At 39.7% G+C, this 288358-nt stretch overlaps 1 protein-coding gene across 9 annotated transcripts; it reads right to left on the reverse strand.

The window, feature by feature from the left end:
• Nucleotides 1-67083: 67083 nt before the first annotated feature.
• Nucleotides 67084-215770, reverse strand: SEPTIN7 (septin 7). 9 transcript variants are annotated; one of them, XM_087894061.1, is made up of 14 exons: nucleotides 215425-215696; nucleotides 174983-175085; nucleotides 158414-158520; nucleotides 150643-150743; nucleotides 148530-148664; nucleotides 138271-138388; nucleotides 114074-114166; nucleotides 100042-100138; nucleotides 98430-98481; nucleotides 97444-97569; nucleotides 91699-91719; nucleotides 86828-86963; nucleotides 70835-70974; nucleotides 67084-68092 (listed from the first exon to the last, which is right to left on the reverse strand). In XM_087894061.1, the coding sequence occupies exons 2-14, from the start codon at nucleotides 174990-174992 to the stop codon at nucleotides 68053-68055; spliced, it is 1176 nt and encodes a 391-aa protein (XP_087750187.1). In that variant the 5' UTR covers nucleotides 174993-175085; nucleotides 215425-215696; the 3' UTR covers nucleotides 67084-68052. The 9 variants fall into 9 exon arrangements, with proteins under 9 accessions (XP_087750187.1, XP_087750188.1, XP_060542100.1 ...); XM_087894062.1 differs by lacking the exon at nucleotides 215425-215696 and adding an exon at nucleotides 175648-176538; XM_060686117.2 differs by lacking the exon at nucleotides 91699-91719 and having other exon boundaries at nucleotides 215425-215770.
• Nucleotides 215771-288358: the final 72588 nt, after the last annotated feature.

Consider the following 288358-nt stretch of genomic DNA (forward strand, 5'->3'; position numbering starts at 1 on the left):
GGCACGCTGGGCCCAACATTTCAAGCGATTCAATTTCACTTTACGTTACCTTCCTGGGGGGAAAAATTTCATGGCGGACGCACTTTCCAGATTACCACAGTACAACAGCATAAAGAAGGAAGTGGTTCAACCAATGATCCCCTTAACGCAATTGGCAACACCTGTCACTACCAGAGCGCAGAGTAAAACCGATCCAGAACTCTCAGGGGATTTACTCGAAAAGTTACGAGAAGCGCTAAAAGCTGACGAGTGGTTTAAAATCCACTCGAATGAATGCACACTTTGCGACGGACTAGCTTGGGTTGGATCAAAATTGTATGTTCCGACCATATTAAGGCCAACCATATTGAAATATGCGCATGATGCCAAAGCCGCAGGACACTTTGCGTTTGTCAAGACTTTACATCTTGTTAAGAGACAGTTTTGGTGGCCTGCACTAAAAAAGGACATACAGGCATATGTCGCTAGCTGTCCAGTATGTGCCTCGGCTAAAAGACCTCCAGGGAAATCCCCTGGATTACTGCAAAGTGTGGCTAGACCGAACGCCCCATGGAAGGAAATATCTATGGATTTTATTGTGGACTTACCAGACAGTGAGGGCTGCACTGTCATTTGGGTAGTAACTGATTTGTTTTCCAAACAAGTACATTTCATACCTTGCTCAAAGATCCCTTCAGCAAAAACCCTCGCAAAATTGTTTATTCGGCAGATTTACCGACTACATGGGTCTCCAAAAAGAATAATTTCTGACAGGGGTGTGCAATTTACTTCCAGTTTCTGGAGAGAATTTTTGAAATTGATAGGCTCCGCACAGGGGTTGAGTTCCAGTCACCACCCTCAGACAAATGGGGCTTGTGAAAGAACCAATGGGGTGCTCGAACAATACCTTAGGTGTTAACGTAAATTACCAACAGGACAATTGGGTAGACTTGTTGCCATTTGCAGAAGTGGCATATAACAATTCTGTACACAGTAGCACCGGATTCACCCCTTTTAAGGTCGCATCGGGCCAGGATTTTGTACCCATTCCCGAGTTACCTCAAGATGATCCCCAAAATCCCTCCTTGATGGATTGGATTGAACAACTAAGGAGCACCTGGGCAGTGACTCGGAAGGCATTAGATGAGGCACACCGAGCTCATAAGGCGCAAGCCGATAAGAAAAGGTCCCCAGCTCACATTTATAAAGTGGGGGATAAAGTCTATTTGTCTACCAAATACTTGCAAACCACCCAGAAGTCTAAAAAGCTGGGGCCTAAGTATGTAGGACCATTCCGTGTGATTAGATTGATTAATCCAGTGACAGTTGAATTGGAATTGTCAAAAACCTTGAGACGAATACATCCTGTATTTCATGTTAGTTTATTGAAACCTGAACACTCATCTCCTCTAAGGGCTGATCAAAGCACCCCTCCAATTCCCATTCTCATAGAGGGGGAGCAACATTTTGAGGTTAAGGAAATCTTGGACTCTAGAAAACACCATGGTAAAGTCCAATATCTCATTGCCTGGAAACATTTTCCTCTATCTCAGGCTGAATGGGTAAATAAACGGGATGTCCGAGCTCCCAAGAAAATACAACAATTCTATGCCAAATACCCAGATAAACCATAATTATTGTATATATTCTGTTTCTCTCTCTTTTCTTTCCTTTTATTTAGGACTAACGTCTCTTCTCCAAGGGGGGCCTAATGTCAGCCTCAGCTTGCCTGCTTCAGCTGCCATAAGAAACAGGGGAGGGATTAGTATGGAGCTAAGGGGGGGAAGGGAGCAGGAGTTGGTTTTGTCTTTGTAGGAGGGGCTTCGTAAGAAACGAAACTAAATTTTCAAAAGGGGATGGCTGACCAACTGTCTGACATTCCTGATGAATGACGCTGCCAGACGTGTTGCCACCTGACCTTTGGAAGACCTTTGGATTGGATGATGATTTATAAACACGAGGGGGGGAAGAAACTTAGTAGATGCATTTCGCGCGTTTTGCTCACTTCCAGCTTTTCCTGGGTTGTTAATCTTTTCATATTCAGTAAAAGTACCAAATTCTTCAAAATGCTTGAGTTTGGGTTTTTCTTTCCTGGATACTGAAGGATCCTGTGTGTCTCCTCTGTGTCTCCTGTGTCTCCCCAAGTGTGTGTGGGTAAAAGGGGTCATATTTATAGAGTGTCTAAGCCACTCCCCCTTCAGTCCCTTAGACAAAATGGAGGGAAAGTATAAACACAAAACCATCCTTCCAGCATAGACAGTGTGGTTCAGTGGCACAGATAATTATCTGACAATTCCCCTTCTGACCGTGAACTATACTGTCAACCAAAATCAAAATTACATATACATGCAATTAAAATGACAAACATAACTTCTTACACAAATATAGATGCTGATCCTTAGCCAAGGTCTTTGTAAGTATGTCAGCAGTTTGTTCTTCTGTTTTCCATATTGCACCTTTCAATTAATTCAATTTTTTTTTCTTTTTGAAAAAGGCTAAACCCCTTCTCGGTTTGAGTTATTTGGACGCCCAAGTATCTATCTACTTGACCTAAGGATTTTAAAGTAAATTTTCTCCCTACAATTTCTGCAAATTTATCACACGTGGCTTTGTTTGGCCCTATGTAAAGGAAATCATCCACGTAGATTAATATTTTTTCAAAAATATTGTGTGCCCTTTTTGTAAACAAGCATTGGTCAGCTGGAGAGGTGTTGAAACCTATTGACCTCAGTAATTTGGTGAAGTGTTCATACCACATAAGATCTGATTGTCAGAGACCATATAGGCTCTTTTGTAGTTTCTAAGTTGAGCGCTCTTTTCCTTCAAAACCAGGTGGCTCCTTGACGTAAATGTCCTCTTTCAGATCAGCATGCAGATATGCTGTCTGGATGTCAAATTGAAAAACTTTTTTACCTAAGGCCACTGTGGTTGTTAAGGCAGCCTTTACCGTGTCGACTCTGACGGTCAGTGAATAAGTGTCCAGGTAATCGTCCGGGTACCTTTGGGCGTACCCTTTGGCCACTAATTGGGCCTTGTATAACAGTTTGTTACCTGGCATGGGTTTGGCTCTTAAAACCCATCTTGTCCCGATAGCCCTTTTGCCTTTGAGTACCTTGGCAGGTGTGTATACTTGCATTTGTTCATTTCACAAAGCATGGCTTCTTTCCATCTTGCTTACTCTTCTTCATCGAGTTGAAGAACATCTTTGTAGTGCTTAGGCACCATGGTCACAGAGTTGATAGAAGCGATAGCACCTTCATACTTCTGTGGAGGGATCCCTTTGTTTACTCTTTTGGACCATCTTACTTGGTGCCTTTCACTTTCGTCTTCTTCTTGTGATGACGTGTCAGCATTGTAACCCCTCTCAGATTTTAGAGGTCTTTTGCCTCGGGCACTTGGGGAAGTTGAAGATCTTTCCTTTGTGTAGTGACGTCGAGTTGAAGATGGGACACTGGATGGAGATGATTGTGTTGCACTCGCGGTGACAGTTGCTGTTGCTGTTCACCATCATCGTTTGTAGGCGTGATAGGCAGAATGTTTTCTTCATCTTTGAAGTAGACACTGGTGTCATTACAATGAATTCTCCCCCAGCTTTCATCTTGTTGGAAGTTGGCTGACCTGGAGACAACTTTATTTCCATCATCTAAAAACTTATATGCTTTTGTGCCAGGGGCATAGCCTATGAATATCATTTTCTTTGAATTTGGTCCCCCTTTTCTTTTTAGTTGTTTAGGGATATTCACCCAGGCATGTGTACCGAAAATTCTTAGATGGGATAATTTGGGTTTTTGCCCATACAACATGTAATATGGGGTTTGATCGATTTTGACCATGTTCTATTAATTATATAATTAGCGCAGAGGACGGCTTCTCCCCAGAAGGCTTTGCTTAACTTAGCGTCTGCTATTAAACAGTTCATTATAGTTTGCAACAAGCCGTTACGTCGTTCAATGACGCCATTTTGAAAGATGGAAAGAGGTGCCGTTTTGTGGTGCCTTATGCCCTTGCTTTCAATCCAATTTTGGAATTTGGTGGACATAAATTCCACGCCACAGTCGGTCTGCAATTCAGCAACATTTACTCTGTGTTGATTTTGACTAAATTATAGAAGCTTTTGAATTTCTCGAAGGCTTTGTCTTTGTCTCTCATTGTATAAACGTAACCGTAGCGAGTATGGTCATCAACAATTGTTAGGAAGAAATGCTTCCTGCCCAAAAAAGCCAAAAAAGGGCCAACTATGTCTATATGGACCAGTTGAAACATGCTGTTGGTACGGCGTTTCGCAATTTTGGACCTATTTGCTTCCTTACTTTTAGCTTCTTTGCAGATAGCACAGTCTAGGTGTGCTTTACATTTTTTAAGGTCTAAACCTTCAGTAAATAGGGGCATCTTGTCAATTACCTGGAAACTGAAGTGCCCTAGCTTTCTGTGTAAGATATGAATGCAGTTACTATGAAGTGGTTTTCCCTTAGAGGGCGCTTTGTCACTGACCTTTTTGTTACCTTGAGATGTTTGAGATTCAATAACATTTTGGGTAGTCATTTCATCTATCTGTGCTCTGGCTTCCTTCTGCCCGTTGCTCCACTGCTCTAGAGCCTTGGGCTTAACAAGTGGGATTAGGTATGGCAAATCATTAAACAGTTTTAAACTAGCAACAATAACATTTTGTTTTGTCACATAACCACCAGTTTCCTTGAGTTTAATATTAATACCATTTTCCCTGCATAACTTTGTGCTACTCAGCAAGTTATTGGTTATCTGTGGTACAAACAGTACTCCCTCAATATTGCCAATCCCTTCAATATAAACTGTTCCCACTCCTTCAACAAGTACATTGGCACCTGTGGCAAATTTTACATTAGATATTTTATTCTGGAGGCTTTTGAAGAGGTTTCTATTGGAAGCTATGCACTTACTTGCCCCAGAATCAATTATCCAATAATTATGTAAGTTGTTTTTAATCTCTTCATTATTCAAATAAGGGATAATATTAACTTGGTGAGCTCTATCACTATCTTTATGGTTATTTCCCTTGTGATAGCTTTTCTTATGTTGTTTCTTGCTAGTTGGCTTATAACTATTGTTTTTGGGGCATTTATTCTTGAAGTGCCCTTGTGTGCCACAGCTATGAAATTTGGGAGCCGTATTGGCCCTGTCATAATTATTATTTGGTCTCCTAATGGGTCTTTGGTTTCTTTGTTGGTATGGAGCACGATCCTTATATCTTCTATCCTCATCTATGAGGCGCCCAGAAAGATATTCCACATTTAGGAGTTCTGGAGCCAAACCATCAATAGTTGTAATAAATATCCCAGCTATCATCCAGAGAGCTGAGCATTACGCTAACTAAAGATTCTTCTGATACATTGTGGCCACATTGAATTAAATCAGCCCTCATCCCTTTTAATTTTGCAATATGCTCACTCATATTGCTGTCTGGTTTGAGTTTTGTTCCATAAAAATTTATTGATAACCTTGTTGTGGTGCCCACATTTGAACTACGAAAGAGATTATTTAATTTAATTCATACTTGTTGGACTGTGAAACCATCAGATATACTAGGGTATAGGGCTGTGTCGATGGCTTCTAGTAGTATGCTATAAACCTTTTTGTGCACCTGTTCATCCTCAGCTGACCAGGGGATGGCAGGTGGGTTAGTTAACATATATAAACAATTTTGCTTCATGAGCACCACCTGGACCTGCTTGCACCAGTCCAGATGGTTCTCCCCATTTAATTGTAATTTTTTGAACCCCTGGGACAAAGCAGGAGTCAAAAAATGCATTAAATTATTATTTTCAGGCTTTTCTGGCAGCCATTGCTGACTAGAGTGCTGAATGTCAACACTCCCTATAGCAGGCATAGGAATAGCTGTGAGAAATGCTGTTTTTAGAGGTTTTTCACACTGTGCATGTGCGAGGTCCTCAGTGCAATGCGGCTGTGCAAGTCTCAGTCCTGGCTGGAGCTCAATTGGGGAAGACGTCTTCCTTTGGGCTCCCAAAGAAGGCCGTGGTGGGGATCCCGGTCTACTGGGTTGGGCCGGAAAGGCCTGAAGATCATTAGGAAAAGCCAGTTGGGCCCGGAGTCCTCGAAGATGCGACGAGGAGGCCTCGGAAGATTCCCAGGGCCTGTCGATTGGCGCGGGACAGCAGGCGAAGAGCTCCAAAGCTGGCAAGCCTGTTGGAGGGCGAAGACCTTGGATGGAAGATGCCAGCTGGCATGCTGTCGTCAGCAGAAGAGGATCGGCCATATGTGTGAGGATCTCAGCCAGAAGTCCTCCGAAGAACATCTGGGCCGGTGATTCTTGCTGCGGTGGTGGGCGGTATGCCTCAGGATCACGTGGGCCACCCACATCAGGTTGGATAGCCAGGGTTGCAGCCTCAGCTATATTTTTAAAAGTTTTTACTACGGCGCTGCAAGCGGTGACCAGGGAGTTTATGGCTTCATGTAAACTAGTTTGCCCCTGGGTTGTTTGGTTGGGTGGTCGTGTTGGTTGCCCCACTGCTGTTGGTGGCAGCTCATAATTAGTTGCTCCCATTAGCTGTTTTTTATTAATGGGGTTTGTATTAGTTGTTAGGCCTTTAGTCTGTTGATGGCTCATGGGCATCGCCATTTTGGATCCTGTGGCAACAGGAAATGGTGAAGCCACCATTTTGTTTTTCTGCTGAGCCAATGCAGGTTCTGTCAGAAAATTTAAAGGGGCAGGTTCTGACAGAAAAATTTTTGCCGCCTTTTCTCTGGCATAATGGCTCACAGGAGTCTCTGAGGTAATTGAGGCATTTGTTTTTATTGCCTTCAACATATCTCTTGATTTTTGGAGGTCAGATAGCCTCTTTGTTATGAAGAGATTAGCAAGGGATTCATTTAAGTCATTTTCTTCAGTTAAAGCCTTTAGGATACTGTATCTGGACTTTGCTGCTTCTTTGGGGTCAGGAGTTGCTTCAAGCAGAAGATCATAAGGGTCTTCTTCTGCTGTTACTTTGCCAGTATTTTCCTCATAGTGAGAGGAAAAGTCAATTAGGGCCTTTCAGGACTTGTGGCTACTGACCTGTATCCTGCAATTTGCCCACTGGCTCCTTTTTCAGCATATTCTTTAGCTTCTTCATCAGAGCTGTCAAAATCATCTGTTCTGCTGGTTGCGTTTGTTTCGCAGTTTTCTTGATGCTGGCTAGCCATCTGAATCCTCCGGGCTCTGGTTAATACCGGGGATTCATGGGTCCAAGTAATTTTCTTTTTAGTGACCCCTTTTATTTTAGATGACATATGTGAGCTTGCTAAAGATCATTAGACCACAACCATCCTCATACTATCAATTTGTTAGAAAAGTTTTTAGTTTAGGTTGTAGAGGTCAATAAGATCTTGGAATGTCCCAGCAGCTACAATTAAGCCAGATTTCTTTTATCAAGAAAAACTTTGTTTATTTAAAATCAATAAACTATTTACATTTTAAATCACAGAACATTGTATCTTGGTCTTTATTAATTTCTGAGGCAAATGTGCCTAGAGCATAATCCCTTCTTCTCTCTTTTCTCCTGTGTGTCTCTTCTGTGTCTCCTGTGTCTCCCCAAGTGTGTGTGGGTAAAGGGGGTCATATTTATAGAGTGTCTAAGCCACTCCCCCTTCAGTCTCTTAGACAAAATGGAGGGAAAGTATAAACACAAAACCATCCTTCCAGTATAGACAGTGTGGTTCAGTGGCACTGTTTTAGATAATTATCTGACAAAGAGGTTGTAGAAAAAAAAATGCCTTTAAAAGCCTCTGGTGATCCCAGCTGAGTTGCCTGATCGTCAGGCTTCTAAAAGCATTTTTTTCTGCAACCTCTTAAGGTTGTAGAAAAAATGTTTTTAAAAGTTAAAAAAAAGAAAAGAAAGAAAGACTTCCGGTTGGTGACCCGCGGCGATATGGCGTTGAGTGAGTGACTGCTGCTCCTCAATACCATCAGTCACCGTGTTTTGGGGACCCCCTGAGGGGCGTGGAGCCCGGAGAGCCCCACGGACGAGAGAGCGAGCTGGGTGAGCGTGAAAGCGGGCGCAAAACGCTGATCACAAGACCGGGCGGCTCTGTCTAACCCAGCACGCGTGAGTCGGCCAAACTAATGGCTGACGCGAAGCTGCAGTAACCAGCAACCAGATGGAAGCAAGGGAGATCGGATGCTGCAGTGTGGATCGATACACACCTTTCCTGCATTGAAGAGAGGACATCAGGAAAGGGGTCGGCGAAATCGGGCGGGAGAGCCTTACAGATGAGAGAAGCTGCGATTGAAAGTTTCCTGTGTATTCTGGCAGAGAGAGAGCCCGACAAGCCGGCATCGAAATAAGAAAGAAAATTGTACTGACAGTGTGCGTGCCAGAGAGGATCGGTGAGAAAATTTAAGACCAGCACTTATTTCCTTTTTTTACTGTGAACACAAGTAGACCCAGCGGAGGCTGAAATTGGGTGGATCGAGTTTGGCTTTCTTTTTTGCACTGAACAGGAAGCTCAGCCATTAGAGTGACTTGACGGAGGAATAGCCTGCCTAGCGGTGGACAGTTTGGCAGCAAGAATACGATAGAGTGCTGAACCTGGAGGATTGTCCTAAGCTTATAGAAGATCAGAGACTGAGCAAAAAAGAATAGACTATATCCCAAAAAGGAATAATAAGAATAATAAGTGTGTGTATATGTATATATATATATATATATATATATATATATATATATATATATGTATGTATGTATGTATGTATGTATGTATGTATGTATGTATATATATATATATATATATATACATACATATATATATATATGTATATGTATATATATATATATATATATATATGTATATGTATATATATGTATATATATATATATATAAAAAATTAAATTAACAACAACACTTGAACCTTTAGATAATTTGTTTTCAGTATCCTGATGATTAGATCTGTATATACCTTGATAAATTTACTTCCCTTTTTTTTTTGACTAGATAATATAATACACTCTTAAGTTTTGATATTTTAAATCTTTCTATATATATATTTAACTGTTTAGCATTTATAGTATTTACCAGTATTTTTATAGTATCTAAAATTATAATTATACAATTATAATCGTATTTAAAATTAAGTATTCAAAATTTCTATTTATAGTATTTATAGTATTTTAAGCATTTAAAAAGTATAATATTGAGCCAAATTAATTGCTTTATTGATTTATTGATTGTGAACTGCTGATTAATTGATATTTTGATTTGTATAGTATTGAACTGTCTAACTTATATTTACCAAGCCAATTTAACATCAAATATATTTAAATAACATTCTGAGTATAAGGTATTGTGAGGAAGAGATAAGAACCATCGTATAGATATTGATATTGATTGCCCACCGGAAAACTAGCTATACTTGTTTACAAATTTAGAAGGAAAAATTAGATATAGTAATATAGATATATAAATATATATTTATATATATATTAAAAAAAAAGATAATAGAGGCGCTAAGTGGCGAATGAGAATTTGGAGTAACATCGACAGGATAATTAAAGAGCAAAAGAAAATCTTAAAAGAAATGACAAGCATGGCATCCACTGTGGGGAAAACAGGAAAAAAGACTCCCTCTAACCCCACTATAGCGACAACCTCTCCGGCGACACAAAAATCAACAGAAAGCCTGGCAATGCAAACTCTGCAAGCATCATTAACCCTGATTCAAGAAACGATGATGGCAATGCAGGAAAAATTACTAAATAACCATGTCGAATTAAAATCAGATATACATGCATTGGACGAGAAAATGAATGATATCCAAACATCAATAGTTAATAATGAACTACGAATTCAAAAAGCCGAAACAAGAATAGACCAAACTGAAAAGAAATTAGACATTGTGGATCAAGCACTAACGAGTCAAAATAAAGAGATAGAAGATACAATAATCCAATTGGAGATGGACCGGGCTTCCTTTTATTTGCGATTTCAGAATGTTGTTGAGGACAAAGAGGAAGACCTAGGAGAAAAAATGGTGGAGCTGATAGCCGATGCACTTCACCAAGACAAACAGGCAATAATTAGGGAGCTGGATGACGTATATAGGGTCCAGACTAACGATGTAAGAAGGAACAAGCTTCCTAGAGAAGTTCATATCCGCTTCGCACGGAAAAAAGTTAAAGATATTCTTTATAATATGGCAAGAGACGAACAGATTACATATCGAGGAAAAGAAATAATAATCCTAAAACAGATACCAAGAAGAGTCCGGGAGATGAGGAAGGGATATAGATTTTTGGCTATACAGTTGAATAAAAGAAAGATACTATTCAGGTGGCTTCTCCCAGAAGGGGTGCTAATAACCTGGCAAGGAAGAAAAATTAAAATAGAAAATCTGAGTACAGCACAAGACTTCCTTGACCAGCTAAGAGGCGCGGAAGAAGAGCAGGGGAGTAAGGAAGATCTAGAAATAGCAGCAGTGGAGGAGGAAACCCTACATCAACAGAACACGAACGAGGCAACTGTAGAGGAGAAGACAGAAGAAGAAGGAGAAGCCAAAGAGAAGAAAGCGAGACCAGTAAGGGCCGTAAGAAATAAACAAGAACCAATAATCAGATAGGGGTTTAGAGATGAATGGTTTGAAGTTAATATCCGTAAATGTCAATGGACTAAATGATTACAAAAAGAGGAAAAGAATATTAACAAAACTAGGTAAACAAAATGTGATATAATGTGTTTACAAGAGGTGCACATAAAAAAAGAAGAAAGTAAATGTTTAGAATATAAAAAAATTGGTCAAACATTTGATTCGCTGGCAGAGAAAAAGAAGAGGGGGGTGGCTATCTACGTAAAAAAAGGAATTGAAGCAGAATTGAAATTTAAAGATACAAAGGGTAGGATCCTTATGATTGAAATTAAGAGAGGGAATTCCAAGGTATTATTAGTGGGCATTTATGTCCCGAATAAAAAACAGGGAGAATTCTTTAAGAAACTGCATGAACAATTAGTGAAAATGGCATATACTGAAATTTGTATGATAGGGGATTTTAACGGCATTGTAGATCCGGAGAAGGACCATAAGAGCAATAAAGTTAAAAAAAATAAAAGGACAAACTTACCGAGAGCATTTTTTGAGTTAGTCGATGAATTAGATCTAATTGATATTTGGCGTACCCTGCACCCAAATGACAGGCAATATACCTTCTTTTCAAATGCACAAAAGTCGTGGTCCAGAATTGACATGGCATGGGCCAGTAGAAATTTGGGGTTGGAAATTGAAACTGCAGTAATTAACCCAAACGATTGGGCAGATCATAATCCATTAGAAATCAGATGGAAGTCTCTCCAGAGAAAATACCAACGGAGGTGGAGGTTTAATGCCAAATTACTGGGCGACAAAGACTGTATACAAAAATTCAAAGAAGAAATACATTTCTTTTTCAAGGAAAATGAAAACAAAGGCACATCCCGCGCAATAGTTTGGGACACAATGAAGGCCTATCTGAGAGGAGTCGTGATTTCATATATTGCACATAAAAATAAAGAAGAAAGGAAGACCCTGGAAGAGTACTTAAATCATATAGGAGAATCAGAAAGAAAACTCCAAGATAATCCAGAAGATGAAGCAGCCAAAGAAAATTGGATGATGTGGAAGCATAAAGTAAATATCATGGAGCAAGAAGAGTTGGCACAAAGAATGAAAAGAACGAAACAATATCTTTTTGAGAATACCAACAAATCGGGGAGGTGGTTGGCCTATAAATTAAAAAAGGAAAATGAAAGGGGAATAATTCATACTTTAGTAGACTCTAAGGGTAAATTATTGATTAACGAGGAAGAAAAACGGGATAGGGTGAGAGAATATTACGAATCCCTATATAAAGAAGAGGAGATATCGGATGACAAAATAGAACAATACTTGATAAAAGCAGAGCTCCCACAAATAACTGATGATGAGAAAGAAATGCTTAACAGAAAGATCACAATTGAAGAATTAAAAATAGCCCTTTCCAAATTGAAAAATAATAAAGCGCCAGGACCTGACGGATTTCCAGGGGAAATATATAAAAAATTAGAAGAAATACTCCAACCGAAATTAGTAGAAATTTTTAATGATGCACTGTTAGACCACAAAATTCCAGAGTCATGGAAAGAGGCGCATGTCACACTTGTGCCGAAAGAAGGTGCCGACCCAAAACAAATTCAAAATTACAGACCAATCTCGCTCCTAAATACGGACTACAAATTATTCATGGGCATAATGGCAGAAAGAATGAAAAAGATTTTAAATAATTGGATATATAAAGACCAGAATGGATTCTTACCGGGGAGACAAATTAGGGATAATATGAGAATTGTACTAGACACGCTAGAGTATTATGAGGAACACCCTGGAAAACAGATGGCTCTGATTTTTGTCGATGCTCAAAAGGCATTTGACAATCTAAATTGGAAATTCATGATTAAACAAATTGAGATGATGAAATTTGGAACAAATTTTGAAATGATGATTAAATCCATTTATAATAACCAAAAGGCGAGTATCTTGGTGAATGGGGATAGGACTAAAACATTCCAAATTAATAAGGGAGTAAGGCAAGGTTGTCCCCTATCCCCTTTACTGTTCATTCTGGCCCTAGAAGTTCTTCTAAGGAAAATTAGATTTAACGATGAAATAAAAGGATTGCAGATCAGGAAGGAGATTTACAAGACGCAAGCATTTGCGGATGATGTAGCCCTAATCCTTGAAGACCCTATAGAGTCGGGACCTAAAGTATTGGAGGAATTAAGCAAATATGGAGAGGTGGCAGGCTTCATACTGAACAAAACCAAAACCAAAGTACTGATCAAGAACACAACTGAGAGCCAGAAAAACGAGCTAGAAGAAGTACTAGGATTACAGGTTGCCAAAAAAATTAAATACCTAGGAATTTGGATTACATCAAGATTTTCGACCTTGAAAGACGATAATTATATTCCCCTAATCAGGAAAATAAAACAAGACCTAGATTGCTGGAAAAAAATAAGACTATCACTTTTGGGCAAGATAGCCACTTAAGATGAACATCCTCCCCAGAATATTATTTCTATTTCAAAATATACCCATAAATTTAGATAAAAAATTCTTTTTAGAACTAGACAAAATTATTAGAGAATTCATATGGGAGGGGAAAAAACCGAGATTTTCCATTAAAATTTTAAGGGGCAAAAGAGACATAGGTGGATTTGGACTCCCGGACTGGGAAACATACTACAGGTCAGCCCAGCTAGTATGGATAAAAGATTGGATCACCCTGGAAAATAAGAGAATTCTTACCTTAGAAGGCCATGACCTGCAAAAAGGCTGGCACGCCCACATCTGGGAAACGGAGAAGAAAAGGAAGACACATTTTCATAGACATAAAATTAGAGATTCCCTGATACAAACATGGACCCAGATTAGGCAAAAATATTACAAAAAAATCCCAAATTGGCTCTCAACGATGGAGGCCCTGACCCACCCAAATAGGTGGGAGAGGGAGAAAATGGGCAGATATAAAGATATCCTAGACGAAAGAGGGTGGCTTAAACCAAATGATATCTTACGAGAGCAAGGAATAACTTTAGATTGGTGGACTTATGCACAAGTAAAATCCAGATATCAGAAAGACAAAGAACAATATGGTTTAGAACTGGGATCAAACGGACTGGATAAAGTTTTGATGGGAACAAACAAAAAGATTCTGGCAAAACTATACAATTATATATTAAACGATGACAAGTTCGAAGATGTCACGAAGAATCAAATAATTGCATGGGAGAAAAATATAGGGCGCAATATAAATTTTGGGGAATGGGAGGAGGCATGGAACAGAAATCTTAAATTGACTAGAGCGGTGACATATAAGGAAAACCATTACAAAATGTTTCATAGATGGTACTTAGCCTCGGCCAGACTAGCGAAGATATATCCCAATATACATCCCAATTGTTGGAAATGTGGCCACGGTCAAGGCACCTTCTTTCACATGTGGTGGACATGCCCGGAAGCAAAAGGATACTGGAATAAAATTAGGAGATGGTTATATGAAATAACTGATGAAGATATTGCATTAACACCAGAGATTTTCCTCCTGGGAATAATAAAGAAGCCATATAGAAAGGAAATGATGCATTTAATGATCCATATAATTACAGCCGCTAGATTGGCATACGCACAGTATTGAAAAGAGAAAATTCAACCACCAGAAGAGCTTACAATTAAGAAAATACTCGAGTGCCCAGAGATGTCTAAATTAACCTATGAATTAAATGATGAAAAGTCAGTTTACTATATGGTGTGGGAAAGGTGGTACAAGTGGTTGCATGATAGAATGAAAGAAAGATCTAAAGGTGTGTTAAATAATGGTTAAAAGTGAGTTAAAATGTCACCAAGTATTATCTATGGAAATAGTTAAAACACTGCACATCCGATACAAATTGAAAAGCTATATTATGTATATGTTGTTTTATGTTATTGTTTGAATGTTTGTTTGTTTTTTCTTCTTATTTCTCTTTTGTTTTTGTCTTTTGTTTTTTGTTTGTTTTTTTTAAAAAGAAAACCTTAATAAAGTTTAATAAAAAATAAAAATAAAAAAAAGAAAGTTGACCACGCCCACCTAGTCACATTTCCCCCCAAGCCACGCCCACAAAATAAGCCATGCCCACAGAACCGGTAGTAAAAAAATTTAGAACCCACCCCTGCCTTTCATGGTGTGCCAGCATGAAAATAGCCACCCTGTTACCTATGGAACATTCAGATTCCATACTGCACAACTGCCTGCACCTAGTCCACGATGCTGAGCTGCTGCGATGCAACTGACAAGACTTGTCATTGCAGAACCTGGACCTGGAGCTCTTCACCGATGGATCACCTTACCTGCATGATGGGAGGATGAATTTCTGGAGCAGCAGTCATTTCTCTCCATGAAATTGTCTGCGCTTCTTCACTATAGCGCCCAAGCTATTGAACTGGTAGCACTGATTCAAGCCTGCGAAATTGCAGCGAACTGGTCTACCAATATATACACAGACTCACAATATGCTTTTGGAGTTTGCCATGCAACCAGAGCCCTGTGCAAACAACGGGGGTTCCTGACCTCAGCAGGACACCCTATTGCCCATGCTGCCTTGGTTTCCAAATTGCTAAAAGCCATACAATTGCCCTCAGCAGTAGCCATCATACACTGTCATCATGCCTATCAAAAGGATGATGCCCAGGTTACTAAGGGCAACCAATATGCAGATCACACAGCCAAGTGGACCGCCCTACAATCACAGCCCACCTCAATAGCAACCCCTGCAATGGGGGTAGACACCAAAATCCCTTACAAAGGCTTCCTGGAAAAAGGGGAGGCAGAATTATGGGTAGTGAAATATGAGGCAACTTTCCAAGAAGGATCCTGGCTAATACCAGATGGGAGGCCCATTGCCTCAGGCTCATTTGCCAACAATTACACTCTAAGGGTCGCTGTGGGGTCCAGGCCATCGTGGATGCCACCAGACGAGTGTGGTATGTGCCTGGAGTGTGTAGAGAGGCTGCACGAATAGGCAAGTGTTGCCTGACCTGCCAGACTAACAATGCCTCATCCAAAAAGGTAATCCATGTGGGAGGGAGGCCATGGGCACAGTGCCCCTTTGAGAAGTTACAATTAGATTATATTCAACTACCCCGAGCCAATGGTTTTCAGTATGTCCTGGTATGCAGAGACCAACTCATCCACTGGGTCAGGGGTGGGTTCTAAATTTTTTTACTACTGGTTCTGTGGACATGGCTTATTTTGTGGGTGTGGTTTGATGGCCATGTGACAATTCTTTAGGATTTAGCAGAGGCACTGGTCTACCAGGTTTTTAACTGCTTGCAGAGCCATACCGGTCTACCCATTTGTTTTTGGAGCATTCCAGGCTACCCATTTGTTTTTGGAGGCACCGGTCTACTCATTTGTTTTTGGAGGCACCTATCTACCCATTTGTTTTTTGAGCGCACTGGTCTACCACCACACTGTCTTTTAACACTGATCAGCTGTAGGGCGGTCCTTTGAAGCCCTGCAACAAGAGTTTAAACAGTTTTTTTCCTTCTAGCCGATCAGCTGGGACTTGGGAGGCAGCGAATAGATTGGAGGTCGGGCCAAATAAAAGGTAAAAATAACGTGGGGGGGCGGGGAGGGAGCTCCCGAACAAAGAGAACCGGTTCGGTGATGTCATATCATCACCGCTACCGGCTCAGCCGAACCGGGCCAAATTGGGAGCCGGGAGGAACCCACCACTGCACTGGGTAGAGGCCTTCCCTGCTGCCATGCCACTGCCCTTGAGACAGCAAGGCACCTACTAAAGGACATAATCCCCAGGTTTGGAGTATCAAGTATCCTAAACATGGACAGAGGGATCCATTTTGTGTCCCAAGTTATTACCTATGTCCTCCAGGCCTTGGGGACCTCTCAGAACCTTCACACCTTTCACACCCTTGCTCATCTGGGGGTGGGGGTGGGGATGGAGAGAGAAAACAAAGGACTCAAGACCCTTCTAGGAAAGCTGTGTCAGGAAATTCACCTACCATGACCCCAAGTACTGCCTGTAGCCCCACTTCATCTTAGGACCTCAGAAAGACTTAGGCTATTCCCCTTTCGAGCTGCTGTTTGGTTGTCCACCAGACACCCTGTAAGGCTTGGACCCTCAATCCCTTAGCCCAGAGAAGAGGGAGGTGATTTTTATCATCATATATTTCAGCCTTGCATCAATGGCTCCACAGACTGGAGACAGAGCGCCCTGACCCAGATCCTGTCACTTGAAGAAAACCGCCACCCCTTCAAGCCTGGAGACTGGATCTGAATCAAATCCTTCACCAGGAAATCACCAGTGCTACCAAGTGGAATGGACCCTTCCAGATCCTCCTCACAACCCACACCACTGTAAAGGTAGCTAAGAAAAACACCTGGATAGATTGGTTTCACATTAAGCCAGCAATCTTTGATTACAGCACAGAACCAGCCTCAACACAGAAAGTCCCATCCCTGCAGTTACAAAAAGACCCAGAGGCTGACAAGTGGGCAGTAAAGACTCTATTTTGCAATGGAGATTATTGTCATTCCCAACCCCCCCATCCCACTTTTCTTCTCTGGTGATCTCCCAGCTGGAAAGTGAGCTGTGACCTTTTTCTTCTGACAGTGGTGAGCTGCCCATAGATCTTGTCATGTTGAATTCACCATAGACCATATTGTCTGAACAGGGATTCTATTATTAGTAAAAAGCAATTTGGCAAAGAGCCTTTAAGGCAGCTATCAGAAATGGAAGAATTGAAAAATTAATAAATAAGGCATAGAAACCTGAACAGAAGTAAGAATGCATAAGTGATTTTAAGGCACATGGCATAACTCCTGGCATTAGGAAAGTATCAATTATATTGGAATGAGATAGAAAAACAACCATTGCAAACAACAGCAAACTGAGCTCTACCTCGGTCATGGTGGCCCCCTGAGATCCATATGGCTCCCACACTAATGGTGCCCCAGAAGTCTTTAAAAATTTGCTTATTTCCTGACCTTGGAGTAGGGTAGCCTTTATGGCTTTTTTTTCCCCCCATACAAGAGTTTGTTCAAAAATGTAAGAAAGTGTAGTATCAAATATCAGGAAAAAAGGATCTAATGCTTCATATTACTCTTCTGCAGCATTTTTCCTTCATGAAACATAAACCATTGGAATAAATAATCCCACATGTAAACAATCCATGCCTTTCTTAACTCAGGGCAAATTCTTTTCTTTTACTGAGAACATCTGGGAAGAGGTTTTGGGAAAGTGTGCTTGAATGCTTTAAATTCCAGCAATTTCAAAGCTTTCATAGTATGTTTTTCCCCCCAGAATACTAAGTTAACTTAATAAGAGTGGATCTTGGTTGTTATGAAGGTTTGGTTTTGAACAAAATGTTATTATGCATTCAGAATCCTTTTCAATGATCTTCAGAATGGATAAGCAATGTTAATTCAGGGAATTAATAAACAAATCTACAGTTTCATCATTTCTAGACTCTCACAAAATGTAGTGTTTTAATTGAGTTTTCTAAACACTGATGTTCTGATTGCAAATCTGTAATTGTTTCTCACAGAGTCAGAAGGTACAACAAAAATGCAAAGAAGAAGGCTCAGGAAAGCTATTTGTTCTGCTTTTATCTATTTTGTTGAGAAATTGTCTATCTGCTCTTCCCAAGAATTTAATACTACTTCCTCCTCTTATTGAACTTATCAAAGTTTCCAGAAGAGACACTTTATGACAGAACATATTTGAAGGGTGGAGATCACAATTGGATGGTTTATAGCCACATGTACTCAGTGGTGGGATTCAATTTTTTTAACAACAGGTTCTGTGGGCATGGCTTAGTTGGGGGTGTGGCTTGGCAATCATGTGACTGTGCAGGCGTGGCTAGCTGGTCATGTGACTGTGCAGGCGTGGCTAGCTGGTCATGTGACCGGGTGGGCATGGCTATGTGCATAGGGACTACTCAGAGGGCTGAAAAAAGTCATTTCTGACTGGTCCTCGCACTTTTGACCTGTCCTCACACTTATGACCATCCTCACATTTATGCCCGTGCAGCATTCTTAACAACCGTGTCAGTCATTTCACCACTACTTCTCTTCACCACGGTGACAAGATAGGGCGCAAAATGTAAAATGTGAGGACAGTTGTAAGTTCAGGGACTGGTCAAAAGTGCGAGGACCGGTCAAAAATAACTTTTTCAGCCGTCTGAGTAGTCCATTTACTACCGGTTCTGTGGGCGTGGCTTGTTTGGTGGGCGTGGTTTTATGGTCATGTGACTGGGTAGGCGTGGCCAACTTGACATCACTCACGTCAAGGGTTAGGGTTAGGGTGTTTGTCTATTTCCCTGTCTATTTATTTACTACTACTGAACATCCAAAATATACTATTTAATCCTTTGTACATATGCCATATGTGTACATACATATTACATAGTAGAGAATGTATATAGGCACACAAAAGGATACATTACCTACTATATATACTGTATGTGTATGTACACACAGAGAGCTCTTTTAAAACTATACACATTCAACCTCACTTATTACATTTGGAAAAACACACCCAGAATCCACTTTCTGCCACACATTTAACTATAATTTCTAAACATTTAGAACATTACACACACCTTCAGATATTCTTCCCTATCTAGCCAGGAGAGGTCATGGATTGAGTAAAATGTGGTGAAACTCACTTAACAACGCTCTTGTTTAGCAATGAAAATTTTGTGCTCAATTGTGGTCATAAGTCAAGGACTATCTCTGCCTTCCTCCGCATGGCAGCCTTGTCCTAGTAAACTCCTTTTCTTTCTGGCAATTTTCCTCTCTATTGGAGGCACCAAAACAATCTAGACGATATAAGGTTTCCTGCTGGAGCAGGGGGTTGGACTAGATGGCCTCCAAGGTCCCTTCCAGCCCTAGATTGCTATCCTGTTTCAAAGCATCTTCTGAAACCACGTCTAGTGCCATGGTTTGTGGTCCTTCCTTCCTGCCTTTCTCTTCTTTCTTTCTTTCTTTCTTTCTTTCTCTCTCCCTTCCTTCCTTTCTTCCCTCCCTCCCTCCTTCCCTCCCTCCCTCCCTCCTTTCTTTTTTTCTTTCTTTTTCTCTCTTTTCTCTCTCTCTCTCTTCCTCCCTCCTTTCCTTTCCTCCTTAAATGCCAGCAAAACCCACTACTTTGCTCCTAAAATGGTCTAGGGCAGAGGTCCCCAATCTTGGCAACTTTTAGACTTGTGGACTTCAACTCCCAGAAATCCTCAGCCAGCAAAGCAAAGCAAAGCTGGCTGAGGAACTCTGGGAGTTGAAGTCCACAAATCTTAAAGTTGCCAAGGTTGGAGACCCCCGCCCTAGGAAAACAATCCACGTTGCTAAAACAAACAAACAACCCACATTGCATCTGTTTTACAGGAGGAGGTTCAATTCATTGCCCAGTTGGAAGACTGAAATGAAATGCTCCAAGCTGACAGCATTGCTTCTAATGACATTCGGCTCCAGATCAGATCGGGCTTTTTTTTTTTTTTTGCATGAAAGAGGAACACAGAGCAAATGAAAACAAATTTGCTTCACATCCAGCCTCCGATGTGAAGCAAATTAAAGCCTCTTTCTCTCCTTCTCTCCCCCCCTCCCCCTGCTTCCCTTTTACCTTTGTTTATTTTATTTTATTTTATTTTATTTTATTTTATTTTATTTTATTTTATTTTATTTTATTTTATTTTATTTTATTTTGTATTTGTATGCCGCCCTTCTCCCTGAGGACTCAGGGCGGTGAACAGCCAAGTAAAAACATCAAGTACAAATATTAAAATACAGTTAATATATATATATATATATAAATTTGGCCCCATTAATTAAAAACAATAAACAAAACACTTAAAAACACTTAAAAAATTAGGTTTAATGCTCTGGAAGATTTTCTCTCCCAGGCAAGAAGCAACAGGGGACAGAAGCAGCAGCCACTGACTTGCAGATCACATGGAGCCGTTCATGTGTTCTCCGGCAAGCTGCTTTCTCTACCCTGCTCTCTTGCATCCGGAGCCGGTAGGGAACCACGTGGCAGCCCACGTGGATCCCAGGCAGCGGGGCTCAGGTTAGGGAAGGGGTGGGCAATTGTGGCTCTTTTACAACCTGTGGCCTTCAACTCCCAGAATTCCTGAGACAGCCAAGCTGTCTCAGGAATTCTGGAAGTTGAAGTCCACAGGTTGTAAAAGAGCCACAATTGCCTACCCCTGGCTAGGGTAGGCTGGCCCCGCGTGGGTGGGAGGTGGGGTGGGGCGAGGGGCGGGCGAGCCAGCAATTTAACAAATGGTTCGGTGTGCTGCGGGGCCAATAAATTACAAAAAAATACCGAACCGTTTGTTAAATTGCTGGCTCACTCGCCCCATTTATTGGCAATAAATAGTAGTGTGGAGGGGCGGGGCAAGCCAGCAATTTAACAAAGGGTTCAGCCAAACCCCCTAGAACCGGCAGAATCCCACCATTGCATGTACTGTAGATGAGAAAGGGGTTTGCAGAAGAATTTGGAAATCTTTGATTCTTAATGTCCTTACATTTGTTGCTGTAGGTTTCATTCTTCAAAATGTCACATGGTTTGCTTTTAACTGGCAGTGATCAAAGGGTGGCTCTAAAGCCACAAGGAGGAAGTCCAAGGCTCACAAACCTGGTTGCCAATCCATGCTTTAAGTTGCTTATTCCTTAACTTTCCCATTGTTTTAAGACTTTTGGAGCAGAAAGAACTATACTCACAGAATTAGCAGGGTAATCTGCTACATAAGGCAAAGAGATATCCCTTGAGGGAAGGTTACTTTTCACTACTTCCTGTCATGGAACTGTGTGACACTAAATCTGAGAAAATAGTATTTCCTGTAAAAGGAAAAGGAATGTGAATAGAAAAGAATGCTTGAGGCTTATTCATCTTGATTGAATATTAGCCTATGAATCTAACAACAGTTTAGATCAGTTGACTTCTTATGAAAAGAAAATTAGTTTATGAAAGTAAAACAATATATTGTTACTTCAGCAAGGATGGCTAATTTCAAATATTGCTCCACATTAGGAAATAGGAGTCAATCATTCTAAACATTTTATCAAAGCTTTTCTATGCTTTTGATTTCTGAACTAGTTTGCACACGTGAGATGGAGCTGTTCCTTCTAAAACTAATGGTCTTAATTATAATGATAAATAAGCTGATATATAGGGAAGGAGATGTATTCCCCAAAGAGCAGATGCATACAGATTATTCTGACATGAATTCCTGAGCTATTAAAATGATCAGGTAAATCAAATGCAAGAGAATGCCTCTTCCTGAGATCCTGGAAACCGTTGTCTGTCAAAATAAGATCCTGAAATAGACAGACACATGTTTTCATCCTGAATGTCAGCTTTGCTGTGCTATATTGGAGCAAAGACTAAGAAACTCCTTTACATCTTGAAGACTTCTTAATTTTCCCAGAAAAACCAACCATTGCCTTCCAGCTATCTCAAAATACAACATGCAAGAAATGATGGACAGAAAGAAGAGACAAGACTATATGGCAAGGAAGCACATTCTAACGTCTCCTGGCCACACATGTAGCCTTCATAAACCATGGATGAAATATGAGGAAGTTCTCAAAATTGCCACTGAATTGTAATTTTCAATGTATTCAAAAAAGACATTTTATTAGAGCTATGGAAAAATTATTTGACTGAATAATTCTAGTGAAACAAATCTGCAAAGACTTGGCACTGATGAGTGGTGGGTTTATACCAGTTCGCACTGGTTCAGGCGAACTGGTAGTGGTAATTTGGCCTGGGTTGCCAAACTGGTAGCGACCGCTGGCTGGCCATGCCCCTGAACTGGTAGCCCAGTTGCCGTTCACTTGCCCTGCCCACCCGCATGACTGCCAGGAAGCAGCTGGCAAAGAGGCGACAGCTGGGAGGCTTCTCGCAGTCACATTGACAAAGAAAAAGCATCCCAGTTGCTGCCTCTTTGAGAGCCGCTTTGCAGCTGTGGCGCCTAGCCACTAACTGTGAAAACTAGCAGAGGTTGCCAAAAAAGCCACTGCCATCACATCCCATTACCTTCTGTGTTGTGCTCGGACTGAAGCATCCCATTGCCTGCTGCGTCAGCCCGAGCACAATGCAGCAGGCAATGGGATACACGTGTGCGGCCGGTGTGAAGAACAGGGTGACAATGGCAGCGGCTTTTTCAGTGACCTCTGGTAGTTTTCTTTTTCTTTTTTGATGCTACTGTGAGAAGCCTCCCAGCCGCCTATTTGCCAGCTGCTTCCTGGCAGCGGCAGCTGGCTGGAGGCTGCCGAAAACAACCGGAGGTCAGCTTGCCTTCTGGACTCCAGACCAGTTGCCATGGGAGGAAGTTAAGGAGCCCGAAGAAAGAGGTGGGGGTGGGGGAGGAAGTGTGGCTAGGGCTGGGGCCGCTGATGGAGGGGAAATGGGGCGACGCGTGCGACTGGTGAAGGGAGGGCGGGGCGGCATGTAGGAGGACGCCTTTGATAGATTAGGCCAGGCCTGGGCAGAAAATAAGTAGATAGGTTGAAATTCAAAAAAATGTCCCACCTTTTTCTGTGGGTGTAGCTAGATGGGGTGGTCATGTGACTGAGTGGCCGTGGCCATGAGTGACGTCATGTTGGCCATGCCCGCTCAGTCACATGACCACCAAGTCACATCCACCAAGCAAGCCATGCGCACAGAACCGGTAGTAAAAATTTTTGAAACCCACCACTGGCACTGATGGTTATCAATTTGCAGCTGTTATGCCATTTTATCTTGGTCCCCTTCAGTGTTTCCTATATATGTAGAGAACTATTTGAAGTGAGGCTACCAGTCAAGAGAGATTAATTCTGGTTTTTAGAGTTTGCAAAGTACATCGTGTCACATCCAGCATTTAACTTTGACTCTGTGATAGAAATCATTGTTTCTAGTGCTTTTAACAAAGTACCAAGGTGAAGTGTGTCCAAGTTAATGCAGGCCTAAATGTTAAATATAGGACAATAATAGTACCATTCATATAACTGAATTTTAATTTAGGATTCATTTTAATTTTTGTCCCAATTTGTTCCTTTTTGGAATGCAATAATTAGCATGTCGCTGAAAGTCAACTCCTATACTCAGGTTGAAGAAAATTGTAGAGTTTTAGTGCATGATATGCATTTTGTTAGGATATGGTATAAGCCTAACAAGTTGTCCAGGCAATATATGTGTTCTATCACTTTAAATGTATTCTATAACTTTAAGATGTAATGCTGAGTAATTGTACTGCTGAGTCATTATAATGACTAATGACTGCTGACTGCTGACTGACTGCTGACTCCAATTATCCTAATTGTACTGTTGAGTCATTGCACTGCTGACTTCACTTATCTTAAGTGGATAATTACTAGTGTAAGCTGTATATAAGGAGAGAGCCGAGCGATAGTCATTGTTGCTTGACTTATTGCTTGACTTGTTGGTCAGAATTGGTTGGACTTGTTGGAACTGTTGGAACTGTTGCTGTCGTGTGAAGAAGCTCTCATCGTGGATGGATCTGCTATCATCGTGATTTCTTACCAGCATTGAATTGCTGTTTGTATGGTAAGACGATATCTGTAACTTTGGACTGATTTGAATGGCTAAAGACTTGGATTGACTAAAAGACTATGCAATTGTTTTTCACTACAAAGTAAAAGCTTTGTTAAACCAGTTTGTATATATTGTATTCATTGCTCTCAGTACTGTTTCTCTGTGCACTTACTCTGCTGGTTGGTAACACAACAATATCCTTAACACACTTTTTATATTACACCTACAGCAGGGACAGGTTATGGTCCATGGTAAGAAAATTTGCTGATGACCTTACTATTGCCCAGGGGATGCCTACTTTGGGGTGGGGGCTTTTGTGTCCCCATTTGTCCCCAAACTCAAATTTTTAGGTTAAAAATAATAGAATGATGGTGCTATAAATAGTATGTGGCTATGCTGAACAAAATCATATTCTTGAGTACTTAGGAATCATCTGATTCTGGGCTATTTTCAAGTCATAGGTTTCTCTTCTAAACTATCAATCACTGATCTGGTTTCAGTTCAAGCAGCAAGGACACTTGATTTATTAGGGTGTAGGAGAATTAGTTAATGCTTAGCCCTTATTCAGGGAATGGAATGAGATATATGCAACATTTAAACTTGCTAAGTTCCTTGTCTAAGGAAGGTATAGGCTTTCATACAACTGCAAAACTTGAGAGAGGGGGAGAGGGGGGGATAGATAGAGAGAGAGAGATGCATTAGTCTGTTTTGCTGGGTGAAAGATCAAAATACAGGCTGCAAACAGACCTTAGCATTTCAGAGATATTTCAGTGATGTTTGTACATCCTTTTATTTTGTGTATGTGTCCAACATTCATATCCGGTCTAACAAGTTCTGCAAAATTTCAAAATGCTATATAACCTACAAAGCCTATACACAGAGATAATAGAAAAATGAATGTGCACAGACAATATCACTGAGATTTTGTTGGGAGTGACCTATCATATGTACTGCCATAGTGTTGTTAATGAGATCTGATCTGAGATAAATACAGGCTCTAGTTTTTCAGTCAGAGATAAATTTGAGGCAAGTTAAGCCTCAGAAGTCCTGCAACTGAGATTGGAATGAAAGGGGATGTATTTCTCTGTCTGGATGGAAGTACACACAAAATGAACAGCTGATACCTTCAGTCCAACACCCAGCAGGTTCTGTGACTTACTTTCATCATTGTCTTCTGATTGCTGTTGAATAATACAGGAAATTGGTGAACATTTCAAAGTTTTCATCTTTTAATGCGTATTTTGATTTTGATACCAATATTTATAGATATGAACAACATGAAAAAAGGGTATCTGTAGTTGGTGGGAACCCATAAGATATTATTATTTTACTGTTCATTGAGTTTGCCCTCAACTGCTATTATAGATTTTATTAATATATTTCATTGTATATTTTTGAATTGTATTTTTATCTAATGTTCACCATCCAAAGTTGCTACAATGAGGTGAGTAGCAATATCAATCATATTAATAAATAAAATAGGAATATAAACCAGATATGGGGATAACATTTTTTTAGAGCAGACTTTGGATGGGATGTGTTATTATTGTATATATAACAATGTGAAATCACAACTCTAACTGGTGTGGGGCTTCATATGCATTGAGTTCTTCAAAAGAACCAAGCATGTTGTAACGTATTGGTACATTACACAGTATTTATAGATCTAAGCAGTGTGTCTTTTTGTAACTGACAGTGCAATTTTTGTCAATGCGCAGATTTCCAAATGCTGTTTTTGTTATGGCTGATAATTGGAACCACAACGTCCAGTTTTTGCCACAATCTTTCAGTTTCAGTTTTTAGACCTTGATACTTTGTGATCTTCAATTCTTTGTCTTCTAGTCTACTATTACCTGATATTGCTCATCAATTATTCATATTTCCTTCTTATCAACCAAAGTTAAATCTGGTGTATTATGAGCCAATATTTTATCAACTTGTCTTCAGAAATTCCACAATATTGAAGTTTCTCATTAGTTTTTCATTACTGACACCTGATAAATTTTAAAGATATTCTAGTGACTCATTTGGTAATTGCATTATGTTTGTTATTTATAATCAGTTTATGCAGTCATCTTGTACAACCTGAATATATGATCTATTGTTTCTTCTGCCTCTTTGTACAATCTTCAGTTTGAGTCATTTGACAATTTTTCAATTCTGGTCTTCACTACATTAGTTTGAATAGCTTGCTCTCAGGCAGCCATAATTAAAACTTAAATTTTTGTAGCACTACCCCCGAAAGGGCCGCTGGAGTCCGGGTTCTTCTGGCCCTCTTGGTATGGCTGCCGGTCCACACTGGTCCCTCACTCAGGCACCTCTACTGGCCTGGATCATGTAGTGTCGTGGTAGTCAGTCTTTTCCCAGCAGGCAGGTCATGTGATAAGATGGTATTCATGTGGCTGGTTGACCCTTCTTTCTCTCTCCCTCTCCCTCTCTCCCTCCCTCCCTCCCTCCCCCCTCTCTCTGTCACAATGGTGGCTGTCACAATGTACTCCAGTAACCATAACCAGTCATGACCAGTCCATCCTGGCCCATGGAGAAAGACCAAAAGGAAATCCCGGATGAGCCCCCACTTGTAGTACTACCCCTGAAAGAGCTGCTGGAATCCGGGTTCTCCTGGCCCTCTTGGTATGGCTGCCAGTCTCTACTGGTCCCACAGAAGCCTCTCTTATCCTATCCCCCTTCTCTCCCTCAGGCTTGCCCCAAAGAAACCTCTCCTATCCTCCCTATTGCCTTCACTCTCTCTCCCTTTCCCCAAGCCTCTTTCTCTAATTCCCCCTTAAGCCTCTTTTCCTATCTTCTCAGAGGCCTCCTTTTCCCCAGGCATCCCTTCCTATTCTTACCTTCCAGCTTTTCATCCAGATCAAGAAGCCCTCCTCTCACACTCCATCCTCCTCTTATTCCCTTCTCCCCACCCCGCTACATTTTCTCCCTAATTTTCCAGGTTTTGTAAGCCATTGTCAGGTTTTTATTTATCCACTTTATCCCTCGATTTTTTTGTAATGCTTTATCTTGTCAACCTTCCATTCTTGTTTTTATTGCATTATTTCAATATTCATGTTTTGTTTCCTGAATGTTCAGTACATTCCAATTTCTAACGTGCATCAATGTTTGTTCTTGGCTGTCTTTTAGGTAATTAGCCAGTACATGTTTTTCTTCTTTAATAATTGTTTGTTTGATTTGAAATAAAATTCTGGTCCCATTTCTGTGGGGTAGGGCACAGGGTTGGGGGGCATCAGGATTTTAGAGATGCTTAGGTGGGACATGGCCAAAAAAAGGTTGGGAACTAATATAAAATATTTTTTGCTCTTTGACATTTAAGATTAGTTTTTTTCCAAATCACTAAAAGTGGGATCACAGCTAAGGATGATAATGAATCACCCTGGAAGATTGATTTATTTGTTTGTTTGTTTGTTTGTTTATTGGTTTATTTAGTTACTTAGTTATTTTTTATTACTTTATTACTTTATAAATTACTCAGGGTAGTGAACATACCCACTACTCTTTCCTCCTATTTTCTCCATAAATAATCCTGCGAAGTGGATTGAGCTGAGAGAGACTGACTAGCTCAAAGCCACCCAGACATCTTACATGCTTAAGGCAGGACTAAAATCAGTTTCTTGAGTGTTAGGCTGGTACCTTAACTACTCAACATTTCTCATAACGTTAACAAGTCCATATTTTTCATTTCCAGTCACAAATTTTATCTTCCACTACTTCAATTTTTTCTATAAATATTATTTTTTTCTGAGAACAGTTGTTTTCAAACATTTGATGATGCAACTACTGTATGTGATAACAAATCAAACAAATTTTTAGCAATCCAGACCATATGTAAATAGGTTTTTCATTTTTTTGCAGTTTTCCAAAAGTATTTTGTCAAACAGAAGCCCTAGTGGTACAGTAGTTAGAGTGAAGTATTGCAGGTTAACTCTGCCTATAGCCTCAATTTCGATCTTGACTTGGCTCAAGGTTGACTAAGCCTTCTATCATTTCAAGGTTGGCACAGAGAGGACCCAGATTTTTGGGGGCAATATACTGTCATTATAAATCGCCCCAAAAGTGCTGTAATGCAGTATGGAGCGGTACATAAGTCTACGTACTATTGCTATCGCTATCTTTTGTACCTTTGGCTTTCCATTTATTTCCTTTCTGTTCTATAGGAAGGATGTTATTTTCTGTTGAATAATCCTGGATGTTGCTATTATGCCTGAAATTTAAACATTGTAGGCAAGCATGTTATTGGTCTATAGTTTCTGGATATTGTCCCTTTCCCTATATCACTTTGAATCAAATGTATTGCCAGTTATTAACCAGTGGCTGAAGTTTTCTTTATGTAATATTTCATTGAGTTATTTAATTAAAGTTGAAGGTAAACTAGTCAGCTATTTGAGCCAAAAGCTATGCAATTGATCATTTCCAGGAGATGTTTAGTTTTTAATCCTTTTCATTCAGTTTTTAACCAATTCTGCTCTTATTGTTAGTTCTTCCATTTGATTTTTATTAAATTTATCCTCAAAGAGGATACTGATTTTTCTTACTGTCTTGCACTTTTATCTCTCTTTTTATTTCTTCTTTATTTTTGCTTCCTTATTCTATATTAAATTGTATTAGTTTTTATCTTTGTTTTAACACATACAGATACATATTATAAATATTATATAATATATAAACAGATATCCAACTCTTATTTTAATCCAGACACTTCTTTCTTAGACCAGTGTTATAGCCAATGCCTATGTACTTAGGTGTCAGTTCTATTGAATCTGACTTCTCAATAAAAAAGCAATTTTTCTTTCTAATTAGGACTGATACAAATATGAGGGTACTGCATAGCCTGGAATTGTGATCATAACTGACACCTCCAGTAAAATTATGAATCATCTTTACTCATTGAATAGAAGATTGGGCATTTTTGATGTTTCACAACCAGTTCTGCAAGATAACTGATTTTTTTCCCCAATGGATAGATCTACAAGACCAAAGGTAATGCATTACTAAATGTTAAGAGAGCTGCCAAGATGTAGAGAAAGAGTTCAACAATTGTGGGATTCTCTTGATTTGTACAACAAAACTGAGGCCATCTGACATCATAAGTCTCCATCCAATGCCTGAGTGAAACACTGACAAAAAGACCCAAGGGCCTGTTCTGCTTTGGGCAAGTGGCTACAAATTGCTAAATGAACACAAATGTTTTATTTATTTATTTATTTATTTATTTATTGCGATTTATATGCCACCTTTCTCCCTAGGGACTCAAGGCGGCTTAGAAAATGACAACTTCAATACAAATCACAATACAATACCAAATTAAAATCAGTAACCCAATTAAAAAACGATTTAAAATTATACCAGTGTACCCCCAAACGGATCAGTTTAATTGGCGGAAGAGCCATGTCTTCAGCTCGCGACGGAAGGAAAGAAGGTCGGGGGCTGTCCTGAGCTCAGTGGGCAATCCATTCCAGAGGGTCGGGGCTCCCACAGAGAATGCCCTCCCCCTGGGGGTCGTCAGCCGACATTGTTTGGCCGACGGCACCCTGAGGAGGCCGACTCTGTGAGAGCGCACAGGACGATGGGAGAACGGCTGGAGATGGTCCTGCAAGTACCCCGGGCCTAAGCCATGAAGGGCTTTATAGGTGAGCACCAGCACCTTGAAATGTATCCGGAGTGCCACCGGTAGCCAATGCAGCTCACGCAGGAGAGGTGTTACACGGGAGTATCTAGACGCCCCCGTAACTACCCGCGCGGCTGCATTTTGGACTAGCTGAAGCCTCCGGACACATCCCAAGGGCAGCCCCATGTAGAGGGTGTTACAGTAGTCCAACCTAGAGGTAACAAGGGCGTGAGTGACTGTGGCGAGGGCATCCCGGTCTAGGAACGGGCGCAACTGGTGCACAAGATGGACCTGTGCGAAGGCCCCCCTGGTTACGGCCGTCAGATGGTCATCTAAAGACAGCTGAGAATCCAGGAGGACACCCAAGTTGCGGACCCTATCGGAGGGAGCAAGGGTTTCACCTCCGATCATTAAAGATGGAACCTCCAGATCCTGGGATGCCGGCATCCACAGCCACTCAGTCTTGGAAGGGTTGAGTCTAAGCCTGTTCCTTCCCATCCAAACCCGCACCACTTCCAGGCAGTGGGACATCATGGAAAGGGCATCCCTAGGGTGGTCAGGGGTGGAAATGTAAAGCTGGGTATCATCAGCATATTGATGATACCTCACCCCAAAACCACGGATGATCTCACCCAGCGGTTTCATATAGATATTAAAGAGCAGAGGAGAGAGAACCGAGCCCTGAGGCACCCCACAAGTGAGAGGCCTCTGGGAGGATCCCTGACCCCCCGCCCAAACAGACTGCAGACGGCCCGAGAGATAGGAGGAGAACCACTGTAAAACAGTGCCTCCTAACCCTATCCCCCTGAGCCGCTGCAGCAGGATACCATGATCGATGGTATCGAACGCTGCTGAGAGGTCAAGAAGGACCAGGATGGAGGAGCAACCCCCATCCCTGGCCCACCAGAGATCATTTACTAGGGCGACCAATGCCATTTCCATGCTGTGGCCACGCCTGAAACCAGATTGGTAAGGATCCAGGTAGTCAGTTTCCTCCAGGAATTGAGGGAATTGCTGTGCCACCACGGACTCAACAACCTTCGTTAAAAAGCGAAGGTTGGAGACTGGACGATAGTTGTTAAGTACGTCAGGATCCAGGTTAGGCTTCTTAAGGAGGGGTCGAACCACCGCCTCTTTAAGCTCAGCGGGAAAGACCCTTTCCTTTAGTGAAGCGTTGACAATAGCCTGGATCCAGTCTCCAGTCACCTCCCTGGCTGCCAAAACAAGCCAGGAGGGACAAGGGTCCAGTAAACATGTGGAAGACCCCAGCCTACTCATAATCCTGTCCACGTCATCCAATGAAACAGGCTCAAACTCAACGCAGATGTCTCCACCGAGACTAGGCCCTGTCACCTCAACGGACTCTGTCCAGTCGGAGTCCAACCCGGTCCGAATCTGAGTGATTTTATCTTGCAGAAACTGTGCAAAGTCCTCAGCACGGCTCTGTAAGGGGTCCTCCCTCGCTCCCTGATTAAGGAGGGAGCGGGTCACTCTAAACAGGGCTGCTGGGTGATTTTCTGCAGATGCAATGAGAGTGGCGAAATAGTTACGTTTCGCTACTTCCATCGCCACAAGATAAGACCTAATATGGGTTCTTAGTTGTGTTCGGTCGGACTCGGATCGGGAGGATCTCCAACCACCCTCCAGGCATCTTTTCTGACACTTCATTTCCCTGAGCTCCGCGGTAAACCCAGGAGCCGCCCAGGATCTGCGTCAGAGCAGAGGCCGCAAAGGCGCGATTCGATCCAGGGCCCCCACCGCAGCCTGTTCCCAGGCCGCAACAAGGGTCTCAGATGAATCGTGGGCTAAGGAGGCGGGAAATGACCCAAGCTCCATCAGGAAACTTTCGGGTTCCATCAGGCGCCTGGGGCGGAACCATCTTACTGGTTCCGCACCCCTGCGATGGGGGATGGCGGAGGAAAAGTCGAGTCTAAGGAGGGAATGATTGGTCCATGACAGAGGGTCAATAGATAGAATCCCCTCCCCACGATCATTTATCCACTGTCCAGAGAGAAAAATAAGGTCGAGTGTGTGTCCTCCAATATGAGTTGGGCCCTGTACAATCTGAGTCAGGTCCATGGCCGTCATGGAGGTCATGAACTCCCGCACCAACTCAGATAACTCACCGGCCGATTGAAATCTCCCACAACCAAAAGGTTGGGGAATTCCACCGTCAATTCAGCTAAGACATCTAGTAGTGCGGGCAGGGCTGAGGCCACGCAGCTGAGAGGTACGTGATCAACAGCCCAGACTGAATTCCAGGGTCCCATTTCAAAAGGAGGGATTCACACCCGCCAACCTGAGGAACAGTGACCTCCCTAGGCCTAAGACTTTCCTTAATAACTACCGCCACTCCTCCGCCCCTCCCCTGGAGTCGTGGCTGGTGTAGTATCCAGAAACCTGGGGGACACAAATCCACGAGAGGGACACCACCCTCCGGCCCCAGCCAGGTCTCAGTGATACAAGCCAGGTCCGCGTCCTCCTCGTCTATAAGATCTCGGACGAGGAGTGTTTTGTTCACCATGGACCTGGCATTTAAGTACACCAGTCGGAGTCCAGGGCTCTGCACTCTGTCGCTGTCGGGGGAGCAGGATGAGCTGAGGGGGCAGGAGGGCGCCACCACTTGAAAGAAGTGGCGGCGCCCTCCTAGCCCCCCCCTCCCGACCTCTGTGTCTCCCAACTGTCACAAGCTATACAAAATAGGTATAGTCTTTTGTATAGGTTAAGCTATACAAAAGCTTCTTAGTTGCCAAAAGGGATTGCAAAACAATAGTGTTATTAGAACAGCAGGTGTGGCTGCTTTGCTTGTGAGATGCCAAAAAACCAAAACCTCACCAAAAACAAAGAACAACATGAAAGGTTATATGAAAAACATTTTATAAAATATTATTGTGATAAAACTATCTCTGCAATTTCTACAGGGAGACATAATTTAGCACAGTTTAATGGTAGTGTCAGCCGGATCTACAGCATGGGTTTCTTCAACGTGCTTGCTATTGGCTGCCATAGTAATGGGGCGGCCGGGGCGGGGGCGGCTCGGGTATTTGGGATGGGGAAGTGAGCTGGTGTAGTCTCATGAGAACTGAAAGGGAGTTTGCACTCATGAAATATGGTGCTGATGAAGGGAGGTGTTTACACTCTGTCAAGCCCAACTGTCCTGAGACTCATATGGGAGAAATACTTAAAGATGGGCTTTTCCACAATATCATACTGGACGTTGATTGGACTCTCAGTGCTGGACCCTGGGGGGAGGGATTTGGGGTGACTTTCAATCTGTAACTTTCCCGTGTTTTGAATCAGATCTTGCCTTGCTTTCGCTGCTATAATTTCAAACTTAGTAAAAGTAGCTCTTCTCTAAAACAATGGAGTTGGGGGTTTTCTTTCTTGAGTTTTGAACAGCGGCAGGCCTGACAGGTGGTGGTTCTGTAATATTAAAACTAATTATGCCTGTGAAGGCCAGTTGGAGCTAAATCAGAGCACTGTGCATCAGTAAAGACGTTTGATTCAGTAGTTCATTTTGAATAACAAATCAAAGGAAAGAATCTATCACATCCATGTGAAAATTAATTTGTGAGTGTAACAAAAATATCTTTTAAAGGAGCTATCAGCATAATGTGGACTAGGAGGCAGATTTTAAAAGTTAGGATGTTTCAAAGCCTTTGTCCTTAAAAATGACTATATTTTAACATCTGAGGAGTCAGCAAACTGACATGGACTGGGACTGGACTCTTTCAATTGAAAACATGCTGTTTAATATACAGAGTACTAAAAACAAAGCAATGCCATTGCTTTTATAGTTAGAAAAGATATATCAAGAACAGTAATTGATTACAATGTAATCAATGATTGAATAATATCATTTGAGAATAATCCTTTAATATGAATTCAAATTTATGTTCCCACTACCATGGTAATATAGCAAAAAGGTTGATGAGTTCCATTATCAAGTTCAAGTTGAAATTGACAGAACATACAAACAAAACATACTACTCATGATTGGAGACTGGAATGACAAAATTGAAATATTAAGAGGGAAACTATAGTTGAATACAAATTGAATAACTGAGAATACAAAAAAGAAGACAGTATGTGTCAAGTAAAGAAAGGCCTTTAATTGTGTCAATCATAGCAAACTGTGGAATATGCTTAGAAATATGGGAATATCTCATATTCTCATGTAAAACCTATATACCCGGTCAGGAAGCCACATAAAAACAGAACATGATGAAACAAATTGACTCCAAGTTGGCAAAGGAATGCAACAAGGTCATTTACTCTCCTGTCCAATGCTGATGATACTACTCCAATAGCTAAAAATGCAAACTTCTGCAAACTTTAACAATAAAAGTGAAAGAGACCAAACTCTTGACAAAACACCCAATCTTAGACCTGTCAATGAAGATATCAATATGACGGACAGCTTCTGCCTTTTAAGATTATCTATCAACAATAAAGGAATAAGCAAGTAAGAAATATGTTGCAGACTAGCATTTCATAAAACATCCTTGAAAGCCGTGGAAAAGTTATTCAGATTCCATGATGTGTCTATGCCTACAAACATGATAGTATGAGCAATGCTATTCTCTGTGACATTCTACAAAAGGAGAAATTGGACTGTGAAGATCCAGAATAGAAAGTGTATTAACACTTTTGAACTTTGGTGCTCTTGAGTAAACTTCTGAGAGTAACATGGTCAGCCAGGAAAATAAACAAATAGATCATAGAATTTATCAATTCGGAATTCATTCAAGGCACAAGTAACTAGCCTCTAGTTATCACACTTTGAAAATATTATGTGAAGATTTTGCTCTCTGAAGAAGGCATTGAAACTGAGAAATGTAGAAAGGAGAAGAAAAAATTAGTAGCAAGGTGAATGGATAGGTGCACAAACCTGAAGGATCAGTTTAATAACAAATAGTAATGGAGAAAATCTGTATGTGGTCACTAAAAGTTGATACGAATTTAATGGTACATAATCAATATCAATCAATCATAATTTACTCAACATACTTTCTAAAGATATGCTATTCTGTGAATCAACAGAATTCTGACTGGATTGTCCCCAAAATGCTACTACTACTAAGATCTAGGGATTCAACTGTTTTAAGTGTAGTTAAGAACTTTGGGCTGTTTCAATAAAGAATACATTTTCAGATGTCTCCAAGTTCATGGCATTTTCATATATTGTTTTAGTCTAGAACATCATGCACACAATTTTAGGGTTGTGTACTAGATTTTATTTGGATGCTTCTATCAAGCAGCAGGAGTGCTTTTTTATCAGTCAAGATGAAAGTGTTGATAATACACAGCCTTGGTACTTCAAGAGTAATGACACTGCTGATTCACAATGAGTTCACTCTGGGTTCCCTTTGGAATAAAAAGTGTAAAATATAGGGATGTTTCTGAATTTCCAGCTAGTATCTGTGTGTAGCCAATACCTCTATTTTACTCTTTGAGGTTAGAAAAAAGATTTTTTTTACCAAACGACTTTCTATATTGTCCATTTAATGCATAGATATACCACTAAAGACTGTCAGAAATACATAGCTAATGCAAACATGGAAAATTCAAAATAGGCACATGTGGAAAACACGTTATTCCACTTAAATAGAAATGCATCTAGCCAAGATGAGAAAGAAATCACTAGTATCCTTGAATCTCACCCGTGGGTTTTAATGATCAATTTCAAGACTTTGAAGCTAGCAAGTTCTTTATTTAGATTTAGATTAGTTACTTCTTCAAAGAGTGTAGTCTTTAAGCAAAAGGTTGTCTTGTGCAGTTTAGTCTGTTTTCCTTATCTATCTATAGAAGAAATATTGAAATTATAACAATTGGCAAAGACTGGACTAATAAGGCAAACAGCTGGACGTTGATTGTGTATACATTGCCTTGACATTCTTAATAGCTGTCAACAGGAAAAGTAGTGGACAGGTTTATCCATAAGACCATGGATGTTTCTAAAATTAAATTGTAAGGGAGCTATTTTCCAACATCTTCATCCTTCCTGTAATTCAACTAATTTACACACAGCAAGGAGTTTTCTCAAGTTATTTTTATCAGCAGCATTCCTTGAGAATCTGTGGACACATACTTGCATAATTTTTTTCATAGTCTCTAGTTACTTAATGTTGTTTTCCCACCTATGCTTAGAAATTCTTTAGTTAGTGTTAACATAATGAAAATGGAGGCTTATTTTAACACTGGCGTAATCAGCTGGAGAATGTTCATGGTGGGACCTGTACCTGCTTTGGCTTTCTCCTGAATCAGTGTGGGAACTGTTGAAAATTCCATGAACAGTTCCCAGTAAAGCATTTAAAGAAGGGAGAGAGTGATAAAATTGGTTTTGCTTTCATTTCTTAATATAAGTGGTAAACAGGAAGATTTATTTTTACATTTATTCCTTTTTTAAAGTAAACAGTTGACTATTCATAGGGAATGGTGCTCTGATCACCTTAGTTTCTGGAAGGATGCGGAATCTTAGGCTTTGCTGCATTATATTTACTGGTTCCTTCTTTGGCAGACTATGTTTTTTCATGATCTTTTTTTAAAAACACCTTCCCAGATCCTTATTCCAACTTCCAAGTCCTTTTCCAGAGATCCTTGATTCATTAATTCACTGACACTTTTTCTTAAAATTGTATTAGTTATTGCTATTGACAATATCAGGTAGCCTAACTGCTTATGCCACTTCCCTCTTCTCACCTGGCCCAAGTTTTATGTTATATTTTATTCCCTAAATGAATCAGATGCTGGATTCATTACTGAATGCTTCCTTTTCCCATTCATTATCATTACCATTTCTCTTGCATATGTGGATCTCCTACTTAATTAGTTGTATGTGTTGTCTGTGAATTTTTTTTAAAAAAAATAGTCTTTATTTACATTTTCCATTAAAAAGAGAACACAAAAAATAACAACACACCATATAAATAACATACAAGACGACATAACAAATAACAAATATATCTGCAAGTACATTATATTCCAAGGGAGACAGAACGACTTATCTCTCTTTATACATCAATTAGGTCTATCCAACCTCACTTTGTTAATATAATATAGGTTTCTCAAGAAATACTTTTCGTCTTTTCAATTAGGTTGTATCTTTCTCTTCGCTAACCAAGTATATAGTTTTTCCCAGGATAAACACGTTTGAGTTAGATCTTTCTCTTTTAATTTTTTAGTCAATTTATCTGCTTCCGCACAGTCCCAAATCTTTTTTATAGTCGCTTCCTCCGATGGGATATTTTTGTTTTTCCAAAATTGTCCATATATCAATCTCACCGCTGTGATAATGTGTAAAGCTAAATACTATAAATCTTTTTTTATATTATCCAGTTTGGAGCCAAGTAAGCATGTCTCTGGTGCCCAATCAATCTTTTGGTTTACAATCTCATTAAGCCATTTTTTAATTCTTCCCCAAAACTTATCTGCTTCCGGGCATGTCCACCATTGATGATAATAACTGCCTCTCTGCTGTCCACATTTCCAGCATTCCGCCGATTGTCCAGTGAACATTTTAGCCAATCTATCGGGGGAAAGGTGCCAACTGTATATCATCTTATAGATATTCTCTTTATATGCCGTGGATACCACTAACTTCATATTCTCACATCAAATCCCTTGCCATTTGTCTAAATGAATTGGGTAACCGAAATTTTCCCCCCAGGCGATCATTGTATCTTTGATTATCTCCTCATCTATCTCTAATCTCATTAATAATTTGTAACTTTTTGCAATCATGCCTTTTTCTTGTCCCATCAAAATTTTGTCTAATTCTTGTAGGTCCACATGTATGCCTTTCCCATCTCTATCTTTCTTAAATTTAGATTGAATCTGTAAATAGGTCCACCAGTCCACTTGTATTTCTAGAGAATTCAATTCCTGTTTAGATTTTAAATTTCCCTGTGCATTCAATAACTCCTTATATATTAATTTCTTTGTCGGATTGTAAATTTTGGGATATGTCAGTGCTTCCACCGGTGATATCCAGCACGGTGTTTTAATATAGTATTTTTTGCTAATCTTTTCCCAGTTTTGAATTAAGATGTTTCTTATATAATGTCTAGTAAACCATTTGCTTTGTGGGTTACTGTCTCGCCAGAGGGCCATATGCCAACCCTGTTGTAGATCATAACCTTCTAATTTAAGAAGACGATTGTTACCCAAGGTAATCCATTCTTTTACCCATACTAACAAGGCTGCTGAATAATAATTCTCCCAACAAGGTAAGCCCAGGCCCCCTCTTTCTTTTATCTCCTGCATCATCTTTCTTTTAATCTGAGGCTTTTTCCCCTGCCAAACAAATTTAGTTATTATTTGATTCAATTCCATAAAAACTTTTTTGGATAGGTTCACTGGAGCCATTTGAAATAAGAAATTAAATTTCGGTAGAATATAGGATTTAACTGTTGTTACTCGTCCCAGAAGTGAAAGTTGAATTTTATCCCATTTATCTAAATCTTTCCTTATTTGAATTAATAATTTATTATAGTTGTCTTCTTGTATACTCGAGCATCTGCCAGATAACCAAATTCCCAGGTATTTAACTTTGTTAACTACTTTCAATCCAGTCACTTCCTGTAAACTCCTCTTATCTTCCTCTAAAATATTTTTCGTTAATAAATTTGTTTTTGTTTTTTATTAATCAGTAATCCTGCGACTGCTCCAAATTCCTCAATCAATTCTAATAAGTATGGGCCGGATTTTGTAGGGTCTTCTAAAATGAAAACCATATCGTCCGCAAAAGCCTGGGTTTTGTATACTTGTTGTCCAATTCTGAGGCCTTTTATTCTTTCCTCATTCCTTATTTTTCATAGTAGGGTTTCTAGTGATAAAATAAATAATAAAGGGGATAGGGGACAACCCTGTCTTGTGCCTTTACTAATAGAAAATTCTTCTGTCAAATCCCCATTTATCAATAGTCTGGCCGTTTGTTTGGAATAGATCGCTTTAATTGTGTTTGGAAATCTCTGTCCAAAACCCATATATTCTAGCTGTAATAATATAAACTCCCAGTTGACCCTATCAAAAGCCTTCTGGGCATCTATGAAAACTAGTGTGACCTGTTTACCGGGATGATCTTCGTAATATTCCAATATATTTAACATGATTCTCAGATTGTCTCGTAATTGGCGTGATGGTAAAAATCCATTTTGGTTGATGTGTATAAATTCATTCAAGAAACCTTTTAATCTATTTGCTAAAATTGTTGTGAAGATTTTATAATCAGAGTTCAGGAGAGATATTGGTCTATAATTTTTTATATCTGTCGAGGGGGGATCTTCTTTTGGAATTAGGCTAATATTAGCCTCTCTCCATGAATGTGGAATTTCTGCTTTCCCCAGGACTTCATTAAATAAGTCTTTCATATGCTCTCCCATTACCTCAAACATTGTTTTATATAGCTCCGCGGGGAGTCCATCTGTACCTGGTGTTTTCAGATTCCCTTGTTTCTTCACTGCTCTTTCAATTTCAGTTAAGGTAATTTCCTCTTCTAATATTTCTTTTGTTAAATTGGGTATTTTAGGTAAATCTGAATTCTCAATGTAATTTTTTGTCACCTCTGTTAAAATTTCTTCTTTTTTGTATAATTCTTTATAGAAATCCACTGCAATTCTTTCCTTTCCTCCTTTATCTCTTATTAAGTTTCCCTCCTTATCTTCTAACTAGCTGTTAGAATTCTAACTGATCAATTCGTCTATTCTGTTTTTCTTTTTAAAGTCTATATGTAAGCCATCTTCCTAGTTTATTAGCTGATTCAAAATGTTTTTGCTTTGCAGCTTTTATCTTATCTTTCAATTTATCCAATTCTAAAAGATTAAGCTGATGTTTTAACAGTATTATCTGTTCTTTCGCCTCTCTAGCTAGTGGGTTATCTTGTAGCTGTTCCTCCACCTTTTTTAGTTTATTTATTAGATCACCCCTTTCCTGTTCTTCTTTTTTGTGTTTTATGGCCATATGTTTTATAATAAGACCTCTTATAAAGGCTTTAGCAGCATCCCAAATTGTTTGAAGTGGCATTCCCCGTGTTTTATTCTCTTGAAAGAACAGGGTTATTTCTGTCTTAAGTTTTTGTGTAAATTCAATTTCCTTTAAAATCTCTGATCTCATCATCCACCTTCTTCTATTTTTCCCCTCTTTTTTTAATACAGCTAGTACCGGATTATGGTCCGCCCAATCATTCGGTAGAATTCTAATTTCTTCTACTTGGGAATTAAGTTCTTGTGTCATCCAGATCATGTCCAGTCTGGACCACGATTTGTGTCTGGGAGAGTAATAAGTGAATTGCTCTACATTCCGGTTATGCTCACGCCACGTATCTTTCAGTCCTAATTCGTCTCTCATTCCCTCACAAATGGCTGGAAGAATCCTTTTATCTTGTCCTCTATTTCTTTTTGGGGAATTTTCTCTTTTTTTATAATCCTGAATCCTATTGCTAATTGCATTGAAGTCACCCATGAGACATACTTGCTCGTATTCCAATTCTCGAATTTCTCTTCATAATCTTCGGAAGAATAAAGTTTGTTTAGTATTGGGGGCGTAAATTCCAATCAATAAAATCTTATTTTGCAATAATTCCTCTTCCAATATTAGCATCCTTCCCTCTTCATCTGCAAATATTTGTTTCGGCGAGAGATATTCTTTTACAAATATTGCTACTCCTCTTTTTCTCTCCTCTGAAGCAGCTACAAATAATTTCCCTGCTTTGGGGCATTTCAATAAATTTGTTTGTGACAGTTTAATATGAGTCTCTTGTAAACATGTTATATCCGCTTTGGTTTTAGTAATTTTAGCTAAAATACGTCTTCTTTTGGTCAGGGCATTGAGACCATTGACGTTCACCATCAGTAATCTCACTCCTTGGTTAATTTCTCTCTATTAATCCCTTTGGTTTTAGCTGCTAATCTAGTTTCTACTCCGTATTCTTCTACTCCTCCTTCTTCCCCCTTCCTCCCATTTCATTTCCCCTTTCCGTAGTATGCTTGTGCTCCTCTCTCATTTTTCCACTCCTCTTTCTGATCTTCTGACTCTCTTTGACTACTTCTTTGTCTCTTTCACTTTCATCAGATTCAAAAAAAAATTCGCAAAATTCCTGTGCATCATGTAAGTTCTCAATTTTAATTTTCCGCTCTTGCCATGTCACCAAAAGTCCTTTTGGTAATAACCACCTGTCCGGCACATTGTGTTTCCTCAGTTGTGTAGTTATGAATTGGTGATTATGTCTCTGCTCTCTCACTCTTCTAGGGATCTGTTTCAGAATTGTAATCTGATGTCCTTTGTATGAAACACTCTGATCCCTGGCTTTGTGGAGAGTTTCATCTCTTAACGCCTTTTTGGTTAGCCTCACATATATTTCTCCGGGCAGGTTATGACGTCTCGCATAATTGGTATAAACACGATATGCTTCATCAATATCACCACAGATCTCTTCTTTTTCCCTCCCCACTACCTCTGCAATCACTTCACCCACAATTTCATCCAGTTGTTCCTCTTTGTCCTCGACCATGTTTTGGAGACCTAAGAAAAAGGCGGATTTCTCCATCTCTAAGAAGACTACTTCGTCCTCAAGTTTCCCCACCGCTTGTGCACATTTCCTTTCGCATTTATCAATCTGGGTTTCAACTTTTTCTGTAGTTTTTTCCACCTCTATCAATCGCTCCTTATGTTCTGAAATAGTTGTTCTCATTTCCCCCAAGGTCTCTTTTATTTGTACAATTTCTCCTCTTAATCCACTTATCTTCAGATCATCAAAGTTTTTAGAAATTGCTTCTTGATTTTTTTCCATTATTTCTTGGATGTTTTGAAACATCGCCTACATTCCTTGCATCATGACTGGTTTTTCTGCTATTGGTAAATTTTCTGATGATTTCCTTAATCCTGGAGGCGTTGTTATCGGAGACAATGCCACAGTAGAGGCTATCTGTTTCTTCGCCACTTTTGTAGAAGTCACTGTGGTGGACATATTGACTAGGCAAAGAAGGTTTTTCCAAATTATCATGCACAGATATTATTTAAATTACTTGAATTGATATTCTCCTTTAACTAAACTCTTACTATTGTTCAATCACAATTCTATATAGTTATTAATCGATTCTAATTTAACTTATGTATCCACAATTAAATACAATCTAAATGTATATATATGATACTAAATAGTAAATCACAATAAAAGAAAAGCAAGCAAAAAGGTAAATAATAAATCAATTAATCAATACTCAATAATCACTATATACAATTAATAAATATTAAAGATATTGAAAGAGCATATATCAATTATTAATTAACTCTTCAGAGGATGTTAATCTCCAGTCTCACTTTAATTAATTCAGTTCATTAGGGTGGTTAAGTTACACCGGAAAGGGCTCACTATTAAGGCTCCTGGGAGGAAGGGGATTCAGGAGAAGAATCACCCCCTGGTCATCATCCACTTCATACAGTTGGTAAATCCAAATTTATTGTTCTTTTATTCGTTGTAATTCAATACGCCACTTAGTTCATACTTCCGTTTCCTTCCAAATCCACAGCAGCGAGATGATCGAAAAGTTAGTGAGAAAAAGCTTCCTTCACTTGTAATCTCAGCTGCCGCTGTTATCTCCAATTGCTGTACCGTCCCTTTAATTCTTAAATCAATCTCTTTCTTATGTCTTCCCTATCTCGTTCTGTCCTGTCTCCCCGTACCAGTCAAAAAGAAACGCAGTGTCATTGGCTTTGGGGATGCTGTTTCCGCGGCCCTCTTCCTGTCCGCCGGATCCTTGGAGCTCACACTTCGTTGCGGCGAAGGGGTCACACTCCCCCTCCTCGCCTCCAAAGAAAGCCCCTCTCCCAACCTCTCCGGGGCTGAGAACGGCAAAAAAAAGCCATGGAGGATCTGGAAAAACGCTCGTCGCTGCGGAGCTAATGCAACAATGATCTTTCCGCCCTGACAGCTGCACCGGAAGTCAGGTGTTGTCTGTGAATTTGATTTATGTACACTATACTGTTATAAATGATTCAATATGGAAAAATCACTATTGTAAGTAACAGTCTCATTAATTTGTACATTTCAATATAAAATTAATTGTGGTAGCAAATAGCTGATGATATCCAGTCAGCAGGTTACTGTATGACATATCTGGGGAATCCCAAGGGCCACGTATGTTGTTGTCCCCTCTGAAATTTATAGACTTGGTTTATATACTGAATTTAATCTACCATAATTTGGTACATACTACATAACCAATTTTGCAGTAGCTATCTTCCCTGAGGTGAGGAAGAACTGGGATACTGCTAATAGTCTCCTTGTACAATTTTTACTACCCTTACCTTACAAAAGAGGCAAAACTCCTCCCTTTACTTCTGGGAGAAGATGTAGTAGTAATTATTCAAGTTGTTTTTCCTTTTTTATTGCAACTATCACTTAATCGTTAAAGTCCTTTTTAGTTTGTTGCTAGGAATTCCTATTTAGTATAATCAGATCTGATTTCATCAGATGTGGTAGAATGTAGTAGTGTCACAGGAAGGGGTAGGGGTGACTATAAATTCCTTACTCCCATTTTGTAATTTCTGATTCCTTTTGAAGTTCTTTGCTTCTATAGCATGTTTTTCATACGATATTTGAAGCAGCTCTTTTAAGAAATGTACGTCTAAAGCACCCCTTCATAACTTGGCACCCTCCAAATGGATGAATCACTTCATTCTCCAATTTCTCAGCATGGATTTTGCTTGCTGAGTATCTATCACTTGAAATCCACAACTCTGGAAGGTTTTCTGATTAGAATCTTCTAAAGCTGTATTGAGCTCATAAAATACATGGGTGTTTTTAAAAATGCTCAATTCATTGCTTTGAAAGATCTAGGGCATAGCTAAGGAAATACAGTTTTGATATTCCTATAAGCTTTTAAAAGAGACAAAATTTAAGTTTTGAAAGGCAAAATGGCTTATTTTCAGGATGAGACAACTGCAAAGCTACAGAATGCTGCCATCTTCTGTTTAAAAGGTGACAATTTTACAGCATTTAATTTCATGATGCAGAAGGGATCTAGGAAATAAATTTGCAACTTCACAAAAGCCTCTTTGATCTCTCAGGTGTACAATTAATAGGATATTTATTTAGTACATGATAATGTTACATTAGCACCACAGGGGGTGGACTAGCTCCACACTCAGAAAAGTTCAACAGCATTCTGCAGCATCATCCAAGTCTTCTTCCTCCACCAGTTGCCTTATGCTTGGACATCACATTGGAGGAGTGGCACACTATCCTACAAAATGCAATTATTTCTCATCAAAGTAGTATCTATTTATGTATTTACATGTGGTATGCTTTTGGACTGGTAGGTTGGCAAATGACAGGAGCTCACTCACTCAGTGCTAGGACTTGAACTGCTGGAGCAAAGACCACCTCCAGCTTCTTTAAGCCACTGAGTCATTGTGCTTCCTACTGATTTAGTGGAAGAAGAGTCAAAACTATTTTTTTTTTTGCTTCTGAAATATGTGGGACATAATGTTATAGAGGTGACTAACAATGTATACTTGATATGACTTGTTAGAAGAGTTTTTAAAATTCAATTTTGAAAATGTATCCCTTCAAGAATTACAAGTAAAAAATAGAGATGATGGATTCTTAATAGTAAAGCTTACATGAAAAGGTTGCAGAAAGTATATCAAGGTGCTGCAAGTGATTCACAAGTATTCCTTTTCTCCCTGTCAGCAAACTTTCAGAATTGGCCCTGGAAGTGGAACTATCTGTATTGTTTTCACAGGTATTCTTGTTGGATTTAGCTGAAGTAAGAGTCTGGAAATACTATAGAAGATTTTTTGCTTTTCTCTCTATTGTTGTGGCTTGCTTAAAAGATAACTCTCTGTCTGCTTTCTGGATACAATTATATTTGATGGACCTTTCTTTTTTTTATCTCTTTCTTTCTTTTTTGTGGCTTCTCACCTCAGCCTGAGACCATATAAAATTGGATTAAGGGAATCAAGAGCCTGAAGATTTATTTTTATTATTGTTGACTTTCCTATAGCTATTGGATTAGGGTTTAGAAGAACCTGAAGAATGGTAGTATTTTATCTGTCTTTTTTCTCTTTTTAAAAATTTTTTTGCTTCTCCCTTTTCCTTTTTTAAAATTGGATAAATTTTTTAAATTTTCCCTTTTTCTTTTTTTTTTCTTTCTTTTTTCTTATTTTGGAATAAAATGAGTAGGAAAATTGCGACTGTGGGATCGGCTGCAACTACACCTTCTTCGTAACCATCCGGAGGACAATGATCCATCCAGACAATGCTGCAGCAAGATAAAGAAAGAGAAAAAGAGAAAGATTTACCGATACAAACGATTTTCCAAACAGTTTTAAGGATGGAACAACAGCTGCTGAAGACAGATGAAAAAGTGGTCAATAGGGACTTCCGGGGATGACATCATCGTGAAGGGGGTGAGGAAACGGGGCTGCCGTTTCTGGAACCCAAAAACTCTCTATTAGAAGCTCTTTGAGAGCACTCCCAATCCTGTAGAGATCGGGAAATAAAAGGGGAAGTCTTGAAGCCCCAGGGCATTGCGCTAGCATCGGAGGGGATACAGGACGAACCTCTTTAAGCTGGTGGAGAGGAAGTCGGCCTTCAGGGCGGATAGGAGTGATGGCGCCGCCTAGAGTGAAGCCAAGAGTGGAATAGCAGTTTCAAGTGGTCGAGCGAAGGAGCCCCAGATGGAATACACGAATAATACTGAGAAGCGCGGACTGAGGTGGGCGCAAAACTGACGGACTATTTAGCGGTGGCAGATTAAAAGAGAAGTGCAATAGGAGGTAAAGAACAACAGCGTGAGGAAGAAGAAACCTACAGAGTGACTAGGCAATATTGGAGGACTGATAACCTTAGGACCCCGAGACGGAGGTGGAGAAGGAGAGAGCCAGAGAAGGAGATAAACTGTACAACCTAAATAACACCGAGGGCTAAGAAGAACCTAAAGGATTTTTGAAGTGCCTGTGGGACTTAAAAAGAGATTGACGACAGCAGCGACTTTAGACAGAAAGACTAAGATTCGGGGGGAAGAAAGACTGATATGAATGGACTACAGGAAACAATTACATTTACAGCCACAGATGGGACCAGAGAAGAAACGTTAAGTACTACTAAGGAAAGGAAAAAAAAAACTTTTTTCTTACTCTTATATTTAAAAAATTGCATTTTTATATATTATACAGTTAGTAAAGTAATGAAAAACATAGGGGGGGGGAAACGGAAACTATATTATAACTTAGAAATATATATGGTATTGTGAATTCATAAAATTTGAAAAAGGGGAAGGTGAATGAATTATAACTTAGATTGATTGAAAATATTGTAAAGTAAGAAGTGAAAACTTGCAAAATAATAACTAAGTATTATTGAGTGATTAATAATTAATGATAGTGTGATTAAAGTGTGGAAAGTCTATATTGATAGAAGTAACAAAGGTGTGTGGATACAGAGGAAGGAAAATTAGCGATTAAGAATTATATGTTAGTGTGGGAAAGTTTTACACGAGCATTAAAAATGTCAACAATATCTATCATAATGAAAACAGGGAAAAAACCAGCTGTAAATACCACAGCAATGGTGGCATCACCACTACAACAAAAAACATTAGATAGCATGGTAGGAAAAGAAAAGGAGAAAGAAAAACCAGAACTGACACTAAATGCCATGCAGAGCATGTTTTCAATGATCCAGGAAACACTATTAAAAACACAAGAAAAAATGGCAGAAAACCATGAAGAAATGAGAACATTTCACATAGAGATTAAAAATGAAATTGGAGAAGTTAGGGAGGATATTAAAAATATGAATGACAAAATTGGAGATATCTAACAATCAATAACAGAAAACGAACAAAGAATCAGAAAAGCAGAAACAAAAATAGACCAAGTAGAGACAAAAGTAGAGGCAATAGAGCAAAAAGCTTTTCAATTAAATAAGGAATTGTCTGATTCAATAACAATGCTCGAGATGGAGAAAGCTTCATATTTTCTCCGTTTTCAAAACATAATAGAAGAAAAAGATGAAGACTTGGGAGAAAAAATGGCGGAGATAGTGTCAGAAATAATAAAAAAAGACAAACTAGAAATAAAAGGACAATTGGATGAAATATATTGTGTACATACAAATTATATAAGAAGGCGCCGCCTGGAGAGGGAAGTGCATGTTAGATTCTCAAAACGATCAATTAGAGATGAGGTATACAGAAAGTCTAGGGAAGAAACGCTGACATATAAAGGAAAAGAAATCACGATCCTAAAAGAAATACCCCAAAGAATCAGAAACCAACGTCAACAATACCAGTTTTTAACAACTCAACTGAACAGATATAAAATAATGTTAGATGGTTAACTCCGGAAGGGATCTTGGTTACCTGGGAAGACAAAAAATATAAAATAGACACACCAGAAAAAGTAAGGGAATTTTACAACGTGCACTTCAACCAGGAGGAGGAACAGGAAAGTAAAGAAGAAACAGAAAGTAGAAGTCAGGAAGAGGAGCAAATAGAAGTGGTGCAAGAGAAAGAAGTAAGAAAAAGCCAAGAGAAAAAAAGGGAGGAAAGAGAAGGTGCAAAAACAAAATCACAGATGGAAACAAGATATACCAAAAAACAACTACACTAGGCAATGGAAGAGGCAATTTTCTCTGTAAATATAAACAGACTAAACACACTGAAGAAAAGATCTCAAACATTTACAAAATTATGAAAATTAGGAGTAGACGTGATATTCCTTCAGGAAGCACACATTACAAAAGGGTACCAAAAAATATTAGAAAATCCAAAACTAGGAAAATTATATACATCTCTGATTCAAAAAAAGAAAAGAGGAGTAGCGGTTTAAAAGAAAGGATAGATTCGAAATTATTATATGCAGACGAGGAAGGCAGAACGGTGATGGTTGAGTTAGTACTAGAAAACAGGAAAATATTATTAGTAGTAATATATGCCCCCAACCAAAGTCAACAGGAATTTTTTAAGGGAATACACCAAAAAATAGTAGAATTAGAATACGAAGATATTTGCCTAATTGGAGACTACAATGCGATAGTAGATGCGAAAAAAAGATTATAAAAGTGGTAAAAAGAATAAGAAAAAAAAAAAAAGAAATACTCCTAAAAGAATTTTTTGATATGGCCATGGAAATAAATTTGAGAGATGTTTGGAGGGAAACACACGAAGATGAGAACTAATTCACTTTCTACTCTCACCCTCACCAATCCTGGTCCAGAATTGACATGGACTGGATGACTGCGAACATTAGAACCGGGGTAGAAAAAAATAGAAATAGAAATAAATCAATGGGCAGATCATAATCCAATTCTTGTAAACTGGAAAGGGAAAAAAAGGTTTAGGAGGTGGACAATTAATCAAAGCATATGTAAACAAAAAGAATTTAAACACATGTTAGAAAAGGAATTAGAATTATTTTTTAAAATAAACAAAAAAGAGGATACTTCTCTACAGAACACTTGGGATACAGCAAAAGCATACATAAGGGGCTTGACTATCGCATATACAGGGAAGAAAAATAAAGAGAGGAAACAACAGCTAGATAAACCATATGAAGAATTAAAAAACACAGAACATAAATTACAACAACATCCTCACAATAAAAAAATAAAAGAGGAATGGAAAACAATCAAACATAACTTAAATTTGATAAACCAAAAAGAACTAGCACAGAAAATAAAAATGGCCAAACAGAATTACTTTGAGTTTGCGAACAAAACAGGGAGATGGCTGCCGTACAAACTGAAAAAAGACAAAGATAAAAGAATGATACACCAACTTAGAGATGAAAAAGGGGAAATTCAATATAGTAGAGAGGCGAAAAAAGAAGTTATTCAGACATTTTATGCAAATCTATATAAACAAGAAGAAGTAGAGGAAGAAAAGATAAAACAATATATAAAAAGATCAGAAATGCCAGTAATTATAGACGAACAAAGAGAAATGCTAAACAAGCCAGTAACTAAGATGGAATTGGAATTTGCACTGAAAAAGCAAAAAAATAATAAAACACCGGGGCCAGATGGGCTACCGGTGGAATTATATAAAACTGTACAGGAAACAATAGGAGAAACTATGTTAGAGGTATATAACGAGGCTCTGGAGAAGACAAAAATCCCGATAACCTGGACGGAGGCAATAATCACTATCATACCCAAAGAGGACATGGACCATCAACTAATTCAAAACTACAGACCAATATCCTTATTGAACACAGATTATCAATTATTTGCAATAATTATAGCTGAAAGAATCAAAAAAGTATTGAATAACTATATACACCTGGACCAAAATGGATTTCTGCCGGGCTGCCAAATTAAGAACAATATGAGAATAATAATAAATACACTAGAATATTATGAAGCACATCCGGAGAAACAAGCTTCACTGGTTTTCCTTGATGCCCAAAAAGCATTCAACAACTTAAATTGGAAATTTTTAATGGGGCAATTAAAGAATATGCAATTCGGAACAAAATTTGAAAAAATCATAGGAGAAATTTATAGAAAACAAACAGCACGAGTAATTATGAATGACGACACGACAGACCAATTCGATATAACAAAAGGGGTTAGACAAGGCTGTCCACTTTCTCCACTATTGTATATTTTAACACTGGAGATCCTGTTAAAAAAAGTTAGGGAAGATCAAGAAATTAAAAGGCTAAAAATAAGAAGAGAAGAATACAAGGTTCAGGCTTTTGCCGATGACCTTGTATTTATAGTAGAGGAACCATTAGAAGTAGCACCATAATTGTTTAAGAAAATAGAGGAATTTGGAGTGGTGGCTGGACTAAAAAAAAATAGAAATAAATCAAAACTAATAGCAAAAAACCTCATGAAGAATCAAGAAAAAGAATTGGAGAACAGTATACAAATTCAAATAACGAAGAAAATAAAATACTTAGGGTTCTGGCTGTCAGCAAGAAGCTCGTCAATAAAAGAAAACAACTATGATAAATTAATAATACAGATAAAGAAAGATTTGGATAATTGGAGAAACTTACAGATCTCACTAATGGGAAGAATCTCCACTATTAAAATGAATATCCTACCAAAATTTTTATATTTATTTCAGGTGGCTCCAATAAAATTAGAGATTTTTTTTTTTGAAACATTGAATAAGATAATTTCCAAATTTATATGGCAGGGGAAGCGACCATGAATTAAACTTAAGTTACTTCAAGACACAAAAGATAGAGGAGGAACAGCACTCCCGGATTGGGAACTCTATTATCAAGCGGCGGTGTTATCATGGGTAAAGGACTGGATGGAATTAAAAAACAGCAGAATATTAACAATAGAAGGACATGAACTACAAGAGGACTGGCATTCCTTTTTATGGGACGAAAGATATAAAACACATATCTATTTTAAAAGGCACAGAATTAGGAATGCACTATTACAAATCTGGCTAAAAATTAAAAAACAACAGTATACAAAAATTCCGATTTGGCTTTCACCATCAGAGGCGGTAAGACATCCAAATTTAACAGAACCTAAAAATATAATTAGATATAAAGACCTAATTGAACATCAAGGGAAATTGAAAACCAAACAACAATTGGAAATAGACCTAAATAGAGAAATCGACTGGTGGACTTTCACACAGATCCAATCTAAACATAAGGAACATACAAAAATATATGAAAAATATAGAGAGAAACAAGAATTAGACAAAATTATATTGGATTCAGAAGAGAAATTAATTAGTAAAATTTATAAATTTCTGTTGCAATACAAAATGGAGGAGGAAACAGTGAAGAGTACGATGATCAAATGGATGCAAAACTTTAAACACACAATAGATTTGGAGAAGTGGGAAGAACTATGGCAAGTGAATACAAAACTAACACTAGCGGTGGCATATAAGGAAAATCAGTTGAAGATGTTTTATAGGTGGCATATGTCGCCCACAAGACTGGCAAAAATTCATCCGAAAAACAGTTCATTATGTTGGAAATGCAAAAAATCACAAGGTACCTTTTATCATCTATGGTGGACGTGCCCGGCAGCAAAGAAATTTTGGTCAAATATTAAGAAATGGTTGGAACAGACTTCCGGCGGCGATCTCAGCGCGTTAGGGACGAAAGGGGCGATGCTCCGCTCCTGAGTTCCTAACAATCCCGCATCTGGAGCCGAAACAGGCGTTATTGATCTCGTAGTGATCAATAGCTTAAAGGGGAACATCTTAGGACCTCAGAGGAGATCGCAACTTCTCTGAAGGTACAAGATTAAGCCCTTAATCCAGAGTGAGGAAAAACCAGCCTTACGGGACTGGCCAGAGGCGCTGATAACTGTATAAGAGGGAAGCGAAGATTGAAAACTATAAGAGGTCATCAACAGAAGACTATTATCTAGAAAAACCCAAAAAACTACCTGATAATAAGAAGCAGCGCTGGTGGAAGAGAAACCCGAAAAAAGAAAGAGGATAAGCGGCGACGGAAGATAGATCAGAATGGAGCCATTTTGAAAGCAAAGTGACAGCGCAAAAATCTGAACAGCTGAGTGTACAGTGAGAGCGGAAGAACGGAAGAAGGTAATTCCTATGAACACTGCAATGAGAATAGTGAATAATTTAAAAAGATTTTGATATTATTATTGGACTTTATGAGTGTGGACTGGATCGAGCGGAGAGAGTTGGACAAATAAGAACAGAACGTGCAGCACCGGAGCGAGCGGAGAGAGCGTGTGCAGTGTGGAGTGCCGGAGATCGGAGGAGAGGAGAGGAACCTGGACGGATTTCTACAAATTGTATTGGATTTAACTGATGTGGAGTGGCCAGAGTGGATTTATAAATTGATCGTATTGGATTTTACTGACGTGGAGTGGCCAGAGTGGATTGAATTAGATAATTCAAAGAAGAAAAAGTCTGTGGGAGAGTGCGGAGAGTTGGGACAAACCCTGGTAAAATTGATTGGAGTGGATTTATACAAACTATCTTTTAGTGATACTTCTTGCGAAGATTAGGATACAAAACTGATACAAAGTGTGAGGGACTTTGATTATTTGACTACTAGAGACTGAACTGTTTGGATTGAACAATTTAAATATTGACTAATACTTGGTGAACCAGATGATAAGGACTTAAATAGAGGATACAACATTATACTCTGGGGATCGGATGTGGATTCTAACAACAGGAATACAGAGGACTATAGATTAAATTGGATCGTGGAATAATTAAAGTGAATAGGGTGACTCAGACCTTTGGAACCGTATTTGGTTGGAAGAAAGATAAGTTTACATAACACCAAGAAAGATAAAAGATTATAATTAATGGACAATATATATATACTTGGCTTGATTTAAGTTTATTCTACTATATATCATAAAATACTAGACCCGGAGAATAACCTTTAATAACTTATTAGTTTTTTTCTTAAGTAGTTTGTCTAATTTGTTTATTTGAAATTAATTAAACATTTATAGCATATTATCTTCAACTATATTTAATTAATTTATTCATATACAGTAAATGATTTTAAATAATTAGATAGAACTATAATAATTAAATTGATATTGATACTATTTTAGAACTATTAGAATAAAATACATTTTATTTTGTAAGTAATTGAAGAATAAGGTAACTAATGAATTGTTAGAAGCTTACTTTTTCCCCGTTGTTTCCCCCTTCTCTTGCTTCCCCCCCCCGCCTTCCTTTTTGCTGTTTTCCCAATATCGTATTATTAACCAGAAATACTCTGAAAAAACCTTGTAAAAATAATCCTGCATCTAGGTTATAAACATTAGACCTGAGAATTTTATGAAATTGTGGGCAAAAATAATAAGCATAATAGATATGGCAACCTCAAACATACCAACTACTATTAAATCAACCAAGAAAATACCCCCAACCCAAACACTATTGGTGGCTTCCCCGGTCCAGCAGAAGACAGGGGAAACAACAGATAAAGAAAAGACCAACATAGGTATTCAAAACATCCAAGCTGCCCTTGCAATGATTCAGGAGGGAATGAAAAGGATGGAAGATAAGATGACCCTGAATCATGATGAAACCAAAAAGAACCATGAACAAATGCGATTGGATGTAGGGGAAATTAAAGATGAGATTAGAAATATAGATGAAAAAATAGAGAAAATTCAACAAAATATAACCGAAAACGAACAGAGAATCCATAAAATTGAGGAAAAGGTGGAAGTCACAGCTACCAGGTTGGAACAGATGGAGAACCAACAAGCAACAAGAAGTCGAGACACAGAAGACGCACTGACATTTCTCGAAATGGAAAAGGCATCTTTCTACTTAAGATTTCAAAATATAGAAGAACAGAGAGAGGAAGACTTGGGCGAAATTATGGTTGGAATTTTGGCAGAGGCGACACATAAGGATAAGGATGAAATAAGAGGTGGTATCGACGAAATTTACAGGGCCTTCACAAACTATGCCAGAAGAAACAAACTCCCTAAAGAAGTACACATCAGATTTACAAAAAAAACAATGAAAGAAGAAATATACCGAAAGATGAGAGAGGAGACAGTCATGTACAAAGGGAGGGAAGTTCTAACGCTAAAACAAGTACCGAGAAGGGCCAGGGATAGGAGAAGAGAATATAACTTCTTAACCCGACAGTTAAATAAACTCAAGATTAAATTTAGATGGCTTATACCAGAAGGAGTACTTATCTCTTGGGAAGGAAGAAAATTTCGAATCGACACCATAGAAAAAGCCCAGGACTTCGCAGACCAACATTTAGGATATGAAGGAGAACAGGAGAGCAGAGGAGGCAGAGAAGATTCAAACCCCAGTGACCAAGAAGAGCAACCAATAAATAAGGAGGACAAGGAGCGGAAGAAGGGAAAGCTGGGGAAGGAGGAAATGACGGGGATCACACAAAGAGTCACAAGAAACACATCAAAACTCAAAACAACAGACAAATAAACAACACCAGAAATGGAAGAACTAAAACTCATCTCTATAAATATAAATGGTCTAAATTCACCAAGCAAAAGACATCAGATATTCACTAAACTGCAAAAATTAGGAGCAGATATAATCACCCTACAAGAGGTACACATAAAAAAACAACAGAAAAAATTACTCGAAAATAAAAAATTAGGAGTAATGTACACATCCTTAGGCGACTGTAAAAAAAGGGGAGTGGTAATATATGTTAGAGACCATATAAGAACAAAGCCGATATATGTGGACAAAGAGGGTCGAGTCTTAATAATAGAAGTAAAACTGGAAACAAAAATAATACTGTTAGTAGCCATCTACGCCCCAAATGGAAACCAAATAGACTTTTATAAAAAATTACAAGATAAATTAAAAGAGCTGGATTATGAAAATATCTGCATTGTCGGAGATTTTAATGCAATTGTCAATACACGAGAAGACTACTATAGTAACAGGAAGAACAAAATCAAAAGGAAGACACTGCCACAAACATTCAAGAACTTGGTACAAGAAATGAGTCTACATGATACTTGGCGAGAGTTAAATACTACAACCAAACAGTATACATACTTTTCTGGCCCACATCAATCGTGGTCAAGATTGGATATGGCCTGGATGACACCCCAACTAAGTAAAGAAACACACGACGTAGAAATTATGCCTAACATGTGGGCTGACCACAACCCCATCAAAATAATTTGGAAAGGCTCCCGAAAACAAAAAAGATGGAAAATGGACACAAGCATTATAAAGGAAAAAGAATATCTACAAATGATGGAAAAAGAGATTAAGATATTTTTCCAAATTAACACAAAGGACCAAACGTCGTTACAAAATCTATGGGACACAACGAAAGCATATATTACGGGCCTAACCATTGCATACGTGGCAAAGAGAAAAAAAGAGAAACAAAGAATCAGGAATGACTTATTGGAAGAAATCAAGATAGAAGAAACTAAATTACAACAGCACCCTAATAATAAGATAGCACAGCAAAAACTTAACTTGGCTAAACACAAATTGAATTTGACTACAAAAGCTGATTTGGCACAAAAAATAAAAATGGCAAAACAGACCAACTTTGAACACGCAAATAAAACTGGACGCTGGTTAGCCCATAAATTAAAAAAGCAAACAGACAAAAGAATTATACACCAACTCCAGGACGAATCAGGAACTTTATTCCATACACACGTAGATAAGAAAAAGATAGCCAAAACATTCTTTCAGAATCTCTATCGGCAGGAAGATGTCCCGGAAGACCAAATTCAAAAATATCTTAGTAAAGTGAATATTACACAATTTGAAGAAGAACATAGAGAGACCCTGAACCGTCCCATAACAATGACTGAATTGACTGAAGCTCGTAAAAAACAAAAGAACAATAAAACTCCAGGACCAGATGGAATTCCTACTGAATTTTATAAACACTCCCAACAAGAAATAGACGAAATATTGCTACAAGTCTTCAACGCAGCATTATTGACAGCTGAAATCCCAAAATCATGGACAGAAACCATTATTACGTTAATACACAAAGAAGATTTAGACCGGACCCAAGTTAGGAATTACAGACCCATTTCATTACTCAATGTAGATTACAAACTATTCATGTCAATATTAGCGCAGAGACTTAAAACAATAATTCATAAATACATACATACAGACCAAAACGGCTTCATACCCAGGAGGCAGATTAAAAATAATTTGAGAACGATCATAGATATACTGGAATACTACGATAAGAAAATAGATAAGGAAATAGCTTTAATATCTCTCGACGCCCAGAAGGCCTTTGATAATTTAAATTGGTCCTTTCTTATATCACAACTTGAATTAATGAATTGCGGAGAGAAATTCCTTAAATTGATAAGAAAGATTTACTCCTGTCAAACAGCCAAAATTGCAATAAATGGTGACATGACACAAACTTTTGACATTCAGAAAGGCGTACGACAAGGTTGCCCCATGTCACCTCTATTATTTATAATCGCACTGGAAGTTTTACTAACGGAAATCAGGAAGGAAGAAGACGTAGAAGGCCTTAAAATTCGGGGAGAGGAGTATAAATTACTTGCCTTTGCAGACGATGTGATCTTCATATTGGAAAACCCAATACGATCTGGAACCAGGTTGATGACAATGATAGAGGAATACGGGGAAGTTGCGGGCCTCAAAATAAATAAGCAGAAGACGAAAGTATTGACGAAGAATATGACCCAAACACAACAGTTGAAATTAGAACAAGAATTAGGACTTCAAATAGTAAAGAAAATAAAATACCTAGGTATTTGGCTGACAGCAAAAGCAACTACAATTAAAGAAGATAATTATACCAAATTGTTAAAACAAATCAAAAAAGACTTAGAAATTTGGAGTAGATTACAACTCTCATTGATGGGCAGAATTGCCTCAATAAAAATGAATATATTACCAAGAGTACTATATTTATATCAAGTGATACCAATACACCCCGGAAGAGATTTCTTTAAGAACCTCAACAAAACAACAATGAACTACATATGGCAGGGAAAGAAGGCCAGAATTAAAATCAAAGCCCTACAGGATTCACGGGACAAAGGAGGTCTAGCAACACCAGATTGGGAACTCTACTATAAGGCATCAGGATTGACCTGGATTAAAGAATGGATGGAACTCGACAACAAAAGAACTTTATATTTAGAAGGCTTTGACTTAATAAGAGGATGGCACGCTTTCTTATGGGACGGATCGGATAAAAGACACATGTACTTCCAATGTCATATAATTCGAGCTTCGTTATTCAAGATCTGGCAGGATATTAAGAGAACTCACTATACTAAAATACCAAAATGGTGGTCCCCGATGGAAGCATTGATATACCCGAACACTCTCGAAATAGGAAAAATGATGAGGTACCAAGACTTACTGAATCATGAAGGCGAACTCATTTCAAGACAGCAACTCCAAAACTCCGGCATAAATATCGATTGGTGGCCCTATACTCAAATACACTCAAGACACATAGCAGACAAAAAGCAATATGGAATCTCGAATAATTTGAATGAATTCGATAAGATTTTACAAGGCCCAGAACAAAAAATGATAACCAAATTATATAACTACTTACTTAGATATAAATTACTGGAAGAAACAGTAAAAGAAAATATGATAAGATGGGCCAGGGACATAGGGCACAACATCCAACTGGCAAACTGGGAGAAATTGTGGAAACAGAACATCAAAATGACAAGAGCCATACCCTACAAAGAAAACCTCATAAAAATGTTTTACAGATGGCACCTAACACCAGCCAGACTAGCCAAAATATATCCAAACACCTCCCCACGCTGTTGGAAGTGCAAAACAAAAAAGGGGACATACTACCATGCCTGGTGGAAATGTACAAAGGCCCAACAATACTGGAAGGACACAAAGGAAATTATTGAAGAAATAATAAACCAACAAGTAGAAAACACTCCAGAATTTTTTTTATTTGGAATGATAACAACACAACACAACAAAGAGACAAAATACCTCATCATACACATCTTGACAGCAGCACGGTTACTGTTTGCGCAAAATTGGAAATCAGATCAACTCCCAACCAAAGACAAACTAATCTCGAAGATAACAGAATGTGCCGAAATGGATAGACTGACACTAGAACTCCAAGATAAAGAAGAAAGTGAATTCTATCTTGTATGGCACCAGTGGTATCAATGGCTAGAAAAGAAAATCAGTACAAATATAGATGAAAGAAAATAGGGTAGAAAAAATAAAACCGGAAATAAATAAATTAAGAGGAGATGCAAGATTATTTCCAATCTAAAACATCCAAATTGACAAAGTATTACTTATATATTAACTTATAAAGCAATATATATTCTGATGATGATCAAAACATATATATAAAGTTTGGTGTGGGTAGGTTGGTGGTGGGAACTTGTTTGTCTTTGTAATGTCTTTGTATTTTTTGTATTGTCTTTATATCTCTGTTTAAAACTCAATAAAAAAAATTAAAAAAAAAAAAGAAATGGTTGGAACAAATAACAAAGCTACAAATAGAGAAGAAACCAGAAACCTTCCTGCTAGGAATCTTCACAAAAACATATCCTAAAGAAATAAAATACCTGATAATACGTATCCTAATGGCAACTCGGATAACGTACGCAAAAAATTGGAAACAGGAAAAAATTCCAACGGAAGAAGAACTAATAGATAAAATTGCACAGTGCGCTGAAATGGATAGATTAACAAAAGAGATTAAGGAAAAAGAAGAGGCAGAGTACTATAGAATATGGAACAAATGGTATCAATAGCATAATGCCACTACTAAAGAGACATAGATACAAGAAGGACAGAATAAAGATGTAAATATGTATATAAATAATTTCTTATGGGCATATAAATATGAAAATGGAAATCCAAACATAACGGTATAATCCAAATATATAGATTGCTAAGGGGGGAATTCTAAGGGGGAAAAAAAGAGGGGGGGGAAGGAAAAAGAAAAAACGATTAGGCTAAGACTAAGGGGAATAATCATAACCATATTAGTTGAAGAACCACTATGAAACAATGCTTCAAAAGAATAATCTATTTATATGTTGTATGTTGTGTAAATGTGTTTTATATGTGTTTTAATAAAGTTTATAAACTTAAAAAAGAAAAAGAAAAAGTGGTCAATATTCAGCAAGCAATGTCGAAATATGAAGAAAGGCTGTTGAAACTGGAGAAAAGAGAGGAAAAAGAGGAAAAAATGAGAGATATAGAGCATAAATTGGGAGAGAGCCAGCGAGAAGGGAGCAATGTAATTGGGTTGGAAATGGATAAAGCAGAATTCTATCTTAGATTTCAAAACATGGAAGAAGAAAAGAGGGAAAATTTGCCAGATGTTATGATTGGGATGCTGGCTGAGGCACCAGAAATTTCTAAAGAGAAGGTGATGGAAGGGGTGGACGAGATATATCGAGTCTACACCAGATATGCAGTGCGTAACAAATTGCCCAAGAAGTACATATAAGATTTACTAAGAAATCGCTTAAAGCACAAATTTTACAGGTGGCCAGAGAAAAAACCCTGAAACATAAGAAGAAAGAAGTGATGGTTCTGCAACAAATACCAAGAAAGGTGAGAAACTTGAGAAGAGAATACCAGTTCCTGACCAAAATCTTAATCCAAAAAGGAATTAATTATAGATGGCTGATTCCAGAAGGATTAAGCTTAACGTGGCAACTTCAAAGATACAGGTTGGATACAATTGATAAAGTGAGAGCCTTTTATGAAGACTTTTTTAAAAGAAAAGAAGCGGAAATCGAAACGGAATCTTCAACTACAGTGGTGCCAGTAAAGTTCACAGAAGAATTGGCTATGATTGAATCAACAGAAGGCGCTGTTGGTGGAGTGGTGGAACACAAGGAACAATGTGAAGTAAGATCAACTAGAGCAACAAAACCTACATATAAGATATGAACGTGGAAGAAATGAAATTAATTTCAATAAACATAAATGGACTCAATTCAGTAACTAAAAGGAGTAAAGTGTTTCACAAATTAGAGAAATTAAAATTGGATATAATATGCTTGCAAGAAGTTCATATTAAAAAGCAATATGAACAACTATTGATACGGCCCAAATTAGGTAGAACTTTTTTATCGTTGCCACAAAGTAAAAAGAGAAGAGTTGTTTTATATATTAGAAATTCATTACCCGCAAAACAAATATATGCAGACTTAGAGGGCAGAATCTTGATGGTGGAAATAATGGACAATAATATGAAAATTTTGTTGGTTGCAATATATGCTCCAAATAATTACAAAGTGATTTTTATAGAAAGTTGCACATGAAAATAATTGAAATGGAATATGAAAATATATGAGTGATGGGTGATTTTAATGGAGTGGTAGACAAAAATCTGGATTATAATACACTTAAACCAGTAAGACATACCAGAAAGATATTACCGAAAAACCTTCTTTAAGATGATAGAGGAAATTAATTTGAAAGACATATGGAGAGACAGAAATGGGAAAAATAGACAATATATCTTTTACTCTGATAGACACTCATCTTAGTCTGGATTAGATATGATTTGGACAACAATGGACTTGACTTTGAAGACTACGTGGAAATAGAAACAAACTTATGGGCTGACCACAATCCTGTGACTGCTACCTGGAAAGGTTGGAAAAGAAAATCTAGATGGATTTTAAATAATACAATATTAAAAGAGAAAGAGTTCGTACAGAAAATGGAGAGAGAATTGACTTTCTTTTTTAAAGAAAACAAGAAAGAAGACCCATCGGCTCAAAATGTATGGGATACAATGAAGGCCTATGCTAGAGGTCTAATAATGGACTATACAAGAAAAAGAAATTTGAAAAAAAGACAAACTGCTAAAATGTTAATTGATGAACATAAGAGATTTGAAAAGGAACTCCAGAAAGATCCATGTAAGAAAGATATAAAAATAAAAATAATAAAGCATAAAATGGACTTATTGGAGAAGAAAGAACTAGCTCAAAAAAATAAGAAGTGCTAAACAGAACTATTTTGAAAATGCGAATAAACGAGGAAGGTTGAAAAAAGAAAGAGAATCAAGGAAAATAACGCAATTAATCGATGACTACGGGCAAAGGAAATTTGGAAATAAAGAAATAGGAAAAATAATACAAGAATATTATTGGCAACTTTATAAGAGAGAGATGATAGAAGATGAAAATGTGATGAGATATTTGCATGATGCTAAATTACCTCGGCTTTCTAAAGAGGTGGAGGAGATGCTGGAGGGGAATATTACAATGATGGAATTAACAGAAGCAATTAAGAAACAAAAGAATGGAAAGGCACCAGGGCCAGATGGCCTACCTGTTGAATATTATAGGACACCACAAGATCGTTTAAGTCTCCCACTACTGGATGTTATGAACGAAGTGATGACAAAGAAGAAAATACCCAAATCATGGACTGAGGCATATATCACATTGATCCATAAAGAAGATATAGACCCACAACAAATTAAAAATTATAGGCCTATATCTCTGCTAAACTCAGACTATAAAATTTTTGCATCAATATTGGCAGAAAGGCTTAAGAGATATTTGAATAGCTTCATACATATAGATCAAAATGGCTTTCTTCCAAAAAGACAAATTAGAGATAATATAAGAATAATTCTGGACACTTTAGAATACTATGAAGCACATCCTGAAAAGCAGATGGTGTTGATATTCTTAGATGCTCAAAAGGCTTTCGGCAATGTGAATTGGCGATTTATGATACTTCAAATGGAAGAGATTGGCTTTGGTAGGAAATTTATCCAGGCAATTGAAACTATATATTGTAAACAGACTGCAAAAATAATAATAAATGGAGAATTGTCTGATCCGATTGAGATAGAAAAAGGCACTAGACAAGGATGCCCGCTGTCGCCATTGTTGTTCATTCTGACATTGGAAGTTCTAAATAGAAATATTAGAGAAGATAAAGAGATAAAAGGCATGAAAATTCAGAAAGAAGAATGTAAGTTGCAAGCCTTCATAGATGACCTGGTGTTTATTATTGAAGAACCATTAACAACAATAAAGAAATTGATAGAATCTATTGATGAGTTTGGGACAGTAGCTGGCCTGAAAATTAACAAAGACAAAACGAAGATAATGACCAAAAATATGTTGAAAAGGCAAAAAGAGGAATTGATGGAGATTTCAAAGATACAGGTCACAAATAAGGTAAAATATTTGGGGATACATTTAACAAGAAGATGTAGTGCACTCAAAGAAAATAATTACAATAAGATGAAGCAACAGATTTGGCAGGATTTGGTGAAATGGGGAAACTTGCAGTTATCTTTGATTGGTAGGATCTCAACTATTTAGATGAATGTTTTGCTTAGATTGTTGTATTTATTTCAGACAATTCCAATTAAGTTGGGCAAGGAATTTTTTGAAGAATTGATTAAAATGATATTGAAATACATTTGGCAGGGAAAAAAGGCAAGGATAAAATTAAAGCTGTTACAAGATGCTAAAATGAGGGGTGGCTTCGGCTTGCCCAATTTTGAATTATATTATCAAGCGACATGTTTAATATGGATTAAAGACTGGATAACTTTGAGAAATACTAGATTATTGAATTTGGAGGGACATGGAGGGTATTACCGAGACCTGGTTGGGCCTGGAGGGAGGGGTTCCCCTGGTTGAGATATGCCCACCAGGCTTCAGAGCATTCCATCAGCTGAGGGCCCAGGGGAGGGGGCGGGGTTGGTGGCGGTTATTATTAAAGAAGGTCTCGGTCCGATGGAGACCACTGTGCCTCAGACTGCCGGATGTGAATCCCTCTTTGTGAGATGGGGTCATGGGGTTCAGATGGGCTTGTTGCTTACGTACCTGGCTCCCTGCCATGTGGCAATGGCCCTGCCCGAACTACTCGACGTGATAGCCACGGTGGCAGTTGATACACCCAGGCTTATGGTCATGAGTGATTTCAACTTGCCGTCCGTTGGTGAAACGTCTGAGTTGATTCGGGAGTTCATGGCTGCCATGACAGCCATGGATCTGACCCAGTTAATTCATGGCCCCACCTACGGGAGGGGTCACACTCTGGACCTGATTTTTGTCTCTGGCCAGTGGTTGAGTGGTCTTGTTATAGGGGATATAGACATGGAACCTTTGTCATGGTCAGATCATTCGCTCCTTCGCCTGGACCTTCAACTGCCGCACCCCGCTGCAGGGAGGCGGAGCCAATAAGATAGGTCCGCCCCAGGCGCCTGATGGATCCTGATAGTTCCAGATGGAGCTTGGGCCACTTCCTGAGGATCTGGCGCATGACTCGGCCGAGGACCTGGTGGCCGCCTGGGATCGGGCGGTTGGTGGGGCCTTGGATCGAGTTGTGCCTTTGCGGCCTCTGACCCAGTGCTGATCCCTCATGGCTCCTTGGTTCACCGAGGAACTGAGGGAGATGAAGCGCCAGAAAAGACGCCTGGAGAGCAGTTGGAGGGCCAGTCTCACTGAATCTAACCGAACACTGGTAAGGTCGCACATTAAGACCTACCTAGTGGCAATAAAAGCGGCAAAGTTTAATTACTTTTCCGCTCTTATTGCGTCATCAGAGAATTGTCCGGCCACCCTGTTCAGGGTGACCCGCTCCCTCCTCCACCCGGGAGCGCGGGAGGCCCCCATGGAGGGCAGGGCTGAGGATTTCGGACAATACCTGTATGACAAAATCACTCAGATCCGGGGGGATTTGGACTCTGACTGGGTAGTTTCGGGCAGGGTGACAAGGAACAGTCCTGAGAATGTTATCTGGGAAGAGTTTGACTCTGTGACTCCTGATGACGTGGACAGGATTCTGGGGAGACTTAGTGCAGCCACATGTTTACTGGACCCGTGTCCCTCCTGGTTAGTACTGGCTTCCCGGGAGGTTACAGGTGGCGAAGGTTGTTGAGAGTGTGGTCGCGCGACAGTTTCCACAATTCCTGGAGGAAACGTCTTATCTGGATCTGTTCCAGTCGGGTTTCAGGCCTGAGCATAGCACGGAAACAGCATTGGTTGCATTGGTAGATGATCTCTGGAGGGCGCGGGACAGGGGTTGCTCCTGTTCTAGCCGTTAGATCTCTCAGTGGCTTTTGATACCATCGACCATGGTATCATGCTGCACCGGTTGGAGGAGTTGGGGAATGGGGGCACCGTGCTACGGTGGTTCTCTTCCTTTCTCTCAGACCGGTCGCAGTTCGTGTTGGCAGGGGGGCAGAGGTCGACCCCGAGGCCTCTCATTTGTGGAGTGCCTCAGGGGTTGGTCCTCTCACCTCTTCTGTTCAACATTTATGTGAAGCTGCTGGGTGAGATCATCCGTGGCTTTGGCGTGAAGTACCATCAGTACGCTGACGACACCCAGCTGTACATCTCCATCCCAGGCCACCCCAATGATGCCCTTGAAGTGATGTCCCAGTGCCTGGAGGCTGTGCGGATCTGGATGGGGAGGAACAGGCTCAAGCTCAACCCTTCCAAGACTGAGTGGCTGTGGTTCCCAGCATCCCGATATAGTCAGTTGACTCCATCACTGACTATCAGGGGCGAGTCTTTGGCCCCCGCGGAGAGGGCACGCAATCTGGGTGTCCTCCTGGATACACAGCTGTCTTTAGAGGAATATCTGACGGCGGTAGCCAGGGGGACCTTTTGTCAGGTTTGCCTGATCCGCCAGTTGCGGCCCTTTCTTGATCGGGATTCCCTGTGCACAGTCACTCATGCCCTTGTCACCTCGCACCTGGACTACTGCAATGCTCTCTACATGGGGCTCCCCTTGAGGAGCACCCGGAGGCTCCAACTGGTCCAGAATGCGGCTGCGCGGGTAATTACGGGAGCTGCCTGGTGCTCCCACATAACACTGCTCCTGCGTGAGCTGCACTGGCTCCCAGTGGTCTTCCGGGTGCACTTCAAGGTGTTGGTCACCACCTTTAAAGCACTCCATGGCATAGGACCTAGTTATCTTCGAGACCGCCTGCTGCTACCAATGACCTCTCACCGACCTGTGCGCTCCCACAGAGGGCCTCCTCGGGGTGCCATCAGCCAAACAATGTAGGCTGGTGATCCCCAGGGGGAGGGCCTTCTCTGTGGGGGCACCTACCCTCTGGAATCAGCTGCCCCCAGAGATAAGGAGAATTCAAGACCTTGGTGCCTTCCGCTGTGCCCTTAAAACTTTCTTTTTCCAGCAAGCCGGGCTGGCTTAACATAACATTTTTTAAAAACATTTTTAACTGGTTTGTCATTTTAAATTGGGGCCAAATTAATATATATCCTTTTAATTGTTTTTAATGTTTGTATTGTATGCTTTTAGCTGGCTGTACACCGCCCTGAGTCCCTCGGGAGAAGGTGCGGTATATAAATTCAAAATAAAATAAAATAAAAATAAATGATTTGCTGATGGGATGGCATGCTTTTTTGTGATATAAAGGAGGAAAAATACAGGGATATTTTAGAAGACATCAAATACGGGAAGCTTTACTATTGAATTGGGAGAACGTTAAAAAACATTATTATTTGAAAATTTCAGTCTGGGTATCAACAATTGAAGCTTTCACTTACTCGATAGTATTGAAAAGGGAACAAATCGTTAGCTATAGCGAATTGCTGGATGAAAAGAGTGAATTTAAGTCAAAGCAAGAATTAGAAGATCAGGGATATAAGATGGATTGGTTTTCTTACATGCAAATATGTTCTAGATATGAAGAAGACTCTAAACAAGAAGGTTTTTATAACGCTCTGACTAATTTAGATAAGATTTTAATGGGTTCTGAGGACCATGTAATTAAAAAACTATATGGATACTTATTAGAGATGAAACTGGAAGAACAACAAGTTAAAGAATCAATGATAGCTTGGGGGAAAAACTTTGGGCATGGCACTGAGCTAGAGAAATGGCAAAAATTGTGGACATATAACTATAAGATGACAATGTGTACAGCGTATAAAGAGAACTTGTATAAGATGTTTTACAGGTGGCATTTACCCCCGAGAATAGCCAGAATGTTTAAGAATAAATCGGAGAAGTGTTGGAAGTGTCATCAGACCCCAGGATCGTATTACCATATGTAATATGTGATGGACTTGCACAGATGCTAAGAGATACTGAGTAAGATACATAGGTGGCTGGACAAGATGATAAAGAGACATATTGACTTTAAACCGGAGATAATTGTGAATGTCTTAACAGCGGCTAGAATTGTATTTGCTAAAAATTGGAAAGGAGAGAAAATACCTAATGATGAAGAAATTATTAAGAAAATGATGGAATGTGCTGAAATGAGGAAATTGACACTTGAAATAGGAGAACAGGAAGATAAACAATATTATCTGATATGGGGTTTGTTTTATCAATGGATAGAAAATAAAACATGGAGATGAGACATGGAATATGAAATGCAATAACATAAAATATTTTGAATTCTTCTTTTAGGAAATAAGCTTGTATATTGATATTATGAAGATTGCAGGAGCACAAAAGGATGAAAACCATTCTTTACACTGTCTGTAATGATTGGGAATGATGATGTTTTTATGTTTTGTTTGTTTTTTGTTTGAAAATAAAAAATGTTTCTTTCAAAAAAAGAATTGGCCCTTTTTGATTTTGTCACTGTTCTAGTTTTAGATTCAAAATGAATGTCTTAAGCTTTGACGATTTTTAAAATGTTCACTTCACTCTTAAAAAGTCTGAAGTCTAACTTGCTAACGTTTTTTGGGTGTTGTCTGCATTTGGAGTGTCCTCATGGAATTCCAAGACCAGCCCTTATGTTGACAGTTACATTTTTGAGCCATATGGGATGTGAACCATGAAAATATAATAATTAAAATAGGAAAATGGTTGTAACTGAAACAGAATGAGGCAATCTTGTGTCAAATTTAAATTTTTTTTGGGGGGGGAAGGATAATAATTAATGCACCCATTTCAATATGATTTGTGGAAGTATCAAAAATAACAGCAGTTATAGTTTTCAGTATAACAGCTCATCTAGTCTAGAAGTATACATAAGATATTCACTTATGCACTAACATCTCAGTTTTTCAGGATAATTTTTTTTTCTGAAACTAATTCTAAAAGTTATATTCAGAACTCATTTTAAAAAACTGAAAAGCTGGACATAATCTGGTTCCTAATTGACTTTTCCCCCATTAATTTATCACTTTTTTTCAAAGCATAAAAATAATGACTAAAACAATGAGTGGAGAAACAGAGGACAATATTTCATTATTGGGAAAAAAACCTCTGTTAGTGCTGGTTATGTTTCAAAACAACAGGTCACAAATTCAATTTCATTTGAAAGTACAGTTAGTCTTCTTATGAGCAGTTTTTTAATGACTGTTCAAAGTTACAATGGCCTTGGAAAGGGTACCTTACAGCTTTTAAAGCAATTTTGACTATCAGAAATCATATGATTATATTTCAAATGCTTGGCCACAGGCTCATATTTATGATCAGTTGCCCAGTGCTCCATGGTCATTCAATTGCCATTTACAATCTTTGCCAGATTTTCCAGAAAATCAATTGGGGAGCTAGCTGTCTGTTGAGTTTCATATTCATGCAAATCTGAAACCCTGCAGCAGGAAGTTCTTTTTCTCTCAAAACAGCTGCCTGTTGGGAGTATTTTAGCTAGAAAGAGTTGAAATTCTTTGGCAGTCAGCTTTTTTGTTCCATTTGTTTAATGATCCAGGTGATCGCTTAACAACTGGGAAATGCTGGGATTGTGGTCTCGTTTGAGTGAAATTGTCATGTGATTGTTTTGCTCAAAGACTAAGGTTCCAATTGTGCTTGTAAAGTATTTCTCAGCCACCTACCTCACAGGATTGTTGTGGAAAAAATAGGAGGGAATAATATTAGGTATGTTTGCTGCCTTGAGTTATTTACAAAAATAATAAAGGTAGGATTTAAATAAAATAAAATATGTATAAAATGCCAGGTAAAATAGTATCAGTATTTAAAATAATGCCATTTTTCAACTAATATAATCTTTCATACTCAAGTATGTTACATCACAACATTGTTTATTATGTGACTTTTTACAATACAAACAAAAATACAGAAATGCAGTATATGAATACAGCTAAATATAGAATGGTGACTTTTCTCAAAAGGCCATGATTCTCATTTCCAGACTGCACGCAGGTAGAAACAGGTTGGTGATTAAATCCACACAGTTTTCTAGAAATGACTTATAAATGCATTTTCTTGCTAGTTGCCATAAAATGTAAAAGGAGAATTAAAGAAAATGTTTTATTCACTGGTTCCTAAGATATGAAAAACACCCCTACATTCTATTTAGCAGGGCCAATATATGGAAATATATCTAAATTATATGTTATTACAAAAATGAAGCAGTAATGAAATCCATCAGGCTAAAGCAATTACTAAATGAGAATAGCATACATTTAACGAATCCCAAACAAACAAAAGATTGTTATAAAAAGCTTTTAGGTGCCCCATAAACCTCTAAGTTTGTTTTTCCATGTCTATTTTTAAAACAATGTAAGTGTTAAAAATAGGGTCAACTGTGTTAGACTAAATTACATTGTTATATATGATGTACTGAATGGAATTTTATATAATAGACGCATAGTTCATATTATATTATGGCAATGTATCCTTATGGAAAATTTTCCCAAGTCCTTATATATTGGAATATTCTGTAAACAAATCAAACCACCAGAATATGATTGTGTAACAGAAAATTTCTTTACATTTAAATGATTTCTGTTCTTTTTTTGTATTTTGTAAAATAAAAAAAAGTACTTAGAGCTGTTTTCCTAAGCTTACAACATTCTAAACAATTCAAGGCATTCTCAAGGGCCATCAAAATTAACACAAAAACTTGTCATGCTGATAAATCCAAGCATATGGATACAACCGGTGCAAGATTGGTTAAACAGATCCAAGACACACTGATGTCCAAGGGTAGAATATTGGCAATTAAACAAAACTGGTGGTCTGCAAATATCTTTAAAATATCTTCCCTTTCTTTTTGTTTTTTTCCAAAGTTCTGGAGGAGAAAAAAGAACTCATTAGATATATTAGACACAGTATATATTATAACTAATATTCTCTTTGTATTATTATGCTAACTTATACATCTAATATTTCCTTTCTCAAAACTTCTGTTCTGAAAAGCTGTCAGCACTGAACATTATGCAAATATAGTGGGAAGTTATACCATTTTTGCCTAATAGTTTATAAAGTACAGACTTATAACAATAACAGTTATAAGAGGGAAAAATGCCCATAAATTACAGATTATGGCACGAAACTTAAACAGGCTGATGTGATTCCAATCTTCAAGAAGGGAGAAAAACAGTTTCAGGAAACTACAGACCAACCAGCCTGACATCAATACCTGGGAAAATCCTGGAAAAGAATAATCAAGCACTTGTGAGCATCTAGAAACGAGAAAAACCATTACTAGAAGCCAGCATGGGTTTATAAAAAAACAGATTGTGTCAAACAAACCTTACTGCATCCTTTGACAAAAGTGGTTAAATTAGTGAATAAGGGAAATGTGGTGGATATAGTTTACTTAGTCTTCAATAAGGCATTTGACAAAGTAGACCATAGCCCATTTCTTGGTGGATAGAAAAATGTGGGATAGACAGTACCACCACCAGATGGATTCACAAGTGGCTGATCAACCACACTTAGTGTGTAGTCCTCAATGGTACTATATCTACATGAAGGGAAGCATGCAGTGGGATACCTCAAGTTGTTTTATATCCAGAGCTCTTCTATATCTTCAAAGTGATCTAGATGAGGGGATAGAACGGGAATTCATCAAATTTGCAGATGATAACAAGATTGGGGGGAGGGAGGAATAGCTAACACTTTAGAAGATAGACTCAAGATTCAGAAGGATCTTAATAGACTTAAACACTGGGCCCTATCCAACAAAATGCAATTTAGTGCTGAAAAAAGGTCCCGCACACAGGAAATGAAAAACCAAATGCACAAGTATAGAACAGGGGGTACTTGGCTCAACATTAGTAACTGTGAGAGGCATCTAGGTATCTTAGTAGATCACTCACAAGAATGAGTACTTAATATGACTACCAAGTACTCTTCAATATCTTCATAAATGATCTAGATGAGGGGATAGAAAGGGAATTCATCTAATTTGCAGAGACACCAAACTGGAGAATAGTTGCTAACACTCTGAAAGACAGACTCAAGATTCAGAGGCATCTTGACAGATTTGGACCCTATCCAACAAGATGCAGGACAGTGATGAAAAAAAGAAAGGGTCTGCACTTGGGCAGGAAAAAGCAAATGCATAGGTACAGAATAGATGGTTCAACAGTAGTAGTTGAGAGAGCGCCAGCTATGGAGTCTCTCTCACAGCTACTACTACAAGAGTGTGCTGCAGCTACCAAAAAAGCCAATGAAGTCCTAGGCTGCATCAGTGAGGGATAGTTTCAAGATCATGTGAAGAGATAATATCATTTTATACTGCACTGATGAGACCACATTTGGAATACTGCATCCAGTTCTGCTCATCACAATAGAAAAAATATGTTGAGACCCTAGAAAGAGTGCAGAAAACAACAACAAGGGTGATAAAAGATCTGCAGGCTAAATCATATGATGAATAATTGAGGGGACTAGGTATGTCTACTCTACAAAGAGGACCAGATATAATAGCAATTTTCCAGTACTTAAGGGGCTGTTACAGAGAAGATGAGGTATTATGCTTCAAAGCACATGAGGGCAGGACAAGACGTATGAGTGGAAGATCATTAAACAGAGATCCAACCGAGAACCAAAGAGAAATTTCCTGATAATGAGAACAATTAATCAATGGAATGGCTTGCTTCTAGAAGTTGTCAGTACTTCATTACTGAGGTTTTCAATAAGACACTGGACTAAATTTGTCTGGAATGGTATAGGTCAGTGATGGCTAACCTTTTCCTGACCGAGTGCCCAAAGTGCGCGCGCGAATGCGTTCACTTACCCCATAACCTCCAAAATGCAATGCGTGCGCAAACCCCCTGCATGTGCCTTGACCCCGTGCATGCGCGCACGGCACCCTGCACGCACCATGCCTTTGCGCATGCGTGGCACAGATCCAAAGACCAGCTGGCCAGCGGGAGCTGTGCGAGCATGCGTGGCGGAGCTGAACTGGGGTGACAGCCTGCGTGCCATTATAGAGGGCACTGCGTGCCACAGGTTCACCATCACGGATATAGTTTATATGCCTATAATGATCATTAATGATATATGATATAGGTCTCCTTTTTGAGCAGAGGGATGGACTAAAAGACCTGCAAAATCTCTTTCAACCTTATTATTCTATGTACTAGAAGAATATGGCTATAAAAGGGATGGCAATTTCAGGCATATATATATAAAAAAGACAGAACTTGAAATGGGAATGAAAAAGACTAGTTTTTTGATCAGAAAAAAAATTACCTTTGTTAAGAGAACTTTTAATCAGATACTGTTTGTATTTTTAATAATAATTAGTTCATATAAATTCAAATAAGGCTAATTCATGAGAGGGATATAAATATATTATCTTTAAAAATACAACAAACTTGAATTATAGCTCACAGGTATACAATTCTATTTGTGTCAACCAAAATAAGCAGTCCATTTTTAGATACATTCCAAGTTTTGGTCAGACAAATTTGGTTTTTTGCAAATAGGATTGTAAGATGCAGAACAAGACACTGTTCTATGGAATGGGATTCTATCTTTATAATTCAAAATCACACCATCAGAAAGATCAGAAAATTACCTTGAAGAATTCTGTTGTTCCAAAATACGTTGCTGAGTTTCCCAATTTGACTTTTCATCTTCAAATTGACGTCGTTTTTCCTCCAGTTCTTTGTGTTGGGCCTCCAAATTCTTTTTCATTTGCTCATGACGTCGCTGGAGCTAAGGAAAAACATATTAAATATGGTTACTCATTTTTGATTAAAAATTCACTTTAAATTGTAATTTTTTAAAAAATTACTTTTCAACAATATTGTATGCACCTGGATGGAAGTCCATCCTTGCAATGCTTTAGAAGCCTCATTTTCCAAGCCTTATGCAATTTGGAAAAGGAGGCTTCTGAAGCAGGGCGAAAATGGAGTCTACTTAGAGGATGGCACAAAGTGGCTTTGGATCAGTACTGGGTTTCAATTTTGTTCTCTACCAGTTTGCTCATGGGTGTGCGTGCACGACGCTTCTGCACATGTGCAGATGTCTGGGCTGGTGGGTGGAGCCTCCTGCTGCCGCTGCCACCAGTTCACCCGATCCAGGGCGAACCGGTAGCAACCCACCACTGCTTTGGATGTATCAGTAGCAGAGAAAAATGGCAAAGGTAAGTGGGGCGCTTTCCACATGCTGATGGGCTGGGGGAAATCATGAGTGACCTACAATGGACCTCCCACATTGTCTGCTCTCCTTACCTGGACCGGGTGTCTTGGAAAATAGCTTCACTCTTTCCTCTCTGTGGCAGTCCCTCAAATATTGGAAAACTGCTACCATGTCTCCCCAGATCCTTCTCTTCACTAGACTAGCTATGCCCAGTTCCTGTAACCGTTCTTTAGTTTCCAGTCCCCTAATCATCCTGTTTGCTCTTCTCTGCACTTTTTCTAGAGTCTCGACATCTTTTTTATAGTGTGACTACCAAAACTGGATGCAGTATTCTAGATGTGGTCTTATTAAGGCTTTATAGAGCGGTATTAGTACCTCACTTGATCTTGATTATTTCCCTCTATTAATGCAATTTAGGATTGCATTGGGTTTTTTGGCTGCCGTTGCACACTGCTGGCTCATATTTAACTGGTTGTCCACTAAGACTCCAAGATCCCTCTCACAGTTACTATTAAGCCTGGTTTCACCCAATCTAGGTGCGTACTTTTGGTTTTTCTTGCCTAAGTGTAAGACTTTACTTTTCTATACATTGAATTTCATTTTGTTAGATAGGGCCCAGTGTTCAAGTCTGTCAAGATCCATCTGGATCTTCAGCCTATCTTCTAGGGCAGTGATGGCAAACCTTTTCGGCACCAAGTGCTGAAAAGGTCACACGGAAATGGCATGTGCGCTTGTCGGGGCCACACTCAGGAAAAGCTGAATTTCCGAGTTCTAGCGCGCATGCACGCCTGATAATCAGCGGGCTGACGCGCATGCTCAGGCTGGTTTTTGGCACTGCCACATGCGTGAAGGGATCACACTCTGGAAAAGCTGAACTTCCATGTTCTGGTGCGCATGTGCACCTGACAATCAGCTGGCTAGTGTGCATGCGCTCACCAGTTTTCGGTAGTGCCACGTGCACCAAGGACAACTTACTGAAGCATGCACAAGCGTGCCAGAAACCCGGAACACAAACAGACAAGGCCACGCATGCTGGGTGACATGGCTTCACATGCCACTTTGGGCACGTGTGCCATAGGTTCGCCATCATGGTTCTAGGGTGTTCTGTACCAGGGGTGAAATGCTCCCGGTTCAGACCGGCTTGGGCGAGTAGGTAGCAATGGCGGCGGGCAGTTCGGAGAATCGGTAGCAAATATCCCTGCCCCCGCTCCCCATGCCCAACTGAGCCAGGCGATCATCAGAGGCTTTTTTTCTTTTACATGCCTCTGACGATCCAAGCTCTGACGATCCCAGCTGAGTTGCCTGCTAATCAGGCAACTCAGCTGGGATCGTCAGAGCCTTTTGAAAGCATTTTTTTACATGGTTTTACATGTAAAAAAATGGTTTTAAAAGTAAAAAAAAAAATGGCCACGCCCACCCAGTCACATTACCCCCCCACCAAGCCACACCCACTGAACCGGTAGTAACAAATTTTAGATTTCACCACTGAACTGCAGCAGTATTTAGAATATGCCCTATAGCAGGGGTGAAATTCAGCAGGTTCTGACAGGTTCTGGAGAACTTGCAGCAGAAATTTTGAGCAGTTCAGAGAACGGCAAAACCACCTCTGGCTGGCCCCAGAGTGGGGTGGGAATGGGGATTTTGCAGTATCCTTCCCCTGGAGTGGGGTGGGAATGGAGATTTTGCAGTATCCTTCCCCTGCCACGCCCACTAAGCCACACCACGCCCACTAAGCCACGCCCACAGGACCGGTAGTAAAAAAATTTGGATTTCACCATTGTTCTGTACTTATAACTTTGATTTTTCCTGCGTAAATGTAAAACTTTGTTTTTCTCCACAATAAATTCATTTTGTTGGATAGGGCCCATTGTTCTAATTTGTCAAGATTTTTTGGATCCTGAGCTTCAGTTCTGGGGTGTTGGCTATTCCTGCCAGTTTAGTATCATCTGAAATAAGAATGAAATAAGATTGGTTTGGCATGATGTGTCAAACCCATGCTGACTGCTACTTATTACTTTACTCATTTCTAGATGTTGGCAGATCTGCTTTTTTATTTCTTTTCCAGTATCTTCCTGAGTATTGATGTTAGACTGATTGGTCTGTAATTTCTGGAGTCTTTTTTTTCTTCCTTTTTGAAGATGGGAACCACATCAGCTCTTTTCCAGTCCTCTGGTAGTTTCCCAGTGCTCCAAGATTTTTGAAAGATGTGGTGCACTGGTTCTGAGATGACATCTGCCAGCTCTTTTAGAACTCTGGGATGTAATCCATCAGGTCCCGGTGGTGGCGCAGTGGTTAGAGCGCAGTACTGAGCCGTGGTGGCACAGTAGTTAGAGTGTAGTACTGCAGGGTACTTCTGCTGACTGCTGATTGCCAGCAATTCGGCAGTTCAAGTCCCACCGGCTCAAGGTTGACTTCCATCCTTCCGAGGTCAGTAAAATGAGGATCCAGATTGTTGAGGGCAATATGCTGACTCTGTAAAGTGCTTAGAGAGGGCTGTAAAAAGCACTGTGAAGCAGTATATAAGTCTAAGTACTATTGCTATTTCTATTCATTAAGATCAGATAGGTGTTTCCATATTGTTTTTGTTTTTTTTTTGCTTATTTTAATTTTTGTTTCTAGTCTCTCTTTTACAGTTACGTTTTTGGTAGGTTGGGCTATAGTTTTTTTCGATGAAGACCGATGCAAAGAATGAGTTAAACAGCTCTGTTTTTGCTCTGTTGCCTGTTACTTCCCTGCCGTCTTCTCTCTTTAGTGTACCGAACATTTCCTTGACTTTTTTCTTGTCATTTATATGTTTTAAATTATCTTTGACTTTTGTTGCAATCTTTGTTCATTCTGAGCTTTTGCTTTCCTGACTTCATCTTTGCAGATTCTGGCTATCTGCTGATATTCTGCCTTAGTTGTGTGTCCCTCTTTCCATTTTTTGTACTTGTCCTTTTTTTGTCTTTCAATTTGTCAGACAGATCTTTGTGCAGCCATGCTGGTTTCTTCATGGATTCCTTGTTTTTCTTTCTCAGTGGTACTGTGCTGGTCTGGGCTTTTATGATCATACTTTTCAGAGTTTCTTAAGATTTTTGAGTTGTTTTCCCCTTTAGGATTTTCATCCAAGGAATCTTTCCCAAGTGCTCTCTGAGTTTATTAAAATAAGCTCTTTTAAAATCTAAGACTCTGGTGTCATTATGTTCTAGAATAGAATAGAATAGAATACTTTATTGGCCAAGTGTGATCGGACACACAAGGAATTTGTTTTGATGCATACACTCTCAGTGTACATAAAAGAAAAGATACATTCGTCAAGAATCATAAGGTACATCACTTAATGATAGTCATAGGGAACAAATGCAATCAAATCATATTAGGAAACAGTCAATATAAATAGTAAGGATACCAGCAACAAGGTTACAGTCATACAGTCAAAAGTGGGAAGAGTTGGGTGATAGGAACAATGAGAAGATTAATAGTAACACAGACTTAATAACTAGTTTGACAGTGGTGAGGGAATTATTTGTTTAGCAGAGTGATGGCATTCGGGAAAAAAACTGTTCTTGTGTCTAGTGTCTTGTGTCTTGTGTTCTGGTGTGCAGTGCTCTACAGTGTCGTTTTGAGGGTAGGAGTTGAAACAGTTTATGTCCAGGATGCGAGGGGTCTGTAAATATTTTCACAGCCCACTTTTTGACTCGTGCAGTATATAGGTCCTCAATGGAAGGCAGGTTGATAGTAATTGTTTTTTCTGCAGTTCTAATTATCCTCTGAAGTCTGTGTCTGTCTTGTTGGGTTGCAGAACCAAACCAGACAGTTATAGCTGTGTAGATGACTCTCAATAGTTCCTCTCTAGAACTGTATCAGCAGCTCCTTGGGCAGTTTGAGCTGAGTTGGCGCAGAAAGAACATTCTTCATTGTGCTTTTTTGATGACGTTTTTGATGTTAGGTGTCCATTTTAGGTCTTGAGATATGGTAGAACCTAGAAAATTGAAGGTCTCTACTGTCAATACTGTATTGTCTAGTATTGTAAGAGGTGGTAGTATGGGAGGGTTTCTCCTAAAGTCCACCACCATTTCTACGGTTTTGAGTGTGTTCAGTTCCAGATTGTTCTGGTTGCACCACGAGGCTAGTTGTTCAACCTCCTGTCTTGTATGCAAATTCATCATTGTCTCGAATCAGACCGATCACTGTTGTGTCATCTGTGAACTTCAGTAGTTTAACAGATGGATCATTTGAGATGCAGTCAATGGTATATAGAGAGAAGTGGAGAGAGCACACAGCCTTGTGGGGCCCCTTGCTAATTGTACAGGTATCTGATGTGATTTTGCTTAGCTTCACCTGCTGCTTCCTGTCTGTTAGGAAGCTTATGATCCACTTACAAGTGTGTTCAGGTACCGCTAACTGGTTTAGCTTAGTTAGAAGAATGTCTGGAATGGTTCTATTGCTTGTGTTTGTGTTATGTTGAATTCTAGTATGACATGGTCACTTTCACCCAGGATTCCTGCAGTTTCAACTCCCTCTATCACTTCTTCTCTGTTTGTAAGAATTAAGTCCTGTATGGTTGTCCTTCTAATTCCCTCCTCTACCTTTTGGACAACAAAGTTGTCAGCTAGGTTGGTTAGGAACCTATTTGATTTGTACTTGGTGCAGAATTAGCCTTCCAATTGATGTCAGAGTAATTGAAATCCCCCGTTACTATTGTAGTGTGTTTCCTACATATGTTAGTTGGTTAGCAAAAAGGACATCTATTTTTTCTGCTTGATTGGGTGGCCTATAGTATACACCTATGGCCGTGTCATTCTTTTCTTTTATATTGACCCATATGCAATCTAGGTTTTCGTCTTTGGTTTCATGCATTTCTGAAGGAATATAATGGTCCTTTACATACAGTGTAACTCCACCTCCTCTTTTATGGGGTCTGGGTTTTTTTCTGAAGAGTTTGTATCCTTCTATCAGTATGTTCCAGGAATGGGTTACATCCCACCAAGTTTCTATTATTCCAACTATATCATATCTACCTTCATGTATTAATAGTCCAAGTTCACCCTGTTTGTTCCCTAGATTTTGTGTATTTGTATATAGGCACTTGAGATTTTTATATCTGACTCCAGGTATGCTTCCTATGTCTCCTATTTGATGTTTGAGTTTGTCTATCTTCCCATCCCTTATTTCATTATTTGACTTGCTTTCTAGGGGTTTTTGCTTGGAATTAGGTCCTAGCGATCCTATAGATTGGTCATCCTCCCCCCTCAATTTTAGTTTAAAGTCCTCCTGATAAGTTGAGCTAGTCGTTTTCCAAAAACATTCTTCCCAGTCTTTGTGAGGTGCAGTCCATCCCTTGCCAAAAGCACATAATGGAGATAGTACAGACCATGGTCCAGGAATCAATTTTTTTGGCAAGACCAACCCTTTAGCCAGTGGTTCACTTCTAGAATTCTTTGTTCTCTTACCGGATGTTGTCCTTTCGTTGGCAGTACAGATGTAAAAACTACTTGTGCACCTAAGTCCTTGACTTTCTTGCCTAGCTGCTCATACCACTCAATATTATTTTCAAGTCCTTTTTTGTGTCATTCGTCCCTACATGTAGTAGTAGAAGAGGATAGTAGTATTTGGGCCTAATTATTTTGGTTAGGTTCTCAGCCACATCCTTGATTTTTGCTCCAGGGAGACAACATACCTCCCTAAATTGCATATCTGGACTGCAGATGGCTGGTTGTGTTCCTCTGAGAATAGAATCTATCACAAACACTTGCCTTCCTTTTTTAGGGGGTGCAATCTGGGGTGCTTTTCTGTTTATCACAGGTGAGTTTATTGATGTGACGTTTTTAGGGATGTTTGATGATGTCTCTTTTCTAAGTGTTTACATGTTTTCTTTGAGGGGAGGTTGTGCGTCTGAGTATTTTCAACTAGGGGAAAATTGGTTGCTCAGTTTTAATGGGACTGCTTCTGATTGGATTAGATTGGGCAGCAGGGGTTGTTAGATGTGTGCTGCTTCTTTCTTTGATTATTGTTTTCTTCTATATGTGACATGCCTCCATTTGTCTTCCTCAGCAGGGTCAAACTTTGGGAGTTATTTGTTCATTATTTAGTTCGATTTGGGTATAGCTTTCTTGCATAGGTTGGAGTTTGGCTAGAGCTGCCTCTAGATCCATTACTTTTTCCACTAGTAGTTCACATAGCTTGCATTTAATACATGTGTAATTTAGGTGTTCTTTGGGCATAAGCACATACATAGAACATATATTGCATATCACAATAGTATCAGTTACCTGTTCCATGAGTTTGTTTGTTTTTGCTGGTTTTTTTAAGGGTAGAAAGTTTTATATCTTTTTTAAAATAATTTTTTCTGCCTTTTTGTGCTTGTTTTTATACTTCGTTATTTATTTTGCTTGCTTACTATTATGTTAGTTTTATTTATCCCTTTCTATATTTTAAAAAAGTTTTTGAGCTCCAGTTTCCCCCGATCTTATTATTTAAGATTTGTCTTATTTATTTGATTGACCTTTATTAATCCTATTCATTCTTTCTAATTTTCCACTCTTGTCCTTATTATTTGCCCATTTATTTATCTTTTATTTTCTGTCTTGTATTTATTTTTATTCTCTACCAGGGTCTTCCCTCCCTGCCTATTGGAACCTCAGGCTTAATTTGTTGCCTTCACTTCCCTCATTTGCTGCTCTGGCCTTTTGTTGTTTTCTCTGCCAGCTCCCTTCTGTCCTTTGGTGCTCCAGTCTTTTTAGCCTCGTTCCTGCTCTGGTCAGCTCTTTCAGCCTGCTGTGCAGCTTTCCGGTCAAGTCAGTTCTGCTGTCCAGTCTGTTTCGCTCAGCCCTCCACTCACCTCCACTGTCGCTTTCCCGGTTGCTCTCTGCAGTGCTCTCAGGTTCTAGCTCACATGCTGCCTTGTGCTGCTGCTGGCTCTCTCTCTTCCCTGGTGCTCTGCTGCTCTAGAGCCACATGGCTCCCTTTTGGTGTCCGTCACACTGGGGATGCTGCTTCCACCAGTGAACAGGACTGCCTGGATGGTCCTCAGCAAGCTCGTGTCTCTTCTCTTCCCTTCCTCCCTGCTCTGTTCCCTCACCGGCTCAATGATCCACAGCAAGTTCGCCTCTCTTCTCTTCTCCTCTTCTCTGCCTCTGACAGTTGTTGTGCTGTCCTCGGTTGGCTGGTCTTTCTGCCCACAGCTGTTTTTCCTCCCTGCTTTGCAGCTGGTCCCACTTGCTCACCAGCTTGCCTCTTTATTCTCCACCGGTTGGTTTTGCTGCCTGCAGTCTGTTTGCCTCTCTGTTCGTCTCACTCTGATGGGCCTTTGGTCTCTTGGTTAGGCCTCTCAGGTGCAGCTAGGCTTCTTTCTCTTTTAATTTCTCCAATCTTCTTCTCCTTTTCCTTTTTCCAGTCTTTTTTCTTTTTGTATGACTTGTCTTTCTCTCTCTACCTCTCCTCTTCCTAGTTTTATTTTATTTTAGTAACAATGTATCTGCCTGCAATGTGACTATGCTTCCTCCGTTGTTGCCATCTTGAATTGATTATGTCATCTTGGATTGACCATGTGGGAGGCATGGGTTGTAACTTCAAAATGAATTTTACCGTGTTTTCCTGAAAATACGACCTATCCCGAAAGGAAGTCCTTGATTTTTACATGTGCGCCCAATATAAGCCCTAATTAAGACCCCGCCTACTCCAGAGTGTCCAGGTAAAAATTAAGATGGTGGGGTGGAGCTGCCCTACTACTTACCTTTGGAGAGTTGCAGCCAGGCCTCGCACACCCTGAAACCTGCCTTGCCAGCCTATTTCTTCTGCAGCCAGCAAGGCTTTCCTGAAAGCCTCTGTAGCCAACAACAAAACTCTGGATCGATCAGGAGTTCTGTTATCAGCTGCAGAGGTCTTCAGAAAAGCCTTGCCGACCTTTTGCCAACTACAGAAGAAGTTCCTGAAGGCCTCTGACAGTGAAAAGGAGGCTGGGCGCAACATGCGCAAGTGATGTGAGCCAGTGGATGACATTCTTCCAAAAATAAAATCTGGTGCCTTTTTGATGGGAAAAAAAAGACAGGGTCTTATTTTCAGGGAATCACGGTAGTTTTGCGAGATCCATCAAACTGTTTCTAAGTGACTAGTATTCAATTGAGGACTTACTTGTTCACACAAATAATTTCAATTAAAAGCAATATTAAAAACAATCTTTTAGCTTCCTATGTACGATGGAAGAGAAAAGAGAATAAGATTAGCAATCATGGCAGTATATACTTTAAAGTGGTAGCAAAAAATTCAAACAAATATATATAAATGAAGCAATAGAATCATCCAGAATGGATTTGAGAATTACAAATTTCATTTATAGTTGTTTATTCTGACTTGTTAAGTCAAAACCCAATATTTCTTCTGATTCAGCCATTCTACTGTAGATTTACTTTTGGGTTAGGATCACTGTTGTACTGCATGACTTATATCCATCCCCTGAACATTTGGAAACCAACCCACAAGCTTGGAGAATGAACCTTCATCTTCACTCATATCTGTTTCAGGTCACTGGTAGATAACATTTACATTGTCCCACAGAGTTTTCTTGTATAACTAAGATCCATTGTTCCATGAATAAATATGAGCCATCTACGACCTGAGGTTGCTAACAGCCAGTTGTATCATTCAAATGGTCTTTGGCCAACCCAAGAAACTACTTTTGTTTAATGTTTTCCTAATGGAAAATGCATAATAATAATATATCATAAGGAGTGCCCTACAGATCTTGGAAGTTCTCTGAAGAGAAGCTACATTATTTCTTTCTGAAGACTACAGAGATGTCTTTGGATTGAGGCATTTTTCACTTTCACAAACTTGTGAAAGAGCAAACTCTATGGCAGTAAGCAACATCAAACTATCAGTTAATTGTCCTTTCATCTGACTCACCCTTTTAGAACGGATCATCCTATAATTTTACTACTTTTTCCAAAAGACAGTGAATGTTGGTTCAACATATTCAATATAGATATGACACAATTTACCTATTAACAGGATTTAAATGAAACTCTTTATCACAACATTGTAGGTTACAATATTGCAAGATTATATAGTTGTGCTCATAAGTTTATATACCCTGGCAGAATTTATGATTACTTGGCCATTTTTCAGAGAATATGAATGATAACACGAACACTTTTCTTTCACTCATGGTTAGTGTTTGGCTGAAGCCATTTAATATCAATCAACTGTGTTTACTCTTTTTCAATCATAATGACAACAGAAACTACCCAAATGAAAAACTTTATTATTAAGAGGAAATCTCGGAGGAAGAGATAACAAAATGTCTAGAAAAATCAGATTTACCTAAAATAACTGAACAATACAAGGGAATGTTAGAAGAAAGAATAACAATTAACAGAAGCGATCAAAAGAGAAAAAAATGAGAAAGCACCAGGACCGGATGGCCTACCAGCAGAACTATACAAAACATTACAAGAAGTGATGAATAATGTAATGCTGGAACTATTTAATGAACTTCTAATGAAGGCAAGAATGCCAGACTCATGGAGGGAGGCCTATGTAACATTCATACCTAAAGAACATGCTGATTCACAATTGATAAAAAATTATAGACCAATTTCGTTATTAAATGTGGACTATAAGATTTTTGCTTCAATAATGGCGATAGGCTAAAATGAATTTATCCATATGGACCAAAATGGTTTTTTACCTAAGAGACAAATCAGAGACAATATGAGGATAATTCTAAATACGCTGGAATATTATGAGACACACTCAGAAAAACAAATGGCGATGATGTTTTTAGATGCCCAAAAAGCTTTTGACAATGTGAACTGGCAATTCATGGTAGAACAATTGCAGATAATGGATTTTGGGGAGAAATTTGTAAATACTATAAAAACAATTTATGATAATTTATAGCTTCTTTCATTGCTGTTGCTTGATTATTCATGGCTTCTTTCATAAATTCTTTAAAATCATTAAGTGCTGCCTCCTGACTCTGACTCTGTGAATCAGCCGGAAGTTGTGCTTTCTGTGTCACCACTGACACAACTGGAGAACCTCCCCCTCCTTTAACAACTCCTGGTTTCACTTGTTTAGAAGCCTTTTTTCCCCCCCTTCTAAAGAAATCTTTTTTTTTTCCAAAGCCACAAAGTCCCTTAAACAACTTTAAAATGTTTTTAATTTATAGTCTCTAATTTATCAGGCAGGATAGGTTTTTTTTCTCCACAAGCTCTCACTTCCCAGCAGTTAATAAGCAGCTAATCCACTCTCCCAGCGCAAAGTTCTCAATAAGCACTTTCGTTTCTGGCTTTCATTTTCAAAACTATAACAAAGACGCCATCTTCAGCCTCCAGCTCAATGAAATTCAGTTTGAAACAAAGTAACTTCGGATTTAAGCTCTGTACTTTTAAAGCTTGTTCTCCTGTTTCCGCTCTGCCTGCGTTTGTAATCAGTCAAACTCACTTTTGAGAGCAGGATCGGATCGCGGCTTCTCGCTCTGCTTTCGCAAAGTCGTCCTGGCTTCGGAGCTTCTTGGCGGGCTGGCTGGGGAGCTCTCACCCTCCAAGCCTCTGGAAATATTCCAGAGGGCTTTCGGGGAGCTCTACTCTCGCCCACCGGCTCTCCTCTCCTTCTTTTCCCGAAGGGGAGGTTTTTCAGCCGCCAGACAGCCGGTTTGCGCTGTCAAAGCGGCTTTTACGAAGAAACAGGGCTGGCGGTCTAAAAAGACTGTCTACGAAGCCTGCGGTGCTGACAATTTATGATAGACAATTTGCTAAGATAATGATAAATGGAGAAATGATAGAAAGTATTACTATTACAAAGGGTACAAAACAAGGATGTCCCTTATCCCCGTTGTTGTTTATTTTGACTTTAGAAGTCTTAAATAGAAATATTAGGCGAAATGAACGAGATAAAAGGGATGAAAATTAAAAAAGAAGAGTACAAATTACAAGCTTTTGCTGATGATTTAGTATTCATCTTAGAAGAACCTCAAACAACAGGCCCTAAATTATTAGAACAAATAGAAAGTTATGGGAAGGTCACTGGTCTAAAAATAAACAAAGAAAAAAAATGAAAATTTTGGTGAAAAACATTACAGAAAAACAAAAGAGATAAAAGACAAATTAGATATACAAGATATTTAACGTCCAGATGTGCAATGATAAAAGAGGATAATTATTATAAATTAAAAGAACAAATTGAGAAAGACTTGGAGAAATGGAAAAATATTCAACTGTCATTTATGGGAAGAGTCACAATAATAAAGATGAACATTTTACCAAGACTATTATTTTTATTCCAGACAGTACCGATAATAATTGAGAAGACATATTTTCAACATCTTAATAAAATAACAAGGAAATTTATATGGCAAGGGAAAAAAGCAAGAATAAGCATAAAAATGCTTCAAGACATGAGATTACACGGTGGATTTGTACTGCCGAATTGGGAATTATATTACCAGACAGCAGCATTGACATGGATGAAGGAATGGGTTGAATTAAGAAATATAAGACTATTAACATTGGAAGATCACAATTTACAACTGGGATGGCATGCCTTCCTATGGTACGTAGAAGTAAGATACATATATACTTTCATAGACATTATATAAGGAACGCATTGTTATTGGCATGGGAGAAGGTTAGAGATAAATACTATGTGAAAATACCAGTATGGTTATCAACAATGGAAGCTTTAATACACCCAAATATTTTTAATTTTAGAAATATTGTTAGATACAAGGAATTATTAACAGATAAGGGGGAATTGAAGGGGAAATGAGAACTGGAAGAACAGGGTATTGAGATGGATTGGTATATGTACATGCAAATACAAACAAGATATGAAAAAGATGCTAAATTACATGGTTTTTATTTAGAAAAGACAGAGTTGGATAGGATACTCATAGGAACAGAGGACAAACTAATAAAAACATTGTAATTTTTTACTTGGCATTGAGTTGGAGGGAGAACAAGTAAAGGAATCAATGATAGCTTAGGCAAAGAATTTTGGATATTCAATTGATTTAGACAAATGGCAACAGTTATGGGAAAAGAATTACAAACTAACAATCTCCACTGCATATAAAAAAATCTATATAAAATGTTTTACAGATGGCATATGCCTCCTGAGAAACTGGCAAAAATGTTTAAAGATAAATCAGCTAAATGTTGGAAATGTCACCAGCTACCAGGATCTTATTATCATATGTGATGGACATGCCCAGAAGTTAAAAACTATTGGAATAAAATTAAGACATGGTTGGAAGAAATGACACAACAACATATTGATTTAAAACCAGAGCTGTTCCTACTGGGTATCCTTCCAAAGTAAACTAGCAAAGAAAATACTTATTTGATTATACATGTAATAACAGCTGCAAGGATTGTTTTTGCACAAAATTGGAAAGCAGAGAAAATACCCTTGGAAGTTGAAGTAATTAAATTTTTTTTAGACAGTGCAGAAATGAATAGATTAACTTTGATGATTAAAGAAAAAGAGGATTCAGAATACTTTTAAGATATGGGATCAATTTTACCATTGGTTAAAAAAGAAATACAGATAAGTAAATTAATAGCTATGTAAGAAAATGGTATAATTAGAATAGTGTACTTTTGGAGAAATGTTGTAATAGATTTGGTGAAAATGAAGACAAAAGAAACAACAAAAAAAGTAGCAATCACGGAGAAATGTCGAGTGCCGTGATGTCACACGGAAGGGATGATTGATGTATTAAATGATTGTGTATGTGTATAAAATAAAAAAAAAAAAAAAGAAACTACCCAAATGACCCTGATCACAAGTTTAAATACGCCTGTTCTTAATATGGTGTAGTGCCCACTTTAACATCAATGACAGCTTGAAGTCTTTTGTGGTATGTGTGGATGAGGCTCTTTATCTTCTCAGATGGTAAAGCTGCCCATTCTTCCTGGCAAAAAGCCTCCAGGTCCTGTAAATTCTTGGGTTGTCTTACATGAAATGCAAGTTTGAGATCTCCTCAGAGTGGCTCAATGATATTGATGTCAGGAGACTGAGATGGCCACTCCAGAACCTTCACTTTATTCTGCTGTAGCCAATGACAGGTCGACTTGGCCTTGTGTTTAGGATCATTGCCATGCTGGAATGTCCCATGCGCAGCTTCCAGGCTGATGAATGCAAATTGTCCTCCAGTATCTTTTGATAATATACTGCATTCATCATGCCATTAATTCTGACCAAATTTCCTGTGCCTTTGTAGCTCACACATCCCCAAAACATCACCAATCCAGCTCCGTATTTCACAGTAGGAATGGTGTACTTTTCATCATAGGCCTTGTTGACTCCTCTCCAAATGTAGTGTTCATGGTTGTGGCTGAAAAGCTCATATTTGGTCTCATCACTCCAAATGACTTTGTGCCAGAAGGTTTGAGGCTTGTCTCTGTGCTGTTTGACGTATTGTAAGCGGGATACTTTGTGGCATTTTTGTAGTAATGGCTTTCTTCTGGCGACTTGACAATGCAGCCCATCTTTCTTCAAGTGCCTCCTTATTGTGAATCTTGCAACAGCCACACCACATGTTTTCAGAGTCCTGTATTTCACCTGAAGTTATTCGGGGGTTTTTCTTTGCATCCCGAACAATTTTCCTGGCAGTTGTGGCTGAAAGTTTAGTTGGTCTACCTGACCGTGCTTTGGTTTCAACAGAACCCTTCATTTTCCACTTCTTGAGTTTGAACACTGCTGATTGGCATTCTCAATTCCTTAGATATCTTTTTGTACCCCTTTCCTGTTTTATACAGTTCAATTATCTTTTCCCGCAGATTCTTTGACAATTCTTTTGCTTTCCCCATGAATCAGAATCCAGAAATGTCAGTGCAGAACTGGATGAAGGATGCAAGGGTCTGTCAGGAGGCCAGAAACTCATTGACCTTTTATACACACATACTAATTACATGCAAACAGATCACAGGTGAGGATGGTTACCTTTAATAGCCATTCATACCCCTTTATGTCAACCTGCGTGCATGTTATCAGGCCACAATCACCAGGGTATGTAAACTTTGGATCAGGGTCATTTGGGTAGTTTCTGTTGTCATTATGATTGAAAAAGTTGATTGATAGTAAACAGCTTCACCCAAACACTAACCATGAGTGAAAGAAACTTTTTCATGTTATCATTCATATTCTCTAAAAAATGGTCAGGAAATCATAAATTCTGCCAGGGTATGTAAACTTATGAGCATAACTGTAAATAATTCTAAACCCTTCACAAATGTTTACCATTGTACATGCCATGACAACTTTTTTATGTTAAACAAATCCACTCTTAGTGTAAAGCAAATAATACTGTACATATTTAACTAAAAATAAGAGCCTCTGAATTAATTGAGATTATTACAAAGTAAATACATATACATAAAACACATATTTTGCTTGTTGAGTATGTATTTGTCCTGTATCCCTGAAAACATGAGGATGTACTGTGTTTCCCCGAAAATAAGATCCTGTCTTATATTTTTTTGAACCCTGAAATAAGCGCTTGGCTTATTGCTATGCGCCCAAAAGCCCAATTGGGATTATTATCACGGGATGTCTTATTTTGGGGGAAACAGGGTAACTGTCTACGCCTTTGTGAGGCAATGATTTCTGTGCATTTATGAAAAAGCAATTTATTTTACAAGTGAAACACTTTATTTTTATAGGCAATTAAAATTAATGAGGACTAAAAATTAAATTCATATTCAAATAATATTTTTGTTCTAACATTCTTTTCAATGTATATATGGCTCCTTGGTTAAGTGGTATTTACATATTAAGTGCCAAACATATATAAATGGACCACATTCAAATGTTTCTGGGGGGAAAATCTTTAGTTTTTAAAGAAATTGGCAATTCTTCTTAACAAAACAGGGAGGCCAGAAAGTACAGAATAATTTTGGAGTTTGTTCATTCATTTTTTAAAAATCTAATTTTTCTTTGATAGAGAGAACATATCCTTTTCCTTTTGGATTCTTTCTGTATTATGGATGACTGCTTTTCTTACTCTGACATAAACCTTTATCATCATGTTTTAAAGTGCTTTAATAGGATATTTACCACATTGATTGTCTTGTTTTACAGTCCAAAGTCTAATCCATTGCGAGGAAAATAAATCTGAAATTCAGCTTAACACATTTATTGTTGCATTTTATCATTCCAGAATCATTTATCCCCTACCATCAAAATAGGCTAAATGTTTCACAAAAGCTTTTCCAGTTATACAGTTGTTATTATCTCTGTGCCTTGCAGCTTGGTGCAGTGACAGTCCATTTGTTGTAAGAAGTTATTAGGAGTTACCCTTATCTCTCATGGTACATAGGATATTATTCTGATTTCCCTTATATAGATGTTTATCCTTAGAGTAGCGCAATCACAGTGATAAATACTATATTGCTTCTAATTATTACTTTATTCAGTTGAAGTTTTTTTATCAACCTATACATACCTCGGCTTCAGAGTCTTTCAGTTTCTGAACTTTTTCTTTGACCTTCATTTCAAATACCTGCTCCATTTCCATTTCCATTTTCTTCATTTTTGCCACATGTTCCCGCCTTTCTTCTTCCATTTGTGCCAGAGGACTCCTGGAATAAGCCAGAACAGACAATTATATTCAATATTATTTTACTTCATTGGGGAGAAACATAATGGACATACATCAATAACAGTCAAGCAACATTCTAATATGAAGTAACCTAGTGTTGAGACACAGCTAACAAACAGAATTTAAATGCCTCACTTTATTGTATTCTATACTAAAAAATAACATAAAAAAATAGTTTAGGGGACAATGAAATCATCTGATGTTCTACTTACAGTAGTATAACAAAAACAATAATTCTAAAATGTTAAAAATATATGCCGGGCTAGTGGGTATCAATACCATAAGTATATAATGGACATCCTTGAGAAGCAGTATACTTCGCTCATTGTATCACTGTTTGTCAGTCGGCTTAACTTGGAACCAGAATTCTGTTGCTATTCCTCTTACATTTACACACACACACACACACACACACTTTGAAGCCTGTGATATCAATTAATCAGTAGCCATCCAGTCTGTTGTCAGGTTTTTTGATAAAAGAAAATGCTATCTATTTAGTTGGTGCCACAATTTGACAATTATAGCAGGAAATGACTTGATAATTGATTTATATAGCAGCTAAGAAAGAACCCAAGAAAAAAGGGAGAATGAAAGGGAAAAAAAGAAGATTGAGAAATAGTTATCCAGTCAAATCTAAATAGATTGACAGAAATGAGAAAGAAAGAGACTGAACTAACATTGGAAATAAGTAATAAGCAAATATTAAAGAAGACTGAGGAAAAGTAATCAGACAGATATATTTGGAACATGGTACCCTTAAATAAGTTACAATTAAAATTCTTTGGAAGGTGCCAGTTTGGGGAAGAATGTGGTCTAGATTCGCAAAGGGAAATTATTCTAGGTATGTCTTTTACTATTACTATAGCAGTATGATATAGCAACTTAACAAAAATTTTAGAAGAAAAATAGAGAACTTTCTTGATGTATTGGATATTATCCCCAAATAAAATAGACTGCAATGTAAATAAGAATTTTCAACACCCTCCTGAAGTGCTGTAGAGCTGTATTAATGAGTCACTGCTTCTGGAAAAGGGATAATAGAATTTGGAATTTGAATTTGTGCATGAATAGATACAACCAGTGGTGGGATTCTACCGTTTCGCACTGGTTCGGTAGAACCAGTTGTTAAGCAATTTGGAGAACCAGTTGTTAGAAAAAAATCTCCTTTTGTTTTTTTCCACTTTACAGGGTTAATCCTGTAAGGAATTTTTGTTTCCTAGCCTAATCTTTATTGCCCTGCTTACAGAAACTGCCTCTCCATTAACCCTTATTACATTCTTGGCAGTACGCCTAGATTTACTGTCGCTTCCGGTTCTGGAGCTTCTTGGAGTTTTTTTTTTTTGCTTGATTTTCTTAAAGGGGAATGGTTGTTTTAAGCTTTTTACACCGCTGTTGGGAGGAAATACTCCCCTGTTGGAGTTCTTCCAGCCAGGGTGCAATGATCAGCACTTTGAATAAATAATTGAATAATGAAACAGAAGCTTTTAATGACAAGGAACCAAGATGAATGACATTCAGCAAGGCTTATTGGCTACCTAGAAAGATTGACATTCAAATGTGAGTTTACATACCCTTTCTGACTTTTGGTCTAAAACTGGTTTTTGGTGAAGTTTAATTCTGTGCTTGGTGATGTTTAATCCTGTGTTTAGTGATGAGATAATTTTCCCTATTCAGCTTTGTTTGGAAGGAAAAATGTTAATCTCTGTTCCTGAAAAGAAGCAGCTTCAGAAATCTGACTAGTTCTATTTGTTCTGGTAATTGGTTTAACAAGCAACAGATACTCTGTTTGCTCCTTTGCTTCATTCTGGAGAGCTTAAATGACCTTTCTGCTAAAGGGTTTCCCTTTATGAGCAAGAATTGGCTGCTGATAGTTATCATTGCATGTTAACTATTTTAATTCCTCAAGGTGCTCTGGGACCCTGCCTGATTTGTAACTCCAGTTTGCAGGTATTTCTAATCTAATGATTGGTATTTAGGGCAGCTTTCTACAAGCAAAGAAGCTTTTTGTATTTTTGTACAGGTAATCCTTGATTTACAACAGTTACAATGGCACTGAAAAAAGTGACTTATGACCATTTTTCACACTTACGACCATTGCAGCAAACTGTCATTAGGGCAAAGAAGCGATGCCACATGACCCCCTGGCCACAGCCACCCAGTCACATGAAGCACTGCAGTTGTGAAATGAGTGATGCGGTTGTTAAGAATGCTGCAACGGTCATAAATGTGAGGATGGTCATAAGTGTGAGGACCGGTCAGAAATGACTATTTTCAGCCCTCTGAGTAGTCCCTATGCACATAGCCACGGCCACCCAGTCACATGACCACCTAGCCACACCCAGCCGGTCACATGATCAATAAGCCACGCCCCCAGAACCGATTGTTAAAAAAATTAGATGCCACGACTGGGTACAACTGGAAACAGGGTTCTAAAACTCTGCCAATGGTTTTATGTGTTTGATATACAGAAGTATCTCACAAATAAGAGTGCACAACATGTTTCATTTTGAACTGTTTCAAGCATAAAACTTCTTGAAACTACTTGTTCTGAACATGAATGCTATCCCAAGTTCAAAACAAAATATTTCAAACATTTCAACTTGAAACATTTTGGAAATTTATTCATTTATTTTATTTAAGAGAATTTATATGGCCTCCCACTCACTCTTGGTGATTCTGGGTGGCTTACAAAAAAATAATACTTGAAATAGACCAAATTCACATTCTAAACAATTCAAAATGAATTATTTTTCATTCTTTTATGAATCCATATCATAAACAGGTTCAAACAGTAGAAAATGCTCCAGATTCTAATTTGAACATACCAAAATCTGCATACAAATCCAATCTGATCTTCATGAGACCACCAGAATTATACTATGCTGACATTTCTTAAATGATTTTGTTTAAAATTTTAATTACAGTAAAACTTCAGATGTCTGCTAGTTTTCTATTTTCAAAATTATCCAGCAATGTAAGGAAGAACTGAATCAATCTATATTCCTAAAATCAGACTACGTATCTTGGGTAAATTGATTGAAAAGAGAATACTTTTGTTTAATAATACCTATTTGAATATTAAAAAAACAAATGATTCTTATCCCCTACCAATATATATATATATAGAGAGAGAGGAAACCCTCTTGAACTCAGAGAAAATATGATAAATCACAAAAGAGCCACTTCAATCAGAAAAACCTTAAGTACTAGTTTTAGTTCAATGAGGACAAAGTAGCAAGTGAATTAAACACATTCAAATAAAAAAGATGGAAGGCGAAATACAAAGAATGTATTATTTACTAAATTATTATACTGGGAAACTAAGCATATAGAACTAGAGGAATGAAGAAGTCACAGGAATCCTGTAAACAATGAAGATTTCATGAGAACAACTACAGAGTTAATGTTTTCTAAACCAAATCCAAGTTTAATTGAAATATTTTGTACAACAAAAATAAAAGTATATTAAAATGGATTGATGTATATTTCAGGGATCCCTCTCCCCTGCAACGTAACAATTTCATTATCTGTATTTTAATAAAACAGCCCTTTCTGAAGACTGTTAGATTATACAGTTTCTAGAATCCAGCAGTCATTTTAATGTGCTTTGCTAGTTTACAGTTCACATATTTCTTATATATATACATATATAATATATATCTCAAAAAACAAAACCAAAAACTCCAGCTGATTTTTTAAAAAATATATACATTCACTACATTGGATGGATTTTAAATTGATTGCTTATGTAATTATTTTTATTGCTTCCATTGTCTTAACTTCTGTAAGCCGCCCTGAGTCCCTCGGGAGAAGGGGGGCATATAAGTACAATTAATTAATTAATTAATTAATTAATTAATTAAATAAATAAATAAATCTAGACAATCCAGCACCTACCAATATGCAAAATTTTATCAATTAAACAGAGGGAGAAAAAGCTAACTTGCTGCGATTTCTTTAAAATTGTTTTCCCTTTCCCTAATCCCTGACAATAGATATTATAAAACCTAAGGCTTGAAAAGAAATAATTCAGATAAATTAACTAAATATTTGACAGAAATAAAAATCTATTTGAGTGTTTCATCCCAGAGAGAATTTTTTAATCTGAGAAGAATCTATGGTTTTACATGCTAACGAAATGTACAAATGAGCAGGATATAGTATCTTTCACACTCTTTCAATACACACGTTGTGTATTGAGGAAAAGGGGGAGGTTTTAAAAGATGTTTGGGCAGAGAAATACCACATTATGATATGTAATACTGCTTAATTACTTGTTCTCTGTATGGTGCAAAAATTGGATGCATGTGACCAGTTAAACATAAAGCAGAATAGTAATTATCCTATGAATACAAAACTAAAAGATGAGAGTTTGTAAACCATTTCTTCTTTGTCTTCACAAGATAGTGCTTTTACATACTCAGATAAACTCTTTAACTTAAAAAGGTAAGAAATAAGCTTGTTTTCATATAATAGTATCAATAATGTATTTTATACCCATTATAGCCAAACCATTTTCTAGACTGTGAATAAAGATGCTCTTTAGTTCTCATAAATATTTAACCATATGTTAGGAAAATTTTAGAATAAAAGAAACATTAAAGCAAAAATAAAATGCACAAGCTGAAATTAAAGTTTTAAATATTACACTTAACATTGAAAGCCTTTTTTAAAAAAATTCTTAAGTCTTTTGAAAAATGGAAATGACCACTTACATGCCTTCAACTGTGTCAAATCTAAAAAACAAAAAAATATACAAAAGCTTAGCATGCTTAAATAAAACCACAAAAATAAAAAGCAGCAATTAAAAAAAAGCAAATTCATTATGGATTTGAAGCTATGCTGTTTTCTATGATCTTCTCAAGCAAGATTTCCATCATAGTGGTAGATGGTTAGTTAAAGCTAGGCTTTAAATATTCTGTTAATCAAGTGTTGCACATAATTAATGCAACTGCTATGCAAAGGTTTCAAAACTCTTTGCCTATGTTGATATGCCCAGAATTATGCATCCTTTTTAAAAAGAGGACTAAATATTCATCTAATTAACTATTCAACACAAACCTCAATTTACAACTCTCTTTAGGCCTATGCTACTCGCAAATATATTAAAATGCAATATTGCAGGCACTACATTTGACTGACCACATCAAAGACCACATCAAATGGAAAATACTGACAATAATTAATTTCGGATAACACTATAAGTAAGATACAATAGATACAAATGGCAACTCTTGCCTTGGTAAAGCAGAACTCATACTTCATTAACAAAGCCAGAAAAAGAACTCAAGTTTAACAGTATACATTGACTGCAGGTTCACTGCACTGAAACAAGTTTGGCACAAACTTAAAATATTCCATAAATTGAGAGAACTTACAACATGTCTGACTTGAAAAGTATGATTTTCTAAGTTTCAATTGAAAAAGTTTTATACCCTATAGCCATGATGGTGAACCTATGGCATGGGTGCCACAGGTGGCACGCAGAGCCATATCGGTGGGCACGCAAGCGTTGCCCTAGCTCAGCTCCAGCACGCATGCACACACGGCCATCTGATTTTTGGGCCTTCCGGGCCCACTGGAAGTCTGGAAACAGGCTGTTCCCGGCCTCTGGAGGGTCTCCAGGGGGGTGGGGGTGGGGAAGGCCATTTTCCCACCTCCCCAGGCTCCAAGAAAGCCTCTGGAGCCTGGGGAAGGTGAAAAATAGGCCTACTGGGCCCTCCATGCCATCACATGCCAAAAGTGGAGGGAGCGTGGAAGGGGTGTCGCACGTACATGTGCGGGGGGCAGGTTGTATTGAATTATGGGTGTGGGCATGCACGCACACAACCCCTCCCCGCATTCCCCCCGCTTTTGGCACACGATGGCAAAAAGGTTAGCCATCACTGCTCTATAGAAATCAATGAAAAGATTCCATTGCCTTAAAAATTACCTCCAATTTTCTATTGCATGCATAAGAACATGTTCTCAAGGATCATGAAATAATTATAGATTACAAGTATTACATCTATCAAAAACTTTCTAATAATTCTATCTGATGCTCCATAAAGAATTGCTACAAAAAATGGGTACGAGGAGGAAGAATTGAGCAAAGAATATACAACTAGCATGTTTCATTTAACATTATTCCTAAATTGCCAAATTGGAATTGCTATCAATTAAATTAAATTCAATTAAATTTTATCATTATGAACTGAGGTACAACTCTCTTAGTTCTATGCTATGTGAGTCCTATTTATTCTTTCTGAAATGGGAATTGATAGAACCCAAGTGCTTGATAGTTAAAGCTTTCTTCCTAGGGAACTCTTCTCTTTATTCATACATAAATTTATAAACTGAGCCAAGACAATATAAATCAGGACAATTATAATGCAGTTAATAGAGAATTCTTTGTATAAAACCTCAAATTATTATGCAAATTAATTAATATATGGTAATAATAATAAAATGCATTCTGGTTCCTGGTCCAGAAATATTATTAACTCCTATTTCTTGCAAGCTGTATGAAAGATTTTCTAAAGTACGTTTAAATTAGGTAAAAGATAATGAAGGTGCTATATAGTAAGAGTGGATTTACTATAATGCTTCTTAATATCCATTGATGTATTTCATATTCAGATTGCTAGAAATAATCTCTGAACATGTTTTCTATTTCATGAATGATAATTCCTCCTGCTAGTAATGGAATTCCACAGTCCTATTAGTACTCTATTGGTAGGCCAGCATTAGAAAATCTTCGTTCTTATATTGCTATGAGGTATTGGGAAAAAAATGTATTAATTTCATGGAGAAACTCATCAGAGTAGAAGACGGCACAAGGTTTTAAAGAAAAATAGTAAAAAAAATGAGTTAAAAAAAAACTTTAACCTTTAACCTAAAAAGCTGTAGACATGCAGCTGTTAAAATCCTTTTAAAATATTGCCCTGTTAGTTGGTAAAACAAAATAGAAGCTGTCAGTCCTAAGTAATTATACCAATTACATGCAAGACCACAGCCTAATTTATTTGAGTTAAAGAATTACTAAAAACTATATTATGCCGATATGAACAGTAAACAGCAATGAAGTTTTATGCCACAGACAAAAGCACACATTAAATCTGTAATGTTTTGTTCTAAACCCCTAAACATTTATAAACCTATCCTATTTAAAGAATCTATGATATTAAAGGGAGTGAGCAACAATTAATCAGTCTATTTTTGGTAAAATTATTTAAAAGAATTGTTAAGAAAATCGTATGAAGAAAACAATGTTAACTAATACAGATAATATAATGTTTCTGTGCTAAATAGTGAAAATTAAAAGGCTGTTTTTCTCAATTTTTCAGTCTATACTGAAACAAATAGTAACAAATTACTGAGATTGTTGGACACACATCTTCATTTGCAACCAATATTCAAAATAAATTCCTCAATTAATCTGATAATAAAATAAAAAAACTCCAAATGAAGCTAGACATGCAGTTATGTAAACAAACAGAATTTTTAAAAAACTTCTATGATGGGATGTTTCATTTTCAACTAGATAGTTTAAAGTCTGCGCAGTGGAAACTTTTAATAAATAAATATCCAATTCCCTTTCTGTCCCACTTGGTCCCCAAAGCATGTTTATCGCTCTGGATTTTGGAGAGGACAAGTAAGAAAATAAATGTAGTTTTAATACAGTACAGAACAATGCATCTGGGCAAGAATTCTTTGTTTTCATGGTTTGAGGAAAGAGTTTTTGTAGATGGTCTGAAAGCACTACATTTTTACATTTAATTGTTCAGATCCCAAATACTTAAACATTAGCTACTACTGATATCAATCATTATTCCCCTTTTAAAGCTTTGGTTGTTTGCTTGCTGGAGACAAAGTTTTTGATCCAATATGTTTCTTTTATCTGAACTACATTAGCTGTCAGTTTCTTTACAGACTTAATTTAAGGCACTAACACCGTGTTTCCCCAAAAATAAGACTGGGTCTTATTTTCTTTTGACCCCTGAAATAAGTGCTTGGCCTTATTTTCAGAGAGGTCTTACTTTTTTTGAGGTGCAGGTGGCGAGCATGGTCATCTCATGGCTGCTGGGCTCCTTAACTCCTTAACTGCGGCCTGAAGATCAGCTGAGCTGATCGGGAGCTGCCTCTCATTCTATCTCTCTGGGTGCCTGAAGGTATTTCTTGCATACCCTTGCCAGCCCCTGCCCTACCGCCGGGTACCAGGCAACCTTGCAGCCAAGGGCCCCTTGTCGAGTCCTGATCTGGGGCTCGCCATACAGGGGGTGGAGTCCATGGAGCTGCAACCATCGTAGCTGGCAAGTCCAATGACGAGTGAGGCTGTGGTGGCGGGACACATCAGGACAGCGCCAGCCAGATACTCGTCAGCAGGCCGCTCTCCTGTCAGGGTATGGCCATGAGCGGCACCGGCAGGCAACAAGGTGCACGGCTGGTGCAAAGAACAGGGAGGCGGCAGTGGCGGGACATGTCAGGACAGTGCTTGCCAGCCACTCGTCAGCAGGCCGCTCTCCTGGCTAGGTATGGCCATGAGTGGCAACGGGAGGCAATGAGGTGTGTGGCCGGCGCGAAGACCAGGGAGGCGATAGCACTTCCGGCGGCAGCGCAACACAGCCGCTTATCAGCTGTTTGTCCCTGCACCTATTTCAGCCATGCTTCCCAGAACTCTGAACCATGCTGTCGGCCAGGCCACGCCGCTGCAACTGGAAGTCCCATTGCTGCTATTCTTTGCACCAGCCACACACCTCGCTGCCTGCAGGTGCTACTCGCGGCCAGACCCAGCCAAGAGAGCGGCCTGCTGACGAGCGGCTGGCTGACACTGTCCTGACGTGTCCCGTCGCCACGCTCGTTGGACTCGCCACCTCCGATGATTGCAGCTCCGTGCCCCCCAAGTGTGGCGAGCCCCAGATCAGGACACAAGGGGCCCTCGGCTGCGAGGTTGCCTGGTGTACATTCTTGCCATGGCAGCTGGCAAGAATGTACAAAAAACACTTCCAGGCACCCAGAGAAATAGAATGAGAAGCAGCTCCAGATCAGCTCAGCTGATCTGTGGGTTGCGATTAAAGGGCCCAGCTGCCATTAGCTGAGCTGGCCACATCCATCCTTCACTAGGGCTTATTTTTGGGGTAGGGCGAATATTAGGTTTACCCCCCAAAAATCAGGCTAGGCCTTACTTTTTGAATAGGTCGTATTTTCGGGGAAACACGGTATTGATCTTTAAACCTTGCATGTTTGGAATCTGGATAATTGCTTCCATGTTTCTCTCAATAACCCAGGATAGTATAAAAACTGCGTTCATGCCACTATGGATAAGAATAAATAATATTGTTTTATGGGTGAGACATTAATAAAATTCTGAATTGTGATGGAACAAGGAGACTGAAATAGCACTGAAATAAAAATCCATGCTCAGTTAAAAGTCATGTACTTACTCTGATGTTTAATGTTGCAGATATTTGTCAGTATGAAAAGCAAAGGCAATAATATCAGGGTGCAAACACTTTCACTGTTGATTTTACATAAATAATTCCAAAAAATTCCAGGAACAGTTGAATTTTTAATTTTTTAAATTCTGAGATAGGAAGTAAACTGAAAACATTACTAACCTTAAGTTATGCTAGGGCCAATTATGTTTGCATACCTTATAAAGAATTTTAAAAAATTTAAAACAGTTCCCAAAATAAACAGGATTATTTTTTACAAGACAAATATTCATATAAAATGGCGAAGATAAGTTGAATTGGCAATATAAAATATCAGACATCTTTCCTATTATACGTTATCTATGACTATGCAGAGTTGGTCTTCATACAATTGGTCCATAAACAACTATATCCTGCAATACATTACATTAACCTCATTTGGACTAGAATGCACATGTTTCTGCTTTCAAAATGGCAAGATGAATCTTTTGACAGAAAAAATATTCCCACTAGGTTTTTGTAAGGAATACACACATACATACAAATGCCAAATGTAATTTATGAAATGTGTAGTAAAAATCTTGAAAACAATGTACTGAAATCCGAATCACGTAAGAAAGCAATATATGTATAGCACAAATTGAAATAATTCAAATAGCTCATAGTACATTATACGTATAGTATTTTGAAACAGATCAAACTACTAAGCAACACATATACATATTTGAGATTAGGTTTAACTAAAATCAATACAACATGCACATGATTGCATTCTGTGGTAGAGTCTGTTTGGATGAGATAAATTCTATTTACTTCAATAGACCTGTTCTTCACTCTGCCAATCAATTATGAAAAGCATATATTGAAATAGTGATGTATTTCTACTGTACTCATTTGCATTTTGAGATAGAATAACCTGGAAGGCTGCACGATGCTACACTGTTTTATGAGCCTTTAAAAATATAACAGGATTCAGAATATTTAACCTCAAATAATTCTCCAGAACCAGCTGGAACAAACTATAGCACCATCTAAATTACCACTTACTTTGTTAACTGCCCTTTGTTTTTGTTGTTGTCAACTCCATTATATGTTACAGCTGCCAATTTTCTGCTTCTGTAATTCTCATAATGGACATTATTAGTGACATCTTTCAGGTCTTGCATGTGAGTTCTAGAAAAGGAAACCAAAAACCCACTAGCAACTTATTTCCTGAATAGTACCATATAAATGCCATATATAAGCAACAGTGTTAAATTCTGCTTTCATAAAATGGTTTTCAAGTTTGTTTAAAAACTGAAATAGCCTTAGACTTACAACAGTTCGTTTAGTGACTGTTCAAAGTTACAACAGCACTGAAAAAGTGACTTATGACTATTGTGACATCCCCGTGGTCATGTGATCAAAATTTGGATGCCTGACAATTGGGCCATATTTGTGAGGGTTGCAGTGCCCTGGGGTCATGTCAACAACTTTTGCAACCTTCTGACAAGCAAAGCCAATGGGAAAGCCAAATTCACTTAACAACCATGTTACTAACGTAACAACTGCAATGACTCACTTAACAACTGTGGCTAGAAAGGTCGTAAAATGGGGCAAAACTCAACAAATGTCTCACTTAACAATATACATTTTGGGCTCAATTATGGTCGTAAGTCGAGGACTACCTCTATTATGGTTACTGTAAATTAGTTCAGGGCTGAAAAATTCTACATCTATACCCTCAAAGAGTAGAGTACAAGATTATTCTGTGATGCATTTAATATTGATGTTATTTTAAATTATATCCAACAGTTTCCCAAATGTATTATATGAAAATGGAAAATAAATGTTTTTACATCAGATATCAAGGTTTTTTTTACTCTTTCTTTCATACTCTTTGTTCTTGTGCCATCATGTTACCCTACACTGAAAATATGACACAGCCCTCTATTACTCCTTCTTATCACAGAATATAGGAAAGGTCCAAGTAAAGGAATACTTTACTTTTAAAAATGTATTGCCAATATTAATGTTTTAGACTACTTGTTTACCTTATTAACATGTTCCTTAGAATTGTGAAGTCACAGTGTTCGCCATTTTCAACTGCATAAAAAAATGCTTATTTTTAATACACTTTAATCAGCATCAGATGGGCAAGCTGCAAATTAAACCCTGTATTTGCCATTAGTAAAATTTCCCTTGATGCTTAGTAATTCAAAGGATACATCCATGTTATTTTTGTTGCAACAATATTGATATGCTTTGCCAATGCCTTCTTTCAGGAAGTTTTTATAATTTCCCACTTTAGTATATAACTCTGTTTGACTATAGATTCCCCATTCAAGTATTAACCAGGTCCAATTAGTTGATTTAATTTAAGATCAATAAAAAAGGTAAAAACAAACTTAATACATGTAATGTTGTATTACTGAAATCATTATAATTATCCAAACTTACAATTAGAAATAAACATAGTGTAATAAAACAAATATGAAAGTTAGCTGCAATTTAACAAACACATACGCTGTTTCCCCAAAAATAAGACCCAACCGGAAAATAGGTCCTAGATTTTTCAGGATACTCGTAATATAAGCCCCAGTTAATATCATCAGCCAGATGGACGCAATTAGTCTTGTATTTCCCCGAAAATAAGACCTAACCAGAAAATAAGCCCTAATGCAATTTTTGGAGCAAAAAATAATATAAGACCCGGTCTTATTTTGGGGGGAAGATGATAATAAAGTTGTGCTGTGCTTCTGATTCAAAAGCAAAATAATGTTCTAGAGCAGGAGTTCTTAAACCTTTTAAACAGGGGGCCAATTCACGGTCCCTCAGACTGTTGGGGGGCCAGACCATCTGGGCTGGCATGGCTAGGTGGTCATGTGACTGGGTGGGTATGGCCAATTTAGCAGTCCATTAAACAATACACACAAATTAAACTTTAATTTGTTATGCTCCTGGGGTGGAAAGCATGTTAGTGAAGGGATGTGGCTGCTTTGGAGTATGTGTGAGGGACTTCTGTTTGTTTGTTTGTTTGTACGTATGTGTGTGTGTGTGTGTGTGTGTGTCTCTCCCTCCCTCCCTCTCTGGAGGCTGGGGAGGCCAAAAACAGGCCTCTTTTTGGCCTCCTGAGGCCTCCACGCATCCTGTTTTTGGCCTCCTTGGCCCCAGTATCACTCTGCCGCCCAAAAATGGAGCCATTTTTGGCCTCCTGAGGCCTCCGCACATCCCGTTTTTTGCCTCCTGAGACTCCAGAAGGTGGGTGGGGGCTGGTGGGTAGGTGGGGTGATGTGGGTGAGGCAGCCTCGTGGTCCCAAGTGGGCTGGATTAATGGCTTTGGTGGGCCATAGTTTGAGGACCCCTGCTCTAGGGTCTAGACTGTTAAAATGAACTAATTGTAGAAGAGTTTTAAAATAATTCAAACATCCATAATATAATTCTTCAATTGAGTATCTCAGGAAATTCTCAATTTACATACATGTAAGTCTTATGATTTTGTTACAATATTAGTAAAAGATGTAAAATATAATTAAGGGTACTGTTATGTGGAGATAGAAGGGCAAGTGGGAAAGTCTGTACCTCTATTTTGTTTTTCTGAAACTGTAATATTCCTATAAAGATATAGCTTATTGCCCAATTATGTTACACATTCTATTCACTTACCTTCTGCAACACCCCAAGGATACTGTCTTCCCCTAATTCTCTTCCCATTGACTTCAATAATAGTATTACTACCAACTACTGCAAGAGGTAAACGGTCCTACAAAAGAAAGAGAATATTTTTTCCTAAAATAATTTATTGACAAGTTGGATAGAAAGTAAAACTTTTTGTACTTTTTTGAGATCACAATAAAAATAAGTGTCAAAGAAGAGTAGGGTCATTCCATGTCAAGTGGTCTGGGGCTCCCAGGTCGCCCATCACAGATTTTGATGAAATTTGGTGTGAACATGCACACACATCCCAATGAACATTGGTAAAGTGTTATGTTTGCTGATGCAATACTTGCAGAGATATAGTCATTTGTATGACCCCATACCGCAGCCTTTGACAGTATCACTCTGAGATTTCAGCAACTTTGAGACATAATATCTCTGGCAATATTTTGTTGAGAGAAACAAAACCTGGCCATCTTGTACAACTTGTTGTGCTCTATTAAATAAAATAATAAAAACATTCTCATGAGTGATCTCCATCTAGATAATTGGGAGCAAAGTTGGCTGAAAATGACCAGCGCAAAAAAAGGGTAAAGTTTGGCTTCTTATCTCTCCAGAAGGAAAGGTATGAGAAACATGAAACTTTGTGCGTAATAACTTAGCAACACAAGGTTGTCGAATATAAAATTTCATTCTCCTACTGCTTTCCAATAGTTCACAAATGGAGTGTAAAGTTGATGATTTTTGTAAAAATGCCAAAAATAGGGTATTTTCAGCCCGCTTTTACAAAAAAAGACCTTCTGGAAACTGTGTTAAATCATTCTCATTAGAAAGAACATGTTTCAAACCCTCTAAAAAAGTAAAGTTGGTGTTTCATCGCTGACATATAAAGCCCTAAAAATAGGGACAAAGTGGAGGACATTGCTATGGCAGCGTCACATGCATTCTATTATTTTTTCGTCTTGTTTGTTTTATATGGACATCATTACTACTATTATATTGCGTTGGTCCATGGTGACATTGTCATTACCAGTTTAGGCACTTGATCTAGCAACCCTAGAGGGCACACCTGATAGCCATGCAATACCAGCCACGGGTGGGTTTCTTGGTTCAGGATCCCAAGCCTGTAGTTTGGTTTCTTCCTCGAGGTTCCAAAGCCTTGTGTGAGTATCTGTCTGGTTCCCAAGCTGGCAATTGGGCAGCTTATCCTAGGTTCCCAAGCCTCAAGTGGGTATCTTATATGGTTTCCAAGCAGAAGTCCATACTGTTTGTATGAACTGCCGAATTCCAATGATCACTTATTTATTATTGAATTTATGCACCACGTTCTTTAGCATCGCTTCTGGGAATTGATACTGTTGACCTAACGATGTAACTGAAGGTGCTGGAAACACGCAAATAAGATGTGGTTCTGGAACCCAACAAACATTGTGTCTTTCAGGACAATAAAATGAATGAGCAGGGCCTCGCAGATGTATAAACCAATGCATCATTTTGTTCAATAGAAATTTCCATGATACTGGTGATGACCTCTGGTGCCAGCTATTATGCTGCTAACTTTCCATCTTTCTTCTTGCAGCATCCTGCTTTCTTCGATTTCTCTCTTCGGAAAGTAGATATATTTAATTCCATGAATGTTTCTGTCGCAAAAGTTGAACAGATCTGTCGGCATCAGTATTTGGTCAGTTGATGGTCACTAGAGGCTGGCTTGAGCAGCCAAACATTAAGTCATGCTGCCAACTCCATCGCATGGTGATTTGGTGAAACAAAATCAGATGGTGAAACAGTCACGGACTTTAATATATATACATTCCGAAAGAAGAAATCGAAGAAAGCAGGATGCTGCAAGAATAAAGATGGAAAGTTAGCAGCACAATAGCTGGCACAAGAGGTCATCACCAGTTTGTGCCAATTGATTCAAATTCGATTTCTGTCAGCAAAATTTCAAATGACACAGCTAACTTGTGGCCAAAATGTCCAATACTATCGATCCGAATTTAAAATTGGCCGACCTATTTCCCGGTTGTTATGTTGCCTGCATTTATGACAAAAATGGTGGGTAGGTAACGTTGTGGAAATTTCGATCGAACAAAATGATGCATTGGTAACATTTATGCATCTGCGAGACCCTGCTCATTCATTTTATTGTCCTGAAAGACACAATGTTTGTTGGGTTCCAGAACCACATCTTATTTGCATGCTTTCAGCGCCTTCAGTTACATTGTCAGGTCGACTGTATCAATTCCCAGAAGCGCTGCTAAAGAACGTGACGCATAAATTCAATAATAAATAAGCGAACGTTGGAATTTGGCAGTTCATAAGAACACTATGGACCGGCTTGGAAACCATATAAGATACTCACTTGAGGCTTGGGAACCTAGGATAAGCTGCCCAATTGCCAGCTTGGGAACCAGATAGATACCCACACAAGGCTTTGGAACCTCGAGGAAGAAACCAAACTACAGGCTTGGGATCCTGAATCAAGAAACCCACCCGTGGCTGGTATTGCATGGCTATCAGGTGTGCCCTCTATGGCGATGGGGTTGCTGGGTCAAGTGCCTAAACTGGTAATGACAATGTCACCATGGACCAATGCAATATAATAGTAGTAATGATGTCTATATAAAACAAACAAGACAAAACAATAATAGAATGCATGTGACGCTGCCAAAGCAATGTCCTCCACTTTGTCCCTATTTCTAGGGCTTTATATGTCAGCGATGAAACACCAACTTTACTTTTTTAGAAGGTTTGAAACATGCTCTTTCTAATGAGAATGATTTTTTTTAAAAAAATAATTTTTATTGAATATAAATGTTAAAAAAGACATACGTAACATATACACAACAAACATTTATACAACATATACACAAAAAGAGTATAATTTCTTCTTAAGCATTTTTTCAGAGTGACATTCTACAATTCTACTTATGATATATTCCTTCACCTCTCCTTAATCTAATAACATTTATTATTATATATATATATATATTTAAATCGGTAATATTTCCCCCTATATTTTTTGTATATTTCTGATTTTTAACCAATTATACCAATTATTCCATATTTTGTAATAATCTGATTCTTCTCTTTCTTGTAATTCTTTGGTTAACCTATCCCTTTCAGCACATTCTAAAATTTTTCCTATTACTTCTGTTTCACTTGGTGTTTTTTCTTGCTTCCAATTTTTTGCGTAGGTTATTCTTGCAGCAGTTAATATGTGAATTGTGAGATATTTGATATCCTTACGGTATGATTTGTTAAAGATTCCTAATAGAAATGTTTCTGGTTCTTTTTCAATCTGTGTTTTTGTTATTTGTTCCAACCATTTTTTGATGTTAGACCAAAATTTCTTTGCTGCCAGGCAAGTCCACCATAAATGATAGAAAGTCCCTTGTGCCTTTTTGCACTTCCAACAAATCGGGCTATTTTTAGGATGTATTTTTGCCAATCTGGTTGGAGACATATGCCACCTATAAAACATTTTCAGTTGGTTTTCCTTGTACGCCGTTGCTTTCGTTAAATTTAGGTTTACCTGCCAGAACTTTTCCCATTTTTCCAAAGGTATTGTGTGTTTGATGTTTTGAGCCCATTTAATCATAGTTTCTTTGACTGTCTCTTCTTCCAATTTATAGCGTAGAAGAAAATTGTAAATTCTACTAATTAATTTATTTTCTGAATCTAATATAATTTTATCTATTTCTTGTTTTTGATTATAAATTTCATATGCTTTAATATGTTCTCTGTATTTGGATTGTATTTGAGTATAAGTTCACCAGTCTATTTCTCTGTGTAAATCTGTCTCCAATTGTTGTTTTGTCTTTAATTTGCCTTGATAGTCAATTTATATCTAATTATTTTTGTCTTCTCTGTTAAATTTGGGTGTCTAATTGATTCTGCCGGTGCTAGCCAATTTGGTATTTTCATATAATGTTGTTTTCTAATTTTAAGCCAAATTTGTAATAATGAGTTTCTTATTGTGTGTCTTTTAAAATATGAATGTGTTTTGTATTTCTCATCCCACATAAAGGAGTGCCAGCCAGTTTGGAGTTCGTGTCCCTCAATTGTTAAAATTCTAGAGTCCTTTAATTCTATCCAATCTTTGACCCATGATAGTACAGCTGCTTGGTAATATACCTCCCAGTCAGGGAGTGCAGCTCCTCCTCTATCTTTTGTATCCTGAAGCAGCTTAAATTTTATTCATGGCCTTTTCCCTTGCCATATAAATTTAGATGTTATTTTATTCAGCTTTTCAAAAAACGGTTTAGCTATTTTAATTGGGGTGACCTGAAACAAATATAAAAATTTAGGTAATATAGTCATTTTGATGGCCGAAATTCTTCCTAGGAATGAAATGTGTAAATTTTCCCATTTTTCTAAGTCTTTCTTTGTTTGTTCTAGTAATTTATCATAATTGTTTTCTTTAATTGCTGATGTTCTTGTAGATAACCAGATTCCTAGATATATTTTTGTTGTTGTTGTTTGGATTTGTATATTATCTGTCAATTCTTTTGTTTGGATTTCTGTAAGGTTTTTTACAATTAGCTTCGATTTACTTTTATTGATTTTTAGTCCGGCCACTTCTCCAAATTCTTCTATTTTTTGGAACAAATTAGGTATAGATTCCATAGGATTTTCTATCAAAAACACTAGGTCATCAGCAAAGGCTGAGCTTTGTATTCTTCTCTATTGATCCTTAAACCTTCAATTCCTTGGTCTTCTCTAATTTTTTTCAACAGGATTTCCAATGATAGAATATATAGTAAGGGGGAAAGTGGACAGCCTTGTCTGACTCCTTTTGTTATATTAAATTTGTCTTTTATATCATCATTCATAATTATCCTTGCTGATTGCTTGGTATAGATTTCTGCTATAATTTTCCCAAATTTTTCCTCAATTTGCATATTTTGTAATTGTTCAATCATAAATTTCCAATTTTGATTATCGAAGGCATTTTGGGCGTCAAGAAAAACCAACGCTGCCTGCTTCTCCGGGTGTGATTCATAATATTCTAGAGCATTAAGTACTATTCTCATATTGTTCTTTATTTGGCGTCCCAGCAGAAATCCATTTTGGTCTGGGTGTATATATGTATTTAATCAGTGGTGGGATTCTGCCGGTTCTAGGGGGTTCGGCTGAACCCTTTGTTAAATTGCTGGCTCGCCCCGCCCCTTGCCCCGCCCCTCCGCACTACTATTTATTGCCAATAAATGGGGCGAGCGAGCCAGCAATTTAACAAACGGTTCAGTGTTTTTTTGTAATTTATTGGCCCCGCAGCACACCGAACTGTTTGTTAAATTGCTGGCTCACCCGCCCCTTGCCCCGCCTCCGACCCGCGCGGCACCAGCCTACTGTAGCCAGGGGTAGGCAGTTGTGGCTCTTTTACAACCTGTGGCCTTCAACTCCCAGAATTCCTGAGACAGCCAAGCTGCCACCATTGCCCACCCCTTCCCTAGCCTGAGTTCCGCTGCCTGGGATCCACATGGACTGCCACGTGGTTCCCCACCAGCTCCGGACGCAAGAGAGCAGGATGGAGAAAGCAGCTTCCACGCCTTCACTCACCCTCACTCTCTGCTCTGTTGGATCGCTGGCCGTTCGCTTACCCCGCCCACTCCCAATCTATTGCTGCCTCCAAAGTCCCAGCTGATGGCTAGAGGAAAAAAAACTGTTCAAATTCTTGCCGCGGGCTTCAAAGGGCCGCCCTATAGCCAGTGGTGGGATTCTGCCGGTTCTAGGAGCCGAACCGTTTGTTAAATTGCTGCCTTGCCCAGCCCCTCCGCACCACTATTTATTGCCAATAAATAGTGGTGGGCGAGGGACGGGCGAGCCAGCAATTTAACAAATGGTTCGGTGTTTTTTTGTAATTTTATTGGCCCGCGGAGCTTCAGCATAGGCTAATTAGCCCTTGCTTAGATCAGCTCCCGAGTCTCAGCTGATTTGTCTCAGCCATTTTGCTCAGGGCTCTGCTGCTTGCTGGAGCAATTTTTTTCCCCTAGCTATCCTGAAAAACGAAACTGAAACCTGCTTGCTGTTGCTGCAACGTTGGATAATTAGGCAGGCAGATTTCTTTTTCCTCACCAAAAAAGGTAGGTGCAAACAATGGGAAATTTAGGGAAAAAGAGGAGAGTTCAAGATTTTAAAACACAAAAGAAAAAAAGCTCTATTTAACTAGGGAATTGTAATAATTGAGATACTATTAATTGTATATTTCTGAAAGCAGAAATGATTAAGTTGTGGTTTGGAGGAATATATGGGGGAAATTATTTGGTTTACTATTATTGGTAAATATAATTAATTGATTTGTAAGAAATTGGATTGCATGGAAATAATTGGAATATTCATGTTCATATTTATTAATATACAAAAAAAGTAGTTATATAACTAATTGATTTATATTAAAATGTTGAATTTATATTAAACAACTAATATTACATAATTAACCAATGTGAGGATGGATATAAAAATAGATGACAATGGGAAGGGGTATAATATAGAATAGAAGGGAAAAATTGAATTTCATTAAGATTAGAGATGAGGATGAAGGGTAATATTGGTTTTTTACAAAAATAGATGAGAAATAAATATGGCAAAAGGGAAATATAGAAATTGTAAATTTAATTGAAATGACTAAACACTGTTTAAATTTGTGAACCGGCCAAATACTCTGTTCAAAGAAAATACATTGTACGTTTGTATGTGTGTTTCTAATTATTGTTATTTATTCATATTTATTCTCTTTTATTCTTTAAAGTTTAACAATTCATTCTTTTATCTTAATATCTTTATATTTGTTTGGGGTTGGCTTTCTTCCCTTTCATCTTTTTTATTGTACAGCAATCTTTCTCCTCAAACCTACCACCTCTCTCTTTTCTTTCCTTCTTACTTTCGCTTCCTCCCCCTCTTCTTCTCCTCCCTACTTCCTCTTCCTTTCTCCTTCTCCTCCTCTCTTCCTCCCTCTCTTACCCTCCCTCCTACTCTAATTTCCCTTGCCTTCCTTCATCCCTCTCTATTGCTGTATCCTTTTATGCACAGGGACTACTCAGAGGGCTGAAAAAGTTATTTCTGACTGGTCCTCGCACTTTTGACCAGTCCTCGAACTTACGACTGTCCTCACATTTTACATTTTTGCCCTATCTTGTCACCATGAAGAGAAGCAGTTGTGAAATGAGTGACATGGTTGTTAAGAATGCTACAATGGGCATAAATGATGACCAGTCATAAGTGCGAAAACCGGTCAAAAGTGCGAGGACCTGTCAGAAACCACTTTTTTCAGCCCTCTGGGTAGTCCTTTTGTGCATATGGACTACTCAGAGAGCTGAAAAAGTTATTTTTGACTGGTCCTTGCACTTTTGACCAGTTCTCGAATTTACGACTGTCCTCACATTTTACTTTTTTTGCCCTATCTTATCACCATGGTGAAAAGAAGCAGTTGTGAAATGAGTAACATGGTTATTAAGAATGCTGCACGGGCATAAATGTGAGGATGGTCATAAGTGCGAAGACCGGTCAAAGTGCGAGGACCTGTCAGAAACCACTTTTTTCAGCCCTCTGGGTAGTCCTTTTGTGCATATGGACTACTCAGAGGGCTGAAAAAGTTATTTTTGATTGGTCCTCGCACTTTTGACCAGTCCTCGAACTTACGACTGTCCTCACATTTTACCTTTTTGCCCTATCTTGTCACCATGGTGAAGAGAAGCAGTTGTGAAATGAGTGAATTGTTAAGAAAGCTGCACGGGCATAAATGTGAGGATGGTCATAAGTGTGAGGACCGGTCAAAAGTGCGAGGCCCAGTCATAAATGACTTTTTTCCAGTCCTCTGAGTAGTCCCTATGCACATAGCCACGCCCACCCGGTCACATGACCAGCTAGCCACGCCTACACAGTCACATGACCAGCCAGCCATGCCTAGTCACATGACCAGCTAGCCACGCCCACCCAGTCACATGATTGCCAAGCCACACCCCCAACTAAGCCACACCCACAGAACCTGTTGTTAAAAAAATTGAATCCCACCACTGTATTTAATACTGATTTAATCCTTTCGGCCAAGATTGCTGCAAATATTTTGTAATCAGCATTCAATAATGAAATAGGTCTGTAGTTTTTAATTAACTGGAGATCTGTATCTTCTTTTGGAATGATTGTTATTATGGCTTCTGTCCATGAATTTGGTATTTTGTCTTTCTCCATAGCTTCATTATATAATCGCAACATATTCTCTCCCAATACTTCTTGCATTGTTTTATGTATTTCTACCGGTAGCCCGTCGGGTCCCGGTGTTTTATTGTTTTTTTGCTTTTTCAGTACTTCATCTAGTTCTAATTTGGTTATTGGCCTATTGAGAGTTATTCTTTGTTCTTCTGTGTTTTTTGGCATTCCTGATTTCCCTACGTACTGTTTTATCTTGTCTTCCTCTATTTTTCTCTGATTATATAAATTCGCATAAAATTTCTTAATTTCTTTTTTGGTCTCTTTACTATGTTGAATTTCTCCTTTATAGTCTTTCAATTGGTATATCGTTCTTTTTTTCTGTTCTTTTTTCAGTTTATAGGCTAGCCATCTGCCCGTTTTATTTGCGTGTTTGAAATAATTTTGTTTCGCCATTTTTATTTTTTGGGCTAGTTCTATTTGGTTTATCAAATTCAATTTATGCTTAATCATTTCCCATTCTTCTCTTATTGTTTTGTTCTGGGGCTTTTCCTGGAGTTTTTGTTCTATTTGTTTTAGGTCTTTTTCTAAATTATCTAATTGTTTTTTCTTCTCTTTATTCTTTTTCCTAGTATATGCTATTACTAGGCCCCTTATATATGCTTTTAAAGTATCCCATGTGTTTTGTAAAGAGGTTTCCTCTATTTTATTTATCTGAAAAAATATTTTTACTTCCTTTTCTAACATCGAATTAAATTCTTTTTCTTTACATAATCTTTGGTTCCTTGTCCATCTCTTACATCTTCTTTCCCCTTTCCAGTTTATGAATAGTGGATTGTGGTCTGCCCATTGGTTTGTGCCTATCTCAATTTTTTCTACTTCTATTTTGATATTTGGGGTCATCCATGCCATGTCCAATCTTGACCAGGAGTTATGCAGATGGGAGTAAAAGGTGTATTGGGACTCTTCTTCATGTGTTTCCCTCCATACGTCTGCCAAGTTTACTTCTTCAGCCATAGTAAAAAATTCTTTTGGAAGTATTTCTTTTTTCTCCCCCCCCCCCAGTTTTGTAGTCCTTCTTTGCATTTACTATTGCATTATAATCCCCTATTACACAAATATCGTCATATTCTAATTCTGCTAATTTTATATGTAGGTCTTTAAAAAAAAACTGTAGTTTTTGGTTAGGTGCATAAATCACTACAATTAACATTTTCCTCTTTCCTATTTCTAGTTCTACCATCACCACTCTACCTTGCTCATGGTATAAACTAATTTAATTGTATTTTTTCTTTTACGTAAATCACTACTCCTTTTTTCTTTTTTTGGGCCAGAGATGAATATAGTTTTCCTAATTTGGGGTTTTCTAAGATTTTTTGATAGTCTTTTTGAATGTGTACTTCTTGCAGACATATCACATCTGCTTCTAATTTTCGTAATTTTGTGAAAATTTGATTCCTTTTCTTTGGGGCATTTAAGCCATTAATATTTACTGAGAAGAGTTTGATCTGTTCATCCATTGCCTATCGTATCTGTTTTTTTGTGTTTCTTGTTTCCATCCGTGCCTTAGCTTTTGTACCTTCTCTCTGTTCTCTCTCTTTTTCTTGCCTCTGTCTTATTTCTTTTTCTTGATTTGTTTCTATTGGTTCTTCTTCTTGGCTTTTACTATCTGTTTCCTCCTTGCTTTCCTGTTCTTCTTCTAGTCTAAAGTGTGTGTTATGGAATTCTCTTGCCTTTTCTAGAGTGTCTATTTTATATTTTTTGTCTTCCCACGTAATTAAGATCCCCTCTATTGGCAGCCATCTGTACATTATCTTATATTTGATCAATAGTTGTGTTAAAAACTGATATTGTTGTCGTAGATTTCTTACTCTTCGGGGTATCTGTTTTAAAATTATAATTTCTTTTTCATTATAGATCACCGTTTCTTCTCTAGATTTCTTATAGGCTTCATCTCGGATTGATTTTTTTAAGAATTTGACATGGACTTCTCTCGCCAGACAGTGTTTTCTTATATAATTTGTTTGTACGTGGTAAGTTTCATTCAATTGTCCTTTTATTTCTTCTGGCTCTTTTTGTCTCATTCCTGCGATAATTTCCACCATCTTCCCTTCTAAATCCTCTTTTTTTTCTTCTGGAATATTTTGAAAACGCAAGAAGTATGAGGCCTTTTCCATTTCGAGCATGGCCAAGGAATCTGACATTTCTTTATTTAGTTGTAGGGTTTTTTGTTCCATTGCTTCTACTTTTAATTCCACATGATCTATTTTTGTTTCTGTTTTCCTAATTCTCTGTTCATTTTCTGCTACAGAATTTTGAATGCCCCCAATTTTATCCTTCATAGTCTTGATATCCTCCTTGACTTCTCCTATTTCATTTCTAATCTCTGCATGGAACGTTCTCATTTCTTCCTGATTTTCAGCTATTTTTTCTTGTATTTGGAGCAGTGTTTCCTGGATCTTTTGAAACATATCTTGTATTACATTTGGTGCCATTTCCAGTTTTTCTTTTTCTTTTTCTTTCCCCATCATGCTATCTATTGTTTTTTGTTGTGAGGGGGTAGGAGTCATTACTAACGTATTGGTTGTAGGTTTTTTCCCTGTCTTTGTTATGGTGGATATTGTAGACATTTTCAATATTCGTGTAAAGCTTTCCAACCTTAACATCAATTACTAAGTTATTCCTTAGTATCTCTTTTCCCCTCCAAACACTGTTTATACACCGCACAGCTTATAGTTATATTATATTATATTGCCAATTATCCCAATTGAGCAATTCTTATTCACAATATAAATCAATTTACTTATCAATCAAGATTTTAGTTTAATTTTCTTAATTTTCTAATTAGCAATCTTTTCAATTACCCCCTTTTTCAATGTCTATCTCAAACGTACAATCAACTCATTTGTTATTTTGTATAAAAATCAATCTTTCACTTTAACAATAATTCCTTATCTAACCACAATTTCACAATACAATTTATAGCTATAAAAATATTATCTTATATATTTCTTTTAAATATTAAACTTATTAACTAATTAAACAGTTCAAAATTAATAATTCACTTCCTTCTTGTCTTAATTTTTATTTTCTTTGGTCTTTGTTGTCTTCTTGCTTACCTCTCTCGATCAGTTCTTTCACGGTCATAAAAACGCGATCTGTGTCCGTCTCTGTCTTTTTTTTTTTTTTACTTCTCCCAGTAATCGGATCTCTGCATTCAGTTTTCAAATCTTTTTTTTTAAACTTAAGTTCTTATTGTCCAAATTTATTTGTAAATCCAAAGTCCGAAATCCAGACAGGTCTTCTGTATCCGTGAATTTCACCACTTAGTCCGGTATTTCAGTCTCTGCACTCAGTTTTCGATATTTTGGGTTTTGAGTCAGTTATAGTTCCCAGGTTCAAACGGCTTGTCTATATCCACAGAGTCCACAGGCTGCTCCCTTTGCTCAGCTGTAAAAGTCTGCACTCACACCGCTTCGAGCACTATTTCTCCTTTTCTTATATTTGCTTAGTCATTCTATGGGTTCTCTCTTCCGCGCTGTAGTTGTTTCCCCTTTTTTCCTTCTCCTCTTGTACCGCTGCTGTTGTAACTCACTTGTCTTCCTCTGATTCGAGCTTGCGTTTCCTGTTTACTGCCTCTATTGTAGGTGATCTATCTGACTGTCACTCGGATTTGCTTCCACTATTTGCTTCGATCTAGGCGGGCGCCATCACTCCTGTCCGCCGATAAGGCCGACTTCTCCACCAATTTAAGAGGTTGATCACTCGACCTCCCTGATGACAGAGCAACACCAGGGGGCTTCGCGAGTTCCTCTTTCGTTTCCCGATCCCTCCATGTTCGGGAATGCCCTTAAAGATCAATTAATGAGGAAATTTGGGTATCAGAGCCTCCGTTTCCTCACCCGTTCGTGATGATGTCACCGCCGGAAGTCCCCTCTAATGAGAATGATTTAACAGAGTTTCCAGAAGGTCTTTTTTTGTAAAAGCGGGCTGAAAATACCCTATTTTTGGCATTTTTACAAAAATCGTCAACTTTACACTCCATTTGTGAACTATTGGAAAGCAGTAGGAGAATGAAATTTTATATTCGACAACCTTGTGTTGCTAAGTTATTATGCACAAGGTTTCACGTTTCTCATACCTTTCCTTCCGGAGAGATAAGAAGCCAAACTTTACCCTTTTTTTTTGCGCTGGTCATTTTCGGCCAACTTTGCTCCCAATTATCTAGATGGAGATCACTCATGAGAATGTTTTTATTATTTTATTTAATAGAACACAACAAGTTGTACAAGATGGCCAGGTTTTGTTTCTCCCAACAAAATATTGCCAGAGATATTATGTCTCAAAGTTGCTGAAATCTCAGAGTGATACTGTCAAATGCTGCGGTATGGGGTCATACAAATGACTATCTCTGCAAGTATTGCATTGGCAAACATAACACTTTACCAATGTTCATTGGGACGTGTGTGCATGTTCACACCAAATTTCATCAAAATCCATGATGGTTGACCTGGGCATGTTCGTGAAATCAGACCACTTGACGTGGAATGACCCAGCTAATACAAGACTGACTATAAGTGTAAAGAAGAACAACATCTGGTTATAAAATTACGAGTTTTCTGTTCAAGACTAGTCATGTGCAGGTGGAATTGAAGATTATATTTTTTAATTTTAATCCCATCCACAGGAAGGTAGAACCTTTTGATTTGTCTCCAGCAATTAATGGCCCCAATTGGTTTTCAAAGCAGCTGGGGCAAATACTTGATTTGCTACAGTCCTGCTGAGAGGCTCTGGCTCTGATAGCATAGCAACTACGTGGCCTCTCTTGGCCCATCACTCCAGTTACTCCCTGTGGTTCATGAAGGAATTGAGGGAGTTGAAAAGGGTCAAGAGATGGCTAGAGCACTGCTGGAGGAAAACAAAGAATGAACTCAACCAAACACGAGTTAAAGCTACTATTAAGGCTTACCTCATTGCAGTAAGAGCATCAATACTTCTCTGCTCTTATTGTATCCATATAATGCCCCCCCCCCCGGTGACTCTTTGTAGGGTCATCCAGACTCTTTTCAATTCTGAGAAATGTTATATAAACATATATAATTGCTAAGCCTAAACTGCCACACAATGAGTTTCAATAACATCCCTCAGAATTGAAATGATTTTACTACCAGTATATTTCATGCAAAATCACATGAACATCCATTTAGAACCAAATAATAAAATGAGCAGACAGATGATTGAATGATTGCGAAAACACTATGGTAAGAAATCTAAATTTATTTTATAAGTATATTTATCACCTCACTACATGACCATGTGGCAATTTACCATAAGAGGGCACTACAGTCTCTCATTTTAAAATCTTACTTGTTAAAAAGTAAGAAATATTACAAACATTCCATTAGGTTGGAAATACGAACTTTCTTTTCTTTGCTTCAAATTAAATATATTTTGCCTAGCTATTGATGACGATTATGGTAAATCAAAATCAAAAATAAAAAATCTGAATATGCTTGTTATTTTAAAAAGAAGAGAGGATTTAGGTAAGATTCACCATTGTTTTCTTTTGTAGCATAATTCCTTTATTTTTAATAAAGGAAACATTCAAAAGCAGTCACTACAATAGAGTAAAAGCAAGGACATTTTATAAACAAAAGTTGTTTTAGTACGCTTGAGATATTAAACAACAATCAAAACTTTCCCTAATAATCTGGTTCTATTATGATGTATGTCAAAGTGTTTAAAAGTTTATATATACCAGAGTTTTCTATAGATAGATAGATATCTGATACACATTTTTTGTGGAAGGACTCTAGTCCATTAAAATAAAACCCATTTGCACAGAATTTTGTGACATGAAACTGTAAAAATTTGTTTCAATATATTTTGGTACCTTAATCTTTTTAACCAGCTTATTTTCTTCTTCATCATCTGTTTCTGGGAATTCATATATTTTAATTTTGTGCTCTTGGATTTCTTTCATTATCTAAAAATAAACATATTTTTAAAAAGGAACTGTAACAAGGGTTGAATATATTAATAAAGTATGCTGATGAATTTTATTTTTATGTATTAAAGATGAACACCACAAATTTAAGTCAGAATATGGATACTTCTATAATTACAGTGTCTTGAAATTCAGTTTGTCACTTTTCAGATAAAGTTGTACTTTTCTCTTTTCCCTATCCCAAAGTCAACCCACTTTCACTCATTCCAATTCACATAATATAGTAATAAACTGCTCTGTTACTTCACAGTTCCTATAAAAGGATCATTGGAGATTTTAATATTCTTCTCACAATTTTAAGAATAGAGACAATTCTTCTCACAATCTTAAGAAGAACACTGTTGTGTTTCACAATTGTTTCAAAAGCTATGCAACAATTCTGATCTCATATATATGATACATGTTATTTGCAGTACATTGCTGATATGTATTACTAGATTTATATCTATTTTTTCATTCAGAAAACTATATACTATTAAATTAAGTTTCCATTCTGACAGGTAATCAGTCATCCTTACAGAAACATCAATCAAATGCTATGTATTATTTTTCAAATCACAAATATATCATCTCCTACAACAGACATTATAATAGTAATAAGTATTATTGAATACATATTGACTAATCTGTAGTTTTATACAAACATGGCAAATTTTCAAACAAAAGTTAATTGCAATTGATAATTATGCATCCCTTGATATGTGTGGGTATGCATCTATGTCTATGTGTGGGTATGCATCTATGTCTATGTGTGTCTGACAGAGGGAGGGGGAGAAGGGAGAGAGAGGGAGGGAGGGAGAAAGAAGGAGAGGGAGAGTTGTGAAGAATTCTTATATTTCAATTATTTAATTTAAATTTAATTATTTAATTATTTATATTTAATTATTTGGTGATATAACATCAGTATATAGGTAGCCTTGACTTATGATCAGGGTGGATAAAAATCAATGATTTTTTTAAAAAAAATCAAAAAAAATCTGTTAAGAGTTCTTGGACATATCTTCGTCTTCTTCACCCTGGAAAGAAAATCATTTGTAATTAATATAAAATCAATTCTAGAAAAGGATTGGTGCCTGTCTGAGAAAAATGTAATGTCTTGTTCTTTAGCATTCTGTTCACGCCAAATATCTCTCAGCTCCGTATCATCCATCATATCAAAAAAGGATTTAGGCAATCTTGCTTGCATTTGAATATTTTGCAGAAGCCCCTTCTTGTCCATTCTAGTGTCCAATACTCCATTCCAATGACCCAACAGTATACACGATTTATAGTCCCATTGTATTAATTTTGTGTGCAGCAACTTGTAAAATTTTTCTTGTTGTTGATTGGGTGCATATACTCCTATTAAGAGTATTTTCTTTCCTTCTATTAATAATTCGATTGCTATAAATCTTCCTTGAGGATCTGCTTCAATTAATTTAGCCATTAAGTCTTTCCTTAAGTATATAACTATGCCATTTTTCTTCTCTGGAGCAGATGCCACAAAATGTGTTCCCAATCTCGCATTTAGCAAATATTTTTGATCATTTATTCTAATATGTGTTTCTTGCAAACAAATTACATCATTTTTAAATTGTTTCAAATAATGGAATATTTTCTTTCTTTTTTGTGGTGAATTTAACCATTAACATTCCAAGTTAAAAATCTAGTTGCCATCCTTGGCCCCTTGAAGCTTTTTGAGTACTGACTGGAAGGCCTCCTGGAATTTCTTCTTCGGTCCCCCCCCCCCCACAGCTTCTGTATTTGTGTTTGTACTTTCTTGGGTTATTATCTGAGTTTGTTGCATCTTTAACTCTTGTTCTTTCCGTTTGGTTGCCGCTCGAGTTTGTCTTTGTTCCTTAGCTTCTTCTGTTTTTTCAAATAGTTCCAAAGCTTGAACAGCACCCGGGAGTTGCAGTAATTCTTCTTGGGTACTCAAGGCACCTCCTTGGGCTTGTACCTGCATGCCTTCCTTTCTGGCCTCTCCTGCTTCTTTTCTTCTTCTGGCTCCTGGAGATGGTGGGTATCCAGCCTTTAGTATATTGATATAAAAATCTCTTGCCTTCCAAACTGTATTAAGACGATATCATTCTCCTGAATAATTCACCACTAATCCGGCTGGAGCCTCCCATCTGTATTTTATCTGGCGGTTTCTAAGTTCATCCACTAGAAATGCATAGTCCTTTCTGGATCTCAACATTTGAGGTGGAATTTCCTTCATTATTGCAACCTCCTGTCCTGCCACTTGTAGTTTCTTTTTGTAGGAAGCTTGTAAAATCCCATTTCTTATCCTCCTAGTGACAAAATAGATTACAATATCTCTTGGTAGTTGTCTTTGCCTGGCAATCCATGAATTAACACGATAAATTTTGTCAATTTGCCAGTCACACTCTGCTTTTGATTCTCCAGTTAACTGTGCAAGTGCTTCTGCAAAAATCTCTTTCAGGTTTTCCTGGTTATTTTCTTTCAGGCCTCTTACTCTCAAAGCAAATTCCATCGTCCTATATTGTATCATTGTAACTTCTGCCTCTGTCTTTCCCATCTTAATTTGAGCCTCATCCACTTTATTCTCCAAATTCACATTAGATTGATTTCTTCCACCTTTTCCTCCAACGTTGCAACATGACCTACCAAACCTTGAAGTGTTTCCACAATATCCTCTCTTATTTCTTGATTTCTGGTTTGGATTAGGTCCTTAATTGCAGCCATTTCCTCAGACACATCTTTAAAAGCAGCTGTAATTTTTTCTTGCAAATCAGAGGCTTGTACCTTTAAGGCCCCTTGAAGAGCTTCAAGTGTCAATACTTGTGTTTGCATTTGTATTTTTGTTTGTGTATCCGCTGGAGCCAACAGGGACTGCAATCTGGGTGTTTGAGCAGGAGAACTTCCAGTACTTTTAGGAGCACCTATTTTTCTTTGCCTTGAAGCCATTTTTCAAATTGCACTTTTCAACAACCAGCTCAATAAATCCAGTAAATGTTCTTAATCCCAATCTTTTTAGTCAATAATGTTGCTTACTGGTAAATCAATACTATATTCTTTAATCCCAGAGTCTTAAATCTTTAAGGGCAAAGTCCATTAGTGTTAAACAGGGCTAACAGGATTAACGAGTTAACAAGCACCCGAGTGACTTTATATTTGTATTCCATATAGTGTCTTCTGTAATGTCTTCCATCTAGATTATTAATTCCAACCACCGTGTTAGGGTAACAACCAGATTTTCTGCATGCCCCAATCCCATAATTCTCTTGCCTTGTAGCTCAGCATAAACGTAATCCATTTGTCAAAGAGTCCAAAATAGAAAGTTCCAATCCACTCAATTTAAGGCCATCTTCCACATCCCAAAAGTACAGCACTGCAGAGATCTGTCACTCTCCTCAAGATAATATAAACCAATACTTTGCCTCAACTATATTTTCATATATTCAATCGTCTCTTAAGTAACTGGCATTACACTGTTATTTAGTCTAAAAAATTTTATTTTTGTAGGACCTGCTTCTTCTTTTCTTAACTTTTTGTGGCTTAGATCTCCATCCTAGTTTCCTTTCTATGAGTTGTATATCAACTGTTTGATTTCCATGTTGGTCTGTAGCTTGATAAGTCATCACATTAGAATCCAAAGCCGCCTCTCTTGTATTTATAGGTAATCCAACTATAACCTCTGAAGGAGAATCCAAAAGCGGCTCGTCCACAAAGGCCTCTGTAGCTTGTTGTTTTTCCGTTACCTCCACCACCATCTGCTTAGCCTGAATTTCAATCTCTTGTTGATTTTGCTTTTCTTTATTCCCCTCGTGTGTTATACATGGAGATGTTGAACCCATTTTAAAAACCTTATAGTAAAATTCTTCCGCTTTTTCAACAGTATTTAGTTGATATCTTTCTCCTTGATATCTCAATATTATACCAACTGGAACATCCCACCTAAATGGGATGTTTTGTTTCTTTAGCTCAGTCACTAAAAATCCAAAATCCTTTCTATCTTTTAACATCTTGGGCGGTAGCTCTTTAAATACTTACGGGACCGCCTACTACCATTCACAGCCTCCCACCGACCAGTACGCTCCCACAGAGAGGGGCTCCTCCAGGTGCCGTCAGCCAAACAATGTCGGCTGTCGGCCTCTAGGGGGAGAGCCTTCTCTGTGGGGGCACCGACGATCTGGAATGAGCTCCCCCCAGAGATACGGAGAATTCCGGATCTGCGCACCTTCCGCCGCGAGTTGAAGACGTTTTTATTTCATCAATCTGGCCTCGCCTAAATCTTCTCCCTTTTAAGTGTAAATTTTAAATTTTTAAATTCTTAATGTATTTTAAAAAATGGGTATCTTAAATTATGGGTACTAATTCAGCCAAATTTATTTAATTCATTTTATTTGATTTTAAATTTTGTATATCTATGTGTTTTATTTTATGGCTGTGCACCGCCCTGAGTCCTTCGGGAGTAGGGCGGTATAGAAATTCAATAAAATAAATAAAATAAAAATAAAATATCCAAATCTTCCTTCCATGCATTTTAAGGGTGGAGTTTAAAGACTTTTGCACAATATCATTTCTTATTTCTTTATCAGTAAAATAGATCATCACATCTCTAGGCAGCTGCCTTTGCTTTGCCACCCAAGAATTAACTCTGTAGGCCTTATCAATCTTGCAGGATACCTCTTCAGGACTAACCTTTAAAATCCCAGCCAGAACTTCAGCAGACATCTTTCTCAAATCTTCTCTTTTATCTTCCTGTATTCCCCTAATTCTGACCGCAAATTCCATAAATCTGAATTGCATCATTATGACTTCATTTTCAATCCTTTGTTTTATATTATCTGCATTGTAAGTCTTGTAGTCAGCTTCCTTTATTTTTGGCTCTACTTCTGAGCTATTTTCTTGAATCATTATTAAATCGTTTTCAATTCTTTGTATTTTATTATCCAAATTATGAATCTTGTAATCAACTTCCTTCATATTAGACTCTATTTCTGAATTAAACTTTTCATCCATCTTTATCATTGCGTCTAAGAAACTTATCATATGTTGCTTGAATTTATCATACTTTTGTTGAACCAACTCTTTAATTTCCTGTCTAAATTTTTCAAGGTTCTGGTTCACAATCTCATCATGTCTTGCCATCTCCTCCAATACAAATTGCGTTAGATCTTTAAAGCCATTCCTCTGCATTTGAAAACTCAAAACTTGTTCTTGTGGTTTGTGAATGGGGGAGCCCCACCCCCCACAGCTTGGTTGTCTGGCTTTGTGAGTTTTAACGCCATCCTGCCACACAAGCAGATTTTATTTTTTTTCCTTTTTTCCCCTTTAAAGAAGAAGATTTCTCTCCAAACAATATCAATATCAAGTCTCTAAGAAGGAAGAAGCATGAAATAAGAATTTTTCTCTTCACTTCTAGCCAGCGCTGTTATCTCAGTTACTTTGTAACATATTAAACTAGTCAAACGGAAGGACTTTCGCTTTCAGCTCTTCTCAAGCCTCAGCCAGTCGCCATTTTAAACTTTCTTTTTCCCCCCTTCCACTCTTCTTTGCTTTTAAAATCAATCTTAGGGTTGTTAGAAGTACTTGCAGTTTAGGGTCCCAAGTTCAGATTTCATCCTTCTTATTCAGAAAGTCTGTTAGTTTTCGTTGGTTGATCTGGTCCCATTGCCTGGCTCTGCAAAGAGCAGAGTTCGCCCGAAGCCCGGAGCAGCAGCGAGGAGAATAGGGAGCCTCATCCTGCTTCCTCCCCAGAGGTAAAAAGGAACTCTGGGGACTTCACAGAGGGCTCTACCTGCCCTCGCCGGCTCTGTCTCACGTTTCCTTACGGAAACGGAGTTTTTCAAGCCGCCTTTCAGGTGTAAAGGCGGCTCTTTATGGGCGACGGGGCTGGCGGTCTCAAAGGACCGTCTGGCGGCGACGGAAGCCAGACCAGAAGCCTCACTTTTTCCCCATTCTTAACAAACTCAGAAGGAAGCAAAATTCAACTGGAGTTAAAGTTTAGTACTTGCAATTGTAACCGCTCCTGTCTTTGCTCTGCCTGCTTTTAATCCACGTGTTGTTAAAAAGTTGTTTGCAGGGGTGGTCGCGGCGTCTTGTTCTGCATAGCGTAGACACGTCCCGGATTTGGAGCTCTACCAGGTTCCTGGGGAGCTCTCACCCTCCGAGCTCCAGCTGCCCTCTTTTCCTGAGGGGAAAGTTTCCAAGCCACTAGACAGCTGATTTTCGCTGTTCTAGCGGCTTTACGAAATCGCGGGGCTGGCGCCCCCAAAGGAGCGTCCGCCAACGTCTACAATGCCACCGGAAGTCCTATCATTTATATATATATATATATATATATATATATGCCGCCCTTCTCTGGAGACTTAGGGCGGCTTACAATGCGTTAAACAATAGCTTTCATACTTTTGTATATACCTGCTTAGTAGGGCTTTCGCCCCCCCCAAAGCGGTGTTCTTTTTTTATATATATACAGCTTATTGCCCCCACAATCCGGGTCCTCATTTTACCTACCTCGGAAGGATGGAAGGCTGAGTCAACCTTGAGCCTGGTAAGATTTGAACTCGCAGTAATTGCAGGCAGCTGGCAGCTAAGTGCTATTTAACAGCACTTTAGTCTGCTGCGCCACCAAGGCTCTTCCTATTATTAAGTGAATCTCAGTTGTTAAGCAAATCCAGCATCCCCAATTGACTTTGCTTGTTAGAAGCTGGACAGCAAAGTTACAAATTATGATGTGACAGCAAGATGCTGCAACAATGCAAGCCAGTTACTAAGAATTTCAATTGCACATGACCATGGGAGTTCTATGATAACAGTAATTTTAAGGATGGATTGTAAGTCATTTTTTCCAAGTCATAATTTCAAACAATCATCAAGTGAACAGTTGTAAGTCAAGGACTATGTGTACATAGTTTTCTTATTACAGCTCTATCATTATACGAATGAATATAAATGAAATATCATTAATATTTCATATAATATCAGGAAAGAAATTAACTATTCACCACCCAAATTAAATATGCTTAGATATTATAGATTATAGTATCTAATCTGCTACTATATGATATATGAAAGTGGTATTTATAAATGCTATCTTCACTGTAGGAGATAAAGGACTGATAGTTCATCGGTCTCCAACCCTTTTGGCTTGGTGGCCCGATTTTGGGGGTGGGTGGGTGGAGGAAGAGGGTATAGTTTCCTGCGAATGGCAGGTGGGAGCACATGAGCAGCTCCATTTATGTGAGCAGAGGGCACGCGCTGCTCACAAGGGGAGCTTTGCAAGTGAGCACAAGTGGTCACTGCTTGCATGAGGAGAGCTTCATATACATGCATTCGCCCACTGCTTACATGGCCCGGTTCCGAACAGGCTATGGCCCAGTAATGGCCCACAGTCCATGGGTTGGGGAGTCCTGTGATATTTGAATCATACAGATTTTCTTTTGGATAGAATAAGAACAATTAAACAAATTAGAGCAATTAAAAAGAAAAGATATTCTAGGACATCTTGAAAAGCTATAATAATCCAGATAGACAGGATTTCTTGCTGTTTTTCATCACTTTATTGTTTTTACTTAATGCAAGCTGTAAAGAATCATTTTGTTGTCACGTGGCCTGCAAACCTCATAAACAAAACAATTGATCATGACATCCTGAGGGCATTAACTAAAAAAAATCAAATATGTATTTGCTAACCTCCTATCAAAAATATGTAAACTTGAGCCTCTGACAAAGTTTCTCAGCAAAGATTCTTAAATAAAGAATGATGGCTAATTCATTAACAGCAGAAAGCAAAGAATACAAATAAATGGGAATTTTCTCAATGGAAAAAAGCAGGTTTGTTGGAATTTGTATAGCATAAGAAAAAAATCCCATAAATTAATATAAGGTATTGCAAGATACAAAGGAAAGAGGATTAGGTCTACCAGATTTGAAATTATATTTTGGTCCTATTGTTTAGCCTTGAGTAGGTGTTGCAAAGAGAGGTTATTGGAGTTAGAAGGACATAAATCTGAATTATATATTTATAGTATGGAATAAATGTAAATACAGAATGTGGCTGAAAACAGCTTTGTAGCTTTCAGCACAAAAAGCATTTTATAGATAACAAATAAGTAAATGGCTAATTTATCATGATATAATTTCTTCAAGAGGGTTATAAAATAAAACTAAGAACAGATATACGTACCATATTTTTTTGAGTATAAGATGCACTCCCCCTCCAAAAGAGGCTGAAAATTTGGGTGCGTCTTATACTCCAAATGTAGCTTTTTCGAAGCTTTTTTTCAGCCCTAATGAGGCGCTAGGGAGTGAAGCAATCTTCTGAGCTTTGCCTGCTCCCACTGACTCTCAGCTGTGCTTTAGAACCTTTTTTTCAGCGCTAACGAGGTGCTAGCGAGTAAAGTGATCTCCATGGTTTGCCTGCTTTTCTCATTGCTGCTCCCTTTCAGCTGTGCTTTAGAAGTTGTTTTTTATCCCCAAGCAGGGGATAAAAAGCGCCTGCACTCAAAGCTAGCAAAATAATGTGCTGAAGCTGACCAGACTAAGGACCCTAGCCAGATGAATACCTTAGGCAGATCCTCCCCCCAACTATTTTCCTCCCCAAAAACTAATCTGCGTCTTATACTCCGAAAATACAGTACTTCTCCATGGTTTTCTAATGTACAATTATTAGAAAGGTTTAAAGAGGATAAAATATTTTATGATTTTGAACAATGTAAAACTTGAGTTTGAAACAGAATTAAGCACTAATGATGAACATGTTATGCTAAAATGTATGTTAGTTATAATATGAGACAAGACAAATGAAAGAATGTGTAATAAAATGGGCCCAAAATTTGGTGATAATGTACAAATGAATCAATGGGAAAATATGTGGTTGAAAGGACTGAAATGTACATTATGTTCTAATCTTAAAAAGAATTTTATAAAATGATATATTGTTGGCATTTATCACTGAATAAATTGTCTAGAAGGCAGTAAGATCCTTTGAATCTTTGTTGGAAATGAGAACAATGTGAGGAGACACTATCATGTTTGGTGGATGTATAAAAAAGCTAACAAATTTGTATACAAATACATATATTAATTCAGATGATTTGAAAAACGAAAAGTACAATTAAAATCAAAGGCTTTTCTTTTGGGACTAATGGACTGAAAAGAAGCATGGAACTTTGTTTCTATAAATGAACCTTCTTTCTAGTTAATTACTTTTCTGCATTTTTCTTTTTTCTTTCTTTATTGTGTATTAGAATAGAATAGAATAGAATAGAATAGAATAGAATAGAATAGAATAGAATAGAATAGAATAGAATAGAATAGAACAGAACAGAGTTGGAAGGGACCTTGGACCTCTTCTAGTCCAACTCCCTGCCCAGGCAGGAAATTCTACACCACTTCAGACAAATGGTTATCCAACATCTTCTTAAAAATTTCCAGTGTTGGAGCATTCACTTCTGCAGGCAAGTTGTTCCACTTATTAATTGTTCTGTCAGGAAATTTCTCCTTAGTTCTAAATTGCTTCTCTCCTTGATTAGTTTCCACCCATTGCCTCTTGTTCTAGCCTCAGGTGCTTTGAAGAATAGTTTGACTCCCTCTTCTTTGTGGCAACCCCTGAGATATTGGAACCCTGCTATCATGTCTCTCCTAGTCCTTCTCTTCATTAAACTAGACATACCCAGTTCCTGCAACCTTTCTTCATATATTTTAGCCTCCAGTCCCCTAATCATCTTTGTTGTTCTTCTCTGTACTCTTTCTAGAGTCTCAACATCTTTTTTACAATGTGGTGACCAAAACTGAGTGCAATATTCCAAGTGTGGCCTTACCAAGCCATTATAAAGTAGTATTAACACTTCATGTGATCTTGATTCTATCCCTGTTTATGCAGCCCAGAACTGTGTTGGCTTTTTTGGCAGTTGCTGCACACTGCTGGCTCATATCAAAATGGTTGTTTACTAGGACTCCAAGATCCCTCTCACAGTTACTACTATTGAGCAGGGTACCACATATACGGTACCTGTGCATTTTGTTTTTCTTCCCTAAATGTAGAACCTTGCTTTTTTCATTGTTGAATTTCATTTTGTTAGATAGCGCCCAATGTTCAAGTCTGTCAAGATCCTTCTGTATCTTGAGCCTACCTTCTGAAGTGTTGGCTATTCCTGCCAGCTTGGTGTCATCTGCAAATTTGATGAGTTCCCCATCTATCCCCTCGTCCAAGTCATTGATGAAGATGTTGAAGAGCACTGGGCCTAAAACAGAGCCCTGGGGTACTCCACTGCATACTTCCCTCCATGTAGATGCAGTTCCATTGAGGACTACACGTTGAGTGCGGTTGGTCACCCAGTTACGAATCCATCTGGTGGTGATGTTATCTAACCCACATTTTTCTACTTTATCTAGTAGTAGGTTATGGTCTACTTTATTAAATGCTTTACTGAAGTCCAAGTAAATTATATCGATAAGAATTCCTCTGGTCCACTAATTTTGTCACTTTGTCAAAGAATAAGATTAGTCTGGCATGATCTGTTTTTGACAAACTCATGTTGGCTTTTGGTTATTACTTGGTTTGCTCCTAGGTGTTTGGTGATTCGTTGTTTGATTATCTTTTCCAGAATCTTCCCTGGTATTGAGGTCAGGCTGATAGGTCTGTAGTTTCCTGGATCTGTTTTTTTTTTCTTCCTTTTTTGAAGATGGGAACTACATCAGCTCTTTTCCAATCCCCTGGCAGTTCCCCTGTGCTCCAGGATCTTTGAAAGATATAGTTCAGTGGTTCTGAGATCTCGTCTGCCAGTTCCTTCAGAACCTTGGGGTGAAATCCATCCGGTCCTGGTGATTTGAACTCATGTAGGGTAGACAGGTGTTCACTTAACATTTTCTTCCCTATTTTAACTTTTGTTCCTAATCTGTTTTTTGTGGTGCTGTTTTTGATAGGTTGGACTGTTTTTTTCCTTTTGTGTAAAGACAGATGCAAAAAATGAGTTAAGTAGTTCTGTTTTCTCCCTATTGCTTGTCACCTTCTTGCCACTTTCTCCCAACAATGGGCCAATTGTTTCCTTGACTTTTTTCTTCTTTTTAATATGTTGGAAGAAGCTTTTTTTTGGTTCTTTTTTACTTTAGTCGTAACCCTTTGTTCATTGTGAGCCTTAGCTTTCCTCACTTCATCTTTACAGGCTCGGGCTATTTGCTGATATTCTGCCTTAGTTATTTGCCCCTCTTTCCACTTTTTATACTTGTCCTTTTTGTCTTTCAATTTGTTAGAGAGTTCTTTATGCAGCCATGCAGGTTTCTTTTGAGATCTATTATTTTTCTTCTTCATTGGTATTGTGCTAGACTGGGCTTTTATAATCTCACTTTTCAAAATTTCCCAAGCTTCTTGAGTTATTTTCCCCTTGAGGATTCTCATTCATGGAATCCTTCTCAACCTCTCTCTAAGTTTATTGAAATTAGCTCTCTAGTTTGACTTTGTTCTACTACTTGTGTTTGCATAATGTTGAATTCCAATATTGCGTGATCACTTGCCCCCAAGGTTCCTGTAGCTTCAACACCTTCTATCATTTCATCTCTGTTAGTGAGAATTAAGTCCAATATGGCTGATCCTCTTGTTCCCTTCTCTACTTATTGGGAAACGAAGTTGTCTGCTAGGTTTGTTAGGAACCTGTTGGATCTTCCACTTGGTGCAGTGTTTGTCTCCCAGTTGATGTCAGGGTAGTTAAAAAACCCCATTAGTATTGTGATGTGCTTCCTACATATCTTAGTTAGCTGACTAGCAAAAAGTTCATCTACTTCCTTTGTTTGGTTGGGTCGCCTATAGTATAGACCTATGGCAATGTCATTTCCCCCCCTTTAATATTGACCCAAATGCATTCAAGATAATTTTCATCATTGTGCTCTATTTATGTAGAGATGTAGTTATTTCTTATATATAGTGCAACTTCACCTCCTCTTTTATTTGGTTTATTTTTTTAAATAATTTATATCCCTCTAGCTGTATGTTCCATTTGTGGGTTTCATCCCACTAAGTTTCCGTAATGGCAACAATATCATATCTCCCCTCATTTACTTGAATTTCTAAGTCACCCTGTTTATTCCTCAAACTCTGTGCATTGGTATATAGACATCTGAGTCCATTTTGATTGACCCTATGTTTACTGTCTACATAACTTGTGTTGTGCCTGACTGCCCCTACTTTCTTGCCATCTGTTTGATTAATGCACATGGTATGGCACTCACTATTAAATGCTTGGTTTTGGTTAACAGCAGGGGTGATAATCTTACTCGCACAGACATCTATGTTACATGCACTGATAGCCCTATTAATTTTGGATTGCTGGGGACAGAAATGTTCTCTATCAATTAATTCTCTGTCCCCACTGTTCAGTTTAAATTTTTATCCAGAAAATCTGTGAATTTATTGCTAAGTAACTCTGTCCCTTTCTTTGATGGATGCAATCCATCTCTTTTGTACAATTCTTCATTGGACCAGTTGCAGACATCATGACTAATAAAACCAAAGCCTTCCCTTCTACACCACTCCTTTAGCCACACATTAAGCTCTGCTACACGCAGAGTCCTTACTGGCAATCTTGACCATCTTAAGAATACACCTCTTGGGGGCGTGTCCATGGCTGTGGCTTAGAGACATTGTCTTCGTCTCTCTGCGGCATATGGAAAATTGAAAGTGGATGAAAATAAAAATAAACAGCATTTTTAAAGTCAGATAATAACTAAATGCGTTATTGAAGAGTTCCTGATTTAGTTGGATTAAGATCGATGCGGTAAACCACCCTGAAATGCTTTTAATTGAGGCTTTTTTAAAGTGCTTTCCCTCCGGGGAAATAAAAGTGAGCAGAGGGGGTGATGAAACGGCGAAACGATGATTTAAAGAGGTCTGAAAAACAATAAATTTGAACTTAATTGTGAGCTGGATCCGCAAAAAACGTGCGAACGGCAGCAAATTAAGTTTTATGGCTATGTTTGAATAAGATAAAAATAAGATATATGAGAGCTGCCTGAATGTTGGAGTCGATATAAACGTGGAGAACAGGAACCTTTCCCCCCCCTTTTTTTGGAATAGCCGAATATTTAAATGGCTTGTTTGTGGGATCCTCTGAAAATTTGAAAGCAATTATCCCTTTTTTTTTGAAGACGCTATGAAAATTGTGGACTAAAAGTTAAAAGTTTTAAAGTAATCTAAAGTACTCTTGCTGTTTGAAGTTCGCAGCGGGCAATATGGCGCTGAGGAGTATAACTGATCTTGATTAACTTGACTACAGGAATTTCACTGTTTGTATTTTACACTGCCTTTGGCGCAAGAAGCAATTGTAAGCAAGCCTTCAATAATTTGGATTTTCAACTTTTTTATATCTGGGACTCCCTAATGCTTTATTTGTCGTCTCTGGCTCCTTAAAGTGAAAGTAAAATAAGCCCAAGTCCTTCTGAAAAGACCCTTCTGAGTATTTGTGGTACAGAACTGATGGTTAAAGATTTTCCTCTTCAACAATTCAACATTGTTTGAATCAGATTTTTTAAATACAAGTTGATGACCCATTGATTTTGAATTGTGAATAAGGTTATAGAAATATTTGGTCAAAAAATTATAGGAGTTATTAAAATGGATCCATTTAAAGATGAATCGGTGCGATCTAAGGTCAAACAGATTTCTCAAGCTAGTATTGACTCAGCTCAAATTGTATTGGCATTAAACAAATTAAGTGATAAAATTGAAATAATGGATACAGAATTTCAAAAAATACATTTAAAAATGGATGAAGAAAAGAAGGAAAGATCCAATCAGCTGGAACAAATTGTTCAAGAAATTAATGTTAATTTTGTTAAATACACAGCAGAAGTAACAGTGATAAAAGATAATGTAGATCAACTACAAGTGCAAACAAAAAAAATTGATAAGCAAATAACTGAATTTTTTTTAAAAAATGAAAAACAGGATAGAAGAATATGTATTCTGGAAGAAGAAATTAGGAAGTCCAACATTGTTATAAGAGGCATAGTGGAAGAAAAAATGGACAATATTAAACAACGTATTTTGAAATGGCTTAATGAACTCGGATTGGATAAAAATTTTACAACTACAGATTTGATAAGTGTTTATCGAATTGGATTTAGAAGACAACGTGAAATAGTAAGAAATGTTTTGGTGAGATTTGCAAGTGTTAATGATAAATTACAAGTAATGGCAAAAATTAGAGAAAATGGTGATGCTGTGTTGAAGCTTGAGGGAAAACAGGTCCAAGTCTTTCAAGATATCTCAAAAGAGGAAAGATCGTGGAGATATTATTTGAAGCCAATTACTAAAATATTAAGAGATAGAGGTATTAAGTATAATTGGAGACCACCACAGCGAATGAAATTTTTCTATAAAAATAGAATGCATATATTTACAATAGAAACGGATGTGGTTCAATACCTCCATGAGCTTGGCTTTTTGGAAAAAGAGGAAGAACAAAGTGAACTAAGATCACAATTACTCAAAATGGGTGGAATTGAAGTATATACATCAACACCAGAGGAAGAAGGAGGGGCGGTCGGAGGTTTAGGTCCAAAACCAAAGAGGAAAAGAAAACCAACGAAAGATATTTCTCCATCCTTGGCGGAGGTACAGAAGAAAAGTCGAGATGTTACTGGTGAAGGAGTGGAAAGAATGATTACATTGGATTCTGAACATAAAAGGGAAGATGAGCCCGAGTGCGGGGATGAAGAACTTGTAGTTGTTCAATTGAAACCAGAATTATGTCAATGAAGAGACGACCCGGCTGATGGACGGGGTCCCCTCTCCCCCACTCTTGGAAATGAGGCATGTCTTAATGAAGACGGTGGGAGATGAAGATTTTATGTGGTTGTGTGTTATGTTAGTTTTTGTTTTATGTTGTTTGCATGTTTTACATTATTATTATTATTTTTATTATTATTTTTATGTTATGTGTTGTTTATATATATTTGTTTGGGTTTTGGGTCACGGAAAGAAAAAAGAGGGAATAGTTAAAATCAAAAATATTAATGGGGGTAATTAACGTAATGACTTGGAATGTCAAAGGTACTGGGAATCAGATTAAGAGAAGACATTTAGAATTTAAGATTAAAAGAGATTCTCCTGACATACTTTTTATGCAAGAAACTCATCAGAAATCTGAGGATATAAACAGGATGTATTTAAAAGGGATGCAGGTTTATGAAAAAGCTTTTGGGTCCTCAAAATCCAGAGGTGTTGCAACATTAATATCATATAGAGTCCAATTTGAAAAAAATAAAGTAATAGCGGATATTGATGGACGATATTTGATAATAACAGGATGTATTAACGAGGAAAAAATAACATTAGTTAATTTATATGTATCAAATGTGAATCAAAAAGATTTTTTGAATAAGATTACCGATTTGTTGCAAATTGAAAGGGTAGGGAAGGTAATTATTGCTGGTGATTTTAATTTAATTAGAAACCAGATGGATAGTACCAACCCTACCCGCTATGATGGAATAAGAAAAATGGGGATACTTGATAATTGGATGTTGCAAAATAGTGTAGTAGATGTTTGGAGGGAGATTAAAGGTAATGAAAGAATGTATACTTTTTACTCAAAGGTATTTAATTCATATTCAAGAATTGACTATATTTTTGTATCCAAGAATTTGATGGATAACGTGGATAATATGGATGTTGGAATATTTAAAGACTCTGACCACACAGAATTGTTACTAGAATTAGATATGTTTCTGGAGAAAAAAGAAAATTGTTGGAGATATGATGAAAAATTGTATAAAAACGAGGAAGATAAGAATCGTATTCTTAAGAAATGGGAAGAAAATTGGGATTGGAATGATAATGGGGAAGTTAATTATGGAATAGTTTGGGACACAATGAAAGCAATTTTTAGAGGAGAAAGCATTAAATTATCAAGTAGAAAGTATAAGTATTATAAAGTAAGAATAGAAGAAAAGAAGAAATTGATAAAAGAACTGGAAAATAGATTTTTAGTGACTAAGGATAGGAAATTATGGGAGGAACTTATAAAATTGAAAAATAAACTAATAGCGGAAGATACAGAAATAGTTAAAAAAAATTAAGCTATTTAAAAAGAGAATTTTTTGAATATGGTAATAAAAATTCAAAATTATTAGCAAGAATGGCGAAAGATAAAAAAGAAAAAAGAGAAATAGGTGTCCTAATAGATGAAAAAGGTAAGAGATGTTATAAAAAATTAGAGAAATGTGAAATTGTTAAAAAGTTTTTTCAAGAATTATATCTCAAAAAAGAAATTGATAATTGTAAATTAAATTTTTTTTTAGAAAAATATGGTCAGAAGAAAATTGATAATAAATATAAAGAAAAAATGGAAAAGGATATTACCTCTGAGGAAATTAAAGATGTGATTCAGAAGCTAAAAGTTGGAAAATCTCCAGGTGAGGATGGGTTACCAGCAGAATTTTATAAAGAATTTAAAGAAACTTTGATCCCAAAACTACAAAAATTGTATAATAAGATATTACATGGAGGCGATATTCCCATGTCCTGGAATAGAACAATTATATCCTTAATCCCGAAACCAGGTAAAGATTTAGAAAAAATTGAATCCTATCGGCCCATTTCCTTGATTAACCAAGATGCTAAGATATTTACTGCAATTGTAGCAAATAGATTGAATAATTTTGTAGATAAATATATAAACCACGATCAAGTAGGTTTTGTTAAAGGGCGTTATATGTGTGATTTAGTTAGAAGAGTATTAAATATTATTGATATTGCTGAAAATAATGGTGACAAGATAGGTATCCTTGCCTTGGATATTTTTAAAGCCTTTGATTCTATACAATGGGATACTATAAAAGAAATGATTTCTGCATTAGGATTTGGTAATAAATTTATTCATATTATTTCTAAATTGTATCAGAGGGGTATGGCAAGAGTGAAGGTAAATGGTATATTTACACAAGACATAAATTTGGAAGCAGGGACGAGACAGGGTTGTCCCCTGTCTCCGACCCTATTCTTATTAGCAATGGAAATTTTAACAACTTTGATTGAAGAGGATTCAGAATTAATAGGTTATAAAGGCATCAAAGTTAATTTATATGCAGATGACACTCTTGTCATTTTAAATAATATTACAAATGATATAAAAAGAGTTCAAATACATTTGGAAGAATTTGAAGATATGACTGGTTTGAAAATAAATTGGGCAAAATCAGAATTATTAATGGAAATTGATAGGGAAAACAAAGAAAAATTACAAAATCAATTTGGAATTAGGATAAAGGATAATTTAAGATATTTAGGTATTATACTTTCACTTAAAATTAAAAATTTAAAGAAACTAAACTATGACATAGTAATAAAAGAAATTGAAGAGAAAATTGGGAAATATAAAAAACTAAAGTTATCTTGGTTTGGTAGAGTAGCTATATGTAAAATGATGTTACTTCCTAAATTTAACTTTTTATTCGAGATGCTTCCGATTTTTTTAACTGAGAAGGATATTGAAGTATATCAAAAAAAATTAGATAAATTTTGTAATGGAGATAAAAAATCAAGATTGATTAAGAAAATGTGGTATCAGAACCAAAAACAAGGTGGTTTAGGAATTCCAAAATTATTAAACTATTATAGAGCATTTAATATAAGAACAGTAGTAAAAATTTTAAAAGGAGATGTTGAACTTTGGGGTAGTTTGGAAATGAAGGAAATAAAGAAGTTTGGTTACAAATGGTTTTTGGAAAATTTTAAAGGTAAGGTTAAAATTTGTAATTATTTGTTAAATAGTCTGACTAAAAATTGGGATAGAGTAGCAAAAAAATTAATACCAGACGTATTGTATTTAGGTAAACTGAAAGAGAATTGCCCAATGAAATTAAATAGTAACAGAGAGAGGATTATAATAGAAGAGAAAGTGGAAACAATTAGTGAATGGTTGAAATTTACAGAAAATGAAATGAGGAAAGAGGAAATTTATGGAAAATTAAACATTAATTGGTTCGAAAGAATTCAAATGAATAAATGGAATAGGAAATGTAAAGAAAGGAATGATGAGAGTAGAAAGGAAACAGAATTTGAAAATTTGACATCTCGAATGATAAAAGATTAAATTGGGCCAAAGGGATTAGTTAGCAAAATTTATAAAATTATTAACTTTGATAATAATTCACAAATGGTAATGGAAGAGAATTGGGTAAAAGAATTGGGTATTGAAATTTCTAATCAAAATTGGAATATGAACTGGGTTAGAAGAATAATGAGGACATTATCAATAAGGATTAAAGAACATAATTATAAAGTTATTTGGAAGTGGTATTTGACCCCAATAAGACTTTTTCAAATGGATAATAAAGTGGATAAAATGTGCTGGAGATGTAAAGTGGAACTCGGGACATATGTTCATATGTGGTGTAAATGTAATGGGGTTGAACTGTTTTGGTCTAGGATAGAAAATGAAATATTTGAAATGATTAAGGAGAGGGTCAAATTGAAATCGGAAACCATATTATTATTAATATTGAATGAAACAACATTAACAATTGGAGAAAGAGAATTGGTGAGGATTTTGGTTATAATGGGGAAAATTATAATTGCTAGATATTGGAAATTAAATGTTGACTTAAAATTAGAAGAATGGTATAATGAAACATGGAAGTTTGCATTAAATGATGAATTGACTTGTGATATTAAAATTAGAAGTGGTATATATAAAGAGAATGTTTTTTGGAACACTTGGCAACCATTTGTGGACTTTGCATTTGGGAGATTGGATGAATCGGCGCCAGTACCTTATCAGATTTCTGGAAGAATTGAAGACTTTAATTTCCTAAAACTTCCTTTCCACTTGTATAGCACGTTGGGGGGGAGGAAATTTTTTTTCTTTATTATTGATTTTTGTATTTTTTTTTCTTTTTTCTGTTATTCTTTAACAATAAAAATACAATAAAAATTTATATATATATATAAAAAAGAATACACCTCTTGTCTCTGCTGGCAGTAGCAGAGACAAGACACCTGGCAGACACCTGACCACTTTCAAAACCTCCATATCTTTTCCTAAATTTACATCCCTTACAATTGAATCACCAACCAGAAGGTGGCTTCTCTTTTTGGATACTGTGCTCTTCGTGTGTGACCGATGTGTAATATCTGGTTCACACTTTCCCCTTTCCAAAGTAAGTTCTTCATCTCGGACCACGATCCCCTGTTTAGTTAAACATTAGTTGTGTTTAAGTTTTAAATTTTTAAAAAATATACTTAATTTCTTTTTTAATTTTTTTTATTTAGTTAAAAAAGAAAAACAAACAAGTACAAATATAACAATACACAACATGCACAACAAATAAACATAGATCAAGTCTTATGCCTTGTATTTTGGATAATCACATCGGTAAACTGTATTTCTATATATATATTTCTACTCCTTTGGTTATATAATGATATTTTGAATTCTCTTTTTAATTTATTATTTTCTTCGTTGGTACTCAATTCCTGTCTAATTAGTCCATTTCCTTTAATGTGATCCTATTTCTGTTTTATTTTCCTTTTCTTCAGCCAGTCATACCATTTGTGCCAGACCAGGTAATACTCTTTTTCCTCTTTTTCTTGCATTTCTTTCGTGAATTTATCCATTTCTGCGCACTCCGTCACTTTTAATACTATTTTATCTTCTGATGGTATATTTTCCGATTTCCAGCTTTGTGCAAAAATGATTCTTGCTGCTGTTAAGATGTGGATAATTAAATATTTTATTTCCTTTTCATATTGTGTTGTAAATATTCCTAATAGGTAAGTTTCTGGTTTCATTGGTACTCTCTGACTAGTAATTCCTTCTATTTGATTTTGGACCATTTTCCAGAACTGTTTTGCTTTATGGCATGACATGTGGTAGTATGTTCCCCTTTGTGTTTTGCATTTCCAACATTCTGGAGAGGTGTTGGGAAATATTTTTGCTAGGCGCGCTGGGGGGAGATGCCGTCTGTAGAACATTTTGTAGATATTTTCTTTGTACAGTACAGACATTGTTAATTTACTATTTACTTTCCATAATTTTTCCCATTTATCTAATTCGATATTATAACCAAAATTTTTCGCCCATGTAATCATATTTTCCTTAACCACCTTCTCTTCCAATTTATAATTTAATATTTATAAATTTTAGTTATTAATTTGTCATTTGTTCCCAATAAGATTTTGTCTATTTCATTTGGTTCTTTTTGAAATCCAAATTGTGTCAAATCCATCTTATATCTAGTTTTAATTTGTAGATATGGCAAAGAATCAATGTCTGTACCCTGTTCTTTCAGTTCTTCTCGTGTTCTTAGTTCTCCTTTACTATTCAACAATTCCTTGTAGGTTCTCATTTTATTCATGTCCATTGAATTGGGGTATATTTGTGCTTCCATCGCTGAGAGCCATTCTGGGATCTTATCGTATTGTTTTTGTCTAATTTCTTGCCAAATCTTTAAAAGTGTTTCTCTAATAACATCTCTCTGGAAGTATTCATAGTGTCTATCTCTTTCCTCCCATAAAAATGTGTGCCACCCTTTCAATAGATCCTACCCTTTTAGCATCAGTATCCGTTTATTTTTAAGCTCTATCCAATCCCTTATCCAGATGAGAGATGTTGCTTTGTGGTATATTTGCCAGTCTGGTAATCCTAGTCCCTCTTTCTCTCATGTGTCCTGGAGATGTTTTAATTTAATTCTTGCCCTCTTTCCTTGCCAAATATAATCTGCTATCATTTTGTTAAGATTTTTGAAGAATGCTCTTCCTGGGTTTATCAGGATTACCTGAAATAGGTATAATATTCTTGATAAGACATTCATCTTAATGGAAGCTATTTTGCCTAGAAATGACAGCTGGAATTTGCTCCATACTTCTATATCTTTTTTTATTTGTTTAGCCAACTTATTATAGTTATCTTCCTTAATTGTTGATGTTTTGTTGGTGAGCCAAATTCCTAGATATTTTACTTTTTTTACTATTTGTATTCCTAATTTATCTTCCAATTCTTTTCCTTGTGTATTCGTGAGGTTCTTCGTTAATATTTTTGTTTTTTGTTTGTTAATTTTACTACTTTTTCATATTGTTTTATTTTTGCCAATAATTTTGTTCCTGTTTGTGCTGGTTGTTCTATGATAAATACTACATCATCGGCAAATGCCTGTAGTTTGTATTCCTCGTTTTTGATTTTTAGTCCCTTTATTTCGTTATCTTTCCTAACTTCATTTAATAGTATTTCTAATGATAAAATGAACAGTAGCGGAGATAGGGGACATCCCTGTCTCACTCCTTCGGCTATTTCAAATTGTTCTGTTGTCTCTCCATTTATCCATACTTTTGCTTTTTGAGTGGAATAAATCTTCTTAATCATATTTAGCAATTTCGCTCCAAATTTCATTGCTTCCAATTGTAATATCAAATTGAAAAATATACTTAATTTCAATATCCCGCACACACAGAGAGAGACAAAGATAACAAAAGCAGAGCCCATTGGTTATCTCTGATGGGGAAAGTGCTTTTAATTTCCTCGTAAGTAATATTTATAGGTAAACAGCAAAGTTGCAAAGTTGTGGATGATACTAAAATAATCAGAATGTCAAAATCAACCAAGAAGCGTTAAGATCTCTTTACACTGGGTAAAGTGTAATAAAAATAGTTTTTATTGGGCAATAAAAATAGTTTGCCTGGGAGTAGTGACTCTGGCTGAGCAGCTAAATCAATTCTTCAGCCGTTTTGAGGTGGACACAGGAATGACCATCATTCCAGCATTTACCACTAATAGTGCACCATTAACATCTACCATCAATAGACAACCACTTCTACTGCAGATCTCTGATGTGAGATGCACTTTCCAGAATGTTAATATCCGGAAGGCAGCTGGGCCTGATAGAATTCTGGGACGAGTTGTCAGGGACTGCGGTGCAGAACTAGCTAAAGTGTTCACGGATATTTTCAATCTATCCCTGTCGCAGTGCTTTATCCCTACCTGCCTGAAGACATCTTTTATAGTGCCAGTCCCTAAGCAGACAATAGTGGTATCCCTTAATGATTATAGACAAATAGCTTTAACATCTGTTGTCATGAAATGTTTTGAGAGGTTGGTGTTGAACTATATTAAGGCTACCTTCCATCTACTTTGGACCCATACCAATTTGCATATAGGGGTAATAAATCAACTGATGATGCTATGTCTCTTGTTGTCCATACTGTATTGAATCACTTGAAACAACAGGGGACATATGCAAGGCTGTTATTTGTGAATTATAGCTCTGCCTTTAACACCATTTTACCCAATAGATTGTTTTTTAAAATGTCCAATTTGGGTATAAATCAGAGGATTTGTTTGTGGATAAGGGATTTTCTGACAGGTAGGCCACAGTCAGTAAGGATGGGATCACATCATTCCTCTACTCTGATACTAAGCACAGGAGCCCCCCAGGGTTGTGTGCTAACCCTTTCTTTATTCCTTGTACATACATGACTGCACCCCACTGTTTAACACCAACGCAATTATTAAATTTGCGGATGACACAACAGTGGTGGGGCTCATTAATAAGAACAATGAGTCTGCTTACAGGAAGGAAGTACAAGGGCTGACATTGTGGTGTAATGAAAATAATCTCACACTTAACACCACAAAAACTAAAGAATTTATAATTGACTTCAGGAGGAAGAGAGATGTACATCTACCACTGTATATAAATGGTGAGGAGGTGGAGAGGATGGGTAGTTTTAAATTTCTGGGCACTTATATCTTGGAGGACCTCTCATGGACTATGAATGCTAACATGCTTGTGAAGAATGCACAGAAGAGGCTGTACTTCCTGAGAATCCTCAGGAAGATAAATCTATCTCAGCATCTACTTCTGTCCTACTATCGCAGCACCATTGAGAGTGTCCTGACATACGGCATTCTTGCATGGTATGGGAGCAGCTCTGTAGCGGACAAAAAAGCTCTACAGAGAATCATTAAAACTGCCCAGAATATTATCAGACTCCAGCTACCAGCCCTGGACAACATCTTCGAATCTCGCTGTTTGAGGAAGTTGCATAACATACTCAGAGACTCTTCCCATCTTGCTTACAATCTTTTTGGACTGTTGCCTTCTGGCAGAAGATACAGAACAATTAAAACTTGGACCACACGTTTTCTGAATAGTTTTTATCTCAGAGCTATAATTGCACTCAACAATGAACTAAAGGGCCATCATCAGTGAGCTCTTGGACAGTATTACTTGGTGTTGTGTGGATATTTGGGTGGTTTAGGGGTGGGGAATTGTGGTGGGTGGGAGTGTATTTGGGGATTATGTGTGTGGGACCTGGTCTTTGGGTGTTAAGTAAATTTCGTTGTATGTGTATACTGTGTATACACATACAATGACAATAAAGTTTATTATTATTATTAATTACATGCAAATGCATGAAAAAAGATACACAATTGGGTGAAACCCTCCTAATTTTATATACACAGTGATAGAGTCTGAATTGTTTATATCTCACACAGAAAAAGATTCAGAGTGGATAACACAATAGAGATGCCAGGTGAGTATGCAGCAGCTCAAAATATGGATACAACAGAGCTAGAGAAGAAGCATAAGAGGACAAATAAAATGATCTGGGGTTTGAACATCTTCCATATGAGAAAAGGCTAGGAGGCTGCTTGAAAACAAAGTTGCTAAGGAAAGATATTACTGAGGTATATAAAAATAGACAGGTCTGAGAGAAATATAACTTCCAGAGGCCATCCAATGAGCTGAGTGAAAGCATTTCTTCAAATGATCCTTCTATGGAACTATCATAAGATGTGGTGATGCTCACTAACTTGAACAGCTTTAAAAAGAATTGGATAAATTTATGGAAACTAGGCTTAACAAGGATTAATAATCTTGAAGACTCAATGTTAATTCCAGGTAGGAAATAACATGTCTCTAAATATAAAATCCAAGGGAACAGAAATTGGAAAAGCACATATGTCTAACTTCTGCTTGTGACCACCTTGGAAGCATCTGTTTGGCCACTCTATATAAAATGCTGAATTAAGATGGGGTTTGGCTGCATCTGGCAGAATTGTTCTTATGCATGTTATTGTGAAACTAAGGAGAAAAAATATAATTATATTGAAAGAAAAAAGAAAAAAGAAAATTACCTGTTTTTTAAACTGTTGGCATTCTTCAGGTGTGAGTGTGTCGGCCTTAGCAATGAGCGGGATTATGTTCACTTTTTCATGCAGGCGTTTCATAAACTCAATATCCAAAGGCTTAAGCCTAAAATAAATAAAAATTAAAAAATTAAAAATAAGATTTTGCAAATTTGGCTTCCAAACAAACATAGCCAAAATGTGATCCATATATGATACAGAAAGTAAAATACAGATAGACTGTGAGTTATGACTGTAGTGGAATCTCTCCATTAGGGTTGAAAGTCAGAACACACACTAAATGAACTACCTCATGAAATGGCCAGCTATCCCTGCTCTTCTCAGTGCATTCATTAATCAAATGTGTGAGTTATTACGTAGAGCATGGCCTGCCTCAGGGATGGGGGACATCCTGGTCAGGATCTCCCCCATCCCAGCAGGTCAAGCCCCCTGCTCAAACCTCTCAAGGCCTCCCCCACTCCAAGATGCACCATGCTCCAGTCGGTGGCTCCTACATGCACTTGCTGCACAGCTGTCTTGCCAGCAAGAAAACAGTAGCTGTGCCTGCCCTTCCTGGTTCTGCCACTGCCTTTCCTTCTGTCAAGGTGTCCCTGCCTTTCTGGGGCAAAAGGATCAGTTTCCTAACTTTTCAGAGCTTTTTGTCCTGATCAGCTGGCCACCAATCCTTCGGAAGACTACAAACTTCTGGCTCTTGCTAGCCTTTGGGAAATTAGACCCTACATATCAGGGTCTGATTTCCGGTAGCAGCTTCAGGATGAGCTTCCCAAAAGCCTTCCCTTGCTACAAACCCCCTCCCTCTTCCAGAAAGCCCTGTTTTTCAGTAAAAAGCTGGGAGGAACAGCCTTCTTGTTCTCTCCTTTCCCCAATAGGTGTTAAAAGTAAAATCCTCACCTCTTCCCTCCAGTCTCTACCCGTTTTAAAAACATATACCTTGACTCCAGATTGACAAGAAAGAAAACAAGCAAAGAAACTCTCCAGCTTTCTGCCTAGAGCAGCTGCAGGAAAAAAAAAACAGCTCAGAAAGTTTAGCAAGGGCAGCAAAACAAAAAAATAAAAAAAACCCAAAACAAATAAACACCTGGACAAAAGCTGGGTCATAAAGTTTTTAGCTATGTGTCTCAATTCTGTAGGACCCAGCTATGACTCTAAAAGTCAAGATCAAGAAGGCTGTCAGCTTTTTTTTTTTTTTTTAACTGAAGAAATGTGGCTTTCAAAGTCTAGCAAAAGCCAAGAGAAGTTTGCAGTTCCTGAAGGCCAGCTGATCAGGGCAAAGAGCTCCAAAAGCAGCTGCTATTTTCCATAAGGAATTGTTGGAACATTGAAAATGGCAGCTGCTGCCAGGAGACATGGGGAATAAGCCCAAGCGCTTTGGGGTAGTGCTGGAGCAGGATGGGGGGAAGGAAGGAAGGAAGGTGGTGGCGACACTGCAGCATCCCCCTAGTTAGTGGTAATGGTGAATGACCCAGGGGCCCTGCAGCCATCCTAACTTTGAAACAAGGTCGTATGCAGTTTTGGGGTAATTGTTATAACTTTGAATTTTTAATAATTGATCTCTCATATCTGGAGGACTACTGTAATTGCATCTGCCTTGCAAATATGTATACAATAAAAACTCTACATTAAAAAATATGCTTCTGAAAATGGTTCAGAAGGGGCATTGGTCCTACCTGAGACGCACCTTCTCGTTGGGTGGAGACAGCAGCCAGTATGGGTTGTACCCGCCCAATCAGCTTAAAGGACTGAGTCTGTCAATAATGCTAAGTCCCGCCCTTGTTGCCAGGTAGACCAGCTTTTAGCGAAGACCTGAAGAAACAGACTCGGCGTGTGGGAGAATAGATGATTAACAGGTAAGTAGAGTCAAGGAGGAAAGGCAGAAAGGACCAGACTGGCACAGGGAGGGCCTGGCTGCTGTCTCCACCCAACGAGAAGGTGTGTCTCAGGTAGGACCAACGCCCCTTCTCCATTGTGGGTGAAGACAACGGCCAGTATGGGACATACCCAAGTTCACTGTCCCGAAACCTGGGGGGGACCAGGCTGGTCCAAAAAACCCTCCCCGGCAACAACCCGCTGCAACATCCATCGACTAAATGTGGCTTCCGCTGAAGCAAACGAGTCCAGTTTGTAGTGTCGTATGAAGGGAGCAGGCGAAGTCCATGTACAGTCAGGTCCAGAAATATTGGGACATCGACACAATTCTAACATCTTTGGCTCTATACACCATCACAATGGAGTTGGAATGAAACAAACACAATGTGCGTTAACCACAGACTGTCAGCTTTAATTTGAGGGTATGTACATCCAACTTAGGTGAACGGTGTAGGACTTACAGCAGTTTGCATATGTGCCTCCCACTTGTTAAGGGACCAAAAGTAATGGGACAGAATAATAATCATAAATCAAACTTTCCCTTCTTAATACTTGGTTGCAAATCCTTTGTAGTCAATCATAGCCTGAAGTCTGGAACGCATAGACATCACCAGACGCTGGGTTTCATCCCTGGTGATGCTCTGCCAGGCCTCTACTGCAACTGTCTTCAGTTCCTGCTTGTTCTTGGGGCATTTTCCCTTCAGTTTTGTCTTCAGCAAGTGAAATGTATGCTCAATGGGATTCAGGTCAGGTGATTGACTTGGCCATTGCATAACATTCCACTTCTGTCCCTTCAAAAACTCTTTGATTGCTTTTGCAGTATGCTTTGGGTCATTGTCCATCTGCATTGTGAAGCGCCGTCCAATGAGTTCTGCAGCATTTGGCTGAATGTGAGCAGATAATATTGCCCGAAACACTTCAGAATTCATCCTGCTGCTTTTGTCAGCAGTCACATCATCAATAAATACAAGAGAACCAGTTCCATTGGCAGCCATACATGCCCACGCCATGACACTACCACCACCATGCTTCACTGATGAGGTGGTATGCTTAGGATCATGAGCAATTCCTTTCCTTCTCCATACTCTTCTCTTCCCATCACTCTGGTACAAGTTGATCTTGGTCTCATCTGTCCATAGGATCTTGTTCCAGAACTGTGAAGACTTTGTTAGATGTTGTTTGGCAAACTCTAATCTGGCCTTCCTGTTTTTGAGGCTCACCAATGGTTTACATCTTGTGGTGAACCCTTTGTATTCACTCTGGTGAAGTCTTCTCTTGATTGTTAACTTTGACACACTTACACGTACCTCCTGGAGAGTGTTCTTGATCTGGCCAACTATTGTGAAGGGTGTTTTCTTCACCAGGGAAAGAATTATTTGGTCATCCACCACACTAGTTTTCCGTGGTCTCCCAGGTCTTTTGGTGTTGCTGAGCTCACCAGTGCATTCCTTCTTTTTAAGAATGTTTCAAACAGTTGTTTTGGCCACGCCTAATGTTCTTGCTAGCTCTCTGATGGGTTTGTTTTGTTTCTTCAGCCTAATGATGACTTGCTTCACTGATAGTGACAGCTTTTTGGATCTCATCTTGAGAGTTGACAGCAACAGATTCCAAATGCAAATAGCACACTTGAAATGAATTCTGGGCCTTTTATCTGCACATTGTAATTGGGGTAATGAGGGAATATCACACACCTGGCTATGGAACAGCTGAGAAGCCAATTGTCCCATTACTTTTGGTCCCTTAACAAGTGGGAGGCACATATACAAACTGCTGTAAATCCTACACCGTTCACCTGAGTTGGATGTACATACCCTCAAATTAAAGCTGACAGTCTGTAGTTAACGCACATTGTGTTTGTTTCATTTCAACTCCATTGTGGTGGTGTATATAGCCAAAGATGCTAGAATTGTGTCGATGTCCCAATATTTCTGGACCTGACTGTAGCTGCCCTGCAGATTTCAACAACGGAGCCTGGGTGGACCATGCCACCAACGTAGCCACACTGCGGGTGGAATGTGCCGTCAATCGGGAAGGCTGTAGAAGCGAACGAAGCTCGTATGCCGAAGCAATAGTCTGCCAAATCCAGCGACCGATGGTAGATGACGAAACCTTGCACCCTTGGGAAACAGGTAAGAAGGAGACAAACAGCAACTCTGATCTGCGGAAGGAAGCTGTCCTCTTACGGTAGATCCGTTACGCTCGCCTGACATGCAAAGTGTGCCAACGTCGCTCCCGAGGATGGGAAGGCCGAGGGCAGAAATTAGGGAGTATAAATTCTTGTGACCGGTGAAAAACAGAATTGACCTTCAGCATGAAGGTAGGGTCCAAATGGAGAACCACGCGATCTGCGTGGAACACACAAAGATTTGAACGAGTGGACAGAGCAGCAATTTCCGAAATATGGCGAGCCGAGGTAATGGCCACCAAGAAGACGACTTTGCACGAAAGTAGTCTGAGACTGGCAGTCCGCAACGGCTCGTATGGAGAACCCATAAGCGATTCCAACACCAGTGGAAGATCCCAGGTAGGATATCTATGCAACACGGGAGGACACAGGTTCGTAGCGCCTTGGAGGAAGTGACGGATCAGAGGATGCTGCACCAAGGAAGACAAGGACCCACAGGCAAGTACAGAAGACAGCGCGGCCACCTGCTGATGCAAAGTATTAAGAGAAAGCCCCTCGGAAAGTCCCTCCTACAGAAAAACCAGAATGTTCACAATGGAAGGCTGAAGAGCGGGCACACCGTTCCGGACACACCATGAGCAGAAGGCCCGCCAGGTGGCCGAATAAATACAGTCCGTAGATGGACGGCGTGAATAACGTCCGCTGGAATGTCTGCGGCTCTCAAAGTGCACCGCTCAACCTCCAAGCAGTCAGCTTGAGCCAAGATGGATCCGGATGGTTCAGGGAGCCTTGTGTCAGGACGTCGTCCTGGAATGCGCTAGGAGGGGGTCACCAAGAGGGAGACAAGTCCGCAAACCAGGGCGTTCGGGGCCAATGAGGAGCCACAAGGACTACCTCCGCTCGTTCGAACAGAATCTTGCGGATGACCTTGGGAAGGAGAGAAGTTGGAGGAAAAGTGTAAAGGAGTCCTGTAGGCCATGGGATCTGCAGGGCGTCGGCGCCCTCCGCCTGGGGTTCCGGATATCTGGCGAAGAACCGGGGCAATTGGGCATTTGCGTGCGTTGCAAAGAGATTGATGATCAGAGAGCCGAATTGAAGGACCAGTGTCGAGCCTCGGTTGGGTCTCGCCATCACTGGGGAGGACGATGAGGAGGGGGCAAGCTGTTGGACTCTCCGGGGGCGTGTCATCAGCTGTTTGAGAAGTCTTTACCACCCGCACACAAAACGAAGCAAACTCTTTCATCGGAGATGGGGGGGGCATGGTGTTTGCAGATGACACTGCCTTGTGCTGTAATAGAGGCGCGCTCTTCCTACAGGCCAGCTTGAGGAAGGAGGGATGATGTTGACTGTTTGATTGTTAATTGATTTATTGTGCTCCTCCTTCAGGCCAGCTAGGGGAAGGAGGGGTGATGTTAACTGTTTAATTGCCACTTGATTTATTGCTGTGTATATAAAAGGCGCTACACTGAGATTGCGTGTAGCGCTAACTTTAAACCTTGTTTCCGGCTTGTGCCTTTCTCCTGCCTGTGTTTGCTGTGCTGAACCTAATTAAAGGATTGCAACTGCTTTATTCCGTTCTGGTGTTGGCTTGTTTCCAGTGCAGTTGGGTGGACTGGCCGAGAACCAGTTCTTGAAAGATCTGAGGGTGGAGACGCCACTCTGCATTGTCCACCTGTCGCCAGCTCAGCCAATCCACCTGAGTATTGGCTACCTCGGATATGTGTTCTGCCTGAAGAGAGCAGATGTGGCATTCCGCCCAGAGCCCCAGCTTCATCGCTACAGTTAGCAGAGACTTCGACCTGGTGCCCCAACCTGTTCAAATGCACCTTGGCAGTAACATTGTCCGTTAGGACGACGACATGGTTGCCGGAGACAAGATGGTGAAACGCCCTGAGCGCGAGGAAGACCACCTGTAGTTCCAGCCAATTGATCGGGCGCAGAGACTCGTCGGTCCACGTCCCCTGAGCCAGTTGGCCCTGGCAATGAGCCCCCCAGCCGTGGAGGCTGGCGTCTGCTGTTACCACCACCCTCCAGGGCTCGAGAAAGAGGCAACCCGCTGATAGAGCTGGAGAACGCCACCACCGGAGGGATCTGCGCACCGAAGGGGGAACAGGGATCGGCCTGGCTGACGTACCTCTGCCCGCAATCTGCAACGGTAAGAGAAACCATTGGAGTTCCCGGGCGTGTAACTGCGCCCAGGGAACTATGGAGATGGCTGATATCATCTTCCCCAAAAGTTGAGATAGAACATAAGGGGAAGCCACCCGACACTCCTCAATCTTGGAGACTAACCATCGCAAACTGTCCTGTCTCTCTGGAGAGATAAAGACTTTGCCCTGAACTGAATCGATTAATGCCCCTAAATGGACTAGACTAGTAGAGGGAATAAGATGGCTCTTTTCCAAATTAATGGAAAAGCCGTGGGCCGCCAAGGTTTCCAGGGTAAACTGAATATCTAGGGCAGCTTGCTAGGAGGAGGGAGACAACACCAGGATATCATCAAGATAACACAAAAGTCTAACTGAACGAATCCTGAGAGAAGCCGCCAAAGCATCCAAAACCCTCGTAAAGGTACGGGGGGCAGAGGAAAGGCCAAAGGGCAAGGCTCTGTACTGGTAATGCACCCCACCGTAGCAAAATTTCAAATATTGTCTATGGGAAGGGAGGACAGGGATGTGCAAGTAAGCCTCTGTAAGGTCTATAGAAAAGAGGAGACTGCCCCTCCTGACACCGTCGAGAATAGATTTCAATGATTGCATTTTAAATTTGCGGTATACAACATACCTATTCAAGAGTTTTAGGTCCAAACTGGGTCTCCACCCTCCCGAAGATTCGGGCATGAGAAAAACACGGGAATAAAATCCCTTCCCCTGTTGATCGAGAGGCACGAGTTGGATAGCCCTGATCGAAAGGAGATGCTGAACCGCAGAATCCATAAGAAACTGTTTTTCGATGTTACGAGAAAGCGGACAGCAAACAAAGGTATTCGGGGGGTGGAAAGGAATTCAATGGCCAACCCTGATCGTAAAGTGGCCTGGACCCATTTATCAGACGTGGACTTTTCCCAAATGGAGGCGAAGAGGGCCAATCTGCCGCCTATGGGAGGATCCGAAATGCAATCAGCGACGCCGCCAGATGGAACAACTTCCTCCCCCTTGAAAGGGCCGTTTGAACCCAAAGGACTTGCCCCGGAGAGACCTATCCTGGGAGCCTCGTTGCCTGCCAAAATTATTGTATGGCCGAAGCGATGAAAAGGAAGCGGACTACCCCGCCGTCAGCACCTCGAAACTGGGGACGTGAGGCATACGGTGAGAAGCATGATTCCCCTCTGCAATAGACCACTGCTAACATCTTCTTCTTGTCCCTAGTCTCAGTAAAAAAGGGCTCAAAGCATCACCAAACAAGCGAGACCCCCCAAAGGGAACCGAGGCCAGGCGCCATTTATGCCTGGCATCCGCCTGCCAGTGGCGAAGCCAGATTAAACGACGGGTAGCAACAGTGGAGGCCAGGGACTTGGCGGCAAATCGGGTGGCAGAGAGGGTCAAGTCTGCTGAGAATTGGACCGCTGCCACTATCTTATTCAGGTCCTGCCTCGTACGTATGTCCTCGGGCGGCAACTTTTCTTGCAGTTGATGCAGCCAGAGTAGCGTGGTACGGTTGAAAAAGGATGCTGTGGTAACCGCCTTGATTGCCCATGCTGAACCTTGGTGCGCTCTCTGGAGAACTAAATCAGAACGCCGCTCATCAGGACGTAACCCCTCGTCGGGCTCACCGGGAACATTGGCGTTTGGCAACAAAGCAACGACTGGGGCATCAACAGAAGGAATCTGGAGAAGGGAGTCCAAGTCTGAAGCTACAGTAAAATTCCTGAGGTCAGTCGACGATGGAAGGGGTGCCGAACCCAGCGATGACCACTGTCATTTGATGACATTCAAAAACAGAGGCGGCGCAGGGATAGCCATAATGGGCCGGACAGGTTCGACAAACATCGGATCCAATGTCCCAGATGCCGGAGCAGCCACCGGTTCCAAGGAAGGAGAAGACAGTTGAGCTGTGTTTACGGCCTTGAAAAGTAAGGACTTAAACAAAGATTGTGGAAAGAGTCCAGTAAAGACCGGCTGTTCCGGAGGAACGTTCTCATCGTCTGACAAACCGGAATCACTGTAGTCACTATCAGACACAGCAGAAGGGCAACTAGTGTAAGAGCATGTCGGAGAGTTGGGCGCCCTGGTCAAAGGAGCACACCCCGGAACGTTATGCTCAGGTGACACCGGAAAGACAGAGCACACAGATCCGGTCCTAGATCGGAGTCCTGTTGACAGCGACTTTTGCACAGTTGCCTCAATGAGCTGTTGTAGTTGACCTGGCAGAAGCTGACAAGAAATCGCCTCAGGATGCGGAGCGGAGTCAGAGACCAAAGTAGGAGGCGAAGCTTCAGGAGCCTCTGAAACTGGTCTGGCTGAGGTATCAGAATCTCATAACTCTGAGGTGGAAATAGTAATGGGGCAGTCCCGAAGTGATACCTGATCAGGTGTAGTAGAACGAGTATTTGTCACAGGATCAAGATCCCCGGTAGCAGCACAGGCCAGAGGAGCAGAAGATGCAAGATGTGCACTGGCCTTGTTGCAGAACTTCGTCAAAACTTTGTCTCTGTGTTTCTCAGCCTTGGAGGTATGTTTGTGGGACATGCGGTGGGGCTGCACAGACTGATGAACTGGAGGAGATTCGAGGGAAGCCTCTCTAGATGAAATGTGGGTAGCAGACAAGTTGTCTGATTGGCCATGGTGCGTATCACCGGCCCTCCGGCCATGCTTCGATTTGGACACCGCCTTTGGCATCATGGCTGGCCAGGTGAGTAATGCAGGCAGTAGATCGAGGTCAATGAAAGTGAGAGAGCCAGGCGGAATCAGTGGGAGCGCGAAAACTCCACTAAATAATAATGTTGTCCAGTAGGAAGCCAACAAGACAGTGGGAGTGCAGAAACTCCACAAAATGGCCACCGCACCTCAGTATAGTCTCACAAAATGGCGGCCGCCGCGCTAGCCGAATGTAAAGGAGTCACTTCAAAGGCGCTGCTGAGCGGCAAGAATGGGAACGTGAAAATCCACCAAGGGCGAGGCCAGCTGAAAGGTAGGCGGCTGCGGAATGAAAAAGCACGCCTCTCCACATAAGGTAGGGAGCGCGAAGCTCCATGAAAGGCAGCCCAGCTGATGTGTGGCTGCCGAGGAGTTGCGCCGCTCCACACGATGAAAGGGAGCCGGCGGACAAGCCACTCTGGTGGCAAGCCACGCACTGCTGCCTATTGCAGCTGAATTGCCAGTCAATTAAGGAGAAAGCGAGAAGGAGCGTCTTGAAGGCGAAATGACAGGTCCCATTTGGCACTGAAGGAAGCCTCAAAATGGCTGCCGATGCCGCAATGGCGCGAAAAAAGCCGGGCAGCAAAACAGTCCTGAAACTGAGTTGTTTAAAGGGAATGAGGATAGCGGACCTAATTAATGTCCACTGATTATCCAACAAAACTCTTCCCACGAGCTGTTGCTCCCCCCAAACGGGAGGCTCAAACCGAAGAAAAACACCCCCAGCCATCAGCCGATGCCAGCCCCAGGGGTGAAATCCAACCGGAGGGATAAAACTCACGAATAATACAACGAAGTCCAAAGTCATTCAAAGCAGGATGGATAAGGAGAATACGTAGTCAAACAGTCCAAAGTCGAAAAACCAGAAATTTAAGTCAGAAAGGCAAATCCAAAATAGAAAGGAGAGCAAAAGACCCACATGCCCGTCCAATCTGAAGGACTGAGTCAAAAGCTGGTCTACCCGGCAACAAGGGCGGGACTTAGCATTATTGACAGACTCAGTCCTTTAAACTGATTGGGCGGGTACAACTCATCCTGGCTGCTGTCTCCACCCACAATGGAGAATTTCAAATCTTTTTCAAGCTTACAGCTCTATTTAAGGTACACTTGTAGAGAAGAGGAAGCCATGTGAACTTTTCAAATATTTATATCTATTATCCTCTGAGAATAAAGCACGGAAAACTACTTTCAATTTAACCAATTAGAAAAATCCAAAGTATGAAATTAATAATAACATATAATCCCAACTCTTGCTCTTCTGGATTCTGTAAAAACAGAAGGAAAACTATTTTAAGTTCCTTACAATTTCTATGATATGACATATCTAACAATGTAGTTTAAATGTTTCTGAGTGGAGAAATCGCAAGGTAGGAACAAAAACATTAATCTTTAATACTGACCCATGTCCTGAAGGAGCAATGAAATATAAGCAACACTGGACCCTGTTATCTGGCATCTGTCGTCTGTTCACACGTGATTCTGCATTAAGATAGTCTTCAAATTTACTGTCAATATAATCAATAACGGGCTGCCAGCTGCAATGTACAAACACATTTTTAGAAAAGCAGATTAACTTGGAAAATTTGCTGTATTAGTATAAGTTGTACATCGTAATATTAAAAATGACATGTAAATATTACAAATATAATTTTCCTAAAGAAATTTAGTTAGGTTGCTATATGAGAAAAGTAATGCCCATTCTTATATATGAAACAAGAGCACAAGCAGAAGGTTTAGTACAAGGGTCTGCAACCTTAAACACTCAGAGCCATTTGGACCTGTTTCTCACAGAAAACACCAGAAGCCACAAAACCTGGGTGGGCCTGGCCAACTCAACATCACTTCCACCTAGTTACATGACTCCCCAAGCCATGCCTACCCAGGTTTTGTGGCTCCCGGTGTTTTCTATGGAAAATGGATCTCTCTCTCATTCTCTCCCTCCCATTTCTGTTTTTCTGTCTTTTTCATCTCCATCTTCATCTCTCTCCTTTCTCTCCTTCTCTCTCTGTTTCCCTCTTTCTCCCCTCTCTCATTCCCTCCCTACAGCTCACTCTCATTTCTCTCTCCCTCTCCCCCTTCTCTCTCTCATTTGTTTCTCTTTTTCCTCTTTCTCATTCTCTCCCTCCATCATTTTCTCATTTCTCTTTCTCTCCTTTTCTCTCATTTCTCTCCCTTGCATTTATTTTTATCTCTTTTTCCTCTCCCCCTCCCTTTCTCTTTCTTTTTCTTTCTCTCTCCCCCTTCTCTCATTTCCCTTTCCCTCATTCTCTCCCTCCAGCTCTCTCATTTCTCTCTCCCTCTCATTTGTTTCTCTTTTTTTCCTGTCTTTCATTCTCTCTCTCCATCATTTTCTCTTTTTCTCCCCTTTTCTCTTTTCTCTTGTGAGCGCACCCAAGCAGGGATACCCTCCACAAGAGAGTGGTGCCACCGCTGGCATTGATTGAAAAGTGTCCTCCAGGCGGCTTTATATCTTGCATGGGGACTTATGTTGGCTGCAGGATGCTTTTCAATCAACACCGCCGGGGCGGCACTGCTCAACTGGAGGAGTAAAAAAGCTCAGGGCAGCGAAAAGGGGCTGGCCCCATCGAACCTCGCATACCCACCTGATCAGGCTCAGAGAAAGCTGGAGCACCCTCGCCAAAGATGCTCGTCCATCAGCTGGTCAACCCAACCACTCCGCACGCCTTTGCTGCGCTTTGGCCAAGCCCGACCACTCACTTGAGGAGGGTATCCCCGCTTGTGTGCATCCTCCCGGCCCCGCAACAGTCGGCCAGGGGATCACGTGAGGAGGAGGGTCGTCTTTGGGGAAGCTGCCAGCGCAGCTCGTGCTCATTCCTCAGCTGTAGGTCTGTCACCCATTCTGTCATACCCTCCTCCTGGATTCCATTCCCACCCCACCAGCACTGGTGTTAGCGAGGTTGGCATCAGCCATGGCCGGGTTGGGCCAGTGTCTCGGGGCAGAGAGCAGGTCACGCGACTGGGTTGGCCGAGAGATGCAGGAGAGGGGTCAAAGAGCCACATGCGGCTCTGGAGCTGCAGGTTGCTGGTACCCGGTTTAGAAGTAAAAGGAAGGGTTATAGAAATGGTATGAAGGAACACAAAACATACTTCCCAAAGCTATTTGTTAACTATTCTTTATCAAATTTCATTTATTGTTAACCATCTACAATAATTAACAGACTGAATATTTGTTACGTTAAAATTAAAATTTTATAATAACCAAAGACATATTTTTGATATCAGAAAATTTATCTCAGTTATCAATGGTACTTAGTCTTTTGACTTTTCTTAGAAATAACCAAATAATATTTATCTCTGAGCTAATCACAGAGAAACAAGACATATCCAAACACATAGAAACAAGACAGTTTGATAACTACATTTGGAAAATTATGTTTTATGTCATTTTTGACCAATAGGACTGCAGTTAGAGTGCCATACAAAGAAAAAAAGTTCTACTTTAAATATATGCAAGCATTGTAATAACCATTACTAATATTAGAAGGTACTTACCAATTGCTATTATCCACTGCATCACCAAATCCTGGCGTATCAACTATTGTTAGTAGCAACTGCACACCACCTTCTTTAATTAGAACCTTAGACTGTTCAACCTGAAAAATTTTAAAAAGATAATTAATGCATCTACATTAAATATTAGTGATGCTTTGCTAATAAAAACTTTGAATGTAATAATTTTAGAATTTTTTAAAGAAAATATTACAGTAGATCAACTGCTCTTAAAATGTTGTTTAAAATATGACCATAAATGAATGTTATTGTTATATGTGCCAAACTGCTTTTCTATAAATGGAGTAATTCTTTTGATTCCGGGCAAAACTTTGATTCAGTGGAGAATCTTTTTACTGGCAGGAAAGGATGAAGCATTGATAAAAAGCATGCTCCCAACTCTTCAGGAGAGACTGAATGAGTACGCAAGAAGAAATAAGAACAAAAATGCTTTTTATTTTCTTCTTGAAAAAGTATCTTACATGTAGAGTTCTGGTTATATCAGTTGAGAATCTAAATCATGTATCTTTTTCTCTATTCACATTTTGCTCAATTTGTTTTTCCAACTCTAGAAAAAATGTTTTTTGATATAAAAAAAATGTTTTAACAACACAAACCAAAATTGAGATGGATTTTCAATGCCTCTGCTTAACACTTTGGGTTGTAACCTATAATCTTTTTGTTTTTTCACCTTCATTCACATTTTAGAAATGTTATTTGGGAAATTTTTGAGTTAAGTATTTGATTGGGTACGATACAAGATAGTATTTGTAATGCAGAATTGAATTGTGAAATCCTTGGTGCTTAGTTGTTTTTTTTTTTCAGACATTTCATTACCCAACCAGGGAACATCATCAGTACTAGAAGGGAATCAGGTTTGCTCTATTTTTTGATATACTAATGGCTTGTCCTATCAGTGTTGATGGGAGTGTTGTAATGATTTCTTGAATAGGTTGCTGTGTACTATTAGCTTGTTTGTCTGAATTGGTAGTTCCTTGATAGGGGTATTGGTTGTTGGTCTGGTATTAATCTTACTGTTAATTTCTGTTATCTAGGAATTGATTGCTTGGGTGCAGATGTTTCAATCTTTCTGTATCCTTTTTGGCTTTTGATCGTCCCCTTTGAATGGTATATATCTCTATAAGCTTGTTGGCAGCTGGTTTTCTGAATGCCAGGAATCCTCTAGCATTTTTGGACTTGGCTTGTCAAGGATGCTCACGTTTCCCAGTTGAAACTATGGTAATGTCTGTCCACATGTTGTGAAACTTTTCATCATGTCTTCTGACTCCTAGCTGGTGTTCTTAGATAGTTCATAGTTAGCCTTCTGCCTGTTCGTTATCCTACATAGTAGCCATTTCAGTCCTTGCACTCCATATTGTGGGTCATTCTTATTTTTTCTTCTGAGGCTGTTGGGTTGGGTTTTTTGGTTTTTTCCCCCCTTAGGATGTTTTGGAGGACTTTAGTTGGTTCATGTATTATAATTACTATATTTTTTGGAGTATAAGACACATTCCCCTCCCCACAAAAGAGGGTGAAAACTTGGATGCCTCTGATACACCGAATGTAGCCCTGCCCATCTGCTGGCCCCCACCCTTTTAGAGGCTGCAAATGCACCCTCCCAGAGACCTCTTAAACAGCCTCCAAAAGGTCCGTTTGAGAGGCTCCCTTTGCAAAGAGAAGCTCCTTTGCAAACAGAGCTTTTGGAGGCTGCAAACGCAGCTTCTCAAACAGATTTTTTTTTCTTATTTTCCTCCCCCCAAAATAAGGTGTGTCTTATACTCCGGAGCGTCTTATACTCTGAAAAATATGGTAGGCCATGTTGTTATAATAGTCTGAATGTCATCTCAGAAAGCATCAACAGACAAACCAGCCATCAACAGGCACATAGAGATAAGCAACATCTACATACCATTCCACAATCAATCAAAATGTCAGAAACAAAAGAGAAAGATCAAAACACCTCAATTTACATTAGTGAGTATTTTTATTTTGTACTACATCATTACTTAGACATGTCCTAGATATTTTATTTTAAGCTGTTGGAGCTTTAATAAATACATTGTTGATGATTGTATTTCCTTTACAAATAGCATTTTTAACTTACAACCTCTAAAATTTAGCATCAAGATTATATGAACATAATATACAGTCAATATTCAAGCTGAATTCATTTGTACATTCTATCTGGTCAATTTAGTATTTTCTTTTTAAAAAATGTAATATGGCCATACATGGACAAATTCTCATAATGTACTACTTGTTGGAAGCCAGCCAGAAAACTATTGTAAATAGCATCAATCCTCATTACAACTTCAAATGAATCCTATTTAGCTTTAGAAATAGTCCGTGGGGATTTAGGAAAAATAAATTAGCTCTAATCTTGGAATGCAAACTTTTTCACAGTAAGGTTATTTTCCAAAAGGTTACTTTCCCATGCACTCTATTTTAAATAAACATGGATCAGATTATACACCATGTCAAATTTGTAAACTTGAAGTTGTCTTATCCTTTAGAAGTTGTCTATTTGATGTATTTTATGAACAGCTTTCTGTTATTTCTGTTTCATGGGAAGCAGAGATATTTAAAGTGATTTAACTTTAATCCAAGACACATTTAAAGCATAATCTAAAATAGTATTTCAACTACCGTGTTTCCCCGAAAATATGACCTACCCCGAAAAAAAGTCCTAACCTGATTTTTTTGGGGTAGGCCTAATATAAGCCCTACCCCAAAAATAAGGCCCACTGAAGGGTTGGGCATGACCAGCACAGGAGGCAACCCTTCCCTTCCCCAGTCACCTCATGGCAGCTCGGCCCCTTAATTGCAGCCCACGAGGGCCGGGAGCTGCCTCTCATTCTATCTTTTTGGGTGTCTGGAGGTGTTTCTGTTGCACTCTTGCCAGCCCCAGCCCTGCCCGGGGCACCAGGGAACCTCGCAGCCGAGGACCCCTCTCTTCTACAGCTCACCTTGTGGCTCTGGAGCAGAAGGCGACCACGGTTTGCGCTCTACCAGGCCTGGATCTTGCTACGATTAGGCAGAAGGCATATTGGAATCGGTTCCCACCCACCCCCCGCCACCTCTGTAGGGCTGCTGCACCTGCTATTCCTGGCTTCGCGGGGCCTCATCTTGCTCCTGGCTGTGCTGCTCTCACCAGTTTGACTGGGCTCCTCCTGGTGGCATGGGGCAACTGGGCCCAGATTTCCAAACCACCTCCCCCTTCACCAGTGGTTACACTGCCCTGTGTGAGCTCCGTGGCAGCCCTGCAGCGAGACTGAGAAGGAAGGGGGAGATCGCCCCTTCCTCCTTTGCACCCCAAAACCTCATCTTCCCTGGCCGCCAAGCCGCCAACTTGCACCCTTCGCTGGAGAAGATGCGGAACACAATGTTACCCGTGGAGGCCTCCCACTGCAATGCTCTGCTGCAGTTTCAGAACAATCCTCTGTCTTCCCTGTGCAGGACTGCAATGTTGAAGGCTTCAGATGGAACATTTTTGGGATATATATCTGTGCTGGGCTCAAGAAAAGGACGGTCTTTCCTCCTCCTTTTCCTGCCGATCGTCCTTTCCTTGACCCCAACACAGACACGCATCCCAAAAATGCTCCATCCGAAGCCTCCAGTCTTGGAATCCTGGGATATGGTCTATGCTGCGCTCAAGCAATGGGCGATCGGCAGGAAAATCCTCCCCCCCCCCCCATTTTCCTGCTGATTGTCATTTCCTGGAGCCCAGCACAGACGCAAAAAAGCTCCATTCGTAGCCTTCAGCCTTGCAAACCTGGGATGTGCATCTGGCTGGGCTCAAGGCCGCGCTTCTCAGAGCCTGAGGCAGGAGTGCACCGGCAGATCAGCTATTTCATGGAGGCATGAGGCACGTGGAATGTCTCACTTGGCCTCCTGATCAAGTTGCTGGTATGGAAAGATTGTTCTTGAAGGGGGCATGAGGCGTGTGGGGCCTCCTGCTGCTTTTGCAGCCTCAATTGGCTGCAAAAACATTCACACTTCTTGCAGATCAGCTGTTCCGCGGCCCAAGCTGCTGGTAAAACAAGCATGGAGGCACAAGGGGCAGCTAACCCCCGCTGCCTGGTACATGGGGGAAAAAATAAGACCTCCCTGAAAATAAAACCTGGTGCCTTTTTTGGTGCCCCCCCCCCAAAAAAAGACCCAGCCTTATTTTCGGGGAAACATGATAGTAGCAGGATAATTAAACATTATATTTAAGAATTAAAAAATTTAAAAAACCTAAAATTTACACAATTACAAATTATTAATTTTAAAATGATAATGTATTAATATCAATAAATAAAAGCCACAGATCATAGAAAGATGTTATAATGTTATTTCAAGATAGCTATAAAGAAGTGGAATAACGCAATAACAATTTTTGCTCAGACATTTCTTAGTCATTGTAATCTTGACAGACAACATTTATCAGGATTGTCTGTCAGTAATTGCTTCTTTGAATTCTTTTACATTCATGTTTATATTGTCATCAGTGATAACATTAAGGTACTTTGTTTTCTGTCACTCTCTTTTTCATTAGCTTCCATTTCCCATACATTAGGCTTTTCTCCTCCAATTAGTCCTTGCCTTCATATTATATGTCTGAAATATTTAAGCATTAATGTCTATGGAGATTCTCAGTCCTCCAGGTCATGGTTGTCCCAAACGTGCTTTTTTCAAGAGGCAACTGGACTTTCTGGTTTTCTTTGAAGGCATTTTACTTCTCATCCAAGAAGCTTCTTCAGCTCTAACTGGATGGTGGGAATGGAAAGTTCCCACGATTCATTCTCTACCATCCAGTCATTCCATTCCCCAGAGTTGAAGAAGCTTCTTGGATGAGAAGTGAAACGTCTTCAGAGAAAATCCAGAAAATCCAGGTGCTTCTTGAAAAAAAGCACCTTTGGGATTTACGCATTAACTTTCTTTATTACTAGTATTTCAAGTAAGCAATTTGGTTTTAGTCCATTTTGTACTCATTGATTTGTTTTCACTGTTAAGAGTTTCACAATTTCCTCAGCACTACAATTCAAAGGCATCCATTTTTATTCATTTAGCCTTTCTAATGATTCAGCTTTCACAGGCATAGTTTATAGATGGAAACATTATGGCCTTAAATTCTCATGTTAAGTGTGATATTTCTGAAGTGCATATAGTACGACTAGATATGTTGTAGTCTTTCTTTCAAGCACTGGTATCTTCTATGAATGTTTTGAGCATTGGGACAGCTCTGCCTATTAACATAATCTTATGGCACGCTTTTCTTTATCTTCAACAAGACAAGTCCTTCCTCATTTCTGGTCATGTAAATGATGGTATTAGCATATCCAAGATACATTTCCATTTTTTTTCTAATCCAGAGTTTCTTATATTATCTCACTTAAATTAAATGAAGTAATAATCTATTACCCTACATTCCATTCTAACTATTGCTTTCCAGTCAACAAAAAAAATTCTCAACAGCATGTTAAGTGGTCTTGACTGTCTATGGTTTTTTGACTACCCATCATCTATTGGTCTATATAATTAAATAATTAATAAAGAACAATATATATATACTTTGAAGCATGTTAGCAACAAGAAGTGCCACTTCTTTTTTGAATTTAGCTAGCACATCTGGAGATTCTCATTCCATATATCGTTGAAATTTAGACTGCAACTTCTTGATCACTATCTTAGCAACCTTGGAGATGCACCTGTTTCAGCATTCTCTAAGACTTTATCACAGTGTGACTGGGTTCTTTTAGAATTGCATTTTGGTTTGTACGGATAACAAGATTCCCTTCATCCCTTCATTCCATCTCCTTTTCTGGGCTTCTCAAGAGAGAATGAAGAGAAAGGAATATGCTGGATATACTGCTTAGTGTGACTTAACTCCTCCTGGATCTGGTCAGCAGAACACCCTCTTTACTGAGGAAGAAAGGATCTTCTGCTCAGTCCTTTCCCAGAGCTCCACCAATAACAGCAATCTCTCTTCTTCCCATCTTGGATTTTATATAAAGGGAAGCCACTATGGACTTTCTTCTCCCTCCCTGACCGGGAAACAACAACTTCTCTAAACATTCATGTAACAAACATCACTACCTCTCCAGCCAGGTTCAATAGTCACGTTTTTACAGATAGCCTTGACTTATGACAATTGGGACTGGAACCTATATCACTAAGCAAGAAGTTAAATGAACTGCACCCAATTTTATTATTTTTACATTTTTTCTGCAGCCATTAAGCTGATCACTGTGATCACATGGTGGTTAAGTGACTCTGGCTTCCCCACTGAAAGTAGCAAATAATGATCATGTGACCCAAGGACACTGCAATAATCACAAACGCATGCCAGTTGCCAAAAAAATGAGTATGCTGTGTTTAACAGCCAAAAACAAAATGGTTATGCTGTGTTTAACAGCCAAGAAATAAAAATGATTGGCTTAACAACAAAGATAAAGATGCTGGATTTTATAGCAAAAATAAAATGAGGTGGGATAGCCAAAGTAAGGAGGAGTATGTTGAGATTAATAGTTAAAATGAAATGAATAAGTTAGGTTTAATAACAGAAATAAAGATTATAAATGTTGAGTTCAATAGTAAAAATAAAATGATTATGTTGGAATTAAATATTTTATGAATGTTTATAATAATTGTATGATTTATACTTTTAAAATATATCCATCTAAGCAAATGAAAGAGAAAAAGAGAATGATAATTGGTTAGGACTTAAGATTTAAGTAACGGGTTTTTGGGGATAATGGCATAGTTAAATAAACAGATTTGAGGGAAATAACTGAGTAAAATATTAAGTTGTGCTAATTGAAAATTAAGATTTGTTAGTGATTTATAAATTTGTGACCGAATCAAAAGCTTTGTTTTGAAAAGATGTGTTTTATGTTTTAAAAAAAATAATAAAAAACTTTTTAAAAAAAGAAAAAAAGAAAACAAAAAGATGACTTCCAGCTCTGTTTTGCCTTTTCATCTAAGACAGGTGAGTAGTCAATGTGTTGAATCAGTGCTGAAGAATGTATTAGATTGAAATTCATGGAATTCTCTCACCAGAAAAACTCTCCTGATACCTATAATAAGATAATTCTGGCATCTTTCTATTTTCCCAAGTTTTTTAATTGACTTTTAACTGTATTTTAATTCATAGTTTTTGAATGAGTATTACGTTGCAGCCTGATTTATATTTTTTTATTTTGTACCTGGTTTGATTTTAGCATAAGACCCAAGGTGGCGCAGTGGTTAGAGTGCAGTACTGCAGCTACTTCAGCTGACTGCTAGTTCTGCAGATCAGCAGATCAAATCTCACTGGCTCAAGGTTGACTCAGCCTTCCATCCTTCCGAGGTGGGAAAAATGAGGACCCAGATTGTTGGGGGCAATATGCTAATGCTAATGCAATATGCTAATATGCAAAATGCTAACTTTGTAAACCGCTTAGAGAGGGCTGTAAAGCACTATGAAACGGTATAAAAGTCTAAACAATAATAATAATAATAATATTCTCAGACTGCACATTTTAGTCTGTTTTACTGAAAACTGCTCAGAGAATTTTGGCTATTTTTTTTTTTTTAATTTGATTTATATGCTGCCCTTCTCCGGAGACTCAGGGCGGCTTACAATGCATTAAGCAAAGCAAAGCAATAGCCTTCATACTTTTGTATATTTTATACAAGTCTTATTGCCCCCACAATTTAAAAATTAATTGAACCAATAAATAAAATTAAGATGTTTCTATTTCAATCTAGCATATAAAATAATGTAATAGAAGGTAAACTTTTTCATGCAAACCTGTACAGTCTTTTTAATTCTATGTGAAGGTCCTGGGTATTCTGGAGAATACAGGTCTGTCAGAAATAATGAGTTGATTAGTGTTGATTTTCCCAATCCAGATTCACCTACCAAAAACAAAAATACAATTAGAATTATCACATGACACTACTCATTTGCATATGTTTTCAAGGTCATTTTATTGAAATGCATAATTCATGTTATTCTGCAGTGTTCATAACTATTTTTTATTTTGTAGGTTTAAAATCAAAAACAACATGCATACAATTCTTAACATGATTTTTGTAGGGGGTAGTTTCATCCAAATATTTAACATTTAACATTTAAAATTGAACTTGTGATCAATTTTTAAATTTAAAATAAAGTTATTAAGAAATTATTCACAAAGACAATTTCTCTCTCCTATCTGCATAAAGAGACATGAATTATAAGACACTGTTTAGTGTTTCCCAATTTTAGAAACTTAAAAATGTATGGGAGTTGAAGATCACATAAAATTACAAAGGTTGAAAAATGCTGTATCAGTAATTCAAATGAATTTTTACATTTACAGGTAATCCTCGCTTTGTTTAGCGACTGCTCAAAATTACAATGGCTCTATGCTGCTGTAAGGCTATTACGGGCGGGGGGAGATACTGATGGAACAGGCCACCTGCCTAAGATCACCCAAGACCTCCCCAACCCATGAAATACCTCCCCATAATTGTTTCCCCCCCCCCCCAGCCTGCCATGCCAGGTCACTTACCTTGTGAAGATCTAGCAAGCAGTCTCCTCTCCAGTCCCTCAGTTGCGTGCGCTCCTCTGCAGTTCTGTTTGGGCATCCAAAACTTGCCAGTCTGGCAGGTTGCAGCCTGAAATGGAATTCCGGGGCGAATCTGGCCCTCCGAGGCACTGTTTGGCCCTCTGCAGGCCTCCTCTGGCCCGTTGCAGGCTGAAATGAAGCTTCCAGGTGGTGGATCCGGCCCTCTGAGGCTCAGTTTGGCCCTCTGTGGGCCTCCCCTGGCCCACTGCAGGCCAAAATGGAGCTTCTGGGGGCCGGATCCATTTCAGCCTGCAACGGGCCAGGGAACGCCCACAGAGGGCCGAACGGAGCGTCACAAGGCAGATTCACCCCTCAGAAGCTCCATTTCAGCCAGCAATCTGCTTGGTGAGGCCTGAGGAGGCCTGAACGTAACTGCAGAGGGGCGCATTCAGCTGAGAGGTTGGAGAGAAGACTGCTTGCTAGATCTTCACAAGGTAAGTGACCTGGTGCAGCAGGTTGGGTGGAGGCAGGGGTGAAATGCTCCCGGTTCGGACCAGCTCGGGCGAGTAGGTAGTGATGATGGCCGGTGGTTCGGAGAACCGGTAGCAATGGCAACTGGAGGCTCTGCCCACCCGCCCCATTCCCCGGAGTCGGGGAATGGTGCATTCCCTGACTTCTAATGCTCACCTTTCTCCCACGGCTGGCTGTCAGGGAAGGCAAGCGCCCGAAAGGTACCGGAGTCATTCACTCTCCTTCTTGAATGAGCCGCTCTGGTCCACGCACCGGCTGCGCAAGCGCACACCGCTTATTTAATTCAGTGGCAGGTTGGATGTGCGCTTGCGCAGCCGGTGCATGGACCAGAACGGCTCATTCAAGAAGGAGAGTGAGAGACTCCTCTACCTTTCAGGCGCTTGCCTTCCCTGACAGCCAGCCAAAGAGAAAGGTGAGCAGTAGAAGTCGGGGAATGGTGCAGGTAAACTTTTAAAATTTCTATTCTTTCTATTCTGTCGGTGTGTCCTTACCTTTCTGCCGCAGCTCTGCCACCCGCCCCATTCCCCGGAGTTGGGAAATGGTGCATTCCCCGACTCCAGGGAATGGGGCGGATGGACGGAGCCGCGGGAGAAAGGTAAGGACACGCCGACAGAACAGAAATTTAAAAAGGTTTCCTACCGGGTTCTGTGAGCGTGGCTTGGTGGGAGGGTGTCTTGTGACTGAGTGGGCGTAGCTGTGAATGACATCGAATTGGCCATGCCCACTCAGTCACAGGACACCCCCCACCAAGCCACGCCCACAGAACCGGTAGGGAAAAATTTTAGATTTCACCCCTGGGTGGAGGCCAGGCCTCTGGAGGCCCAAACAGAGCATCGGAGGAACGGATCCTTTGGAAGCTCCATTTTTGCCAGCAATGTTCAGGATGAATGTTGCAGAGCTCTGCAGTTGTTCATAAGGGCAAACAACTGCCTTGGTGCTGCAAGATTTGTAGTTTCAGGACTTGTTTCCAAATGCTAGGGGGTTTAACTTCAAAAGGTCGCTAAGGGAACACTCGTAACCCAGAGATTACCTGTAAAACATCTGTCCACATGATAGATTACAAAAAAAACACTACCAGTGGATATTTAATTTGCTTTACTAATCTTCAAGTAGAATAAGCTTATGAAAGAACAAGATATTGCAATTTGAACTTCTGCGTTTTCAGTGTTTCAATTTATCAGATAAGTGAATGCTTCCACAAATTCAAGCTTCCTTGTTCAGCTTCATAAGATGGCACATTCCACAGTGATCTACTATATGTATTTATAAATGAATTAATTTCTGTCACGTGCTCTTATACCAGAATTGACAGCTTTTTCCTATCACAAGCACATTCCCAAAATAATGTTGAGAGCTGAATTCGGGTTAGAAGAAAAACAGCCAGGAATTAAAGAGACCACTCCTCTTTTATTTACCACTTTTCCTCTCTCTCCTCCTTCACAACCCAGCAGGACATTATACCAGAAAACACTCATATTATTTTTGGTGCCTGGCAAGATTTATAATTTCATACAACTATAGGAAAGTTGCCTTTATGTTGAGAATGTTTGCTTACACTATAGCGTAGAGCTATCTGAAAAAGGACTAAATTTCAAATTTAAGATTCGGAACTAAATCGTATAAGTTTACAATATATAAGAACTACGATTATCTAACAATGGAAATATTATTTAAATACCAATCACTGGCAAGTATTATGTAAAATAGATTTTATCTGAAATCAATTTAATTATTTTATGAGAAGAAAAATTTGGGTTTCTATTTCAGTATATTTCATTGGGAAAAAAAGACTGAAAAAATATTTAAAGAAAAATTCATAAACCAATTCCCTTTCCAATTTTTTTCTGGGCGTTTCCAAGTTAACAATGTAAGAGACATGTAAGATGTGTATCATCTTAGATTAAAAACCTACAGCCATTTACAAAACTACATAAAGAACTAACAAAAACCCAACAAATTAGTACTTAAGAATTAGCTAATTAAATATAGTGAATCCTTTATATTAATGGAGTAACCTGAGGAAAATTAAAGGATGTTTTTCTTCAAATCAACTGATCTGTGATAAAATTATATCCCAAAATTTGCACAAATACTAATGGACAAAAGAATTCTACAACTACACACTGCTAATGCTTTTATTTGGGCATGTTCCTTTAATTATCCACCCCAATCATTTGATCAAAGGAATGCTAAGTGGAAATACAAGAACTTCAGGTATATCCTGTTCTGCATCTGCTTTATTATACTTAGGGAAACTATGGTTTTTTTTTTCAGTTCAATGCCAGTGCTCACGGTAGCTCTCACAGAAAACCAATTTTAATGTAGAAGATAGTTAAAAGTTACATATCTTATGCCAATAGATACACTGTAAAAATATGATCAATAAACCACAAATAAACTTTAGAAAGTCAATGATGTAAGGAACTCTTTATAATTTTTCTGCCTAAACCAAAATTAAAATTTTAATTGGGTTCCAAATGGATACTGTTGTCTAGATTATCCACCAGTAATTTGGATTTTGAGAGGAAAAAACAGAGGTGTAGATGCAAATCTGGAGGCAAGATATTGTTATTATTTCTCTACAGTAAAGGGAGTTGCCTCTGCAATCTTGGAGGATATGACTATCCCCTTCAAACAGATTATATCCACTTGTCTTAGGTAACTATTGGTTGGTCTCCAACCTTCCCTTTTGGAGAAATGTTATTGAGATAATGGTAAAGAATCAATTATGTAATGCCATAGAAATCTGGACCCTCTCCCAGGCCCAGCTATGGGACCAAGATGGAACTGGTCAGTAATAGTATGTGGAAAAGACCATGGAGATGGGGCAAAGAGATATTACTTAGGGAACAATCTGATAAGAGGTAGCATTGCCTACAGTTCAAAGTGGGCAGACAAGAGGCTCAGAATACATCCTTCCTAAGTTGTAAAGGTGATAGCGGGAAAATGTATTTTCAGATCTGCAAGAATTTATTAATATAGCTTTACAATGACATTTATCTGGTTGTGTTTCCTGCCTGGTCTACCTTGTAATGCTGACATGGTTATTCTCTTTGATGACCTATGTCAAGATCTGGATGTAGGTAGTAATTTCTCTTGGTCCTTTTGGACTACAGCTTTCAGTATCTTTTATCATGGAATCATAATAAAATGGGATATTGTTTTGCAATAGTTCCATTCTTTCCTCAGTATGCATTCAATCTGTCAGAGTTTGTTGCAGCACACACAATCAGATACACAATTAAATAATTCTGCAGGATTCATCTACATAAGAAAATTTCTTTATATACAATACCACACATTAGAAGTCAGCATACAAAATCAGGAACACAGAAGCAATATTCGTAGAAGCAAGTCATTACAGAGTAGAGAGATACAGAGGCTAATACTGTACAGAGGCACCCATTACAGAGGCCAAACCAACTCTTATATACAGTTCAGCAAGTCTAAGTTACACCCAGATTCCATAGTGTCTCTGAGGGCTCTATTCAAACAATTATATTTCAGTTTCCAAACAGTCCCCATTGGCTGACCTGTTACTATGTCTATCCAAACAGCCCTCATTGGCTAACCTGTTACCATGTCTACCCAAACAGTCCCTGTTGGCTGATCTGCTGCTATGCCTATTCCAGTCTATGAATCAGGAGTGAAATGCTACTGGTTTGGTCCGGTTCGCCCGAACCTGTAGTAAAAAAGGCTACTGGTTCACCGAACCGGTAGTAAAAAAATGTAAAAAAAAAGTTCCGATGATCAGCTGAGTGATACGCAATCGTCTGATTTTTTTTTACTTTTTAAACATTTTTTTACTACAGGTTCTCTGGAACCGATAGTTAAAAATGCTTTAAAAAGTTTTTTAAAAAAAAGTTCCGAAAATTGCGCGTCACTCAGCTGATCGTCGGAACTTTTTTTTTTTTTTAACTTTTTAGGCATTTTTTACTACCGGTTCTCTGGAACCGATAGTAAAAAATGCTTTAAAAAGGTAAAAAAAAGAGGCTCCGACGATCACAGTGTGCCGCACGATCGTCAGAGCCTTTTTTTTTAACTTTTAAAAACATTTTTTAACAACCCATTCGGCGAATAGGTTGTAAAAAAATGCTTTTAAAAGTTAAGAAAAAGGCTCTGAAGATTGCATGCCACAGCTGATCATCTCCCCGGTGCTATTCTACTTAACCCATGCCTCCTTTTGGTGTGCATTGTGCATGCGCACCTTGCATATGTTGCATGGTGCGCACTGTGCATACGCACAGCACATGTTTGGCGCGCGGCGCGGAGCCAGCAAACCAGTAGTAAACCGGTACAGATTTCACCACTGCTATGAATATTCATACTCTGACAAAATCTATAGTAGTGGGGATGAGAAGTCAGCTCAGTAGCTCCTGCTTTACACGATGGTCAATCTTAATCCTCTCTCTGCTGCTTTTTGACAACTATATGAATCAGTGAAAGAGGTAATCTAATAATTCGGGATATGATATCGTCAATACACAGTATGCAGCTTTTATAATGAGGAATGCCAGTCTTATCCCAGTGCTTCGAGGTTGTAAGGATCTGAATGAGAATAACATTAAACCCAAGTAAAATGGGATTGCCAAATTTGTTCATTGCAGTTCTCTATGAACACCATTGTTATCTCTGGAAAGGCTTGCATTTCCTGTGAAGAAGCAGGTTCATGATTTGGGTGTATTTCTGAAAGCTATTGGTAGAACAGTCTTTGTCAAGCTTTGATAAGGTAATTGCAGCCTTAACTGCTTCTGGAAGTTTTGGCTAAAATAATACTATTGCAATGTACCTAATATGGGATTACCTTTAAAGACTACAGGTAGCCCTCAATTTATAACTCAAAATTATGATAGATTCTCTTCCAAAACTACATCCTGTTCCAATGACCATCCTTCCTTGCCATCATGTGACTGCCTTTAGGGCACTCAACAACTGGCTCATATTTGGGACTTCTGGCTGACATCACTACGATATCAGACACAGAGAAATGGAGCTCTCCGTCCTTGTGCTGGCTTTCTTCTTGTTTTTGGGCTCCGAAAGAAGCCAAAGCTGCCTTGGAAGGGCAGCAAAGCTAAGGAGAGGTGCCCTGTGAGATCACAGGAGAGATCGCAACTTTCCTGTCGAGCCCTGGGACTATTTCCCTCTACGCCACAACTGAGAGAAGAAGCAATCTAAGATGGCCACCACGAAGTTGGGACAGCTGAAGAACATATAAGCACAGTACTAGAGCGAAGTAGGTGGACAGTGTAATGGAGCAGCAACCAGACACTTTGAAAAAATATCAAAATTGAAGAAGGCAGAATCAGAGGGGGGAAAAAAGACAGAAAAATTGCTAAAAATACAGAAATCTGGATAGACATTTTATTGGAAAGGCATCTTGATACACTGGAATTATTCCCTCAAAAATTAACATTATCTTTACATTATGGAAAATTGGAAAAACGGTTTAATACTGAAATTTAATTAAAGAATGCCATCTGCTGATGAAAGAAAGAACAACACATTCCCCAAATTTTGTTTGTCTACTGGAGATTTAAACATATGAAAGAAAATTTTCTTGCTGAAAAGACCCCTGAAGATTACAATATAAGAGTGGATTTATAGAGGGATTTAAGGAGGTGTTGGAAGATTTAAGAGACTCTCCAGAGGAACAGGCAGATTAAGCTTGGAATATAAAGAAATAAGAACACTGAACATTTTGAGAAGTGGTTGGCGGATTGAACATATGGTTTTTGGATTATTAGACAAAAAAGGGATTCAATAAAATTCAACAACATGCTTCATTAAAAAGAATGGAGTAGAATTTGGGAAGAAGTGGCGTTACAATTCAAAATACAAAGGAGACACTGATAAGACACTACCAGAAAATTATGGGGGGGAAAGGAGAGTATAGATGAAATGTTGGGAAACATAATACAAGAGACAGTGAGTGTTCAAGACGCCCAGAAAGAGGAGGAGCCAACTGAAAGAGGAGATGGAAAAATGGGACAGACAAAACAAATGGAACAAGAAAAAAAAATCATGAAGACAATAGAGATTGATGACATATGCAAAGGGAGAGTACTCTAAGGAAATTAAAAAAGAAACCAGGGAAACAGGAAGATTTTTATGAGAGAGAGAAGGGGCAAGAATAGATATTTTGAAAACTAGACAATGGAAAAGGATAGAGAAGGGAGAAAAGTTTAAAATGAGTAGGCAAGATGTGGAAACAGATAGAAATAAAGATCTAAGAGAGGAATATGGGAGACAAGCTAAGAAAAGAATAATCAAAGCTTTAAGACAAGTAAAAGATGATGGCAAGAAAAGGGAATATGTTTAATATAGTAGTGGCATAACAAAAAAAAAATACAGGGATGGGATTTAGAGAAAGGGGGAATAATAACAATACACATTTTTAGGTAATAGGGAGAAGCAATAACAAGAGGGGAAATTAAAACTTGAATGATAGTATTACTAAATTATAATTCAATATTTGGGTAGGTTTGTTAAATGTAATAAATATGATTAATATTTTATTTGTATTAAAACATGATATACAGAAAATGGTGTTGATATAAAAATAACATAATAGAAATATTGAATAATTAAAAATGAAAGTTTTTAAGGTGAATAGGTAAATAATGAAAGATCTTAACATAAATGAGGGTATTATTATTAGAAATATAGAAGTTTGTTAATAAATATGATGGATAATATTTTATGAAAAATGGTATTATTAAGTGTATTTAAATAATACGGGGATTGGCATAAAACAATACATAGAATGGACGTTGGACTTACCTAGTACGTCCCTTCTCAGCATGTAGAAAGCGTCAGTCAGGCTGGGGATACGCCTCGTCTAGCGTATGACTGAGTCTTGCAATATTTAAAACTCCGCCCTTCCGGTTGCCCCAGTTCTTCGTTGAGGGCGAAGTGCAGACTCGTGAGACGTGTCTTCCTGTAACGAGAAAGAATTACTATACAAACCCCCCCAACCCCACCACCGGACCAAAGAAGGGTGGGGCTGACTGACGCTTTCTACATGCTGAGAAGGGACGTATCAGGTAAGTCCAACGTCCATTCTCCAGCTTACCAGAAAGCGTCAGTGAGGCTGGGGACATACCAAAGCTTGATGTCACCTGGGCGGGCGAGACGGCTCCGGTGGATCTCAGGAGAGGTGGACAGCCTGGAGAACTCGTCTGCCAAAGGCAGCATCGGATGAAGCAAATGAGTCCACTCTATAGTGCCTGATGAAAGGGCTGATAGAGGTCCAGGTGGCAGCCCAACAGACCTCCTCCAGAGATGCCTGTGTCGACCAGGCGGCCGATGTCGCTGCGCTCCTGGTCGAGTGAGCCGTGATTCTGTGAGGTGGCGAGTCCGAATGGTGGTAGGCCAAGGCGATAGTGGCCCGTATCCATCGCCCCAGGGTAGAAGCCGAAACTCGGGACCCGATGGAAGATGGATGAAAAGCAACAAAGAGTGCTTCCAACTTGCGATGTGCTGCTGTCCGGGCTATATAAATTTTCAGTGCCCTCCGCACATCGAGGGAGTGTCAAGACCGTTCTAGACGATGTGAGGGATGAGGACAAAAGTCCGGGAGGACGAGTTCCTGCGCTCTGTGGAAGGTCGAGTTCACCTTGGTTAGAAAAGCCGGATCCAGGCGAAGCACCACTCTGTCCCTATGAAAAATACAGAGATCCGCACGAATGGACAACGCCAGTTCCGAAATGCGGCGAGCGGAGGTAATCGCCACCAGGAAGGATACCTTCAAAGAAAGAAACCGAAGGGAAACAGAACGGAGAGGCTTGAACGGAGGAGACATAAGAGCGGTGAGAACCTTGTTTAAGTTCCAGGAAGGGTAACGGTGAATGGTGGGGGAACGTATATTAGTTGCGCCCCTCAGGAAGTCGTGGATGATCGGATGGCGAGATATGGAATCAGTCGAGCCACAGGATAGGACCGATGCCAAAGCGGCTACCTGGCGGCGCAGTGTGTTGGGGGCGAGACCGTTGTCAAGGCCACGTTGAAGGAAGGAAAGAACGTGCAAGATGGAGGCTGCTGTTGAATCAACGGAAACTGAGGTACACCAGGAAGCAAAAGAGCACCAAGTGGCGTCATATATGCGAATCGTAGAAGGGCGGCGGGCGGCCTGGATGGTTGAGATGATTGGGGGAGGAACTTGGCTGCCGTCAGGATGCCCCGCTCAACCGCCAGACAGTTAAGTGAAGCCAGGCCGGATCCGGATGGTAGAGAGCCCCTTGAGACAATTGGATCTTGGAGATTGGAATTTTCCACGGCGGGGAGACCGATAGGGTCATCAAGTCCGCGAACCACGGGCGCATTGGCCAATATGGGGCGATCAACAGCAGTTGAGCCCGTTCCTGGAGTAGTTTTCGGATCACTTTGGGAATTATTGTTAGGGGCGGGAAAGCGTAAAGGAGACCCGGAGGCCACCAGCTGCAGAGAGCATCCGTGGCTTCCGCCTGAAGGTCCAGAAATCTCGAGAAAGAGCGGGGCAGTTGATGGTTCGTCCTGGAAGCGAACAAGTCTACGAGAGGGGTTCCGAACCTGGCTGAGATCTCCCGAAATAGGGTGGTGGAAATCAACCATTCCCCGTGATCCACCGGATTCCGGCTGAGGGCGTCTGCCTGGACATTTGCTGCACCAGGGATGTGGTCCGCCCGAAGCAATGACAGGTGGATCTCGGCCCAGAGGCCCAGGAGGCGAGCTTCGGCCATCAAGGCGCGTGAGCAAGTGCCCCCCAATTTGTTCACATGGGCCTTGGCAGTAGTGTTGTCCGTCAAGACGAGCACATCCTTCCCTTCTAGAAGGTCCTGGAAATGAAGTAGAGCCAGCCGGATTGCGCGGAGTTCCAACAGGTTTATGTTGAGACGGGATTCCGAGACAGACCAATGGCCTTGAATCATGTGATGAAGAAGATGGGCCCCCCATCCTGAGAGACTGGCATCTGTGGTTAACTGAACCCGAAGAGGCTCCCGGAAGCAGGAGCTGCGGGACACCGCGGCCGAGGTCCACCATCGAAGGGAGTCGAGGACATGAGGAGGCAGGCGAAGTTGACGAGGGGAGGTGTCCTGAAACGACTTTTGAAAGGGGAGTAGCAGCCACTGGAGGTCCCTGCTATGTAAACGGGACCATGGAGTAATGCCAAAAGAGGACACCATCATGCCCAATAACCGCAAAAGCGTTAAGATGGAAGCGGAGCCGTCGGTTAAGCACCTGAGAGCTAGAGAACTCAGGCTGGCCTGGCGGTCCGCGGAAAGCGATACCGTGGAAGAGACCATGTCAATCAGGGCCCCTAAGTGGAGTATGCTAGTTGACGGGGAAAGATGGCTCTTAGACCAGTTGACAGAGAACCCGTGAGCCTGAAGAGAGTTCAGGATGGTGACCAAATCTACTCGTGCTTCCAAAAGGGAGGAGGACAGAACTAAAATGTCGTCCAAATAAAACTGGAGACGTAGAGGGGTAGAGCGGATGTGGCCCACGAGGGCGGACATTATTTTAGTAAAAACCCGAGGGGCCGAGGACAGCCCGAAGGGTAGCACTCTATATTGGAAGTGGGAGCCTCTAAAGGCAAAACGTAGAAACTTACGGTGAGTGGGCAAAATGGGGACATGGAGGTAAGCTTCCGTTAAATCAATTGATGATAGATAATCAGAAGGGCGGACCGATTCCAAAATAGAGGAAAGGGATTGCATCTTGAACCGACGGTACCTAATGTGTCGGTTCAAGGATTTTAAGTCCAAAATGGGTCTCCACCCACCCGAGGACTTTTGGACAACAAAAAGACGGGAGTAAAAACCATGACATTGCTGCGATTGGGGAACCCGCTCAATAGCGGCTATCGCCAAGAGGTGATCGATAGCAGCTGCAACAAGATCCCTTTTTGTCGTCGCGAGAGACAGGGCAGGGAATAAAGCGGGAAGGGGGGGGAGAGGAAAACTCTAGAGAAAAACCCTGAGAAATAGTGCTGAGGACCCAGGAGTCGTTGGTGGAAGTCTCCCACTGAGCGGAAAACAATGAGAGACGACCTCCAATGGGAGCCCAGGATGGAAATCTATCTAGACCTGCGAGGAAAACGCCTTCCCCTCCCTCCCCGGGGCCGTCGAGGAGGGAATCTTGCCCCCGGTCTGACCTGGAAGTCCTGTTGGGGTCTGGAAGAGAAGCTTCGTTGAAAACAAGGTTGAAAGGAACAAGTCCCGGAGGCCCGAAAGGACTGGAATCTGGAGAACGAGGAAGAGCGTGGATCGCCTCTGCGGGAAGCCGGTGGCAGGACTTTGCGACGATCCCTGGTCTCCACCAGCAGGGGGTCCAAGGCAGTCCCGAACAGGTTTCCGGTAGTGTAGGGAGAGGAGGCCAGCTGCCACTTGCTGCGCATGTCGGCCTGCCAATTTCTAAGCCATAACAGGCATCGTGAAGTCACGTTGGAATCCAAGGCTCTGGCAGAGAATCTCGCCGAGTTTAATGTGGCATCAGCCGAATATTCCAGAGCGGCTGCAATCTTGTTCAGATCCTGGTGGGACCGTGAATCCGACAGAGGCAAACGGGCTTGAAGTTGCTTGATCCAAAGCAGAGCCGCCCTATTAAAAAAGGACGCCGAAGTGGAAGCTCGGATGGCCCAAGCGGTGGACTGGTGACCTTTAAGGAGAATCTTCTCCGCCCTCTTGTCCTCCGGACGAAGGGAATCTTCTGCCGGACCCGTGGGGTGAACCGGATCAGCCAAGGCCACAATGGGTACGTCTACTTTAGGAGGCTGTAAAGTATCAGCCAAGGGAGCCGCCGAATTGTACAGGCGCTTATCCAAGCCGTTAGGACTGAGTCCCGCACCGGGAAGGGTCCACTGACGCTGTAAGACGTCTGTGAATAACTTAGGAGCCGGAATGGTCTCCGGATTCACGGTAGGTTCTGCAAACAAGGCTGAAGCCGGATCGAGAGGATCAGAAGCCGTAGGAGTGCCTAAGCGAGTCGTGGCAATAGCCTTGAAGAGAAAGGATCGAAAAACCTGCAGTTTAAATAGGCCCACAAACGACGGAGGGTCTGGACCCAAACCTTCGTCGTCCGACCAAGCCTGGTCCTGAAAATCATCCGCCTCAGAAACAGAAACCTGATCAGTTTGGTCATGAAAGGACGCCTGGTCCCCATCCAGGTGAGGATCCTCTCTGAGGCTGGAAACGTGCTGCAAGGGCGGAGAAGTGGCATGAGTCGAAGGAGTGGTAAGTGGAATAGGAGGTTGACCAGTGGGGGCGCTTGAGTGGAAGAACCCACATCTGGAAGGGTCTGAAAGAGGCGTTGAGAATCCGAAGTTGGGGATCCCGAAGGAGAGCCAGGAATATCCGGGGAAAGATCCCGCACCGAACGTGGGGATCTAGGCCTAGAGCTAGGTAAGGAAGCAGGCCTGTCGGGATCCCTAGCTGATGCCTGGGAACGGGCCTTCTGGAAAGCCTTTTCAAAGGCCTTATGCCTCCTTCGCGAGCCGCTGAGGAAGAAGCCCCCTTCCGAGACCTGGCTTTCTTGGCGGGAGGGGGATGATCCCGTGAAGTGCCCTCCAGCGGGTCACTCTCCAGTGGTCGTCAAGTGGAGGATCCTCGCCCGTTAGAATCAGACCTCATGGCGTCCGCCATTTTAGTGAGGAAATTGAGGCGAAGGCGGCAAAAACGCTCCCTGGAGCTTCCGAGAAAAAAAGGGCGCCAAACCACCAAGGCGAAATGCGCCGTTTCTTTACAAGCCGACCAGCAATTAACACGCCCCCGGAGATACTGACGGTTGCTCCGTTTGATAATTAGCTGAAAGGGGCGTTCACAAGCACTTGATAGAAATCACCATTTATTTAAAAGCCTTCCGGCTAGAAATGCGCCTAGGGAGAAGCCGGCAGTTGCCCTGATGGAATATTAGATGAGCGGGGCGTCCGCAAGCTCCTCCGACAAGCCCCGGCGCCGAGTCTTTAAGAAAGGGAGTGGTGCCCCGTCGCTAGCCATCCGGCTTCAAAGGCGACTTTAATCGGCGAGCCGCCGCTCCAGCCGATAGCAAGCTGCTAGGATAAGGCCTTTTAAACGCAGCGATCTCCCGCGCCGGAGGAGCCCACTGAGAGGCACGGGTGCGCCGTAAACCCCAGCGGCAGTTTTTAAGTAGGTCAATCGAAGAAAAACAGCTTTTTAAGTCACTCAAACCTGTAAATCCAGAGAAGCAATGAATTTGCAACCAGATAAGCGATCAAAGGCTGAAGACACGTCTCGTCACGCGTAGACCGAGCCGAAGAACTGGGGCAACCGGAAGGGCGGAGTTTTAAATATTGCAAGACTCGGTCATACGCTAGACGAGGCGTATCCCCAGCCTGACTGACGCTTTCTGGTAAGCTGGAGAATTACTGATTAAACAAAAAATGAATGATAATTCAATATGAATATGCATATGTATATGTATGCTGAATGTAACATATGATCAATAATATCTTAGTTCTTAATGTATTATATAAGTATTATATCAGCTTGTTAAATGAAACACATATGATTAACACTAATTTTTTTGTATAAAACGTATGATACTCAGGTTCCACACTGTTCACACACTGATATGTTTGTAAAAAATAAAAAACTTAAAAAAAAACCTGGCTCACATTTATGGCTGTTTGCAGTGAACCACAATCATGTCACTACAATTTACAATGTTTCTACTGAAAACTGCTGTTTACTTCCAGTTTTTGGCAAAAACACATCATAGCAAGCAACCAGTTAACCACAGATTCCCTTAACGACCGCCACAAAAAAAAAGAAGAAAAAGATTGTAAAATCGGGTCAGTCACGTGAATGACCCACTTTATGATGATCATGACTTACAACCAAGGCATTGCTTTTTAGTGGAAATGCTGGTGTTTTGAAGGAATCCCACAAAGGAGATCAGAATTCACATAAGATAAGTTACAACACATGTGAAACCCAACAGTGTTTGGATTCACATATTACATATGAAGGTACAAACCATATTATGACTTAAGATATTATGTGACCTTCCATAGAATATGGAGATCTTTAAGACATCAAATCTCAAATTGTATTAATGCCCTGTAAATTTATTCACTAATTGGAACTTGGCAGCAGGACATAGGTATACCTTTGTTAAGAGACAACAAATTACCAGGAACTCCAAATAAAAAAAACATAAATGTACATTACATTATCCATGACTAGATTTCTCTTTTTTTCCTGACTTTTTTTAAAACCTGAATTCTTAGGGAATTTCTGAAGCAAAGAAAAGATGTCATTTTATCAGAAAAGATAAAAATAAAACATCTGGATTAAGTTGAAAGCTGCAATGTGAGATGAATAAATGAAATATTAAAGCCAGCTTAATTTTAAACCGAAAAACATAATACAGTTCCCAGAGAAATTACAGCAAAATATACTTCTAAAATTACACTATTCCAAACTGGAAGACAGTCCATATTAAAGTGCCCCAAAACTTTAGAGAATGCATCTTTTAGAATACAGTAAAATAAAAATGAGTAGTAGTAATCCTCATCTTATGACTGCAATTGGAGCCAGAATCTCAGTTAGTTAGCAAATCAATAGATTCAAGTGAGATGCCAATGTGACGGCTTTGTTAAATGACCTCAATCACAGCTATCCCAGTTGTAATCATTAAATAACTGAGCAGGGGTGCCAGAAGACCTGAGAGGCCTGGTGCACCTACTCCTTTACATTTTTCTGCAGTTGCTGATAAATGTGCTCAACCTATGCAAAGTGTAGCTAGAAAGCTAGCAAATGCAGTCTTTCTGAAGTCTAGAAATGCTTTTTCTAGCCAGAAAGCTAGCAAACACATTTTTTCTGAAAGCTACAAAAAGCATTTCTAGCCTTCAGAATGGCTGCGTTAGCTAGCTTTATAGTTACACCTTGCATAGGCTGGGCATACCTGTTAGCTATAGAAAAAGTGAAAGGCAAGAGGACCTGGGTGTGGTGGGGCAAGAAAGAGCCTGGACTTCCTAGATATGGTGCTATCCTTTGTTTACCTAAACTCATTTGTAATTTTGAATATTAAATTTATACTACCCGTGTTTCCCAGAAAATAATACTTGATTATATGAATCAATTATATGAATCAATTATATATATATAATTATATATATACACGTGTGTGTCTGTGTAAGTTTTCACGGGTATATATGTGTGTATAGTTAATATTTCGGGTTTCTTCCCGTGTAATTGTGGATATATCCCTAAAAGGGTAGAAGCGACGTTTCGACAGAATCTCATCTGCCATCATCAGGCTTATGTGAGGAGTCTTTTGCAGTAACTGCCGTTACTATTTCAAATCTGGTGCTGGTAGTCTGGGATGGCTCCACCTTTTCATTCTGATTGGTTGGGAGTCCCAGTATGTGTTTATTGGCTTGGCTTCGGGTGTATGGTCGGTTTTTCTCCACTAGGTGACAGGGCTTCATCTTTGTGGCTGGTTTGAATATGATTTGGTTGGGATTTGTTTTTTGATTAATGTTTGATCTGTTTTATATTTGGTGTTAAGATTCGTCTATCTATGAGAGCAGGTTTCCAAATAGTAGGCAGACGTGAAGTGTCATCCCGTTTATTCATGCAATGTGGTCTTTTTTCTATTTCAATTGCTTCTCTGATTATTCTGCCATTGAGATGTTCTATTTTTGCAACTGTTTTTGTGTTATTAAAATTAATATTGTGTCCTGTTGTATTTATGTGTTGAACTAATGATGATGTGTGTTCTTGCTTTTGTATTGAGTTTTTGTGTTCCTCGATGCGCACACTCATTCTTCTGTTGGTCTGTCCAATGTATGTTGATGGGCAGGAAGCACACGGGATTTCGTATATGCCTTGATCTTCTAATTCTATTTTGTCTTTAGGGTTTCTCAGAACGGACGATATCTTTCTATCTGTGCAAAATATGGTTTTGATGTTGTGTCTATGTAGTACTTTGCTAATTTTATCTGTTGTTCCCCTTATATAGGGCAAGATGGCTTTCCCATTGTTTTGTTCCTCTTGTTTTTTCTTCTGTCTAGGTGTTGCATGTTGGATCATATTGATGACTTTATTTCTACAGAACCCATTTATAATATTTATATTATAAATATTTATAACCCATATATATATATATATCTTATTATAATAGTATAATATTAATAATATATAATATATAAATTATATTATAATTATATGAATCAATTAAAAAATTATATGAAAAAATTATTATATGAATAAATGAAAATAGCTTGATTTTTACATGCGTGCCATAGTTAAAACCCCTAAAAAAATAAATGAAGGAATTACAAAACTGTAACTTACCTACTACCATAAGTGTGAATTCAAATCCTCTCTTGACAGATTTTCTATAAACTTGATTGGGGAGATTTGCAAACCCCACATATCCTTCAAGATTCTTCTGTTGCTAGGATAAAAACAAGTTTACTTATGTTTTAGCATAACTGACTTCTTATTTATACTATTTTTTAAGAACCATATTCTCTAACTATGACAATGGCTATGTTCTTTGTACCTCATATTCTAACTACAATACCTAAACTCTTGCAAAACTTTCAGTCTCTCTTGTTATTTTAAAATATTTTGATATTCAGTATTATGGCATATTCTGTTCTTGTTAAGTGAATATTATCTGATCTCAATTGCAATATAGCACTGGCTTAGAATATTGTTTCTAATAAAAACCCTAAATTCAGATAGCAGACAAGCTATCATCTGGAACTGGAACAGGCTGCAACATCTTCCTGAGGAATTCTATGATTGGTAAGTACTATCATTTCTCACTAGTAAAATTATAAACCAATAAGTTCTTTCAATAATCTGCTATCTTCTATATATTTATTAATTTTACTGAAGATATATATATTTTCCCCTCCATTTTCTTAAAAGATACGCTATTTAAGTACAAGAAAAAAATGCAATATTCTTTTTAAAGAAAATCTATCTTTAGAAAATACAAGAATACTTACAGCTACTTTGTAAACAACATATTTCCATCATTTTACATGTCCATAAGTAAGCAAAATACAGCCAAAAGTCACAGGAAGTGAGGAATTCCAGTAATTTGGTAATATAAGCCAGATTCAGTTTTTATCAAAAAGAGAAAGAAAAAAAAATAGAGTTACTTACATTTGTAAAATGAAGATTTGTGTGTGTGTGTGCATGTAGTTTTATTGCTCAAAACAATAAAGTATTTAGAATCATACAATAAATACGCAGTTAAAAGCAGAACTTTCAAAACAAGTCCCAAAATTAAAATCCACCATGGATATCATGAAACTGTACTGCCTGCCTCAAGCAAACCAGGAAGAAATGTGTCACGATTTCACTTTTATACTTTGAATGTCTATCTTTCACTATTATTCTATAGGAGAAGAAAATATACATATGCTAAGAACTTTTTAAAAACTAAATTTAAAACTTTACCAGTGATTACTCATTTTAACAAATATTAAAACATCAAGTAAAAAAGTCAGTATATCTTTATTACTGCAGAGCATAGAGCAAAATTATATATTACATTATTAATTTAATTACATATTAAAACTTAGCAAATAGCCACCTTTCTGATTTTTTGTTAGAATAGTGTAAGCATCAGGGCTCATATGGAAGAACAGCCTTAATTTTTCTTCTCTCAGTTACTTCACAGATCACAATCTTTTTGAGAGGTTTAAAAGGGAAACCATGGAGCTAAGGAGAAGTTTAAACTTTTATGTATACACTCTCATTCAGTCAAGCCCTCTGTTTATATTAAATAAAAATTGAATTTAAAAAACAGCACAGTTGGAGCACAACATGAAGTTGTGTGAAAACTCACCTAACCACAACTGTCATCTGTTCTTTGAACAGGAGTCACAAATCTAAGAGAACAAATTGTGCACGAGGTTTGTATGAGTATTGCCAGCCCATCCAGAACTAAAAATAATACACCTCCAAATCACAAGGCGCTGCATACCCACAGCCACTCCATCTAGGGTTCAGTTGAAGCCTGTTTTACCTCATCCAGCCTCCGAGCACTGTGAAAGAACACTTGGATCACCAATATTAGAGAGGTAAAGCTGAGTATCAGCAGCAAATTGGTATCTCACACCAAAACTCACAAGCAGTTTCATGTAGATCAGGGGTACTTAAATCCAGCCGATGGGGCCAGCCTGGAAATACCAAAGGACTGGCCTGCAGTGCCTCTGCTGGCCAAAATGGGACATGTGCGGCCCCTATGTGGCCCGTTTTCGGCCTCCCCGGCCTCCTACAGCACCTTGGGAGGCCTCCGCGTGCCCCATTTTTGGCTGGCAGAGGGCTGCTGGAGGCCAAAAACCATGGCCCGCGGTTTTTGGCCGGCAGAATGCTGCAGGAGACGAGGGAAGCAAAAAATGACATGTGGGAGCTGTGTGCAGCACCCCCGTGCCCCATTTTGCCCGATAAACTGCTGCCGGAGGCCGTTCAGGCTGAAAACGGGGCAAATTGTATTTTGACCGGCAGGGTGCTGTAGGTGTCCGTCCCATCTTCCACCTGCTCCCCACACACATGGCCCGCGGAGAACTACAATGCTGATCCAGCCCTTGAAGAAATCCAGTTTGACACCCCTGATGTAGATATTAAAATGGAGAGAATACCCAAGAGGAATGGCTGTGAGCTAGACTTCTTGCTCCTTATCAACACTAATTGGAACTGGCCAGAGAAAGGAACTGAACCACTGCAGCACTGCAACATTCAGCCCTAAGTCCCACAATTAGTCCAAAAGTGTACCATGGTCGATAGTACTGAAAGCTGCCAAGAGGCCAAGGAGAGCAAGGATGGATGGATTCATTCTGCTCTCCTCAGAGATCATTGACAAGTGCAACCAATGCTATTTCTATCCCTTGACTGGGCCTGAAACCTGACCAAAAAGCATCTAGATAATCTGTTTCATCCAGGATCCTCTAGAGTTGCAAAGCCACTACCTTTCCTAGAAAGGTCATGAAATTATGTTGCTATTGCTCTGACAAGATGATCATATTTGTAGTATGACCACTGTCTTGAGTTGGGCCATGGATGACCTGGATAAGCCCATACCTGCCAGGTTGTCCTGGACTCCTGGTCCGCTTGAGGCTAAACCCAGGAATAGCACATTGAAGACCCCCAGTTAAACTCCATTGCTAACCCTGAGATGGTTTCCAGCAGTTCAGCTAAGGAGGTTGCTACACAGCAGACAGGCTGGTAAAGCAAAATTCTTCTTCTACTTCATCACTTTCCTCTGGACGCCTCAATCCATCTATCTCAGTGGTTCTCAACCTTCCTAATGCCGTGACCCTTTAATACAGTTCCTCATGTTGTGGTGACCCCCAACCAGGGGTGGGTTCTAAATTTTTTTACTACCGATTCTGTGGGCATGGCTTATATTGTGGGCGTGGCTTGGAGGTCATGTGACTGGGTGGGCGTGACTAGCTGGTCATGTGACTGGGTGGCCATGGCTATGTGTATAGGGACTACTCAGAGGGCTGAAAAAAGTCATTTCTGACAGGTCCTTACACTTTTGACTGGTCCTCACACTTATGACCATCCTCACATTTATGCCGCTGCAGCATTCTTAACAACCATGTCATCATTTCACAACTGCTTCTTTTCACCATGGTGATAAGATAGGGCAAAAAAAGTAAAATGTGAGGACAGTCGTAAGTTCGAGGACTGGTCAAAAGTGCGAGGACCAGTCAAAAATAACTTTTTCAGCTCTCTGAGTAGTCCATATGCACAAAAGGACTACCCAGAGGGCTGAAAAAAGTGATTTCTGACAGGTCCTCGCACTTTTGACCGGTCTTCGCACTTATGACTGGTCATCATTTATGCCCATTGTAGCATTCTTAACAACCGTGTCACTCATTTCACAACTGCTTCTCTTCACCATGGTGACAAGATAGGGCAAAAATGTAAAATGTGAGGACAGTCGTAAGTTCGAGGACTGGTCAAAAGTGTGAGGACCAGTCAGAAATAACTTTTTCAGCCTTCTGAGTAGTCCATATGCATAAAAGGATACAGCAATAGAGAGGGATGAAGGAAGGGAAGGGAAATTAGAGTAGGAGTGAGGGTAAGAGAGGGAGGAAGAGAGGAGGAGAAGGAGAAAGAAGAGGAAGTAGGGAGGAGAAGAAGAGGGGGAGGAAGAGAAAGTAAGAAGGAAAGAAAAGAGAGAAGTGGTAGGTTTGAGGAGAAAGATTGCTGTACAATAAAAAAGATGAAAGGGAAGAAAGCCAACCCAAACAAATATAAAGATATTAAGATAAAGAATGAATTATTAAACTTTAAAGAATAAAAGAGAACAAATATGAATAAATAACAATAATTAGAAACACACATACAAATATACAATGTATTTTCTTTGAACAGAGTATTTGGCCGGTTCACAAATTTAAACAGTGTTTAGTCATTTCAATTAAATTTACAATTTCTATATTTCCTTTTTGCCATATTTATTCCTCATCTATTTTTGTAAAAAACCAGTATTACCCTTCATCCTCATCTCTAATCTTAATCAAATTCAATTTTTCCCTTCTATTCTATACTATACCCCTTCCCATTGTCATCTATTTTTATATCCATCCTCACATTGGTTAATTATGTAATATTACAGTTGTTTAATATAAATTCAACATTTTAATATAAATCAATGTTATATAACTATCTTTTTTGTATATTAATCAATATGAACATGAATATTCCAATTATTTCCATGCAATCCAATTTCTTACAAATCAATTAATTATATTTACCAATAATAATAAACCAAATAATTTCCCCCATATATTCCTCCAAACCACAACTTAACCATTTCTGCTTTCAACACAATATACAATTAATAGTATCTCAATTATTACTATTGAGATACTATTGAGATGAGGGGGGTGTGTGAACCTGGCAGGTATTACGGAGACCTGATTGGGCCAGGAGGAGGGGTTCCCCTCGTTGAAATGTGCCCGCCAGGTTTCCAAGCATTCCATCAGCCGAGGTCACAGTGGAGGGGTGGGGGGGGGGTAGCGGTTATTATTAAAGAAGGTCTGAGATCGAGGGAGGCCATTGTTCCTCAGACGGCCAGCTGTGAATCCCTTTTTGTGAAATGGGGTCATGGGGTTCAGATGGGTTTGCTGATCACGTACCTGGCTCCCTGCCACGTGGCAACAGCCCTGCCCGAGCTACTCAACGTCATCGCCGCGGTGGCGGTTGATACCCCTAGGCTTATGGTCATGGGGGATTTCAACCTGCCGTCCATGGGTGAGATGTCTGAAATGGCTTGGGAGTTCATGGCTTCCATGACAGCTATGGACTTGACCCAGTTAATTCATGGTTCTACCCACACAGGGGGAAACCCGCTGGATCTGGTTTTTGTCTCTGGACAGTGGTTGAGGGATCTTGAGATAGGGGATATAGTTACCGAGCCTTTGTCATGGTCAGATCACTCTCTCCTTCGTCTCGACCTTCGAACTGCTGCACCCCGCCACAGGGAGGCGGAGCCAGTAAGATGGTTCCGCCCCAGGTGCCTGATGGAACCTGACAGATTCCAGATGGAGCTTGGGCCATTTCCTGAGGCTCTGGCACACGCCTCGACTGGAGACCTAGTGGCCGCCTGGGATAGGGCGGCTGCTGGAACTCTGGATCGGGTCGTGCCTTTGCGGCCTCTGACCTGGCGCTGATCTCAATTGGCTCCTTGGTTTACCGAGGAGCTGAGGGAGTTGAAGCGCCGGAAAAGACGCCTAGAGAGTAGTTGGAGGGCCAGTCTTTCTGAATCTGACCGGACACTAGTAAGATCCCATATTAGGAATTACCTAGTGGCGATAAAAGCAGCGAAATGTAGCTATTTTGCCGCTCTTATTGCATCATCAGATAACCACCTGGCCGCCCTCTTTAGGGTGACTCGCTCCCTGCTCCATCAGGAAGCGTGGGAGGACCCCTTGGAGGGTAGAGCTGAAGATTTTGTCCAGTATCCGTATGACAAAATCACTCAGATTCTGGAAGATTTGGACTCCGACTGGGTAGTCTCAGAGGGAGAGACAGGGACAGGTCTTGAGAATGTTATCTGGGATGAGTTTGATCCTGTGACCCCTGAGGACATGGACAGGATTCTGGGCAGACTGAACGCGACCACTTGTTTATTGGACCCGTGTCCTTCCTGGTTAGTACTGGCTTCCCAGGAAGTGACACGAGGCTGGCTCCAGGGGATTATAAATGCTTCGTTGGGTGAGTGTGACTTTCCCGCTGCCTTGAAAGAGACGGTGGTGAGGCCTCTCCTCAAGAAAACTTCCCTGGACCTGGCAATGTTGGTAAACTATCGTCCGGTCTCCAACCTTCGCTTCATGGCAAAGACTGTTGAGAGTGTGGTTGCGCAACAGCTCCCCCAGCACCTGGATGAAACGACGTATCTAGATCCGTTCCAGTCGGGCTTCAGGCCTGGGTACAGCACGGAAACGGCATTAGTCGCGTTGGTAGATGATCTCTGGAGGGCTCAGGACAGGGGATGCTCCTCTGTCCTGGTCCTGTTAGATCTCTCAGCGGCTTTTGATACCATCGACCATGGTATCATGCTGCACCAGTTGAAAGAGTTGGGGTGGGAGGCACTGTGTTGCAGTGGTTCTTCTCCTTTCTCTCTGATGGGTCGCAGTCTATGTTGACAGGGGGGCAGAGGTCAATCCCGAGACCGCTCATATGCGGGGTGCCGCAAGGGTCAGTCCTCTCGCCCCTCCTGTTCAACATTTATGTGAAGCCGCTGGGCGAGACCATCCGTGGTTTTGGGGTGAAGTACCACCAGTACGCTGACGACACCCAGCTGTACATCTCCACCCCAGACCACCCCAACGATGCCCTTGAAGTGATGTCCCGGTGCCTGGAGGCCGTGCGGATCTGGATGGGGAGGAATAGGCTCAGGCTCAACCCATCCAAGACCGAGTGGCTGTGGTTTCCGACGTCCCGATATAATCAGTTGGTGCCATCACTGACTATTGGGGGCGAATCATTGGCCCCCACGGAGAGGGCGCGCAACTTGGGCATCCTCCTGGATTCACGGCTGTCTTTAGAAGAGCACTTGACGGCCATGACCGGGAGGATTTTTCATCAGGTTCGCCTGATCCGCCAGTTGCGTCCCTTTCTGGATCGGGACTCATTATGCACGATCACTCATGCCCTTGTCACCTCCCGCCTGGACTATTGCAATGCTCTCTACATGGGGCTCCCCTTGAGGAGCACCTGGAGGCTCCAACTGGCAGAGTGCGGCCGCGCGGGTGGTAATGGGGGCAACATGGCATTCCCACGTAACACCCCTCCTGCGCGAGCTGCACTGGCTCCTGGTGGTCTTCCGGGTGCGCTTCAAGGTTTTGGTTACCACCTTTAAAGCGCTCCATGGCTCAGGACCTGGGTACTTGCGGGACCGCCTACTACCACCAATAGCCTCCCACCAGCCGGTACGCTCCCATAGAGAGGGGCTCCTCCGGGTGCCGTCGGCCAAACAATGCCGACTGGCGGCCCCCAGAGGGAGAGCCTTCTCTGTGGGGGCACCTACTATCTGGAACGAGCTCCCCCCGGAGATACGGAGGATCCCGGATCTGCGCACCTTCCGCCGCGCTCTAAAGACCTTATTATTTCACCAGGCGGGCCTGGCCTAATTTTCTCTCTCTTTTATAAAAGATTTTTAATTTTTAATATCTTTTAGTATTTTATATATTCAAATTTTAAAATTGGTTTTAAATAGTTTGGGGTTTTAATTTGTCTGGGCCAAAACTATTTAATTTGATTTTAATTCTATTTTTAATTTTTGTATGTATGTGTTTTATTGTTTGGCTGTGCACCGCCCTGAGTCCTTCGGGAGTAGGGCGGTATAGAAATAAACTAAGCTAAGCTAAGCTAAGCTAAGCTAAGCTAAACTAAGCTAAGCTAAGCTAAGCTAAGCTAAGCTAAGCTAACCTAAGCTAAGCTAAGCTAAGCTAAGCTAAGCTAAGCTAAGCTACGCTAAGCTACGCTAAGCTACGCTACGCTACGCTACGCTACGCTACGCTACGCTAAACTAAACTAAATATTACAATTCCCTAGTTAAATAGAGCTTTTTTTCTTTTGTGTTTTAAAATCTTGAACTCTCCTCTTTTTCCCTAAATTTCCCATTGTTTGCACCTACTTTTTTTGGTGAGGAAAAAGAAAAAAAATCTGCCTGCCTAATGTTCCAACGTTGCAGCAACAGCAAAGCCAACAGCCTGCTTTACTTTCAGTTTCGTTTTTCAGCATAGCTAGGGGAAAAAAATCTGCTCTAGCAAGCAGTAGAGCCCTGAGCAAAACAGCTGAGAGTCGGGAGCCGATCTAATCAAGAGCTAATTAGCCTATGCTGAAGCTCCGCGGGCCAATAAAATTACAAAAAAACACCGAACCATTTGTTAAATTGCTGGCTCGCCCGCCCCTCGCCCACCACTATTTATTGGCAATAAATAGTGGTGCGGAGGGGCGGGGCAAGCCAGCAATTTAACAAACGGTTGGCCGAACCTCCTAGAACCGGCAGAATCCCACTACTGGCTAGAGGGCGGCCCTTTGAAGCCAGGCGGCAAGTATTTAAACAGTTTTTTTTCCTCTAGCCATCAGCTGGGATTCAGGAGGCAGCAATAGATTGGGAGTGGGTGGGGTAAGCGAACGGCTGGCGATCCAACAGAGCAGAGAGTGAGGGTAAGTGAAGGCATGGGGGGGGGGGCGAGAGAGGACTTTGGCGACCCCTGTGAAATGGCCGTTCGACCCCCAAAGGGGTCACGACCCCCAGGTTGAGAACTGCTGATCTATCTGATGGTTGTTTTTCTTTTTAATGGATTGATTGGATATCCTGACAAGATGTCTAAGAAAGGTAAAGGCAAAGGTTCCCCTCGCACATATGTGCTAGTTGTTCCCGACTCTAGTGGGCAGTGCTCATCTCCGTTTCAAAGCCAAAGAACCAGCGCTGTCTGAAGACGTCTCTGTGGTCATGTGGCCGGCATGACTAAATGCCAAAGGAGCACGGAACACTGTTATCTTCCCATCAAATGTAGTCCCTATTTTTCTACTTGCATTTTTTACATGCATTCAAACTGCTAGGTTGGCAGAAGCTGGGACAAGTAACGGGAGCTCACCCCATTACACGGCACTAGGGATTTGAACCGCTGAACTGCCGACCTTTCGATCGACAAGCTCAGCATCTTAACCACTGAGCTATCATGTCCCGATGCCTAAGAAACATCTTGAGAAAAGGGGAAGGTACTGATAGGCAACAGAACCCTGATGTTTACTGAAGAGCCAATTTAGTGTGGTTAAAATGTTGGCCTAGAAACCAAGTACTGGGCCTGCCATAGGCATGAAATCTGGCTGTGAGACTTTATGCCAGTCACTTTTTCTCAGCCCAACCTATTGTTGATGTAGGGAAAACAGGAAGCAGGAGCATTAGGAATGTCACACCCCCGAGTTAATATGACAAAGGTGGGATAAAAATCTAATAATAATATTGAATTACTTTGGGTGGTGCTGAAAAATTGCTTTGCACTGCACCACCCAAAATAATTCATAAAAGGCTCATGTCTGGATTTCAGGCACTTGACAACCTGTTCGCCTCTCCCACCTGTTGCAAGGCACCCTGTGATTATGCGATCACATTTGCAGTCTCTTCTGACAGCTTCTGAAGAAACTGACAGGGAAGGGTCAGACAGTTCCAGATGTGTTCCTCAACAATAGATTTCAAATCTTGCACCAAGAGATTTTCCCTCTTCTCCATGCAGGAGAAAGAAAAGGACCTCAAATCTGATGGAAAATGTTAACGAAGCTGGCACTTTGAATGTTTCTGAGCAGATTCTGAGAAGAAAAGGATGCTAGCAAAAGAGGGTGATTCTGAAGAAAAGCTAAAGCAGGGGTGTCAAACTCAATTTTATTGAGGGCTGCATCAGGGTTGTGTTTGACCTCGGAGGGCCAGAGGGTGTGGCCAGGGTGGGCGTGGGCATGACAGCACTCAGCCTCCTGCAGCACTCCGCCAGCCAAAATGGGGCACGTAGGTTAATTACAAAATGTGGGCTTTGCTTTGTGACATCCAGATCCAGCAAGCAAGGGGTGTGACCTGCACATAAAATACACTTTTGTTTGGTTATGAAGAAATATCCCCAAAGTCAGATGAAGACTAAACGTAGATTGACTTTTAGCTACACACCTTCCCACCAAACAGCAAATTTTGAAGCTCCAGGTAAAGAGGAATTTTAGGATGAGTAACCAGTTTACATCTTGGAGGTTCCTAAAGGAACGCTGGGAAACTCTGTATTTTAAAGAACATTTGAGGGAGGGGTGCAGAATAGCCCTTCTCTGCCTGAGGCTGTAGAGACCCAGCACCAATCAAAACACTTTTTATGAAGCAACTGATCAACACTTGACAAGGAAAGCCACTAGTATATGAAAATAAGAGCAAACTCTACTCCCTTCTATTACTGATGATGTTACCTAGTTTGGTAAGGAAATACCAGCAAAAAAACCATCAAGCTCAGACAACATCAAGGACCTCACAGTTCAACCCTGAGCTACAAATATTTTCTTCTATTGATAAACACTTTTTGGTTAGAGTGACTCAGAGCCTGTGTTATATGAGATGGCTCCCAGTGGATTTCATTCTAAATTTTGATATGATTTTTGTAAACAAGGAATGTAGAATTATAATGGCTGAGTCTTTGATCCTTCATACATCAAACAAAAAAAAAATACTCTTTTCCATTACTCTTTTCCTGGTTCTTATTTACTTATGAGCAATCATAATGCAAAATCTTCACTTCCACCCCATTCCAGAGCAAACAGAACTCCCTCACTAACCTGCTTTCCACTTCCATTCTCCTGCATGCAGCACAACAAAAAAACCATTTTCACTAACAGAGGCAATGCGGGCCAGTCCTTTGCTTTTTCCCGGCTGGCCCTGCGGCCCAGATCTAAGCACCCCATGGGCCAGATCCGGCCCACAGGCCTTGAGTTTGAAACCCCGGAGCTAAAGGCTCTGTATCTCAGCATTTTGAGCCTTTCAGAATGCTGGCTTTATTAGTGTTTTCTTCTCTGAAGGAGAAAACACTATTAAATACCATTGATCTCATGACTGTTTGTAAATTGTGCAATTTGGAGAAGGAGCTTTCCAAACCATCACAGGAATATGGAATCCATGCAGGATGGAGTGAGGCAACAGAACAATAGGTGGACCTTGGTGTGGAGAGGTCTGCACACCAGTGGGCTTGTCTGGCTGATACTTCTCAGCACATGGCACATTTCCATGTGCAGGTGGGTGCCAGGCCTCCCCCACTCCGAGACATGACCACAACAGGAAGAGCTCAAATTGTTGAGTGACGTGATCACACTTTATAACTACAATGACTTACACGTAAAATTCTGGGCTTGATTGTGATTGTAAATTGAGGACTCTCTGTATACTAATTGTAAAACTTTGATGCCAGGAGAAGAATGTTCTTTACAAATAAAACATATGCAATATACATTAGGTCTATTAAAAGATTAATATTTTAAGAGAGAGAGGGAGGGGAGAAATGACGTTACAAGACAACCGGGTGGCATCTTAATTGGACCATGTGACTGATTGATTGGGGAAGGAGAATTTTTTTTTACTTTTAATTAGGTAAAAACCGTGGGAATTTACCTGCCTCGGAGTTTTGCTTGTATATAGGTGTATTACTTGGAACTCTGACATTAAACCGACTCTGCTAATTTTCCACTCCGACTAGAGCAGCTCTCTGGGGTCCTGAGCCTTGGCTGCTACCTGGTCTACCCTGGGAGCAGGAAGACTCAGGGAAGATGAGATGGAGAAGAAATGGGACGAGACTGCAGAAGCCTGCGGAGGGTCCCTGGGAAGCCAGCAGGACCCCCCCTGGATAACCAACGGTTGGTAGAGGCAGTGGCATAGATAGTGTGCCAGGTGGGTGCCCAGCCCAAAGTCTGTACCAAGTGGCCTGTCTCTGGAGACCAGGTGCAGAAGGACCTTGGTGGCCAAGGCTCATTCCAGGAGCTGGTGAGGGATCATCCCATGACCTCAACCAGAGAGTCAAGGTCAATCCTCGAGTGGAGGGTGACGTGGCCGCTGGACCTGAGTGACTCCAGAGATACTAAACTGTGGTGTGACCTTGGAGGAGTTGCCGGAAAGGTCCGACCGGCTGAGCCTAGGCAGCATGGGGCATTCGCACTGACCCGAACACACGGGGTTAGTCTTGAACCAGCCAATTTTGATGTTCCCTCCTCAGTGGGACAGATCTAGCACTTCAGCATCCTGATCAGCCAGTCTTCTGCTGCTTCTTTTAGCGCAGTCAAGCTCAGGATTATTCCTTCCCCAGAGGGGCCAGTCTACCCTCGCAGCGTCCCAGGTGACTAGCCCTCCACTACTTCCTTTGACATAGTCAACCCCACAAAGACACCAGAGAGCAGTCAGCCTGCCAAGCCAACCTCAGCTCCCACTAAATTTTCTTTCTTTTTTTAAAATATTTTTTTTTATTTTTTCAAACATAAACATAAAATATATCTTTCAAGAACGAAGCCTCGATCAGGTCATAGATAGGTACAATTGCTTACATTTCTTTAACCAGCTCCATTCACAATTTTCCATTACATCTTTTAAAATTAAAAATCAAAACATAAATTTTTTAACATGAATTCTTAATCTAAACCATAATATCACCATGAATTTAATTTCCAAATAAACTTAACTCATTTTTATCTTTTAACCTCAATATCAAAACATTAATCTTAAAAAAACTATTCTAACCTCTTAATCTAATTATTTACCTTACAATTTTATCACCACAAATCTTATTTTCAAATTAAATACAACTCTATTTTTATTTCAATTTATAGAACAAAATTCTATCCATATTTCTTAATCTCTAGACCCATTTAATCAAATCTTTAAATCTTAGACTTTATCACTTTAGCTTTAATTTTCTCACGTTTATCATCTATTACGCATTTCATTTTACACAGATTTATCCCAAAATCCATATCCTCTTCCATATCTCCTACTATTATTTGGCTGCTTTCCAGCATATTCTCCTCCATACCTCCAACTATTGTTTGGCTGATTTCCAGCATATTATTATTTTGGCTGATTTCCAGCATAATCTCCTCCGTACCTCCAACTATTGTTTGGCTGATTTCCAGCATCTTATCATTTATTTATTTATTTATTTATTTATTTATTTATTTATTTATTATATTTCTATACCGCCTTTTTCCCGTAGGACTCAAGGCGATGTACAGTCAAGAAAAATATATACACAAACATCATAAAATTGCTAATTAAAATTATTATTATAACATAGTTTGGCCCAATTAAATAGAACCTAAAATTAGATAACATTTTAAAAACATTCATATGTTCATATGTTTAGCCCCGCCTGTTGGAACATCAGGGTTTTGAGGGCACAACGGAAAGCACAGAGATCAGGGATATTTCGTATCTCAGGGGGCAGTTCATTCCAAAGGGTTGGAGCCCTCACAGAGAAGGCCCTCCCCCTGGAAGTCACCAGTCGGCATAATTTGACTGACGGTATCCTGAGTAGTCCCTCCCTGTGAGAACGAACTGGTCGGTGGGAGGCTATTGGTGGCAAAAGACCCAGGTAGGTAGGTACCCAGGTCCTAAGCCATGGAGCGCTTTAAAGATGATAACTAACACCTTGAATTGCACCCGGAAGACCACCGGGAGCCAGTGCAGCTCGCGTAGAAGAGGTGTTACATGAGCGCAACGAGCTGCGCCCATAATCACCCGCGCGGCTACATTCTGGACCAGTTGGAGCCTCCGGGTGCTTTTCAAGGGGAGCCCCATGTAGAGAGCATTACAGTAGTCCATACGGGAGGTGACTAGGGCATGAGTGACCGTGCACAAGGCATCCCGATCCAGAAAGGGACGCAACTGGCGGATCAGGCGAACCTGATAAAAGGCACCCCTGGCCATGGCCGTCAAATGATCTTCTAAAGATAGCCGTGAATCCAGGAGGACACCCAAGTTGTGGGCCCTCTGTGTGGGGAGCAAGATCTCATCCCCAATTGTCAGTGATGGTACCAGCTGACTATACCGGGACGCCGGAAGCCACAGCCACTCGGTCTTGGAGGGGTTGAGTCTGAGCTTATTTCTCCCAATCCAAATCCGCATGGCCTCCAGGCAACGGGACATCACAGCAAGGGCATCATTGGGGTGGTCTGGGGTGGAGATGTATAGCTGTGTGTCATCAGCATACTGATGAACACTCACCCCGAAACCACGGATGATCTCGGCTAGCGGTTTTACATAAATGTTGAACAGAAGGAGTGAGAGGACTGAACCTAGCGGCACCCCACAAATAAAGGTGCCTCGAGGTCAACCTCTGGCCCCCTGCCAACACAAACTGTGAATGGTCAGAGAGGAAGAAGGAGAACCACCGAAGCACGGTGCCCCTATTCCTAACCCCTCCAGCCGGTGCAGTAAGATACCATGGTCGATGGCATCAAAAGCCGCTGAGAGATCTAATAGGACCAGGCTAGAGGAGCAACCTCTGTTCCGAGCCCTCCAGAGATCATCAACCAAAGCGACCAATGCCGTTTCCGGGCTGTATCGTGACCTGAAGCCCGACTGGAATAGATTCAGATAGACAACTTCATCCAGATATCGGGGTAGTTGTCGCACCACCACACTCCCGACAACCTTCGCAACAAAGCGAAGATTGGAGACTGGACGATAATTTGCTAATATAGCTGGGTCCAGGGAAGGCTTCTTGAGGAGGGGCTTCACAACCGCCTCTTTCAAGGCAGCGGGAAAGACACCCTCACTCAGAGAAGCATTTATAATCCCCTGGAGCCAGCCTCGTGTAACCTCCCAGGAGTCCAGTACCAACCAGGAGGGATACGGGTCCAATAAACATGTGGCAGTGTTAAGCTTGCCCAGAATCCTCTCCACGTCCTCAGGAGCCACAGAGTCAAACTCTTCTCAGATAACGCTCTCAAGACCTACCCCCGTCTCCTTCCCTGGATCTACCCAATCGGAGTCCAGGCCTTCCCGAATCTGAGCGACTTTATCATGCAGGAATTGTACAAAATCCTCAGCTCGACCCTGTAAGGGATCTTCCCGTACCCCCACCTGAAGTAGGGAGCGGGTCACCCTAAACAGCACGGCTGGGCAGTTCTCTGCAGATGCAATAAGAGCGGAGAAGTAGCTAGACTTCGCCGCTCTTATCGCTACTAGGTAGATCTTAATATAAGATCTCACCTGTTTGACTTCAAGATCCATATTTCCATATTAGAAACTCCATATATCACTTTAATTCTTTTGTAACCTCTGCTCCTTGTAAAATCCATCAATTCCCTTTCTTTTATTCCTGCGCCACACCTTTTGTTGTTAAGCCAGTTAGTTTCGATTTTAATAAATCGAGTGTATTTCTTCTTTCTTTGTAGAATCACCCAAAGACAGAATAGGAATCTCCAAAATCCAAAATCCAAAAGTCTATAGTTGGTTTCAAAGTAATCCAAAGTAGATAACAGTTCAAAGTGTTTCTTTTCCAAACAGAAGGAGGAACTCTGCAATCCACATTCCGTTTAGTCACAGCAATCCCCATTTTATAGCTATTATGTAACCATATGTTTGTCTCTCTTCTTTAATTTCCCAAAAATGTTAAAACTCCAAATTAACGCTTCTCATCCCCAAAGTCAAAAACCCTTGGTTATTTTCAAAGTAATCCAATTTAAGTAACAAAACACATTGTTTCTCTTTCAAGCTGAAAGCAATCTACAATTCACACTTTCACTTAGTCACAGCAATTCTCCATTTTGTCAATTATGTGATCATCCGTTTGTCTCTGTTCTTTTAGTTTTTAAAGTTATCAGGTTCCTATTTATCGCTTTTTTCTTTTTTCTTTCTCCAAGAGTAATCTATTCCAATTTTTTAAAAAATTTTCTCAATTTTCTAATTTGTTTCAATAAGCAGATTATTCCAAATTGGTCCGTAATACATTAAGCTCCTTGATGGGTCTTTTCCTCCTGCAAATTATTTTACTAGATCTTCTTACCCCACAGATCCATAGCCGCTATTTAAGGCTATGGGGTTACTTGTAAAGGTCCATGTTCTACCATTTTTCCCGCCTGGATTGGTGTCACTCATGTGGCTGCCGAACCCTTCGCTCTTTTCTTCTTTCTTCCTCCTGCACAGTGCTTCTCTGGTTTGCCCCAGCTTCGAGGCAGTCGCCATGGCTGTCACACCCCTGCCACCGGCTCAGAGGGTTTCCTCTGGCCTCCGAGGAACTTGCCTGTTCCTCTCGGCCGTCCAAGATGTCCCTCTCTTTCTCCTGTCCCTACAGGACAGGTTCAGTCCACAGAACTGTTGGCAGCGGTTCGACAGTCGGGGTTTTCATGGGGCTCATCAGAGCCCTGTCATTTCCCCAACTGAATTGCTGCGGCGCCAAACCGGAAGTCGGCTCCTACCGAATTTTCAAGTACCACCTGGGGCATGGCTGGTTCCAAGTGCAGTGGACACCTACCCGTACCACCAGCATGGGTTGCTCCACCAAGCTTCATACTTACCTTCAATGGAGACCCAGACAAGCTAATGTTCTACCTGAACGGGCCATGGCTCCACATTGATGAATACAGAAGCAACTACCCCCATGACACAGCGATAGTCCAGGCCATCACTGACAACCTAATGGGGGAAGCAGCAGAGTGGGTGTCCCAACTATATGAGGACACACCAGAGCTGGCAAACGTCAATGTTTTCCTGCAGGAGCTGAGGGCCAGATTCAAAGATGAATCCCAAGTCCAGGAAGCCGAGAAGGAAATCAAGGGGATGAAACAGAGGAGCTTCTCAGCCAGAGTATGTCCAAGAGTTCAGGAGAGTTGTGGAAAACTACAGCAATGGCCTGAGCAGTTCCTGGTCTATTTTTTAAAAGAAAGATTGGACAAGGAGCTACTTCATACCTGCATCTGCCAAGGAGTTCCCAAACGAATCCACAAGTGGCAGTGGACATGGATCTCGAGCTCCATTGGCCAAGCAGAAGAGCAGCCGAGGAGAACTTCCATGATTAAAACCTTCCAATGCGGCCAGCAAGGCTACCAAGAGGCTGAGTGCCTGGCCCCATCCCCATCCCACAAGCAAAGACCTGAGTTGGCCAAGCTGAAAAAGCCTCCATGAAAAACTATGGAGAAGGGAAAATTTGCCCGTCAAACCATCGAGATCTCCCTTCAGTGGGAACTCCCATCCCGGAGACCCAGATGCCAGCAGCCTACAACAGCGATGATGGTGGCGAGGACAATCCAATGGTGTTACCATCCATCCCTTCACCATTCAGTCAAGGCTAGTGGTATCCAAGACAGGGGCGGGGGGGGGGGGAAGCAGAAGGAATAATTAACATGGGCTGCACCCGGTATCTGATCAGTCTGCCCACAGTCCTGAAGCTATGAACCAGGACAAAGCCTGTAGCCAACCCCATAAGCTTCAAGCAAGTTGATGGGTCACTAATAGGAGGAGGAGCCCCAGCCACACTCCTAAACGAGCCCCTGAAATTAGAGATGGGCTGACACTGGAACTGATCCAATTCGTAGTGGCACCAAAAATGACAGAAGCAGTGATTCTGGGTCTGGCATAAATGGATAAATGGGGCCCCACCATCTCCTGGAAAGGTAGCTACAGAAACTGAGAATAGGCCCCCTCCCCCTCCCAATGCTGCTGTGGAAGGAGCTGGCCAATGACTGAACAGCACTAAGTGAAGCCTCACAGCAGCCCCCAGGCACTCCCCGGTTGCTCAGAGAATACTGGGACTTAGTGAGGATGTTCAGTGAGGATTGCAACACATTCCCCGCCCTCCCCCCAACTGCGCCATAGAAATCGTACCGGGGGCAAAACTACCCAAGCCCAAGATGTACTCCATGACCCCCAATGAGATGAGAGAACTGAGGGAGTACATCAACACCAAACTAATCCGAGGGTTCATATAGCTGGCAAAATCCAGAATGGCTGCCCAAGTCCTCTTTAAAGAAAAAAAAAAAAATATGTCCATGAGGCTCTGCATGGATTTTAGAGATTTTAATGCTGTATGTGTGAAAAACACATACTCCCCCTCATGAAAGATATGCTGGCGCACCTAGCCAAGTGAAAGGTGTTCACCAAGCTAGACCTACGAGAGGCATACTACTGGGTGTGAATTAAAGGAGGAGATGAGTGGAAAGCCGCCTTCAACTGTCCCTTAGGGGACACTTTCAATTCAAAGTGACGCCCTTTGGGTTGCAGGGGGCCCATCCAGTCTTTATGCAACTGACAAACAAGGTGCTACATGAGCACCTCTATAAAGGGATCCTTGTGTACCTGGATGATGTTCTCATTTTCACTGAGACCCTAGAAGAGCACATTAAATTGGTGTGCCAAGTGCTGGGAAAACTCGCTGCTAAACTATAAGTAAAGCTGTCAAAGTGTGAATTCCACAAGACTAGCCTAGACTACCTGAGTGTCAAACGAGGGCACAGAAATGATCCCGGCTAAAGTTAAAATGATCTTAGACTGGCAACCCCCTCGCACACGAAAACAGCTTCAGAGCTTCTTGTGGTTTGCTAACTTCTATAGCAATTCATTCTCTCCTTCGCTAAAATTGCCCTGCCCATCATTGAGCTATTAAAAACTGAGAGGGTGGCACAGCAACCACAACCCCTAAACTGGACTTTAGAATTCCAGTGGGCATTCGGGGTGCTGAAAGCCCTATTTGCCAAGGAGCCAATCCTCAGGCACCCTAATCCAGAACAGCCTTTGTTCTGTTCCCCTTCCCCACACAGGCAAACACACAACCAGGCACACCTGCCAAGATTTTATTAAGCAATCAGACTAGAAACCCTTGCAGATAAGAGTTTTGGCAGTAAACTGCGAAATGCCTGCAAAGTCAGTTTTCACTCACAGTAAGCAAGAGAGAGTTTATTTTCAGTCCGGTTCAGTAGCAAAAAGTAATCCACAATGCAATAGTTCGCCAAAGTCCAATCCAAATATGCACAAGCCAGATTTCAGGTAACACGATGTGACTCTCAGGTTTTTAACTTTGACCGTCACAAAGCCTGAAGAGCAATCACACCCACTTTTATTCCTTGTGGGGTGTGGCTCAGTGACTCAGCTCAATCTCTGGCCCTCCCATGCCTCTTTCGTTACTGCGCACGCTTCTCCCTCCGACGCTGCCTGGGATCAAGCCAGGATTCATCATCCTCGCTCCCTATCGTTGTTCCGATATGCTTTCCTCCTGGCATATCCCAGGCTGTTCCTCTTGGCCTTCGGATGGAACCTGAGGCATTGCCAGAGAGGAGGGTCCTGGAGAGGGAGGCCTTATCAGTTCCTCCCCATCACCTTCTGAGTCTTCTTCCTCTGTTAGGACAAGCTCGGGAGTCGGGGTCACAACAGCCCTTCATAGTCCAAGCCGACGCCAGTGATGAGGCCATCACGGCAGTTCTCCTTCAGAAGAACTTGGAATTAGACTGGATTTAGTTTTCTGAAGATTCGGAGCTTTCCTTTGGAGTTTCCTGTGGGGCACATGCATTGTGTCCTGCTATGAAGGCTTCCAAATGTTCAGTCGAGGATGGGGGTGGAAGTGCCTGGTTCATGCCCCACTGTGGAAGCTTCACAGGTGTTTAAGGGCATAGATGGGGGGGGTGGAGCTATTGTAGGCAGATGGAAGGAGTTGCAACACCCCCGTGGCCCATTGTAAGTGTGAATGGGCTACCAAGCACTGCGATGGCTGTAACTTCAGGCATCGGTTTTAAGTGTCTTCATTCACGACCAATGTAATTCTGAATGATCACTGAACGAACGGTCATAAGTGAAGGACAACCTGTAAAATCTTTTAATTTTTATTTCTGAAATTTCTTAAGTCTTTTATATGTCTATTGTGTTAAGACTCTTAAGTTATAATAGCTACTTATATTGCAACATCAATCCATTGCTGGAAAGCAAATGGATATATAGACAGTTTATCCAAAGATAACATAATTAACAAATTCTAACATAAAATATTGCAACTTAACTATTTGAAACTTATTCTAACTACTCTTACCCTTCTGTTTGTTTATTTTTGCCTGCAAATCAGTATTGGCTTCTGGTGACTACCTGGACGAATACCTGCAATTTTTTTTTATTGAAAAGTTTTACAGAAAGAAAAAAGGATTCCCCCCCCCAATATTTCCCCCACCCTTTCACTCCCCTCATCCCACCACCACCCCAACTTCCCAGAGCAAAATACAAGGTATTTCAGTTAACAATCATAAGCTAAATTAACCTATCTATCCTTAGACTACTAAATCATCCCCTGAAACCTTAACTCCACTATAGATAACATAATACTTCTAATACTTGACATTCATTCATAAGCTATTTGATATTTTGTCTGATACTTATTTTGAATATAATCAATCCATCTTCTCCATTCCGATACGTATCTTTTTTGTGTATAGTCCTTCAAATACGCTGAGATTTTCGCCATTTCTGCTAAGTTCGTTACTTTCAGTATCCACTCTTCAATAGTAGGCAAAAAGTCTTCCAGTATTACGCTACCAATAGCCTAGCTGCTGATATTAAGTTCAAAATCAATTTAGTCTCTAATACTGTACAATCCGTCATTATACCTAGTAGAAACAATTGAGGAATAAATTTCAATCTTTTTTTTAGAATGTTCTGCATCACCCACCAAATTTTTATCCAAAATGCCTTGATTTTTTTGCAGGTCCACCATATATGATAATAGGTTGCATCATCACATTCACATCTCCAACATTTAGCTTGCAAATTCGAGTACATACATGATAATTTTTTTAGGATCTAAGTGCCATCTATAAAACATTTTATAAAAATTCTCTCTCAAATTTTGTGCTTGCGTAGATTTAACATTTCTGACTCAAATCTTTTCCCATGTTTCCATCATCACTGGTTCCTGAAAGTTTTGTGCCCATTTTATCATACAACCCTTAACCAATTCCGTTTCTGAATCTATTTCCAATAAAGCATTATACAACCTTTTAATATGCATCTGACTTTGATCTCTAATCTGTTTCACCAGATTTTCCTCATTTTGCATAACACCAATTTTTTGATCTTCCCTCCATCTAGCTTGAAGCTGACCGTACTGAAATCAAGTATAAATTATCCCTTCTTCTTTTAATACATCTAAAGATTTCAATTGCAGCTTACCCCTTTCGAAAAGAAGAAGCTCTTTATAAGTAATCACCTTTGTTTTTTGCTCTATACTTATATTTTCTATTGCATGTCTGGGATTTGCCCATATGGGTATCTTATACCCCTCATATAAGCCTTACTAGCATCCCAGACCATTTCCATAGAGGTACCCTTGTTCATATTAATAGCAAAAAATTCTTTCATTTGTTTTTTAAGCTCTTTCACATTTTCTTCATATCTAAATAAATTTTCATTTAATCTCCAAGGCCTTCTTTCTCCCCTCTCCTGTTCAAATTCCACCCAAACCGGACTATGATCAGTTAAAATTCTTGGACATATCTTTGCCTTCTTCACCCTAGAAATAAAATCATTTGTGGTTAGTATAAAATCAATCCTGGAGAAGGATTGATGTCTATGAGAAAAAAAAGTGAAGTCTCTTTCCTCCACATTGCGTTCTCTCCAAATATCTCTCAGTTCTATATCTTCCATCATATCAAAAAAAGATTTAAGTAATTTTGCACGTGTTGAAATCTTTGATAAACTTCTTTTATCTTTCTGTGTGTCTATTACTCCATTCCAGTCACTCATTAATATAAAAGATTTATAATCCCATTGTATTATTTTAGTATGTAAAAATTTATAAAACTTGTCTTGTTGCTGATTAGGAGCATATATTCCAATTAAAAGCATTTTTCCAGTCTGTGTTAATAATTCAATTGCAATATACCTTCCTTGATCATCTGCCTTGATTAAATTAGCTGATAATCCTTTCTTTACATATATAACTAACCCATTTTTCTTCTCTGGCGCTGATGCCACAAAGTGTATATGTAATCTTGAATTTATCAAATATTTTTGGTCTAATAACCTAATATGTGTTTCTTGCAGACAAATAACATCATTGTTAAATTGTTTCAAGTAATGAAATACTTTCTTTCTTTTTTGTGGTGAATTTAGGCCATTAACATTCCAAGATAGAAATTTAGCTGCCATCTTTAGCCTTCAGCATCAGCTGAAGATCTCCTCCACCTTACTCTTCGGCCTAGCCCCCCCCCGCTTCTGTTTTCTGAACTTCTTGAGATAGATCTTGAGATTGTTGCATTTTTAACTGTTGTTCTTGAAGTTTATAACTTGATCGGATCAGTCGTTGTACTTTTGGTTCTCCCTTCTTAGATGGTTCCAGAGTTGGTAAGCCCCCAAGATCCAAATTCTCTTCCATGATGATTCCTCCAGCTGCAACTTCAGCATAGGTTTGTATCTGCTTTCCATCTTTTTCTTGTTGAATCACCTCAATTTTCTTTCTACCCCCACCCCCGGTGAGGGTGGGTATCCAGCCTTTAAAACATTTACATAGAAGTCTTTTGCCTTCCAGACTGTGTTTAACCAGTATCTTTCTCCACTATAAGTCACTATTAGACCAGTTGGAACGTCCCATCTGCATGCCACTTGTTGATTTCTCAGCTCATTTACCAAAAAGCCAAAGTCCTTTCTACTTCTCAACATCTTTGGAGGGATCTCTTTCAAAACCACCACTTCTTGCCCAGCCACCTGAACTTTATTCTTGTAGGAAGCTTGTAAAATATCATTTCTGATCCTCCTGGTTGTAAAATAAATCACCACATCTCTTGGCAGCTGTCTTTGTCTTGCCAGCCAGGAGTTAACCCTGTAGATTTTATCAATTCGGCTTGCCACATCTTCTGGTCTTTCTTTAATTATCTCTGCAATAGCATCAGCACAAATATCATTTAAATTTTCTTTGCTGTTTTCTTTCAGGCCTCTCAATCTCAAGGCAAATTCCATGGATCTATATTGTAACGTTACCAATTCATCATCCACTCTCTCTGTTTTGGTCATGACATCTCCCATTTTGCTTTCCAAATTTAAATTGGCTTCATTAATTTCTTCCATTTTCTCATCCAGCTGAATAACAAATGTTGATAATCTTGATACTGCATAAGCAATATTATCTCTTATTTCATCATGCTTTATTGCAACCACTTCTTTAATTGACTTTATATCCTCCTCAACTTTCTTTAATTTCCCTTCCACAAGTACTGTTAAATTATTCATTGCTGTAACTTGATTATTCATAGCTTCTTTCATTGCTGTAGCTTGACTATTCATGGCTTCTTTCATAAAATCTTTGAAATCATTAAGAGCAGCCTCCTGACTCTGTGAATCAGCCAGAAGTTGTGCTTTCTGTGTCACTACTGACACCACTGGAGAACCTCCCCCTCCTTTAACAACTCCTGGCTTAACTTGTTTAGAAGCCTTTTTTTTAAAAAAAAAAAGATCTTTTTTCCTTTCAAAGCCACAGAGTTCCTTGAACAATTTTAAAAAGTTTGTAATTTATAGTCTCTAATTTATCAGGCAAAATAGTCTTTTCTCCACAAGCTCTCAATTCCAGCAGCTTTAATCCATTCTCACAGAAGTTCTCAATAAGCACTTTCGCTACTGACTTTCACTCTCACACCCATAACAAAGGCACCATCTTCAGCCTCCAGCTCAAAGAAATTCAATTTGAAAGAATGTAAGTCCAGAGTTAAGCTTTGTTACTTTAAGGCTTGTTCTCCTGTTTCCGCTCTGCCTGCGCTTGTAATCAATCAAACTCACTTTTGACAGCAGGATTGGTCGCGGCTTCTAGCTCTGTTTGCACAGAGTTGTCCCGGATTCGGAGCTTCTTGGCGGGCTGACTGGGGAGCTCTCACCCTCCAAGCCTCTGGAATTATTCCAGAGGACTTTTGGGGAGCTCTACTCTCACCCACCGGCTCTCCTTTCCTTCGTCTTCCCAAAGGGGAGATTTTTCAGCCGCCAGACAGCCGATTTGCGCTGTCAAAGCGGCTTTTACAAAGTCGCGGGGCTGGCGGTCTAAGGAGACCGTCCACGAAGCCTGCGATGTCAACTGCAAGTCATACCTGCAATTTTCTTGATAAGACTTTTGTAAGAGGTTTGCCAGTGTCTTCTCACTGGTACTTGGAGTGACAGGCACAAAGTCACCTAGTCACTTTGTACCTAAAGCAGAACTAGAACTCTCCCAGTTTCTAGTAGTAATGTCTAGTAATGTCTTAACTACACCACCAAACTAGTTCTGTTTTACCATCCAATGAGGCAAAATTGCAAGCCTAGTTCTCAAAGCAGTAAGTCTTATTTGCAAGCAAAACACTCATGGTTGAAAATACAATTAATTACAAGGAGGGGAAATCTGGATATCAGTATCGTTATAAAAATGGGAGCCAGGTCAGTCTAGTGGCTAAGGTACCAGCAAGTTCTACCTTAGCCATGTAAGCCAGCTGTGTGAAAGGTTGAACCAGTCGCTTTCTCAGCCCAACGTAATGCATAGGGTTGTTGAAATTGTGAGGAAAATAGGTGAAGGAAGGTATATTGGATATGTTTGCCACCTTGAATTATTTGTAAAAATAATAAAGCCCAGTTATTAAATCTATATAAATAAAAATGTAAACGTCCGTTTGTACATAACCGCACGTCTCCGAAAGTTCTTCACCGATTCCTTTCAAATTTTGACATCGTTGCATTTGACTAAGGGCGTGTTTTTATATACCTATATTATATACATGTCACACCCGTGACAGGACGGGGGTTTTATATACATGTCACACCTTGAGGACGGGTTTTGGAACCCTGAGAGGTGGTTTGCAAAAAACCGACGGCTTTGGGGTTTTTTAGATAAATCTTTAAGTTCTATTTTAAGGGGTTCTGGGAGGGATTGTGGGAATGGATCTGGGGGGATCCATAAATCCACTGAAAGGGGTAATGGGTCTGATAATCATGGTGGGGAGGATGGGGACAGAAATCTGACAAGGATGCAGGGGGATGAAGCGATGGGCATTAGTATAGTAAGTGGGAGGGGCAGATATGACGGCTGCAGGGGGCCATATTATGTTTCGGGAGTGCGCACTCGTTGTTTACGAGCGATTGCCCACTCCGACCCCCAAAGCACTGCTTATTTCCCGGGTTGTTCAGAGTCTCAGACCCTGGGTCTACGGCTGATGTTATGTAATGCCAGGTCAGTGGTAAATAAAGCCCCCCTCATTCATGATCTTATTTCAGAGGGGGTGCTGACCTGGCAGGGATTACGGAGACCTGGTTAGGCCAGGAGGGAGGAGTTCCCCTTGTGGAAATGTGCCCGCCAGGTTTCCGTGCATTCCATCAGCCAAGGACTCAGGGAAGGGGTGGGGGAGTGGCAGCAATCATTAGAGAAAGTCTTTGCCCGACGGAGGCCACTGTTCCTCAGATAGCCGGATGTGAGTCCCTCCTTGTGAAGTGGGGTCAGGGGATTCAGATGGGCCTACTGATTGCATACCTGACTCCCTGCCACGTAACAGCGGTCCTGCCTGAGCTGCTCGACATTATAGCCGGGGTGGCGGTGGAAACCCCCAGACTTATTGTTATGGGGGATTTTAACCTGCCATCCGCTGGTGAGATGTCGGAGATGGCTCGGGAGTTCATGGCTTCCATGACGGCCATGGACCTGACCCAGGTAGTTCAAGGCCCCACCCACTTGGGGAATCACACTCTGGACTTGATTTTTGTCTCTGATCAGTGGCTGAATGATCTAAGAATAGGGGATATAGACATCAAGCCCTTGTCATGGTCTGATCATTCTCTCCTTCACATGGACTTTCAAGTCACTTCCACCCACCGCAGGGAGACGGAACCAACCAAATGGTTCTGTCCCAGGCGCCTGATGGACCCCGAAAGGTTCCTGATGGAGCTTGGGCCATTTCCTGAGACTCTGGCTCACAACTCGACTGAGGACCTGGTGGTCGCCTGGGACAGGGCGGCTACTGGGGCCTTGGACCGTGTTGTGCCTTTGCGGCCTCTGACCCGATGCCGATCTCGTCTAGGTCCTTGGTTTTCCGAGGACCTGAGAGAGATGAAGCATCGGAAAAGACGCCTGGAGAGCGATTGGAGGACAAGCCGATCTGAATCTGACCGAACACAGGTGAGATCTTATATTAAGACCTACCTAGTGGCGATAAGAGCGGCGAAGTCTAACTACTTCTCCGCTCTTATTGCATCTGCAGAGAACCGCCCAGCTGCGCTGTTTAGGGTGACCCGCTCCCTACTTCAGGTGGGGGTACGGGAAGATCCCTTAAAGGGTCGAGCTGAGGATTTTGTACAATTCCTGCATGATAAAGTCGCTCAGATTCGGGAAGGCCTGGACTCCAATTGGGTAGATCCAGGGGAGGAGACGGGGGCAGGTCTTGAGAGCGTTATCTGGGAAGAGTTTGACTCTGTGGCTCCTGAGCACGTGGAGAGGATTCTGGGCAAGCTTAACGCTGCCACATGTTTATTGGACCCGTGTCCCTCCTGGTTGGTACTGGCCTCCCGGGAGGTTACACGAGGCTGGCTCCAGGGGATTATAAATGCTTCTCTGAGTGAGGGTGTCTTTCCCGCCGCCTTGAAAGAGGCGGTTGTGAAGCCCCTCCTCAAGAAGCCTTCCCTGGACCCAGCTATATTATCAAATTATCGTCCAGTCTCCAATCTTCGCTTTGTTGCGAAGATTGTTGAGAGTGTGGTGGCACGACAACTACCCCGATACCTGGATGAAGTTGTCTATCTGGATCCGTTCCAGTCGGGCTTCAGGTCACGATACAGCACGGAAACGGCATTGGTCGCATTGGTGGATGATCTCTGGAGGGCTCGGGACAGAGGTTGCTCCTCTATCCTGGTCCTATTAGATCTCTCAGCGGCTTTTGATACCATCGACCATGGTATCTTACTGCACCGGCTGGACGGGTTAGGAATAGGGGGCACCGTGCTTCGGTGATTCTCCTCCTTCCTCTCTGACCGTTCGAAGTTTGTGTTGGCAGGGGGGCAGAGGTCAACCTCGAGGCACCTTATTTGTGGGGTGCCGCAAGGGTCAGTCCTCTCACCCCTTCTGTTCAACATTTATGTAAAACCGCTAGCCGAGATCATCCGTGGTTTTGGGGTGAGTGTTCATCAGTATGCTGATGACACACAGCTATACATCTCCACCCCAGACCACCCCAATGATGCCCTTGCTGTGATGTTCCGTTGCCTGGAGTCCGTGCGGATCTGGATGGGGAGAAACAAGCTCAGACTCAACCCCTCCAAGACTGAGTGGCTGTGGCTTCCGGCGTCCCGGTATAGTCAGCTGGTACCATCACTGACAATTGGGGATGAGATCTTGCTCCCCACACAGAGGGCCTGCAACTTGGGTGTCCTCCTGGATTCACGGTTATCTTTAGAAGATCATTTGACGGCTGTGGCCAGGGGTGCCTTTTATCAGGTTCGCCTGATCCGCCAGTTGCGTCCCTTTCTGGATCGGGACGCCTTGCGCACGGTCACTCATGCCCTAGTTACCTCCCATATGGACTACTGTAATGCTCTCTACATGGGGCTCCCCTTGAAAAGCACCCGGAGGCTCCAACTGGTCCAGAACGTAGCCGCGCGGGTGATTATGGGTGCAGCTCGTTACGCCCATGTAACACCTCTCCTACGCGAGCTGCACTGGCTCCCGGTGGTCTTCTGGGTGCAATTCAAGGTGTTAGTTATCACCTTTAAAGCGCTCCATGCTTAGGACCTGGGTACCTACGAGACCATCTTTTGCCACCAATAGCCTCCCACCGACCAGTTCGTTCTCACAGGGAGGGACTACTCAGGGTACCGTCAGTCAAATTATGTCGACTGGCGACTCTCAGGGGGAGGGCCTTCTCTGTGGGGGCTCCAACCCTTTGGAATGAACTGCCCCCGGAGATACGGAATATCCCTGATCTCGGTGCTTTCCGCCATGCCCTCAAGACCCTGATGTTCCAACAGGTGGGGCTAAACATACGAACATGTGAATGATTTTTTAAATGTTATCTAATTCTGGGTTTTATTTAATTGGCCAAACTAAGTAATAATTTTAATTAGCAATTTTATGATGTTTTTGTGTCTATATTTTTCCTGACTGTACACCGCCTTGAGTCCTACGGGAGAAAGGCAGTATAGAAATATAATTAATTAATTAATTAATTAATTAATTAATTAATTAATAAAATAATAAATAAAAACATGAAAAACATTGGAAAACATTGAAAGACATTGAAAAACAGCGCTATCTGCTGGACGTAAAACCATCATGGCAGCCTCCCAGCCCTGATTACGCTCAACAGATTTCTGCTCTTTATATTTATACTCTCCATATTCCTTCCATGAAACTGCGCATTTGGAAGGCAGAGACGTCCGAGGGACATATCCTGCCACCAGGTTTGGCAGGTAGGCAGCCGGCTCCCCACCAGGAAGCCCTCGCAGCCGGCGCTTCTAGGGCCGGACGGGGCCCACCCAAGCCTGGCTCTGACCTCTCCCTCCCCCGGCCACCCTGCGAACTAGCCTCGCCCACCACTGCTGCCCATCCCCCTCGCCAGCCGCTCTCGGGGTTCCCTCCAAGAACATCTGCCAATGAGGCTGCCTGGGTCCGAGAGGGAACCTTCCGTCCCTCGCCTGGCCCGAATTGCGCCTGGCCAGTGCTACCACCGGCCCCGAGGTCAGAAAGACCAGCCGCTAACTGGTGCTATGCGAATCTGGTCAGTGAGCAGGAGATGGAGGCAACTGGAGCCTCGGGGTCGTCTTTGACCAGTGCTGCCTTTGATTGCCAGGTGGCGCTCTGGCAGTTCATGGAGCCTACATGAAAATTTCGCCCTCTGGCAGAAAAGGGGCTCCGGGGAGGCTCCAGGGAGCTGAAACGGGCAGGAGGGAGGATGGCCGGCCCTCCTTCGTTTCGCCTGGAAGAGCGGCGGATTTAATCATTCCTCTGCCCTTGGCAAGCGGGGGAGAACTGTGCAGCAGGGGTCCAATGGGGTGTGTGTGGCTCCTGGCTTTGCCGCTTTCTTCCTTCGGGTGGGAAGACCCAAACCAGCCTCAAACCCATGCTGCACCCCCTCCCTCCCTCCCTTCCCTGCTATACGTCTCCCCGTCAAGCCCCCAGAGAACATCTGTGTAGGGAGGACGGAGGGCCCCCTCGAGTTTCTGCTGTGGTGCGGATAGCTGCGAAGGCCTGGCCTGAAAAGGTAAGGGCGATGGCGGGGGATGCAGAAGAGGCCGGGCCAGAGACAGAGATAAACAGACAGTGGGAGAGAGAGACATAGAGAAATACAGAGATGGAGGGGGGGAGACACATACAGAGATAGAGAGAGAGAGGGTGGGAGAGAGACACAGAGATACAGAATGAGGGGGAGAGAGAGAGACACATAGAGAGATACGGGGGGGAGAGAGATACAGAGAGAGGGGGGAGAGAGACAGAGAGATACAGAGAGAGGGGGAAAGGGAGACACATAGAGAGATACAGAGGGGGGAGAGAGAGAGACAGAGAGATACAAAGAGAGAGGGGGAGACAGAGAAGGAGGATTTTGTGGTTCCCATTGTTTTTTAGCAACCGGTTCTCTGTCCTAATCACCAGCTGGGTAGGCATGGCTCGGGGCTGTCATATGACTGATGAAAGTGAGTGACGCAGAATTGGCCATACCCACCAAATGTTCGTGGAGTTTGGAACTTCAGCCTTGCTCTTTTAGCCCAGCGGAAGCATCAGACTGGGCCACAGCAATGCGTGGCTGGGTACAGCTAGTAAATAAATAAAATAAGATATGAAAAAGATATGGGTATCCTTATAGAACAAAATGGCGCACTTTTTCTATACTTCTGCATAAATATTAGCTAAAATGCAATCTGTTCTCCACATAAGCCTTAAAAGAAAATAGGGGAAACAGTATTTTATCTACTAGGATTTGTGTGAAGAACAGATTATGCTTTAAGTCATATTTATGCAGACATACTGAAAAAAATTAAAAGGATTAAGCCCTACTGTAACTGAGTCACAACATGTTAAGGATGCAATAAAAAAATAACTGAAATTATTCTAAGAAGTAATGAAAGACCTCCTTAAAACCTGTTGCTCCTCTTTATCAAAACAGTACTCTTCTTCTATTGCCAATTATCCTGAAATTGCAGAACAAGGATAACATCTGGCCTATGCCAAAGCAAGGGTGTAATGTTTGGGGAGAGATTGTTTACACATTTTTGTGTTATTAAAACTAGTTGCAATTATATTAAGAAATATTACAGTCAGTAAAAAGGAAGATAGAAGTCCTATAAATGTGAATATGAACCTTACCTTTCAATTTAATGAAAGTTGTTTTGCACAAACACAAAACAATCTCTGAAATATTGACATTACATTAAACCCGTTATTAATCTTAATGCATCTTATCTATAAAGTTTAAAATTCACTTTATTAAGTGAAATAAAATTTGTTTAATGAAGTCATAAAAACATGACAGCGGGTTGCTGCAGCAATCATAATTTCAAATTAGGGTCATTTGGTCAATGGGGGGAATATGTCATAACTTTTAATGATTGCCAAGACTGTTGAAAATTTTGGACTATTTATAATAGATTTGAAGTGCAGATAGCTAGATTTAATTTGAACATAAGGTCTTTATGGCAATCTCTACATAACGATGGCAGAATTAATCAGGGAGGTTGTTAGTACTCCATTTCTGCATGCTTTGAAGAAGTTGGAGCGCCACATCTCAAGAGACACATCACTTTTTCTAAATTCTCAAAGGAAAACTTCTCTGATAATTTTAGCAACCATCCAGCTCTAGTACATGAAAATATAGAATCAAAACTTAAAACCTGGTTTCGTAACTAGCAACAAGTACAGCTGCTACAATTGGGAAGCCGGAAGCGTTGCAGCGAGACTGGCTGGAAATTAGCTGACTCCAATGAGCCCGGCGAAAATCCAGCCAGACAAACTGCTGTCGGTGGGTCTTTGGACCGGAACTGTCTTGTAGGGGCCGGTGAACAAGGAGAGGAGCTTTGGATGACCAAGAGGAACAGGCAAGTTCCTCAGAAGATAGGAGGCAGCTCTTCGATCAGGCAGTAGGGGCGGCGGCAGCCATTTAAAATGACCGCTTCGAAGCTGGGGCAACCGGAATAAGATTTTGTGCAGGAGTGGTGTTTGGACAGAATACTGATACCGGTTAAGTGATTGGCCAACTCACAGGTAAAAGTTTTTTTTTTTTCAAAAAACAAAAACTCTAATAAAAGGACCAGGTGAGGAAACGAGCGACTAATTGGCACGTGGGAATTTTAGAGGAGGGAGAAGAACAAAGAGGAAGTTAAAGTACTAAAGCCCAGCAAAGAAAACTTTATATTTGCATCTAAAATTGGATTTGGAGAAATTAAAACTAATAAAAGAAAAAGAAACCAGAGGGAAAGTATTTTTGAATGAAGATTTGAAATAATTTTGACAATTCTGAAGTTTGAAGGAAGAACAAGTAGGAGGTCAACATATTAAAGGAAATTTTACAACTGGATTTAAAACTGAATTTGGAGAAATTAAAAACAAAAAAAGGAAAAGCAATTTGAGAGAAAATATTTTTAATGTGGATTTAAAGTACTTGTGTAAACTGGATACTTTATTGTTTTAAGAATTGTGAATTGGAGAGAGACATCTGCTGGTGGAAAGAAAGCACAACGATTGGCCTTAAAATTCAAGGAAATAATTACAGTGACCTTGATCATGATAAGAGCTGTGAGAAACTTTAAGGAGTATTTGTTTTGTCTTAAGCTGCTTGGTCTTGACTTCTAAAGGAGGTGTCCAATAATAAAGCGTTAAATTAGAGTGGATTGGACAAACATTTGTACTGGATATTAGCTGGAAAGGAAAAAAAGACTATATGGACCTAAATCTTAATTAATGTAAATTGAAACACCAATAATTTTTTAAACTGACAATACGGAGTCTTGGATGTGTGAGGAATTAATTCAGATGCTTAAAAATGTGCATGAATCAATAAAGGGCAACAAAAAATCAGAAATTTTGTTCGAGCATATAAAACAAGAAAAAGAGAACATAAATGAGAACAAGAAAACAATGTTGAAGAAAGAATTGAAAGCAAAAAGTTAAATTACACTGGGATTTACAGTGGCAAAAAAAGGATGGATAAGGGGGAATATTTCCCCCCAAAAAAGCAAACTAAGGGAAGAGAAGGAAATGGGAAAAATTTAGGTAACAGCGGGGGGCGAATTAAGCGAGTGATAAAGGATTCAGGAGAAAAGACACAATAAATATAATTTTTTTAAAAAAAAGATAAGAAAATGGGATGAAGGGAGAGAATTATTAAAAAATGGAATTCTGGAGAGACCAAGAGAAAATGGTTAAAAGGGGAAGAATAGTGGAAAAGAAGAAGGGAAATAAAGTATAAATTAGTAGATCTAAGGGAACTGTATTAATATTAGTAATTGTGAATGCAAAAAGTAAATATGATGATGTATACTGTGTATTGTAAAATGGAACAGATGAAATATGAAGCAGTAATTAGGTTTAATTATGAAAATAATTGAAATTAAGATATAAAATGGAAATGTAAAAAAAGGGTGATTGGGATTTGGAAATAATATGTTGCAAATGATGAAACAAAATAATTAACTGATGCTATAATAGAAATTAAGAATTAAGGGCGGATAGTGATATTGCTTATTATGTATTAAGAAGAGATATGATGTGAAAGATCAATTAAGTTAATTTCAATCTAAAAATTGAATAAGTTTATTGTTTATTGTTTATAACCAAAAAATATGATGGGGATTATAAGAAATATACTTTATAAATGGAGAAATAAAATAAATAATTGAAGTAACACTAAGAAATCAGGATTTAAAAGGCGAATGATGAAACTGTTCATATATTATGTATAAAAAGAGATTAAGATAAAAAAGTATAGAAAAAGAATATCATGGCAGAAAATGAAATTTCTAAATTGTATCTGGAAAAAACAAAAAAGAAGATTGGAATAGGTTATAAAAGTCAATATGTAATTATGTTATAAGTTGTAAAAGATGTGACCCGGTCAATACTCTGTTCATAAAATATGTATGTAAAAGAAAAATTTAATAAAACTTGTCTATAAAAAAAAAAGTACAACTGCTACAATTGAGATTAGTCAAGCAAACCAGCTACCACATTCTATATCAGATGTAGTGTCTAGATGAAGCATAAGCTCCCACACGTTACAATAATTTAAATAAGAGGTTACTAGCATTAAGATAACCCTGTGCAAAAAGACATAATTGGAATACTAGGTAAAAGCTAAAATTACTATAGCTGTAGTAGAGGTCACTTTCATCTATGGTAATGATTGCTCTAGAAACATCCTCAGCTATATAATTTATATAAAGAAGTATAACTTCATTTAAAACGTAGAGACGCCATTAATCCTTTATTCAAAAACTACCCTTTTATAAAGATTCCATGCCAAAATTCATATTCAATACCTAATAATTGTCATCAGAGTTAAATAGCATTCAGGATTAAATACTTGGTTGCATGCCACCAAGTATGCAGAAGTGCAGTCACCTAACACTATTTTATTGGAACATTCTTGCAAACAGATGTAGAACCCGCAATTAACAAGGACAACTTTTTTGCTCCAGATAATCTATTGAAAAATTATAATGGGTGTGTGTGCGTGTGTGTGTTGCTGCTTATGCTCCTGAGACTTTTAAAAGCTTTCAATATCATAATCAGTATTTTCAAACTTGAAACTGGCTGGGAACATACAGACTGGAAAATTCTCACACAGTCCACACAGGTTAAAATAGATAAGCTTGAAAACCACTGCCATAAATCAATGTACTATTCTGAACCATCTGAAGAAGTTGAGAACTGGAGGCACAGTTTTTTCATGTGTCTCTTCTTACCTTAATGGCACATTCTTAATACTAATATAGCACTATAATATATTGTAGTGTATATGATGCTAATAGTCTTTAAACCGCAGAGTGTCACAGAGTTCTATTTTATTCCCCACCACCACCTCCTATCCCATACTTATATCTGTATTAAGTTGCTGGTACTTTTATTAAAAATGTGGAGCTGAATGCCTTCTCTATACACACAATACCTGTATTATTTTACTATCATATTCAGGTGATAGGCCTTGAGTACCGGATCCTGACTGGAGCATGCTATGGTCTGATTAAGGTAGAGCAAACTAAAATTGAATCCAGACAGGTCTTGTAATTAAAATATTATTTTTAACTACACTAAAATCTTGAATATACTTTTTGTATAATTACATTTTCAAAATCAGAGACCACAAGTATAGTACAAAACTTTTTTAAACAGAGTCAGCTACTCGGTTATATGGAAATATTGAAGAGGATGTGGCATTCACCCTACATTCAGAGACCTACTACAAAAATCAATTCAGCTTGAATTTTTTTTCAATTTTTCATTGACAAAGGTTTCTGCAAGACACAAATATGTTAAGTAAGGAAGTGAGGGCTTGTAATCTAATATATCACAAGTTTTTCATTCCCACAAAGTAGTCTATTATCTATTTTAGAACATCTTATTCTACAGTATACAGATTGGAATTTTTCATAATGAGACTGCATTTAGCCATTCACATTTTTATGTATCCATTCACTATGATCAATAGATATTTCATGTTAATGTGTTTTGTAATTTCAACCAAATATGAATAAAAACTCATAACTATATCTTTTAACCTATTAATTTGACATTATCAATCAATAACCCATCTGAGAAAGTTGGCAAAATAAGAAATGGGGAAAATGACTATGTTCTGCTAGAATTCTTGATTTTAAACTGAATATAGGAAATATGTACTTTAGACTGTCAAAAAAGCAGAGCATTGATAGGATTGTCACTGCATTTTTTTATTTGTCAGCTATGCTCCCATTCTGAGACTTACGGTAGACTGATCTGACTCTTATCTCTAAACCACTGCGCATGTTCACATTCTTTCACTTTCTTCTAACTTTTTTTTTGTTCGTCTGCCAGAACTTCTGCCGGCAAGGCAGGAACGCTGCCAAGATGTAATCATTAGCTAGTAAGACTGTTTTTACTTCTTTATAATAAAATGTGTTTATTAGAATATATCTCGGGTTTATTTTCTTAAAGTATGCTGCAAGGAAAAGCCACGGTCCCGTCTCTAATCAGGTGCAATTACCCAAAGCGGAATAGGATTAATTGCCACCCTGACAAGAATCAAAAGAATCTAATGGAAAGACAGGTAAGAATTTATTAAAAAGTAGATATTGAAATTACAAATAATTTTAATGAATTATTTGTTAAAAAAAAATAAAAGACAATGCATTTAGACAAGCGTGTGAATATCTTAAAAATAATGAACTTGTATAGAAGATGGAATGAGGACCAGAAATCAAAGAAAAGTACCATATTTTTCGGAGATAAGATGCACTTTTTTCACCCCTATAAGAGGGTGAAAATTGGGTGCATTTTATACACTGAATATAGTCCTGCCCACCCTTCGGACGTTTTCAGCCTCCTCGTGTCGCTTTTTCGGGTGGTTCCAGGTGGCGGGAATCAGTGGCATCCTCACTGCCACTCGGATTTTGATAATGAGCAGCACAGATCTTTCTATTCATTTAAAACAAACCTTATCACCCTACACACATTTAACTGGGTGGGGTGGGATGGGGGATGATTTTCATGGGGGCAGAAAAGGGACTTGGCACCAAAGGCTGTACTCCTGAGACACCCGTCTTCGTACCTATAGCCATAGGCGTTGAAAGCCTGGCTTTCTTGCAGCAAGGCCCGAAACGCAGCACTTCAGTCCCCCATAAACATGCTGCCGGGCTTCCTGGCAAGCCCCTGTGTCTTTGCTGCCTTGGTCGGAACCTGATTCCAGAAGTGGCCAGGTGAAGCATGCAAATCGGGACTCGTTTGGTGAAGCAGGCACTGCGCAAGAGGCCTAAGGCACGGTGGCTCACCACTCGGCCTGCCCCTTCTCCAGACGACCCAAGCTGACGGCGGTCAGCTTCTGCTCCTGGCCTAGGAGACCGATCTGGCTAGGAGGAAAGAGAAGGTGAGTCTCTGGAAAAGGAGGAGGAAGGTGCGTGGCTCTGCAAATTGCATCGGGGAATTGGGGAGGAAAAAGAGCATCGCATTTTCACTCATGTCACATTTTTGGGTGAATCCCAGCCACCTGGAACCGCCCAAAAACTGCCGTGTGTTTTGAGGGTGCGCAGCTCTGCGAATTGCATCGAGGAATCGGGTAGGAAAATGAGCATTGCGTTTTTGGCCTCCGCATGCTGGAGGATCGGCGTCAGTTTTCACCTGAAAACATGACGCGTGGAGGGCTTTCAACGCCTATGGCTATAGGTAGGAAGACGGACCCTTCGATGCGAAGTCCCTATTCTGCCCCCATGAAAATCATCCCCCACCCCACCCCCTCCAGTTAAATGCACGTAGGGTGATAGGGTTTGTTTTAAATGGATAAAAAGATCTGTGCTGCTCATTATCAAAATCTGAGTGGAAGTGAGGATGCCGCAAATCCCCACTGCCTGGAACCGCCCAAAAACATGAGGCGGCGATCGTCTATGGCAATCCCTGCAGCCTGGAACAGCTGATTGGGGGTATTCCAGGAGACCTGCCAAACAACTGCTCATGCTGAATCAGGCTGCAATAACGTGCTGAAGCTAACTAGGCTGTTTGCTGCAAAGATGCTAGCCAGATGAATACCGATGGGTGCTGGTAGGCAGAGACAGAATTTTTTCCCCTTGTTTTCCTCCCCCAAAACTAAGGTATGTCTTATACTCTGAAAAATACAGTATAACCAAGTAAGTATAAATCGTTCAAATAATGTGAGATAATAGAATTTGATAAAGGGGAATAAAAAATAAAATCTAAAGAACAAAATAGAGACATAATTGTCAATGGCTTTCGTACAATTATCAGAAAGATTTCAAGTAGATAAATGGATTCTTGATACTGAACAATATAGGACAGAATTTGAGATGGATTGTGTATGAAATAATGAATATGTAATTGCCAATTGTAAATTTTTATTGAAATTTGAAACAAAAAAGGAACAGGTCAAAGAATGTACAATAGAATGGGTTAAAAACTTTGGTTAAGATATACAAATGGAACAATGGGAAAATATGTGTTGACAGGATTAAAATTTACATTACAATCTTAAAGATAATTTTTCTAAAATCAGGTACTGTTTGATATATGACACCAGAAAAATTAGCTAAGATGTATAAAGATACTTCAAATTTGGAAATGTAAACAATCAAAAGAATCACGTTATCATGATTGGTGGATATATAAAAAGGTAGAAAATTTTGGGTTCCAATACATACAGTGATTCAGAGGATTTTAAAGAATAATATTCAATTAAAATCAGAAGTCTTCTTCCTGGAACTGAAGGATAAACATTTAGAAAGAGCCATGAAACACCATTTTTAGATATGATAACTAAAGTGACATCATTGTATGTACAAAAAAGAAAGATTTCATAATGCTTACAATGGATAAACAGTCGATAAAGATGACAGAACTTGCTTAAATGGATAAATTAACTTGTTTGATTAGAGAAAATATTTACATTATTGGTGACTGAAAACATCTTATAGACTTTGTGCAAAAAGGAAAAAGTGAATGGTTTATGGCTTTGATGATTAGACAGGATAAATTATAGAAATAAAATAATTTTAGAGAGATTAAAATATAATTGTACCTATAATTGCTGTAAAGATTGCTGTGACTTCATTTTTCTCCTTTGTATTCCCTTTTGCACATTTAATTTTTATTTTGTCCCTTCTTTTTTGTTCTACTTCCGTTTGTTTTTTAACTATTTAGTTTTAACTATTGTTAAAACTTTCAATGAAACATTAGACACAGAGGGGTGCAATCAAGTAACAGTTTACAAATGATGTTGCAAAGCAACAGCTGAGAATAAACTGAAAGGAAAACATACTACTAACAAAGGAGTTTATTCAAATATGATCAAAAGATAAAGAAAAAAATGAACAATTATACCAACTGCCAAATGAAAACCAAAAAAGTTCTGACAAATAACACTAAGAAACTACTCCTGTTTTGTCCAAGTATTCTCCAAAAGGAGAATATAATTGCACCAAGCAACAAAGAACAGGATAAAAAGATAGAACAGGACACTGAACCGTAGTCAGAGAATACCTAGTTTATTTAAATTTAAATGGCCAGTGATGGGTATATATGGAAGGGACAAAAGAAGTGACAAAATTACATCATAATGCAAATGCTGTGATTTATATAGATGTATCAGAACACAAGTACATAAACAACTCATTCTGCACATTATCAATTTGCTGTTAGGATACTGTGCATATCAGTTTGACACTATTTGACATTATTGAAAGAAAAAGCTAATGGGCTGGGACAGTCTTTATGTATGATCCTATCTATTACCTAGAACAGATGTTCTCAAAGTGATCTCCAAGACAATTTCAAGGGGGTCCCTGAAGTCAAATAAATATTTTGAAATGTCTCAAGTTCTAATTTCTATTACAATGAATATTGATAGCTATAACACACAAAACCAAAAACTCTTTGGGGTCTTCGTTTTTTAGAATGTAAAGGACTCCTGAGACAAAAATGTGTGAGAACTGCTGACCTAGAAAATAGATTAAATACTATATGATTGAAAAAAAAACTAGTATATGTCTTTAAAAAGATGAAAAAGAAGGAATTAAAGAATCACAGCCTAATCACAAAAATGTAGACACCTAGGAAGATTCTACAACAGATCAAAAAAAGTAATCTCCAGGCATCTTGAAACAGTGCAGTATTTATCAGAAGTCACATAGATTTGCCAAGAACAAATCTTGCCAGACTGGATGTGTTTATGCAGAGGATAAACAAGCAGCTGCTCAGAATGCATTAATTTGGATTTTACACTGAGAAGGGGGCTGGACTTAAAAGGGCCCTTTTCAAAAGTATGATAAACCAGACATAAAAATTAGTCCGGTTCAAAAATAATTACATTTCTATACACAATATTTACTTTCGCATCATTGAAACCTGGACCCAATGCATTATTAATATATCTTTTTGTAGATATTCTTGAAATATCCAATTTCTATAATTACCTTGGAAACATTTGTGTAATGAATGCAATTTGATAAAACATGAGTACTTATCTTTCAGCACACTACTTATCCATTCATAATTAAATCTCTCTACCTTTATAAAAAATATTAACTGAACTGAAACTTATACACTGAAAACCCATGAATTTTTCAATCCAGTGTTAAATGAATCCATTTAAGCAGAAACAGCATTTACCATGTAAGAATAAACTATTAAAATCAAAAGGCATTTATACACCCAATCAAACTTTCTCCCAATCAAACAGCCATTCAGTCTTTCCATCCCTCTGAAGCCAGTTTTAAAATGAAGCAATCTAACTAGAACGCATGTAATTGTTTAGGAATCACCGATTTAAGCTCAACAACAGCAAATGTGTGAAGTGTTAATACTTTTGTCATATTTAAAGTTTTACCTGGGTCAAGTATATTGAAATCTCATAGTATTAATAATTGAAATGACCTGGACTATTATACAAATCTTTACATGAATACTCTTGAATTAGAAGATTAATCAGTATTTCAGAATGGTTCTAAATATTAGCATGAATAAGAAACATTTTTCTTTAAAAACAATTAGCATTAAAATGTTAAAAAAATGCATATTTAAATTTTACAACTTAAACAAACCATTTCTAGAAGGATCCACAGTAGGCAAACTCAAATTACCCTACATACCATACAGAATAGTCTGGAATGCTCTTTCCAAGGTGTGACCAGCAACCAGAATGAAATCACATGCAGCCACAAGTACAATTAAAAAGCTTTTCAAAACGGTAACAAATTTAACTTATAAGAGGGTACTACAACTACAGAGAAAACAGCAATGTTTGTGCGGCTAACTACACGTTCATTTTGGTCCTTTTTCCTGCTTTGAGATTTTTTGATGCCTCCCAATCTTCTCCTATCACCCCAAACTTATATAATGCCTTGTTAACAAATCCCATCCATTCCAAAACTAGTAGGCTGAAAGGAATGGTTTGAAGAACGAGCGCAAAGAAAAGGAAAGCACCACAGAGGAGTGGATTCCGTTTTCGAGCGTTTTAGTTTCCTGCATTAAAAAATGAGGGGGAGCCGCAGAAACTACCCGCCGTAAAATAAGACGCAGGAAATGAGTCCGCGCGCCGGGAGGTTCCACTCAGTAATTCTCAGAGTGAGAGAACTCGAAAGCACAATAGAAAAAAAGGAAAAGAAGAATAGGGCCGGTAAGGGGAAGAAGAATTTGAATGAGAGAGAGGGCGGGGAACTGAGAAATGACCGAGAAGCGTAGAACAAAAGTGGGATACAGGGAGACTTTCGTTTTGGAAAGAAAACGAGCTTCAACCCAGAGCCCAAGGAATCGAGAGGAAGGTTGTGGCGAGTTGTCCGTCCCCGCAGCCTTTCAGCCTCCTTCAGCCGAAAGAGGAGCCAGAGGAAGAAATGCGGTTTTGGTTAAGTACTAGTTAAGCGCGAGCCTCCACGAAGGGTGAGAAGCAAGCGCGGACGGCTGAGGCTGCCCCCCCCCCCGCCCCCTCGCTTTCGCCGCCACCAGAAGAAGCGCGAGGGAAGAAAGAAACTGAAGGTGTCTAAACGGGCCCGGGATCTGCTCCTCCATCTGTCACCTTCCCCGCCCAAGCCGGCATTTCTACTCCCGCCCTTCCCCAGCAGCGGAAAAGAGCTTGGAATGGAGACTCACCCATGGTGCTGGTGGCGGCTGTAGCTATTCTTGCTGACGTTCTTTCCACTTAGTCGCGGCGGCAAGGAGTGAAATGACCCCCTCCCTCACCTAGTAGTGGTGGTGCTTCTGCTACTACTCCTGCTGCACCACCAATTCTCCAACCCCCCAACGCTGACTCCGCTGCGTAACCGCCAAACAGCCTAATTGACGCCTACGCACACGTACTGAGAGGCCGAAGGGGCTGGGAGACTCCGCTGTCTTCATCCTCTTCCGGCCTCGTCTAAAATATCGCGAGAATTTCCACCCCGAAAATATTTAATCTTGTCCGCAATGTTTTCTTCCTCCTTCCTTTTCTATCCCAACCGCTAAGGCACTTTCCTCCATCTTTCTCCATCATGAAACTTAACTGATGTCTATGAAAACAAGCTATTTGTGGTGTTTTATCGTACCGAATCTGGATATATTTTGATTACTAGTCTATAGATAGGTTCTTATTTAGGATCGGTTACGGTTTCCGCAAGGGAAGCGGCAAAAAGTAAAAGATCTCAAAGATGGATGCCGCTGTTACTGCGCAAGAGCTATTTTGATTGCAAGGTAGGAGCTGTTCGTGGGCAGGCGTAGTCTTGCGCGGCTTTCAAGGATTAGACCTCTAGCCCTACAAAAAAGTGCGGAAGAAGCACCAAAAGTTTCTCAAGGAGGGGCGTTAATGATGAGGGAACTGTAGCTGAAAGGAAGGTCAGCTCTGCGTGATGAATCGAAAAATGAAGGTGAAACGACTGCCTGGGCGCGATCCGCTTGAGATTGGAACATTTAAACAACGGGGCTTCGCAAGCTCCTCCTTGCTCTATTTTTTTTCACCCCAAAGTTTTCTTTATGCTCTGGGCATTGCAGTCAAAACAATTAAACACAAGGACAGGTTCCCCCACCCCCCATGCCGTCACTGCTAAAACAACTAATTTCCACAACACTGTTAAACTATCTAGAAAGGCAGTATTACTATCATGATTCCCATTTTCCCTATTATCTATCACCTTATCTTCTTATGACTATAACTTTGTTACTTTTTTCTTAGGATTTAAATGGTTTAATTAATATCCTGATATGATTTATGTTGATCGCTTATTTAGTATCCACAACTATCACTAAGTGTTGTATCTAATATTTTATTATGAATGCATTTTTACAATGACTATGATAATCTATCACTATTGTTGTATGTACACAGAGTTTATGCACCAGAGACAAATTCCTTGTGTGTCTAAATCACACTTGGCCAGTAAAGAATTCTTCTAATAGTAAAATAGCAAGGGCTTCATGTCCATAAAGAAATGTTGTGACAGTTTGATTTTTACTACATTGTGCTGCACTTGAAGTAGTCAGAAAACTGGTTTGTGGGAAATCTTTGCCCCATTCATGGTAACTTCATGTTGCAACCTTTTTCGGGTCATTACTTCAACACAAAAAGCACAGAGATTTTCCAAATTAAGCTTATTCTACTGTTTAAAAAGCAATACCGCATACTTCTGAATTTCGGTAGATTAACAATTACAATGCACAGATAAATTATTTATATTTTAACCACAAAAATATGGCAATATACAATATTGTAAGCTTTTCAGGGATAGTTATGTGCAATTCACTCACTCCCAACTCTTAATGACGACTTATCCTGATGTCTTTCCATCTTAGAGAAAATGTTTTTAAAAATATTGATCCTGCATGATTTAGGATTTAAATGTACCGTGTTTTCCCGAAAATAAGACCCTGTCTTACATTTTTTTGAACCCTGAAATAAGCGCTTGGCCTTATTGCCATGCGCTCAAAAGCCCATGGGTATTATCAGGGTATGTCTTATTTTGGGGGAAACTGTGTAGCGCTAATCCATAATTGGCGTAGAGTTTCTAGCACAAAATGGCTAAAATTTCATCTCGCTATCAGAGATACAAATTTCTTTTACTAATAAATATACCAACACAAAATAAGGCACTTTATAAGTTAGGACATGAATGTGGCCATCTGTCCATCAGTATTTCTCCAATTTTATGATTAGATAGATAACAAGAGGGTAGCCAAGACAAATGTATAGCGTTAGAACAAAAATATAGATGTTATTATAGATAAATGTATGTTTAAGAGATAAATAAATATACAGAAATAAGGGGAAAAGTATTAATATATTATGTTTAAATAATGAACAAATCTTAAGAACTATATGTTTATATGAGTACTAATATTGTAAAGTGACGGAAGATGTTTGGAACCAGTGATGTCATATCTATGTCCAATGTTTTTTTAAATTTTATATTATTAATAAAAAACTTCTAAAAAAAAAGTATTTCTCCCGTGCTGTCACAATGAAGATACAGATTTCTATTCATAAAGACTTTAACAAACATTCTCTTTTCTGAAAAAGAAAAAAAAAACCTAAGTGAAAACATTAAAATGGGATGGTTTATTTTTCTGTTTGTATGAATGGGGATTGTATCAAGCTATTTTTCCTTAGGATATACTGTAAAATAGCGGTTCTCAATCACTGGTCTGCAGATCCCTGGGGGGCTGTGATGGTTTGAAAAAAACGTTATGATTAAAATCTTCAGTTAAATCTTGATGGTCCATGGCCACAAAGCATATTTAAAAGGATCCATGGTGAAGAAAAGGTTGAGAACCATTGCTGTAAAAACTGACTATTCATATCACATGCTGCTTGACCTTTAAAAAACAACAATATTTCTAAGTTTGTTTTATACCCTTAGCTATAAATTTAACAATGCAATGCAAACTGTGATTGCAAAATATGCTAAACTAAAATGTCCAGTAGTGTTATTATATAGCTAATATAGGTTAAAGCTGACTGCAATTGGAATTGAAAGGATGTTCTGGAGGTGACATGAGCAAAATAGGAACTACATAATGACTAAGCTTACTTCCTAAATCAAAATGCCTAATATAATTGTTTGTGAGTGATGTAATGCAACACACTAACCTCAAAAAGTGCATCTTATAAATTGTATTTATAATACAATTACCGTATTTTTTGCACTATAAGACACTTCCCCCCGCCCCCCACAAAATGGGTGGAAATGTCTGTGCATCTTATAGAGCGAATATTGTGGCGGGGGGAGGGGGGTTGGTGCCGCTGTCACCACTGCCACCTGTCATCCCTGCCGTTCAGCACCACTGGGGAACACTGGAGCCTTCGCTGCTGAGCAGCTGATTGGTGGTTGGATCAGCCTCCCGGAATACCGCCGATCAGCTGCTGCCAGCAATCGCTGTCAGTTGCCGTTGATCACTGCCGCTAATGGCAGTAGCAGTGATAGCAACGATCCTGCCACATAGATGGGCAGTATTCCGGGACGCCAATCAGCTGCTTGGCAGCGAGGGCTCTAGCACTCCCTGGCAGCAGCAGCAGCTCAGTTCAGTTGACCGGTGGTGGGCGCAATGGAGTGGATCCCTGATTAGCCACATGCTGGGGCTACGATAATGTCCTGAAGCTGACCAGGCTGTTTGCTACAAGAATGCTAGCCAGATGAATACCAGATGGATGCTGGGAGCCAGAGACAGTTTTTTTTCTTGTTTTCCTCCTCTAAAGCTAATGTGCATCTTATAGTCCGATGCATCTTATAGTGCGAAAAATATGGTATTTACTTACTCCATATCATCCCATCAGATTATTTAAAAACTGCAATCTTGTGCACATTTTCTTAGTATTTCCATCAAACTCACTTAAACTTTTTTTATTAGTTTAAGTTCCTTGCATTAATTTCTTTTATTAAGTATGTCAGCCATAAAGGTCTAATATAAGATAGACTGACATTTTTACATCCAACTATGTGCTGATCTCCCTCAAGTCTAATGAATAGAAAATAATATAACTGCAAATTTTCTAAAAGTTGTAAACATCAACACATTGTGTACTGAACAATTGTAACAAAAAAATGTTGTTTTGTTAAGTGTTTCTTATGTTGCATTGGTGAATGTCCATTACATCAGTTATCCAAAGAAAGAAGCTTTGATCCAAAGAAATCCAATGATGTAATCTTGGTGAGAGGCACACACTTGTACTTATTGTCTGAAATTGAAAAAGAATATTTTGTTATAAATGTAGTAGTAGTAGTAAATCTGTTTTTATGTCATGATACAATAGGGCAAATTCTTAATCTCATAGCAGTTTTTAGGTAAGTTTTCCAGGCTTTAAATATATGGGTACTTTATGATTTATATCAAGCTTATCAGGAACATCATTGGTAAAAATTAATATTTTTGTTGTAAATAAAATAAATATAAATGATGGATAAAGACAGTCCCTTGAATCTAGCTTTGTCTGCACTGCAGTGGGAGAGTTTGGGCCAATCATGGTATCTCAGTTCAACCTACTTTATATGTTTGTTGTAGATGATAATATAGAAGAGGATCCCATGCAGTCTGTGCTCCTTAAGAAAATATGAGTTGCAATAAACAGATAAATGTAGTATATACCAGTAGTAATGTAGTCATTTCACAATATCTAAATATTGACTAAGGGACATACGAATAATAGTATTGTAGAAAGTCAGCACCTACCTCAACTAGAAGAATAAAATATTTTGAGAGATATTTTTTAAAAAGTGGAATATTATATTATCCTTAAGGGAGAAATGGAGAAACATTTTTTAGAGGTACTCTAAAAGACTCAGTCTTAGTTAATAGCCCCCAGCAGATACTGAGGAGACAGCTTTTAGAAATGCATCTTTGGTAATACATTCAAGACCAGGACATGTTGAAACTCCCTGCATCAAAGTCTGAATAAAAGCAGAATGGTAGGATTAGCCCTCACTCAAGATCTAAAACAGGACAAAAGCCGTTAAGCCACAATAGGAATTGCCCAACTCCCTTTCAGAACACAAGGCCTGAGTCTTCGGAGAGGAGCGGCATACAAATTGAATTAATAAATAAATAATAAATTGCATCACCCCTAGAGCAGTCCAAACTTCAAACCTGGGAGCTCAGACAAACACCTAGGATTTGCATTTCCTCTTTTGCCTATAGAGCCAGCTATGACCCCTACATAATCCCTACATGACCCCCAGTGGTGGATTGTCCCCGGTTTGCACTGGTTCTATAGAACCGGTAGTAAAACCGGTGGGAGGCTCTGCCCACCGACCCCGACGCAAGCTTCTGCGTGCGCGCAGCCCCATTGCAAACTGGTAGTAAAGATAAGTAGAACCCATCCCTGATGACCGCATAGGAATCTGACAACACCCATTAGAATATATGTTCTTCCACAGAAACAGGATGCTCAAGTGCAAAGCCCAGAGAAAGTATAATCCCCACACACACTCTCAACTCCATTTTGTCAGCTGCCCAGAACCACAAACCCATGTGGTTCTGCTTCATCAAGAAACCATCTTTCCAATCAACCTCTATGTTTCCTGTGTCTTTTTTCCTGGCTTGAAACTGAACCAGATATTTCTTCCAACAGTATTTATCACTTGAATATCAGACTGGAACTCTCTGAGTACTCTGATGGATCTGGTCAGGTATTGACTTTGTAGGGGGAAGTAGCTGTATCATGTGGCAGAATTCTTGGAAAGCTCATTTTATCAGGATCCCAATTTCCTGGGGAAATAATCTCTTTTCAGTAGTCCACAGCAGCAGTAGAATAGGTTGTGATTTGTTATTTTTCTCTTCCAGTATAAAAGTGTCTAAGGGAGGAATTGCAGAGCTGGCTTCTTTCAGTACCATTTATCTTTTGCAGGATATTGTCTATATTCTTGGTCATGTCCTTGAATATCAAACCAAAAATGAAGAATGTTATCTAAGAATGTCTGTTTCCCAAATATTCTGGGTTGTTATTAATGCAGAGACATCCAAATTTTTCTTTTATGAGCATTGGCAGACATTTTATCGGACAGCAAAAAGAGTTGAGATGGGAAACAGAGCTAACTGAATATCCTTTCTGAAAGACCAGCTCTATATGGCTCTGCTGTTCCTGAACTGTATTGATATGCTCATTTATCAGAAAACTAAATTTTGTTTTAAGATTGGGTAGTATTTTTTTCTTTAGCTAGTAAGTCATAGTATATTTTTTTTCATCGGAAATAGTTTGATCCTTTGCCAACTAGATCTAATTCTTTTCTGATATTATACAGTAATTTGTGATCTGCTTTGTATTATACTGTGACATAACTAGTGCTACTGTATCTGTTTCAGTCTGAGGCTTCTCAGGATTAGCTTCTCTTAGTTCCTCTTGAGGTAAATATAGCAAATAAAGAATAATGTAGATAAAAGAAATAATGTGAATAAAATAGGAATCATACAGAGTCAGATATATGGGCTCTGGGGAACCCTCTCTATTCACATTATTATAAGGGGAAGACGTGCTTGGATACATGAACTCTGAGAGACTCTCTCTATTCACATTATTATAAGAGAGGAAAGTGCTTGTTGGAAATTACATTAACAAACAGTTAAACCCCATTAAGTGATAATATATCTTCTGAGACCTAGATGTCACGGAAAGGACTGCCATATGGAAAAACATCTGAGTGACCTCACTGTGAATGACACAAAGACCTATATGTTACAAAGAGTTACTTAATCCAATAAATTTACCCAAGGACAGTAGTAACTCTCCCATTAGCAACTCCGAGCACTTAAGAAAAGTTGTGCGACTAAGATAATTTTGTAAACTAAGATTAATGCTTTAAGTAATTAGATGAACTTATTATCCAGTGTATGTAACCATATAAGGAAAATCGGAAGTATGATCTCATGATTAACCATATATGGAAAATGTATGATCTCACTGAATCCTTTGTCTTAGAAATGTATAAAAACCATGGTATCAGAGTTCTTTCTTTGTTCAACCCTTCATGTACAGAGCTTTGAACCTATTGCGCAATATACAATGTCTCTGGCTAACCCTGAAAAGTTGTGTTGGTCTTATTAAATCCACAACATTTATGGCACCCTGGCAGATGGGACTAAGGAACAAAGAACTTTTGTTCTACCAGACAGTCTGCCTCAGCGGGAACCGACGCCTTCCCAAGGAAAATCCACTGGCCGGCCATTAGGAGTCCTTTGAAGTCCACGGAACTTTTCAGTGAGGAGGTGCCGTAAACCCGCTGGCAGAAACAGGCCAGTCAAGAATCCTTGAAGGTTAGCCGGACACACAGACTCAACATAAATACATAAAAAAAAGAGAGAGAGAAAGAAAGAAAAAGGAAAAGAAAACAGGTAAGTATAAATCAGAGAGTTAAAGTCTCTCTGTTTAGAGGTACCCACCCATTAAGGGGTGGCAGAGGGGGGCTGATCACCCCCCTAGGAGAGCAGGTGGTGTCCTGAAGTCTCTGAAATTGAGTATTTAAGTATTGGAATTAAGGAATTAAGTATTGTGTGGGATTGTGCGGGTGGTTAAACCTCTGCGGTTCTCATAGACGACTGTTGGAACATCCAGCGTCGTGAGCCAGGGGTAGTGTTGTTAGAATGGGTGGTAATAGTATTGATCAGTGGAAGACTAAAAGAGAGACCCCCTTAATTATTCAAGTATCAGGCAGAGTTTGCTAGGGTCTGTTTGATGAAAACTAAAGAAAGGGAGAAAGAAAACCTTATGCAATAAAAGTTTTTAAAAAATGTGTGATCTTATGTGTGGTAAGAGAAAAGAACTAATTGCAGTGTTATAAATTTTCTGATAAATTGCCATTCTTAAAAAGCCAGAGAACTCTGAAAGAACTAAGAATAAAGAAGACATTGTTTACTGTTCTTCCCACCCAGGCAGTAAAAAGGTAAAGCCTGTCTAAATGGGAAGACACAGATAATTTGACTTGATCAATTTGGTGTGATTTCTGTTATATATATATCCCCTCCACCCTCACAGCCACACATGAAACAAACAGTGCATAACATCTCAGATAGGATCCTCACCAAAGCCGAAACCAATGTCCTTTCCAAAGGATTCAACTTTGCAGTCGCTCCCAAAAGCATCCCCACTGAAACCATTATATGCGGAGTTGAAACTAGCCTGACCAAAATCAACCCCGACGACGCAAACAGAATCAGACTCGAAATCACCAACATCCTCTGCACCAGCAAGCCACCCAAAAGTAACTTACCCAAAGAGGAACAGACAGCACTACTTAACCTGAATGACACTAGCATAATAATCCTACCTGCAGACAAGGGAAACGCCACGGTGGTTATGAACACATCTGACTACCAAACCAAATTAACCAACCTACTCCAAGACTCCATATACAAACCCCTAAACACAGACCCCACCACCTACCTGGAAAAAACCACCAGATCCAAAATAAAAGCCTCCCCCATCAGCGAAGAGATTCAGCAAAGAATCATTCCCAGAGAGAAATCATCCAGATGCCCTAAGCTTTATGGTCTCCCCAAGATACACAAAGAAGGAACCCCACTTAGACCCATAGTCAGCTCCATAGGCTCACCTCTACAAAACCTAGCCAAATTTCTCGCCAAACAACTACAGCCCTATGCAGAATCCATCACCTCATACGTAAAAAACTCATTCCAGTTCATAGACATCATAAAGCAACAAAACTTACAGCCCAGTGACCTACTCGTGAGCTTCGATGTCATATCCCTCTTCACCCAAGTACCAATCAAAGAAGCCTTGACAGTTATCCAAAACAAATATAACCCCCCCAAGCACATCTTAGATCTGACCAACCACTGCCTATCCAACACATACTTCATCTATAATGGACAAAAATACAAACAAACAGAAGGAGCACCCATGGGATCACCCCTCTCACCTGTCATTGCTAACCTCTATATGGAATACTTTGAAACCCAAGCTCTAGAAAAATCTGATCACAAACCCAAGCTCTGGCTCAGATATGTGGACGACACCTTCATAATCTGGCCACATGGGAAAGAAAAACTGGACCACATCCTCACACACCTCAACAGCCTACACCCCAAAATACAGTTCACCATGGAAACAGAAGCGAACAACCAACTTCCCTTCCTGGATGTCTTAGTCTACAGAAAATCCAATGGCTCCCTAGGACACACTATATACCAGAAGAAAACACACACAAACCTCTATCTGCACGCACTCTCACACCACCACCCTGCCCAGATCAACTCTGTAGCCAAGACACTCATTTCCAGAACAAAACGCTTAGCTGACGAACAACACCTAAAAACCGAACTACACACGCTCACTAACGTACTAACATCCAATGGATTCCAAAGAAATAAGATCACCAACCTAATCCAAAAAGAAACCCCCACTAAAATCCAAGACAGAGAACAAGAAAACGGCAAAGCCCTCCTCCCATACATAAAAGGCACCACAGACAGAATAAGCAAAATCCTCCACAAACATAACATCAAGACAGCATTCTGCACAAACCGAAAAATATCCACCATCCTAAGGAACCCCAAAGACAAAATTGAGTTAGAAAATCAAGGAGTATATGAAATCCCATGCACCGCCTGCCCCACCACATACATCGGACAAACCAACAGACGAATAAGTGCACGCATAGAAGAACACAAGAACTCAGTCAGAAAAGAGGAACCAACTTCTTCCCTGGTCCAACACCTTAAAGCCACAGGACATGATATTGACTTTAAAAAGACCAGAACTATCGCCAAAACCGAACACTTTAACAACAGAATAATCAGAGAAGCCATTGAGATAGAAAAACGCCCACACAGCATGAACAAATGAGACGATACCTCCCGCCTACCAGCCATTTGGAAACCCGCCCTTATTGACAAACGAGTCCCTAACACGACGAATGACACCAGACCCACACTCACGAGAGCCACACAGGATATAACCACCACACATCCACGCAGAAAGCAGACTCAAACCCACACTGATAATGAGCCACGACCAAGGACCAGAAGCCAGACCGCAGCTGCATCATTAGCCACTTTAAACCCCTCCAATCCATACATGAAGAAGACTGACACCCACCATGAAGAGCTCACACCGCCACAAACACGAAGCCAAACAACAACGCAGCTCACCAGCTCAAATCCCCCTGCAACTCAGACTAAGCTGAGCACAACCAAGCCCCCACCCAAACAGAACACACCCCCAGCCAATCAGAGCACAACCAACCCCCCATCCAATCAGAGCACAGCCAAGCCCCTAACCAATCAGAACACACCTCCACCCAATCAGAACACAGCCAAGTTCCCACCCAATCAGCTCACACCCCCACTAGCAGTTAAAAGGAAGAGACAGCTGCGATCTCACATTGCTCCTGGAAGCACGAAGCCGAGAACACCAGCCTGAAGATGACGAATGAGACTTCGTCGAAACGTCGCCAAGACACTTCCAATTTTACGTGGGAGAAGACCCGAATAACCAAAGACCTACATACAAACACCCGCGAAAACCTGAGAAAACAAATATATATATATATATATATGTGTGTGTGTGTGTGTGTGTGTGTGTGTTTGTGTTTGTGTGTGTGTGTGTGTGTGTGTGTTTCTTCTAGCCAGGTTTTCCCTACGTAGCCAAAGTTTTTTTGTAGCTCCAGCTCAGTAGAATCACATCTACTCGGTTCTGACTTTTTTTCTTTCTGACACCTAGCAAGTTCTAACTGCTAGGTGGGAGACCTAAATAGATCCATTTCTAGCTCGTTAGCTGTCATCAGTAGGCCACACCCATGTCTTATGTATCCTCCCTGTAAAGGTACAGTATCAATTTTCTTACTTCTTCGTAGGGTTTATGTGTGTTTTTCTTCTAGCCAGGTTTTCCCTACATAGCCAAGGTTTTTTTGTAGCTCCAGCTCAGTAGAATCACATCTACTCGGTTCTGGGCTTTTTTCTTTCTGACACCTAGCAAGCTCTAACTATGAAGAAGTAAGAAAATTGATACTGTACCTTTACAGGGAGGATACATAAGACATGGGTGTGGCCTACTGATGACAGCTAACGAGCTAGAAATGGATCTATTTAGGTCTCCCACCTAGCAGTTTGATTGCAGCGCGAATGTGAGTGTGTTGAGGGTAAAAGTTAGTGTGAATGCACTTTAATTCCCCTTCATATAATTTGTGGGAAATGTCTGTGAATTATGGAGGTTAGAGAGAAATGCAAAACGTGTTGCTTTGTTGGAAGAATGCTGAATGAAGCAGGGAAGTGAGGCTTGGTTGCCTGCTGTAAAACATTTTTTCCCTCCCACCCCCCAAGGGTGGGCTGTTGGGTTTTTTCCAGCGGACATCTCTCTGTCTGCTGAATGAGCAGAGAAAGGAGGGGGAAGTGGGTGATCAGCTAATGCGGTTTTTGCTGCTGGTCTCTTTAATTTGCATATGAAAGCTTTTCTGCTCTGAATACAATTTTGATTTTATGTTTTTCTGGAAATTTTTGAGGTTTAAAACGCTTAATTAAACCTATATAAAAGAAATTTAATAAATAAAATAATAAATAAAATAAATTATTTTGAAAGATTTTTTTTTAATCTGACTTGCATTTTACTAAAGGCAGAGAATTGAAGCTAAAGTTTGATCCAAATATATTTCAGAGCATTGATCTAAAGTACCTCATTTAGATTGTTTTATTTTTAATGTCCTTATGTCTGTGTGCATTTTGAATGCTTAGGTGCTCCATCATATAGCATTGTTGTTTGTTTATTTGTTTGTTAGCAGCACAAGTTACTGCCCTTTTAGGAATTGTTACAGAGATGAGTTAGAAATTACAATATGTAGTAAGAGAGAGTCAGTGGCATTTTTGTCTAAAATGTTAGATTCTGCCTACAGAGTTGATTTTTGGAGGAGCCCTAGTGTCCCTCCTCAAGTGAGGGTGATCTTGATTGAGAGTATGCTTGTTTTTGTTTGAATCCAGCTCAGTTTACAAGGAGATTTAGAAGGACGATCAGATATTGGTGCGGAGAAGGGGTTAATTTTTTTTATCGATGGGAAGAGAAAGTGGTAGCAGGTAAGAGAAGACATTTAGGTAAGTTGGTTTGCACAGGCTTGTGACAGCGGTAGGCGAATTGAATGTTTTATAAGAAGAAGGAGTTAGAGAAAGTAGAATTGATGGAAGGGACAAGGTATGTGATGTGTTTTTGGTAAGTTATGGAACCTTTGGATGGGGAAGGAAGAAAGAAATGTGGAAGTGGTAAGAAGTAGAAGAGAAGTGGTGTTTTTCATTGACAGAGATCAGATTAAGTGAACAAAGCATTTGAATACACTTAATTAGTGAAGGGAGTGTTGGAAGATTTGAGAAGCTCAATCAGGGCCAGATTTAGACGAAAAGAGGCCCTAGGCTATTCCACTTACGAGGCCCTTTCCACAGTGGTGGGATTCAATTTTTTTAACAACAGGTTCTGTGGGCATGGCTTAGTTGGGGGTGTGGCTTGGCAATCATGTGACTGAGTGGGCGTGGCTAGCTGGTCACGTGACTGTGTAGGCGTGGGTAGCTCGTCGTGTGACCGGGTGGGCATGGCTATGTGCATAGACTTTTTTCAGAGGGCTGAAAAAAGTCATTTCTGACTGGGCCTCGTACTTTTGACCGGTCCTCACACTTATGACCATCCTCACATTTATGCCCGGGCAGCTTTCTTAACAACCATGTCACTCATTTCACAACTGCTTCTCTTCACCATGGTGACAAGATAGGACAAAAACGTAAAATGTGAGGACAGTCGTAAGTTTGAGGACTGGTCAAAAGTGCGAGGACCAGTCAAAAATAACTTTTTCAGCCCTCTGAGTAGTCCATATGCATAAAAGGATACAGCAATAGAGAGGGATGAAGGAAGGGAAGGGAAATTAGAGTAGGAGGAAGGGTAAGAGAGGGAGGAAGAGAGGAGGAGAAGGAGAAAGGAAGAGGAAGTAGGGAGGAGAAGAAGAGGGGGAGGAAGAGAAAGTAAGAAGGAAAGAAAAGAGAGAGGTGGTAGGTTTGAGGAGAAAGATTGCTGTACAATAAAAAAGATGAAAGGGAAGAAAGCCAACCCCAAACAAATATAAAGATATTAAGATAATGAATGAATTGTTAAACTTTAAAGAATAAAAGAGAACAAATATGAATAAATAACAATAATTAGAAACACACATACAAACATATAATGTATTTTCTTTGAACAGAGTATTTGGCCGGTTCACAAATTTAAACAGTGTTTAGTCATTTCAATTAAATTTACAATTTCTATATTTCCTTTTTGCCATATTTATTCCTCATCTATTTTTGTAAAAAACCAGTATTACCCTTCATCCTCATCTCTAATCTTAATGAAATTCAATTTTTTCCTTCTATTCTATACTATACCCCTTCCCATTGTCATCTATTTTTATATCCATCCTCACATTGATTAATTATGTAATATTAGTTGTTTAATATAAATTCAACATTTTAATATAAATCAATTAGTTATATAACTACCTTTTTTGTATATTAATCAATATGAACATGAATATTCCAATTATTTCCATGCAATCCAATTTCTTACAAATCAATTAATTATATTTACCAATAATAATAAACCAAATAATTTCCCCCATATATTCCTCCAAACCACAATTTAACCATTTCTGCTTTCAGAAATATTCAATTAATAGTATCTTAATTATTACAATTCCCTAGTTAAATAGAGCTTTTTTTCTTTTGTGTTTTAAAATCCTGAACTCTCCTTTTTTTCCCTAAATTTCCCATTGTTTGCACCTACCTTTTTTGGTGAGGAAAAAGAAAAGAATTCTGCCTGCCTAATTTTCCAACCTTGCAGCAACAACAAAGCAGTTTCAGTTTCGTTTCTCAGCATAGCTAGGGGGAAAAAAATCAGCACTCTTTGCAAGGAAGCAGAAGAGCCCTGAGCAAAACAGCTGAGACAAATCAGCTGAGAGCCGGGAGGCCAATTAGCCTATGCTGAAGCTCCGTGGGCCAATAAAATTACAAAAAAAAACACCGAACCCTTTGTTAAATTGCTGGCTCCCCCGCCCCTCGCCCACCACTATTTATTGGCAATAAATAGTGGTGCGGAGGGGCGGGGAGCCAGCAATTTAACAAAGGGTTCGGCTGCACCACTGGCTGTAGGGCGGCCTTTTGAAGCCCCGTGGCAAGAATTTGAAGTTTTTTTTTCCTCTAGCCATCGGAGGCAGCAATAGATTGGGAGTGGGCGGGTTAAGCGAATGGCCGGCGATCCAACAGAGCAGAGAGTGAGGGTGAGTGAAGGCGTGGAAGCTGCTTTCTCCATCCTGCTCTCTTGCGTCCGGAGCCGGTGGGGAACCACGTGGCAGCCCACGTGGATCCCAGGCAGCGGAACTCAGGCTAGGGAAGGGGTGGGCAATTGTGGCTCTTTTACAACCTGTGGACTTCAACTCCCAGAATTCCTGAGACAGCCAAGCTGTCTCAGGAATTCTGGAAGTTGAAGTCCACAGGTTGTAAAAGAGCCACAATTGCCTACCCCTGGCTACGGTAGGTTGGCGCCGCGCAGGTGGGAGACGAGAGGCGGGCGAGCCAGCAATTTAACAAAGGGTTCGGCTGAACCCCCTACAACCCCCAAAATCCCACCAATGTGTAGGCCCCTCTTGATCTTCAGCCCTAGGCTGAAGCCTAGTTAGCCTATAGGAAAATCCGGCCCTGAGCTCAATATTAAAAGAGCAGGGAAATTCCCCTAAAGAAAATAAGCAGAAACTTAGGCAGAGTTCAGCCCCCACCTTTACCAATGGGCCATTAAGAAGCTGAGACGGCCACCTTATTTTCCACAACAAAGAAACTGCCTTTTAACAATCCTTAAAGGGAAAGGCTTCTTTTTTTTCCGACAGGAGTAGTAAAAAAAATCACTCCTGATAGAAAGGAGGGGTGGCGTCTCTGCCTCTATCTATAAACAAGCAAGAATTGAGATAATTCTATGCAAAATTAATTGAATCTGGACCTTGGAGTTTGAAATGGGAGGGACATGAAAGAGGGAGCCTTGAAAATTTGACACAAGCTTTAACCAAGGCTCCTGTATTAAGTTTACCAAATTTGGAAAAGCCATTCAATCTCTTTGAAACCACAGAAAATTGAATTGCACAAGGGGTGTTGGCTCAGAAAGTAGGAAATTGACCTTTGGGGGAGCCCTTATTGTAAGCACCCCTCATCAAGTCAGAACCATCCTTCAGCGGTGGTTACCTGATTCAAGATTCTAAACTGAAATGAAACAATTTTAATGCAGCAGACAGATTTGATTTTAACTACAGATCACAATTTGAATCAAGCACAGATCTTAACCAACACCAGATCAATGGATCACCTTGGATTAGAACATTATGGTGTTGAAGTAATCGGTTTACATACAAAAATAAGACCTGATTTGGAGGGACAGCCCCTGGAGACAAATTGCCTCGAAATTGGTCTGCTCAAACCTTTGAATTGTATTCATTAAATTAAGCTCTATGGACAGGGAGCCTGGATAGCTCAGTAGACAAATGCATTGTAATTTAACACCAGCTGTCTGCAATTACCATGGTATCATGCTGCACCGGCGGGAAGAGTTGGGGGTGGGAGGCACTGTGTTGCGGTGGTTCTCCTCCTTTCTCTCCGACCGGTCGCAGTTTGTGTTGGCAGGGGGCAGAGGTCGACCTCGAGGCCTCTCATTTGTGGAGTGCCGCAGGGATCGGTCCTCTCGCCCCTTCTGTTCAACATTTATGTGAAGCCGCTGGGCGAGATCATCCGTGGCTTTGGGGGGAGATACCACCAGTACGCTGATGACACCCAGCTGTACATCTCCACTCCAGGCCACCCCAACGATGCCCTTGAAGTGATGTCCCAGTGCCTGGAGGCTGTGCGGATCTGGATGGGGAGGAACAGGCTCAGGCTCAACCCTTCCAAGACTGAGTGGCTGTGGCTCCCGGCATCCCGATATAGTCAGTTGACTCCATCACTGACTATTGGGGGCGAGTCTTTGGCCCCCACTGAAAGGGCTCGCAATCTGGGAGTCCTCCTGGATAGGCAGCTGTCTTTGGAGGAACATCTAACGGCTGTTACCAGGGGGACCTTTTATCAGGTTCGCCTGATTCGCCAGTTGCGGCCCTTTCTTGATCGGGATTCCTTGTGCACAGTCACTCACACCCTCGTCACCTCTTGCCTTAACTACTGCAACGCTCTCTACATGGGGCTCCCCTTGAAGAGCACCCGGAGGCTCCAGCTGGTCCAGAATGCAGCAGCGCGGGTAGTGATGGGAGCAACATGGCGCTCCCATGTAACACCGCTCCTGCGCGAGCTGCACTGGCTCCCGGTGGTCTTCCGGGTGCGCTTCAAGGTGTTGGTTATCACCTTTAAAGCGCTCCATGGCATAGGGCCTAGCTATCTCTGAGACCGTCTGCTGCTACCGACGACCTCCCATTGACCCGTGCGCTCCCACAGAGAGGGCCTCCTCAGGGTGCCATCAGCCAAACAATGTAGGCTGGTGGCCCCCAGGGGGAGGGCCTTCTCTGTGGGGGCTCCCACCCTCTGGAATCAGTTGCCCCCGGAGATAAGAAGAATCCATGACCTCAATGCCTTCCGTCATTCCCTGAAAACCTATCTTTTTCAGCAAGCCGGGTTGGCTTAGAAGAAATTTTTAAATTCTTTTAATTAGTTTGTGATTCTTAACTTTCGGGCCAAAATTTATATATATTTTTAAATGTTTTAATATTTGTATTCTATGTTTTTTATCTTGGCTGTACACCGCCCTGAGTCCTCAGGGAGAAGGGCGGTATATAAATTGGAAATTAAATTAATTAAATTAAATTAAATTAAATTAAATTAAATTAAATTAAATTAAATTAAATTAAATTAAATTAAATTAAATTAAATTAAATTAAATTAAATTAAATTAAATTAAATTAAATTAAATTAAATTAATTACTGTAAATTCGAATCTCACCAGGCTCAAGGTTGACTCAGCCTTCCATCCTTTCTAAGGTAGGTGAATTGAGGACCCAGTTTGTGGGGGCAATAAGCTGACTTTATGAAGGCTATTGCTTAACGCATTGTAATCCTGAGTCTCCGGAGAAGGGCGGCACATAAATCAAAAAAAAAAAGGGGGGGGATGCTGTATGCATTTGGGATAGTGCATTCATTTGGCAAAATATGGGTGGAGTCATTGGGGACTTCAAGCTGTTGTAGATGAACTTTTAAAAAGCTATGGTTGTATTGGGATATATCCTTTAGTAACATCAATTATAAACAAATGTTTGATTTGTAAAAAGGTGAATGAACAAGCTGTCAGGAAACAACAGATGGGTGGGAGACCACCAGCTTTAAGACCATTTCAATGTATTCATGTGGATTTTACAGAATTACCAAAAGTGGGGAGAGTAAAATATTTATTGGTCATAGTGGACCACCTCACAGGGTGGGTTGAAGCTTTTCTCTGCAGTAATGCTACAGCAACAGTGGTGTCAAGAGTTTTATTATACCCAACCTAGAAAGATTATCATCATATGAACTGTTGTTTGGAGTAGTTTTCACTACAGGAAGCATATGCGTTGATTCCCTGGAAACCAGAGACAAAGTATTGAAACAATATGTGTATAAACTGTCCAGATATTTTAAAGTTTTTAGGAAACAAGGACTATTAGCCCAAATACTACCTTTGAAGTTTCCAGTCCATAAATTCCACCACAATGATTGGATGTTGATCTGGAGCTAGAAGGAAGTTAAACCCCAAGTGAAAGGGCCCATGCCAGCCCCAAAGGAGTGAAAGGTGGAATCTCACCAAGGAGATCCATTGAAGTTGATGATCCAAAGGATCCAAGGGACTGGTGGGCAGTAACCAGTGGGAATAGCATTCTTCATCACCTGGACTATTTTTGTATTTTTTTCTTTCTTAGGATTGAGTGGTTGCCTATGCTGTTTCCCAACTGAAGAGAACTACAGCTGCTCAGATTCCTTTGCGCACTCTCCCAGATGTATTGGTTTTGTAATTGTGCTTTTAAGATCTTAGGAGGACGATCCTGGATTCACTGGAAGAGACTGATACCGGGTAACAACAAAAAAAAATCCTGACAGGCCATTAGCGCGGAAGTTCAAGAAGAATACACCCTGCTGAGTCCTACCGGCAACGGACTCTCAACACACGGTGGTGATCGTCAGCCTTGCTGAACCACCCTGGAAGCTGGTTCCCAGCGCACGGCCGAAGCTTGGAATGGAGGAAGACAACATTCCAAGACTGTAGTTTGTAATGTAAAACCCATTAATAGTGATAGTATCCAGTAAGCAATTATTAAAAACACTCATGGTTGAGGAAGATTGGGTGTGGGGACTCTGGGCAACAGCTACTTTAGCCCTTCTGTTGGTATTGTTTTAATACAATTGATATTGCCCTACCCCCAAGTTACACATATCCCTAACCCTCTTCCTGACATGGTGAATTTGTAAACTACGGGTCTTGCTCTCTTAAGGCCTTGTGGGTGTGGGAATTAGGTCACTATGATTTATTTACAGCTTTGGGTACTATTAGCCGAAAGGTCTAGTGAGTGATACTATCTTGAACAGTAGTTCCCAATGTTGCGTCAGTGTCCAAGAAATCCCCCTTGTCTCTGCAGAAGGATTTGAAGATGTCAAGAATCCCAGGGGACCTAGCAGTATCAAGACACTGAATGGGGACACTTTGGGTCAAGTCCACTCCTGCCAACAATGTGACATCAGAAGGTGGAGTGGGTACCTTATTCCTAAACCAACTCCTAGACCTAAGGTTAAGAGTTTAACAATCCCGATACAGGGGGGAATAGAAAAGGAGAACGGGCCCCTACAACAATTGAAAAGAGGAGATTGCATATCAGGGATACTGGAATTGGGTCGAAACCTTGTTAAATCATAGGGTCACCTTCCCTGTGTGTAAAGAGACATCAGAAACCTGGTAGGCTTATAGGATCCCTGACAAAAGAACAATGTCCATCAGAAGTGTACCTTGGTCCTAGAATGAACCTTAGGGATGTAAAACTAACCAAAGATCTTTTTGCTTCTGCACACCACTCACTTTCTCATCACCACCAACTGCCATCATCACAAAATGGGGAGGATGGAAGAAGTCCTGGAAGGTATCCAATGAAAGATGCACTAGTCTGTTCCAGCCCCCTTGCTTCACTATCTGGCTCTCCATTAGGTCCAACACAGGTTTATGTGTCTTCTTTCCCCTGGGATACTACCTCCTGGTATCTTTTTGAAGGTCCAATCCTCAGAGATAAGCAAAAGGACCTTTCACTAGAAGTCCCATTACAGCCACTTGCTGGAAGGTTTGTGGTGGGGACTTTGGGGGTCTGGACTAATGAAAAGAACCATCGGACCCATGCTTTCTCCATGAGCATAGGCGTATGTGTAAGGGAAAAAGGAGTTTTCTTCTTCTGAGGGAAGGATGTGTATTTATGTTTACCAACAAATTGGACTGGAACATGCACACTAGTACTCCTTTTTCCTAAAATAGATGTTGTCAGTGGAGAACATACCATCCCTGTTCCTCTCATGGGGCATGTTCAGAAACGGGTACCAATCCTAGTCCCACTATTATAATCATGGGGATAGGAACTGCAGTGGAACAGGTGTAGGTGGGGTAACACACTCAGTAATACAGTTTCAGCAATTATCAGAGGAATCCAAGAAAACCTGAACCAAATTGTTGGAACCCTGGTGGAAGTTCAAGACCAGATAGAGTCATTGGCAGCAGTGGTCCTACAAAATCGACGTGCCTTAGACCTCCTGGCCGCAGAGAGAGGAGGTATGAGAAGATTGTTGTTTCTATATGAATAAATCAGGTGTGGTCAGAGAAGTTGCCAAGGATTTGCAGGATAGGGCATCCAAGATAAGTCAGAGGTTACAAACAACTGACAGGTGGTTTTCTTGGTTGCCTGGATCCGGCTGGATTAAACGAATGTTATTCTTGTTGATATGGCTGTGGCAGGCCTAGCTTTTATTCCTTGTGCAATCCCTGTGCTGAAACAGCTATCTATCAGAGCAGTGAAAGAGATACAGACTGCGAAGGAATTAGTTTTGACAGAGCGCTTTCTTGAAGAAAAAAGTTTGTGAAACAGACACATATGTCGAAATGGGGTCTGGGAAAAGAATGGAGGGAGTACCTCCAAGGATTGATAGGATGAAGATCAAGAAATACCTATCTCTTGCCTAGATTAGTCATATGTTGTGGGATATTATATGTTGCTTTGTGTATTAAGGGACATAGAGTGTTGTGTAGGAAGTAATGGAAGTTTATGCATGGAAAAACTTCCACAGGGGGGAAATGAGGTAAATATAGCAAATAAAGAATAATGTAGATAAAAGAAATAATGTGAATAAAATAGGAATCATACAGAGTCAGATATATGGGCTCTGGGGGACCCTCTCTATTCACATTATTATAAGGAGAAGACGTACTTGGGTACATGAACTCTGAGAGACCCTCTCTATTCACATTATTATAAGAGAGGAAAGTGCTTGTTGGAAATTACATTAACAAACAGTTAAACCCCATTAAGTGGTAATATATCTTCTGAGACCTAGATGTCACGGAAAGGACTGCCATATGGAAAAACATCTGAGTGACCTCACTGTGAATGACACAAAGACCTATATGTTACAAAGAGTTACTTAATCCAATAAATTTACCCAAGGACAGTAGTAACTCTCCCATTAGCAACTCCGAGCACTTAAGAAAAGTTGTGCGGCTAAGATAATTTTGTAAACTAAGATTAATGCTTTAAGTAATTAGATGAACTTATTATCCAGTGTATGTAACCATATAAGGAAAATCGGAAGTATGATCTCATGATTAACCATATATGGAAAATGTATGATCTCACTGAATCCTTTGTCTTAGAAATGTATAAAAATCATGGTATCAGAGTTCTTTCTTTGTTCAACCCTTCATGTACAGAGCTTTGAACCTATTGCACAATATACAATGTCTCTGGCTAACCCTGAAAAGTTGTGTTGGTCTTATTAAATCCACAACACTAAAGTTGTGCAGTTATAGAATGCTATTTGCACCAACCTGAATATTAACACAGGTTCTGCGCAATTTTCACTTTGACATCAAAAATATCTATGACATCTCTATCGCTCAAACCTCAACCAAAATAATAGAGTCAAGCGTTATTTTAGGCCCTGGTTTAATGATGAATGTGTTGTGATCAAGACTAAATTAGCAGAGACATATGGGATGTATAGAGCCATATGCTACTTGCAGGGATTGGATCCTGCAAGGAAAAAAAATCTTATAAGAGTTTGCTTAAGCAAAAATGCTGGAATCCGCAGGCTCAACTGAACATTGGTAGAAGTTCAGCTGGAAAGTAAATTTCTTCTGTTTTCTTGTACTTCGACCTTCTTTCCATAAGGTTTTAATTGAACTATTCAGCCTTACTTCTCTTGAGATCTAGATAAAATATTTCCAGGTATCGAGTGTCAGCCATTCCCTCAACACATGATCCCGGGGACTGTGACAAGCCAGAAGAACAGAAACACAGTGAAGGGGGTGTTGTAGCGTTTAGCAGGGCATGGTGATATCAGGTGGTGGACGGTATAGGGAATCTGGGGACAGGATCAATAAAACGATGTCAAAGGAAACAAACGCCCTTCAATACGAGGGACAACGAGATCCGGAAGTAACTGAAGGAGTAAATAGCGCGGTCACTTTAAATGCACAATTGAGCAAGGGCGGGACGCTTGGGGGCATTCTATAAAACCAGATAAGCAGAGGAATCGGGCGTCTCTGACTTTGTTTTTCATCAGAAAACTTACTGTATGACCACCGTGTAAGCTACGATTAAACCAGATAGCTTCACCTTTGAGTGTGTGTGTGTGGTGTTTGTTCGGCGGAGCACAGGTGGTTCCAGAGAAGGCTGACAGAAAGTCGGAGATGCTTTATTCTTCTGTCTGAGGACTGCTAGCAGCTGTGATAGCAGAGGGCGTGACGGATGATGCCACGGTGTTGGATTTGGGGATGGAGCTGGAGGCAGAGGAGGGGGAGAACGTGGAGATGGAGGAGCATTGCGAACAGCCAGTGGTACGCCCCAAACAGAGAGTGGTGTCGCCCCGGCCCCCAGAAGACAAGCAGGGAAGACAGGATTCATTGGGGACTGAAGCTGCTTGAAAACCATCTGGAAATTGGTGGCAAAGTACTGCTATACTGGGGAAGTTGGGGTTTCAGACGTCAGCCAACCCACCTCTAGCCCCTCAATTCCAAGGGTGGCGGGAAAGGAGATGGATGGAGGAGGAGGAAGGGGGGGACTGGAGTTATTCTTCCAGCCCCGGTGTAACCACCATGGATATGTTGAGGGAGAGGTTTGGGGAAGCTAGCTTCCGGGATGCCCCCTCTTGGCAGCCCTAGGCGCCCGGGGCAGACCAGTCAAATATGTGGCAGAGTGGGGTGGGAGCATCAACGGGCAGAATGTCCGAATCCAGGGTGCGTTTGGCCAGTCCAAAGCTGCGAGTAGACCGTAGTCAATACAGGGGCGGAAGGGATGAAGACCCTGCTCCCTGGGGGGGGGGTTCCTCGTCAAGCAAGGGGATACATGGTACATGACACAGCCACATAGTCAGGGGCATCGTGAGGACCAGGAAGGTGAGCTTGCTGCTAGATGGTCCCGCTCACGGGAACAAAGAGCCCCTCGGGGTGGAGAGCGGTCCAGGCATGAACGGGATCCAGCACCTGCATGGATATCAGGGCCTTGGGTACAGCAAATACCATGGGGTCTCCCTCCCTTACAAGCCACGTTCGATGGGAATCCAGAGCGTATAGCCCTCTTTCTAAGCCAGGTGATCAGCTACATGGATGCTTACAGGCACTATTATTCTTCTCAGTGGGCCAGAGTAGTAGCGGTTACGACGGTGTTGACGGGTGAGGCAGCTGACTGGGTGGCCAGTTTACACACCATGCACGCTCGAGAACTGGCAGATTTGGGACTGTTCCTGGAAGCGTTACGGAGTCGATTTGAGGACGATGCCAGCACCCAGGCCATTGTCGAAAGTGATCTAGTTTCACTAAAACAAAATGGACGAGCAGCTAAAGACTATGTAAAGGAATTTCGTACCTTGGCTAATCGGTTGAGAGGCTGGCCCGAACGTTTATTAGTTCACCATTTCCATAAGAGGCTGGATAGACACCTACGTCAGGCCTGCGTTTATAGTGGCCTTGGTCCTTACATAACAGCCTGGTATAAAGCGGCTGTCGAATTGGATGTAGGCCTGAAGGAGTTCCAGATACGAAGCGACACCATGACCCCACCACGGAAGGTGTTGGAGAAGCCGCCAACAGGGCGGGGAGGCATTCGAACATATATGCCTATAGGAGTAAGAGGTGGTATTGCCTCACGAAGACCATTCCGATGTTACCGGTGTGACCAGGAGAGCCACAGAGTGCTTGATTGCCCACTCCCGCCTCTCCGGGCCCCAGACATCCAGGCATCAGGTTCCGGTAGGCGGGCGGGTTTCCGTTCCAGACTATCGGAGCGCTCTCGTATCGCGGCTCAAACAAGAGATGGTGAGGCCAATGGTCGTGATGGCAATGGTGGCTCTCCTGACATCATCCGAACACCAACGGAGGAGGGGAACGTTGAGGAGGAAATAGAACACATGGATCCTATGGTATGTGATCCTGTCCAACCTTTCATTATCCAGGTGACACTAAAACACCCTGGGTCGGGTAGACTGGAACAGCAAGGGGCCTTAGTAGATACTGGGTGCACCTGTTGCCTTTTACGAAGGGCGATAGCAGACAGTCTTGGACTCTGTGTAGTGAGATTGCAGAAACCTATTTACTTTGAGCAAATGGATGGTTCAACGCTAGGAGGACAACCGGCTACCCATGTTACAGAGCCTGTGACACTTGAGATCGGGAATCATCGGAAGTAGTACGATTTGTGGTTGTAGAAAAAATGATTGAACCCATCATTCTAGGCCTATCATGGTTAGATAAGTGGAAACCTACCATTTGGTGGGAAGGGGTTTTTCGCAAATTACGCTTGGCAGTAGGCCCTGATCCACCTGAAGACAGAAGAGATGTAGGAGTGACTGGAAGGGAGATGTCCTGTCTAGAAAAAGTCCCACACGTATACAGAGATCTATGGCGTGTGTTTAGCGAGAAGGAACCCCACCGTCCTACAGACTGTGCGATAGAGTTGAAACCAGGTGTTAGTCTACCTAAACCCCACATGTATTCCATGACTCCCCTTGAATTAGAGGAATTGCGGGGTTATATAGACCAGAACCTAGCCAGGGGTTTTATCTCGCCCAGTCGTGTGCATATGGCAGCGCCAGTTCTGTTTAAGGAGAAGAAAGATGGAGGGCTAAGATTGTGTGTTGATTTTCGGGGATTAAACGCTGTCTGTATGGAACCCCTTTATCCCTTACCCCTTATGACAGATTTGCTTTCCACTCTCACGACAGGGAAGATCTTTACTAAGTTGGACCTCCGAGAAGCGTATTACAGGGTCCGGGTAAAAGCGGGTGATGAATGGAAGACCACATTTAACTGCCCTTTGGGCAGCTATAAGTTCCGGATCATGCCATTTGGTCTGCAGTTTTTATGCAGTTTATCAATAGTATACTTTATGATCACCTGTATCGCAGAGTTCTCATATATTTAGACGATATTCTAATATACTCCAATACCCTAGAAGAACACGTTCGTCTGGTACGGCAAATATTACTGAAGTTGTTGAAGGCTCAGTTGTATGTAAAGCTATCGAAATGCGAATTTCACAAGACAGAGATAGATTACTTGGGGTTTAGGATTTCAGAAAAAGGGATTGAAATGGACCCAAATTAATCTCTTAAGACAGTGTTGGAATGGCAGGCTCCAAAGACCCGAAAACAGTTACAAAGTTTTCTGGGCTTTGCAAATTTTTATAGAAGATTTATCCCCTCATTTGCTAAGGTGGCTTTACCATTGACTGATCTCTTAAAGACAAAAAAAATTGCAGTCGGGAAAGGCAACCCATAACAAAAAATCAATTGGACGATATCATGTCAACGTGCATTTGACACGTTGAAAACCCTCTTCACTAATGAACCCATACTAAGACATCCTAACACATCGAAACCCTTTGTAATCCAGGTGGATGCAAGTGATGTGGCGGTAGGAGGTGTTCTACAAAGAAATGAACATGGGGTTCTTCAATCATGTGCCTACACCTCCCGAAAACTAACCGATACAGAACGAAATTGGATGGTTTGGGAAAAAGAGGCATATGCCATAAAATGGGCCTTGCAAACGTGGAGGCATTTGCTAGAAGGGACTAAGGTAGAATCTGAGGTATGGACGGATTACAAAAATCTAGAGGCACTTCAATCGCCTCGTAAACTGTCCCCGAAACAGACACGTTGGGCACAATATTTCTGCCGATTTACCATCAAGCTGAAAGCGATACCAGGGGGAAAGAACTATTTAGCTGATGCCCTATCGCATATGCCGCAATTTGAGAGCCAAAAAGAGGAGATAACACAAGCCTTAATACCTTATAAACAGACAGGAAAGCAAGGAAGGGACGTATTCCCATTCCCCACAACCTGGGTAGTGGAGTTGAGGAAAAAATTAGCAACAGACAGTTGGTTGAAGACCAATCCCAGATAGTGACACAGAGAAGAGGACTAATGTGGAAAAGAGATAAATTATATATCCCCGAAGGATTGAGAGATAAGGTGTTACGACAATGCCACGATGTAAAAACAGCAGGGCATTTCGGTTTTGTGAAAACGTTGCATCTAGTGAGGAGACAGTTCTGGTGGCCAGGTATGCGAAAACAGGTAGAGACATATGTACAAGGCTGTCCCATCTGTATAAGAGCTAAACCCTTGTCAGGGAAACCGTCTGGTTTATTACAGTCCGTGGCTGAACCACAGAGGCCTTGGGAAGATATAGCCATGGATTTCATAGTTGAATTGCCTCCCAGCAAAGGACACAATGTAATATGGACTATTATTGACCTGTTTTCCAAACAGGCGCATTTTGTCCCCTGTAAAGGACTACCGTCCACAGGGCGTCTAGCGAAACTATTTGTCCAACACGTATATCGACTTCATGGCACACCCAAATGTATAATCTCAGATAGAGGTCCCCAATTTACCGCCCGGTTCTGGAGACGTTTCCTAGGACAATTAGGAACAGAACAGGGACTGAACTCTGCGTTCCACCCAAATACCAACGGAGCCGCTGAAAGAGCCAATGCCATAGTAGAAAGGTATCTATGTTCTTATGTGTCATACCAACAAACAGACTGGTACGAACTCTTACCTTTCGCAGAATCAGCATATAATAACACCGTGCACAGCAGTACAGGTTATACACCCTTCCTGGTAGTTTCTGGAAAAGAGTTCCTGGCCATCCCCGATCTAGATGTACAAATGACTAGTTCCCATAGTCCAAAAGAATGGACAGAGAAGGTTAAACAGAGTTGGCCACACATCAAAAATGCATTAGAAAAAGCTTCTGAAGCGTACAAAACCCAAGTAAACAAACGGAGACGAGATAACCTACCCTTCAAAATAGGAGAAAAAGTGTATTTGTCCACAAAATATATCAATCTGCGTATGCCCAGTAAAAAATTAGGTCCAAAGTATATAGGTCCCTTTCCCATCACCAAAATAATAAATCCCGTAACAGTATCCTTACAACTACCCCCCTTACTGAAAAGAATACACCCAGTATTCCACAGTAGTCTCCTAAAACCAGCAGCCAAAATAAGAGACAGAAACACGTCCAGGGCCCGTGACAGGAAGCTCATATGAAATTAAAAAGATCCTCGATTCTAAGATATATCATGGGAAGCTTAGGTATTTAATACATTGGAAGGATACCCTATATCAGAAGCAACATGGGTGAAAACAAAGGATATAGATGCTCCACGATTACTAAAACAATTCCATGAAACATATCCAAACAAACCAGGTGGACACTTTCCCACTTAATGAGAATAACCGAATGTTTTTATGTCCCTACAGGAAGAGACCTGGTGGGGGGGGCGCATGTCGAGTGTCAGCCATTCCCTCGACACATGATCCCGGGGACTGTGACAAGCCAGAAGAACAGAGACACGGTGAAGGGGGGTGTTGTAGCGTTTAGCAGGGCACGGTGATATCAGGTGGTGGACGGTATAGGGAATCTGGGGACAGGGTCAATAAAACGATGTCAAAGGAAACAAACGCCCTTCAATACGAGGGACAGCAAGATCCGGAAGTAACTGAAGGAGTAAATAGCGCAGTCACTTTAAATGCACAATTGAGCAAGGGCAGGGCGCTTGGGGGCATTCTATAAAGCCAGATAAGCAGAGGAATCGGGCGTCTCCGACTTTGTTTTTCATCAGAAAACTTCAGCGCTTACTGTATGACCACCGTGTAAGCTACGATTAAATCGGATAGCTTCACCTTTGAGTGTGTGCGTTTGGTGTTTGTTCGGCAGAGCACAGGTGGTTCCAGAGGAGGCTGACACCAGGCTCTATTCAATGATACCCACAAAGTCTCAAACTTTGCAACACATGGCTATGTTCCCAGAGAGTCTTTGGCTGCCTCCTCCAGTATCAAGGCCTAATTTTCTAGATTATGAGATTTCATGATAATATTTTATGCAGGTCAATTAGACTGTTGCTGATTTTCTTTCCAATTCCCATTCAGAACAGGAGAAAGCAAGGTTGCATTTTCTCACTGCCTTTTTATATTTTACAGTAATTCTTTAGTATGAACCCTGACAAAATTTGTGATCAACTCCCAGAAATTAGCAAATAACATTTGATTCTCTTTTATGCAGATTATTATTGTCTCTGATTCAAATGGACTTGAGATGGATTCCTTGCTATTTATTTTAAATAAGAAAATTACATTATTTCTAATTATTTATTAGATATACAGATTGGAATAATCTCTATATTTACCTATAGCTTTGTAACATAAAATTCTAACTCAAATTATACTTTTATCAATACAGGTAGTCCTCACTTAATGAGCTCAACAACTCCATTGCTAAGCGACCATTGTGACGTGAAATGTCAATGACTGCACTGGGCTTAGGATGTCAGTTATGCTTCAGTTATTAAGTAAATCATCTGTGGTCATTAAGTAAGATATCATATGATTTAACTTATGATTTTACTGCTGATGTCACCATTGATCTGTTTATTTGAAGCCGGCTGTGAAGCTCAAATGGCAATCATGACAGAGGGACACTGTGACTGTCATAAATGTGTTCTAGTTGCAAAGCACTCAATAGGCAATTGTGAATGCTATTACAACAGTCATAGGCTTGAGGAACAGACAAAAAGATATTTTTTCAGTGCTGTCATAATATTGAACAATCACTAAATAGGGTAGACTCCAGGGGTGAAATGCTCCCGGTTTGGACTGGATTGCCCAATCTGGTAGCGATCCTGGCAGGTGGTTCGGAGAACCGGTAGCGATCCTGGTGTGAGGCTCCGCCCATCCGCCCGGTTGTCATTACTTCCTGGTAGTAAAGTTTTGTACCTTCTGCACATGCAGGGGTACGTCAGAACCAGTAGTTAAAAATGCTTTAAAAAGTATTTTAAAAAACTTCCAACATCGCTCAGCTGATCGTTGGATTTTTTTTTTTTTTTTTTTACTTTTTAGGCATTTTTTTACTACCGGCTCGGGCAAATAGGTAGTAAAAAAATGCTTTTAAAAGGTAAAAAAAAGGCTCTGAGGATCACAGGTGTGGTGCACGATCATCGGAACCTTTTTTTTACAGGGGTGGGGTGATCTTTTTTTATAGGGATGGAGGGGTCTTTTTTAAAGATACCATACAAACTAAGTAGCAAAGCTAGTTATCAAAATCAAACACCATACCAATTAAAATGCAGATAAAATATTAATGATTTTAAAGTCTGGGAAAATAAATATCTTTGTTGCAGTCTTTGACCAGACTTTACAATATTATTATTATTATTCTTTTATTCATTAAACATGAAACTCAGTCAACCAAACATTTAAAAATGTATCATAAATATCATTGACTGGTGCTAATGGTTGATACAGGTTGCTGCCAGCATCCTAGGTATTGACCAAATATCTTCTTAAAATTCGTGTGTATTCAAAAGTCCTACAAGATCTTCACCTTCTCATTTTCAACAACTTTTTCCACTTTATGTTCCCATGACTTTTCGGATACAGGTAAGTCATATTATTATTGTTGTTATTGTTATTGTTGTTGTTGTTGTTGTTGTTATTATTATTATTATTATTATTATTATTATTATTATTATTAGTAGTAGTAGTAGTAGTAGAAGTAGTAATGGTGGTGGTGGTGGTAGTAGTAGTATGACTTACCTGCATCCGAAAAGTCATGGGAACTGCATACAAAGAAAATTTGTATACAATGTTTTATAGATGGTATTTTGCACTAGCGAGATTGGCAAAGATGTTTAAAGATAAGTCAGCTAAATGCTTGAAGTGCCACCAGATATTATCTGAGTCATATTATCCTATGTGGTGGACATGCTCAAAGGCAAAAAAATATTGGACAAAAATACATATCTGGCTGGAAAAAATGATAAAGCCGCATATTGATTTAAAGCCAGAAATATTCTTGTTGGGGATTTTACCCAAAAAATATAGTAAGGGGAATGCATAGCTAATTATCCATATATTAACTGCAGCTAGAATTGTGTTTGCACAAAATTGGAAAAGTGAAGAAATCCCCACAGATGAGAATGTGATCAGGAAAATATTAGAATATGCAGAAATGAATAGATTAATGCTAGCAATTAAGGAGAAAAAACAAACTGAATATTATGACATGGGACTTATTTTATCAATGGTTAGATAACAAAAATGGAAGTTAGAAACAGGAAAACAAAAGAGAAAGATTGTGAAATAAAGAAGATATGTTAAGAGAGAGAATATTATTTAATATAATATTTAATATTATTTTAATATTATAGAATTAATATTAATGTAATGAATATTGTTGTAAATCTTGATTATCATTTTACAAAGATATTTGTACCCTGATGACACACTGTTTAACTGAAAAGGGAATTATTATATTAAAAAATTAAAAAATTATAAAAAAATAAAAGATCTTCACCTTCTCATTTTTGACAACTTTTTCCACTTTATGTTCCCATGACTTTTCGGATACAGGTTGTTGTTGTTGTTGTTGTTGTTGTTGTTGTTGTTGTTGTTATTATTATTATTATTATTATTATTATTATTATTATTATTATTATTATTTCAATGTACCTGTATCCAAAAAGTCATGGGAACATAAGGTGGAAAAAGTTGTCAAAATGAGAAGGGAAAGATCTTGTGGAACTTTCGAATACAGATGGAACATCATTTGGAACATAACATACCAGATATCATAGTTGTCGAAAACCAAAGTGTACAATTTATTGATATCACTGTACCAGGAGATGTCAGTGTTGAAGAAAAAGAACTGGAAAAAATTGCGAAATATCATGACCTGGCCATCAAAACTACATGATTATTGATGAATCATGTAACCATGATACCCATTGTCATTGAGGCACTTGGTACCATGTCCAAGAATTTTACAAACATGTTAAGAGATTACAGCTTCCTGCAATAACACCAGCAGAACTGCAAAAAACTGTGCTACTTGGAACATCGTACATTTTAAGAAGATACTTGGTTGATATCTAGAATGCTGGCAGCAACCCATATCAACTATTAGCCCAGTCAATGATATTTGTGATACATTTTTAAATATTCAGTTGACTGAGTTTCATGTTCAATGAATGAAAGAGATAATAATAATAAAAAATCAGTAAAAGAAGGAATGATTCAATACAACAATCATTAGGGGAGAGAGAAAAGTAATGGGACAATAAAACAGCATGTCTAATTAATACTTTCTATGCAGTTGTGTGACATGTTAAAAAAAAAGTTAGCCATCCATCTATATTTGCTTAATATTGAATTGTATAAGAACACTGCAATGGAGGGCTTGTGACTGTCTAACAATTTACAATAGGATTCAGGGGCACTGGTAATACCATTTTGTCAATAAATGTCCCTGATTTCATCTTTTACAATTGATTTGGCTTTCTCCAGGCTTAATTGACCTAAATACTTAGGAGCAAGACCAAGACCGCAAGATACAGTGCCAATGGGATTGGTAATTTCTGATAGCAGCAAAAGTAACAAACATGATTTTAAGACCTAGGATTAGGATCCTAGTCCTGGCCTGAGCTTTAATACTTGGCATATTGGCTTCAAACCTCAGTACTACATTGGGGGTTCATTTTGGAGTGCCAAACAAGATTCTGAGAAAATTTGATTGAATGGCTTCATAAACCTTCAACAGTGGTGGGTTGCCCCCAGTTCACACGGGTTGTATAGAACCGGTAGTAAAACTGGCAGGAGGCTCCGCCCACTGACCCCAATGTCATCAAAAGGCTTCTGCACATGTGGACTTCCAGTTGATGTCGCGGCGAGACAGTCGGGGAAATAGTGGGCTCTGATGAGTCCCGCAAAAACCTCGGCTGCCGAACCGCTGCCGATGGGTCTGCGGACCGAACCTGTCCTGCAGGGATGGGGGAAGAAGAGGGGCACCTTGGAAGACCGAGAGAAACAGGCAAGTTTCTCAGAGTTCAGAGGAAACCCTCTGTGAGTCGGCGGCGGGGGGGCGGCAGCCATGGCGGCTGCCACGAAGCTGGGACAACCAGGCAAGAAAAGTGCTGGAGGAAAGCAAAGTAAAACAGAGCCTTTTGAAGCTGGGTGAGTGACAACAGCCCAGGCTTGTAACAACGTTTGGAGCTATATTAGTAACTAGAAGACCCCTAGCCTAAAACAGTGGCTAAGCAACAAAGGGGCTTTGGAAATTTTTTAAACTGTAACTTTAAAGAACAAAGACCTGAGAAACAACTAATTTTGGAACAGAACTAAGAGACTTAATTTAGAAATATGGTAAAAGGACTAAGCACTTTAAAAATTTGAATCGGACTAAGGGGGGAAAAAGAAGATTTGATACTTTTTTAACTAAAAGAAGAAAATAAAGTGGCTGATTATATAATAAGAAATAAAATGGAGTCTTGCATGACTAATGGGAAATGTGGATTATAGAGAGACACCATCTGGCGTAAAGAGGAACTTTGTAACCTTCTTTTGTTATGAGAACTTTGAGCTCTACAGAAAAAAAAAATTCTGAACTGTGGAGGAGGATTTTTCTTTCCTGACTGCAAGCAGCTGGACTTTGGTGAAAAGAAAAGGAGTCTACAATGGAACTCCTACAGTTGAACACATAATAATTTGAATGTTGGCACAGGAATAGAAGAAGGATTAAGCACAGCCTTAAAAGAAAGAGATTTGATACATTATATCCAGAAAAAAAATATGAAAAGAGATTTAATTGGATTTATGGAGAATAAAATTAAAAACTTGGAAAATGGAAGGAAATTTATGTTTGCAGACGAGGAAATGAAGATAATGTGATTAAAAATAAAATAAAGTAAAGATGATTGTAATAAATTAAACGGAGGCTTTTATAGAAATTAAGAATGTTAAATGAAACTAATTAATACATGTAAAGATATGTTTAATGCAAGAACTATGTTTGAATGGTAAAATGTTAAGGTAAAGAAGAAGGGTGAATATGATTAATTGAAAATGCTAAAAGGAATTTTAAAATATACTTAAAAATATGTTTTAAGCAAGAACCATGTCTCAAGGTTAAAATGTTATGAATGCTATGAAAAAAGATAAAGAAAAATATGATTAAATGAAAAGCAATGCATAGATGGAGGGAAACAACAAAGAAAGGTTTAAGTAGAGATTGTTAAACCAACTATGAACATGCTGTATTTAAAAGTGAAAAAGCTATAATATGCTGTATTGAACAGCCAAACAAATGGTCATGCTGGGTATCAGCCAAAACAAAACTTAATATGCTGTGTAACGCCAAAAAACAAAAATAGAGATGCTGTGTTGAACAGCCAAACAAACCTGAAGATGCCGTGTAACGGCCAAAAAACAAAATTAATATGCTGTGTTTAACAGCCAAACAAAGTGCATGCTGGGTAATGTCTAAAAAATAAAAATATGCTATATTCAACAACCAAAACAAAGGGTTTTTTAAAAAAATTTTAAATTTTTATTTAGATTTATATGCCGCCCTTCTCCGGAGACTCAGGGCAGCTTACAATGCGCTAAGCTGTTTATGCTGTGGGTTATGCTGTGATTAACAGTCAAGAAATAGAAATGATTGGTTTAACATCAAAGATAATAAAAAGAGGTGGGATAATTAAAATGAGGTGTATGTTGAGAGTGATAGTTAAGATAAGATGCATAAATTAGGTTTAATAATAATTAAATAATTAATGAATGTTTAATCTGTTTAATATAATTGTATGATTTATATTGTTAAAATGTCCATCTAAGCAAATGAAAGAAAAAAAGGAATTGCTAACTGGTTAGGATTTAAGATTTAAGTAACGGGTTTTGGGGGATAATGGCATAGTTATATAGTTATATATGTGGGAAATATTTGTTTAAAATATTGAGTTGTGTTACTTGAAAATAAGATTTGTTAATGATTTGTTTTAATTTGTGACCAGAGCAAAAGCTTTGTTTTGAAAAGATGTGTTTTATGATTTTTTTTTTGTTTTAAAAGAAATAAAACAAAATTTTATCTTAAAAAAAAACTCTTCTGCACATGCGCAGAAGAGCGCACAAGCAAAGCAAGTGCACACACGTGGCTCGCTGCAAACCGGTAGTAAAGGTTAGTAGAACCCACCCCTAGCCTTCAAGTTTATGTATGATCCAAGTTGTTTTGGATGTCAGCGTTCCAGAAAACCCCCCAATTCCAAGTAAAACTCTGAAGCAAGCATTTTTCAAAGTTCTTCCAAAGTCAGCTTTGGAAGCCATATTAGGACGGAAGCGTCCATGTTGCCATTGGATCAATTACTCTTTTGTCTTTTATCCAGGTTTGGAATTTGGTAAATAAGTACCTGGCATATCATTTGCTAATGATATTTAATATGCTAATTGGTCTATAATTGGCTGTATCTTTCCTGTCACTTTCTTTGTGTAGGAGGACAATTATGGCTTCTCCCCCCAGATGTACAAAAATAGAGATGCCAGTGCAGGAACCCACCAATTTGAGTTAGATTTGATTAGCTAAGAAGAGATACAATCACTCTGAGGACTTTTAGCACACTTAAGTTGGTTGATTAAATTTTTTACTTCCTTATATGTATCGGGACCATTGTGGCAGTCAGGATAGTGATAGATCCATCATACAGGTATTAGCATGTGGTCTGGAAAGTGACATACCAATAAAGGTTTTGAAAATGACAAACTCAGGTACTTGAGGGGATAGAACAGTAGAGTTATTGCTGTTGTTGGAACAGTTTGCTATGGTATGCCAAATAGGGTAGAGTTTTTAGTCTTTGGGGCTTTGATTAGCTGCAACCACTTTTTCTGCTCATCTTGCTTTTTTTCTAAACAGGCCTTATGTTGTCTTTTCTCCTCCTTTAGAATTTGAGTGGAATCTGATGAGTAGGCCTTGAGCAGGATAGTAAGCAAGGGTGAAATCCAGCTGGTTCTATCTGGCTTGGGTGAACCGGTAGCAGCGGTTGTGGGAGGCTCTGCCCACCTGTGCAGACATCAAGACGTCGCTTTTTTGTGACATTTTAAGCCTCTACGCATGCGCAGAAGGCTTTGTGCATGTACAGATGATGACGCATGTGAGTGGAGTGAGCATGTGTGTGCTGTGCACACATTGACGAACTGGTAGGGAGGTAAGTAAATTTCACCCCTGGTAGTAAGGGATTGCAGTAGTGCTGCTTTGGCAGTAAGGAGGATTGATCATGGAGGCCTTCATCATTACCACCTGCTCTTGCGTTGAAATCCCTACCTACAGTCAGGTCCAGAAATATTGGGACATTGACACAATTCTAACATCTTTGGCGTTATACACCACCACAATGGAGTTGGAATGAAACAAATACAATGTGCGTTAACTGCAGGCTGTCAGCTTTAATTTGAGGGTATGTACATCCAACTCAGGTGAATGGTGTAGGACTTACAGCAGTTTGTATATGTGCCTCCCACTTGTTAAGGGACCAAAAGTAATGGGACAATTGGCTTCTCAGCTGTTCCATGGCCAGATGTGTGATATTCCCTCATTACCCCAATTACAATGTGTAGATAAAAGGCCCAGAGTTCATTTCAAGTGTGCTATTTGCATTTGGAATCTGTTGCTGTCAACTCTCAAGATGAGAACCAAAGAGCTGTCACTATTAGTGAAGCAAGCCATCATTAGGCTGAAGAAACAAAACAAACCCTTCAGAGAGATAGCAAGTACATTAGGCGTGGCCAAAACAATTGTTTGAAACATTCTCAAAAAGAAGGAATGCACCAGTGAGCTCAGCAACATCAAAAGACCCAGGAGACCACGGAAAACAAGTGTGGTGGATGACCGAAGAATTCTTTCCCTGGTGAAGAAAACACCCCTCACAACAGTTGGCCAGATCAAGAACACTCTCCAGGAGGTAGGTGTATGTGTGTCAAAGTCAACAATCAAGAGAAGACTTCACTAGAGTGAATACAGAGGGTTCACCACAAGATGTAAACCATTGGTGAGCCTCAAAAACAGGAAGGCCAGATTAGAGTTTGCCAAACAACATCTAACAAAGCCTTCACAGTTCTGGAACAAGATCCTATGGACAGATGAGACCAAGATCAACTTGTACCAGAGTGATGGGAAGAGAAGAGTATGGAGAAGGAAAGGAACTGCTCATGATCCTAAGCATACCACCTCATCAGTGAAGCATGGTGGTGGTAGTGTCATGGCGTGGGCATGTATGCCTGCCAATGGAACTGGTTCTCTTGTATTTATTGATGATGTGACTGCTGACAAAAGCAGCAGGGTGAATTCTGAAGTGTTTCGGGCAATATTATCTGCTCACATTCAGCCAAATGCTGCAGAACTCATTGGACGGCGCTTCACAGTGCAGATGGACAATGACCCAAAGCATACTGCAAAAGCAACCAAAGAGTTTTTGAATGGACAGAAGTGGAATGTTATGCAATGGCCAAGTCAATCACCTGACCTGAATCCCATTGAGCATGCATTTCACTTGCTGAAGACAAAACTGAAGGGAAAATGTCCCAAGAACAAGCAGGAACTGAAGACAGTTGCAGTAGAGGCCTGGCAGAGCATCACCAGGGATGAAACCCAGCATCTGGTGATGTCTATGCATTCCAGACTTCAGGCTGTGATTGACTGCAAAGGATTTGCAACTAAGTATTAAGAAGGGAAAGTTTGATTTATGATTATTATTCTGTCCCATTACTTTTGGTCCCTTAACAAGTGGGAGGCACATATGCAAACTGCTGTAAGTCCTACACCGTTCACCTGAGTTGGATGTACATACCCTTAAATTAAAGCTGACAGTCTGCAGTTAAAGCACATTGTGTTTGTTTCATTCCAACTCCATTGTGGTGGTGTATAGAGTCAAAGATGTTAGAATTGTGTCGATGTCCCAATATTTCTGGACCTGACTGTATTAGAATATGTGCACCAGGAAATTCATTTAAGCATCCAGGTTTGGGTTGCCTGTACTGAGATAGTTGAGGAGGAAGATAAAAGTTAATAGTAAGGGGAAAAAATAAAAGATTAAAAAGGCTCATAAGGAATTCTCAGACTGAGGTGGTTGTTTAATTATTTGGACACATAAATTGAAAGCTATAAACAGACCGAGCCCCTCCTTAGATCTGCCACCTATGCGGGAGCTAACAAAGAAAAATAATTAGGGATTGAGAATTCCTCTAGCATCCATGTCTCCTACAGAAAGATTATATCAAATTCAGGCAAGAATCCTGAAAAGTTTGGGTCTGCTTGATTAGAGACCCAATCAGCTGTGTTACAAGGGATGACAGCAAGATCATTAGTAGAATGCAATTGCTAATTTCCTCAGGATTCTCTCAGGGTGCTTTCCAGTGGTGAAATCTAAAAATTGTTGCTACAGATTCTGTGGGTGTGGCTTGGTGGTCATGTGACCTGGTGGGCATTGCCAACTTGATGTCACGTACATCACTCACTGTTAGAGCCAGGAGCTGCACATTCTGATGCACATTCTGCCCTTCTGAAGCCCCCAACACTTTGAGTTGACTTCTGCCATCTGGCTTGACTGCCCAAGCAAATCTTGGAGCCTTCACTTGCCCTGCTCTCTATCCCAGAGGGCCACGCATTCTCCCCCCCAATCCTCCGTACAAACCACCCGCCCCATTTCTGCAAAGGCAGAGTCCCTCCATTGCAGGGTGATCCAAAGAGGGGAGGGAGTTGCTGCAGAAAAGGCTGCCTTCCACCTGTGCCTCCCGTGCCGGCTCCATGGGGCTTGGAGCTCCGAAGCAGCCCATTGGATTCCCACCCAGCCACCTGCCTGCTCTTTTTGACTGCCGGAGCCACTCCAGGAACTCAGCCCATGGAGTCTGGCACTCCAGGGGTAGGAGGCTCAGCTGCGCTGCTGCTTGCCGGTGGTGAAGAAGCAGAGCAAGAGGGGTGGAAGTCCCCCAGGCAGGGAGAGGGCCAGGCCTGGCCATGCCACTGCAGAGCCCACAGTGCTTTCCCTTTGGCCTGGACAGTGGCACTTACCCAGGCAGGCCAGTGCTGGTAGCCCTTCATCTTGGCACTCCTCTGCCTGCTGCCACGATTCTTGACGCCCTCCCTCCCTGCCCAGCTGCAGACATCTGCCTTCCCGAAGCAACCTCCCAAAGCAACCCTGCCACCGTTCACTTTTGTTTCACAGTGGGAGAAGGAATAAAGTGAATGGCAGCAGTGCGATGGTGTTCTGGGAGGGCAGCAGGACCCGAGGCAGAGGGAAAGGCAAATGGGCGACAGTTGGCCAAAGGCCCTGCGGAAACCGAGCACACCAGGCCCAAAAGGCGAGCGAGCCTCGCCATGTCCCTCTGAGGAGCCGAGCACAGCAGGTCTCCCTTTCCCCACCACCACCAGCATTGGCCTTACCTTCTAGATCCTCCGCCGGTGTATTCAGCATGCCCAATGGAGCCAGTGCATTGGTAAGAATGACAACGGGTGGCCCTTGGCGGCCTGATACGGGGCTGAGAGGGGCAATGGCGCCACGGTGTTGCTCTGGGAGGGGAGGCAGATGTCCCAGCCCTGGGGCTGCTGCACATGTACTGGGGCAGCACAGTGGCAGTGTCTCCACCACAGGCCGCCTGCCCACCTCTGGCATGGCCGGGCTGGACACCGACCTTGGAAGCCAAGTGGGCGTGGGGGACCACTGGGAAGGCAGCATGGAAGGCAGGCAAGCATGGCAGGGCTGCGGGGAAGGGAGTAGGCTGCTAGTTCCCTTCCCTCCAGCTCTGCCATGCTTGCCTGCCTTCCATGTGGCCTTCTGCTTGCCTGCCTTCACAAGCTGGCCACAGGGATGCCGGGAAGGCCACGTGGAAGGCAGGCAAGCATGGCAGGACTGCGGGCCGCAGACCGGTTTGGGGGCATGGCCAGCCAGCAATTGCTACCAGTTTGGCAACCAGCTCCAATATCCCTACCAGTTCACCCGAACTGGTCCTAACCGGTAGCATTTCACCCCTAGTGCCTTTGCTGGATAAGCGTTCAGGCAAAATATCACTTGGAATATGGACAAAGAGGATGGAAAGCAGACCTCCTGATCCTGGCTATGGGGCAATTAAATGAGGGAGGCATTCCATGGGCGGAACAGGTAAATCCAGATTGGGGATAGAAATCAGTGGGCTGATCATGTTCAGGGTTCCTTTGAAAGGATTCACTTGTAAGGTGGAATAGCCAGTTGTAGATGGGGCAATCATTAGATGACTAGAATTTGGATCCATGCAGAAGGAGGCTGAAGGAAATGTGGCTATAGATTTGTTGGTCTTTCTTTAAAGTCCAGTTGTGAGGAAATATCACCTTGTAGTATGAACATCTGGAAGATTATGAAGAGATTGAGTTATGTGATCAGCATGGTGTTCTCTTAATTTGTTTGAATATGTTTTGGACTAGAGTGATTTTTTAGGGAGGTTTTAGGCACTTCCCTAAAATGAATTTGTCATCTTTTTAACAGCAGGACAACTGAGGGTTGGTAAAGTGTTGAGAGATTCAATTGCAACTGACACTGACTGAAGTATTAATTTGATTGCCTCAAGTTTACATAATGGTTTATTGGTCTTCTGTAGAGAGAGTGCCAAATAGCTGTACTAATTCCTCCTCATCTTCCATATGGCCAACTGATATGTGTATCTTCACTTTAATTAAATCAAGGGCATTATGCCTCTTTTTCTTATCTGAACCTGACCTTGGAGTTGGTGGAATATTCAGTTGTATGGGTGGTCGCTGGCTGATGTGATGAGTTCTGAAACTTATACTATCCTCCCTTGTGAGCTTGGCTCTTGCTATTGTGAAAGGCATGTACAGGTGTAATTTGAAAATCCCTTAAGAAATATCCACGTTTAAATACCACTGAAGTTAGTGTGAGATGACTAAGTCAGTATTATTCTTTCAAGACCTTGCCAAGTGGAAAGTTAAGAGATTTCTGTAAGCTCACAGGAGCTAGTGGATGGTGGAGAAATTGTGAGAGGAAGTGTAGTACTGTCAGGCCTGCTTAAATCCCAAGAAAGAAAACCCCCGATTCCATTGAAGTAGAGAAAAGATAGTTTTACTGAGTTTGAAATGATAGCAGTGAAAGCAAGGCAAGATCTGATTCAAAAAGCGCGAAAGTTACAAATTGAAAGTTTCCCCATACCCTCTCCCCAGGGTCCCTTGCTAAGTGTCCAATCAATGTCCACTGTGATATTGTGTGAAACTCATCTTCAGGTATTCAGCCCATCTGGACTCCTAGGAGGGTTGGCATTGACAAGGATGTAAACAACTCCACTTAGCAGTGTAATACTTCTTGAGAGAAAACCTCCCTTTTAGTTCACATGGGACTTGACCTCACCAGCTCACTTCCCCAACCCAAATGCCATGCCCCCCTCCTGGTTACTATGGCAGCCGATAGCAAGCATGCATCAAAGGAGAATCCCATACTGAAGATCCGGCTGACAAGTGCTACTCTTTTATTTTTTTTTCCACCTGCCTTCATTGAATAGATTAATTGCAATTTGCAGCAAAATTCTGTGATGCTGTAGGATTAGCTTGTCCTTGGTAATTTCTGGGAAAATATAAAAGATCTTCACCTGGCACTGAAAAGATACTAATGTGAATACCAGTTGAGCTTCTCTAGAGAGGACATTTCATAAATTGGCTGCCCACCACAGAAAAGACCCTTTCCCCTATACAAATCTCCTTATTTTGTTCGATGAGGCGAAACCTCATTATAAGATCTTAAGATTCTGATAAGTATATATGGGAGAGTATAAACTGATCCTAAACTTTTGAGGGTTTTAAAAATCAAAATCAGCACTTTGAATTGGATTTGGAAATGACCACCATCACTGCAGATAACAAGGCACTGGTATAATATATGTGTATCAGCTAGTCCTGGTGAGTAGTCTAGCTGCTCTTAACTAAGTGATCTATTTTCAAAGGCACCCTATGTACAATGCATTGCAATAATTTAACTGAGAAGTTACCAAAGTGTGCAGCTGTTTGTGTCCCAGCAAAGTTGCAGTTGGTAAATCAGCCAAAGCTGATGAAAAAAAATTGTTCTACTGAGTTCCCATGGGCTTCTTGTAAGAATAATGGATCTAAAAGCAATCCCAGATCCTTTAGAGCAGGGGTGTCAAACTCCCAGCCCAGGGGCCAGATGTGTCAGGTGCTGGCTATGCCCACGCTCAGTTTAGTGAAGGGGAAGAAAGTCCCGATACGTCACATGATGCTGTCATGATGGCATGAGTTTGACACCCCGGCTTTAGAGCAAATGCAGAGCCCTTTAAATCTGCAGAGCAACAGCAATAGCAATAGCATTTAGACTTATACTCCGCTTCAGAATGCTTTACAGCCCTCTCTTAATCGGTTTTGCAGAGTCAGCGTATTGCCCCCAACAATCTGGATCCTCATTTTACTGACCTTGGAAGGATGGAAGACTGAATCAACCTTGAGCCAGTGAGGATTAACTCCTGGTAGTCAGCAGAATTGGCCCGCAATACAGCATTCTAACCATTGCACCACTATGGCTCTAGTTGAGCATCACTCATCTAGATATCCCACACAAACACAATATCTCTGTCTAGTCTATAATTCTGCCTAAGCATTGGTTCAGAATTCTATTCACTTTGTCCCCTTTTTGGTGATAAAAAGAATTTCTGAAAGACTCAACCAACCGCATGAGGCAGAAGAAATATCCAGCACCAGTTTATGAAAATGGCTATCCAAATACCAGTAGGAGTGGAATCACCATAGAACAGCATACTCACATCCCAATTTAGGCAGCTGTCCAAGAAGATATCATGGTTGATGATTTCAAAAGTCACTGAAAAGTCCAGGAGAATCCAAACAGGAGCAATCCCCATGCCTTTTTCATGACACAGGTAATTCCACAGGGATAACACAGGAGGATTAAGATGATTTCTATTTTACAGCTAGGTAAATGGAAAGCAGATTGAAATGGACCTCAAAAATCAGTTTCATCCATGGCATTCTGGAGATTAGAGTTGATTGACCACCACCCATTCAAGCAGCTTGGCCAGAAAAAAAGTATTAGCCATTGATCTATTGCTACTATAACTTTGCTATGACAAGATTGTGTTTCTTTAGGAGCATTCCAAGCACTTTTAAGGAGTCTGGAACTGATCCTTCCCTCAACATGGATCCAGATGGAGAGCCGATCCCTATTAGATTTAATAAGCCAAGAAAGATAAAGGTTAAGAACATAATTCTGACAGGGCAGTGGGGAATGGAAGGATTTATATTCCTTACAGACAGCTTGTAATCTGCATCCTTTTAGAGGGTTGTTGAAGCACTTAGAGGTTAATCTTGGTAGAGCCTTGGTACTACAGTGGTTTAAAGCACCCTGTTATTAACACAGCTGCCTGCAATTTACTGCTGGTTCGAATCTCTCCAAGGCTCAAGGTTGACTCAGCCTTCCATCCTTTCTAAGGTAGGTTAAATGAGGACCCAGTTTGTGGGGGCAATAAGCTGACTTTGTATAAATATACAAAAGTATGAAGGCTATTGCTTAACGCACTGTAAGCCGCCCTGAGTCTCTGGAGAAGGGCGGCATATAAATCAAATTTAAAAAAAAAAAATCTTTGTCTTCAAGGCAGGGTTGAAATGCTCCCGGTTTGGACCGGCTCAGGTGAGTAGGTAGCGATGGTGGCGGGCAGTTCGGAGAACCGGTAGCAAAAATCCCTGCCCCTGCCCCCGCCCCCCATGCCCAGCTGACCGCGTAATCATCAGAGCCTTTTTTTTCTTTTAAATGGCTCTGACCAGCCAAGCTCTGAGATCCCAGCTGAGTTGCCTGCTAATCAGGCAACTCAGCTTGGATCGCCAGAGCCATGTAAAAGAAAAAAAGTTTCTTTTTTTCTCCTCTCCCCCCCTCAAGCCTCCAGCTTGCTTACCTTAGCTGCTGATCGCAACGCGCTTGCTGTAATACCTGCAATCTATTGCATCAGCAAGCAACTGAATCTCCCTGCCTGCAATCATCGGTAAGCAGCTCTATCTGCAACTTTAAGACTTGTGGACTTCAACTCCCAGCAAAGCTGGCTGAGGAATTCTGGGAGTTGAAGTCCACAAGTCTTAAAGTTGCCAAGGTTGAAGACCCCTGTTCTATTGGGTAAGTTTTTTTCCCCTTTGGGAGCTTTAAAAAAATAGTTAATTGGGGTTTTTTTAAGTTGTTCTTTTTTTAGACCTAGCCATTTAACGTTTAGGAAGTTTTAAATTTAGCTGCTTTTATATAAAAATAAAAATACATTAAAATAAAATAATATTTGTGCAGCTTTCTGAGATTTAGTGTGTTTCTGTAGGGTTTCACTCTAACTACACAAACACACAAAATCTCACAAAGCTGTATGTGGAATTTTGTGTGTGTAAAGTATGAAAGTTGGTTTTTGGGGCTTTTTGTGGCTTGTGAGGTTCCTGCTTGTTGCAAGGGCCATTTTGGGTCTAGCACAGCTGCTTTTACATTGTGGGTGAGCCAGTTGTGTTGTGTTGTGTGTGTGTAAAGTGTGAAAGCTGGGTTTTTGGGCTTTTTGTGGCTGTGTGAGGTTCCTGCTTGTTGCGGGGCCATTTGGGTCTAGCACAGCTGCTTTTACATTGTGGATGAGCCAGTTGTGTTGTGTTGTGTTTTGTAGGTTAAAAAAGGGCAAAGAAGTGATATTGACTTGGCCACGCCCACCAAGTCACCTTACCACCAAGCCATACCCACTAATTAAGCCACGCCCACAGAACCGGTAGCAAAAATTTTTAGATTTCACCCCTGCTTCAAGGTCACCTGAGTAGTGCTCCTGGTTCCTGAAGTCTGCCATTTTTCTCTGGAAATCCATTCCTATTCTCACCCCATTCAAAGGCTGTTCATCCCAAATTGTACAGCTAAAAGTCTGTAGAGTTTCTAAGTCATACAGGTCATAGTTGTCCCAAAGGTGCTTTTTCAGGAGGCAACTGGACTTTCTTGTTTTTTACTTTTGAAGAAAAACTGTCCTGTCAGACCTGAAGAAGTTTCTTGGCTGAGAAGTCTTTTCTTCAAAAGAAAAAACAAGAAAGTCCAGTTGCCTCCTGAAAAAGCACCTTTGAGAAAACCATGACCTGGATGACTGAGAATATCTACAGATGTTGAGAACACAAGTGATAGACCAATATCATATATGCAGATACAATCTAGATATGAGAAGGATGTTAAAATGTATGGTTTCTGTAAAGAAGTAACAGAATTAGATCAGACATCAACAGTAACAGATGAAAAATTAATAAAGAAAACATAACTATTTGTTAAGTATTAAGCTGGAAGTTGAACAAGTAAAAGAGACAATGATAATATGAGCTAAAATTTTTGGTTATCCCATTGAGTTAGATAAATGGCAGAAACTATGGGATAGAAAATATAAATTAACAATGTCTACTGCATACAAAGAATATCTTTATAAAATGTTTTATGGATGGAGTTTTCTGCCCTCAAGGTTAGCAAAGATGTTTAAGGATAAGTCTGCAAAATGTTGGAAATGCCATCAGACACCTTGTTCGTACTATCATATGTGGTGGACATGTCAAAAAGCGAAAAAATATTGGACAAAAATACATACATGGCTGGAAAAAATGATAAAACAGCATATTGATTTGAAACCAGGGACATTCTTGTTGGGCATTTTACTGGACAAGTATAATAAATTGTAATGTATATTTGACATGTATTGACTGAAGCTAGAATTGTATTTGCAAACAATGGAAAAATGAAGAGATCCCAATAGATAAAAATGTGATTTAAAAAATACTAGAATGTGCAAAAATGGATAGGCTAACACTTATAATTAGGGAAAAGAAAGAAACTGAATATTTTTTGACTTGGGACTTATTTTATCAATGGTTAGCTGACAAAAACAGGAGCTAGAAACAGGGAAATATATGGAAGTATCAGTGATATAAGGAAGGTATGTTAAGTTGGTTAAAAATATTCTTATTCTTTTTCTTATTATTATTGATACTAATGTAATGAATACTGTTGTAAACACTTTGACTATTATTTCCTAAAACGACTTGTATCCAGACAACACATTGTTCAATTGAAAGTGGAATTTTTCTCCAACAGGCTTTCTTGGAGCCTGGGGAGGGTGAAAATGGCCTTCCCCACCCCCCGGAGGCCCTCCGGAGGCTGGAAACAGCCCATTTCCTGACTTCCGGTGGGATCAGAAGTGTTGCAATCATCCTGGCGGGCTCCTCATGAGTAGTCCAGATTAGAGAAAGCACAAGGACAGGTGTTTCTCGGGATGAGAGAGCAAAGAACAAAAGCCTGCCATCTCTTTTATTAGTTATCAAAATACAGCGTCATCAGAAGGCGTTATTATGGCTACATATCTCATATTACATACATGAAAAAAGAAAAGCATCCATATAGGTTTCACATTCTACAATTTACAGTAAATCACGTGAATTCTAGGAAAGCGATACTTAAGGTAAAAACAAAACTGAACTCTTCTATGTTATCATACTTGGCTTCGTTCGCAGCATCCCATCACCTGCCAACCGAGAGGCCCCGTTACCAGAGATCTACCTCAGTCCTCAGGAATGTTCTACAAGGAGATGTCTATGCCTTGCAGCAAACACAGCCTCCAATCTAAATAGGGTCCCTCCAATGGTCATCTATCTGAACCCGCTTTTCATAGTCAGATTATTTTGGTGCTAAATTCCATACACGTGTCCAACCACTAGACTGGTCTACACATATACTATGGCCACCTGATTCCCACATCTCCTCTGTTTTTGTTTTTTGCAACAGGGTTCAGCTGTGTTGTTATTATGATGTTCTCTTTACATTTGGCAAATATGTTTGTCATCATAGCAAACAAAGCAGGAATACATTAGATACTACAACATACAGAAATAAGCAAAGCAATGATCATGAGTACAGTACACAATATGTTCTTCAGCCATCCGGTTTCTGCAAATGTTTTTAGTTCACCCATCCTTTTATTACGGTGAACAAAGTTAGTGGAAAAGTGGCCAGGAGATGTCAAGCGAGGTAGGCCATCATGTTTCTGAGTTGTATTCCAGTTATACATTTCCACAAATCGCTCACACAAATTGTAAATCCATCTGGTTTCAGGCACCCAAGGAAACCACATGTCAGGAGTTTGTAACCTCTGAGTTATCTTGGAAGCCCTATCTTGCAAGTCCCGAGCACCTTCTCTGACAACACCTGATTTGTTCCTCCAGTTCCAGAAGGGCTTTGGTTTCACTTATCAGGACGTCCTTCCTATTGGAGGGAATAAAACCTTTGCACATTTGCAGAAGGGAGGGGAGACATTGGATACAACAACAAAGCAAATCAAGCAGTACAATTATAGATACAATAGTTTGCATAATTGATTTCAACCAAGAACCATCCGGGAGCCATGACCAAAGAGCAGTCCAGATGTCAATGGCGCCAGATCCATTGGATGATAAAGGATTGTTTTTGATCAAGTTTTCCATATGTTCTATGGTGTGAGTGATATTATACTGATAATCAGATACATAGGTACAACAATGTGAGTGCATGAGGGCACAATCGCCTCCTTTAGCTACTAGCATAATATCTAAGGCATATCGGTTTTGTAAGACCACCTCCCCGATTTCAGCCAGTTCTTTGTTCATCAGCTTCAGCACCTTGATAGTCTCGTTGAACATAAGTACTGTCCAGTTATTTAATAAATGAAGATCCCGATAGTTCATTGCCACCCGAGATTGGGCAAGATGCCTCTGGATATCTGAGTTTTTAATGAGCCACCCAGTGTCAGTGGTGGGTGTGGTTTGGGAAATAGGAGTAGTGGAGTTTGTCCGATTAGCAGCTATTTGAATGTCTTTTATTACTGTCCCATCATGATTGAATGTAGAGGCTGCTGACATGAAGGATCATGAGATGTAGGGGCAATAGATGCAAGATCATGACTTAATTCCAGAATCCATGATATATAGTCTCCTTTATGCAATTGTTGCAGAGGCCCATTGTCCTTATCCACTCCCCCCTCAGCTGGAAATGTCAATATGGGAAACCTTAGGTGGTGGAGTAGACTTAGGTAGAAAGTAAGGACCTTGTGCATAGACGATGCGTTTTTGGCGAGAGAGTACTTGGCTTGAAGTGTATGTATGTGGGGATTTGATGTTCCTTACATGGTCACTTGAGAGTCCCAAAGCTAACAATGTCCAAGGCCATAAACAAATCATAGTCACTTATACGTGTGAAACAAAATTAGTATGTGTAAGAAAGTGTTATATTAAAGTTAATAAAATGTATATGTACAATGTGAAGGTAGTTTCCTCCTGATGAATCTTCCACTGTGCTCAGGGGACCAACTGATCACCACCATGCGTTGAGAGTCTGTTGCCGGTAAGACTCAGTTCTTCTTAAATCTCAGCACGAGGGGTTTCTCCTTCTTTTTGTTGTAAATGAAATGGTCTTACATGTCTTCTGGGGATCCAAATGATGCGATCATTGTCCTGGACAGCAGCGTATCCATGGCCCCAGGTAATAAGGTCAGCAGGCCCTCTCCATGCAGGATCAGGTAGTTGGCGGAAATAAACCTTCGGTTTTAGGGTAGCTGATGGAGAAGCAGAAAAAAGACGGGTCGCAGCCAATGTGGGAGGCTGTCCAGTCAGGTTAATGAAGTTCAAAGTATATAAGCAAATATTGAGTTTGTTTTGCATGGCTGGGAGGCCGAGGCATTTTTCCTCTTTCAATTTATAAGCCAAATTTGTGTGTGATGGACCACTTGTTACAAAAGACTGCAAAGGCAGTACTGGTGTACGCAGGTCCATTGTCAGTTTTAAGTTCAATTGGGCATCCCATTGATGCAGAAGTCCGAATACAATGATTTATTACATGTTTGGTTGCTTCTCCCCTTTTTGGGAATGCCAATAATAAATCCTGAATAAGTATCCACGGAAACATGCAAATATTTCCATGGGGCAAAGGAAAGGTATTGAGTCACATCCATTTGCCAGATTTCACAAGCTTTGAGTCCTCTAGGTTTTACACCGATAGGGATAGAATGAGCTTGTTGACTACAGATAGGACATTGTTGTATGATGGCAGTCGCTTCGGCTGCTGTGAGACCAAATTGTTTCACTAATGCTTTTTATTTTGATGAAAATAGGCATGACTGTCCCATGGTGTGATGGAAGATATAACCATGAGTGCAGTTGCAGCTTTGTCATTTCCCTCTTCCAATCTTTGTCTCCACCACCCACAACATCTATAACCTTCCAATAAACAAATCTCCTTATAACACTAAACATTCAAGTCCTTCTCCCACTGCCATTCTGACTTCCTAGCCAGCCCAAGTCTGTGCAAACCAACTTCTTCTCTTACGTCTTCCCATCTATAAACAATTCAACCCCTTCTCTGCACCAATATCTGATACTTCCTTCTAAATCTAACACTGGGTTCTTTGCATACCAGTCTTTATTCAAAATAGCACAATTATCCATTCACAGCCTACAATAGCCAGTCAATCCTAGAAATTTCCTCAACTCCTTCAGGTGTTTTCTTCTGTCATTAATTAAATGTCCTATGTATTTTATCTCTTTGTCTACATATTGTAATTTCTAACTCATCTCTGTGATAATTCCTAAAAAGGCAGCAGCTTATGCTGCTGACAAACAAACAAACAAACAAACAACAAACAAACATACAAACGAACAAACGTGCCATCTGTTAAGTATGCAGAATGCACGCAGACATAAAAATATTAAGGAGTAAGAAAAAGAGCTTCAAAAATAAAACAAACAATCTAAATGAGGTATTTTGAGTCAATGCTCTGAAACTGCAAAGGCAGGTATCAGATATCACCCTTTACCCCGCCTTTCTCTGGCTGGTTCTCTGAGAGAGAAAAAATGGTTAAAGGAACAAAAAAACCCGTAGCCCCCCCCTCTTCGTGCCTCTCATCTCCAAAGGAAAAAAAAGGAGGGGGTGAGAGAAAGGAAAAAAAAATTTTTTTAAACGGACAAGCCTCCCTCCTCCTATGGAGACAGGAAGAGAAAAGGAAAAAAAAATGCTTATACACAAAATTACATTTCATGCAATCCAATAGATGACTACATACACACCCATTCACATCAGTACTGCAATCAGACCTTTTGTATAATACGTCCTCCATGCACATCAGTCATTCAATTTATTTCAATGAACTAGCTTATCCCCTAACTGTGGACAACACAGGCAGCAGCTTAATCACAATGGTGATTTTTGGGCCCAATAACCATTGCCTGTTTCCCCACAGCTTCAAGTTCAAGCCCAGTCAATTTGCTGGCCAGCCAAATATATCAAAAATGCATTCAACCACATTTAATTCCACACACTATCATTATAGATGTACATCAACAAAATATTTTTAACAGAAATCACTTCAAGTTGATCAGTTCAAATCATATGAGTCTTCCCATTTAGACAGGCTCTAATTTTATTACCTGCTAAACCCCGGGTGGGAAGAACAATAAACAATTTCTTTTTTTCAGCCTGAGAAACATACTGAGAATCAGAGATCAGATTAAAAGGTTATTGAGAAAAAGTGTGGAAAGCTAATATAGCCGCAGACAATTAGTATAAGATTACATAGTTAGTTAGAGCACACTGAAGAGATGAATTATTCTGAAGATAAAAGTGAAAGTCAGATTTTGAGATAGAAATAATAATATTTATTAAAACATTTTAGATGATAATGAAACAAATAAAGCCATTCAATACAATATACTTTTTGCTGTTCCAAAGCAGCCAATACTCCTGTGGGTAGCTTACTAGTAGGAAATATTAACAAACTGACAATTTCTATGAGGGATCCAATCCACAAACTGAATACTTAAGATGTTAATTAAATCTCCTGGCTTTTTTTCTTTAGTCAATAACTCAAATAATGGGCTAAGTAAATGCATAGGTAAAGAGAAATATGAGCGGACCCAATTAATAGTACCCAGTAATTGTTGCAAATTTACTAAGGAAATAACTTTTGGTAACTTTATTCAAGGAAATAGCCGGAGCAGAAAGAAATTGCAATAGTTTTCGCCCTAAATACAGATAAGAAGCGTACAGCTGTATTTTTTTCTGGGGCAATGTGCAATTCATTTACACATAAATCATTTTGTATTTCAAAAAGCCAATTAGGTTGTATTTTTTGTGCTCCAATTAAAATGGAAGCTTGCAAAATTGCAGGTAGACAGACAGAAAGCATTTCAGGAATTTCTTCTATATTCCACCCCCTCCTTTTTTCTAACTGTTTCTTTAAATTCTGCTTAGTGGGGGTGTAACCAGCTCCTTCAGAAGGAACTTATAATTCAATTAAAGATGGTTTTGAGGTAACAATTTTAACTTTATAATCAGGTGGAGGGCTTGTCGTTAATTATTGCCCTTCCAAGGCATCAGAGCTATATTTCTATTCCTTGATGACATTAATCTAAAAAGGAACCATTATCAGTGTCCTGAAGGCTTTTTTTTTTCTTTTTGCATCATTAAACACTCTATAACCAATCTCCAGAGTGCAGGAATTTTTTCAGGGCTGGGAAGGTTCGTGGAGGCATGTTCCCATCTGTTTTCACGTTTTCACTTTTAAAGAGCCCTTTTCGGATAAGCCGGATAATATTGCCAAATGTATTTTAGAAGGTAAATCAAATTCTTTCACGGGCAGGACTTTCCCGTTATCTTTTTAAAACAATAATATTAGTCTTGGATATCTCACCAAGCTCTTCAGATGCTCCATCTGTAGCTTGGAAAGACCTTCCCCCATTCTCACGAAAGATTATTGTCGTGTTTCAGGTGAAATCGGGTGCGCAGCCTCATTCCAGGCGGTGAGAACAGGAGTTCCAAGAGACGTATAGCCTCAAGGGTTATCACGTCGGGGTACTTGGCCAATTCCCTAAGTTTGTGGAGGTACGCGACCTGAGGCTTAGAGAATTCTGCCCTCATACTCACGATTTATGGGAGGTGCTTCGTCCGCAGACGACCGGCCCTGGTTTGCAGAGGCTTCTTCCAGCCGAATGAGTACGAGGGTGCCAAGAGACGTATAGCCACGAGGGTTATCACGTCGGGGTCATCAGATGTTGCAATCATCCTGGCAGGCTCCTCATGAGTAGTCCAGATTAGAGAAAGCACAAGGACAGGTGTTTCTCAGGATGAGAGAGCAAAGAACAAAAGCCTGCCATCTCTTTTATTAGTTATCAAAATACAGCGTCATCAGAAGGCGTTATTATGGCTACATATCTCATATTACATACATGAAAAAAGAAAAGCATCCATATAGGTTTCACATTCTACAATTTACAGTAAATCACGTGAATTCTAGGAAAGCGATACTTAAGGTAAAAACAAAACTTAACTCTTCTATGTTATCATATTTGGCTTCGTTCGCAGCATCCCATCACCTGCCAACCGAGAGGCCCCGTTACCAGAGATCTACCTCAGTCCTCAGGAATGTTCTACAAGGAGATGTCTATGCCTTGCAGCAAACACAGCCTCCAATCTAAATAAGGTCCCTCCAATGGTCATCTATCTGAACCCGCTTTTCATAGTCAGATTATTTTGGTGCTAAATTCCATACACGTGTCCAACCACTAGACTGGTCTACACATATACTATGGCCACCTGATTCCCACACAGTAGTCCCATTTTTTCTCCCTCCCCAGGCTCCAGAAGCTTTCTAGGAGCCTAGGGAGGGTGAAAACAGTCTTCCCCACCTCCCAGAGGCCCTCCAAAGGCTGGAAACAGCCCATTTCCCGACTTCCAATGAGCCTGGAAGGCCCAAAAATCAGTTGACTGGTGTGTGCATGCGTACTGGAGCTGAGCTACAGCAACATTTGCATGCCCACAGATTTGGCTCTGCTTGCCACCTGTGGCATGCGTGCCATAGGTTCGTGATCATGGATATAACCAATGGTGGGATTCAGCCAGTTCGGGCAAACCAGTTGTTAAAATTCTACGCCGGTGGGGACTTCCGGTTTGCGAGCCTCGGCGACGGCGGTGTTTCTTTAAAGACCGCCAGCCCCGCCGCCTGTAGAGCCGCCCCGCGATCGAGGAGCGGCTCGAAAACTCCAAAATCTTGAAGATTGAAGGAGAAGAGATAGCAGGGTACAGGCTGAGCCCCTGTAACTCCCCAGGGAATTGTTTCTGGGGAGGAAACAGGCGTGGCTCCCTTCCAACCTGCTGAAACTCCGGGCGGCGTGGGACGTTTCTGCTAATTAGCAGAACAAGCCGGCAGCAGCAAACTTTTAAAGTGAAAGGAACTAACCTTAACAAACAGCGGAAATATCAACCTGAATCCAGAAACTTGAAAATTGCAAGTATTAGTGCTTTGTTGACTTTTTAATTCAAAAGAGAAAGCGAGTGAGGGAAAGTGATTTGAAAAAATATGGCGCCCAGCATTTGAGTTAACGAGCTAGTGAAAGTGGATTTGTGAAGCCTTCCTGCTTTGTTACAAAGTTATAAAGCTGCTACAAAGTTGCTCTATCTAAAGGAAAAATTTCTTTTTCTAAAATTTGACTTTGCTTTACTTCAGTTTCACTTGATTAAATCTGGGGGACTTTTTTAGAAGTTTCTGTGGAAGAGGGAAAGGAAAAGGAATTTCCCTCTTCAGAAAAACTAGATCACGAGGCACGATGGCTTCAAAGAAGCAGGAAGGGAAGGCAACAGGGGGGGGGGATCCCCCACACACAAACATGAAACGCAGCTTCCCCCTGCTCAACAGTTACAGACTCAAAAAAGAGAATTTGATGTGGGAGATTTAAAAGAATTTATTTCTAAAACTCTGGATGATAAATTTCAAAAATCTCAACAGGAGATAGATGACAAACTTCAAAAATCACATCAGGGGATAGATGATAAACTTCAAAAATCACACCAGGAATTTATGCAGGAAATTAATGAAGTTAAAGATATGGTGAAACAGAATCAAAACAAGGTGACCAAAAAAATATCAGAAGTGGCATCTGGCCTGGCAGAATTTATTGGGAAAGTTGATTTTAAAGTTGAAGAACTTAAATCAGAAGTTAATGTAAAGATGAAAGACAATGATTATAAAATTGCTGATGTTGACAATAAAATGCACAGAGTTGAAGACGAGATTGTTATGATACAATTCAGGGCAATGGAGTTTGCTATACGGCTTCGGGGAATCCGAGAGGAGGAAAGACAGGATTTGAGACAAGTCTGTTCTGAGGCCTTGGCTAAGATTCTACAAGTTAATCCTGATGTGGTTTTTCATAAAATAGACAAAATTTACAGAGTGAACTCTTGGGTGGCCAGACAAAGACAATTACCTAGAGATGTGGTCATATATTTTACAGAAAGAGAAATAAGAAATGATATCCTGCAAAAATCCTTTTACACTTCTGTACAAGTCGGGGGCTCACGAATTGGAATTTATAAAGAATTGCCTCCCAAAATGTTGAAAGCTAGAAAAGAATTTGGCTTTCTTGTTAAGGAATTACAAAATTTACAGATACCCTTCCGGTGGGACGCACCAGCTGGGATAATTTTCAGATACAAGGGAGAAGGGTATCGGTTGAACACCGTGGAGAAGGCACAACATTTTTATACTACTATTCTTAAGGAAAGAACACCATCTCCACGTACATCTACAGTTTTGGAGATTAAAGAGAGTGAAGAGAAGCAACCTCAACGAGATTTGCAAGAACAGTCCAAGCAGGAATTAGAAGGAGTGCAAGGTGCAGAAGGAGGTTTTTTGGATGAGCCCTTGCTGGAATCTTCTCCAATTTTGGACTCGGTTCGGATGATTGAATTTAAGGATCAACGTATAACTAGAGCTCAATCTAAGTTACTTAAACAAAAGCAACAACAACAACAGGAAAGACAAGACAAGGAGGCAGTTAAGAGTACTGCACAAGAGATTGGAGCTATGGGAGGAGCGAAATCGAAGCTTTCGGATGACCTTCAAGTATTCTGCTCTGTGCTCCGAAAAGAGGCTGATGACCTTTAAGTGTTTATCTTGGAATGTTAATGGGTTGAATTCAGCACAGAAAAGGAAGAAATTATTTACATATTTGAAACAATTTAATAATGATATAATTTGTTTACAAGAAACGCATATCACAACTCTAGATCAAAAATATCTGATAAACTCCAAACTAGGAACACATTTTATATCTTCAACTTCGCAAAAAAAGAATGGTGTGGTTCTCTATGTAAATAAAAAATTAACAGCTAAAGTTATAGAAACAGATGAAGATGGTAGGTTTGTAGCAATTGAATTGTTTACGGCAAAGGGCCAAATTCTTTTGATTGGAATTTATGCTCCCAATCAACAACAGGACTATTTCTACAAGATGCTACATACCAAAATACTGCAATGGGATTACAGATCTATTTTAATTATGGGAGACTGGAATGGAGTAATTGATTCTAAATTAGATAAAAAGAGTTTGGCAAAGTCTAGAATCAGACTACCACAGACCTTTTTTGACATGAAAGAAGATACTAAAAGATGTTTGGAGAATACATAATCCAAAAGAACTGGACTACACTTTCTTTTCTGATAGACACAGATCCTTCTCTAGGATTGACTTTATCTTGTTGTCAGATGATTTACTTGTCAAGACAAAAAGAACAAAGATTTTTCCAAGAACTTTGACTGACCACAGCCCAATATGGATAGAAATTGAGATGGATAAGGTTGAGAGACGTTCCTGGAGATTAAATGAGAATTTGTTTAGATATGAAAAAAATACAACAGAACTTAAAAAGCATCTGAAAGAATTTTTTGAAATAAATCTGAATAAAGGTATCCCAATTGAAATTGTCTGGGACGCAAGTAAAGCTTATATGACAGGGGTACTTATCTACATGAACTCTAAACATAGACTGTTTCGACAAAAGAAAAGATCTGAATTGGAAATAGAAATAAAGAATAAAGAACAGTTACTTATTAAAAATCCAACAGATGAAAGAATAAGCAGTGCTATAAAACTTTTGAAAGACCAATTTCAAATGCTTATGGCGGAACAAGTTGCAACAAACTTACAATATGCGAAGCATAATACATTTTGCAACGCTAATAAACCGGGCAGATGGTTGGCTTACACATTGAGGAAAAAACAAAGTATACGGATTATAGATAGTATTGATATTGGAGGGAAAGAAATTTTTCAACAAAAATTAATTAAAGAAGCTTTTGTGGACTATTATACTAAATTATATGCCAAGGAGGAGATGCAGAATGGACTTATAGAAAAATATTTAAACGATAAAAGAGTTACAAAAATTACTGACCAACAAAAGGAAAGAATGAATTATCCGATAACAGAGGAGGAGATAATAGTAGCAATTAAACAGTTAAAAACAGCCAAAGCTCCTGGTACGGATGGTTTGACTGCAGTGTATTACAAAACATTGCAAGCTGAAATGGTGGAACAACTTAGAGATTTATTTTGCAATATTCAACAAGGGGGTAAAATACCCCCATCATGGACAACAGCTTACATATCTTTGATACCAAAAGAACAAGTCGGTCCTAAAAAACCAGAGAATTATAGACCAATATCTCTTCTGAATACAGATTATAAAATCTATGCGAAAGTATTAGCCAACAGGTTAATGCCAGTAATTCAAAAGGTGATTCATGAGGACCAAGCGGGATTTATCGAGGGCAGACACATGAAGGACAATGTAAGGCAAGTAATAGATTTATTGGAATATCTTGAGAAGAATAAACAGATTCCTGCAGTGCTGGTCTTTTTAGACGCAGAGAAGGCCTTTGATAGAGTTGATTGGAATTTTCTACTAAAGACTTTAAAAAAGATGGATTTTGGGGATCAATTTATACAGGCGATTTCAGCAATTTACCAAGAGCAAAAGGCACAGATCATCATTAATGGAAGTTTGACAACAGAGTTTAAAATTGAAAAAGGAACAAGACAGGGATGTCCGTTGTCCCCACTTTTATTTATTCTAACACTAGAAGTCTTGTTAAATACAATACGGGACTCTAATACCTTGAAAGGAATAAGGATTAGGCAAGAGGATTACAGAATAAAGGCATTTGCAGATGATCTGGTTGTTACCCTATCACAACCAATGGAATCAATAATCCTGATGAAGGACATTATACAAGACTATGGTAAAGTTTCAGGTTTTAGACTGAATCCAAAAAAGACTGAAATGATAGTTAAAAACATGACACAAGATCGCAAACATGAGCTTGAAAGGAGGGCAGGTTTTGAGACTGTACCTAAGGTAAAATATCTAGGAGTTCAGGTTGCAGAATCAAACATGAAATTGTTTCAAAATAACTATGAGGTGTTGTGGCGAGAGGTGCAGAAAGACATGGAGACTTGGAAAAAACTGCAGCTGTCTTTACTTGGAAGAATAGCAGCAGTTAAGATGAACATTTTGCCAAGATTTCTTTTTTTGTTTCAAATGATTCCGGTGCTTAAAAGTGATAAACAATTGAAAGTTTGGCAATCTGGAGTGAATAAGTTTGTCTGGAACGAGAAGAAGCCGAGAGTGAAATTGAAAATTATGCAAGATGTTCCAGAAAGAGGAGGTCTTAAACTACCAAACCTACAGCTATATTATGATGCGGCAGCTTTAACTTTAACAAGTGATTGGTTTGGAAGGAAAAAGACTGGAATATTGAATGCAGAAAGTTTTGATCTTGAATTTGGATGGCATGCTTACTTATTTTACGACGACAAAGTAGATAAAGTATTTAAAAGTCATATACTTAGAGATTCTTTGATGAGAGTTTGGAAGAAGCACCGACTCAAATGGGATTATAAAATACCGCTATGGCTGGATCTTGGTCATACTTTGTGGAATACAAATATAATGTCACTCGGGGGGGTTTTATATAAAGAGGTTCTTTTTACAGATGCGGGCAGATGGCAGTTGAAGACATTGCAGACACTGTTGGATGAAGGGATTAATTTAACTTGGTTACAATATAATCAATTACAACTGAGATGGAAAGAGGACCAAAAAATTGGTATTATGTTGCATGAGGAAGAATTGGTTAGACATATAAGAGAGAAAGGTCCAATGCATATCAAAAGGCTTTATAATGTTTTGCTAGAAAGAGATTCAGAAACTGAATTAGTTAAAGACTGTATGATTAAGTGGGCACAGAACTTTGAAGAACCAGTGATGCTGGAAACATGGGAAAAAATTTGGGTTCAGAATGTTAAATTTACACAGTTGCAGAACCTGAGGGAAAATTTTTACAAAATGTTTTATAGATGGCATTTAGATCCCAAAAAGTTGTCATGTATGTACCCTAATGTTCAGCCAAAATGTTGGAGATGTGAATGTTTGGATGCTACGTATTATCATGTTTGGTGGACCTGTAGGAAAGTTAAGGCTTTTTGGATAAAAATTTGGTGGGTCATGCAGAATGTTTTGAAGAAAAAAATTCAATTTTCTCCACAACTGTTTTTATTGGGCATAGTTAAGGGTTTTACATTGGGTGAAACAAAATTGATATTGTATATGATAACAGCAGCAAGATTGTTGATAGGTAAATATTGGAAGAATGAAGCTTTGCCCACTATTGAGGAATGGACTTTGAAGATGGCCAGTTTTGCAGAGATGGCGAAGATTTCAGCATATTTAAAAGACCGTTCACAAGAGACTTATGAGTGGGAATGGAAAAGGTGGATAGAATATGTTCAGAACAAATATCAAACTAGAAAGTATCAAATAGCTTTTACTTGAAAATAATGTACTAGAAATTTTTTAAAGTAATGAGATAAAGAGAAAAATTATACAGGGGAGGGAGGGGCTCAAGTTTATATATAAGTGTTATATTAGGGTTCTTCATGATTATGAGTATATTATAGGGAAGTCTGGGGGGAGGGGAGGGTTAGGGAGTGGTAGGGAGGTTGGGAAGTTTGGGGGGGAGGTGGGGGGGGAGAAAGGGGTGAAAATGTAATTGTAAAACTTTTGCAATAAAAAAAAAAATTCTACGCCGGTGGGACTTGAAGTCAAGAAATGGGCCATGTCCAGCCTCTGGAGGGCCTCTGGGGGATGGGGAAGGCCGTTTTTGCCCTCCCCAGGCTCCTAGAAAGCCTTTGGAGCCTGGGGAGGGTGAAAACAGGTCTCCCGGGCCCACTGTGCCATCGCGTGCCAAAAGGGGGGACTGTGGGGGGGGGTCGCACACATGTACATGGGAGGTGGGGGCACATTTAATTATGGATATGGGCACACGTACGTGTGACCCCCCCCATGCTCCCCACTTGGCACGAGATGGCAAAAAGGCTACCCATCACTGGTATAGAGTGTCATGTTTGAGCAGGGGTTGGACTATAAAATCTCCAAGGTCCCTTCCGACTCTCTTATTCTTTATAAATCTCTCAATTCAGACTTACCAAGAGAATGGTGATAAACAATACTTGGAAATGTACATCAAGTCTTCTGATAGCAAAATCTCATCTTATTGGCTAGTATCAAGGGAAAGATGACTTTGAAAAACCTTCCTCTCTCACCATAACATGCAAGATGAGGCGAGGACTGGCTGGGAGGGGAGGGGCGAGGAGAAGCCGGGCGAGGCGTCCCTCCATGTGCGTGACATCGAGTTGGCTATGCCCACCCAGTCACATGACCACCTAGCCACTCCCACAGAACCGGTTATTAAATTATTTGAATCCCACCACTGGATATAACTATAGTAGATTGTGGAATGAGAAGAAGAGAAAAAGGCAGTCTAACTAAGTTTATATCAACACTATTTCTGTGCATCCAAATAATCCTTTCTGCCTTGAACATATAGCTACCCTTCAGAGATCTCGTTCTGTGGATCTCAATGATTTTATCATTTCTTCCTTTTTATATGTTCATTCTTCACATATTTGCTTTGTAACTCAAATCTCATTCAAACTCTATATGAGCAAACTCATTATTATATTCTATCTTCATTCATTCTTGATCCAATTTCTTGGTTTACCACACACATCTCTTAAGTAAGTTCTCACTGCATTTAACTTTTATATTTCTCTTGACATTCTCAACTGGCATTCTTAACTCTCATTTTCATTTCCATATGTTTTGTTTTGCACTTTTTCTATAAACAACTGGATTTTTTTTTTTATTGTGGCAGCCTATAATTGCATTCATACAGTAAATAAATACTAGACAGAAGCTATTTTTATATATAACTATTTTACATTTTCAACAAAATTCATTCTTCACAATAGACAACATACCTACATATTCAGTATAGGCATGACATACATGCATGACATCAATTTCCCTTTTTTTAGTAAACATTCTATCAAGTTACACAAAATCATATTTTCAATAATTCTATTAAATAATTTATGTACAACTTGAAATTATTCATTCAATGTTCTGTCAGACACAACTTCTTTGGTTCTTGCTGCATCATAATGTACAACACCTCATGCAAATCATTTGGCTTCTCAGTTAACCACACAGCATTATTTGCATACAAAAATACAATATGTTCACATACCAACAACATATCTCTACTTTCCCCACTTATTAAATAAACTATGAAAGAATGGAAGATATAATTAGAAGCAACTAATTATTTTAAATGCACAAACTCACGTCCTAAGTGTATAGAGTGGGTAAAGAAATTTATTTGGTTGTCCAGATTATTCTTGATACAATAAAATGTTTGAGCCAAAAACCCACTATGGACACCAAACTTTTAATTTCAGGATTGCCAAACAGAGATTTATATTTCATGTTGAAACAATGATTAATTTTTTTCATAGATCCTCTAGTTAAGATCTCTGGCTATTGTATTTTGCCTAGGATTCTGTCAATTTAATTGAATGTATTATGAAATGAAACATTGTTGGCTATCAAAACTTGTTATAAAAGAAATTATGTAGGTCACTTCTGATGTCAAATAGAAAGCTTGATAATCAGAAAGATTTCTTAACATTGGTCAGCAGATGTTAGAATAGATCCCACATTTTTATCACAAGGACCTGGGACAGGCAGATATTGTTTGATTGTGTTAAACATATTATCTCAGGATATCATATATTTGCAATGCATATATTTCCCATCCTGCAACTACTGACCCTGGTTGCTTAGCCAACAGTCCTGAGTTCTCTAGCCCATTTGTTACCAGACGTCCTGGAACCATAACACCTAATATGGACATTGTTGAACTAGGTGTTCACCAATCCAGTATGTTTTTTTGTAAATTACGTTTCACCATATTTTATGGGGTTTGTCTGACTGCTCTGAGGAGACTGTCCAATATGGTTGACCCTTTGGCATAGCCATCATCTTCCTTGAAGCATGCAAACCCCATAAAAATATCAAGGTAATGCCTCTATGGGTAATTTATTATTATTATTATTGATCATACAGATAGATATTTAGACTAGATGGCACTGTACTGATCTACAATGGCAATAAATTGAAATTAGATTGGATTTGGCATTTTTACTATTGTGCCCTTCCCAACAATCTGGGATAGGTAGATTCAATGTTTGATAGTGTAAACGATATTATACATACAAACAAGTGAAATCACATTTGCCAGTTCTTTAACTTATAGCCTTCCTATGCACTCAAAACCTAAGATGTCAGAATATTTGTAGTTTAGGATTGAAATGAGGGATCCTTGATGCTCTCTGAACTTGGTTGTTTTCTTGCAGACATTTCATTACTCAGAATAGATAAAATCATCAGTGCTAGAAAGAAATGAGGTTTGTACTTAAATTATATGTTGCAATATTTTCAGGATCAGACTCAATAAAGATAATAGGAGTTAGAGCTTTAAATATATTTCTTTTTAATTATGATAGGCATTCTATATTCACTGAATATTCAAGGTAGAAGCAACGAGAATGGTGAGGGTGGCTCCTTATATATACAAGGGGTGGAGCTAGGAATGGGAGTGGTAAGTTATGAATACATTAAAGTCCAAAGAATAAGTTAACCTCTGATGTTCCATATATACATTATTTACACATTGGAGAATAAGGCATTTACATCTGACAAATCCCCCTCTAAATGCCGGTTCGTTACACAACACCAATTACATTCTGATTCAGGACAATATAATACATATAATTTAGAAGTTAAATATTTGTGTTGTTTAGAAGGTAAGGGTTTTGTTAATATGTCAGCTAATTGTTCAGAAGTATCGCAATGTATTGCTTTAATGAATCCGTCTTGAGACAGTTGTCTCACATGCTTAAACTTTATATCAATATGCCTGGACCTTTGTCCAATTGCATCGGATCTGGATATTTCAATGGCCGCTTTATTGTCTTCATGCATAATAAATGGTAAAGTGGGTTTCTTCCAAACATCAGTGATCAGATCATTGAACCATACAAGGTTATTTGCAGCCTTGGACAAACAAACATATTCCGCTTCTGTAGTAGAAGTGGCTACTAGTTCTTGTTTACCAGTATACCAGTAAACTGGACAATCATTCAATAGAAAAACATAACCAGAAGTACTCTTTCTGCATGATGTATCACCAGCCCAATCTGCATCAGCATAACAAGTAATTTTTGGTTCTCTGTCATTATTGGGTTCCAACATTAAACAAAAATCTAATGTACCCTTCAGATATCTTAGAATTCTTTTGACAGCTTCCCAATGATACAAGGTTGGTTTACTAACATATCTTGACAATAGATTGAGAGGTAATGCAATATCTGGCCTAGTCCAATTAGATATATAAAGGAGTGAACCTATAACTGATCTGTAAAATGTGTTGTCTTTAAACTCAGGGGAAGATTCATCAGTGTTTCTAAGAAAATCAGTTTGCATAGGGGTGTCACAGGTTTTGGCATTATTTAAGTTACATTTGTTTAGGAGTTCGATGATTTTATCTTTCTGTGTAAGTTTGAATCCCCTTTTAGTTTTGTTAATTTGCACACCAAGGTATTTATTCACTTTACCCAGAGATTTCAGTGAGAAGTGTTCATTTAACTTATTTACAAAGATTTCCCTGCTCTCTTTATGCTTTCCAATGTATAAAATATCGTCCACGTAAATTAATACAAATTCAATATGATCATTACTCTTTTTTACAAAGAAACAATTATCAGCAGTGGTGGCGTTGAAATCCATGGTCTTAAGTACTTTTACCAAGCAATCGTACCATCTTTTGCCGGATTGCTTTAATCCGTACAGACTCTTATTTAATAACCAAATTTCGTTCTTATTAGTGTATTGACTGTGTGGTGCTCTTACATATATTTCCTTATCTAATTTTGCATGTAAGTATGCGGTCTGTATGTCATATTGGAATACGTCCAGATTGAGTGCAGATGCTACTACAAGGGCTGTTTTGACACTCTCTGTTCTCACTGTGGGTGAATATGTATCGGTATAGTCTTCTGGATATTTTTGTGCATAGCCTTGTGCAACTAGTCTAGCCTTGTATAAGGTATTGCCTCCTTCTAAGTTCTTAATTTTATAAATCCACCTGGTACCTATAATTGTTTTATCCTTAGGTGCGATCGCAGGTGTGAATACATTTAATCCTTGTAAACTTTCCATCTCTTTTTCCATAGCTAGTTCCCATTTTTCTCTTTCTTCATGTGGAAGTTTCAATACTTCTTCATATGTATTAGGTGTTATTTGTTCTCCATTCATATGCATTATGTAATCTTTGTATTTATTTGGTATTTGGTTTCTATTGTTTCTAATAGTTCTTTCAGGCTTGCTATGGTTATCATGCAAATATCTAGCTTCCTTTTTTGTTAATGTGTCTGTCTTTATTTTATGCTGACTATTAGTCCAAGTTTTGGTTTTGTTCTTACTTTTGTTAATATTTTGATTTTCTGTTGTTCCTTCCTCGCAAGATATCGTATCTTTACATTTATTAGGAAATATTTCATTAAGGTGCAATTTTGACCAATTGGCCTGTTCATGGAACACAGCTGTTCTGGATACTATAAATTTGTTATTACTATCAATAAATCTGTACCCTTTGGTTCCAGTTTCGTATCCCATGAATCTTAATCTCCTGGATACGTTTTCTCCCTTTCTCCTCAATTGTTTAGGTATGTGTACGTCTGCAGTGACTCCAAATATGTGCATGTGTGATAATTTGGGTTTTCTATTGTACATCACCTCATATGGTGTCTTATTCACAATACTGGACCAGGTTCTATTTTGAGTGTAATTCGAATAATGTAATGCCTCTGACCAAAATTGTTTGCCTAAACCAGCATCCTCTAATGTGCACCTAATCATGGTTTGTAGTGTGGAATTTTTCCTCTCTGCAACTCCATTTTGAAATGCAGAAAAAGGATTGGACGTGAAATGTAACATTCCTCTATCCTTTAACCATTGGGAGAATTCTTTAGACATGAACTCACATCCCCTATCTGTCATAATTTGCTTTATTCTGATATTATGTTGTGTTTCTATACGTTTGTAGAATTCCTTAAATTTCTGAAATGTTTCATCCTTGTGCTTTAATGTGTAAACAAAACCATATCGGCTGTAGTCATCCACTATTGTTAGGAAGTAACGTTTTCTATAGGTAATTGAGGGACTTAATGGACCAACTAAGTCCATATGTACCAAATCAAAAATATTGTTAGTTGATCTGTTAGATTTTTTTGGTCTGGGACTGGTTTTTAGTTTGGTGGATTTACATACTGAGCATTCCAAATAATTTTCACAATTTTTTATTTTGACACCTTCTGCGTGTTCAGTCATTTTTTGTACTACAGGAAAGCTTGCATGTCCTAACTTCCTGTGTAAGATGTGAGCACACTCATCATGAATTGGTTTACCTATTTTTGGTTTCTTTTCCTTGTATGTATTTTTGTGATCATGAGTTATTCTACACTCATCATTGTCACTGTTACTGACATTTTCATCATCTGCTTCAATACAATCTTCCATATTTGAATCAATGTTATGTAAACATCTTTCTTTAGTTATCAGATAGGGTAGACCTCCTTTTATCATTACAGTACCTACATTTGTTTTGTTCTTTTCTATAGTTGCTTTCCCTTTTGAGAAAACTATATTGATATCAGATTCTCTGCTTAATTTTATGGCACTTAGTATGTTGTGAGGTATTTCTGGGATTAATAATACCCCCTCTATTTTCCCTAGACCAGGCAAGGTCACATTTCCTTTGCCTAGTACTTGAACCTTTTCTTGATTAGCTACCTTTATCACAAACTTATCTTCTATAAATGAAGATAATATACTTTTGTTGTTGGTGGTGTGATTTGTTGCACCAGAATCAATAAGCCAATTGTTATTCTCATCCTGCTGTGTTCTGGTGCTGTCTTGTTTATTTAGCCCATTCAGTGACCCAGATTTCCTCTCTTTTGAATTTTCTCTACCCCCTCTACCTTCTTTGTAATTTGGTGGACTTCTATATTTGTGTCTATCTGTGGAAGATTGTCTGTAATTATTTTTGCTCCTATATTCTGGCCTATGTCTCTCTCTTGAGACTTTGGGACAGTCTCTTCTACTATGTTCCCTGGATCCACAATTGTAGCATCTAAAGGCCTCATTATGTTTATCTTGAAAGACTACTTTCCTAAAAGGTTTGTGGTCTGTTTGGTTACTGGATCGATTTTTTCTTGAATTGTCTTCTGCTATCAATTTGTTAGATAGACTTTCTATGGATAAATATCCCAAATTAATGGTATCTAAGTGTGACATAAAGTTATCCCATGATGGATCAAGTGAATTGATAATAACACTTTTCATTGTTTGATCTGAAATCACTTCCCCCCTCAATTGTAGCTCAGCTCTTATTTTGTTTAGATTTATCAAATGCTCACTTATAGAAACCCCTGGTTTTACTCTAGAGGAAAAGAAATCCTTAGACATTCTTGTGGTTGTAGCTACGCTATCGCTGTGAAATAGATTAAACATGCATTGAATTATTTCTGATACAGTTAGGTTTGGTTTGATGCTATGATACATTGCAGGAGACACGCTAGATATTATTATGAAAAATGCTCTATGATGTAAACAATCTATTTTTAAAGTCCAAGGTCTTCTTGGAGGGCTAGTTATAAAGAATAGTAAATTTTCTTTCATGAAAATAACCTGAAGCTGTTGATACCACTCTTGTAAATTAATGCCATCAATTCTAAGTTTTGGGAAGTCACTGGGTAAGTTACCTACATTATTCTGTCCATTACTTACAACCTGGGGCAGTCCGTGATCTCTCAAGTGCAGGAAATTACAGAACGGCATTGGGATGCTTGCAATGAGTCTGCGCGGTTCTCTGGCCAGTTCAAGTCCTTCTGGGTCGTCTACGTAGTTTCGCACATGCGCGTTGCTCATTTCTTCTTTGGTGGCGTCGTGGAAGGTTCTCTCCCTTTCAGCTCTCTCGATCCGCTCCTCCTCAGATGAGTCGGTCTCTGGCTCGGTTTTTGGGGTTCTGGTGGTGGCGACGGTTCTTTTCTTCTTTTTGTGTGCGTTGGTATTCGATCTTGTCTGTGGTGTAGGGCGAAATCGGCATGGCTCTCTGGGCTCGGGCGTCGTCGCTTTCGAAGTCAGGATGGGAGCGTGCAGGTCTTGAGTCGCCGGTTTGATTTCTTGCTTCTTCGTAGATGTCTTGGTAATTTTCAGTCTTGGCCCAAAAGCAGCAAAAAGTGTTTTCATTGCTGATTTTACTTGAGATTTTGTTAAATCGTCTTCACTTTCTGATTTTGGATCATCTGAAGAGTTTGAGACTTCTTTCTCACTTTCTTCGTCTGATAGTGTTTTTCGCGCCAGAAATTTTGAACTGAGCGTTTTGATTGGCTCTGCTCCATTCTCTTTTGAAGTTCGTTGAAACCAAGATGGCTGCCATTCAAAATTTCGCGCGGGATCACATCTTTTCTTTTTAACAACTATTTTCTCAGTAGTCATCTCACTTACGGTTTTTTGATCTTTGGGTTTTTCTTTAATGACGTTTTTCTCTCTCGCTGCTCCGCTGTTCTTCAGCATCTCCTGGAGGTCCGCGATGAGACTTTCATCATTCTTTTGGCTTTTTAGTATCTTTAATATCTCTGACCTGAGTTCGTTATTTTCTATTTCGATTTCTTTCTGGTCATTATTTTCACTCATTAGTTCTTCTTCTTCAGTGGTGTATTCTTCGGATTCTCTCGAAATCGCATTGGTGGATTCGTTGATCATCTCTTGATCAGTTTCTATTTCTTTGCTGTAGGCCCTGGTGTTGGGCCTATCTTTCTTGGACATTTTTAATTACTTATTGAGTCAATTAACCATCCTCTGCTACCAGATTGTTGCAATATTTTCAGGATCAGACTCAATAAAGATAATAGGAGTTAGAGCTTTAAATATATTTCTTTTTAATTATGATAGGCATTCTATATTCACTGAATATTCAAGGTAGAAGCAACGAGAATGGTGAGGGTGGCTCCTTATATATACAAGGGGTGGAGCTAGGAATGGGAGTGGTAAGTTATGAATACATTAAAGTCCAAAGAATAAGTTAACCTCTGATGTTCCATATATACATTATTTACACATTGGAGAATAAGGCATTTACATCTGACATTATATTCTAGTGGCTTGCTCTGTCAGTATTGATGGGAGTGGTCTTCATGCTTCTTTGGTTGTGCTGTTTACTATTAGCTTGTTGGTAGTTCCCTGAGTGGGTATTGTTTACTTCTTGGTTGTTAGTCTGATGTTAATCTATGCTCATCTGTGTGTTGATTTGGGGGGGGGGTGTTTTGGTTTTTTGACTCTGCCTTGTTCATTGTCTCTTTTGAATGATATGTAGATGTTTATATTTATATCCCTGTTGATGGCTGACTTGTCAGAGTACCAGATCTCCAAAAGTTCTCTAATGTTTTTGGACTTAGCTTGGCCTAGGATGGTCACAGTTTTCCAGTTAAAATTATGGTTAAGTCTGTCCATGTGTTGTGAAATTCAGGAGTTTTTATGATGTCTTCTGACTGCTGGTTGGTATTCATGAAAATGTTCTTCCAGTCTTCTGGCTGTTTGTCCTCCATGGTGGCTATTGTAGTCCTTACACTGTATGTTGTAGATGGCTTTTATTTTTTCTTCTGGAGTTGCTTGGTCTTTGATTTAGTTAGCATATTTTGGAGGGTTTTAGTGGGTTTGTGTACTATGTCATAGTTTGTTGGTTGTTTCTGAGTTGCTTTTGATGCATGGCAGTGTTATCCTTTTTACAGCTTGTGTTGGTTATGCTATATTGCATTGACTGATTAGGCACTTTTTGATGAAGTTGTGTGGATATCCGTTCTGTTGAAAGATGTTGTATAGATGATATGTTTCCTTTTTTTAATATTTAGTGTTCCTGCAGTGAGTTTGTGCTAAATAGTGTTATTACATACCTTCTCTCTCTCTCTCTCTTTATAATTTTATTTATAGTTTTTTCTTTAACATCATAAGTGCTTAGTGAACAGTGTATTTTCTGAGTCGATATACTTTATACACAATACTAATATTATAATACTATTTAGATATACATAATCATAATCTTTCAACATCTAATATTTGTGTATACATTGTAGTTATAATATATTCTATTATATATCAATATACATAATACTATCAGGGACGTGGGGGCTCAGTCGCTAAGATGCTGAGCTTGTCGATCGAAAGGTCAGCAGTTCAGTGGTTCGAATCCCTAGTGCTGCGTAACGGGGTGAGCTCCCATTACTTGTCCCAGCTTCTGCCAACCTAGCAGTTAAAAAGCATGTAAAAAATGCAGATAGAAAAATAGGGACCACCTTTGGTGAGAAGGTAACAGCATTCCGTGGGCCTTTGGAGTTTAGTCATGCCTGCCACATGACCACAGAGATGTCTTTGGACAGCGCTGGCTCTTCGGCTTTGAAATGGAGATGAGCACCACCCCCTAGAGCACTGGTTCTCAACCTTCCTAATGCCGCGACCCTTTAATACAGTTCCTTATGTTGTGGTGACCCCCAACCAGGGGTGGGTTCTAAATTTTTTTTACTACCGGTTCTGTGGGCGTGGCTTATTTTGTGGGCATGGCTTGGAGGTCATGTGACTGGGTGGCCATGGCTAGCTGGTCATGTGACCAGGTGGCCATGGCTATGTGTATAGGGACTACTCAGAGGGCTGAAAAAAGTCATTTCTGACAGGTCCTCGCACTTTTGACTAGTCCTCACACTTATGACCATCCTCACATTTATGCCTGTGCAGCATTCTTAACAACCATGTCACTCATTTCACAACTGCTTCTCTTCACCATGGTGACAAGATAGGGCAAAAACATAAATTGTGAGGACAGTCGTAAGTTCGAGGACTGGTCAAAAGTGCGAGGACCAGTCAAAAATAACTTTTTCAGCCCCCTGAGTAGTCCATATGCATAAAAGGATACAGCAATAGAGAGGGATGAAGGAAGGGAAGGGAAATTAGAGTAGGAGTGAGGGTAAGAGAGGGAGGAAGAGAGGAGGGGAAGGAGAAAGGAAGAGGAAGTAGGGAGAAGAAGAAGTGGGGGAAGAGAAAGTAAGAAGGAAAGAAAAGACAGAGGTGGTAGGTTTGAGGAGAAAGATTGCTGTACAATAAAAAAGATGAAAGGGAAGAAAGCCAACCCCAAACAAATATAAAGATATTAAGATAAAGAATGAATTGTTAAACTTTAAAGAATAAAAGAGAACAAATAGCAATAAATAGCAATAATTAGAAACACACATACAAACATACAACATATTTCTTTGAACAGAGTATTTGGCCAGTCCACAAATTTAAACAGTTGTAGGAGGTTAGCACCTACCCCTTTCCTAGAAGAATGAAATATTTTGGGAAATATTAAAAAGGCAGAATATTATATTTCCCTGGATGAGAAATGGAGAAGCATATTTTACAGACAAAGCAGCTCCCACCTTCCTGCCCCCCACCCTTTGTTAATGGGCCAGAGGCAGAAAGTCAATCCTTTGTCAAAGGACATTTGCAACACAATAGCAACAGAAACTAACACAATGGGCCCCATCAAGCCATGTGATCCTGTCCACCATTAAAACATCTTTCCAAACAGTCGCCATGTTTCCAGTGTCTTTTTCCCCTCTTGGAGCAGAACCCAGAAGGATATTTCTTCCAACACAGTATTTAGTCATTTCAATTAAATTTACAATTTCTATATTTCCTTTTTACCATATTTATTCCTCATCTATTTTTTAAAAAAACCAATATTACCCTTCATCCTCATCTCTAATCTTAATCAAATTCAATTTTTCCCTTCTATTCTATATTATACCCCTTGGCATTGTCATCTATTTTCATATCCATCCTCACATTGGTTAATTATGTAATACAGTTGTTTAATACAAATTCAACATTTTAATATAAATCAATTAGTTATATAACTATCTTTTTTTGTATATTAATCAATATGAACATGAATATTCCAATTATTTCCATGCAATCCAATTTCTTACAAATCAATTAATTATATTTACCGATAATAATAAACCAAATAATTTCCCCCATATATTCCTCCAAACCACAACTTAACCGTTTCTGCTTTCAACATAATATACAATTAATAGTATCTCAATTATTACAATTCCCTAGTTAAATAGAGCTTTTTTTCTTTTGTGTTTTAAAATCTTGAACCTCCTCTTGTCCTAAATTTCCCATTTTTTGCAGTTTTGTACCTACCTTTTTTGGTGAGGAAAAAGAAAAAGAAATCTCTCTGCCTCATTTTGTCACGTTGCAGCTAAGACCCTGCTTTCTCTTTCTCTTTTCAGCATAGCTAGGGGGAAAAAAACTTGCTCCAGGAATTTACCTCTTTGCAGCTAGCTCTTTGAAGCCCCGCGACAAGAATTTAAAGTTTTTTTTCCCTCTAGCCATCAGCTGGGACTCCGGAGGCAGCAATAGATTGGGAGTGGGCGGGGTAAGCGAACGGCGACCGGGCGATCCAATAGAGGCAGAGGGTGAGGGTGAGTGAAGGTGTGGGGGGGGCGAGAGAGGGCTTTGGCGACCCCTATGAAATGGCCATTTGACCCCCAAAGGGGTCGCGACCCCCAGGTTGAGAACCGCTGCCCTAGAGTCAGGAATGACTAGCACATATGTGTGAGGGGAACCTTTACCTTTACTTTTATACATAATACTATTTTCCTCATTTTTACTTTCTACCTCTTTTTTCTAACTTTTAATAAAATTCCCACCATATTAAGAAGTATTCTATATCTATCCATCATCTTGCCCTTTTTAGAATTTCTTATTAACTTTTTGGTGCATCTTTCATGTTTCTCCCTTGGGATCTCCTATCTCCTTACATCACGCTAATTTAATGTAAGTATTTCATCTGCTTCAACACCTATCTCTCACTGTTGGATCTCTAGAGTACCCATCCATAATTCTTTCATCACTTTGGGGAGATCTTTCTCTTTATTCTCTTTGATATTTTGAGCTCTTAAAAAGTAACCTATTAGTTCCATTTTAAGAATTATTACTATCTCTTCCCTATCTTTATCTGCTTGTATCATTTTTTTTTGTTTCAAGTTTTTTATTTTATTTTACATATACATATCAATGCATGAACAATGTGGCATCTGGGTGTCATACAAACTAATACAAATAATACTAGTAAAATTAATCATAGTTATTACATTCAACCAACATATATTTCTAATAATAATACACAGTTGTATTAAGTTATAGTCTATCATTATTTATTCTTTGTTTCACCATATTATTTGATCATTCATAATAATACCGACATTCAGTGTCTAAGCTTCCCTCTTGTTCTTGCTTTTATTTTATTATGTAAAAATGTATACATTAATATTCCCCCTTTCTATCACTTTTCTAACTTTTAATCATGTCACCTTTTTATTAAAAGTCATTTTCTTTTTATCCAACATCTTTCACCCACTTTGGTGCTTTGAATCCTGTTCATTTTTAACTTACCTCCCATATTTCACTCTTTACATCTATTTGTATTAAGATATAATTATTCATTATTTAATTATTCAATGTTTCAATACACAATTCTAATACCAATCCCAATATTATTTAGACATACAAAATTATTCTAATCATATTCTTTACAATCATCAAATCTATATAATTCTGATGGTAATATACATATTAAAGTATGTTCTTTCATTATTTAATTGCTCAATGTTTCAATATATTATTCCAATGTCAATCACAATATTATTAAAACGTACTTAATAATACCATCATTCATTCTCTAGTTTTCCCATTTTATTGTTACTTTTATTCTATTATATAAAGGTATATATAATGGTATATATACAACTGTTTCTCCCTTCTCTTATTTCTACCTAACTTCTAATCATACCACCATTCTAAAAAAGAAGGGAAAGAAAGAGAAAAAGCAAAGCAAATAAAAACATCAAGAGAATGAGAGAGAGAGAGAGAGAGAGAGAGAGAGAGAGAGAGAGAGAGAGACCCTTTCCTTTCTATCCACTATCTCTTACCTGCTTCAGTACTATATTTCTCCCATCTCTACCCTCTTCCACTGCTTAGCTTCCAAAGTATCTGCACAAACCCCTATCTCCCATTCAAAAGTATCTCCAATTCTCTTTTCAACTCTCTTAAAATATTTTCCCCTGGTTTAATTTATCAATCACTGTTATTTTTATTATTATCTCCTCATCTTCTTCTTTTGTTCACTGGTTCTTCGGTTCTATCTTTTCCTCCATTTCTTCTGTTAGCTCCTCCCTTTTCTGAGCGTCTTAATTCTTTACTCATCAATCCTTGTATAGTATTTTCCATTTTTTCCATAATCTCCTTAAATCCTTTCTCCATGATGTCCTTTATGCTTTGGAAAATCAATGCCATCTCCTTCAAAGTTCCATTCATTTCTTCCTTATGAAGCATCTTATTTTGTTTTTTTAAAAATCCCACTTTTGTCCAGTAGTCCAAGAACCATTTATTCAGACCTAAAATTGCCCTTCAAGAAGTACCTAATCACAGTTCTTTGTATCCCATAGGTAATCAATCAGTTCCATTTAAATAGTTCCATTTACTATCCATTTAAATAGTCCCACAAGTGATCAAAAGCCTCTTTACGTCTCCTTTACAGGTTCAGTCTTCTAGCATAACATTCAGGGGTCACTTTAATTAAATAACTTCCTTGTTCTCATATTTGAGTCTCCAGTAGTTGTGGGTTAGTTAGATATAACCCAGTAAATATTTTCACAATCCTTTATATAAGTATTCCCAGACTTGTATATGTTCCTTTTGTCAGCACATGGTGCTCTCAACTTAAATGTCAGTGTTGCCACTAGTCAGTCTAATTTTAGTTATTTTAATTGTAATTCAATTATAGAAGCAGATAAGTTTTTAAAGTAAATAATTCCAGCATAATTCCATGCCTTCCCATTACCACGTCTTCCCAGTTTAAGAGTCCAATTTTCTATACTTTTAGAAATGCATTGTTTTCCTCTTTTTAAACCTTTTCCTTCCAGTCTGGTATTTTTCTCAGAATGCTTAATCACCTCTTTAACAAATAATTCTGAGCATGTAGTTCTAAATTATTCCTTGGGGTTAGGTTTTATGTGAAAAGGAATCCTTTCCCCAAGTTCCAGTCACTGTTCACCTCATTTGCTCTAGCACCAGTCTTAGTTGTTCCTCAGTTGTCCCAGCTTTGTGGCAGCCATATTTAGGCTGCCTCTTCTCGCTGTAGCTGAGAGGTTTCCCTGGGTCAGGCAGGAGAGGTGCGACTCTACGCGACCTCACAGGGCACCCCTCTTTGCTTCACCGCCCCTATAGGGCAGCTTTGGCTCCTTTTTGGAGCCCACCAATGGGGAGAACTTGGCCCGGGAGCGTGGAGACCCGCTCCTCATGTCAAATCTCGCTGTGATGTCAACCGTCAAAAAATGCTTGTATCGTTTTAATTTATGTCCTCTATTATTTCCTCAGCTCCTTCTGGTTTCTCCTCTATTTTCTGAGTTTTTTGTTCATCTTTTATTGTTATTTGCTGGCAGTTTTCCAGTCTCACATCTGTATCCTGCATCAGTCCCATCATCTCCCTATGATTCTTTGTCATATCTTCCTGAATACACTGAAACATCAATAATATTTCTTTATAAATTGTATTTGTTTTCCCTGTTGAAACATTTTGTAATAATTTAATAGTTTGAAAGTTACTTAACATCCCACCAAGATTCCAACATCCCAATTGTCCAGAAATAACAAAAACACCAGTATTAGTAAAGTTTACTCAGTCCGGAGGCTATTTCTTAAAATTGCCAAAATTTATAGTCCTTAAAATTTTCCAATTAGCACCCTCAAAATTATCCAAATTTTTAAGTGTTGTTTAATTTTTCTTCTTTCATAATAATAATAATAATAATAATAATAATAATAATAATAATAATAATAATAATAATAATAATTTTATTTCTATACTGCCCTTCTCCTGAAGGTCTCAGGGCGGTGTACAGCCAATTTAAAAACACAAGACAAAACAGTGATTAAAAATTAAAATAATTAAATAGATTTGGCCCAGTTTAAAACCCCGAAAATTTAAAATACCCCAATTTAAAATTATTATGTTGATAGCCCAGCCTGGCGGAACAACAGGGTCTTCAGTGCGCAGCGAAACACCCAGAGGTCGGAGATCT

Source organism: Pantherophis guttatus, chromosome 4 (assembly GCF_059756535.1).
Source record: "Pantherophis guttatus breed Tessera chromosome 4, ASM5975653v1, whole genome shotgun sequence".
In the NCBI taxonomy this organism is placed as follows: Eukaryota; Metazoa; Chordata; class Lepidosauria; order Squamata; family Colubridae; genus Pantherophis; species Pantherophis guttatus.

Bases quoted from the DNA above. Each gene is read 5' to 3' on its own strand.
- SEPTIN7 (XM_087894061.1), bottom strand. The intron at 114,167-138,270 runs GTAATTTTCTTT...GTTTATTTTTAG, and splicing joins GCCAACAGTTTAAAAAACAG to ATAATGAAAGAAATCCAAGA. The intron at 97,570-98,429 runs GTAAACAAGTAG...TTCCTTTTCTAG, and splicing joins CTAAGGAACATGTTAATAAG to AACTCACATGCAAGACCTGA.